We start from the raw sequence: 288,358 nt of genomic DNA on the forward strand, positions 1-288,358 counted from the left end.
GATTATACTGTGGGCTGCAGATTGGGGGTCTGGAAGGTGACCTACAGAAACACCACAGGAATCAGAGATGTATGTCATTTTATACAGGTGTAAAAAGGAAAAGATACAGAATTTGACTGATAGGGAGGAGGGATGGATTAGGTTACTGAACAGCTTTTTTTCCACCTTCAACATTTTAGTCAGAGGAATGAGACAAGGAGTAGGAGATATTTTTTTTCAAGTCTTAAACTGAAATGAAGGAGGACTTTTTTTCAACTGCAGCCACCTCTTCTGTAAGCAGAAATGAATTAGAGGAACACGGCATAAACCAGGTGAAAGTGTTCGCTCAGTTGAATATTTGAGAAGCTTCTTGACAAAAGGACCATTGTTTCATCATATACAACTTCATTGTGGCTTATGCAATAGCCATACTATTGGTTACTGGAGGCTCGCGATTCATTGAAAACCTAGGACACAGCTTTTGTAATCCTAGATGCGGCCAATTAAACAGGCTGCAGCTACCACTTGGCTCAGCAGTCTGTGTCCTAGCTAAACATGTAAAGAGGAAAGTCTGTCTCTGTGTCCAGTCTGGGAGGGTGGTGCGAGCGCCGTTACTGCGTGGGGATTAAAGGAAGGTAGCCAGCACTGCCCAAAGTAGAGGCATCAGGAGCCGGATCAACGTCACGTCATTGGGTGTTAAGTTGAGGTGCTTTTAAGTTCATTCATTTTAATCCAAATATCTCAGGGCGGACTACAAAGTGCCTACCTTCAGCTTTTCGGCAGGGAAACTCCAGGAATAAAAATTACCTTTTACTTACGGTCTAAGGTAATTACTTTTTTTTTCTGAGGGAAAAAATATGCCAACCAATGGAATACATCAGATTCTGAAAATCCAGTTTGGTTTAATCAGTTGTGATAACAGGTATCTTACAGCAGAAGCATTTGGCTTCAAAGTTTATGCATCTGCCCCAAGCCTGAAAAAAAAGCAAATATGGACTTTGGAACAGGACGAGGTAGACAATTCAGTGGTCTACTTTAAAAGTCACCACCTTGCAAGGTACTTGTCTGCGGATAAAGATGGCAAAGTATCTTGTGAGGCAGAGAAACCAGAGACAGATTGTCGATTTTCCATCACCGCCCAATCTGATGGGAGATGGGCCCTTCTGTCTGAACCCCACAAACGATTTTTTGGTGGTTCGGAAGACATGCTCTCATGTTTTGCTCAGACTATCACAGAGTCAGAACTTTGGGCTGTACACTTGGCTATCCATCCTCAAGCAAATCTTCTTAGTGTCAGCAGAAGGAGGTATGCACATCTGAGCCCACAAGAGGGTGAAATCTCAACAGATAGTAACATTCCATGGGGTGTGGATTCTCTTATTACCTTGGTGTTCCAGGAAAAAAAGTACTGCTTGAAGACTTGTGATAACAGATATCTGCGAAATGATGGGAAGCTGGTTAAGAATCCTGATGAAGGCACAGGATACACCCTTGAGTTCAAGGCAGGGAAGTTGGCCTTCAAAGACTGTAATGGAAAATATCTGACACCTATGGGACCGACAGGTACCCTTAAATCTGGGCGGAGCTCTAAACCTGGCAAAGATGAACTTTTTGATCTGGAGGAAAGTCACCCTCAGGTTGTCTTTATGGCATCCAACAGAAGATATATCTCTATCAGACAAGGTAAAGAAACCAAGCTTTTCATGTTCTCCTCAAGTATTTATTGAATACCAATATTGCTCTGGTATATAAGATGAAAATATCTACTTAAAACAATTTATTGTACTTTTAAATAGTTTATAGATTTATAGTGATGGTAGTAAATCTTCCTGATGTATAACTCTGAAACATAACTGTAACCCCTTGCCTGCCAGAGATTACTTTGCATTGCAGCTGTCTCTGGCATGACACAAGCATAAATCTTTAAGGGGATTTAAAATGTATAATATAATTCCACATTAATTCATTTATGAAAATGAAACAACATTGCAACCTGCATTAATTATTTATATTGCTTGTTCTGCCATAAAATATTGTTGTAAAAATGCTTCTTTGCCTAGGCTCAACAGAGAAGCCAAAAAGCAATTCCTGCAAAAAAAAGCAAGATGCTGCAAATTACCTGGACCATCTGCATATCTTATTTACCTTGGTCATTTAGAACTAAGGGTAAACCTGCTTATATACTACTCTAAGCAATCACTATATAGTGCAGCATATATTATGAAGTCAGACAAATTGCAGCATACTTAAAGGGACATTAAAACCAACATTTTTCTTTCATGATTCAGATAGAGAATACAATTTTAAACAACATTCCGATTTACTTCTATTACCTAGTTTGCTTCATTCTTTAGATATCCTTTGTTGAAGAAATAGCAATGCACAAGGGTGAGCCAATCACACGAGGCATCTATGTGCAGCCACCAATCAGCAGCTACTGCGCCTAACTAGATATGCTTTTCAGCCAAGGATATCAAGAGAATGAAGTAAATTAGATAATAAAAGTAAATTAGAAAGTTGTTTAAAATTGCATGCTCTTTATAAATCATACTAGAAAAAAAATTGGGTTTCATGTCCCTTTAAGTACAACATTTAAGCTACAGCTTCTCTAGGGATTGTGGGACAAGCACAGTTATTATATGAAAAGCAAGAAAAATAATTAATCAATGTATTTGAATGTTGTTTCAGTTTTTTTTGTTTTTTTTTGAGTTTAATGACCTTTTCATATTGTTTTTTCTTTTCCAGTAAGTTATAATACAAAACAAGTTACCAATGTTTCTGCTGGTTAAAATGAAGCAATAGACGTGGTTCTAGGCCACGATTACCACAATGCTATATACCAAGAGTGCAGAGAGTTACAGGTGGTAGAATTAATTTTCTGATATCATCTACTTTTCCCCTTGTCCTGGGTGGAGCACTGGACATGTATAAAATGCACTCCCTTGGTGCTTGAAAAGTAAAGTGTTAAAAATGAAAATGCTGAAAAATGCACAGTCCTGCATAGTTACTCCTCACACTCTAGAAGGGGTGTGGGCAAACCCATGTCAAGAGTAACTTTATTGTTTCTATAATGTCCCTTTAAAGGGACAGTCTACTCCAGAATTGTCATTGTTTAAAAAGAAAGATAATCCCTTTATTACCCATTCCCCAGTTTTGCATAACAAACACAGTTAAATTAATATACTTTTGACCTCTGTAATTACCTTGTATCTTAGCCTCTGCAGACTGCCACCTTATTTCAGTTCTTTTGACAGACTTGCATTTTAGCCAATCAGTGCCCTCTCATAAGTAACTCCACGTGTGTGAGCACAATGCTATCTATATGGCACATATGAACTAACGCCCTCTAGTTGTGTTAAATGGATTCAGAGAAGAGACAGCCTTCAATAATTTAGAAATTAGCATATGAGCCTACCTTGGATTAGCTTTCAACTAAGAATACGAAGAGAACAAAGCAAATTTGATGATAAAAGTACATTCTTAAAGTTGTTTAAAATTACGTGCCCTATCTGAATCATGAAAGTTTAATTTTGACTAGACTGATCCTTTAATTAAAAAAATGGTACCATGAGCACTATTTTTTAGAAGACAATCACCAATTTAGGCACACCATCTTTGAAGAAGATTGGCACTCTTGTTTTAGAACTACTCTTTCAACGAACATTGAAATATCTGTACCAGTCAGTCTGCATTATAAAATATATTTTATTTCATTATAGAGGAACAAACACAATTTATGAACAAAATCTGAAATACAACAAAAATAAGTTCTAAAAACTAAATGCAGTTGTTCCACAAGATCAATAAATGTATAGTTTAATGGTTGTTGCTACAAAAAAAATTATCATTTGTAATATATACGACAGCCTAAAGGTTAGTACATTTTTATAGAAGAAAAAAACACCAAAAAAATGTAATAATGATTTTTTGAGGGGCAAATTCAATTTAAATTTAAAATAAAATTCCAGGCCATTTACATACAGAAAATACCCTTAATGCAAATTTGCTGAACTTTCATAGTTTGCTGTGGCATGAAGCCCTAGTGACAAGGCTGTAAAATATTTCTATACCTTACACACAATTTACCTGCCGTTTGGGGAAGTATGGAGCTGCATAATAAGTACTGGAGCGTTGCAATGTATACTCTCTGCGCACAAAGTATAATCACTGTGCACAAAGTATACTCACTGTGCACAAAGTATACTCACTGTGCACAAAGTATAATCACTGTGCACAAAGTATAATCACTGTGCACAAAGTATAATCACTGTGCACAAAGTATACTCACTGTGCACAAAGTATACTCACTGTGCACAAAGTATAATCACTGTGCACAAAGTATACTCACTGTGCACAAAGTATAGTCACTGTGCACAAAGTATAATCACTGTGCACAAAGTATACTCACTGTGCACAAAGTATAATCACTGTGCACAAAGTATACTCACTGTGCACAAAGTATAATCACTGTGCACAAAGTATACTCATTGTGCACAAAGTATAATCACTGTGCACAAAGTATACTCACTGTGCACAAAGTATAATCACTGTGCACAAAGTATACTCACTGTGCACAAAGTATACTCACTGTGCACAAAGTATACTCATTGTGCACAAAGTATACTCATTGTGCACAAAGTATAATCACTGTGCACAAAGTATACTCACTGTGCACAAAGTATACTCACTGTGCACAAAGTATAGTCACTGGGCACAAAGTATACTCACTGTGCACAAAGTATACTCACTGTGCACAAAGTATACTCACTGTGCACAAAGTATAATCACTGTGCACAAAGTATACTCACTGTGCACAAAGTATACTCACTGTGCACAAAGTATACTCACTGTGCACAAAGTATAATCACTCTGCACAAAGTATACTCACTGTGCACAAAGTATAATCACTGTGCACAAAGTATAATCACTGTGCACAAAGTATAATCACTGTGCACAAAGTATACTCACTGTGCACAAAGTATAATCACTGTGCACAAAGTATACTCACTGTGCACAAAGTATAATCACTGTGCACAAAGTATACTTACTGTGCACAAAGTATACTCACTGTGCACAAAGTATAATCACTGTGCACAAAGTATACTCACTGGGCACAAAGTATAATCACTGTGCACAAAGTATACTCACTGGGCACAAAGTATAATCACTGTGCACAAAGTATACTCACTGGGCACAAAGTATACTCACTGGGCACAAAGTATAATCACTGTGCACAAAGTATACTCACTGGGCACAAAGTATACTCACTGGGCACAAAGTATAATCACTGTGCACAAAGTATAATCACTGGGCACAAAGTATAATCACTGTGCACAAAGTATACTCACTGTGCACAAAGTATACTCACTGGGCACAAAGTATAGTCACTGTGCACAAAGTATAATCACTGTGTCTTAGCTTGTGTCTCCATTGTCTAAAGTGTATAACAAATATATCAACGTAGTATTTCTTATATATTTCATCAGTGATAATGCTCTAATGATTTGCTGCAAGTACAATATATCTGATGTCACTGCTGTGCCTTTGGCCTGACATGCTAACATAGGCAAAACTTATAAATACTATTTTAAATTGCAAGCTGTCAAGATGGCTGAGTTCTTTAATTGACCAAATGCAAGTGGTTTTCAACAGGCAAACTTCACCCACCACTTGCCATATTTGCAGGAGCCAATCCACTCTTGTTACTGGTGTAGACAAGGCTAGCCATGGCAATTACGTTTTGTTGTGCATTTCCTTATCTGATAATCTCTGTTGAAGCCAGCATGGTTAGACTTAAAGGGACAGTCATGTCCAAAAAAACTTTCATGATTCAAAAAGGGCATGTAAACTTTCCAATTTACTTTTATAACCAATGTTGCTTTGTTCTCTTGGTATTCTTAGTTGAAAGCTAAACCTAGGAGGTTCATATGCAAATTTCTTAGACCTTGAAGGCCGCCTCTAATCTAAATGTATTTTGACAGTTTTTCACCACTAGAGGGTGTTAGTTCATGTGTTACATATAGATAACATTGAGCTCATGCACATGAATTTACCAAGGAGTGAGCACTGATTGGCTAAAATGCAAGTCTGTCAAAAGTACTGAAATAAGGGGCAGTCTGCAGAGGCTTAGATACAAGGCAATTACAGGTAAAACGTGTATTATTATAACTGTGTTGGCTTTGCAAAACTGGGGAATGGGTAATTAAGGGATTATCTATCTTTTTAAACAACACAAATTGGTTTTGACTGTCCCTTTAAGTTATAGGAAAAAGGGGCACAATAAATCATAAAAGTATATTGAAAAATATACTTAAAATTATATTTAAATAAAAGTGTGTACTGTGCCTCCTTTAAAGGAGTATTAAAACAAATCTAGAAATAGGTTCATTATTCATAATTAAAGACATAGCAGAATTGTTCATTTTAAAAATTGTCTTTCATAATTTTTTACCACCCCATTTTACTCACTAGTCTTTCAACAAATCAGAATGTGTCCACGTGTGTGTAGTAATTTCACCATTATAGACACATAGCACTTGATTGTGCACTATATACAATTTTTATGGTACTGTGTATAGTGGATAAATAGACTGTATGTTAAAGGGGAGGAGCTATCTGTTGAATGTTGGTGCATGTGCATGAGTAAGGTGCAGGATTTGCTAAATTAGACTTCTATGGAGTGTGTCTGTCCTTCACTCCAATTCCTATGACAAACTTTTTTTTTATTTTTTATTCCTGGCTCTTGAAACTTTTCTGCTGACAAGGCTAGTCTATTTCTACTGCTACTTTCTGCTTCATAATCTCTCAGTCATATTATTACTATTTTTAAAGTGAATTAACAAGAAACGCGTGACACTTGCCATTCATGGGAAAGAAACACAACTCCTTGTTCTTAAAGTAGGCTGGAAGTGTAAATTTAGAGATTTATAATAAAACTCATTGTAGTAGAAGGTTAATTTTACAATTATTTTATTTGACAGCCATTTAATATGTGTTATCGGATATAGTTAACAATCTAAAACTATTTGCTGTGTGACCAAATTTAGTCTTTTATAAAATGTAGCTAATCACAAAACCACAATCATGCTAAGCTGTTCTATGCCAATACTGATGAGCTGACTACAGACAATGATGGTATAAATACTAAAAAAAAACTCATATTCAAAATATGAACAGGGAGCTTGATTATTGCACAACATAAAAAGGCCAATGTATAATAAATACAAATGTTATTACTGTTTGCTACCTAACTTTCCAGGTACCATTCTCCTCAGCCGTGTAAGATGATGCTTCAGGCCTCTGCAGCAAGTAATACAACTCTCATTTGTCCCATCTGATACTCTGTCAAAGGTCACCAGCGGTAACCAAGTCAACAAGGTCAGGTTCCATCCCCTAGACTGAGAGAACGCTGCAGTTTTGTGGGTCAAAATATAATGAGGAGTGTGGCTCAGTTATCTCACGTATTAGTTTACTGCGGTTCATACTCCTAATAAACAAATTAAAACAGTTCTTATAAAATGCATTAAAAAAAGAAGTATATATTTCATCAACTGAAAGGGACAGTCTACTCCAGAAATGTTATTGTTTAAAAAGAGAAATAATTCATTTATTACCCATTCCCTAGTTTTGCATAACCAACTGTTATATTAATATACTTTTTACCTCTGTGATTATCTTGTTTCTAAGCCTCTGCAGACTGACCCCTTATCTCAGCTCTGTTGACAGACTCTAATTTTAGCCCATCAGTGCTGACTCATAAATAACTCCACAGGAGTGAGCACAATGTTATCTATTTTTCACACATGAACTAGCACTGTCTAGCTGTGAAAAACTGTCAAAATGCACTGAGACAAAAGACGGCCTTCAAGGGCTTAGACATTAGCATATGAGCCTACCTAGGTTTAGCTTTCGACAAAGAATACCCAGAGAGCAAAGCAAATTTGATGATAAAAGTAAATTGGAAATTAGTTTAAAGGACCAGTCAACACTGTAGATTTGCATAATCAACAAATGCATGATAAGAAGACAATGCAATAGCACTTAGTCTGAACTTCAAATGAGTAGTAGATTTTTATTAAATAAATTCCAAAGTTATGTCTATTTCCACTCCCCCTGTATCATGTGACAGCCATCAGCCAATCACAAATGCATATACGTATATGCTTTGAATTCTCGCACATGCTCAGTAAGAGTTGGTGACTCAAAAAGTATAAATATAAAAAGACTGTGCACATTTTGTTAATGGAAGTAAATTGGAAAGTTGTTTAAAATTGCCTGCTGTATCTGAATAATGAAGTTTCATTTTGACTTGAGTGTCCCTTTAAAATGGCATGCCCTATCTGAGTCATGAAAGTTTAATTCTGACTAGACTGTCCCTATACGTTTAGTTTTTGAACCAGGAAAACATGTAGGAATCAACTATAGCTTTTTAAAGTCAGAGTGAACTTTGGAAATGTAACGAGACATAAACAGGAAAAAAGGCAGCATACAGAAAGATAAACAGATACCTGCACGGCGTTACGTACAGTCCTTACGCAGTTTATCTGGTTCATTTGTACCATGGAACACGTTCGCACTATAAGCTGGATAATGTCTTATTATACTTTAAGTTATTGTATGATACTCTTAGCTGGGACATTTCATCATGTGCACGTTTCTCTTTAGAATATTACTGGTGTAAGGGACTGTGCATCTGATTTGTTCTTTTACTTTGGCATTTTCCTGTCATAATAAGGCTGTAGAGGCCAGGCATCTGATTTGTGTTGTAGCTGTGTATATATCGGTATAATGGGCCGGGCAGGACTGCAAGGTCCATGCATTTTATACGCAGTTTCAGAAGGACATATAGGTGGCATAATATAGCTTGCCAGACTGCAAGGGCCATGCATCTGAACTTTGGTTTTACATGCAGAGTCAATAAATACTCCTTTAATTATTCTAATATATAAAATTGATATTTCCACTTGTATAATTACTACCACCACTAAATATATAGAACTAGATTACAAATGGTGCTCTAAAGGAAATATTGAGCCTGCGTTATCTTGCGCCAACATTACAAGTTGAAAGTAAATGCGACCACACGAGAGCAAACTAAAGCCTAGATTATAAGGGGAGCGCACAATTGCACTTTCGCGAGCATGATATTTGCATTCCACTCAGTAATACCAACTTACGTGCGCTGGTATTACAAGTTAGGTGCAATGCGAACATGACCTCGCGTTCGCATTACCTGGAAGCCTTGCGCTCACGAGAGTGCACTTCCATAGTCTTCAATGGGAGCCTCCTTCTGATGCCGCAAGACACGACAAAACACCTAGCACAGCGCAGGGGGCAATTGCGCATCGCTTACCAGCAAATAAAAAAAAATATATATATACTGTGTATATATATATATATATATATATATATATATATATATGTGTGTGTTTATACACATATTAACACATACATAGCGCGCCACTAGTAATTTGGCCCATAGTGGGGGTTAAAAAAGTTTCTTCCACCAAGAATCATTATTTATTTCAATCACTAATATGGCCTGTTAATGGTTTTTGCACACTTGGATTAGAGAACTAATTAGGGGACTGCTTGCTAAGAATAAAGGCACTGTTATAAAGATGATTTACTTCAACATAGTAAGAATGCATTAGAAATGGTAGCAACCTTTCAAACTTAAGGGATCCATACTTATAGGACCCTGTGTAAAAAATCTGATGTTCATCTTAGATACTCCATTAAAGGGGCAGTGTACCCTAATTTGTTATCCCCTTAAATTTGTTCCCAATGATCCATTTTACCTGTTGTAGTATATTGAATTGTTGACCAATAACTCCTTTACCTTTAGTTTAGCTTTTGAAATAGCTGATTTTGCCTATAGTATTCTATGCTGAAAGTATTGGCTATAGAAAAGCTGTGTAAACATAGGCAGCAGAAGAAATAACACTCCCTGTTGGGGTTAGGAGAGATAAGTAATAAAATGTTAATTTTAAGTATTGGGCTTTGGTATACAAACAGATAATATAACGAAGCATGTGTGTGTACAGAAGGTGATAAAATAAGGAAATCTGATTTTCTTACAAGCTCAACCCATTTTATTTGGTTGTGGCTTCATAGACCAAAGCTAGCTATTTCATGTACAAAAATAAAATACATAAGCATACATTTTATACTTTGCAGATGGTATAAAAAGTAATTGGAAACACTTTAAGGGAAAACAATTGTGCATTACATTGTCCCTTCAGTCTAATATTAACCATAATATGGCCTAACACAAAATGTAAAAATAAATCTCTGAGAATAACTAGTTTTTTCTCGCTAAGTAAAAAATGTCATCATACACAAATTAACAAGTATTTAACGGGACAGCCTACTCCAAAATTTATATTGTTTAAAAAGATAGATAATTCATTCCCCAGTTTTACATAACCAACATGGTTATAGTAATACACTTTTTACCTCTGTGATTACCTTGTATCTAAGCCTCTGCAGACTGCCCTCTTGTCTCAGTTCTTTTGAAAGACTTGCATTTTAGCCAATAAATAACAACACAAGAGTGAGCACAATATTATCTATATGGCACACAGGAACTAGCACTATCTAGCTGTGAGGTAGGTGGGCAGAGTTTGGTGGCCGTTTTAAGCTCCTAACAAACGATAAGTATTGAAATATTTTATGTACTTTTTATAAGCTTATAGACCCGTTGCAGGATGCCTCTCTGGAATTTAACAAAATTATGCATTGGGTCTAGACTATCCCTTTAAGCATGCTCCTTATATATTTATATTTATTTTTGTACCTAGGAGTCATGCTTATGTAAGAGGGATAATTTAATTAAATTAGTGACAGGGGCCTCATTTCTATGAAAGTGAATGAAAGAGACCCCATGAGCTGTCATTTTGTGATGTCTGCTACTGAATGTCACATGGTATTTAGGAAAGCTTGGTAAGTTAGTGTCTGTTTCTTTGCGGTTGGAAGCTGAAGAATGATAAATGGTGCGACTGTGGTAAGTTAGTGTCTGTGCCTTGTATAATATGTTAAAGTGTACGCTGTTGCTTTAGTAATTATTTGATCTTGTCTGTGCTGTAATTTAATTTTGTGGTGCTACCCTCTTCCCCAACCTCAAAGGGCTTTCTATATTCACTACATGAGTGGTAACCTATCACTGGTACATAATATACCTCGTTCATGTGAGCCCACCAAATAAAAACACTGTCTCTGCCCAAGGAAACGTACCACAATAGATACTTGGTTTTGTGTCTGATTGGTACCTCGCTGTCTGTCATTTGTAACTGTATGACGTGGCCATGTGGACTGTGTGCCCTGGTCCTAGGGGTTGTGTGTAGACTCTATGGGGTAGATTTATTAAAGGTCAAGCAGACAGGTCGAGCTGTAGCGAATTATGTCCGCTCGACCTCACTAAATGCCAACAGTATACGCTGTTGGAATTTAACATTGCACAAGCATTTCTTTTGAAATGCTTGTGCAATGCCGCCCCCTACACACTCGCGGCCAATCGGCAGCTAGCAGGGGGTATCAATCATCCCGATCGTATCGGGATGATTTCAGTCCGCCACCGAAAAGGCAGACCTGAAAACAATGGGCGTAGAAAGCAGCATCCTCTGCTTAAAGAGCCAGTAAACGTACCAAATAATGTTATATAATTCTGCACATAGTGCAGAATTATACAACATTAGCTTAGCGCTAGCTTTATAAAACAAAGGGCTGCGTAGATATTTACCTAAGAAAATTACTTCAACAGAACGCCGCTCCTTGCTCTACTGAGCGGGTCTGTTTTTTTCAGAAGCACATTGTGGCACGCTGTCTATTTACAGCCAGCCCGACTACGCCATTAAACTCAATCTAGCTCGCTCCCGCTACCAGACCAGAGTGGGAGCAAGCTAGATTGAGTTTAATGGCGTGGTCGGGCACTATGTGCAGAATTATATAACATTATTTGGTACATTTACTGGCCCATTAACAAATCTACCCCCGAGTGTAAGTTTCTGTGTTTGTGAGTGCCTTAGTGTGTATGATTGTCTTTGTGTGTATGTGAGAGGGTGAGTGTCTTTGTGTGTGTGCATGCGTGTGTTTGTGAATGTCTAAGTTATTATATGTGCAATGCAAGGGTGGAAACCATACTATAGGATGCGTATGTGTGTTTATGAGTGTGTGTATGTATTTGTGTGTGTGTGTGTATGTGTTTGTGTGTGTGTGTATGTATTTGTGTGTGTGTGTGTGTTTGTGTGTGTGTATGTATTTGTGTGTGTGTGTATATCACTGGTTTTCAAACCCGTCCTCAGGCCTCCCTAACAGGCCAGATTTTAAGGACATCTGAACTGGAGCACAGGTGACATAATCAGCTAATTAATAAACTTACGGCTATATTACGAGTTTTGCGTTATGAGTGAAAAAGCAGCGTTATGGGGTATACCGCACACTTTTTTTGGCCGTAACGCAAATTAACTTACGCAATTTGCGTAAAGTCTTTTTTCAATGGGACTTCCATAGCGCCGATATTACAAGCTTTTTCTGGGAGGCCAAAAAGTGAGCGGTACAGCCTATACTGCAAGATTCGTAACGCAATCTAAAGTCAGTAGCTATGAGTTTTACGCTACAAAGCTGTAGCATAAAATTCATAACTAAAGTGTTAAAAAGTACATTAACACCCATAAACTACCTATTAACCCCTATACCGAGACCCTCCAGCATCGCAAACACTAAAATAAAATTATTAACCCCTAATATGCCGGTCCCGACATCACCGCCACTATAATAAACATATTAACCCCTATACCGCCGCACTCCTGCATCGCAAACACCTACCTACATTTATTAACCCCTAATCTGCCGCTCCGGACATCGCCGCCACTATACTAAATATATTAACCCCCTAAACCTAAGTCTAACCCTAACCCTAACACCCCCTAACTTAAATATAATTAAAATAAATCTAGATAAAACTTACTATCATTAACTAGTTACATTGTAGCTAGCTTAGGGTTTATTTTTATTTTACAGGTAAGTTTGTATTTATTTTAACTAGGTAGACTAGTTACTAAATAGTTATTAACTATTTACTAGCTACCTAGCTAAAAAAAATACAAATGTACCTGTAAAATAAAACCTAACCTGAGTTACACTAACACCTAACCTTACACTAAAATTAAATAAATTACATTTATTAAATACAATTACCTAAATTACAAAAACAAACAAACACTAAATTGCACAAAATAAAAAACAAATTAAAAAAAAAAAACCCTAGCGTAAACTAAACTACCAATAGCCCTTAAAAGGGCCTTTTGTGGGGCATTGACAAATAAATCAGCTTTTTTACCTGTAAAAAAAAAAAACAACAACCCCCCCAACAGTAAAACCCACCACCCACACAACCAACCCCCCAAATAAAATCCTAACTAAAAAAACCTAAACTCCCCATTGCCCTGAAAAGGGCATTTGGATGGGCATTGCCCTTAAAAGGGCATTTAGCTCTTTTTCAAGTGACCAAACCCTAAGCTAAAAATAAAACCCACCCAATAAACCCTTAAAAAACCTAACACTAGGGGGCGGAGCCTAGCCACGACTGTTAATGGCTGCACATTGAGAGTGCTCTGACACCCAAATACTCTCAGTGTAAGGTTAAACACGACATGCAGCACTAAAAATGATCCTGAAGCAGCACAATTGACTGGTGAACATATATACATTGAAGCGGTCACCTAATCAAGCACGGCTGGATATTAATAAGATTGCAGAGCCAGGCCTACAGCGACGCCGTGAAGGAGTCACAACTCGCATCTATCTGGCGCCCTTCGGTGCCGCGGCCTACCTGTGAGGAGTAACAGAGAATCGCACACTGAGCGGCCGGAGCACTGGACAACATCTGAGTAGCCCCCTCCTTGCGGTCCGAAATAGACCCAGTAACGAAGCGCTTGCCGGCGCACACCTGACCGCGGCTAATAAACCCCAGAGCCGTGAGGAGGCCCCGGTATACACCGGTGACTTACCTACTACTGGCAGGCGGCATTAAAGATCCCTACGAGGTGGCCGCGGCAGAGAAGACTGACCGGAGGAGTGGTGAGTGGCACCTCGGTGCGTAGTTCAAAACCGAGTGGAGAGGTGGCAAGTAACTGGCAGTACACGTGCAATAGAGAGCAAGAGTGTGCACTTGCAGAAGCACAAGTTAGATAGCACAACAAAAGTTTACATATACATAAGGGGACTGCTTATATAGTTGCAGGGAAAACTGGAGGCATAGAGGTACTAACTAAATGGCCGAGAAATAAATACCACTAGGCCGCCACACTTGTGATTGATACGCACTCCCTAACAGCAGCTACTCTTGTACACAGCCCCTAACAATAAGGAGTGATAGAGACAGATGTGAAAAGGGAAAATTGCAACATAGGCCCAACTTTGTGTGCAACGTTAATATGACAAGCAAGAGAGGCCCCAAGGTACACAAGGCCCTGCATACATCAAATATGGACAGTTATTTGATACCTACTGACTCAGGACAAAATCCACCAAAAGACATAACAGAGCCTGTACTTTCACAAGAGACAGCTCCCTCCCAAGGTACTGAGCCTAAACAGTGTGATTATATCACAAAAGAAGATATTAGACATTTATCATCTAAAAAAGATATAAAGGAGGCCATTATGGAAATGAAAAATATGTTTGGGGCCCTTAAAAAAGACATTGCCACTATAGATCATCGTGTTACACTTGCAGAGGAGTCACAAGAGGCGCTGCGTGCTGATGTACAGCATAACACTAATTGTATTCAATCACAAGACATGACTGTTCAAAATCTAACTGAAAGGATTGAAGATTTAGAGAACAGGAGTGGACGGAATAACTTGAGACTGAGAGGAGTTCCTGAGACTGTGACCCCGAATGAAATCAATGAGTACATTCAGAAGCTGTTTAAACACATCAAAAATAACCCTGAAGAAGGGGATATTCATGTGGAGAGAGCCCACAGGGCCTTGCGACCTAAGCCGCCAGCGAGAGCCCCCCCCAGGGATATTATAGTCAAGCTCCTGTCATATAGAGACAGGGAGGAAATACTCCGCCACGCCAGAAATAGACAGCCACTATCTTACGAGGGAACAGAGATACAGGTCTATACAGATTTGTGCCCTGCAACCCTTCAAAAACGGAGGGAGATGCGCTTTCTGACACTGCAACTTAAGGAGCAAAGGATCCCATATAGATGGGGTTTCCCAACATGTCTCATTGCCACTAAGGATGGAGTCACAGCCACTTATCGCACAATATCTGACCTACCTGCTTTTAACCAGGCACTTGGAACACAAATAAGGCCTCTACACCCTGCAGCAGAACCTGCACAAGAAGGAGGAATTCACATGGAAGAGAGAGTCCCACAAAACAGAAGACTGCCTTAAACATCTTACTCTCCCATTGGAACAATGGACTGTGTCTGCATAAGTGAATATGTTGAGGCTGCAGGACATTATAAAGGATAGATGCTTCACTCAAGACATGGATCTTCATGTCTAGCAGCTAAGTATATAATTTATCTTGAATGCACATAGTTAGCCTGATAATGATAAAGTTATAACATGTCACATGCTCCATATTAAATGTACAAAGCCAGCACCCAGGGACAGCAGAGCAACTGGCGGCCCACACATGGCTATAGTAGTTATTATAAATGTTATTGTCTGGGACACTTCAATTCTTTTTTGATTTATGTATGCCATGCTTAAGATCACAGACCTATGGGACTATATTCAACCACAGTTATACCGATATGTCACAGCACCCCCTTGGAAATTTTGCATGAACTCCCTCTAGCTGTAATGCAAATGTGTGGACTACCTGTGAACAAGCATTAACCACTTACCATATAGAAAATACAAGAGAAAGAATGATATTACTGATTTTGCACATGTTACTGCACTGTTTAAATGTTTATTGTTATCATTAGATTTAGGAGCATACCAGTTAGTTGTGCTCACCATTTTATGTCATAGAATCGAGTCTGGGACCAGTACATTTTTACCCACAGCCTTGACCTATGTTAATTGTTTTATTTTTCATATGCTCCATTACACGCTCTTATTATCTTTGGTTTGATGGTGCGAAATACTGCGCCACCCTATGCAACTCAGACAACCGATCTTTTAAATCACACAGTCTCCTCATGTAATTACTATTTAAAAAGCTCTATGATCACCTTAGCCCCCCATCATTAATAACTAGAATGGGAAAGGTGAGAATGAAAGAGGGAGTAAAGGAGAGGGAGACATAGCCGAGTATAGCATAACCTGAGGCATATCTGAGGTTATATGGATTGCAGAAACTTCCCCACACGAGGTCATTCGCCCCTAAGAAAGATTTCATGCGCAAGCGACTAGGTAGTCTCATATATTTTATAACATAGCACTGATTATAAATAGATCTCAATAGAGATATAGAGTACTGACACTAGGTATGAGAAGAAAGGGATAGGTGTGTGAGACCAAAAGGGAACTGAGATGCCCAGCCCACTAGAAAGTGTATAGGATTCCTAATAGCGCACCTTAGATACTATAGTTAGGCTATGGACAGGACTTTATAAGGAATATGTCCCTGGCTCGATAAGTAAAGCTGAAGATATGTTTTGTTTATTGTTTGTCGTGTTTACCTACAAAATATAGAATTCTTAAGTATAAACCAATTGCTGAGAGTATAAGGGTTACTACCCCCTTTGATTTGTATTACTTGTTAGTAGAGATTCACTCTACACTCTTTACTTTATTCTTATTTCGAACTATTTCTGTACTTTCTTCCTCCCTGCCTGAGATAGGGATATTTGTCTTCACCCCACTCACATACCTACCCCTCTTAACCTTACCTACTGCCTATACCCCACACTGACCACACCCAATCTTCTATTTAGCTTGCCCACCTTTCCCGGTTTTTTTTTTTTTTTTTTTCTTTCTCTTCCCTCTCTTTCATCCTATTACCCTCTCCCCCCCCTACCACCCCCTGATCAACGTCTCTCCCCTCCACACCCACTTGCCTTATTAGCCGAACTAAGTGGCCCTAGAGTGCTCGCTCGATACAATGTGAGGTCCCGGAAATCTTACCATAGACCTCATTACAATCAATGTCAAAGGACTTAACAGCCCTGGGAAGCGGTCAATTGTCACTAGGGACCTTCAGAGGATGGGCGGGGACGTTGTGTATGTTCAGGAGACGCACTTCTCTAAATTTAAAGAACCGAAATGGTATAATCAAAAATTCCCAGTAGCACACTTTGCATCTGGCCCATCTAAAAAAAACGGGGTGGGAATACTATTCGGGACTAGGGTACCTTTTCGGATGGAGCAGACAATAAAAGACCCTGAAGGTAGGTTTCTGATGCTAATTGGGACGCTATATGGAAAACATGTAACATTTGTTAACGCCTACTTACCTAATGTGGCACAGGATGTCTTTTTTAAAAAGCTAACAAATAATATCCTGGAAAACCAGAAGGGGATTGTCTTCCTAGGTGGAGACTTTAACGTTTCATTCTGTCCTACATTAGATACTTCAGACGGTCTATCAAGTACTAAGCACAAAATTGTGAAACAAATAACTAAATGCATGAGGGACCTGGTCCTCCACGATATATGGCGTACAATGCACCCATCTACCAAGAATTACTCATTCTATTCTCATCCACACAGGAAATACACGAGAATTGATTATATTCTCACGGATCCAGCAGGATTATCTATTACCACCAGCAGCAATATAGGGCAGATCACCTGGTCTGACCATGCTCCTGTGAGATGCACCATCGAATGGCCGGAAATGCCTGTCACCCAGTTTGTATGGCGCCTCGATGAGGCCTTGCTGGATGACCCATTATTAAAGCAGAAGTTAAACTGCGCCATTGAAGAATACTTCTGCATTAACTCAGAAGGTGACCTAGATGATAACTTGGTATGGGAGGCACATAAGTGTGTCATAAGAGGCGTCTTGATTAGACACACTTCGATCCTTCGAAGGGAACATAGACACCGATATAACATCCTTCTTCAAAAAGTTGAACAAGCTGAAACTGCACATAAAGCACGACCTGCGGACTGTGCATTGCAGGAGGACCTTGCTGAAGCCAGGGCAGCTCTTTTGACCCATATACAGGCTGAACAGCAATCTAAAGCCCTTAAGCTCCGACAGTATTACTTCGAACAAAGTAACAAAGCAGGCAAACTCCTAGCGCGAGCACTAGCACGCCAAAGACTGAAAACATATGTATATGAGATAACTGACTGCTCCGGTAACAAACACCAAGAAGGGTCGGCTATTGCTGACACCTTTGGAAGCTTTTATGAAACCCTATATAATCTGCATCCTACAGTCCAAGAGGAGCGGGATCAAACTCTTGGGGGTCCCCAGGAGAGAGCCATACTAGACTACTTAAATGGAATAGAGATGCCTGGGCTGACACAGGCAGAGGCATCTAAGCTTGAGGCACCATTCACGATCAAAGAGATCCAATCAGCGATCAAGCTCCTGCCGGGAGGTAAAAGCCCCGGCCCAGATGGCTTTGGCATGCGCTACTACAAAGCATTCTCAGACAAACTAGCTCCACGCTTACTGAAGATATTCAATAAGCTGTCAGAAGGGACCTCACTGCCCGACTCTATGCTTGAAGCGCACCTCACAGTCATACATAAACCAGGAAAACCTGAGACCCAGCCTAGTAGCTACAGGCCAATCTCGCTCCTTAACTCGGACATTAAAATCCTGGCGAAGGTTATCGCTAATCGCATTTCTAAGCTCTTACCACAATTGGTCCACACGGACCAAGTGGGGTTTGTCCCGGGCAGAGAAGCCCGGGACAATATCCTTAGGGTAATACAACTGATATCCTTCGCCCATAACAACTCAGCTCCGTTGGCCCTTGTGTCAACGGACGCTGAAAAAGCATTTGACCGGGTCAATTGGTCATTTATGAGACATGCCTTGGCTAAACTGGGTTTTGGTAACGGCATTATACGCACAATTTTCTCGTTATACTCATCACCGAGTGCTAAGGTGCGAGTCAATGGGATGTTCTCTAAATCCTTTAAGATCACCAATGGGACGAGACAGGGGTGTCCCCTGTCTCCTCTACTATTCGCAATAGTGATGGAGACGCTGGCTTGCAAAATCCGCAACAATCCTAATATCTCGGGATTAGTGGTCGGGCAAAAAGAGCACAAGTTAGCCATGTACGCGGACGACGTCCTTGTGATGTTATCTGATACGTCTGCCTCATTATCAGCACTATTGGCAGAGTTCGCGGAATTTGGAAAAGTCTCGGACTTTCTGCTTAATCTGACCAAATCCGAGATTATTAATATCTCCATACCAGTTGATACTTTCAAGGAGACATGCACGCTCTGCCCACTTAGTGTGACAAAACATCGTTTGAGATATCTCGGGATCATCCTGACACCAGTGGTCTCCGACATTGTCGACATAAATTACAAATTGCTTAGAGATGCAGTGAAAGAGGACCTGACGAAATGGAAAAACAAGTCCATCTCATGGATGGGCCGAATCCATGCGATCAAAATGAATGTTTTGCCTAGAGCTTTGTATATAATGCAGGCGGTACCTCTTTTATCGGCAATACCTCTTATCCACCAGATCCAATCGGAAATGGAGGCATATATATGGAATGGCATACGGCCGAGAATCAGGAAAAAAACAATGTATCTGCCTAGAGACAGAGGGGGAGCTGGAGTTCCCCTGCTGAAAATGTACTTTAAAGCGATAAATGTACAACGACTGGCCCACTGGTGTCATAACAAACCGGACAAGGCATGGATCGACCTTGACTGCGAGATCTTACAAAGAGGCAACGTAGGCACCCTTGCGTGGGTCTCGACAGAGAATCGGATCTCATTGATCCATCAATACCCACTATTGGAAGACGTTTTTTGTGTGTGGGATTCTCTGGTTAAGCAAGATAAATATATCTCTACCAAACCATCGCCCGTAACCCCGGTTTATGAAAACCCAGACAACGCTTTAGCATACAGAACACATGCCCCAAGACGTAAATATACGTTAGCAGAAGCGGCGGTTTCTAATGCTTTCTGTGACGGGAAGATCAAGGCCCAAGAGAGCCTGCAGGAATGGGATCAATGGCTATTCTCCTCCTGGTTCAGAGTAGCACAGTTTCATCACTACGTTAATGGACAAAGTGATATGGCTGCTTTCACAAGAGAGAGAACGCCCTTTGAATCAATATGTACAATGGCTCAACCACCGGGCCACCTGGTTTCACGCCTGTACAAATTACTGTCAACAGGCGATGAAGAGACACTGCCCTCTTATACAGAGGCATGGCAAAAGGATCTTGACTTAAATATCACCCCAACAGACTGGTTACAGATCTTCAATAAAGCTAAGAAAGCATCGGTTTCTATGAAACTACAAGAGATGCATTTTAAATTTCTAAGCCGATGGTACCTGACCCCACAAAGGCTGAATAAGATCTACCCACAGACAAATGGAGAGTGTTGGAGGGGCTGTGGAGAACAGGGATCGATCATGCACATATGGTGGACATGTCCACGAATAGGTGTATTTTGGGAGGCGGTCTTCCGAGAGTGCAGCCGACTCCTGCAAATGATCTTGCCCCCAAACCCACAATACCTGGTCTACCATGCCATGCCTAAGATGGTGCTAGAGGCGAAGCGTGCTCTATTTCTTTTGCTGCTGAACTGCGCTAAGGGCCTAATTCCAAAGTATTGGAAATCAGTAACAGTGCCAAGCTTAAATGAATGGAAACATGGAGTTAGAGATCTGCTGGGTTTGGAAATGTATCACTACCTTAGATCTGGGAAAATAGCCCTTCATGAACACATGGTCATGATATGGGAAGGCAAAAGCATATAATAGATCAAAATAGAGACCAATATTCTAATTGATACGCTGTTGCAGACCCTGGAGATGCACAACCTGACTCGCTATAGAGAACACATCCTAGATGAAAGAACTTATGAGAACTAATAATGTAATATATATATCACATTGGGTGATAGGAATAGCTTACCTACAAGGGTGAACCCCGCTCCTGCCCATATCCCTCACTCGCTCCCGCACATTCATGATTCCCTCCCTCCCCATCTCTTCCTTCCTCTCCCCTCCCCCCCCCCCTTTTTTTTTTTTTTTTTTTTTTTTTCTCTTCTTCCCCCCTTCATCTTCCTCCTTTCTTCCTTCCGATACTGTTTACATTCTGGGTATGACTTAATACCCAAGCTTAATTATAACTCTGAAAAGACTGATACGCTTAAAACTATAATGTATAATAATGCACTGAAAGATGAGAACAATGTACCAGATATTTGAACCAAGAGCAATGTTGAAAATACTGTTAACGCACTGTTTACTTGACTGTAACTCAACTCAATGTTAAATATGCAACTCTTGTTTAATTGCCAAAGATTGTTGGTTATTTCTGTTTATGCTGGACATTCAATAAAGCTTTTCAAAAAAAAAAAAAAAAAAAAAAAAACCTAACACTAACCCCCGAAGATCCACTTACAGTTTTGAAGACCGGACATCCATCCTCAATGAAGCCGGGAGAAGTCTTCATCCAAGCGGCAAGAAGTCCTCAATGAAGCCGGGAGAAGTCTTCATCCAAGCTGGCAGAAGTGGTCCTCCAGACAGGCAGAAGTCTTCATCCAGACAGCATCTTCTATCTTCATCCATCCGGTAAATCTTCAAGACATCCGGCGCGGAGCATCCTCTTCAATCGAAGTCTTCTTCCAGAACGAAGGTTCCAAGTGACGTCATCCAAGAAGGCGTCCCTTGAATTCCGATTGGCTGATAGAATTCTAGCTCTAGCTGCAAGCTCAATCCTATTGGCTGATTGGATCAGCCAATAGGATTGAAGCTCAATCCTATTGGCTGATTGCATCAGCCAATAGGATTTTTTCACCTTTAATTCCAATTGGCTGATTTTTTTTAATTCAAGGGACGCCATCTTGGATGACGTAATTTAAAGGAACCTTCATTCTGGAAGAAGACTTCGATTGAAGAGGATGCTCCGCGCCGGATGTCTTGAAGATGGAACCACTCCGCGCCTGATGGTTGAAGATAGAAGATGCCGTCTGGATGAAGACTTCTGCCCGTCTGGAGGACCACTTCTGCCGGCTTGGATGAAGACTTCTCCCGGCTTTGTTGAGGACTTCTTGCCGCTTGGATGAAGACTTCTCCTGGCTTCGTTGAGGATGGATGTCCGGTCTTCAAAACTGTAAGTGGATCTTCAGGGGTTAGTGTTAGGTATTTTTAAGGGTTTATTGGGTGGGTTTTATGTTTAGCTCAGGGTTTGGTCACTTGAAAAAGAGCTACATGCCCTTTTAAGGGCAATGCCCATCCAAATGCCCTTTTCAGGGCAATGGGGAGCTTAGTTTTGTTTAGTTAGGGTTTTATTTGGGGGGTTGGTTGTGTGGGTGGAGGGTTTTACTGTTGGGGGGATGTTTGTATTTTTTTTTACAGGTAAAAGTGCTGATTTCCTTGGGTCAATGCACTGCAAAAGGCCCTTTTAACAAGGGCTTTTGGTAGTTTAGTTTAGGCTAGGGGTTTTTTTATTTTGAGGGGGGGGCTTTTTTATTTTGATAGGGCTATTAGATTAGGTGAAATTAGTTTAAATATCTGATAATTTCTTTTTTTATTTTGTGTAATTTAGTGGGGTTTTTTTGTAATTTAGGTAATTGTATTTAATTTAGGTAATTTATTTAATTGTAGTGTAAGGTTAGGTGTTACTTTAACTCAGGTTAGGTTTTATTTTACAGATAAATTTGTATTTATTTTAGCTAGGTAGTTAGTAAATAGTTAATAACTATTTACTAACTATTCTACCTAGTTAAAATAAATACAAACTTACCTGTAAAATAAAAATAAACCCTAAGCTAGCTACAATGTAACTATTAGTTTTATTGTAGCTAGCTTAGGGTTTATTTTATAGGTAAGTATTTAGTTTTAAATATGAATTATTTAGTTATTAATAGTAGGTTTTATTTAGATTTATTTTAATTATATTTAAGTTAGGGGGTGTTAGGGTTAGACTTAGGTTTAGGGGTTAATAAATTTAGTATAGTGGCGGCGACGTTGGGGGTGGCAGATTAGGGATTAATAAATGTAGGTAGCAGGCGGCAATGTTAGGGGCGGCAGATTAGGGGTTAATAATATTTAACTAGTGTTTGTGATGCGGGAGTGCGGCGGTTTATGGGTTAATATGTTTATTATAGTGGCGCCGATGTCCGGAGCAGCAGATTAGGGGTTAATAAGTATATTGTAGGTGTCGGCCATGTCGGGGGCAGCAGATTAGGGGTTAATAAGTGTAAGATTAGGGGTATTTAGACTTGGGGTTCATGTTAGGGTGTTAGGTGTAAACATAAATTTAGTTTCCCCATAGGAATCAATGGGGCTACGTTACGGAGCTTTACGCTGCTTTTTTGCAGGTGTTAGACTTTTTTTCAGCCGGCTCTCCCCATTGATGTCTATGGGGAAATCATGCATGAGCACGTAAAACCAGCTCACCGCAGCTTTCAGCAGTGCTGGTATTGGAGTGCGGTATGGAGCACAATTTTGCTCTACGCTCACTTCTTGCCTGTTAACGCCGGGTCTTTGTAAACCTGTAATACCAGCGCTGTAGGGAAGTGAGCGGTGACAATAACTTGCAAGTTAGCACCCCTCATAATGCAAAACTCGTAATCTAGCCGATAGTTATTAACCTGCTCTCACCCAATGTAATCCTGAAAACCTGGCCTGTTAGGGAGGCCTGATGACAAGTTTGAAAACCAGTGGTGTGTGTATATATATATATGGACTATACTTTCACTACTTAAAGGGCCATGATACCCACATTTTTTCTTTCATTATTTAGAAAGATAATGCATTTTTAAACATCTTTCTAATTTACTTCTATTATCTAATTTGTTTTATTCTCTTGATATTCTTTGCTGAAAAGCATATCTAGATATGCTCAGTAGCTGCTGATTGGTTGCTGCACATAGAAGCCTCATGTGATTGGCTCACCCATGTGCATTGCTTTTTCTTGAAATAAGGATATCTAAAAAATGAAGCAAAATAAATAATAGAAGTAAATTGTAATGTTGTTTAAATTTGTATGTTCTATCTGAATCATGAAAGAAAGATTTTGGGTTTAGTGGCCCTTTAATACGATAAATGTTATTGGTATTGCTGAAGTACAGTGCGTTGTGTATATGATTTATTTTCATTCACATGAGAGCTGTATAATATTTAAATTTAGTAATTATTTTCATGTGTACAATATATCTGCATTATATTATGGCATGTTAACCTGTTGATTTCCGGCGTGAAATTTTGTTGATACCTAAATCTCTCAACCCTAATGGCAGGAAATAATATATCCTCTATGAAAATTATCATATATCATCTCTGTATAAGGGTGGTAATGAGTTATTTTTATATTGATCATCACTTGTGATTGATCCAGGTTTTATTGTTATATTCCATGGTGGTTATGGAGAAGTTTTAATCACCATCTTTCATTATTATAAAGGAAGGATTTTTAAAATTAATATAGCAAAAGGTAGAAGATTTAAAACTATGAGGTCCATAACAATAGCACAATGCACTTTTGATATCTAGTCTGCCACCTTTGTTAGCACCCCCACATTTTATGGTCTAGAACAGTGTTTCTCAACTCCAGTCCTTTCATGATTTAGGTAGAGGATACAATTTTAAATAACATTCTAATTTACTTCTATTATCTAATTTGCTTTATTCTTTAGATATCCGTTGTTGAAGAAATAGCAATGCACATGGTTGAGCCAATCACACAAGGCATCTATGTGCAGCCACCAATCAGCAGCTACTCAGCCTATCTAGATATGCTTTTCAGCAAAGGATATCAAGAGAATGAAGCAAATTAGGTAATAGAAGTAAATTAGAAAGTTGTTTAAAATTGAATTTTATTTCTAAATCATTAAAGAAAGAATTTGTGTTTCATGTCCCTTTAAAGGGACATGATACCCAAATATTGAAGCAGCACTTGAAAGTGATGCAGCATAGCTGTAAAAAGCTGACTAGAAAATAATCACCTGAACATCTCTATGTAAAAAAGTAAGATATTTTACCTCAAAATTTCATACTTATTACAACCCACTGTAAAGAGAGATACTTTAAGCAGCCAATAATGATATAAGTCCACTGTCATATACCATATACCTTTTAACCCTTATAAAAAATATTTAAATAATATTTATATGAATATTTTTTATTACATAGTGTATATATGAGTGTAACACTTTATTTTAATGTATTTATGTTGTGACCCTTTACGCAAGGTCTTCAGTTGTACTAACCCGATGATTGAAAATTTAGATTGCGCTCGGCAGTGCGCTTTTACTTTCAATTTGTAATAATTTAGCAAGTGTGTGAGGTCGCAATATTGCAATATTGTGCCTGCGCTAACATTAGTGCTCCACTTGTAATCTAGACCTGTATTGGTCCACTATGCAGTATTTTGTTGCATGCTATTTCAGTCAAAATTCTGGGCCATAATTAGTTGTGCTGGTAGGACACCATTCTTCAGTGTTGCATCTTAAAGGGATATATAGCAGTCTATTTCATTGTTGTAATAAAAAGCCCTAAATGGTGGCTTATACTTAATAGAAATCATTGTAATACTTATTAATCATAATTTTAAAATGATTTTACCTTTTTTCTTCTTTTAGCTTCATTTGTGCAGGGTCTATTACTTCCAGTCACAGCCCCACAAATGCCCTATGGTCTCCACAGAAAGGCAAAGTAGTGGCTTTTACTTTGATGTAGTTGCTAGGATAAACCTGCTCTAGCTGCAGTTAGTTTCTTCCCCATGCTCAGCTGCAAAAATCATGTGACAGTAGAACATAAGCTTTGTTGTGTCAGCTCTGTTATCTCACTAATGGCCCTGGCTACACTGATAATTTCTAACTACTTGTAAGCGCTCATTTTGCAACAAAACAAGTAAGTTGTTTGCTGTTTGTTTGTTTTTTAAAAAATGGGGCACTGTTTCATATTCCTTTAATGTGATATCACCAGTTAGCATTATTGATATTTCTTGTGCTCCTTTTGAATTTTTTCCCCTTTTTTTGCACAACCAACACGGTTATATTAATATACTTTTTACCTTTGTGATTACCTTGTATCTAAGCCTCTGCAGACTGCCCCCTTATCTCAGGGTTATTTACAGACTTGCATTTTAGCTAAATAGTGCTGATTCCTGCACAATTCCACGGGAGTGAGCACAATGCTATCTTTATGGCACACATGGAATAGCACTGCATGGCTGTGAAAAGCTAATTCAAAAGTATATTAAAGTTATTGAAAAGTTGAATGATTTAAAGCCCAGTACTTAAAAATATTCGTTGTGATATACACCAACAGAATAAGTTCTTAGGGCTAATAATGTCAGACTTAAATATTTCCAGTAGTCCTGATCTAGTAAGAAATTTCAACAGACAAGTAATATAATCCCTTTTTACTAGACATGTGGAACGCTAAAATATTTGTTTAGTTTAGTTCTCATTAGTTAAATAAATAATTTTGTTTTGGCAAATTAGTTTAGTTAAGTTTAAAAAAATAAATCATTTAGTTATGTTAAGTTAAATCGTTTTTTCGGATCCATTCTTTATTCATATGCATTATTCTATTCTGAAGTCTAGAATAGAATAATGCATATGAATAAAGAATGGTTCTAAAAAAACGAAAAGGATCTGAAAAAACGATTTAACTTAACATGACTAATATGCCGGCGATTGCTGAAACAAAATTATCTAAAACCGCTGCCGCCACCCACATCGCCAACACTAAATAAAGCTATTAACCCCTAAACCGCCGTCCTCCCATATCGCCAATACTAACTTAACCTATTAACCCATAAACCGCCGTCCCCCCAGTTCGCCAACACTAAGTTAACCTATTAACCACTAAACCGCCACCTTCACATCGCCGACACTAAATTAACCTATTAACCCCTAAACCGCCATTCCCCGACATTGCGGACACTAACTAAACCTATTAACCCTTAAACCGCAGTTCTTCAACATCGCCGACACTAGCTAAACCTATTAACCCCTAAACCGCCATTCCCAAACATCGCCAACACTAATGAAAACACTAAATAAACCTATTAACCCCTAAACCGCTGTTCCCAAACATCGCCAACACTAACTAAACCGCAGTTCCCCAACATCGCCAACACTAACTAAACCTATTAACCCCTAAACCACAGTTCCCCAACATCGCTGACACTAACTAAACCTATTAACCCCTAAACCGCCATTCCCAAACATCGCCAACACTCACTAAACCTATAGACCCCTAAACTGCCGACCCCCACATCGCAACAACCTAAATTAAACTATTAACCCCTAAACCTAACACCCCCTAACTTTAACATAATTTAAATATACCTAAATTAAAGTTACACTTATTAACTAACTACCTGTTTAATAATAAATACAAACTTACCTGTGAAATAAAAATAAAACCTAAGCTAGCTACAATATAACTATTTACTAACTACCTAGTTAAAATAAATACAAACTTACCTGTGAAATAAAAATAAAACCTAAACTTACACTAATAAAACCTAACATTACTAAAAATAAAAAACTTAACATTACTAAAAATAAAAAAAACCTAAGATTACTAAAAAATTAAAACTACAATTACAAAAAATAATAAATATTAAACTAACAAAAAATAAAATAAACTACCATTACAAAAAATAACAAACGAAATTATCCACAAAAAAAAAATGTATTCCTATTCTAATTAACCAATAGGCTTTAAGCAGCTCTTATTCCTATTGGCTGATTTTAATTTTTCAGCCAATAGGAATGCAACGGTACCCCAATATAAAAGGGGTACCTTGCATTGAAACCTCAGTGTGCGGCGGACGATCGCATTCAGAGGACCTCTACGTTGGACTGATGGACCTGCGCCTTGACCTCTGCTTCCGCTTATCCACCGACTGCTCCGCCTCCGCTGGGATGAAGATAGAAGATGCCAGTCCCGCGATGGATACAGATGGAGCCGCCTGGATGAAGATGATTCGCCACTGGGAAGAAGATCGTTCGCCGGACTTCAGCAACTGTACCGATTTTGGGGTTAGTGTTAGGTATTTTTTTTTTGCTGTGTTTTTTTTATATTAAGGCTTTTTTTATTTTAATTATAAAAAAGCTGAATGCCCTTTTAAGGGCAATGCCCATACAAATGCCCTTTTCAGGGCAATGGGTAGATAAGTTTTTTTTTAGTTAGGTTTTTTTTAGTTAGGTTTTTTTACTTTGTGGGTTGGTGGGGTTTGTAATGTTAGGGGTGTTTGTTTTTATTTGTTTGCAAAAGCGCTGTTAACTTTAGGGCAATGCCCTACAAAAGACCCTTTTAAGGGCCCTTTGTAGTTTATTATAGATTAGGGTTTTGTATTTTGGGGTGTTTTTTTTTTTTATTTTTAAACGGGGTATTAGAGTAGGAATCATTTTTATTATTTTAGATAATGTTTGCCTAGATTTGGAGTTCTGCGGTAGCCGTCAAAAGCAGCGTTAAGGGGTCCTAACGCTGCTTTTGGCCGCCCGCTGGTATTTAGAGTCGTGTAGGTAAAGGTCTAACGCTCACTTTCAAGCCGCGACTTTTCCATACCGCAGATCCCCTTATGCCAATTGTGTATCCTATCTTTTCAATGGGATCTTCCTAACACCGGTATTTAGAGTCTTGGCTGAAGTGAGCGTTACAACTCTACCGACAAAACTCCTACCCCCCATGGAAAGGCTGTAGTTAAGAACTTTCTTGGCTAACGCCGGTTTATAAAGCTCTTAACTACAGTGCTCTAAAGTACACTAACACCCATAAACTACCTATGTACCCCTAAACTGAGGTCCCCCCACATCGATGCCACTATAATAATTTTTTTAACCCCTAATCTGCCGACTGCACACTGCCGCTACCTACATTATCCCTATGAACCCCTAATCTGCTGCCCCTAACATCGCTGACACCTATATTATATTTATTAACCCCTAATCTGCCCCCCCAACGTTGCCGCTACCTTACCTACACTTATTAACCCCTAATCTGCCGACCGGACCTCGCCGCTACTCTAATAAAGTTATTAACCCCTAACCCGCCGCACTCCCACCTCGCAAACCCTATAATAAATAGTATTAACCCCTAATCTGCCCTCCCTAACATCGCCCTAAATTAAGTTAAGCTAAGTCTAACCCTTAGTTAGTTAAGCTAAGTCTAACCCTAGCACCCCCCTACATTAAATATAATTTTAACAATAACAAAATAAATTAAATCTTATTAACTAAAGTATTCCTATTTAAAACTAAATACTTACCTGTAAAATAAACCCTAATATAGCTACAATATAACGAATAATTATACAGTATTGTAGCTATTTTAGGATTTATATTTATTTTACAGGCAACTTTGTATTTATTTTAACTAGGTACAATAGCTATTAAATAGTTATTAACTATTTAATAGCTACCTAGTTAAAATAATTGCAAAATTACCTGTAAAATAAATCCTAACCTAAATTACAATTAAACCTAACACTACACTATAATTAAATAAATTAAATAAATTACCTACAATTACCTACAATTAAATAAACTAAACTAAATTACAAAAAAAAAAACCCCACTAAATTACAAAAAATAAAAAAAGATTACAAGAATTTTAAGCTAATTACACCTACTCTAAGCCCCCTAATAAAATAACAAAGCCCCCCAAAATAAAAAAATGTCCCTACCCTAATCTAAATGACAAAAGTTAACAGCTCTATTACCAGCCCTTAAAAGGGCTTTTTGCGGGGCATGCCCCAAAGTAATCAGCTCTTTTGCCTGTAAAAAAAAACACAATACCACGCCCCAACATTACAATCCACCATCCACATACCCCTACTCTAACCCAAACCCCCCTTAAATAAACCTAACACTACCCCCCTGAAGATCTCCCTACCTTGAGTCATCTTCACCCAACCGGGCCGAAGTCTTCATCCGATGGGGCAGAAGAGGACATCCAGACTGGCAAAAGTCTTCATCCTATCCGGGCAGAAGAGGATACCCCGACCGGCAGACATCTTCATCCAAGCGGCATCTTCTATCTTCATCCATCCAACAAGGAGCGGCTCCATCTTCAAGACCTCCAGCACGGAACATCCTCCTTCCCCGACGACTACCCGACGCATGAAGGTTCCTTTAAGTGATGTCATCCAAGATGGCGTCCCTCGAATTCCGATTGGCTGTTCCGATCAGCCAATAGAATGCAAGCTCAATCTGATTGGCTGATTGGATCAGCCAATCGGATTGAACTTGAATCTGATTGGCTGATTCGATCAGCCAATCAGATTTTTCCTACCTTAATTCCGATTGGCTGATAGAATCCTATCAGCCAATCGGAATTCGAGGGACGCCATATTGGATGACGTCACTTAAAGGAACCTTCATTCGTCGAGTAATCGGGGGCAGATTAGGGGTTAATAAATATAATATAGGTGTCAGCAATGTTAGGGGCAGCAGATTAGGGGTACATAGGTATAATGTAGGTTGCGGTGGTGTCCGGAGCGGCAGATTAGGGGTTAATTGTGTAATGCAGGTGTCAGCGATAGCAGGGGCGGCAGATTAGGGGTTAATAAGTGTAAGGTTAGGGGTGTTTAGACTCGGGGGTTCATGTTAGGGTGGTAGGTGCAGACTTAGAAACTGTTTCCCCTTAGGAAACAATGGGGCTGCGTTAGGAGCTTAACGCTGCTTTTTTGCAGGTGTTAGGTTTTTTTTCAGCCCAAACTGCCCAATTGTTTCCTATGGGGGAATCGTGCATGAGCACGTTTTTCCAGCTAGCCGCTACCGTAAGTAACGCTGGTTGAAGTGGCGGTAAATATGCCTTTACGCTCCCTTTTTGGAGCCTAACGCAGCCCTTCAGAGAACTCTAAATACCAGCGTTGTTTAGAAGCAGCGCTAGAAAAAAAAAGACGCATAGCTAACGCACCCCTTCGGCCGCAAAACGCTAAATCTAGGTGTATGTTTGTTATTTTTTGTAATGGTAGTTTTTTTACGTTTTTTTAGTTTTAGTGTTTATTATTTTTTGTAATTGTAGTTTTAATTTTTTATTATTAGTTATGTTAGGTTTTATTAGTTTAAGCTTAGGTTTTATTTTTATTTCACAGGTAAGTTTGTATTTATTTTAACTAGGTAGTTAGTAAATAATTATATTTTAGCTAGCTTAGGTTTTATTTTTATTTCACAGGTAAGTTTGTATTTATTTTTAAATAGGTAGTTAGTTAATAATTGTAACTTTAATTTAGGTCTATTTTAATTATGTTAAAGTTAGAGGGTGTTAGGTTTAGAGGTTAATATAGTATAATTTAGGTTATTGCAATGTGGGGGGCGGTGGTGGTTTAGGGGTTAATAGGTTTAGTTACTGTTGGTGATGTGTGTGTACAGTGGTTTAAGGGTTAATAGGTTTAGTTAGTTTTGGCGATGTTTGGGAACAACGGTTTAGGGGTTAATTGGTTTAGTTAGTGTTGGCAATATTTGCAAATGGCTGTTTAGGGGTTAATATGTTTATTTAGTGTTTCAATTAGTGTTGGCGATGTAGGGGAACTGCTGTTTAGGGGTTTATAGGTTAAGTTAGTGTTGGCAATATTTGGTAACAGCGGCTTAGGGGTTAATAGGTTTAGTTAGTGTCGGCGATGTGGGGGAAATGCGGTTTAGGGGCCAATAGGTTTAGATAGTGTCAGCGAAGTCCGGGAACTGCGGTTTAGGGGTTGATAGCTTTATTAAGTGATTTAGTTAGTGTCGGCGATGTTGGGGAACTGCGGTTTAGATTAAAACAATAAAAAAAATCAGAATATGAATAAAGAATTGATCCGAAAATTCGGAAACTGATTTATTCATTTTGGTAATTTTTCGGGATTTTAATTATGGGGCCCATTTGGAAATTCAGACTCATTCGAATCTCGGCTAAAACGAATTGAACATTTACTTTTTACCTTTATTTTCATGTGCTGTTTGGAGTGGGGTTTTTTTATACACATATGGCTGTCATTTCAGTCTATCAAAAGTGACATGAGAAGCATTGCATGGAAGATAGGGTGAATTTTTTTTTATTTACACATATAACTAGAAACAGTTAAACATAAAAAAAATAAAAATAAGAAAAAGGAGTTTCATGGGCTTTTTTTAATAGATTTTTCACAGAACTTCACAGATAGCAAACGATATATTCACCTCATTTTAGGTTCCTATTTACATTTAAAAATAAAAATATTAATTTACTACTTTTTAAACTGTGAATATCTTAGGCTAAGTAAAACATCCCTATTGACTTGTAAACTTTCTACATAGTGGTGCACCTTCAATAGAAGGCCCTGGTGCAAACATTTTAGTCCCTCCCCCCGAAGGTAATTCTATAATAAATAATAGAAACAATATACATGCTTCTCTATATATTGATTTTAAGCATATATGTATATATATATATATATATATATATATATATATATATATATATATATATATATATATAATAGGGCCCTTTGTATATATATATATATATATATATATATATATATATATATATATATATATATATATATATCACATACACTCTGAATAAGCATGCTGATGCTGAGTATTTAGACACTGACAGTGTATTTGTATAAATATGATGAGAATCTATACACTGATGAGCTGCAAAGTGCACAATATGATGTTGAGTATCTCTATACAGATAATGGCCTCATAGTCACATGCCTATGTAGTGACTCACTGTCATGCCCCCCAGCAATTGGGCCCTAGTGCTACTGCACTTGCTGAGCTAATGGATGTTACACCCCTGTGTACCTTCATTCTGGTGTTCTGAATGCTAATATTCTGGCACTAAATTTCAGAGAGATAATAACTATAAGACAAGGATTTCAGTATGTAGGAAAGGAATGCTGAGGAATTATCCTTCTAGGGTTTAGCAGAACTAATACTACTCTACTAATAATAAAAAGATCTGAATGGGTAGAACAAACCTTGGCCCACGTGAGCATGGGAGTATGGAATGGATGAGGCTGTCCATTGGCCTAGAGTTTTAAAGTCCAGCATGGTATAGCAAATTAATGAAAGCCTTAGCATGAAGGAACAGAATATGTCAGACTCAGAGGTTAGATTCATAAGATCAACCTACAGTTTATAGCTACTAGACCATCATGATGACAAACTGACACCTCCAGCAAATGGTGTTTGAAAGGCAAGAAATGGAAGGACTGAACTAATCCTTCAAAAAGTGCTATCATAAAAACGAACTGCTAGATCCAAAAAGAATTGCAGCATGAGTGCGCATGTATTTTGCTACATTTAGCGTCCCATGCATGACCCATAATTCAAGAGTATGGATGTGTATTGTACTCAGCACTACAAAACAATCGAAGTTTGCATGTTAGTGTGAAAGTCACACAAACGTTTGTGTACAGGTAGCCCTCAGTTTACGCCGGGGTTAGGTTCTAGAAGGAATGGTTGTAAATCGAAACCGTTGTAAATTGAAACTGGGTTTATAATGTAAGTCAATGGGAAATGAGGGAGTTAGGTTCCAGGCCCCTCTCAAAATTGTCATAAGTAACACCTAATACATTATTTTTAAAGCTTTAAATTGAAGATGTTAAATGCTAAACAGCATTATAAACCTAATAAAATAATCTCACAACACAGAATATATAATTAAACTAAGTTAAATGAACAAAAACATTTGCTAAACAGCATTATAAGCCTAATAAAATAACCACACAACACAGACTTTACTTGCATTTTTCTGCAAACAGTTCTTTCTATGCATTCCAATCTGGACTGATATATAGACAGGAAGATCTTGTTCCTTTGAAATCTGCTCGATAGCTCAGGTCTGGTTAAACTGATTACTTTCAGCTTGCTTGGCTTTGCTGCAACACAAGCGGACAGCGCCACCTACTGGCTATTTTAATAAATGCACTGCTTCTCAATGCTTTTCAATAGCAGTCACATGACTGGAAAAAAAGGTTGTTATTCTGAAACGGTGTAAATTGAACCGTTGTAAAACGAGGGCCACCTGTATTTGGAAGGAAACCAAATGAAAGTCTGTGATTTGTCATATATAGAGGTTTTTGTTTAGGTAAATCAATACTGTAAGCATAAAAACAAGTGAAATGTATACCACAGTTCTATGTATTTGTTGTTGCAGTGCTCTCATGAAGAATCTGCCATAAAACAAATGTAAATACATTTTATGTCTGGGAACTCTGTCTGCCCCATTGGTTAAAATTCTCCACCAATCAGATGAAGATCATTTGTAACATGATTAGACATGGGTTCATGTGGCTGAGACAGGTCTCCATGGTTTTTAAATGTCAATTTCAGAAAATACACCAGCCAGAGGCGTGAAAAATTGCCAGTCCATATTGTTCCCTGTAACAGTCTATGTATATTATGAAGTATTGTTTATGTAATCACATTTGAGATGCTTCATAAGATGTGCAGGTTGTTGTTATTTAGGCTGTTGCATGTGATTTTGCACATTAGGCGCCCATATTTCTCAGGAATTGAACTCACATTTGCTTGATTTCGAATAAGGCTATAAGCCCAGAGCTTGTGTTCCTGATAGGGTTGCCAGCTGTACTTCATAAAAATACGACCTATAGGTGATTGGTTATGGGACGTAGCTGGGTTCGCACAATGGCCTCTATTTATCAAGGTCTGTCGGACCTGATCCGACAGTGAGGATCAGGTCCGACAGACCTCGCTGAATACCCAAGAGCTGCTGGTGCAACAACGCCCCCTTGCAGACTCAAGGCCAATAGGCCCCCAGCAGGGGGTGTCAATCAACCCGATCGTACTCGATCGGGTTGATTTCCGGCGATGTCTGTCCGCTTGCTCAGAGCAGGCGGACAGGTTATGGAGCAGCGGTCTTTGTGACCGCTGCTTCATTACTGCTGTTTCTGGCGAGCCTGCAGGGCATCAAGCTCCTTTCAGAGCTTCATAAATATGCCCCAATGTCTCCACAAAAGCTCAACCTTAGACCCCACCCTTGATCCGACCACATATATTTTTCACAACTTAGCAGTCATTTTATCCCCTTGGTTGCCAGTAACACATGTACAGAGCAGTGATGTGACCCCCTTAGCTGCTAGAGGTACACACCCAGCAATGATTGAACACCCGCATGGTTGCCTGTAACACATATAATAGAAAATGCACAGTGTAACTTCTTTTTGAGCCATATTTCTAATGCATCAAAGCCTAGAAGGCCCTTTACATTTAGTTGACAAAGGCTCTTTAAAAATACTGGACATTTAAGTATCCAGTATTTTTTTACAGATTTTACTGGACAGCCTGCTAAAATACTGGACTGTCCGGTTGAATACTGGACACCTGGCAACCCTAGTTCCTGAGCTCAGACCTCCAGTATAGTGTTTAGTGTTATATTCAGATATAGACTAAATAATCAAGAGCTGAAGGATGCTAGTTACATCTTTTTTTTGGCATTGACATTACTACCAAAGGTTACTAAAAAGCTGTGAGCCATAGAATTTCCAATAGCACATGATTGGTATAATCAAGGAATTATCAGCTGCTGAAATTCTGCTAGTTGAACTCACTTCTTATCACTGAATTTTCAAGTACCATATTAATGCTACAGAGCAGTGCTTATAGTGGTGACAAGCCAAGAAATGGCCCTGTACTGCTGTACACAGTTTTACTGAATGCTGCAAAGGCTTAGCACACATTAGTGCCTTTGATTAGAAAGGAGCTGTAAAGTGGAGCTATTAAAGGACCAGTAAATGCAGTAGATTTGCATAATCAACAAATGCATGATAAAAAGACAACGCAATTGCGCTTAGTCTGAACTTCAAATGAGTAGTATCATGTGACAGCCATCAGCCAATCACAAATGCATATACGTATATTCTGTGAATTCTTGCGCATGCTCAGTAGGAGCTGGTGTCTCAAAAAGTGTAAATATAAAAAGACTGTGCACATTTTGTTAATGGAAGTACATTGGAAAATTGTTTACAATTGCGTGCTCTATCTGAATCATGAAAGTGTAATTTTGACTTAATTGTCCCTTTAAAGGGACTGTGCATTGCAATTTTTTCTACCCTTTAATGCGTTCCCAATGATCCATTTTAGCTACTTGCGTGTATTAAATTGTTTACAAATATCTCTTTTACCTTTAGTTTGTCATTCAAGACAGGAGATGTTGCCTTTTGTAAAACTATGTAAACAAGAAGGTTTACATGAAAACATGCTCCCAGTGTGTGGTGAAAATAGAGGTACTAAAATATTGTTTCTATTGTTCTCTCTAATTACTAGTCTTTGAGTAAACAGTGAGAAATAAGGACTTTGTGTAAACAAAGGGATAAGATAAGGAGGTTTGCTCTTTTTATTGGGTCATGATTTCAATTATCAGAAACATCTATTTCATATACAAATATAAACGTAAAGAAACAATTTCCCATACTTTTTAAACTTTGCAGCTGGTATAAATCATTGGAAACACATTGGGCTAAATTACAAGTGGAGCGCTGAATATAATCATATTCATATATATTTATATTTGCTGCCATCGCTGCGCAACTTACCCCCTTTGCTGGTGCTGAAGTTCTGATGCCGTTTCTGATGGCATCAGTACGAGGTTCCCATAAGAGCCTATGGAAACGCGCTCTTGTGAGCGCAATGCTTCCCAGCGATGCGAACGTGGGGCCGCATTCGCATTGCTGAAAACTTGTAATACCAGTGCACATTATCTAAAGCAAACATAGCATGCTCTAAATCATTACAGTATATGATTTTTTTTATCACTGACCCTACATAACTATGGGGTCGAACAAAATTCTTCAAAAAAGCTTCAAAAAAACCTTTTAATAGTGGTTTTCTGTAGTTTTTTCCAAAGGATTGTGATTGACCCCTAATTGTTTAAGCCCCCCAAAGGAGTTAAACACATAGCTAAACCGCCCTGTAGAAGCTACAAGTCTTCCAGCTCCAGAGCAGGACACAGCCAGTGACTGGTGGGCTGTGCAAATGATACTCCTGACTGGCTGAACTTCTGTGTCCTGTCTCGGAGCTGTAAGGCTGGCAGCTTTTGAGCAGGACTTTACCTTTGTATTTTACCCCTTTTGTAGGGGGGAGGCTAAACTCAGTTATGAAAATGTTTAGCAATAATGACAATTACAATCCAAATTATTGTATTTATTGAAGCATCTTAATAGCTGTTATAAATGTTTATTTTTTTTCTACCAACCCTTAACAAAGGAAGGCCTTGTTTTTGTAAAGTAACAATGTTTTCTGTGACCATTTTTCATTATTTATATTTTTTAAGATAATTACCCTAATTAATTAAAACAAATCTGTTTTTTTTATTTATACAATTGATATCCTAATTTTTCCCTTTATTTTGTGTGGGATGCACAGTTTTTACTATTTTGTAATGTGTTCTGATGCCTCAAAAATATCTGGTGTTTAATAGAAATAATTAATGCCTGCTTGGGTACAGAAGGGACTGACAAAACCCGTTGTCACAAGTCCACTGAGCCTGTACAAAGCTGCTTATGCAGAACAGAGGCTAACAGCCAAGATTAAAACTGGGTGAGGGTCGTGAGTTCTAGAACAGCCAGCCAGATGGAAACAACGGCAGTCAGATTAACAGGCTCAATTAGCAGCGATTGTTTAGGGAGGTAATTTGCAGCCTTACAAGATTGGGCAAAGAACGTGAGGGGAAAAGCCATGGACACAAAAGATGAGGTGATGATGCCAAAAATAATTTGGACAGTTATGTTAGTGACAGACGGGCATGGTTTGGCACAAAAGGGATTAGAATTAGATATGTATCCCAATTTGTAGCAGTTTGGTGCTAAATCTAGTTTACTTCATAATTAAACATACATTCTTTGCCTCTTAGTAAAACTGAAAACAGCATTCACAGGTCAGAGACGGGTGTCTCAGTTTTTCAGCTGGCCTGGATATGACCACAAAGATTTTTTTATATGCCAGTAAATTTGTTTTAAAATGACCCAATAATATACACTTCTAGACAAACATATTCTAAATAAGTGACATGAAAGTGGAATAATAAAATGTTCTAATTCATTAGAACATTTCATTATTAAACAAATGTGCATTTCTCCTTTGCTGAGGTAAAACACAGTTATAAAGGGACAGTATACACCACTTGTCATATAACTGCATGCAATAGACACTACTATAAGAAGAATATGCACAGATACTGATCTAAACATCCAGTATAAAACATTTTAAAAACTTACTTAGAAACTCCCAGTTTAGCACTGTTGATGAGGTTAGGCTGGGACACCCAGTGAAAGAGGCTGATAAAGCAGAAAGAGCAGATCCTTCTACTCACCTGCATATGAAAATACCCATTACTCAAACAGGAGCAAGCAGGAATCTTGGTTAGGAGTCTGTGGCTTGGTTAGGAGACTGAAATTCAGCACAATGTTATTAAAAAAAAAAAAAAGTAAAACTATACTTTGTTACAAAAACACTCCCATATGGGCTGTATAAATGGATCATCTACAACAGATTTATGCAAAGAAAAATTTAGTGTACAATATCCCTTTAAGAAACACATCAGACATGTTCCATTGTCATTCTTGTGCAGAACACAGCCTGTGATTGGTGGCTATTTGTGTATGCTGCCCCCAATTGGCTCACTGGTTATGTCTAGCTCCAGAGAACAAATTATGTCTGTAAACTCAACTGTAACTACTTGTTTAACCGCTTGGCACATAAACATTCAATTAGAGTTCTCTTTTAAAGTACATTTACAGTATTTGTGGGGTTTTCAAATTCAAACTCATTTCAGATTATTTGAAATAAACCATTTGTGCCACAAAAACACCCCTTGTGCATAGAGGCAAATAGACATGGTTGTTATTATTGAACACAAGTGAATGCTTCATGATGCCTTATTATTTTATTATTAGGTATTTGGCATTGGCAGATATTAGTGGCCTCTATTTTTGACTACGTGGCTCCTCCTATATAAAAGGTTCCTGGAGAGTGCCATTTCTTGTTTGTTTCTATGGCTTTCTCTGAGCTTGGATATACTCTATTCGCTTATTATTAAACCAATATATACTCCAAATGATACAGCTACAGGTGGAATGTGGTCGTGAAGACCTGGGGTTGCTGCCTAGATCCCCAAACAAAATCAATCAATCAATGGTTGGTCTACAGCACTATAGAAAAACTTCACTTTATTGGAAACAGTATAAAACGAAAAGGTGTTGTTTTGGGGTTACCCCCCTTAATCATATTAATTGTATGATTAAGGGGGTAACCCCGAAACGTCACCTTTTCGTTTTACATTGTTTCCAATAAAGTAAACTTTTACTATAGTGCTGTGGACCGACCATTGATTGATTGATATTATTAAACCAAAAGTTAGCAATGGAGTTCCAATCAAACTTTCAAATTGGTTGAAAAATTAAATATCATTTAAATATTAATTGATAATTATAATTAAGCATTTTGAAATGTAAGTATTTCTTATAAAATGACTCAAAACAATATGTAATCACTTATTGCACACAGGTCATGAATTGTAAGCACAGTGCTTGAAATGATCTGTTCATTTTAACATGACTCCCATTATTGTCAGTACAGCATCTGATTGGCTGTACCACCCACCTGCATGCAAAAATAAACCTCTAGTAGTGTGAATGACAGTGCAGCTTTTAAGAAAACACCTGAGGGATGCAGAAATATTAAAACCACATCAATTCACAAGGTAAGAGGGGGGCATAGAGCACTAAAATCCTGAAATGCTTTAAAAGCATTACAGGAAAGTATTCAGTTGTCACCCCCCTTAACCAAAGATCCTTAACCAATGATTAGTTTTAGATTTAGGTGCATACTTTTGTAATGCCCTTTTTCCTAATGTTTAATAAAAAATAAAAGGTAGAAAGATAAAAAAAATATATACTGCTATGTAAACGTAAATTTTTAGAATCCCTTTATTACCCATTCCCCAGTTTTGCATAACCAACACAGTTATATTAATATACTTTTTACCTCTGTGATTACCTTGCATCTAAGCCTCTGCAGACTGCCCCCTTATTTCAGAAATGATAAAGTAACTTGCGCCTAGATGGAATACATGCACATGCTCACTATAAAGAGTCCCTAACAGATTCTTGGGTAATAACAGTGATGATATATAGGAGCGCCAAAGGCCAAATAATTTCAAATGTGCTTATGGGGAAAAAATTAATACAATTAGGCAATTGGATGAATAAACTCAGATCAATAAATCAAAAGGTTATTAAAACCTATTTATTTATTTAGAGAGAACGATCTCTAAAAATACGATAAAATATAAGAACACAATTTAAAAATAAAAATAATGAACACAATTAAAAATCAAATAAAAAGTCCACACTGGGATCACCTAAATAAAATAAAAAGAAGGAAAGAACCTATACTAAGTGTGTCTTCGGGCGTGTTCTTTAGGTAATTAACTCACCCAAATAAACGATCCTGGAAGGATAAATATCCTCACAAATCCTGTGCGCAATAACATCTTGATGTCTTGAGAAAGGCCCTTGTATAGGGCTGAAACGTGTAGACGTTATTCTGCACGGAATTTGTGAGGATATTTATCCTTCCAGGATCGTTTGTTTGGGTGAGTTCATTACCTATAGAACCCGCCCGCAGATGCACTTTGTATCGGTTCTTTCCTTTTTTCTTTTATTTAGGTGACCATCTATATCTGGATACTACAAACTTAGGACTACCTTGGAATAGAATCAGATTCATTTCACCATCATACAATTGGGACTCCTCTACTTGTCACATACATTAGGACTATACATGTTGGCCCATGGACGTTTTAAATAAATAATTTTTAGAGATTCTTTTAGTTTATTAGTCTTTTTTTAAGTGTGCCTGCACTCTTTAGTGGTTATAAGCCAATTTGTTATATTGACTATTTTTGTTGATTGGTTTAGTGATAAACATGTTTCACTATTGTGTTCCACACCACTCACACATTTTTACCACATTATTGTTGTTTTATTTTTTGTGATTGATTTGTTTTTTTCCAATCTATTAGCAACCATTTATCCACTGATATTATTTAGCACTTATTTTATTTCACTGTTTAATCTACTGTTTCACTGAGTATCATATTCTGTGCATTTTTTTTACTCTACATCACATCGGAGTGGCTATATGATCCATAGCCCTTTTGATCCATGCCCTTTATTTCCTAAGATACACTTAGATCCTCAGACCTTAATTACCCCTGCTCTCATTGGGCTGATTATACCTTAGGTAACCCCTTATTGAATCATCTTCTAAACATATTTCTATATTTGCTCATATTTTTGTATTTATCTGATTTGTTAACATTTTGTATAGTTCACTTTTCTGTTATATAATTGAGGTGGTTTTGACACATTATTTGCATTGTGTAATTCCTTTATTCTTTGATGTTATATCTTATAGATCTTAACTAGATCTTCCTGGCAAATATCTGTCCCCTTGGGCTGATCCCAGTGTGGACTTTTTATTTGATTTTTAATTGTGTTCATTATTTTTATTTTTTATTTTATTCTCATATTAGTACTATTTATGTTAAATTGTATTCTTATATTTTATCGTATTTTCAGAGATCATTCTCTCTAAATAAATAAATAGGTTTCAATAACCTTTTGATTTATTGATCAGAGTTTATTCGTCCAATTGCCTAATTGTACTCATTTTGTCCCCATAAGCACATTTGAAATTATTTGTTCTTTAAAGCTGACTCTGCCTTTATATACCTGTGTAATACTTTAGCCTTTGGCGCTCCTATACATCATCACTGCCCCCTTATTTCAGTTCTTTTGGCATACTTACATTTTAGCCAATCAGTGCTGACTCATAAATAACGCCATGGGAGTCAGCACAATGCTATCGATATGGCACACATAAACTAGCACTGTCTAGCTGTGAAAAACTGTCAACATGCACTGAGATAAGAGGCGGCCTTCAGAGGCTTAGGAATTAGCACATGAGCCTACCAAGGTTTAGCTTTCAACAAAGAATACCAAGAGAAAAAGCAAATTTAAAAGTGAAAGTTGTTTAAAATTGCATGCCCTGTCTGAATCATAAAAGTTTAATTTAAAATGTAACTTAGTCTGAACTTGATGGGCGTGATCCGATATACGGTGCAGGTTTTGGCGCAAGCGTGGAAACCTGCGCCGCCCGTAGTTTCAACTCGCACAGCGAGCTATCACATATACGCTGCCGGCAGTTGTTAAAGTGTCGTAAGTCGGACAAACTAGCGATATCCAGAAATAAGCGTAAGTACAAATTTCTGGAGTCGCCAGTGACTTATGGCACTTTAGAAACTGCTGCCGCATAAAAAAAAATAACTAAAGTCTTAAATCTCCCGTTACTGTCTAACACGCCTCCCAAAAATAACCCGACACGTATACCCCTCTATCTGCAATCCCTCCTCACACTCCTAATAATAAATATATTAACCCCTAAACCGCCGCTCCCGGACCCCGCCGCCAGCTAATTAAATGTCTTACCCCCTAATGTGATCCCCCTACACCGCCGCTAGCTACATTAAAATTATTACCCCCTAATGTGAGCCCCCTACCCCGCCACCTACATTAACAATATTACCCCCTAATATGATCCCCCTATACCGCCGCCACCTATATTAAAATTATTACCCCCTAATATGATCCCCCTACACCGCCGCCACCTATAATAACTACATTAACCCCTAATCTGAGCCCCCTACCACTCCGCCACCTATTTTAACTACATTAACTCCTAATGTGAGCCCTCTACCCCGCCGCCACCTATATTATATGTACTACCCCCTAATCTGACCCCCTTACACCGCCGCCACCTATATTAAAATTATTAACCCCTAATCTAATCCCCCTACACCGCCTCCACCTATATTAAAATTATTAACGCCTAATCTAATCCCCCTACACTGCCGCCACCTATATTAAATATATTAACCACTAAACCTAAGTTTAACCCTAACACCCCCTAACTTAATAATCATTAAAATAAATCTAAATAATATTAATAATATTAACTAAATTATTCCTATTTAAATCTAAATACTTACCTATAAAAGAAACCCTAAGATAGCTACAATATAATTAATAATTACATTGTAGCTATTTTAGGGTTTATATTTATTTTACAGGTAACTTGGTATTTATTTTAACTAGGTACAATAGCTATTAAATAGTTAATAACTATTTAATAGCTACCTAGTTAAAATAATTACCAAATTACCTGTAAAATAAATCCTAACCTTAGTTACCATTACACCTAACACTACCCTATCAATAAATTAATTAAATAAACTAGAATTATCTCAAATAAAATACAGTTAAATACACTAATCTATATTACAAAAAAAACAAACACTAAATTACAAAAAATAAAAAAAGATTACAAGAATTTTAAGCTAATTACACCTAATCTAAGCCCCCTAATTAAATAACAAAGCCCCCCAAAATAATAAAATTTCCCTACCCTAAACTAAATTAAAAAAGTAATCAGCTCTATTACCAGCCCTTAAAAGGGCCCTTTGCGGGGCATTGTCCCAAAGTAATCAGCTCTTTTACCTGTAAAAAAAATGAACAACCCCCCCATTACAACCCACCACCCACACACCCCTACTCTAAAACCCACCGGATCCCCCCTTAAAAAAACCTAAGTCTAACCCCCAAGTGGTCCTTACCTGTCCTGAAGACCGGCGGAGAAGATCCTGTTCCAGGCAGAGAAGTCTTCTTCCAGGCGGCGACCTCTTCTTTCAGGAATCAGCCGGTACGGAGCGGAGGAGTTGAAGACCGATGACCGCGGAGATGAAGACCGTCCTCTCTGGAACTGAAGACTGACGATGCAGGAACTGAAGATCGAGACCGGAGCCATGGAGCGTGGAGGATCCTCTTCATACGATCTTCGCCGTACACTGAATAGGAATTCAAGGTACGCAATTAAAAATGGCGTCCCTTGAATTCCTATTGGCTGATTTGAGCCTTCAAATTCAAATCAGCCAATCGGATAAGAGCTACTTTAATTCTATTGGCTGATTTGAATAGCCAATAGAATAAGAGCTACTGTAATTCTATTGGCTGATTAGAATAGCCAATAGAATTACAGTAGCTCTTATTCTATTGGCTATTCAAATCATCCAATAGAATTAAAGTAGCTCTCATCCGATTGGCTGATTTGAATTTGAAGGTTCAAATCAGCCAATAGGAATTCAAGGGACGCCATTTTTAATCGCGTACCTTGAATTCCTATTCAGTGTACGGAGGAGATCGTATGAAGAGGATCCTCCACGCTCCATGGCTCCGGTCTTCAGTTCCAGCGTCACCGATCTTCAGTTCCTGTATCGCCGGTCTTCAGTTCCAGAGAGGACGGTCTTCAGCTCAGCAGTCATCGGTCTTCAACTCCTCCGCTCCACGCCGACTGGTTCCTGGAAGAAGAAGAGGTCGCCGCCTGGAAGAAGACTTCTCCGCCTGGAACAGGACCTTCTCCACCGGTCTTCAGGACAGGTAAGGACCACTTGGGGGTTAGACTTAGGTTTTTTAAGGGGGGATCAGGTGGGTTTTAGAGTAGGGGTGTGTGGGTGGTGGGTTGTAATAGGGGGGTGTTCTTTTTTTACAGGTAAAAGAGCTGATTACTTTGGGGCAATGCCCCGCAAAAGGCCCTTTTAAGGGCTGGTAATAGAGCTGATTACTTTTTTAATTTAGTTTAGGGTAGGGAAATTTTATTATTTTGGGGGCCTTTGCTATTTTATTAGGGGGCTTAGATTAGGTGTAATTAGCTTAAAATTCTTGTAATCTTTTTTTATTTTTTGTAATTTAGTGTTTTTTTGTAATATAGATTAGTGTATTTAACTGTTTTTTATTTGAGATAATTGTATTTTATTTAATTAATTTATTGATAGGGTAGTGTTAGGTGTAATGGTAACTTAGGATAGGAGTTATTTTACAGGTAATTTGGTAATTATTTTAACTAGGTAGCTATTAAATAGTTATTAACTATTTAATAGCTATTGTACCTAGTTAAAATAAACACAAAGTTATCTGTAAAATAAATATAAACCCTAAAATAGCTACATTGTAATAATTAATTATATTGTAGCTATCTTAGGGATCATTTTATAGGTAAGTATTTAGATTTATATAGGAATAATTTAGTTAATATTATTAATATTATTTAGATTTATTTTAATAATAATTAAGTTAGGGGGTGTTAGGGTTAGACTTAGGTTTAGTGGTTAATATATTTAATATAGGTGGCGGCGTTGTAGGGGGATTATATTAGGGGTTAATAAATTTAATATAGGTGGCGGCGGTGTAGGGGGCTCAGATTAGGGGTTAATATAGTTATAGGTGGCGGCAGTGTAGGGGGATCATATTAGGGGTTAATAGAGTTAAAGGGCCACTAAACCCAAAATCTTTCTTTCATGATTTAGATAGACAATACAAATTGAAACATTACAATTTACTTCTATTATTTATTTTGCTTCATTGTTTAGATATCCTTAGTTGAAGAAAAAGCAATGCACATGGGTGAGCCATTCACACGAGGCTTCTATGTGCAGCAACCAATCAGCAGCTACTGAGCATATCTAGATATGCTTTTCAGCAAAGCATATCAAGAGAATAAAACAAATTAGATAATAAAAGTAAATTAGAAAGATGTTTAAAATTGCATTCTCTTTCTAAATCATGAAAGAAAAAATGTGGGTTTCATGTCCCTTTAATGTAGGTGGTGGCGGGGTAGGGGGCTCACATTAGGGGGTAATAATTTTAATATAGGTGGCGGCAGTGTAGGGGGATCACATTAGGGGGTAAGACATTTAATGTAGCTGGGGGCGGGGTAGGGGGCTCACATTAGGGGGTAATAATTTTAATATAGGTGGCGGCGGTGTAGGGGGATCACATTAGGGGGTTAGACATTTAATGTAGCTGGTGGCGGTGTAGGGGGATCAGATTAGGGGGTAAGACATTTAATGTAGCTGGCTGCGGTGTAGGGGGGTCAGATTAGTGGGTAAGACATTTAATGTACCTGGCGGCAGGGTCCGGGAGGGGCGGTTTAGGGGTTAAGCACTTTATTAAAGATTGCGGTGGGGGATTGCGGTTGACAGGTAGATAGACATTGCGCATGCGTTAGGTGTTAGGTTTTATTTTGCAGGTAGTTTAGGGAGTTACGGGGCTCCAATACTCAGCGTAAGGCTTACTATGCCTGCAATTTGTGGCGAGGTGAAAATGGAGTAAGATTTCTCCATTTTCGCCATGTAAGTCCTTACGCTGTATATTGGATACCAAACTGGGCGGGTTTGGTATATCACTCTATGGGCCAAAAAACTACGGCCGAAGGGTGAAATATATGAGCGTAACTTCTATGTTACGCCGTATATAGGATACCAAACCAGCGCAAAATTTGGCATCGCCGGCTTTTGCGGACGACGCTGCATATCGGATCGGACCCCAAATGAGTAGTAGATTTTTTTCTGACAAATTTCCACTCCCACTGTATCATGTGACAGCCATCAGTCAATCAAAAATGCATATATATATATTCTGTGAGTTCTAGCACTTTCTAGCACTTGACGTGACTTAAAATGTGTAAATATAAAAAGACTGTGCACATTTTGTTAATGGAAGTAAATTGGAAAGATGTTTAATATTGCATGCTCTATCTGAATCATGAAAATTTAATTTTGACTTGAGTGTCCCTTTAAGACAATCAAGTTAGGTCTGAAACTTATTACTAATATTATTAGACTGCAGATACCAAAATTACTGAGATCCTTTTTCCCCCAGAGTCTGTCACCACCCTCCTGATCTGTTTGCAACTCCACAGCCACCTTATGCTAATTCATTCTAGAGACTCTAATTTTGTGTTATTATGTTATGGTACTGAGACAAAGCTTTGCTATATTTTTTCTTTAGTGATTGTACTTATTTCTATAGGTGGAGTAGTGAAGTGTACTGTATGTCTGCCTTCTAATATTGTCTTGACCCCATTCTTAAAGGGATACTACACCCAATTTTTTTCTTTCATGATTCAGATAGAGCATGCGATTTTAGCCAACTTTCTAATTTACTCCTACTATCAATTTTTCTTCTTTCACTTTCTATCTTTATTTAAAAAGCAGGAATTTAAAGCTTAGTTTCCAGCCCATTTTAGGTTCAGCACCCTGGATAGCGCTTGCTTATTGGTGGCTACATTTAGCAAATCAATAAGCAAGCATAACCCAGGTTCTGAGCTAAAAATGGACAGGCTCTTAAAGGGACAGTCTAGTCCAAAATAAACTTTCATGATTCAGATAGAAGATGTAATTTTAAACAACTTTACAATTTACTTTTATCACCAATTTTGCTTTGTTCTATTGGTATTCTTATCTGAAATCTAAACCTAGGAGGCTCATATGCTAATTTCTAAGCCCTTGAAGGCCGCCTCTTATATGAATGCATTTTGACAGTTTTTCACCACTAGAGGGAATTAGTTCATAGATAACATTGTGCTCACGCACGTGAAGTTACCTAGGAGCCAGCAGTAAATAGCTAAAATGCCAGTCTGTCAAAAGAACTGAAATAAGAGGGCAGTTTGTAGAGACTTGGATACAAGGTAATCACAGAGGTAAAAACTATATTAATATAACAGTGTTGGATATGAAAAACTAGGGAATGGGTAATAAAGGGATTATCTATCTTTTAAAACAATAAAAATTCTGGTGTAGACTGTCCCTTTAAGCTTTACATTCCTGCCTTTTGAACAAAGATAGCAAGAGAACAAAGAAAAATTGATAATAGGAGTAAATTAGAAAGTTTCTTAAAATCACACGCTCTATCGGAATTATTAAAGAAAAAAAATTGTATTTAGTGTCCCTTTAAACCATGATCAAAAGTGAGATGTAGACTTCCATGCATGCTCACTGATATCATTTGCATAGCTCTCTGTGATTTATTTTGTGCACTTATCAGTCACAGAGCTAAACACATTTCCACTTTGGAAATGCTACTGAGAGGATACAGTGGCCACAAAAGGGACACAAGCTTTGGCTAATTTTATTAACACTTTGTTTAAAGTCAAGCTTTTATTTGAATGTTGTTCCTTGTAATAGTGCTCTATACTGTGTTTACTTGAATAGTTTGATATTCCTTCGTCTGGGGTCTAAACCTCAACAGAAATACAAGAACTTGGATACAAACCTGTTGCATTTAAGTTGATCCTCTTGCTATATAAGTTCCTGTATACACTTTATTTTGAATGTAGCTATATTACTCTTTGTAATGGCAATATTTGTACATTATGAAAATTGTAATAAAAAGGATTTAAAAAAAAACAAAAAAATAAAAGTAAAAAAAAAAACGCCACAACCTCAGATGCAATCTAACCCTTCCCTACCTAACACCTAACACCCCTCTAAACTAAACACCCTAAGTTACAAGAAAAAAAAATCTAAGTTACAAGAAAATAAAAAATCTACAAAGTTGCAAAAAATAATAAACTACAGTATCCAAAATAAAAAACTCACCATTATACCTAGCACTAATCTACATGCCACATAAAATAAAATTAAAACCCAAAACAAAAAAAACCCCTAAATCCTATCACTAAAATAAATTACAATAGCCCTTAAAAGGGCATTTTGTAGGATATTGCCCTAAAGTTATCAGCTCTCAAAACAAAATCAATTACAAAAACTCCCCTCTACAATACAAGTAACCTCCCAAAAGAAAACCTAAATCTTCCTTTAAAAACCTAGCCTACAAAAGAAAAGTAAAAATAAAAAAACCCTATTCTTAAAATTAAAAAAAAAACTCACCCAAAAAAGTCCTATCCAACCCAAAAAGTTGTACTCGCCATTGGGAAATCCGGCTCTTCTTGATCCGAAGTTGGGCCCTCTTGTCCCGGCTTTTAGTTGTAGTTTTAGTCTTTGTGACTGCTGCTTCATAACTGCTGTTTCGCTCGCCAGAAACACGGGGCATCAAGCTCCATTCGGAGCATGATAAATATGCCCCAGAATGTTTGAATCAGCGAAGTGCAGGGTGCAAGGAGGGTAATGGCCATGCTATCAGCTGTGGAGATTACATTGCCTGAGCTAGTTAGTGTAGGTGTAGTAAAACTTAGGTCACCATGGCAATATTTGAAGTGTGCCTACACGGAACCTAATTTTAGTTTTAGTGTGTGCACTGTTTGTGCCGTGTAGACCCACTTCAAATAGGGCCCCCCTGCCGCAGCAAAATGCCGACAAGCAACGAAGTTGGGGATGACGATGTCATGCTCCCATTGACTTCTATGTGAGAGACATCGACGCGCGGCCGGAATAACTTGGACATGCCCCTTTTCTTAGAATTTCTCGACAGACAGTCGGACTGATAGGCTGACGAAGCCAGCGAAGAAATTTCCCAACAATCTGACAATGCTTTACACAGTTTACACCAGCAGCCGCCTCAGCTGTGTAGAATGTATGGCTCCGACTTCTTTGGTGTCCGTTCTTAAGTACCTGCAGTGTAACTTATGTTCCATAATGGCAGCCCCCATGATTAGAGGGAGGTCCATGAAATGTATTTAGTGTTTAGAGTCCCTTTAAAATCTAACCAAAAACTTCAAATTCAAAGTGTACTTTATTTTTCTAATGTAAAATAAGTCTAACAGCCTTGGCTGAATAGGGGCGTTCCTTGAGTGTGTCTGAAATTCTCTCATAGGCCTCACCATATTCTCAAAGTATTTGTCCCTGTAAGTCTTACTGCTTTATGTCATGAAATATATGCTGGGGACTTTGTATTAAGCTACGCAATTTACTTACACACTGATAGAAAAAGCCTTGTGAGACTTTGAAGTGGATACAAGTAAATGAAAGTACATTGAGACAACATCATTTCATTTGTATTTGCTTAAAAAAAATGTTAGGAGCACCAGGATCTCCCTTCTGTTTCCTTTGCAAGATTCTTCATTGCAGAGAACTTTGTAACTTTCTATAGGAAGCAGCTTGACACTTGTAGGTTCAGTCCCTTTTTTTAGAAAATTGAGCGAGGTTTGTTCTTGTGACGGTTGGTTTAATATTTCACTTCCTGCTGGAGAATTTTTGAGAACAAGGCCCACTTGTTGCTTTCTTCTGTAAAGGGACAATCAAAATGTGCATTGGTGATTTTCAGTTTTGATTAGAAGCATTTTTACAATATACAAGTATAAGCAAAAATGCTCTTAGTAAAAGCTATAGCTGTTTCAAGAGTGTATTTAAGTATGCTCCGTGCACCAGCATTTTATCAATAGCACTTGCTGAGAGAGCCTAAGCTGCTTATCATTTGGTAATGACTTGATTTGTTAAAGGGACACCCCAGTCAATATTGAAATGCGCGTAGATGAATTACATCTTTGAATATAAACATATTTGCAATATACATATATAGTCAAAAATGTTTCTAGTAAAAGTTATCACTGTTTTAGTGCTAACATTTTTATGTGTACGTGCATGTGAAGCATAGCTAGATATTCTCAAAGCACCAGAATTTTAAATACTGCAACAGCTCAGAGTGCCATTGGGGCTTGTATCATGTCAGCACATAACAAATTGAGTCATTACCAGATTATATAAGCACCTTAGGCTCTCTCTTAGGCTAGTGTTAATGTTTAAATTGCTGGTGCATACCTAAATACACTTTTGAAACAGCTTTTATTAGAAGCATTTTTGCTAGAAGATTTATATTACGAAAATGCTCCTATTGAAATACATCCATGTGGGTTCCAATTTTGGCTGGAATGTACCTTTAATTGCTGCAGTATTCAAAATGCTAGTGCACTGAGAATATCTAGGAATGCTTCGCATGCACATGCAAGAAATTTGCTAACCCTAAAACAGTGACTTTACTAGAAGCATTTTTGCCAATATATGTATAATGCAAATATGGTTCTGTTCAAATGTGTAATCTATTTATATGCATTTCAGTTTTGACAGGACTGTCCCTTTAAGCCTTTTCCCCCCTCTTTTTACTACGTCATTTTTAACCATTGGGAAATAATTTTAATACACAAGAAAAACCTGTGTTATAGGCTGCTATTTATTTATTTTTTTGTGGTCTTAAATCTTTATATTTCTTCTTTCTTCTATTTTTAAAAAAACAAAAAAAAATGCAAAATGTGTCTGATGATAGAGACAAGGTGGAACATAAGTTCAGATAACAGAAAAATAAAGATATGAAATGAAGAGGAAACACAAATTTGGCGCAGGAAAATGAAACATGAGAGTGTTAGGTTAAACAAACATACTGCTGGGAAAAAAAACTGTAATTGGCAGTGAAAGCTACAGTAGGATAGGACGATAAAATAAAGGTCACAGGAGGAAAATCTAGTAAACTGATAGAGGAAGCAAAGACATCTGAGCAGATGGTGGGTATGTATATAAGTACATAGGGTATGCTGGAAAAGAGCAGATGGGTAATGTGGGGTTACATTGGGGTAAAAAGAGGGACAAGGGCAATGAAAGAAAACTGACAAATAGTAATAGAAAGAGGACACAAACGGGAGGGGAAGTGATATATCCTACAAAACAAGACATGAGATAAAGATATGGATAGGATAAGGGGAATATTTTAGCATAGGTCAAATAAGCCTGTGCATAGGGCACTAGGATTTTATGGGACACCACATTTTGAGTGGTACATCTGTGGTATGATGCCTCCAAATCCCATGTTCTCCACAAATGTATTTTGCATTACAGCTCAATGTTCCCTAGTTGACTAGTACAGGGAGTTACCCTTTAATGCACCCATAAAAAATATATTTATATGTATGTTGTGGGTAAGGTGTTCAGAGGCAGCAGATTTCCTATTGCCCAGGGAAGCACAAGAAAGATTGCTCTCCTGGATAAAATTGATGTACCCCTGCTGGGTACACATTCCACTAATATAGTTGCAATCTGACCTTAGGAATGAGTAGTGCAAAAATGCTCTTCTTAGTTAGTTCCAAAATCAATTAATACAAGTACAAAAGCCTTTATACAAACTTCTTGAGACTGGATGGTTGGATAATTTGGAATGGTTTTGACTTCGGAATATTTGTATATTTGTATCTGTAAAATAAAACAGCTTGGAGAGGGAATGCGATCAAGTGTAAACAAAAATATCTTGTGTCATTTAGGCAATATTTACAAGTCTTATACATGCAACCTAAAGGTAGTTTTATATTGTTTTAAAACTTTAGTACACATAGTACCATCAGGAAGACAGTACAGTACTGTAATCAAAAAGCAAATAGTTTTTGTTTTATATGACTATTGACTAGCATTTGCATTTTAGAACACAGAAACCAAACCAAAGACACAGTCAGAGAAGATTGTGACTGTCTGGAAAAAATTGTCATTTTTAATCATTTTATTTTCAAAAATATAGTCATGAAAAAAGTCTGGATTTCAGATTCTGGGATTCGTACCTTCACAGCCTTCCTTAAAGGGACAGTCTAGGCCCAAATAAACTTTCATGATTCAGATAGAGCATGTAATTTTAAATAATTTTCCAATTTACTTTTATCACCAATTTTGCTTTGTTCTCTTGGTATTCTTAGTTGAAAGCTTAACCTAGGAGGTTCATATGCTAATTTCTTAGACCTTGAAGCCCACCTCTTTCAGATTGCATTTTAACAGTTTTTCACCACTAGAGGGTGTTAGTTCACGTATTTCATATAGATAACATTGTGCTCGTGCACGAGAAGTTATCTGGGAGCAGGCACTGATTGGCTTAGACTGCAAGTCTGTTAAAATAATTGAAAAAAGGGGTAGTTTGCAGAGGCTTAGATACAAGATAATCACAGAGGTTAAAATTATATTATTATAACTGTGTTGGTTATGCAAAACTGGGAAATGGGTAATAAAGGGATTATCTATCTTTTAAAAGAATAAAAATTCTGGTGTAGACTGTCCCTTTAAAGTGAATGTCAAGTTTGATAAATCAGTGCCCGGTTTTAAAAAACCTATTAAAAACAGGGGCACTTTCATTTATCAAACTTTACATTTCACTCGTTTTGGTAAGTAATCTTTCAATCTTGAAAGCTACTCCAGCGCTTCCCCCGCCTCTTCATATGTCAAAAATGACGAATCCGGCTTCCTCATTAGCTTAGCACCAAGTGTATAAATCAAACGATTGCAGAGATATTATATTCCAAAATGCAATTTTCCTGACTGCTGCTCCTGGCTCTACTAAGCGGGTCTTAATTTGCATAAGTGCATAATTGCGCCAATAAACTGAAGAGGCTCTGGTAGCGGGAGAGAGCTGCTTTCAATTTAATGGCACAATTGGGCCGGCTGTGACTAGACAGCGTGCCCCCGGTGCGCTTATGCAAATTAAGACCCACTCAGTAGAGCCAGGAGTGGCGGTCAGGAAAATTGCATTTTGGAATATAATATCTCTGCAGTCATTTGATTTATACACTTGGTGCTAAGCTACTGTTATATAATTCTGCACTATGTAAAAGAGAGGGAGAGAGAGAGAAAAAGAGAGGGAGAGAGAGAGAAAAAGAGAGGGAGAGAGAGAGAAAAAGAGAGGGAGAGAGAGAGAAAAAGAGAGGGAGAGAGAGAAAAAGAGAGAGGGAGATAGAGAAAGAGAGGGAGGGAGAGAGAGAAAGAGAGAGAAAAAGAAAGAGAGAGAGAGAAAGAGAGAGAAAAAGAAAGAAAGAGAGAGAGAGAGAGAGAGAGAGAGAGAGAAAGAGAGAGAAAGAGAGAGAGAAAGAAAGAAAGAAAGAAAGAAAGAAAGAAAGAAAGAAAGAGAGAAAGAGAAAGAGGGAGAGAGAGATATGGTTCATACAGTAGAATGGACACGTTAGCACATCATGCAGACATGGTACATATATGGTACATACAGTAGAATGGACACGTTAGCACATCATGCAGACATGGTACATATATGGTACATACAATAGAATGGACACGTTAGCGCATCATCCAGGCATGATAATGCATGATGCACACAAATTAACTGTTATTCAGACCGGTACATATTACTAACCTTGTAATAAGACGCACAATAGTGAATATAATATTTAATTGATGGGGGGACAATATGAGCACAGAGACCATGGGGCATATTTATCAAGCTCTGTATGGAGCTTGATGCCCCGTGTTTCTGGCGAGCCTGCAGGCTCACCAGAAACAGCAGTTATGAAGCAGTAGTCACAAAGACTGCTGCTCCATAACCTGTCCGCCTGCTCTGAGCAGGCGGACAGACATTGCCGCAAATCAACCCGATCGAGTACGATCGGGTTGATTGACACCCCCCTGCTGGCGGCGGATTGGCCACGAGTCAGCAGGGGGCGGCGTTGCACCAGCAGCTCTTGTGAGCTGCTGGTGCAATGCTGAATACGGCGAGCGTATTGCTCTCCGTATTCAGCGAGGTCTGGCAGATCTGATCCGCACTGTCGGATCAGGTCCGCCAGACTTTCATAAATAGGGGCCAATGAGTTACTGTTACAGTACATTACAGGGTGTTGTATTGAGACACAGTGACAGGGGACAGATACAGTAGTTGACAGAGTCAGACATCGGTGTACACTATGCAACACCACATAACCAGTATGTGGTCATAACACACACAGACAGGTCTAGGGGAGACAGGCACACATGTATAGACAAAAGGACACCCACACTGAGTAACACTGGCCCCACTCCATGTGATGCACAGAATAACAACTAGTGAGGTGTCTCAGATAGCGTGATAGCAATGTAAAATGGAAATAGCTATGGAAATAGCTATGTCTTCTACATAAAACACAAGTACTTCGTACTATACCAGTGATCCACAGACGAGTGTCAGAGCCCTTAGCTGATGGATTTTTCTTGTGTATAAAGTCTATGAACCATGACACAAGCTTGCCTTAAGCCGGGCCCTGGCTGAAACGGCATATTCCCAGCGCTGAAAGGCCAGACCACTGCTTAGAGCTCACAGCTTAATCACTCTGGGGTTCTAAGTGTAGCGATGGAGGAGCCTCATCAAGCCGCAGCACCATCATGTGACTGTAGTGATGCCCGTTAGCACCACCTCTCTGCTCACTCACACTGTCTATCGCACAGGCTGAACTGTGCGATTAAGACAGTATAGGGATGGGTTGGGAGGTGGAGCAGGTTGCAGGCAAATCTAGTGAGAGCACTATAATGACAGGCATCAGGCTAACCCCACGTGCGGTTAAAAAAAAAGATACAAACATTTTATATTTTAAAAAAAAGACTTTGGCTTTTTTGGGGGGGCTATAAAATAAATATAATTTTTCCATTAGGGGGGCTATTGGAAAAATTATATTTTATTCAAAGTTTTTTTTTCCCTTAATTTGGGCTGGGGGTTCACGTGTGGCTGTGAACATATGGAGGAGACTCCACTGGCAGTTCATACAACATAGTATCTCCTTTTCAAATAGCAACACTCACATAGAGAGAGCTAATAGTGAACCTGAGAGGTGATGGAGACAGGGTTACCTCTTTGCTTGTAAGCACACAAGTATAGTAGGCACTAATAGTCGATCTGGTGTGTGTGTTACTGGCAACTTCATAACAATGTTATTGCATAATAGTATCCATTACCTTCCTTGTAGGTTGCCAATTCCGAACACCGCTCATTAGCTCTCTACGGAAGACGCTGTGCTGACAGGATAAGAGCCACTCCCACTGCTCACAGCAATAGCACAAAGTCCGGATAAGCAAAAAATGACTTGTTCAGCAATGGCATGGATGGCAAAGCTGAATATAAGTTAAAAAGTAAAAATTTATAAGTACATCTGATAAAAAGACAGGGTACAGCTGGGCTCAAGAGGAACCCAAAACACACAGACCGTCCATTTTATCGGATGTACTAATAACATTTTGACTTTTTAACTTACTTTGACCTTTGTGTTCCATGCCATTGCTTAACAGGTAATCTTTGTTTTTAACCTACCTAGGTTTACTGGGTGAGGATTGACATGATACGCTGTTGGCATTTATCATTGAGCAAGCAGTTCTTGTGAACTGCTTGTGAAATGCCGCCCCCTGCAGATTTGCGGCCATTCATTCGCTAGCAGGGGGTGTCAATCAGCCCGATCGTAGATGATCAGGCGGATTGAAGACCACAGCCTCAGAGGCAACGGACCAGTTACGGAGCTTGATAATTCGACCCCTATGTCTGAAACATAAAGGTTTAATTTTGACTACTGTCCTGTTAAAGTCAGTAGGGATTTTTTCTAAAGGACTGTAATTGATCTCTTTGCTTTAAACCTTTCATTTTATGGGGAATTTCTTTTTGAGATTAATGTCCTTTTTTTCTTTATTGTTGTGTTTGGTGTTGTGGTCAGTAGTTTGTTACATCACACATATCTCAAAGAATCATTGGTACTTTTCTCTATAGGTGTAAATGTCTCAGCCAATCAGGATGATGAGACAGATTATGAGACATTCCAGATGCAAATAGATAAGGAGAGCAAAAAGTGTATCTTTCACACCAATGCTGGAAAGTACTGGACCTTGGTGAGCCATGGAGGTATCCAGTCCACAGCCACTGAACTGTAAGTACCACAAATGATGCATTTTCCATTGACAGTAGACCTAGTTAAATGGACAGTAAACACCTTGTAATTACAAACTATTTCTGTCATCTTGGTAAAGAATAACATTTTGTCTGATTTGCTGCGATTGTTTCTCAATAGCCAAACTCCACCCATCTCTTTTGGATGAGCAAATTTAAACTTGAGCCTGCAGCTGACAAGGTTAGCTATGGTCATATTGTTAGTATAAAGTGCCTTGTTTTGCAGTTCTTAACTGTTAAAGACAACAAGGGAGTTATATGAAGCAAGGTTAGCCTTGACAAGTCAGCAGGGTGCATTTCAGTTCTGAAAATTAGAAAAGCCAAATTCAGTGCTAAATTACATGAAAGGGGCAAAATAAATGACAGTATGTTGCAAAGTTGTTTTACTACTTTTTATATTAAAATCTTGATGTGTTTTTTTTTTTTTTGTCCCTTTAAAGCAATTATATTATGTTTCTGCTGATTTAATTTAAAGGTCCAGTAACCACAATATTAGACACACTATGTAGCTATACATCATGATAACTACAGTTCTCTCCACAGAGATATTTTGCAGCCGGGTAACATACTCATGTATATAGCATCCTATTATCCGCTAGATTTGGAGTTTTGTCGGTAACGACCCGAAAAACTAACGCCGGCTTTTTTCTGGCCGCACCATAAAAATAACTCTGGTATTGAGAGTCCACATACAGGCTGCGTTAGGCTCCAAAAAAGGAGCGTAGAGCATTTTTAACGCAGCTTCAACTCTCAATACCAGAGTTGCTTACGCAAGCGGCCAGCCTCAAAAACGTGCTCGTGCACGATTCCCCCATAGGAAACAATGGGGCTGTTTGAGCTGAAAAAAAACCTAACACCTGCAAAAAGGTGCGTTCAGCTCTTAACGCAGCCCCATTGTTTGCTATGGGAAAACATTTCCTACGTCTGCACCTAACACTCTAACATGGACCCCGATTCAAAAAACCCTTAACCTTACACTTATTAACCCCTAATCTGCCGCCCCCGCTATCGCTGACACCTGCATTTTATTTTTAACCCCTAATCTGCCGCTCCGTAAACCGCCGCTACTTACATTATCCCTATGTACCCCTAATCTGCTGCCCCTAACACCGCCGACCCCTATATTATATTTATTAACCCTTAATCTGCCCCCCACAACGTCGCAGCCAGCTACCTACAATAATTAACCCCTAATCTGCCGACCGCAAAGCGCCGCCACCTACGTTATCCTTATGTACCCCTGATCTGCTGCCCCTAACACCGCCGACCCCTGTATTATATTTATTAACCCCTAATCTGCCCCCCACAACGTCGCCTCCACCTGCCTCCACTTATTAACCCCTAATCTACTGACCAGAGCTCACCGCTATTCTAATAAATGTATTAACCCCTAAAGCTAAGTCTAACCCTAACACTAACACCCCCCTAAGTTAAATATAATTTACATCTAACGAAATTAATTAACTCTTATTAAATAAATTATTCCTATTTAAAGATAAATACTTACATGTAAAATAAACCCTAATATAGCTACAATATAAATTATAATTATATTGTAGCTATTTTAGGATTAATATTTATTTTACAGGCAACTTTGTAATTATTTTAACCAGGTACAATAGCTATTAAATAGTTAATAACTATTTAATAGCTAAAATAGTTAAAATAATTACAAAATTACCTGTAAAATAAATACTAACCTAAGTTACAATTAAACCTAACACTACACTATCAATAAATTAATTAAATAAACTACCTACAATTACCTACAATTAACCTAACACTACACTATGAATAAATTAATTAAATACAATTCCTACAAATAAATACAATTAAATAAACTAGCTAAAGTACAAAAAATAAAAAAGAACTAAGTTACAAAAAATAAAAAAATATTTACAAACATAAGAAAAATATTACAACAATTTTAAACTAATTACACCTACTCTAAGCCCCCTAATAAAACAACAAAGCCCCCCAAAATAAAAAATGCCCTACCCTATTCTAAATTACTAAAGTTAAAAGCTCTTTTACCTTACCAGCCCTGAACAGGGCCCTTTGCGGGGCATGCCCCAAGAAGTTCAGCTCTTTTGCCTGTAAAAAAAAAACATACAATACCCCCCCCCAACATTACAACCCACCACCCACATACCACTAATCTAACCCAAACCCCCCTTAAATAAACCTAACACTAAGCCCCTGAAGATCTTCCTACCTTGTCTTCACCTCACCGGGTATCACCGATCGGTCCTGGCTCCGATATCTTCATCCAACCCAAGCGGGGGCTAGACATCCACTGAAGAAGTCCAGAAGAGGGTCCAAAGTCTTCATCCTATCCGGGAAGAAGAGGCGATCCGGACCGGCAACCATCTTGATCCAAGCGGCATCTTCTATCTTCATCCGATGACGACCGGCTCCATCCTGAAGACCTCCACCGCGGACCCATCTTCTTCCGGCGATGTCCAACTGAAGAATGACGGTTCCTGATTGGAACAGCCAATAGAATGCAAGCTCAATCTGATTGGCTGATTGGATCAGCCAATCGGATTGAACTTGATTCTGATTGGCTGATTCCATTAGCCAATCAGAATATTCCTACCTTAATTCCGATTGGCTTATAGAATCCTATCAGCCAATCGGAATTTGAGGGACGCCATCTTGGATGACGTCCCTTAAAGGAACCGTCATTCTTCAGTTGGACGTCGCCGGAAGAAGATGGGTCCGCGGTGGAGGTCTTCAGGATGGAGCCGGTCGTCATCGGATGAAGATAGAAGATGTCGCTTGGATCAAGATGGTTGCCGGGGTCGGCGGTGTTAGGGGCAGCAGATTAGGGGTACATAAGGATAACGTAGGTGGCGGCGCTTTGCGGTCGGCAGATTAGGGGTTAATAAGTGTAGGCAAATGGAGGCGACGTTGAGGGGGGCAGATTAGGGGTTAATAAATATAATACAGGGGTCGGCGGTGTTAGGGGGAGCAGATTAGGGGTACATAAGGATAACGTAGGTGGCGGTCGGCAGATTAGGGGTTAAAAAAATTTATTCGAGTGGCGGCGATGTGGGAGGACCTCGGTTTAGGGGTACATAGGTAGTTTATGGGTGTTAGTGTACTTTAGAGTACAGTAGTTAAGAGCTTTAGAAACCGGCGTTAGCCCAGAAAGCTCTTAACTACTGACTTTTTTCCTGCGGCTGGAGTTTTTAACGCTCACTTCAGAAACGACTCTAAATACCGGAGTTATAAAAATCCCATTGAAAAGATAGGATACGCAATTTACGTAAGGGGATCTGCGGTATGGAAAAGTTGCGGCTGAAAAGTGAGCGTTAGACCCTATTTTGAGTGACTCCAAATACCGGCTGTAGCCTAAAACCAGCGTTAGGAGCCTCTAACGCTGGTTTTCACGGCTACCGCCAAACTCCAAATCTAGGTCTATGTTAGCTGAGTTTGCAACAGTGTATAACATTGTCACAAATGTTGTTGCAGACACTGCTGCCTGTAAGTCTTAAAGACACATGCAATCTTCTAAGATCCTATAAACCAACGTTAATTTACTCTTCATCAATGAATACCAAGAGAATGAAGAGCATTTGATAATATAGGGAAATCTAAAAGTTGTTTAAAATTGCTCTACCTAAACGATGAAAGTATAGTTTAACTTTACTGGGGTGCGAGTTAATGAAATCACTTGCCTCACCTGATAGGCACTTCGCTTTTGCCTTATGTAATGGTAGACAGAAAACCTTGGCTCCTCTCATACCACTGAATTATCCAGTGCCATCACGCTTCAGTAGATGTTTTATCCTACATCCAAGATGTGGAAACACATGAAATTTATCCAGTTTATTTTAAGCAGTAACAAATAAAACCAATTGCAAATTATATAACGGTGCTAAAAATGTGTCTTAAAGGGACATAATACTCATATGCTAAATCACTTGAAAGTGATGCAGCATAACTGTAAAAAGCTAACAAGAAAATATTACCTGAGCGTCTCTATATAAAAAAGGAAGATATTTTACCTCAAAATTTGTCCAGCTCACCAAAGTGAGTGTTGTGTAAACAGTTATACTTCAGCTTCTGTCCAGCTGCAAGTTGACCCCCTCTACCTAAAACAATAGCCAATCAGCAGTACTGAAGTAATGCTTTGCCTTTGCTGTGATCTCATGAGCTTTCTCTAATATCTCATGAGATTTCTTAGAATAGTAAAATAGCATGACTGTGCCTGCACATGCCAGATGCACACACCCTATGAAGTCCTGGGACAAGCATCCTGACTGGCTGCTTAAAATTTCTTTACAGTGGGGTGTGAATACTTTGAAAATATGAGGTAAAATATCTTCATTTTTACATAGAGATGTTCAGAGGATATTTTCTAGTCAGCTTTTTACAGCTATGCTGCATCCCTTTCATGTGCTTCAACATGTGGGTATCATACAAGATGGAATTATTAGAGTGTTCTGTATGTAGCCAAAATAATGTCTACTGTTTGTCTTCCTCTTTCGTCCATATGTGTTATTTCTTCATCCATTTCAGAGACTGGCTTTGAAAGCATTTATTCAGAATATTGATAAGCCAAACACATGGCTAGATTACGAGTTTTGCGTTATGAGCTGTGCGGTGCTAACTTGCACGTTATTGTCACCGCTCACTTTCCTACAGCGCTGGTATTACAAGTTTTTACAAACGCAGAATTAAAAGAAGTGAGCGTAGAGCAAAATTGTGCTCCATACCGCACTCCAATACCAGCGCTGCTTAAGTCAGCGGTGAGCTGGTTGCACGTGCTCGTGCATGATTTTCCCATAAACATCAATGGGGCAGAGCCAGCTGAGAAAAAGTCTAACACCTTCAAAAAATCAGCGTAAAGCTCCGTAACGCAGCCCCATTGATTCCTATGGGGAAACACATTTTATGTTTACACCTAACACGAACCCTGAGTCTAAACAACCCTAATCTTACACTAACCCCTAATCTGTCGCCCCCGACATTGCCAACACCTACATTATACTTATTAACCATTAATCTGCCGCTCCGGATATCGCCGCCACTATAATAAACATATTAACTCCAAAACCGCCGCACTCCTGCATCGCAAACACTAGTTAAATATTATTAACCCCTAATCTTCCGCCCCTAACATCGCCGCCACTTACCTATATTTATTAACCCCTAATCTGCCGCCCCCATTGTCACCGCCACTATACTAAAGTTATTAACCCCTAAATCTAAGTCTAACCCTAACCCCCCTAACTTAAAATCTAAATAAAACTTACTATTAATAACTAAATAATGCCTATTTAAAACTAAATACTTACCTGTAAAATAAACCCTAAGCTAACTACAATATAACTAATAGTTACATTGTATCTAGCTTAGGGTTTATTTTTATTTTACAGGCAAGTTTATATTTATTTTAACTAGGTAGAATAGTTACTAAATAGTTATTAACTATTTAATAACTACCTAGCTAAAATAAATACAAATTGACCTGTAAAATAAAACCTAACCTGTCTTACACTAACACCTAACCTAACCCTACAATTAAATAAATTCCCTAAATTAAATACAATTAACTAAATTCAATACAATTAGCTAAATTACAAAACAAAACAAACACTAAATTACATAAAATAAAAAACAAATTACAAGATATTTAAACTAATTACACCTAATCTAATAGCCCTATCAAAATAAAAAAAGCCCACCCAAAATAAAAAAAAACCCTAGCCTAAACTAAACTACCAATAGCCCTTAAAAAGGCCTTTTGCGGGGCATTGCCCCAAAGAAATCAGCTCTTTTACCTGTCAAAAAAAAATACAAACAACCACCCCAACAGTAGAACCCACCACCCACACAACCAACCCCCCAAATAAAATCCTAACTAAAAAAACCTAAGCTCCCCATTGCCCTGAAAAGGGCATTTAGATGGGGATTGCCTTTAAAAGGGCATTTAGCTCTATTGCAGCCCAAACCCCTAATCTAAATATAAAACCCACCCAATACACCCTTAAAAAATCCTAACACTAACCCCCGAAGATCCACTTACAGTTTTGAAGACCGGACATCCATCCTCAACAAAGCCGAGAGAAGTCTTCATCCAAGCGGCAAGAAGTTCTCAACGAAGCCGGGAGAAGTCTTCATCCAAGTAGAATTCTATCAGCCAATCGGAATTAAGGTTGAAAAAATCCTGATTAGAACAGCCAATAGAATCCGAGCTCAATCCTATTGGCTGATTGGTGATTTAAAGGAACCTTCATTGTAGAAGAAGCTGTCGATTGAAGAGGATGCTCCGCGCCGGATGTCTTGAAGATGGAGCCGCTCTGCGTCGGAAGGATGAAGATAGAAGATGCCGTCTGGGTGAAGACTTGGGGGCGGGAGATTAGGGGTTAATAAATGAAGGTAGTTGGCGGCGATGTTGGGGCAGGAGATTAGGGGTTAATAATATTTAACTAGTGTTTGCGATGCGGGAGTGCGGCGGTTTAGGGGTTAATAAATTTATTATAGTGGCGGCGATGTCTGGAGCGGCAGATTAGGGGTTAATATTTTTATTATAGTGTTTGCGATGCGGGAGGGCCTCAGTTTAGGGGTTAATAAGTAGTTTATGGGCTTCTATCTAATAGACTAGTTGTTTAAAATCATGCTCTTCCTGTTATTTTTTTATCCAATCAAATTAATATGATTAACACATTTAACTAAAACTCTTTTACATGCATGATACATATAGTTTGTTTAATGTAATTTTAATGTTACATTTTTAATCAATTTAGTAGGTCCATACTGATAAGATTGTTTTTACATGCAAGCAAGTCTCCAGAAGTCTTTCCTCTTTTAAACTTTTGTCAAGTATTCAAGTAGTATTTTGTAGTCATATGACCTATGCTAACTACAACAGGTTTGTTAGCAAAGTCCACCCAATTGGACCCTCCTTCTGTCTAGCAAAGTGAAAAAATGTTGCTGAGAAATCATAACTACACTTTTTATCTTGGTTATATAAGTAAAAATTACAGTACATATAGACATATGGGTAATGTTTTGTGATACAGTTGGTCAAAGAAGTGAGCTCATTTCCAATCAATTTGTTAGTTAGAGGCAGCACCAAATTATTCCAGGGTTCAGAGCCATACACTAAATGATATTTATATCTAGCTGCACAATACCATCATGTAATTCTGCAACAAGAGAATAAGCGATCATAGATTATTGGTCAGAGAACAGTGTTTTTGTTATACATATTCTAGGTGTGGACATTTGGAAATAGGACTTTCTCAGTTGATGATGCTGGGAGGTTGGGGGTTGGATGGAGGGTTTCCAGGAAATCACTCATAAGTTGAGAATTCTACAAAAGTCACAAATTTATATTCATCTGCTGTGTTCTCTACAAAAAAACAAGAGTCATATGGAATTACTATCTACACAAAGATAGTGTCAAGCCAGATAGGCAGGATGAGTAGAGGACTGACCTAGGGTTCAGGGTGAAATATGGACATTGACTGTCATGAAGCAGTAGGTATAGCAAGTAAAAGAGTATACCTGAGTACTAGGAAGTAGGCTTACAGTAGAAATGAAGCACACTGAAATAAGTGAGGTCAGGAACTGTCAGGGTTTTTTCCCTGTTGTTTGCCATCTGCTGGCAGCCATTTTACTCACCTCTCTTCCTGACTATGGTGCATTGTGGGGGATGCTGCTCATTTCCTACACTTCCTTTTATGGCCAGACTGGTGTGCATCATGCATGTGAAACAGGATGCAGTCTCAGAATTGTGATGTCATCACTTATTATTTAAAGGGCCTCTGTTCAGTATGATTTGCCTTTGCGTTGTCTCAGACCTGTTTGTGAGAGTTCCTGTGTATTACCTGACCGACTAATGTCCTTCCTGGTCCCTGATCCCAGGCTTGTTCCTGACTCTGCTGTTTTCCTTGTTCCTGATTCCGGCTCATCTGACTATTCGCTTTGGCTCCTGACTCGGCTCGTCTGACTACCAGCTCTGGTTTTGACTCCTGGCTTGCTATTGGACTTGTGGACTTTTTTTTATTATTTTTAGCTATTAATAAAAGTGTGATTATTTTTGCACTTCTCGTCTCAGTCTGATTCCTGGCACCCTGACAGGAACAGATCAGGTGCCAGTAACAGAATAAGTAAGCACAGTTCTAGGGGCAAAGCACAAAATCAATGTCAAATAAAGGCCCAGATTGTGTAACAAAGTTCAATCTCGACTCAGCAAGGCACCAAGGGGATGAGACAGGCTAGAAACCGCAATATTCAAAGGTCAGAAATAGATATAAGCAGCCAGAGGTATACAAGTATCTAGGTCAAGAATCAAAGCCAAGGTCAGATATAGAGATCAATCCCAAAATGTATCCAATAGCTTAAAAAAGATTAACAATACACGGGCAAGGATAAGATAGCTGAGTCACTATTCAAAGCAAATAGCACAGCAAACAATGTAGTTAAACTACAATGATGTGAAAATGATGTGAAATGGTAAAGGCAGGTGAAAATAAGGCAACATGGCAAAAAGTTACACAAAAATGTGTGGTTGGAAAAGGAAGCAGCAGACATTGCAGGAGCCCACTCAAGAGGCCTTGCATGGAATTATGATATCAAGGATGGGGTGTGAATATCTCTATTAGGAAATCCAGGATCTGTCTGGTACAAAATATCCTTTCCAATGAACAAGAAATTGCAAAGTCTATACTGGCGGGTAGAAGAAAGAAGTACTGACTGGATCTCACGGTATTGTACGGCCAAAGCATTAGCTTAATAATAAGGAGCAGGAACACTGACTTGAGTGGACACATTAGGCTAATATCCCAGGGCAGCCATAAATAGGGAGCATTTTAAGAGGAATGCCATAAACTGTTTCTAGTCAGCTCTGCAAGAAGAAGTAATTTAGCCAAGTGTTGAGCATTCAAATAGGTACAAAGGTACACTTCCTTTATCCTTTTCTGTAGGCCATTGGACTGAGTTTGGTAACTAAAGGAAAGACAAACAGTAGTGCCTAATATTTTACAGATTCCCCTTTAAGAAGGTCAAGATAAACTAAACCATTGTTAGAGACTATTTTTTTTCTGGAATACCATGGAGATGAATAAAGGGAGATGATAAAGGATACAGATTCAAGACATTTTAGCAAGATAGATCAAGGGACTGATGATCAAAGCTTTGCCAGGTCACAAGTTATAAACCACGCCATCACTTACAGGGCCTGATCACAGAGCATTATCTAAAAAGGCACTGTCCCCGCGAGTTGCTAGATACTTCCTGTAGAAACTGAACTGAATGGAAAGAAAAACTTGGCTGGGGTGAGTGAAGTTAGCAGGAAGCAGTGACAAGCAGACAATACAAATCAGATTACCCTGTTTTCAGCTATTGTATGTTACAAATTTCTCTATTTTGGCATGCATGTGTTTTTCTATGAAGGTAATAAGTGTTTTGTGTATTTTGACGCAATGTTGCCACTTTTTAGTTTGAGATATAAAACAGCAAGATTGTCAGGGGAAAAAAAGGGAGAATACACCAGACCTGCTAAAGAAATTACAGTTACGCACATTTGAGAAAATAAATAAGTTTACTGGAACTTCTTAGTCCTCTACTAAGTTACATGAAATTTATACACAACAAAATGTGTGCTAAAATGACGCACTGCAATAACAAGTCAGACAAAAGTGAAAATAAAAAAACAAAACATGAAAGGGGAGATGTGAGTGATATTTTGTGTGATACTTTTAATGTATCTGATTAATGTCAGTAAACCCTCGCTGGATATTTTCACTACACCAATGGTTCCCAATTGTTTTGGTTTTTGGAAGCCCTTTGAAATTGGTGTGACACCATGGTTTTATTTTGTTATTAGATAGAATTACAATTTTGTGAATTAAAAGATAATAAGCTCCATTTATTAAGCAGCGGATGCTGCTTCGGAGGCCCATCGTTTAAGGCTCGCCTGAAACAGAAGTTAAGAAGCACCTTTTAGGTGGCGGATTGAAATCATCCTGATCCGATTGGGATGATGGACAGCCCCTGCTAGCGGCTGATTGGCCGCCAGTGAGCAGCATTGCGCAAACTTTTCACCAGAAATGCTTGTGCAATGATAAATGCAGACAGCAAATGCTGTCTGCATTTAGTGATGTTGAGCAGACATGATTCGCTATTGCGAATCATGTCTGCATAACATTTAATAAATCTACCCCAATATATAGTGTGTGCACTTTTGGATATTTCACCCATCATCAGTCATAATTCAAAGTAAAACCTGCAGGAGAATTTTTAAGATTCCCAAACGTTATCAATCACAATCAATTCACACACGTGATTCAACAAGTCTGGAGCAGACAGCATGTTTATTGAGACCATCACTTTTAGAGCTCAACATTGGTCTTTGATTTATGGAAACAATTCCACATTTTCTAGACAGATCTGACAGAGCGCTCTTAACAAATGACCATAAATCCCGTATATCAGAGATACTTTTTTTCCAATAGATACTGACTGTACAGACCAAAATATACAGAGTGAGTTTTTTAACAACCGTTGTCCATCTGGACCAATTACCTGCTACATAGACCTCCCCTTTAGTCATTTTATATCTGTTACTTGCAATGATTCATCTAGTAATCACTGTCTCGGGCTAAAAGGGTTTCACAACTAAGTTTTTTATCTGGACTTCATTCAATCAGGATAAGGAGGATTTTAAAGTAAGCAATATCCTTAAGCTATTAATAGACAAAAGTACTAGTCACAACACTTGTATTCCTTCTTTATTATCTCAATTAAAAAATAAATCAAAAAAGAGTAGAAAGCATTCTTATTACACAAACTACCTTGTTTGCTTAAAATTTTCTCTTTCCCCTTCCACTAGCTGTATTTGGAAGAGCCATTATGGAATTGTTACTGTAATTTCTTAGCAAAAAGTTAAACTGTTTTGCAGAATGCTATTTTATCTTCTTTGCTGATGCCAATTATATATATATACTAGTCCTAAAGCCCGTGTGCACGGGCCATTTTTTGCAGTACAGCGGTTCCACCCATTGCTCTCTCTCTCTATCCCCCCTCTCTTTTGCTCTCTCTGGCACCTCTCTTTTGCTCTCTCTCTCCCCCTCTCTTTTGCTCTCTCTATCCCCCGTATTTTGCTCTCTCTCTCCCCTTTCTTTTGCTCCCTCTCCCCCTCTCTTTTGCTCTCTCTCTCCCCACTCTCTTATGCTCTCTCTCTCCCCTCTCTTTTGCTCTTTCTCTCCCCTCTCTTTTGCTCTCTCTCTCTCCCCCTCTCTTTCCCCCCTCTCTTTTGCGCTCTCTCCCTCTCTTTTGCTCTTGCTCTCCCCCTCTCTTTTGCTCTCTCTCTCCCCTCTCTTTTGCTCTCTCACTCTTCCCTCTCCTTTGCTCTCTCCCCCTCTCTTTTCCCCCCTCTCTTTTGCTCTCTCTCCCCTGTTTTGCACTCTCCCCCTCTCTTTTGATCTCTCTCCCCTCTCTTTTGCTCTCTCTCTCCCCTTTCTCCCCCTCTATTTTGCTGTCTCTCTTCCTCTCTTTTGCTCTCTCTATCTTCCCTCTTTTGCTCTCTCTTGCTCCCCTTTCTTTGCTTTCCCTCCCTCCTTTCTTTTGCTGTCTCTCTCCCTCTCTTTTGCTCTCTCTATCCCCCCTCTTTTGCTCTCTCTACCCCCTCTCTTTTGCTCTTTCTCTCCCCTCTCTTTTGCTCTCTCTCTCCCCCTCTCTTTCCCCCCTCTCTTTTGTGCTCTCTCCCTCTGCCCTCTCTTTTGCACTCTCCCCCTCTCTTTTGCTCTCCCCCTCTCTTTTGCTCTCTCTCTCCCCTCTCTTTTGCTCTCTCTATCCCCCCTCTTTTGCTCTCTCTATCTCCCACTCTTTTGCTCTCTCTCTATCCCCCCTCTTTTGAGCTCTCTCTCACATCCTCCCGGCCCCACCCACGTCACACCCAGCCCCACCCGCATCACGCCCACCCCTGCCCTGTCACGCCCCCTCGGCCCCAGATGCCAGATCAGTCTGTTGAAGGCCAGGTGTGTTTGTCCTCGCGCAGTCTCTACTGTGCATGACAGCTTCAGACAAACACACTTTGCCTTTTATATGATAGGATATATATATATATATATATCAGGGCTAAGCTTGTGAAATCTGCATTGTGCACTTCCACTTCTCAAAACTGGAAAACCCTAAATCTTCAAAGTTAAATTACAGAAAGAGATGGCAAAATAAAGTATACAGCAAAGTTTTTTTGACTATGCATAATTATGCATTTTATATTATAGTGTTTCATATCCCAAAAACAATTAAATAAAATTATGTATGTAATAGTATGCTATTTTATCCTCTTTGCTGATGCCAATTATATATATACTAGTCCTAAAGCCACGGGCCATTTTTTGCAGTACAGTGGTTCCACCCCTTGCTCTCTCTCTATCCCCCCTCTATTTGCTCTCTCTGCCCCCTCTCTTTTGCTCTCTCTCTCCATTTTGCTCTCACTCTATCCCCCCTCTTTTGTACTCTCTCCCCCTTTCTTTTGTTCTCTCCCCCCTTTCTTTTGCTGTCTCTCTCCCTCTCTTTTTCTCTCTCTATCCCCCCTCTTTTGCTCTCTATCCCCCCTCTTTTGCTCTCTCTATCCCCCCTCTTTTGCTCTCTCTCTCCCCCCTCTCTTTTGCTCTCTCTCTCCCCCCTCACTTTTGCTCTCTATCTACCCCCTCTCTTTTGCTCTCTATCTACCCCCTCTCTTTTGCTCTCTATCTCCCCCTCTCTTTTACTCTCTTTCTCCCACTCTCTTTTGCTCTCTCTTTCCCCCCTCTTTTGCTCTCTCTCTCCCCTTTATTTTGCTCTCTTCCCCCCTCTCTTTTGCTGTCTCTCTCCTCCCTCTCTTATGCTCTCTCTCTCCCCCTCTCTTTTGCTCTTTCTCTCCCCTCTTTTGCTCTCTCTCTCCGCCTCTCTTTTGCGCTCTCTCCCTCTCACCTCTCTTTTGCTCTCTCTCTCCCCCTCTCTTTTGCTCTCTCTCTCTCCCCTCTCTTTTGCTCTCTGTCAGAGTTTTTGCCCTCCTTTGTTTGCCATGTGCTGCTGGCAGCCATTTTACTCACCTCTCTTGCTGACTCTGGTGCATACTGTGTGATGCTGCTCATTTCCTGCACTTCCTTTTATGGCCAGACTGGTTTTCATCATCAGTGTGAGACAGGATGCAGTCTCAGAATTGTGATGTAATCACTTATTATTTAAAGGGCCTCTGTTCAGTATGCTTTGCCCTTGAGTTGTTTCAGACCTGTTTGTGAGAGCTCTTGTGTATTACCTGGCTGTCTGACATCTCTCCTGGTTCCTGATCCCTGGCTTGTTCCTGACTCTACTGTTCTCCTTGTTCCTGATTCCGGCTAGTCTGACTACTCGCTTTGGCTCCTGACTCGGCTTGTCAGACTATTCGCTTTGGCTCCTGACTTGGCTCGTCTGACTACCAGCTCTGGTTTTGATTCCTGGCTTGTTATTTGTTTTGTGGACTTTTTATTATTTTTTGCGATGAATAAAGGTGTGATTATTTTTGCACTTCTCGTCTCAGTCTGATTCCTGGCACTCTGACACTCTCTCTCCTCTCTTTTGCTCTCTCTCTCCCCCCTCTCTTCCCCCCCCTCTTTTGCTCTCCCTCCCCTCTTTTGCACTCTCTCCCTCTCTTTTGCTCTCCCTCCCCTTTATCCCCCTCTCCTTTGTGCTCTCTATCTCCCCTCTTTTGCTCTCTCTCTCCCCTTTCTTTTGCTCTCCCTCCCCCTTTCTTTTGCTGTCTCTCTCCCTCTCTTTTGCTCTCTCTATCCCCCCTCTTTTGCTCTCTCTATCCCCCCCCCTCTTTTGCTCTCTCTATCCCCCCTCTTTTGAGCTCTCTCTCACATCTACCCGGCCCCACTCACGTCACACCGCCCCCCCCCCGCATCATGCCCGCCCCCCCCCGCATCATGCCCGCCCCCCCGCATCACGCCCGCTCAGCCCCAGATGCCAGGTCAGTCTGTTGAAGGCGAGGTGTGTTTGTCCTCGCTCAGGCTCTACTGCACATGACAGCTTCGGACAAACACACTTGGCCTTTTATATTATAGGATATATATATCATGGCTAAGCTTGTGAAGTCTGCATTGTGCACTTCCACTTCTCAAAACTGGAAAACCCTACATCTTCAAAGTTAAATTACAGGAAGAGATGGCAAAATAAAGTATACAGCAAAGTTTTTTTGACTATGCATAATTATTCATTTTATATTATAGTGTTTCATATCCCAAAAACAATAAAGTAAAATTCAATTCATGCTCAAAACAAGCTATTTCTTCACAATAAAAAAAATGAGTAAATGTTTAAAGTTTTATTTACAAATTGCAGTTAAAGTTTAGCATGTAATTCTTTCCATCCATCATTTTCTGCATTTGGATTAAAGTTTCATACGGTCATCAAGAAGTTATGTCTGATACTTGATGTCATAAATAAAAGAAAACCGGATTTCTATTTTCCAATAAATCTCTTCCTACAGAGTGGAACTTGACTCTTAGATTGGCTGTTTGTTGCACAAAAGGGTACACAGCTAAGTTTGTCATGGTTCTGGAATTCTTCAATACGTTCTATCACTTTGACAAGACTTATCTGTTGCATGATAAAAACTGATACAGAAGAAGTGGAAAAAGCTACAGTTTAGTCCTACTGCTACCATAGGCAGAAGCTAATAATCCATCGTGTTGTCATGTGCCTCCATTTAGCTTGAATGTATTATTAAAGGGACAGTCTACACCTTAGTAATTTAAAGTCTTACTTTAGATTAGGCTGCAAATATCTTCCTGCACCTTTTCTATATAATGCAGCAAAAATAGTAAGAAAGTTATTTTGAAATGACTATTGATTCTGATCACTTGACATACTTGAAAACGAGAGAAATCTTAATGTATCCTTCCTGGTAAAATATTTTATAAATAAATAAATTGGCTACAAAGCTCTGCCCACTGATGCCATCACAATCTGGGCTCCATTAAAGGCTTCACTATTTACAAAAGACTCACTAATTGGATTTAACAGACTGTCAATGCTATTCCGCAGAGTGCATAGATGCAGCCCAGATCGTGGTGTCATCAGTGGGCGGGGTTTTGCAGCCATTTCATAGTGACCAGAAGCAATAGTAATTTTACTGTTATAGATGCATGATATAGAAAGGGTGCAGGAGGATATTTGCAGCTTAATCTAAAGTAAAACTTTAAGATGACTAAGGTGTAGACTGTCCCTTTAAGCATTATTCAAGTTCTGGCATAAAATGCTATAGTTGGCACAAGTATTACTTTTTTTTTTTTACTGTCCTTATCATAACTTTCATGATTCAGATAGCGCACAACATTTTAAGCAACTTTCCAATTCACATCCATTATCTAAATGTGCAATCTGTTTATATGCACTTTCTGAGGTAACAGCTCCTACTGAGCATGTGCAAGAATTCACTTAATATATGTATATGCATTGAATGATTGGCTGCTGGCTGTCACATGATGCAATGGGAAGTAAAATTAAACTAAGTTTTACATTTGTCAGAAAGAGATCTACTAATCTGAAATTCAGACTAAGTTCTTTTGCATTGTCTTTTTGTTATGCATTTATTGATTATGCTAATCTACTGTGTTCTAGTGGCATTTAAGAACATTAGAGAAAGAGACCCTGACAAAGAATGACTGCACAGAGTGTTTTTGTATTAAAGTTATTTAAGGAAATGAAATAGTCCATAGATATAGTTATGATAGTTATTGGCATTATGTCTAAGTTTACAAAATATAGTTTTATGACAGGGTATATTATAGCATGATTAAATAACAAATATATGATTTAAAAGAAAGTTTCATGATGAAATAAGCCGAGTTTTCCAAAACATGAGACAAAAACGAGTTGAGATTTTAATATACATTCTTCCCATGTCTGTTCCAGTTCTGCCAACACCATGTTTGAAATTGAATGGCGTGGCAGGAAAGTTGCACTCAAAGCCAGTAATGGAAAATATATATGTACGAAGAAAAACGGGCAGCTGGCAGCTGTGAGTGACTCAGTTGGTGAGTTTTAGCCTCAGATGTCATTTAATGAGACTTTAGATGCAGATAAGATGGTTAATATTTAGTAACAATGGATAGTAAATTGTGTTTCCTCTCATTCCACAGGTGAAGATGAAGAATTTACACTGAAGCTCATTAATCGACCTATACTGGTCCTGCGAGGAGACCTAGGCTTTGTGTGCTACCATAAAACATCCAACACACTGGATGCAAATCGATCATCCTATGATGTTTTCCAAATCATATTTAACAATGGAGCCTATCAAATAAAAGGTTAGAAATGGTTTACATGACACATATGACATTTTTATGTGCAAGACAAACTTTACAATACACTGGCTAGAATTCAGTCTAACATTTAACTCTATGGGGCATATTTATCAAGCCCCGTGTTTCCGCACTGCTCCATAACCTGTCCGCCTGCTCTGAGGCGGCAGACAGAAATCGTCAGAAATCGAATACGATCAGGTTGATTGACACCCCCAGCTAGCGGCCGATTGGCCACGAATCTGCAGGGGACGGTATTGCACCAGCAGTTTACAAGAACTGCTGGTGCAATGATAAATGCCGAGAGCATATGCTGTCAGCATTTATCGATGTGCAGCGGACATGATCTGCTATATCGGATCATGCCCGCTCGCAACATCATAAATAGGCCCCTATGTATAATCACCTTGGGAAGATTAGAGGCTGATAATAGAGTATTTAAAAATAATACCTGAAATGTTGGCTTTTTGGAAATGATAGTTTGGACAGTGTGCGTTAGATTCAGTGTAATTCTACATGCTATGGGGAGATAGAGTGGTTTAACAAATGGTGTTTTGCAAGTGAGGTGGTGACGTCTAGCTGTGAAATCCTTAAAGGAATGTTCAAATTAGAACACAAATTCTTTTAGGAAAAGAATCTAAAAAGTAACATTTCACTACTTGTGTATGAACTTGTTAGGATCAGGGAAGTATCTAAATCTTAGCAATTGGGGAGAGGGCTACCATCAAAGCCTGACATAAAGCTGCATATCAAGGGTGAAGGGAAGTATTGCTGGAGTTCTCATCATTCTCTACAACTCATTATTGCTTTTCTTATTTATATATACCTGTTCCTCTAGTTTGTTGTTTTCCATGTTCTTGGTGAAACATGTGACATGTAAAAGGGAATGACTTGCAAATTTTAGGGCTGTTGAGAACTTCTGAGAATTGGGTGCTCCAATAATGACCAAGAATGCTTAGCACCCCCATAGCACAGCTACTGATAAAGATGCCCAACAAAAATGAATGATCATTTTGGAACATCTGATTTTTTTTTCCATTTAGATTGGCTAAATACACAGCTACCTATGAGAAGAGGGCATTATTGCAAGCCAACACTGAATTAAAAAAATAAATATCATGAAGGCTGAAAATGATTCAAAACTATATTGTTATTGATGATCACTTTTTTCTTTATATGCAGGTTGTTGAGATGTCTAGATACAATTAACCCTTTGCCTATTTTGTGTATTTAAAACTTTATAATGTTGAATACTGAATTGCAACACAACAAAATGCAGATCCAGTTATTTTATTTGTAAATATTTTATAGTTAAAAGCACATTAAAAAAAAGTTAGGAGTATGCTGGTGTGTGTTAACAATCTCTGGGCAGGTCCTGATTGGCATTGAGGGTTAAATGTCAAAAAAGACATTGCAAACTTAAAGGGACATTAAACACTTTGAGATGGTAATATAAAATGATAAATTGTATATATAAAACAGCTCTGCAATATACTTTCATTATTTATTTTGTCCTCTTTGCCTGTAATTCCATTCTGAAATTGTGAGCTTTTCAGCTCCTGTTAGAAATTGAAGTGCAGAACACTGTTAAATCCAGCACAACCATTGGCTGCACACTCTAGTGACCTATGTATAACTGTCCCTAATTGGCCACAGCAGAGAAGGTAACACAAGTTACAACATGGCAGCTCCCAGTGTTTTATAGACACTAAAACTTTACACTTATTTTGTCACTTTTTAAACAACTAATGAAACTTTAAAAAATACATCTACATGTTAGTCATGGACTAATCTTTTCTTTGAATGCATCATTCTATCTAGCATGTATTTAGTGTTTAATGTCCCTTTAAATAGCATGCGTACTTCCTTGCCTTTTAATATGCGTTATTTATTTAATATTTTAACATTTTAATGAAGTTAGGAAACAATTATCTTTGTATAAATGCATAAGACTGGAAGCTAAAAGCCTAGATAGGCACATAACACACAAATGAATTTGAACACTTCGTATGTCAAAACCAAGAAATTGAAAACATGGCGTCAGGCTGCAAGGTGTTTATAAAAACAGAATCCATCTTATTATAAGTGTAAGAGGACACAACAGACTTGACAGACAAGGTCAATGTATAATTCTCATGCCTAATATGCCACGTCTTTGGAGATTAAACCAACTGCAGTCGGTAGAAAAATGTAGTAAATTTAGTCAAATCTATAAATAATCTGCAATAAAGCTGAAGTTTCTGTTTACCATTTTGCATTTCTGTTCACAGGCACGGGTGGTAAGTTCTGGTACATCTCCAGCAATGGCACCATCTGCAGTGATGGAGACATGTCTGAGGATTTTTTCTTCGAATTCCGAGAACACAACCGCATAGCAATCAAGGGCAAGAATGGCAAATACCTCCGGGGTGACCAAGCTGGCACTTTGAAAGCAGATGCAGACTCTGTGAAAACGGCCACTCTCTGGGAGTACTGAGGCACATACAGTGTGTCACTTAGATTTAGAGAATACTAGAAAAGTTGCTTTTGGGAGAATGGTTAACAAAAGGAGAGAGTATGATAGGGAGAGAAGTTGTAAGAAGCAGTGATCATTAGACCTCAGTATGTGTGTGTATATATATGTTATGGGTAAAGTCAGATATTGGGTAATCCTAGGATTACCTGGGTAAAAGCGGCTTCGGGTAAAGCCCAATGTAAGATCATAAATCCCCTCAGAGTGCATGCGCTACATCAAGTCACCGCATCAAACATATATACGATGCACTGTAATTCCCCCATATGCACTATCTTTTTTGCCTCCGCCTGGGGGGTTCAAGGGGGGTGAAGCCCCCTGGTAAACCTTATTCGCCAAGGTTAACTTGCCAGAGGATTGGCGGGCACCCCCTTCAACCCCCCAGGCTGAGGCAAAAAAATAGTGTAGATGGGGGAATTACAGTACATTGGGCTTTACCCCCCCCTTAACATATATATATATATATATATATAAATATATATATATACACACACACGCACACATACATAGATTTCTGCTCTGATCCTTGTTAGTTTAATATAATGATTTTCTACAAACGCCTGTTTTAGTTTCCTGGATCTATCTATGCATCACATTAGTATTTCCTTATATATACTTTATAAACTTTTGTTCTTGGCATTACTGTACAAACAAGAATTCCTCCATGTGTAGGATCTGTAGTAGTGCGCACATTTTAGGGCTGGTCCTCAGGATCTTCAAAATGTAATTGTATTAAGTAAATGACATTATAGTCTAATAATCAGTTTCTAGAAATGCACTTGCATGAAGAAGTTAATAGGGACCTTGGTATAGGATATATAGCTTCTAAAACTGCACAGCTTTTGGTATTAACTTAACTTCTTCATTGATGGATAGGGTCTGCTATGTGTAGACGTGCCCCATCCAGATGGGTTGGGTGCTTTTATTACTAATATTAATATTCATTTTTTTTTACAGTTTTTAAATGAGGTGCTGGTGCATTCATTTATACATTCAATAAAATATATATTTATTGAAATTTAAGTCGGAACAGTTGGGTTAGGGAGTTTAGCTGATTTTTCTGCTACCAAATCTGGAATACAAAAAAAACACCATAGGAGTTAATGGATAGCTTAAGGCTTCCAAAGTAAATCTTCTTGTACATGAGAGCAAATGGGAGATGTGCTCCCTAAATATAGACATCTAGGGAAAAGAAGGATGATATTTAAAGTTTCTTCCAGCAACAAAATGTGTATTAAAATCTTCTATGTACAAAGAGGCTTTGTTTCAGCAAGTGAAAAACTATCAAACAGAAAAAGTCATTAAAAAAAAAGGAAAAAGTATAGCTGTCTATGGAGTGACAAAAGAATTTAAAAGTCTTTCAAATAGAGGGGAAAAAAATGTGACCATAATTTTCCCATTCAGGAACATAGGAAGGTTAGAGCAAACCCGGTGGCTGGCAAATCAGCAGTCATACAATTTTAGCACCTGGTTTCAATAATTCAAGACAAATGTTCAAAAATACACCAGGATTTTGAGATAAAAAAGAAATCACTAACAGAAGGGCAAGATATAATATACTGAACAGCATTAGAATTGGTGCCTGTGCAAAACAGCCACCTCGCTGAGTGCGGATACATTTTGGAATGTGTGAATGTACAATTAACATACCCCATGGAAATTTATTTCTTTAATTTTTTGTTAACAAGAACAATACATTTTTGCTATTTTGCTATGGCATATGTTATGATAATAAATAACTTTGTGTTGGAAAATGACTGATTCCAGCTACTTATATCAGTACAATGACAAGCTATAGTACACTGCTAAGCAACCCATTTATAATAAAAATGAATTACTTGATTTACTATTTACTGATATGACTTTAATACTGTTACAAGGAATACTATGGTGAAAATTTATTAAAGGTAAGTTCAAATAGCTTCTCTCTATTGCACCTCCCTTCTGCACTAGTGCCAAATTATTTGCACACTAAGGGCACCATTAAAAGGGATGTTTTGCCTATACGCTAGATCACGTGAAAATGATGCAGCACATCTGTAAAAAGCTGACTATAAAATATCACTTAAATATCTATGAAAAAAACAAAACAAAATGAATGATTACCTGATAAATTATTTTCTTTCAGGATGATGAGAGTCCACAGGCCTTGATGTGTGGGATACGATTCCCACCACTAAGAGAAGGCAAATAACCCTAACAACAAGAGCTTTTAATGCCTTCCAACTCACAGCACTACTCAGCTTAACGTATAGCTGAGCAGAGAAAAGGAGACAGATGGGAATAAAAGACAAAAGCAGGGTCTGTAGAGGAGCAAATAAAATACTGCAGCCAAAACAAATAAAATGGTGAGGGCCTGTGAACTCTCATCATTCTGAAAGAAAATAATTTATCAGGTAATCATAAACTTTCCACAGAGCCTTGACGTTTGTCCACAACAAAGACTAGGTGAGACAAATAATAAGGCAGTTCTATGCCGGACACTTAGGGACTTTCATGCCAAAAAAAAACACATCCAAAGCTTCAGAAGAAGCAAAAACATCAATACGGTAAAGTTTGGAAAATGTATGTAGAGAGGACCATGTCGTAGCTTTGCAAATCTGTTCCATTGATACATCATTCTTGAAGGCCCATGAAGTGGCAAATGATCTAATAGAATGAGCTGTGATACACTATGGGGGAGACTTTATTGCCACCAAATAAGCTTTGTGAATTACCTGTTTGAGCCAGGAAGCTAAAGCTAATGCGGCAGCCTTTTGACTCTTACAAGAACCATAATAATTAATAATTATAATTAATAAAAACTGAAATCTCTAGTAGCTTGAACATAAAACTTTAATGCTCTAACAACATCAAGGTTATGAAGAAGCCATTCTTTAGAGTTAGAAGGCACCGGACATTTTCAGAAGAAACAACCTTAGGAAGAAATTTTTATTTGGTAGGAAGAACAGTCTTGTGAAAAAACAAGAAAAGGGTATTCACAAGATAAATCAAATAAACTCTTCTAGCTGAAGATATAGCTAAAAGAAAATTAACTTTCCAAGATAACAATTTAATATCTATATTGTACATAGGTTCAAAAGAAGGACCTTGTAGAACTGATACTACCAAATTTAAATTTCATGGAGGAGAAATAGGTCTAACAACTGGCCTAATTCTCACAAAAGCTTTAACGATGGTTTGGACATCTAGAAGTTTAGCTAATTTCTTATGAAAAAGAACAAATAACACTGAAATTTGGCGTTTCAATGAACTAGCAGACAATCCCTTGTCAAGGCCATCTTGAAGAAACTTAAGAATCCTAGGGATCCTAAAGGAATGCCAGGAAAAAACTTTGAAAGAACACTATTCAAAGTATACCATCCCAATCTTGTGGTAAATCCTTTGGGTAATAGGTTTTCTAGAATCTAAGAAGCCTCTATATTTCAGAATTAGGCTTCAACCTCCACGTCGTCAAATTTAAAGATTTGATATTGGGATGGAAAAGAGGGCCTTGATAAAAGAGATCTTGGCTCTGAGGAAGGAGCCAAGGATGAAAACTGAACATCTGAACCAAGTCTGCATACCAGGCTCAACAAGGCCATGACTGAGGCAGACACTTGCTTGATTCAAGCAATAACTCTTGGAAGAAGAACAAATGGAGTGAACAGATAGGCTAGGTGAAAATTCCATTTGCATACTAAGGCATCTTTCATTTGTGTCTTTGAATCCCTAGATCTGGCACAGTGCATTGTAGGTTTGTGAGTCAAGTAAGAAGCCATAAGATCAATATCTGGCAGACCCTACTTTGAAATTAATTGATCGAAAAAAGCTTCTGATGGAGAGACCGCTCTCCTGAGTGAACAGACTGGCGACAGTGGTAGTCCACTTCCCAATTCTTCCCTCCTGGAATGTGAATAGCTGACAGAGCACAATGATTCTGTGCTGCCAAAATCTGGGGATCTTCCCTGCATAGCCAGAGGACTACAAGATCCTCCTTGTGCCACAGCTGTAACATTGTCTGACTAAAAATGTATTTACTTTTGCTCCTTGAGAAGAGGCCATGGGGCCAATTTACCAAGTGGTCAACCGGCCCCAATGCTTCTAATTCCGCACAAGCCTTCAGGCTTGCTGGAATCAGGAATTAAGAAGACCACAGCTTCTTAACTCGTCCGTCTGCTCTGAGGCTGCGGACATCAATCCGCCCGATCGTGTACGATCGGGTTGATTGACACTCCCTGCTAGTGGCTGATTGTCCACAAATCTGCAGGGGTGGCAATGCACAAGCAGTTCACCAAAACTGCTTGTGCAATGTTAAATGCCGACAGCGTATGCTGTTGGCATTCAGCGATATCTGGCGGACATGATCCGCTGTAGCCAGACATTGATAAATCGGCCCCCATGACTGAATAGCACAAAGAATTGCTCAGGGCTACATGATGTTTATTGGCAAACTCACCTCCTTAGAGGACAAAACTCCTTGCGCTCTCCAAAACTCACAGACGGCACTCCAACCCAAAAGACTTGCATATGTTGTCACAATAGCCCATATAGGCCGAAGAAAGGATGCCCTAATGTTCAAAGATGGATCTTCCATCCACCATGATAAAGATTTTCTTACTGACAAGCCCAGCACAATCTGCTGATCCAATTGCAGATAATTATTTGTACACTGATTGAGCATAGACAGTTGGAGAACACATAAGGGAAGGCAGGCAAACAAAAATGCATCTGACACTGCTACCATTAGTCCCACTAACTCCATGCACTGAGATACAGTAGGAGAAGCAGAACGTTGAAGAAGAGAACATGCTTTTTTAGACATGTAGTCTATAATGAATCCCCCCCCCCCCCCCCCCCCCCCACACACACACACACAAAAAAGACACCTTGGAAGCTGGAGTTAAAAAGCTCTTTGGAACAAATATCCTCCAACCATGATACTGAAGAAAGGATTTAAGTGTGAGACCTCACTAGAGACAGAGAAGGGGCTTGGATTAGGATGTCATCAAGATAAGGAGAAACTGATATGCCATGAGCTCTGATTACAGCCAACAATGCTTCCAACACATTTGTGAGGAGCTGTGGCCAGACCAAATGACAGGGCAACAAACTGATAGTGTTTGTTGAGGAAGTCAAACCTTAGAAACTGATGAAGATCCCTGCGGATAGGAATATAAAGGTATGCATCCTTGAGGTCTATGGTGGACATAAATTGACCCTGTTGAATTAAGGGTGGAATTTTTAAGTCCAGAATGGGTTTGAAATTTCCTTCTTTCTTTGGGACAATGAAGAGGAAGGAGTAAAAACCCTGACCCTGTTCTGAGAAAGGAACAGGAAGAATTACTCCCATCTTTTCCAGATTCTGGACACATTGAAGGAATCGTTCTCAAGGAAGACTTGATCAAAATCCTATTCTGTAACCCTGGGAAATAATATTTAGAAATCAGGGGTCCTGAACAGAATGAGACCAGTACCTCTGGAAAAGACTCAATCTGCCCCCTAACAGAACAGAGTCTAGTTTGGAGGCCACACATTCATGTAGATTTAGAACTGCAATTAAATTTCTTGCTCTGTTTATTTTTGGCCCAAGATGATCCTGGTTTTCAGGAAGGCTTGGAGGATTCTTACTCCTGAGAGGAAGAGGAGCTGTGATCTCTTGAGGAGTGAAAGGAGCAAAACCGGTTACCCGGTCTGTTCTTTCCTTTAGATTTGTTATCCTGAGGAAGAAATGCTTCTTTACCACCTGTAACAGTCTTTTTTTTTTGGACACCATGTCAGCAGACCAAGATTTCAGCCATAAGGCCTTTCTTGTCAATACAGTAAGGGACAAGTTTTTGAGCCTTTTGGTTTGAGGAGAAGTCTTGATTGAAGAAAAAGCTTTCCAACAAAGGACTCTTATTTGCAAGAAGGCTTTTCTGAGAAAGCCCTCCAGCTTTCTGTCCATATGATTTTTAAAAGATGCACTGTCTTCCAGTGGAATAGTCGTTCTCCTAGCTAGAGTGGAGATTATACAATCCACTTTAGGGATAGCCCCTCACAGCTCTAAATTTGCTGAAGGAATAGAAAAAACCTTCATGAAAGCAGGGGAAGAAGTGAAAGGTACTCCAAGCTTGTCCCTTTCGCTAATAATAATCTTTGAAACCAGTGAAGGGACTGGAAAGGTATCTGTGGCTTTAGCCCTAGAAGCACAAAGTGAGATGTGGTAAACCCCTATAGAAACAATAGACATACCAACTCCGGTAACCGGGACTTATGCAGGACACACTCACCCCACCAAAAGGTTCTCAGTATGCGGCAGCCGTCAGAGGTGTACCTATGCGCACCGAAGGTAGGAGAATCTCTTTCAACAAGGTAGGAACCATATCCGGCAGCAGCGTCCTCTGCTATTCTCCTTCTCTTCCGCCTCTATCCGAAGTTCCTGGCCTGCGGCTGACTGGATGACTGAATGATGCGTCAAACATGAGATATTGCACTTCTTCTAACCTTACCTTCTCCTTGATGAGACAAAGAACTACCAGGAGAGAGAGGGAAGTAGGAGGACTGGTTTGGGTGTCTTTGCCTCCTCCTGGTGGCCAGATGAAGTAATTCCCAAGAGTAAGGTTGTGGACTCTCATAACCATTAGAAAGAAAAAGTGACTGTGTCTCAACATGTTAGATGCATGTTCCTATGTGAGTCCCGAGACAAGTATTCTGATATGATGTTTAAAGTGATTTTACAATGGGAGTTAGCTACTGAGGAAATTTTAGGCATAAATATCTTCTTTTTTTTTTTACATAGGGATGTTCATGTGATACTTTCTAGTCAGCTTTTTATAGATATGCAGTATCACTTTTAGTGATTCATTTCTTGGGTAACATAACCTTTTAAAGTGAATGTAAATTTTGATGATAAAGTGCCTGGTTTTTAAAAATTTGACTAAAAACAGGGGCACTTTAATTCATCAAAATTTACATGTTGTGAAAACACTTACCTTTAAATCTTGACAGCCGCTCCAGTTTCCCCCGGTCGTTGCAAGCCTCTTCCTACGCCAGAAATGACGGATCGTAATCCTCCAATTATGGCTTCCCTCCCGGGGGAATCAGTGTCTGATTCAACGCCGTGATTGGAGGAAGCCGGATTCCTCATTTTAGACCCAGGAAGAGGCTTTGCTACTGGCGGAGAAAGCGATGCAGCAACTGTCAAGATTAAAAGGTAAGTATTTTCACAACACAAGTGAAATGTACATTTTGATGAATTAAAGTGCCCCTGCTTTTAATCGAATTATTTAAAACCAGGCATCAAAATTTACATTTACTCTAAGAAGCAGCAGACGAACAATGCTTCCAGAAAGGGAACCTGTCTGTCCATGATACAGTATCTATTGGATGTTGATATTGCACAGAAACTCTTGTGTTTTCCCACCCCTGTTCTCACACTACCAATTAAGCATGAGCAGCGGTTGTCAACCACCCTGGTAGGGAAGCAGTGGTCTTACTGCAACCACAGCTTCATATACGGAGCCCTAAGGCTTAAATTACATGGCTAATGTAAACTGAGCTGCAAAGCATAAAGAATTCGACTGGTGTAAAGTGTTGCTTCCAATTTTATCTGGTTTTACAAATTTTCTCATTCTATTTTCCAAAAACGTTGCAAGATTTTAAAGTAATTTGGTAGTTTTTAGAAAAAAAAAATATTAATGTATGGGTCATCTAACTCAATAGTATTAAAGATGTCTGTCTTCAAAGCACACATTCTTAGTTCATATCAGATGTTATTTTTGCCAGTGCCACAAAAACTAGTGCACACATCATAAGTTCTATGCTTTTTCCCTGGGGCTGTAAAAATGAATTCCCCCCGGGCCACCAGTTGGCCATTCCTGTTTTAACTAAAAAATACCATAGACTGTCCACACATTAAAGGGACATAATACTCATATGCTAAATCACTTGAAACTGATGCAGTATAACTGTAAAAAGCTGACAGGAAAATATCACCTGAGCATCTCTATGTAAAAAAAGGAAGCTATTTTACCTCACAATTTCCTCAGCTCAGCAGAGTAAGTTCTGTGTAAAAAGTTATACTTCAGCTGCTGTCCAGCTGCAGGTAAAAAATAAATAAAAAAATTAAAAATTGAACAGCAGTCAATCAGCATCAACAGTGCTGAGGTCATGAACTCTTTTACTGTGATCTCATGAGATTTGACTTAACTCTCATGAGATTTCATAGTAACCTTCCTTAAAATGAATAGGGAAATAATATGAGTGTGCACGAAAGCTCACTCCCTTAGCTGTCCCGGGACAGACATACTGTATATATATATATATATATATATATATATATATATATATATATAATATATATATATATAGCGCTGCTATTACAGGTTTGCAAAAATCCGGCTTGTGCAGGCGATATGGTTGCGTTGAGCTTCATACCGCACACAAATACAAGCGCTGCTTTGACGTGCTCATGCACGATTTCCCCATAGACATCAATGGGGAGAGCCGGCTAAAAAAAAGCCTAAATAAAAAAATATATATTTATCTAAATTACAAAAAATAATAAACACTAAATTACACAAAATTAAAAAAAGAAATAATCAAAAATAAAAACGAATTACTCCTAATATAGTAGCCCTGTCAAAATAAAAAAGCCCCCCAAAATAAAAAAAAACCTTAGCCTACATTAAACTGCCAATAGCCCTTAAAAGGGCATTTTGCGGGGCATTGCCCCAAAGAAAGCAGCTCTTTTACCTGTAAAGAAAAATACAAACAACCCCCAACAGTAAAACCCACCACCCACACAACCAACCCCCCAAATAAAATCCTATCTAAATAAACCTAAGCTCCCCATTGCCCTGAAAATGGCATTTGGATGGGCTCTGCCCTTAAAAGGGCATTTAGCTCTTTTACATTGCCCAAAATCCTAAGCTAAAAATAAAACCCACCCAATAAACTCTTAAAAAAAACCTAACACTAACCCCCGACGATCCACTTACAGTTTTGGAAGACCAGACAGCCATCCTCATCCATCCGGCGAAGTCCTCATCCACGCGGCAAGAAGTCCTCAATGAAGCTGGGAGAAGTCTTCATCCAAGCGGCAAGAAGTCATCATCCAGGCGGGCAGAAGTCTTCATCCAGACGATATCTTCTATCTTCATCCATCCGGCGCGGAGCGGGTCCATCTTCAAGACATCCGGTGCGGAACATCCTCTTTATATGGTCCCAGCCATACACTGAAGGTTCCCTTTAAGGGACGTCATCCAAGATGGCGTCCCTTGAATTCCTATTGGCTGATAGAATTCTATCAGCCAATAGGAATTAAAGGGTAAAAAATCCTATTGGCTGATACAATCAGCCAATAGGATTGAGCTTCAATTCTATTGGCTGACCCAATCAGCCAATGGGATTGAGCTCGCATTCTATTGGCTATTCCAATCAGCCAATAGAATGCGACCTCAATCCTATTGGCCTTCTTGCCGCGTGGATGATGACTTCGCCGGCTGGATGAGGATGGATGTCCGGTCTTCCAAGACTGTAAGTGGATCTTCGGGGGTTAGTGTTAGTTTTTTTTAAGGGTTTATTGGGTGGGTTTTATTTTTAGCTTAGGGTTTGGGCAATTTAAAAGAGCTAAATGTCCTTTTCAGGGCAATGGGTAGCTTAGGTTTCTTAGATAGAATTTTATTTGGGGGGGTTGGTTGTATGGGTGATGGGTTTTACTGTTGGGGGCAATGTTTGTATTTTTATTTGACAGGTAAAGGAGCTGATATCTTTGGGGCAATGCCCCGCAAAAGGCCCTTTTAAGGGCTATTGGCAGTTTTGTTTAGACTATGGGTTTTATTATTTTGGGGGGCTTTTTTATTTTGATAGGGCTATTAGATTAGGAGTAATTAGTTTAAATATTTGATCATTTCTTTTTTACTTAGTGTAATTTATTGTTTATTTTTTTGTAATTTAGTTAATTGTATTTGATTAATGTAATTTCTTTAATTTTAGTGTAATGTTTTTACTGTAAGACAGGTTATTTTTTGTTTTACAGGTAAATTTGTATTTATTTTAACTAGGTAGTTAGTAAATAGCTAATAACTATTTACTAACTAGTCTACCTAGTTAAAATAAATACAAACTTACCAGTGAAATAAAAATAAAACCTAAGCTAGCTACAATATAACTATTAATTATATTGTAGCTAGCTTAGGTTTTATTTTACAGGTAAGTTTGTATTTAGTTTTAAATAGGAATAATTTAGGTAATAATTGCAAGTTTTATTTGGAATTATTTTAATTATGTTAAAGTTAGTGGGTGTTAGGGTTAGGGTTACGTTAGGGTTAGGTTTAGGGGTTAATAACTTTAGTACAGTGGCAGCGACATTGGGGGCAGCAGATTAGGGGTTAATAAGTGTAGTTAGGTTGCAGCGATTTTGCGGTAGGGCCTCGGTTTAGGGGTTAATAGGTAGTTTATGGGTGTTAGTGTAATTTTTAACACTTTAGTTATGAGTTTTATGGTACAGCTTTGTAACGTAAAACTCATAACTACTGACTTTAGATGGCGGTACAGATCTTGTAGTTATAGGCTGTACCGGTGCTGTGGAAGTCCCATTGAAAAAGGACTTTTTAAAAAGTGCGGTACTTACGTCGCGTGACGGCCAAAAAGGTGTGCGGTACAGCTATGCCTACACCTGTAATACCAGCGGTAGTGAAAAAGAGCCATAATGATGCTTTTTCACTCATAACGCACAACTCATAATCTAGCTGTGAGTCGTTACCAGATGGTACAAGCACCTTAGGCTCCCTGAGCAAGAGCTGTGTTTAAAATGCTGATGCCCAGTGCATACGTAAATACACTTTTGAAACAGCTATAGCTTTTATTAGAAGAATTTCTGCTAATACATCTATATTACAAAAATGATTCTATCCAAAACTTAAAGGGACATGAAACCCAAAGATTTTCTTTCATGATTCAGATAGAGAATACAATTTTAAACAGCTTTCTAATTTACTTCTATTATTTAATTTGTTTTATTCTCTTGTTATCATTTTTTGAAGGAGCAGCAATGCACTACTTGTTTCTAACTGAACACATGGGTGAGCCAATGACAATAGTCATAGATATGCAGCCACCAATCAGCAGCTAGAACCTATGTTCTTTGCTGCTCCTGAGCTTACCTAGATAAACCTTTCAGCAAAGGATAACAAGAGAACGAAGCAAATTAAATAATAGAAGTAAAATGGAAAGTTGTTTAAAATTGTATTCTCTATCTGAATCATGAAAAAAAAAATTGGGTTTCATGTCCCTTTAAATGCACTCATGTGAATTAAAAGTTTGGTTGGAAAGTTCCTTTAAACTGCAGGTACCCTGATTGATATTTTTTAAAGCGTTTATTATTGGTATATATATATATACACACAGTATAGCGGTGTGCTATCATTATCGTGAGTAGCACAAACACAATCGCACGGTCAGAAAAATTTTTACCGCTAGAATCCGTAGTCGAATGTACAAAAAAATTGTGCCCCTATACTTTCAATGATGTGGATAAAGTGACATAAAGTGGAAACTCACACCTGTATTACAAGTTCATTGTACTTAAGAAATAATAACATAAACGCTGGAAATATTTACCAAAGTGAAAACCTCTAGTAAAGTCGTCGTGGCTGCTCATACAGGACTTTATAAGACACAAAACCGGCATCTTAGGTTTTATTTTCACACCATTTCAAAATGGATTTATTTTTTTTCCAACGAACATTGCTTTTGTTCATAGACTAAACACGCTGATGTCCTTTTAGATCTACTAAATAAACAATAGTCTAGTTTTTTTAAGGCTATGTTCATATCTGTTTTACAGTCCTTCGCTATTGGCTGTTCCTAGAGTTGCCAGGTGTCCAGTATTCAACCGGACAGTCCAGTATTTTAGCAGGCTGCCCAGTAAAATTCTGATTATCCTAGCCTTGGTGAAGGAATAATCTAGATTTTATTAAAGAGACAGAGACGAGTATTTTGCATAAGCCTTTTCCTTTACTGCTCAACAGCCATTCAAAGTAACATAATACAATTTAAAAGTTTAACATAGAAATAACACAAATGAATATGGTAACCAATGAGAAACAATCCTGAATGGTGTGATCCAGGGCAGACCAATCAGAAAAGTTCATTCTAGTATAAACAGTCCCAATAATATTCCAACTGCCTCTTTGAACTTTGGTGCTGGAAAAAAATATGGTAGGAATCTTCAGAAATAAGTCCCAAAGAAAATACAAAAAACAATAAGAAGAAGAATAAAAAATAAAGAATTTTTTTTTCATAAGGACCATCAGGAAGGAACAAAGGTTGAGGATGAATTCCTGCAGAAGTTAAAGAAGTTTGTGTGTGATAATTATCCTCACATTCCCGAAGGAGGTTGAAATCCTGTAGAAGAGGAACCAGGAGCTGAAATAGATATAAATAAATTACTTGTCAAATAATAGATTTATAATTATAAAAAATAAGAATTGCCCAAGGGTATGGGAAGGGAGGGAAAATACTTGTCTCTGTCTCTTTAATAAAATCTAGATTATTCCTTCACCAAGGCTAGGATAATCAGAATTTTATTACAAGCAAGTTTAAAGCTAAGCATAAATTTAATCCAGAAGGCGTTGAGGCAAATAAATGATAGGTTTGAAATAAAATTGTTTGAAGACTGATGAACAGTCTGCTGCATTTCGAATTTCTTGAAGGGAAGCTGATTCGCAGAAAGTTTTAGAAGCAGCAGCACCCCTTACTGAATGAGAAGAAACAGATGTATCTATACCTGCTTCATTCATGACCCATTTAATCCATCTACTAATAGAAGTAGAAGAAACAGGAGCATGAGGAGGAGAATAAGAAATTAAAAGTTGATTAGAAGAGGAATTTCTAAAGGGTAAGGTACAATTCTCGTATTCTTTCAAGCAAAGAACTACACACAAGGAAGGACAATCTGAAAAATAGGGATATAAAATAGAAGAAGACATGGATTTAGTTCTTCTAGAAATGCTAAAGATGATTCCTTGAGGAGAAAACATTTTGGAAGAAAAATCAATAGCTTTCACATCTGATACTCTTCTACAAGATAAAAGGCAGAGAAGAGTAGCCAGTTTGCAAGAAAGCTGTTTTAAAGAAAGAGACTGGTTAACTGGCCAAGATTAAAAGAGAGAGAGAAGATTAGGTTAACATTGGTCCGAATCGAAATTCGTCCAAATTTGTCGAATTCGGAGATTCGGATGGCCATGTATTGCACTAGTTTTGAACAGTATATTAGGTTTTATCACTCTGCTATGGGTTAAACCTAATATACAGTACATAAACTAGTGTAATACACAGCACATCCCACCTAACACTTACCGGAATTCCTGAATTTCCAAATCAAACCGAATCGAACCGAATCCAGCCGAATATTTTTTAATCCGAAAGAATCCGAATGAATCCAAAACAAACTCATTCGTTTTTTTCCAAATTCGAATTCATCCTAACCAAAATTCAAATCGATCCGAATCGATCCAAACCGAATTTTTCGAAGCTGCACAAGTCTAGTTAACATCCCAAAAGGAAGAATATTTGGAAGAAGGAGGTCTTTTAAGCTCAATAGATCTCATAAGCCTAGAAATAGAAATATGTTGGCCAACGGGCAAATTGTTGATTAGTTCATGACCAGCTGAAATAGCTGATCTATATACATTAATAGATCTATAGGCTAGACCGTCATCAAATAAGGAAGTTAGAAAATTCAAGATCTCAGCTAGAGGAGCTGAAAAGGGATCCAAATGTCTTTGATCGCACCAGCTAGCCCATCTGGACCAGGAGGATAAATAACATTTCTTGGTTCCTGGAGCCCAGGCATCCTGTAATAGAGATTTAGCTGATGCAGAAAGTCCTTCAGAAGTCCAGGATCCCCAGAAATTGTCCAAGCACTAAGCTGGAGAGAACCTTGAAGAACAGGGTCATGAAAACCTCCTAAGGGATCTAATAGGAGATGGGGAACAAGTGGAAGAAGTACCGGGAAAAGAAAGGACATCTCCAGAAGAGATGGGTACCACGATTGGGTCGGCCAAAATGGAGATATCAAAACCAGAGAAATCTTGTTCCTCCTGACAAAATTCAGTATACGAGGAATCATTGAAAAAGGAGGGAAGGCATAGGCAAATGCAGGGGGTGTCGATCAACCCAATCGTATTTGATCAGGTTGATTGCTGTATGCTGCTCAGAGGCGGCGGATCCAGTTAAGGAGCAGCCGTCTTAAGGCCGCTGCTTCTTAATTCCTGTTTTGAGCGAGTTGGCCCCATTCGGGGCATAGTAAATCAGCCCCGTTGTGTGAACCCAGCTATGTCCTGTATCCAATCACCTATAAGTCTTCTGGTATTTTTAGGAAGCACAGCTGGCAACCCTAGCCTGAAATTTAAATATTTAACTATATTAATTGGCCAGTTATAGGTAACATATTACAGCACACGAGAACCAATAGAAATGCAATAATACATAAATCATGATCTGAACATCATGAATGAATATTCAATGGCTGTATGTATTTAATATTTGCATTACTGTTATTTTAATTTATCTGTAAATCTGTAAGCATGACATGGCTCTGTGCTTAAGGGGTGTTTGCTCACTTTCAAGACCCATTCTGTTTTCAAAAATATTAAGATAAAATTAGTGGGTAAAAGATGCCATTTTGAAAATACCGTATTCCGTGTTGTGATGTGGTGAAAATAACAAATAGTTTTAGAAGTTCTGAAATCAAAGATTTTTTTCTTGGTTTATTGTAAAAATAAATGTGTTTTAATTTTAAAGGTTTTGGTCTGGAATGAAGATTAACAGTATGGGATATTAATATCTCAGATAAAAAAACATCTGCAACTTTTCCCATATAGCCTGTTAATTTTTTCTCACACTGTAAAACATGTTTTGTAAAATGGCGCCATTTCAACCACTGAAACGAATGAGCTGCTTTATTCTCGCAAAACTGTATGGGATTGCAGTACAAGATATTAATATTCTGTATTTTTAATCTTCATTCGGGGCCAAAACTTCACAAAATAAAAAAACACTTTTTTTTTTAACAATAAACAAAGTTAGAAAAAACATATACACGTGCTGTATACCCATAATGCCCCTAGCGAGCGCAACTTACGCTAGAAATATCACGTAAAATATCCCACCATTTGTAATCTAGGCCTTATGTGGGAAAAAAAAATTCAACCAGCTGGGCATTACCAGTGACACGTAGCTGCAGTGGTCCATAGCTTTTATAGCTTATATCTTATGTGACCATGTGCGAAATGCGTCAGACCAGCAGTATGTAGGATGCTACTATGTTATGCAAAAATTGTTTTACTGGCTGCTGAATAAACTTCCTCAAGTATTTTTCCTTTATCCAGGATTAGAGCTTTTTTCTGCTACTGACTTGTTTAACATATCTTATTTCTCCTGTAATCAGTAATAACAATGTCACACAATTAAGTCACACAAGTCATATACTCTTATACCTATGGATATACATATGTGCACCAATCCTCACAACTCAATACAGTAATGGTCAGCAGGTACATAAGTGACATGATTGGTATCCATAATAAGACTAAATTTTCACTCCTTTTGGACTAACTAGGTCTCTAACTGCTCTTCCTCATCTATTGTTCTGTGTACCCAATGGTCAGGCATGGGGCCACTAGTATTTTCTCTCTATGCCTATCTCTGTAGCGGTGTGTATCATTTGTGATTAAAAAGATATGAAAGTCAAAATTAAACTCTCACGGTTCAGCTAGAGCATGTCCTTTTAAATGGGTGTTCAATTTCCTTAGGTTATAAAATGGATACTTTGTTCTCTTGATATCCTTTGCTGAAAAGAAGTAGCAATTAATATGCCTCTTGTCATTAGCTCACCAGATGTGTTCAGATAGCTCAAAGTAGTACATTGCTGCTATGGAGCTAACTTTAGCTATGGGTTTAACCTCTCTGAAGGTTATATGAAAGCAACAGTGAAATAATAAAACTCTCACAAACACTATACAACATTTTCCTTTTGCATTTGAATGTCCCTTTACATTGTATTTCCTTGCTGCTGACACTGAGTTATATATCTTTCTAGAGCTGCAGCTCAGACAAGCATAACTGACTCTTGTTTGTCTTATAGTAAACATGTCACAGACAGAACTCTCCACATCATATCCAAAACCTGACACCTATTTCCACTCTTTACAGTGAGGGATTCTATAATTCATCTATTGCAGCAAGTCCCATGTTTGCATCTCATTCTAGATTTCTCTTTGATGTTATTCCCTAATAAAGACAGGAATGTGCCTTTTCCTTTGTTATTCAACAGCTAAATCTCTTATCCTGAGCCGTATCCTTTTTTGTGTGACACCTGCAAACAGTTACTGTTTGATCTTTCCACTTCCCATCTTCCTCAGTACCCAGTTCCTCCAGTCTTTTTTCCTGCTTAAATTCTTTCCCTGGCTACCAAGAAACTCACTCAAAGAACTTAGAATCCATATTCACTTCCTCTGCAGCATTAATCTGTTTAATACCCCTTCTCATATTCTGCTCAGTAAATTATCCTTTCCATCCCTTACTGTTGAATAATTACCCCATCATCATCATAATAATAATAAATCAGCTATCCCTGCTACATATAGTTCCATACCTGGCTTCAGTTGATAACAGCTGCAAAACAACAAAGTGTTTACTTACAAAATGAAGTTAGTTTTGTCTGCAGACTCAAGCCAAGATTGGCCCTCCAAAAAAACACAAGTGGTGGGTAGAATTTGTCTATTGAAAACAATTGCAGCAAATAAGATTTGAATTTGTTATAAACATACCTGTATCTAGACTTGGCTGATATTATTCTATACCAAGACATCTGAAATGTTGTAATTACAAGGTGCTTACTTTCCTATTAACTCATATGACATCAATGGCACTAAAGGACATTTAACTGTAGCATTACTAGAAGAAGATTAAATTCCTGAAAATGTATGTCAACCACTGAGTTCCACATCTTAATTACCCACACTTGTGGGTTGATTTATCAAGCCCTTCTCCTCCCTTTGACTGCAGGTTCGCACAAGAGAACCTGCAGTCAGGATCTATCAAGCAGTGGTCAACAGACCGCTGCTTCCCTACCCTGTTATCCACCTATTAGGTGGAGAAATTCAATCAGCTCCTGCCTGCTCGTGATTGGCTGCGCGAGGCAGGGGGTGGTGTTGCAATGTTAAATTCTAGCAGCGGATTTCTGCCCGCTAGAGGAGAGCTTGGGCGGACAGCGACGAATATGTCCGCCATGGATTGATAAATCGAATTCTAGGTACATGTGTGTTATGTGTTCTGAATAAAAAAAATGGTTGGTCCCACTTATATCATAAAAGTTTGCAATGATGTCACTGTCTGATTGGATTCAAATAGTGTCACACTTGGGGTGACCTGAGATTGGTTATAATATATCAAGTAAGAAAAACAACTTAAATAATACATTTAAAGGGACCGTAAACATCTTGTAATTTTATTTTGTGTTACTATAGAATACTATAGAATAACTTATCAGACAAGTCTAAATGTTTTTAAAAAAATTGTTTTGTTGATCATTTTAAGCCAATTAAGGAAATTGAAGGTCTGAGAATTATAAAAAGGTCAAATTAGATTAAAAGGTGGCAAAATAAATGATAAATGCATATAAGTTTTTTCATTACACATTACTAAACATTGTATATAAAACATTCAAGGTGTTGACTGTTCCTTTAAAAACTTTAACTGGAACAAATCATATATACATCATTGTGAATATGTCAGAACATTTATTAGGTCAATGTCCCTAGGGTTACATTTATAATCGCATTCACTATTGGCAAATTATATTGTTCTACAATTAATCATGTGAGTTAAAAGGGACATATGCCCCATATTTTTTCTTTTATGATTCAGACAGCGCATGCAATTTTAAATAACGTTTTAACATATTTGTATTATCTAATTTGTTTCATTCCTTTTGCATTCTTTGTTGAAAAGTACAGGGAGTGCAGAATTATTAGGCAAATGAGTATTTTGACCACATCATCCTCTTTATGCATGTTGTCTTACTCCAAGCTGTATAGGCTCAAAAGCCTACTACCAATTAAGCATATTAGGTGATGTGCATCTCTGTAATGAGAAGGGGTGTGGTCTAATGACATCAACACCCTATATCAGGTGTGCATAATTATTAGGCAATTTCCTTTCCTTTGGCAAAATGGGTCAAAAGAAGGACTTGACAGGCTCAGAAAAGTAAAAAATAGTGAGATATCTTGCAGAGGGATGCAGCACTCTTAAAATTGCAAAGCTTCTGAAGCGTGATCATCGAACAATCAAGCGTTTCATTCAAAATAGTCAACAGGGTCGCAAGAAGCGTGTGGAAAAACCAAGGCGCAAAATAACTGCCCATGAACTGAGAAAAGTCAAGCGTGCAGCTGCCAAGATGCCACTTGCCACCAGTTTGGCAACATCACTGGAGTGCTTAAAAGCACAAGGTGTGCAATACTCAGAGACATGGCCAAGGTAAGAAAGGCTGAAAGACGACCACCACTGAACAAGACACACAAGCTGAAACATCAAGACTGGGCCAAGAAATATCTCAAGACTGATTTTTCTAAGGTTTTATGGACTGATGAAATGAGAGTGAGTCTTGATGGGCCAGATGGATGGGCCCGTGGCTGGATTGGTAAAGGGCAGAGAGCTCCAGTCTGACTCAGACGCCAGCAAGGTGGAGGTGGAGTACTGGTTTGGGCTGGTATCATCAAAGATGAGCTTGTGGGGCCTTTTCGGGTTGAGGATGGAGTCAAGCTCAACTCCCAGTCCTACTGCCAGTTTCTGGAAGACACCTTCTTCAAGCAGTGGTACAGGAAGAAGTCTGCATCCTTCAAGAAAAACATGATTTTCATGCAGGACAATGCTCCATCACACGCGTCCAAGTACTCCACAGCTTGGCTGGCAAGAAAGGGTATAAAAGAAGAAAATCTAATGACATGGCCTCCTTGTTCACCTGATCTGAACCCCATTGAGAACCTGTGGTCCATCATCAAATGTGAGATTTACAAGGAGGGAAAACAGTACACCTCTCTGAACAGTGTCTGGGAGGCTGTGGTTGCTGCTGCACGCAATGTTGATGGTGAACAGATCAAAACACTGACAGAATCCATGTATGGCAGGATTTTGAGTGTCCTTGCAAAGAAAGGTGGCTATATTGGTCACTGATTTTTTTTTGTTTTGTTTTTGAATGTCAGAAATGTATATTTGTGAATGTTGAGCTGTTATATTGGTTTCACTGGTAAAAATAAATAATTGAAATGGGTATATATTTGTTTTTTGTTAAGTTGCCTAATAATTATGCACAGTAATAGTCACCTGCACACACAGATATCCCCCTAAAATAGCTAAAACTAAAAACAAACTAAAAACTACTTCCAAAAATATTCAGCTTTGATATTAATTAGTTTTTTGGGTTCATTGAGAACATGGTTGTTGTTCAATAATAAAATTAATCCTCAAAAATACAACTTGCCTAATAATTCTGCACTCCCTGTATACCTAGGTAGGCTCAGAAACTGCTGATTGGTGGCTTCACATATATGTTTCTTGTCATTGGCTTTCAGCTAGCTCCTATTAGTGCATTGCTGCTCCTTCAACAAAGGATACCAAGAGCATGAAGCAAATTAGATAAAATTGAGGAACTTATGAAAGAAACAATTGGTGCTGCATGTCCCTTTAACTCATATATTCAGGTAAGCAGGCATAACAAACATACTGGTCTGTATTATGTTTTTAATATATAACAATATGTATCATTCTAGAGGGTTCTATGTTTAGATATTTAATCATTATTTAATTACACAAATATCCCCATATTGCAAGACTCAATACAAGAAACTGGACAAGGCTGGAGCTGAGGCAGTGGTAAAAAAATATATGAGGCTGGAATCCAAATTCAGAGATGCTGGAAATAGGAACAGGTCTGCAGCTTATCTATAGTCAAAACTAAACTTTCAGAATTCAGAAAGAACATTAGTTTTAAGAGACTTTCCAATTTACTTCAATTATCAAATTGTTTCTTATTTATATGCACATTTTCTGAGGCACCAGCTCCTTACTGCGCAGGTGCCCAAGTTCATATACTAGTCTGTGATTGGTTGATGTCTGTCACATGATACAGGGGGCTGGCAAATGGGGGGAAAAATACATTTGTCACAAAACAAATCTACTTTTTATCTGAAATTCATAGCAAGCTTTCTTGCATAGTCTTTTTATAGTGCACTTGTTAATTATGCAATTCGACATAATCCTGTTCAATGGTCAGTAAGTACAACAATAGATAATAGCCAACAGATAGAGGTAATGCGTAACACTGAGGGGGAAATGTATTAAACTGCATTTATAGATTTTGAGACTTTGTGGTGCAGGCTCCAAGTCTTCAACCACAAACTGAAGAAGCTTGACACATTTATCGCGTTTTCGTCTACATGGCTAGTTGACAGTTGGCTTGAATGACTGGGACTTTGGATTCTTTCATCTTGTTTTATTTTAGTGCTGAACCTGTGCCACATTTAAAATTATTATCATGAAAAGTTTGTTAATGTTTAAAGGGACAATATTTATGAAACAAGTTGGATGGTATTCGTCACTGGAGAGTAATTCTATTACTGAATGCAAATGATTTATTAGTGTTCTTAAGTGACTCGAAGAGAAATATTCCAATTTTTCTGCAGATAATGAAGGAATTTGGCTCTTCCTCAGGGTGTAGATGTAATACAAATCAAAAAAATCTTATGGATTTACAAGAATACGTCTAGTAGGGGGGTTATTCCATTTAAGGAAGCCAATGGATCTTTAAAATATTTAGGAATTAGTTTAGCATTATATCTCAGAAGTTGGTACTCTCAGAACTATCCCGTAATAATTCAAAAGACAGTTGATAATCTTAAGAACTGGACCAAATTCCCACTTTCATTGTCTGCTAATGGTAATCTTGTTAAAAGTATAATATGCCTGAGATTATTTTATCTCATGCAACATGTACCTTTATTTATTATCAAGAAAGATCTTCCTTTGCTTAATCATATCTGTTCAAAGAGAACCCCTATTGCATTAAAAAAACTAACTCAAGCTAGAGATAAAGGAGATCTTTCTTTTCCAGACTTTAAATATAACAATTAGGTTGCTATTGGGAAAATTGAAGTAGAATGGTTAATGGAAGAGGGTCACTACTCACTCCTTTTTCTAGAACAAGATCTAGAAGCCCTCTACATGCTCAAAGCCCTTTTACCCTATTAGCGGCATAAATTACCAATAGACATTCAATAATCTATGTTAGTATTTAGTAATGTTATAGAGGCTTGGCAGAGAATCTGCACATATTTGCAGGTTGATTACAACTGTTCTGGTCACTTAACAATTATTGGTAACCCTTATTTTCCAGAAGCACTAAGATCTAAGGTTTTCAATAACTGGAAACAAAAGGGTCTTACATATGTAGTTCCACTAAGAGAAGAGACTGTGTTGCACTGTAGATCGTTTGAGTCTCTGAAGGAGGAATCTGATCTTTATAACAAAGACTTTTTTGCATACCTAAAAATATGCCATAATTTTTTGTATTTATTAAGACTATACCCAGAGGATTGGCGGTGGTATACATTAGAGTCAGCCTTTAAGCTATTTAAAGCAGGGAATTATTCTATTTCTATATGGTATAAAAGTTTAAAGGGCTCAAAGGGAAGAATAACCTGCTCCCCTTATTGCAAAAAATGGTAGCTGTTGATTAAAGAAATACAGTAGATAGATATTAAGAAAAGCTTTGTGTTAGTAGCAAAAGCAATGTTATCTTTGGACTGGCAAGAGTCAAATTTAAAAATAATAAACAAGGCTTATGTTACGCCAGCTATGATGTCAAAATGGGACGCAGGAGGTTCACAAACACCAATTTCTCCTGTTATAAATGAAACTATCCTAAAGCTGATTTAGTACATTGTTTCTGGAGCTGTCCCAAAATCCAAAAATTTTGGAGGATGATTCATTTTTGGTTAAATAAAATCTCCAACTATATAGAGATACAACTAAAACATATTTTAGTACTATATAATAGATTTAATACATTTGAAAATGATGCCCTAACACTTCCATTTTAATTGGTCAAAAGGTGATTAGAGAGGTAGGGAATCTAGTATTTCAGCATTCATTAGAAAGATGCAAAGTCAAGTTATAACCAAACAGTTTGATACAACGATTGATACAGGAGGTAAAAATTAGTTTTTATTTGTTTGTTTATTTGTAAATGGAGCCAATCTGGATATTAATTTTTGAGAGATGCTATTGACAGAGGGGAATACCCCAGTTTTATTTGTTGAATAATTGTGGTGGTGTAGGGGAGGGGGTGTTGGGAGAGAGGCTCAAAGGGTTGCCCCCTGATTTTTTTAGGGGGTTTCCTCTTCTTTGGTCATAAGAATTAAATGTATGGTATATTGTAAAGTTGGAAGATATGTACATTTTTGCCTGGTATCCTATGGATATATACCAAAGATGTATAAACTGTAATTATGTATTTACTTTTTTTGTGTGTGTGTTTTGTTTCATTTTCTGAATCTGCTGAAAACTGTCAAATTATAACATATATACCCTTACAAGACCCTTTGTTTTAAAGCTTAAAGTCTTAGGGATGTTAAACAGTAAATAGATGCTAGACATAATTATTCAAAACAAAGATTAATCTTAGAATAATATGTAGCAGTATTTTTACCATTATATTAGTTGTTTAAATATTGATTATATAAGTGTAAATGTTTAGTTTCTATAAAATACTCTAGAACCTATAAAGTTATGGGTGCAGCCGTGTTTGGAATAAGTTTCTCTTTTTCTCTGTCTTCTATGGACAACAATTAGCTTAAAGGGACAGTCTACTCCAAAATGTTATTGTTTAAAAAGATAGATAATGCCTTTATTACCCATTCCCCAGTTTTGCATAACCAACATGGTTATATTAATACACTTTTTTCATCTGTGATTACCTTGTATCTAAGTCTTTTCTGACAGCCCCCTGATCACATGACTTTTATTTATAATCTATAGACTTGCATTTTATCCAATTAGTGCAGTGTCTACCACAACCACAGGCTTTAGCACAATGTTATCTTTATGGCTCATGTGAACTAGCACTCCCCTGTTCTGAACAGCAAATAACAAAGCATTTGAAAAGTGTCTGTCTTTCTCTGTCTTTCGTGGCTTAGAAACAGGCAGACATTTAGAGGTTTAAATGTTATAAAGTATATTAATATAACAATGTTGGTTGTGCAAAGCTGGGGAATGGGTAGTAAGGCGTTATCTTTTTAAACAATAACAATTCTGATGTAAACTGTCCCTTTAAAGGACCACTTAAACACAAATTGTAAACTACAGGATTTTGAATTATCATATGTGAGAATAATTTTGCAATGAAAACTGCAGCTTTATTTTGTCTGATATTGTTTTATGTTTATTAATTTCACTGATTTCCCTGACCCCCCCCCCTATTAAAGAACCCTTGCTAACCAATCACAAACTAATATTCAAATAGAGTATAAACTCTGTTTGCAGATGAGTATTTGAGAGAGACTGGTGAAGCCTTCCCTTATGTCTTTCCTTAAAGGGACAATAAATACTTTGAGATAGTAATATAAAATGATAAACTGTATGTATGTATATATATATATATATAAAAAAACTCTTTGATATACTTTCATTATTTATTTTATCCCCTTTTGCTGTAATTACATTCTGAAATTCTGAGCTTTTTAGTTCCTGTTTGAAATGGAAGTGTAGAGCCCTGTTATATTCCCCACAGCCATTGGCTGCACACTGTAGTGACCTATTTATAACTGTCCCTAATTGGCCACAGCAGAGAAGGTAACCTAAGTTACAACATGGCAGCTCCCATTGTTTTATAGACATTACAACTTTACAATTATTTTGTCAATATTTAAACAGCTAATGAAACTTTAAAAAATACATTTACATGTTATTCTCAGACTAATCTTTGAAGGTATCATTCTATCTAGCATTTATTTAATGTTTAATGTCCCTTTAAGGTGGTTTAGCACTAATTCAACTTAGTTACTATTGCAAAGAATGCTTCTCCTATCATGATTGTTGATGCAAAACTGGTAAGCCCCCTTTTACAAACATGTAACTGCTGAGAATCTTAGGGGGGAGGGTGAAGTAAACAAAAGCTTATATAAATTGCCTAAAGGTATTAACCCAAACCTCCCTGGGAGAAAGTGAAACAAGCACAATTGTTAGATGTATGTTACAGCAAAAGGCAGCAAAATAAATAATGAATGGTTTTTTAAGATATATGAACAAGGCAATACATAGAGTTTGTGTAAACAAGGCTGAGTGGAAACCTTGCTTGTATTAGTCTATATTATTGCCTTTTTTATATCTGTTCCTAATTGTTTGCAGCAGGACAGTGAGATAAGGTTAAAACTTTAAAGGGACAGTAAACACCAGAATTTTTGTTATTTAAAAATGTAGATAATCCCTTTATTACCCATTCCCCAGTTTTGCATAACCAACACAGTTATAATATACTTTTGACCTCTGTGATTACCTTGTATCTAAGCCTCTGCAAACTGCCCCCTTATTTCAGTTCTTTTGACAGACTTGCATTTTTAGCCAATCAGTGCTGACTCCTAGGAGCTTCACGTGCCTGAGCTCAATGTTATCTATGTGAAACACATGAACTAACACCCTCTAGTGGTGAAAAACTGTCTAAATGCTTTCAGATTAGAGGCGGCCTTCAAGGTCTAAGAAATTAGCATATGAACCTCCTAGGTTTAGCTTTCAACTAAGAATACCAAGAGAACAAAGCAAAATTGGTAATTAAAGTAAATGGGAAAGTTGTTTAAAAGTACATGCCCTATTTAAATCATGTATATTGGCAGATAGAGGTGCTGGTTCTAAGGGATCTCCAAAGGATTTTTCTCTCTGTTTCACAATTTTCCCAGAAGAATTCTGTCTGTATCTGTGTTCAAAGAATATTACATTGGCATAGTATGTCTGAGCACCTTAATACATAAGTGCAGTAAACATTTTATTTAAAAAGCAAGCTTTTTTCCTTTCCTGATCGTTGTCTTTTTGTGAAATCACCTGCTGTTTTTTTGTGATATCACCTGTGGAGCTGTTTGCCTGATATCATTCTGTGAGTATACTGCACTTATATATTAAGGTGCACAGACATACTATTTCAATGTGATACTCTTTGAACACAGATACACACAGAACCCCTTTTTGGGAAGATTGTGAAATCACCTGTGGAGCCGCTTGTCTGATATTACTCTGTGAGTATACTGCACTTATGTATTAAGGTGCTCAGACATACTATGCCAATGTGATATTCTTTGAACACAGATACAGACAGAATTCTTCTGGGAAAATTGTGAAACAGAGAGAAAAATCCTTTGGAGATCCCTTAGAACCAGCGCCTCTATCTGCCAATATACATCGCTTGTACAGCTTTGAGAGAGACTGTTTGGAAGGCAGCGGTTCTAACTAAAGGGAAGTAACTATCCTATTGTATATTCTTTTTTTGTCCTATTTAAATCATGAACGTTTTTTTATTTACTTGACTGTCCCTTTAAGGGACAGTATACTATAAAATGGTATACCTGCTTCTTTAACTTATATCTGTCCATAAACCAATTACTAATACTTCGAGAGAACAATGGAAAATTAACATTTTATTACCTTATCTCTTCTATAACCCACTGAGAGTGTAATTTCTTACCCTTATATTGGCATTTAAAATAGTTGCTTTAGCCTGTGGTATCCCCACCTATTCTGAAAGTTTTTGGCCTTAAAGGGACACTGAACCAAATTTTTTCTTTTGTGATTCAGATAGAGCATGCGATTTTAAACAACTTTCTAATTTACTCCTTTCATCAATTTTTCTTCGTTCTCTTGCTATCTTTATTTTAGAAAGAATGCATCTAATCTTTTTTTTTGGTTCAGAATTCTGGACAGCATGTTTTTATTGGTGTATGAATTTATCAACCAATCAGCAACGACAAACCAGGTTGTTCATCAAAAATGGTCCGGCATCTAAACTTACACACTTGCATTTCAAATAAAGATACCAAGACAATAAAATTTGATAATAGGAGTAAATTAGAAAGTTGCTTAAAATTTCATGCTCTGTCTGTGTTAACACAGCCAGTAAAATAAATTCCACTCCCAGTGAGATATAGAAGAGGTAAGGTAATAACATGTTAATTTACCATTGTTCTCTCCAAGTATTGGTCTTTGGTTTACGGACAGATATAAGATAAAGAAGCAGGTATATGTACAATTGACAAAGTAATGAGATCTGTATACCTACAAGCACATTTTATTAGGTTGTGGCTTCAAAACACAAATCAGTTAATTCATATACACAAATCTTAAAAACATAAATTATGCTTACCTGATAAATTTTATTTCCATCTTGGGGAGGAGAGTCCACGGCTTCATTCATAACTTTTGGGAAATAAGAACCTGGCCACCAGGAGGAGGCAAAGACATCCCAGCCAAAGGCTTGAATACCTCCCCCACTCCCCTCATCCCCCAGTCATTCTGCAGAGGGAACAAGGAACAGTAGGAGAAATATCAGGGTATAAATTGTGCCAGAAGATAAATTAAATTTAGGTTCTCCTGCCAGAGTTACGGGCGGGAGCCATGGACTCTCCTCCCCACGATGGAAATAAAATTATCAGGTAAGCATAATTTATGTTTTCCATCTAAAGGGGAGGAGAGTCCACGACTTCATTCATTACTTTTGGGAAACATATACCCAAGCTTTAGAGGACACTAAATGAAACCGGGAGGGTAAAAGGTGGACCCTAATCTGAGGGCACCACAGCCTGTAAAACCTTTCTCCCAAAAACATCTTCCGCAGAAGCAAAAACGTTAAATTTGTAAAACTTTGTAAAAGTGTGTAAGGAGGACCAGGTAGCCGCCTTACAAATCTGCTCCATAGAGGCCTCATTCTTGAAGGCCCAAGACGAAGCCACAGCTCTAGTTGAATGAGCCGTGATCCTCTGAGGAGGCGTATGTCCCACTGTCTCATAGGCCAAGCGAATCAAGCTCCTCAACAAAAAGTAGAAGAGGCCCTCTGCCCCTTGCGCTTCCCGGAATACACCACAAAAAGAGATGTAGACTGTCTGAAATCCTTTGTAGCCTGAAGATAGAACTTTAAGTCCGAACCACATCCAGATTATGAAGTAACCTTTCCTTAGAAGAAGAAGGGTTAGGACACAAAGATGGGACAATTATTTGTTACGGTTAGACACCACTTTGGGAAAAAAAAAAAATGGTGCGAAGAACAGCCTTATCCGCATTAAAGACCAGATAAGGAGGCTCGAATTACAAGGCAGCCAGCTAAGATACTCTGCGTGCCGATGCAATGGCCAACAGAAAGAGAACCTTCCAGGACAGAATCTTAATGTCAATAGAATGCAGAGGCTCAAACGGAACCCTCTGCAATACCTTAAGGACCAATTTTAAGCTCCATGGGGAGCAGACTAACTAAAGACAGGTCTGATTATAGACAGAGCCTGAACAAAAGATTGAATGTCAGGAAGCTCAGTGAGTCTCCTGTGCAACAAGACTGATAAAGCCGAAATCTGTCCCTTTAAGATACTGGTGGCAAGACCCTTCTCCAAACCTTCTTGTGCCAAGGATATCTGTGTTTCTCACACCAGGACAAGTAAGTCCTTCACACCTTATGGTAGATGCGATGAGTGACTGGCTTTCTTGCCTGAACTAGAGTGTCAATCACACTTTCAGAAAAACTTCTCTTGGCTAAGACTAAGCATTCAATCTCCACACAGTCAGCCTCAAAGAAACAAGATTTTGATGTTGAAAGGGACCCTGTTCCAGCAGATCCCTGCGACAGGGTAACCTCTATGGCGGAGAGGATGACATCCCCACCAGATCCGCAAACCACATCTTCTGCGGCCATGAAGGAGCAATCAGGATGGCAGAAGCTCGCTCCTGCTTGATGCGTGCCACTACACAAAGTAGAAGTGGTAACGGTGGAAAAATGTAAGCTAGGCTGAATCCCCAAGGCACCACTATGGCATCTATCAGCTCTGGCTGGGGATCCCTTGACCCGTATTGGGGTAGCTTGCAATTGAGTCTGGATGCCATGAGCTCTATCTCCGGCGTTCCCCATCTGAGACAAATCTCTGCAAACACTTCGGGGTGAAGAGACCATTCCCCTGGATGGAAGGATTGCCTGCTGAGAAAGTCCGCTTCCCAGTTGTCCACACCTGGAATGGAATGTGGATCATTGAGAGCGAGCAGCTGTGGGCCCCCGCCCACTCCAAAATCTGAGACACCTCCCTCATGGCTAGGGAGCTTCTCGTTCCCCCCTGGTGGTTGATGTAAGCCACCAAGGTAATGTTGCCGGTCTGGAATCTGATAAAGCTGAATGACCCCAGAGGAGGCCACACCCTCAGAGCATTGTAGATTGCTCGAAGTTCCAGAATATTTATTGGAAGGAGAGACTTCTCCCGGGTCCATTTTCCTTGTGCCAATCTGGCACCCAAAACAGCTCCCCATCCTGCCAGACTCGCATCCATAGTCACAATCTCCCAGGATGGTCTCAGGAAGCATGTCTCCAGGGACAGATGCTCCGGTTGGATCCACCAAGATAGTAGTCCCTGGTCCGAGCATCCAAGGATATCAGCTGTGATAGGTCTGAATGATCGACATTCCACTGTCTCAACCTGCACAATTGAAGAGGTCTGAGATGGAACCTGACGAAAGGGATGATGTCTATGCTGGAAACCATGAGCTTGATCATCTCCATACATTGAGCCACCGAAGGGCTTGAGTAAGACTGAAGGGCAAGACAGGTGGACGCAATCTTTCTGCGTCGTTGATCTGTGAGAAATATTTTCATGGACATAGAGTCTATTATCGTGTCCATGAACTCCACCGTGTTGCTGGGAACCAGGGAACTCTTTCCTGAGTTGATCTTCCAACCGTGAGATTGGAGCAATAAAAGAAGAGCCCTCGAATTAACCTCTGCGAGGCTGAACGACGGCGCCTGGACTAGGATGTCATCCAAATAGGGCGCCACAGCAATGCCCCTGGATCTGGCCACTGCAAGAAGCGCCCCCAGAACCTTCGTGAAGACTCTCTGGGCCGTCGCCAGGCCGAAGGGAAGGGCCACAAACTGGAAGTGTTGGTCCAGAAACACAAATCTTAGGAACTTGAAGTGGTCCCTGTGAATCGGAACATAAAGGTAAGCATCCTTCAAGTCTATTGTCGTCATGAACTGTCCCTCTTGAACTAGGGGCAGAATAGATCTGATTGTTTCCATTTTGAACGATGGAACAGCCAGAAACTTGTTTAAACACTTTAGGTCCAGAATCAGGCGGAATGTGCCCTCCTTCTTTGGAACCACAAAGCGATTTGAATAGTACCCTAGACCCCTTTCTGCTCGGGGTACTGGTACGATAAAACCTAGGGAGGAGAGATCCCTCACACAATCTAGAAAGGCCTCTCTCTTTTCCGGTCTTGAAGACAGGTTTGACCAGAGGTATCTGCCCCCTATTCTGTAACCCTGGGCGACAAACTCCAGAAACCAAGGGTCCTGAACGTCCTGCAACCAGGCTTCAGAGAAGAGAGACAATCTGCCCCCTACTTGGTCCAAAGAATGGTCGGGGGCCTCCCCTTTATGCCGATTTAGTCTCAGCTGGCTTCTTGTTCTGCTTGGACTTGTTCCAAGACTGGGCAGGATTCCAAGTTCCTTTGGACTGATCCACTTTCGTGGCGGGCTGCTGGTGCTGGGCCTTGTCCACGTGAAAGGGATGAAAAGTAGATCCCTTAGGCTTCACCTTTTTATTCTGTGGTAGGAAAGCTCCCTTGCCTCCCGTAACCATGGATATGATCGAATCCAATCCTGGACCGAACAGAATCTTTCCTTGAAAAGGCAGGGACAACAGCCTCGACTTAGAGGTCATGTCCGCAGGCCAAGACTTTAGCCACAGAGCCCTGTGAGCTAAAACAGGAATGAGACTTTGTAAAGAGGGAGTACCCTCTAATGTGTCAGAGTCCTCCATAGTTTGAGCTTTTATTATAGACTAGACTAGCTTAAAAACCAGGCACCTTTCCAATGGCCGGGGCACTCACCACCTCCTATGACCCGGACTACAGAAACCGTTTCGTCTCCTATGTCGCTGATCACCAGAGGAAGTGAAAACTCACACCCAGTCACCTGGGATGCCTCACAGGACCGCCCCTGCACTAAGGAGAAAACACGCCAAAATCAGCCTCGCAAATACTCCCGGAAGTCAACCTGAAGTTCCACCATTGTCAGAGCCACATCTCGCACATAACGCAGCAATAACACAATAAACAATATTATGTATAACCCCCCCCCTGTTCAATAATCCCCTCACTAGGAATATTAACCCTTGATTCCATAAGATAAAAGGCGCCACACTGTGACCCTGTTTTCTGTGTTATCATTATGTATAAAAAATTAAACAATCTTACCAGAATCAATGCCGTGGAACAGGAACACGACCCTTCAAGTGTGACAGGTAGAAGCATCGCTCCTGACATGGACTTGAGTGCAGAAAGCAGGCAGTGAAACTCGTCAATGCTGATTGCTTGTGGAGTTGTTGGGTTGATTTCACAGAAAAACTCTCCCTGCATCTCCAGACTCTAACTTTCAACCAGGCTCTCACTGAGAGGCTGACAGGGTTACTTAAAACTCCAGTCCCATTCCGAAGAGTACTACCCTCCATAAGAGACTACTCCGAATGTTCAGCACTTCTCTGCCATCCTCCTGTAATGAAAGGCAAAGAATGACTGGGGGTGAGGGGAGTGGGGGAGGTATTTAAGCCTTTGGCTGGGGTGTCTTTGCCTCCTCCTGGTGGCCAGGTTCTTATTTCCCCAAAAGTAATGAATGAAGCCGTGGACTCTCCTCCCCTTTAGATGGAAAAGCAAATTCTCATACATTTTATACTTTGCAGCTGGTAAATAAAGTAATTAAGGGAAAAATATTTTATAGTAACATAGTGGTGCTTTAATTAAACTAAACCTTTACATGTATATCTTCAATATTTAAACTAATATAATTGTACAAAATACACCTACATATTACTCTAAGGCTTATCTTTGCTTTAAATACATAATTGTGTGTAGCATGTATTTACTATTTAACATTAATTTAGGAATAGATTACAATTGAAGCGCAAACTGCTTTGTGCTAGTATAATCATTTTTCTGCACACCATTTTTATTGTGCTGATATAACAAGCGGAGCGACATCGTGATTGTGCTAGTGCAATTGCCATTATCGCTTCAGTCCTTGCCGCAATCTCAAAACTGTTTTCCGAAACAAAAAAGTTGCACAAAACACTTCTAAAATACATTACAAAGTGCAGTTACACTCATATTAACAGTGTCTAATAACATTTATTTTCAAAAATTATTGCACAAAAAAGTTATAAGGGCTCAAAGATAGGAGATCTCAAGTGTTAGAAAAAAAAGGCAGGCAAATGACTTTAACGTTAAGACGCATACATATCTAAAAATGTATTTGTATGTACATAAATATGTCTATATATGAATACATATATATTAATGTATTTATATGTGTATATATATATGCATTTACAGTCATATATATATAAGACAGAAGATAAATGAACCAGTAGAAAGAATCCACTTAATCACTCCTAGGCGCTCACTGTCAAATAAAAGCTATGCCACAAGGTATATACTCTATACCCAGCACCTCATAAAAAGTTCCAGCAAGATGTATCCAGCTGCCAAACCCCAAATGGCAGAGGAGTCCTATCACTCCTCAATAAAGAAATAAAAATAGAAAGAGGCAGGGTGGCGCAGAAAACTCAAACTAGAAAATACAATAAATAAAATATAATACAATTTACAGTAAAATATTATAGCAATATATAGTAAAATAAAATAATATAATATGATACAAATGTCTATTAGGTGAAAAAATACCTTCCTTAAATGTCTTACGCGTTTCGAAGGGTCGAATAAATTAGATTCCCTTCTTCATCAGAGATACGGACTATTACAAGACTCACCTATAAATAGTACCCCAAAAGTAGCTACATTCTTCTTGAGATCCACCGCGGGAGGTTTGACACGCACGCCGGCATTTCCTGGGTCCGTGACACGCAAGGCGTACTTCCGGACATGCGCATATACCAGGACCTCTGGCTCAGGGTTGACTGTTGTCATGGATACAGACAACATAAATCCCATAAGAATCGAGACAGCGGTTATGCCTGCTATGCGAGTCAATACCAAGCGGGGCAAATTATACTATGACTAAACTAAGGTCTAAATGAAAACAGTGGCATATTTAAACTATATAATATATACACACATGCTATAGTCACAAGATCACAATACATAATTCTTGTACATAGCAAAATAAATATGTTAAATTAATAAATCTATCATTCAAAGATTATTTTACACCTAAAAACTTTTCATCGAAATAAAATCACCTAAAATACATAAAAGACTCCATAAAATGTTTCATTTATAAAGGGGGAAGAAACTTCATAAAACAGCATATATTTAAAAGGGATATATATCAATTAAAGACATCATATAGAAAAAACCGAAATCTCTGTTTTTAAGCTATAAGATAAAAAATGATGATAAATAGAAAGTATATGTCTATTAATAGATATATATCAACATATCATATGACAGCCTAAAAAACACCCGCTATTTATAGGGCATATAAATATTATTATTACATATAGAAATAAGAAAGAACTAGAGATCAAAATTAATACTTAATATTTCTAAAAAGATACTATAAAATATAAATAAATTTTGAATAAACCTAAAAATGTTCAAAGTGGGGTCAAAATATGAAATTAAATACAATAAAACATATCAATATCAACAGTTAGGAAGCAGTTAAGGTGGATCTATAGAAAAGCGGCAATATCTATATCCACATTTAGTCCAGCTGGGACCCTAGTGTTGAATGCATGGATCCAATACATCTCTCTCTGTCTAAGGAGAGTTTCCCTATTACCACCCCTAATTCCAGTATTGACATGTTCTAAGATCGTACCTCTTAGGCACTCAGGATTTTCATGGTGTATCTGTCTATAATGTTCGGACAGATTATGGGATTTCAGACCTTCTTTAATGTTGGTCACATGCTCATAGAGCCGTTTTTTGTAAGGTCTGGTAGTTCTCCCTATGTACTGGAGATTACAACTACATTGTAATAAGTATACTACATATGTAGTTTTACAGTTGACAAGGTTTTTAATCCTGCATTCCTTGCCATTTGAAGTGGAGGTAATACTCTTCGTAGGTTTTTTTCCATGATACATCCTCTCACATGATACACAATTCAATCTATTGCATCTATAGAATCCTATAGATTCCTTATTTAGCCAATTCTCCTTTCTTTTTGTATCTTTCAATAGACTTGGGGCTATAATGGTTTTTAGGTTTCTATTCCTTCTAAAGATACAGGTCGGTCTAATCCCTATTTTGTCCCTCAGTAGATCATCCTTCTGAAGGATGTACCAATGCTTTTTCAGGATCTGTTTAATACCTTCTGATCCTTCATTGTAGGTAGAAATAAAACAAGTTTTGTTTTCACCAGATTCTTTTTCTTTATCTGTTATTGAAGGACCAGATATGTCTTTAGGCCTGAATTTCTCTTCTACCTTATTATACGCCTTTTCAATCCATTTCTTTTTATATCCTTTTTCCAGGAATTTTTTAGTCAATTTATCTGCTTCTATTGTATAATCATCATAGTCGGTACAGTTTCTTCTTATTCTTTCCATTTGTCCCACCGGGATATTCTTTATCCAGGACATATGGTGGCCACTGGAAGCATGAATGTACCCATTACTATCTGTTTCTTTTGTAAATAGTCTAGTTTTTATGGTACTATCTTGATGAAATAAGGTAAGGTCCAAAAATTCTATTTCCTCCTTGCTATGTTTTTCAGTGAACTTAAGATTCATGTCATTAACATTGAGATATTTAAAGAAGAGAATCCCCTCAAATAGGGTACCAAATAAACAAATGAGCCATATTAAATATGGGGGCACTGATTTAAGAATACAGGGCCATATTAATACACAAAAATTAAAAAGACAACAAAATTTTGAACAGAATAGGAACAACAAATTAAATAAGCAGACTTTTTTGGAACAACGCTTCAGGGACCAACATTTGAGTCCACAGCAACAACCTCGGAACAGACCACCTACTCCGCAATGGAGAAGGCAAAGCCAAAAAAGGGGTCTAGAAAGAAATTTAGAGGATGTAGAGCAGGGAAACTGGTACGAGGCCGGAAATCCAAAAAGGAACAGAACAAACATAGAATGGGATTATTAAAAAGTGTAAAGATATTTAATCTGACTGATAAAACCTTTCCTGAGAATACTTTAAATTTATTTAGGAAGGGTTTATCCTTTGCCCCCACCAGAGGACCTAATCCATTCTCTTTATACATTGATCTACAGAAATTTGTGAGGAAACTCACATTGGACAGGCATTTTGCCAAAAATCAGAAAGATAAATCCAATAAAGCAGAAAACAATCTGAATACTATTCTTGAAAAGGAGGATTTAGATACTGTGTGCATCTTGGAAGAATTAGAGGCCAGTGGGGGTCAGAATGTGGGGGAATCTGAATTGGAGGAAAATAATAAAATAATTTACAAACAATTTTCGACATTAAAATTACCCTCCAACTTTTATCCATTAAATTCCAAGGGTCATTACATCTCGGTCTTCGAAACTCTTGTTGGTCAGGAGTTCGATGAATACTGCAAGAACTATAGAATTAGACATGACAACCTCAATAAAAAGGAGAAGGAGGAAATTAATTCTTTCTGATAATGCTGGGATTGTGATAAGAGAAGCCGATAAGGGCGGTGGAGTGGTGATTCAAAATAGGGAGATATATGTAAGAGAGGCTAAAAGACTTCTGGATGATCATACTACCTATAGGAAACTCCAAAAAAATCCCACTAGTACCTTTGTACAACAATACTCTCATTTACTTGACAATGCCAAACATGAGGGGATCTTAAACAACGATGAATTTATGTTTCTGGATAGAAGGGAGCCTAAAACGGCAATCTTCTATCATTTACCTAAGGTCCATAAAGACATACAGAACCCTCCGGGTCGACCTATTATCGCTGGAATTGACTCTTTAACTTCCCCATTATCTGAATATGTGGATCATTATTTACAACCCATAGTATCAAAAGTTAAATCTTATATTAAAGATACCCCTGATACTATATCCAAGATAACCAAGATTAAATGGGAAGCAGACTATATTTGGGCTACAATCGATGTAACAGCCCTGTACACAAATATCCCACATAAATTGGGGATTGAAGCAGTAGGATACTGGCTAGATACCTCCACAAATTTGGCATTAAATAAACAGATATTTTTGAAAGAAGCAATCGAATTTATTTTGGAAAAAAACTACTTCCTATTTGAAAATGACTACTATGTACAGGTTGGCGGAACAGCTATGGGCACTAAATTTGCCCCTAGCTACGCCAACCTGTACATGGGATTTTGGGAGGAAAAATATGTATGGCATAATAACCCATTCTATGATAATGTTGTAATCTGGCTAAGATTCATTGATGATATAGTTTTGATATGGAAGGGAGGGGAAGATTCCCTGACCCAATTCTTTAAATATCTCAATGTTAATGACATGAATCTTAAGTTCACTGAAAAACATATAGTAATGGGTACATTCATGCTTCCAGTGGCCACCATATGTCCTGGATAAAGAATATCCCGGTGGGACAAATGGAAAGAATAAGAAGAAACTGTACCGACTATGATGATTATACAATAGAAGCAGATAAATTGACTAAAAAATTCCTGGAAAAAGGATATAAAAAGAAATGGATTGAAAAGGCGTATAATAAGGTAGAAGAGAAATTCAGGCCTAAAGACATATCTGGTCCTTCAATAACAGATAAAGAAAAAGAATCTGGTGAAAACAAAACTTGTTTTATTTCTACCTACAATGAAGGATCAGAAGGTATTAAACAGATCCTGAAAAAGCATTGGTACATCCTTCAGAAGGATGATCTACTGAGGGACAAAATAGGGATTAGACCGACCTGTATCTTTAGAAGGAATAGAAACCTAAAAACCATTATAGCCCCAAGTCTATTGAAAGATACAAAAAGAAAGGAGAATTGGCTAAATAAGGAATCTATAGGATTCTATAGATGCAATAGATTGAATTGTGTATCATGTGAGAGGATGTATCATGGAAAAAAACCTACGAAGAGTATTACCTCCACTTCAAATGGCAAGGAATGCAGGATTAAAAACCTTGTCAACTGTAAAACTACATATGTAGTATACTTATTACAATGTAGTTGTAATCTCCAGTACATAGGGAGAACTACCAGACCTTACAAAAAACGGCTCTATGAGCATGTGACCAACATTAAAGAAGGTCTGAAATCCCATAATCTGTCCGAACATTATAGACAGATACACCATGAAAATCCTGAGTGCCTAAGAGGTACGATCTTAGAACATGTCAATACTGGAATTAGGGGTGGTAATAGGGAAACTCTCCTTAGACAGAGAGAGACGTATTGGATCCATGCATTCAACACTAGGGTCCCAGCTGGACTAAATGTGGATATAGATATTGCCGCTTTTCTATAGATCCACCTTAACTGCTTCCTAACTGTTGATATTGATATGTTTTATTGTATTTAATTTCATATTTTGACCCCACTTTGAACATTTTTAGGTTTATTCAAAATTTATTTATATTTTATAGTATCTTTTTAGAAATATTAAGTATTAATTTTGATCTCTGGTTCTTTCTTATTTCTATATGTAATAATAATATTTATATGCCCTATAAATAGCGGGTGTTTTTTAGGCTGTCATATGATATGTTGATATATATCTATTAATAGACATATACTTTCTATTTATCATCATTTTTTATCTTATAGCTTAAAAACAGAGATTTCGTTTTTTTCTATATGATGTCTTTAATTGATATATATCCCTTTTAAATATATGCTGTTTTATGAAGTTTCTTCCCCCTTTATAAATGAAACATTTTATGGAGTCTTTTATGTATTTTAGGTGATTTTATTTCGATGAAAAGTTTTTAGGTGTAAAATAATCTTTGAATGATAGATTTATTAATTTAACATATTTATTTTGCTATGTACAAGAATTATGTATTGTGATCTTGTGACTATAGCATGTGTGTATATATTATATAGTTTAAATATGCCACTGTTTTCATTTAGACCTTAGTTTAGTCATAGTATAATTTGCCCCGCTTGGTATTGACTCGCATAGCAGGCATAACCGCTGTCTCGATTCTTATGGGATTTATGTTGTCTGTATCCATGACAACAGTCAACCCTGAGTCAGAGGTCCTGGTATATGCGCATGTCCGGAAGTACGCCTTGCGTGTCACGGACCCAGGAAATGCCGGCGTGCGTGTCAAACCTCCCGCGGTGGATCTCAAGAAGAATGTAGCTACTTTTGGGGTACTATTTATAGGTGAGTCTTGTAATAGTCCGTATCTCTGATGAAGAAGGGAATCTAATTTATTCGACCCTTCGAAACGCGTAAGACATTTAAGGAAGGTACATGACCTGTTGAATGAACTGTTCGATACTTCTGCTACTGTGGAGCCTGCATTTGCTTTTGAATTAAGATTCCCACTGCGGATGCTTATTGGATTCTTGGGCTGCAGTTTTATTACGTCTATGTGCTCTCTTCATACCTCATTAGTTGAGGTTTTTTATGTGAGTGTAACCTATTGTGTGTCATTTATGTTCTATTAAAGCAGTTTTACACTATGTTTGCTTTTCTGGTTCTCTTTATATGACACCTATACTGGAATTGGAAGTTACTACTTACTAAAGAGAGCACGAGGACATTTGGAGGATTTTACTATCCATATTCCAAGATACAGAAGTCTACACTCTGGGAGACCCAGTTGATCGTTCTATCTTTTCTACAGGAAGTGCCTTACTCTATTATGAAAGTGCTACATTCTTACCTCATGTGATTGAGGTTCATTCAAGTAAGTGTACATCTAATAGGGGACTAACGCCTGAAGACTGTGCTCTCCATATTTGATGTGCTCCTGATTACTTCTGATCGTTTAGGATTTTTACAGCTAATAGACATTTGTATCATATTATATTATTTTATTTTACTATATATTGCTATAATATTTTACTGTAAATTGTATTATATTTTATTTATTGTATTTTCTAGTTTGAGTTTTCTGCGCCACCCTGCCTCTTTCTATTTTTATATATATATATATATATATATATATATATATATATATATATATATATATTTATATTTATATACAGTATATAGCGAGAGAGAGAGAGAGAGAGAGAGAGAGAGAGAGAGACATACATATAAGTGCATTATAGCCCTTTGCCATTAAAGGGTCATGAAACCCAAAAATTTTCATTCACGATTCAGATAGAGAATAACATTTTAAACAACTTTCCAATTTACTTCTATCATTTAATTTGCTTCCTTCTCTTGTTGTCCTTTGCTGAAAGGTTTATCTAGGCAAGCTCAGAAGCAGCAGAGAACCTAGGTTCTAGCTGTTGATTAATGGCTGCATATATATATTTATCGATTGTGATTGGCTCACCAATGTGTTCCGTTAGAAACCATTAGTGCATTACTGCACCTTCAACAAATGATACCAAGAGAATGAAACAAATTAGATAATACATGTGGCCCTCGGTTTACAATGGTTCAATTTGCACCGTTTCAGAATAACAACCTTTTTTTCAGTCATGTGACTGCTATTGAAAAGCATTGAGAAGCAGCGCATTTATTAAAATAGCCAGTAGGTGGAGCTGTCCGCTTGTGTTGCAGCAAAGATATGCAAGCCAAGCAAGCTGAAATTAATCAGTTTAACCAGACTTGAGCTATCGAGCAGCTTGCAAAGGAACAAGATCTTCCTGTCTATAAATCAGTCCAAATTGTAATGCATAGAAAGAACTGTTTGCAGAAAAATGCAAGTGAAGTCTGTGTTGTGTGATTATTTTATTAGGTTTATAATGCTGTTTAGCAAATGTTTTTGTTAATTTAACTTAGTTTAATTATATATTCTGTGTTGTGTGATTATTTTATTAGGTTTATAATGCTATTTAGCATTTACAGTCTTCATTTCAAAGCTTTAAAAATAATGTATTAGTTGTTACTTATGACAATTTTGAGAGGGGCCTGGAACCTAACTCCCTCACTTCCCATTGACTTACATTATAAACTGGGTTTCAATTTACAATGGTTTCGATTTAATTTACAACCATTCCTTCTAGAACCTAACCCCGGCGTAAACTGAGGGTTACCTGTAGAAGTAAATTAGAAAGTTGTTTAAAATTGAATTCTCTATCTGAATCATGAAAGAAAAAATTTGGGTTTCATGTCCCTTTAAGTAGATGAAAACATGATAAAACATATTTATGCAATATTCATATTTATTTATACATTGAATTTTGTCACCATTTCTCGGTGGGATAGGAGACGTTCACCACTGAAAAAGTCTCCTACCGCGGAAATCTCTCCCTGTTTCCACGCATCAATCTGCACATTGGGTAAGCCCTGTAGAAGAGGAATTATAGGGTGAATCGGGGACGGATGAGGGGGCAATCAACACATTGTGTCGTAACTTATACCACATCTTCTGGCACTCCCTGACCAGCTGGTTGGAGATGGTGAATTGAGAGGTCAAGTGCGAGGGGAACCATAATAGGTCTGAGAGGTCCATTTTTGCTGGAAGGGAGGCTTGTTCCAGCTCCCTCCATCTCGTGGGTGGAAGATCCTGACCCCATGCCGAGACATGAGTTATCATGGCAGCCTCGAAATACCAGGTCACACTTGGCAGACCAAAACCCCCTAGCTCCAGCAGGGCTTGCAAAATTGCTGCCGCTACTCTAGGCCTCTTGTTGTTCCAGACGTATGCATTAAATGATGTTTAAAACTTCCGTAGGAGTCTCGACGGGACCTGCAAGGGAATACACCTCATAAAGTATGTTAGTTTGGGGAGCACCATCATTTTTAAGGCGGCAATTCTGCCCAACCAGGAGATATCATTATATTTTTTTTATTTTAAAGTTTTATCTATCTCCTTCCAGAGAGTGTGATAATTCTCCTGGAGGACAATGTCCCTGTCGTGAGACAGGAACACCCCTAGATGGTGAATCCCCCTAGTGGACCATTTAAAATGGTATTGTTTTTTAAGAGCCCGCTGCTCATCATGGTCTATATGTATCATATAGGCTTCCGTCTTACTTACATTGTTCTTATAATTCGAAAGTTCACTAAAGGACTCAATTACAGACATCAAAAATGGGAGTGATTGAAGAGGATTTACTATAAATAGTGTAAGATTGTCAGCAAACAGTGCCAGTTTCTGGAGCGAGTCATGTAGCAAAAGACCCTGGATTCAGTGGTCTTGTCTGATGGCCTCTGCCAATGGCTCTATGGCGAGTGCAAACAATAACGGGGACAGGGGACACCCCTGTCTGGTACCGTTATTTATCTGAATCCTGGGGGAACAAAAGCCAAGCCCCTTAATCACCGCCGTTGGGGCCGTATACAACGCCTCCATCGCTTTGCAGAAGGAGTGTGGAATACCAAAAACTCTCAGAGTTTCAAACAAAAATTCCCACCTCACCCTGTCAAACGCTTTTTCAGCATCTAGAGACAGGGTGAGGAGGGGTAGGCCCAGGTCCTTCACCTCCATGAAGACGTTTAACAATCTGCGAGTATTGTCGGTACCCTGTCTGCCCTGCACAAATCCCACCTGATCTAAGTGGATTATTGTAGGTAGGTGTCGACCCAATCTAGCCACAAGAATCTTTGAGTAGATCTTAATATCGACATTGATTAAGGAGATGGGTCTATAGCTCCCACACACCATGGGGTCTTTACCCTCCTTAGGTATAGTCAGTATATTTGCCTCTAGAAATTCCTGCAGGAGGGTACCTCCTTCAGCTATTCCGCTGTACAAACGAAGTAATATCGGGCATAGCAGAGGGGCCAGTGTGCGATAGAATAAAGGGGTATAGCCATCCGGCCCCGGGGCTTTGTGTGGCTTAAGGGCTAAGACAGCTGATTTCACCTCCTCCAGTGTGAGAGGTCTCTCCAGGTCTTCCATGGAGTCCTTACTTAGAGTGGGAAGACGCAGTTTAGTAAGAAATTGCTTTATCACCTCTCCACTGGGCCTCGATGTGCAAGGGGCATTGTCAAGGCCATAAAGGGAGGTGTAGTACTACGAAAATGCCTTACCTATCTCTCTAGGAGAGCGTACTATCCCCTGATTCGATTTGATAGCAGCGATTCTAGATTGCACAGCCTGATTCCTGAGTTTGCGTGCCAAAAGCTTATCTGCCTTATTTCCTTTACTGTAATACATCTGCTTAAGTCTAAAAAGGTTTGCCTGCACCCTCAAGAGCTCCCTTTTATTAATTTCTGATCTGATAGCCCCTACCCGTGTAGCTAGCTCGAGTTCGGTTTTTTTTTTTATTTGCATGCTCGAGGGTTCTGAGCTCTGCATAGAGCTTTGCCAGAGAGACCTTATTCTTGGCTTTCCAGTGAGCAGTTTTATAAAATGCCTTGTGTTTTCCCTCTTAGTATCCTTAGCTGAACTCAGGAGCGTGCACATGTCTTTAGCACTATATGGCAGAAATATAAAACACTGCACTGCTGCCAGAGTGCTCACAATACGTGCACACTCCTGAGTCTACCTTCATAGAAGTAAATTAGATTTTCTTTTATTGCATACTTGACATGACATTTTTATTTTGACCTTCTTGTCCTTGAAAAAGGGACATGCAAGTCCAAATTAAACTTTTATGATTCAGATAAAACATGTCATTTTAAGATGATTTTCTATTTATTTTTATTACATTTACTTTATTCTCTTGATATCATTTGTTGAAAAGCATACCTAGGTAGGCTCAGGAGCAGAAATGCACTACTTGGAGTTATCTGGTGGCTATACACATATGCCTCTTGTCATTGGCTCACCAGATGTGTCCTTAGCTTCCAGTAGTGCATTTTTGTTCCGGTGCTGGCTTTAAACAGTTACATACAAGCAACAGTACAATAATAAAATGCTCTAACAAATAAGAGTGTTTTCTTTTTGCCCTTTTATGCCCCTTTAACTGCATAAAACACCAATAAATATGTTTTATATAAAATATGTTTATGGTTTCAAACACTCCCAATTTTAAAAAGTATTTAGTACTTATAGTACAGAGTATCGGAGCCCATGCACTGGTTTATATATGAATTAAAGAGAAACACATAAGCAGGAAGGGTTAATACTGGATGAGCGCAATGTATGAGCCACTGTATTTGTCTTTGTAGCTCTACAACGTCAGGACTGAATCAGCATTGCACAACATTTACTGATACATAAGGTTTCACAACACACACCATGCCCGGGTTATGCAGTCTAACAGCTGCACGGTTACTACATAAGACTGAAACGAGAACAGCTGGATATCATAGAGGAAGTGAATTTCATATCACAATCCAAAGATGCTGCACAACATCTAATATAATGGCTTTAAATGCCTGTTCTAAATTCTGCATTGCCATCTGGTACTGAACATGTTAAACATGCACTGCTGATGTGCTATATCATCATATATATATGCTACAGATGTCTTAAGTACCTACTGCCTTTTTGCTATTGCTCACACAGCTATGCTCTGTATTGTAGGAGGCACAAGGTTGGAAGATTGGTCAGCTAGTGGACAACAGCCTTCCTTTACCATATGTGGGGAGATGAAAGTTACCACCTCTGGTTATTGGAGTTGAGCACCTCCCACTTCAATAGTTCCTTCCTAAAATGGAAGTCACTTATAAGGCAGCTGTAGTGATTTGGCACAGAGGAATAATGTGTTTTTTTTTTTTTTTTTTAAATCAACACATCTTACTTAGCCTGTCCTGAGTAAAGAACTGCTATGAGATAACTAATGCAGATTCCTTATCATATAGCATCATTGTACAATGTGCTAAATCCCCCCTCTCATTCTGAGGTGCAGAATATACAGATAATGACACACCTTCATATACACCAGACATCCTCCTGAGTAGCATGATGTCATACTTCAGAGGGCTAGTGTAAAATATGTACTAGCCAGAAATGTATTAGCATTGTCAATTTGGGCACGCACATTTGTTTTTTAATACTAGTAACACACCTCAGTAATTGAATCCTTGTTTGCAAAAAATATACAAATCTGTGACTCTTAACTCTTTGCTGCATGTAACACAAGACAGTAATTTTACCCTTTGGTTGCCAAAAACGAGCAATATATACGCACTCTAACATCATTAACAGTGATTGCTCCTCTTGGTTTCCAGCAACATACACAACTATTTAACTTTGAGGTTGCCAGTAACATATGCAAGAGTTTTAACTGGGTGACTGCCAGAAAACACAAATATATACCACTGAATTCACACTATTGATTGCCAGAACATAAACGCATAATCAAAGCGGTAAGTCAGTGATGCATACTTTACTTGCAGCAGTGATCTTACCCTAACTTAGAGTATGGCAGAGCACTTAAGAGTATGGTAGAGATGGCAAGTATTACTTTAAAGGAAATTCTAAATGGTGCAGCCATTTTATTTAAAGGGACATAGAACCCCAAACTTTTCACGTAGTGTGTAAAATAAAAAGCTATTTTACTTTGTTCATTTGGTATCCTTTGTTGAAAAACAGAAAGCAATGTGCAGAAGCGTGCACGTGACTGGAGCAATATATGGCAGCAGTTTTATAACTATGTTATTCATTTGCAAAAACAACAGGTGGCAGCACTGTTTCCTGTCGTACACTGAAAGAAGGCGGAAAGCAAATGTGTTAAATCTCCATCATGTCAACTTGCTCTCCAATCCTATTACATTAATAAGGGCTCGATTTACCAAAGCCCTACGACTGCAAGTTCTCACAAGAACTTGCTCGCCGTAATTTATCAAGCAGAGGTCACAAGACTGCCGCTTCCTTAACCTTTTCGCCACCTCTAAGGTGGGGTGAAATTCAATCTCTGCGGTCGAGTCCGACTGAGGAGATTGACAGCTCCTGCCCGAGCGTGATTGGCTGTGCGTGGGCAGGGGGCGGGATTGCATGCGAGCGCAAAATTGCACTCGTGTGCAATGTTGATTACCTGCGGGTAATTTTGCCCCTCCACAAGTGAGCTGAGGCGTACAGGGGTGCATATACGTGCCCCTGTACGCCTCAGCTTTGATAAATCTAGCCCTAAGTCACCTGGTCTAGATTCACTATAGCATCAGCAGTCAGAAAATATTTCCTTATGGGAAACCTTCAACATGTTAGTGAACAGAAGACTCTACATTATTAGTGAATAGAGCTCAATCTCACAATAAGATACTTGACAAAGATACAGAAAGGCAGAGTTTACAGACTGTGAATTAGTAAAGTACACTGCATACATATAGTTAATATATCATCAATATTGTTATTGTCAAGCCTGTTTTATGCCACTGCTGTTGCTGTAGTTTCCCATAAGGCATATGGACAATCTGCTGCAGTTGTAAATTATGGGTCATATTGTAGGAGGTAAAAGGCCTTTGTGCAGTTCCTGTTTTTGCACTCCCTGTTGACTTAGCTTCACAACCTATGACCTCTCCCATTCCATGTGACTCAACCCAGTAAACTATTTACCTAAAGGAAGCTGCTTGTATAGAGGCAGAAAGACTAAAATGTCCTTATATAGGTGTGTGTGCAGCCAATCAGAAGGCAGCAGATGGGTTTGCAAAGAAAAAGACTTTGAAGCAACAAACACAGAACTCATTTGACCACTGATATCTACATGAAATAACTTTTATTGAGAACTGAGCTCAATAAAATATACATTTAAAAAAAAGTAAAGGTTGTTTAAATTTATATTGGCAAAAAATAAATAAATACATGTCATATGCTGCAGTATTAATTAGTTTTATAAAGACAACTCTAATAGTTCTATTATAGGACAGGTACAAGCCTTTTCAATTCTTCCAATAATTCTGTTACATATTTGAATTGCCCTATTTGCCATAGTACAAAGTAAAAACAAGTTAAATTTACCTTGAAATAAGGATTGTAAGGAAGGACATGATATAAAAACAAATGTTTGCATAGCATAACTTAATAATTTGATAAACATGACTATTATAACCTTTTCTATGTCATTTCTTTGAACCAATTGGTTACTTTATTTTTATAGCACAGCTGTAAGTACAAGAGACATAGAATTCAAAATTATCACAATTGTATCTATTTACTAGCATTTAAAACATTTAATCAATGCTGATACATTTAAGCAACATAATAGTTAAAATTTTGCCTGTTGAATCAAATGGAAACAATCTTTACTAGTATTTCCTGAGAGTATTTAAAGGGCTGAATGACTAGTTAGACAATTTAAACTTACTCAGAAACATCACATTCATTTTGTGGGTTCAGTGCAGCAATTAAAAGATTAAAATGTTGTTGACTAACTGAATAAACATCAGCTCTAAAATCTCTTTAGACAGCAGCAAGATCTTTTTTTTCTCTCTATAAACCTAAAGTATGATATGGTTCTCCAAGGGTTAACCAAAGGCGTTTCAGTTGCATCCTCTCTCGGTTTCTGTACCAGGTACCATTTCCCTTCAGCATTTTTAGCTCTGCTTGATGCCTGGTAGCGAATTATGTGTCTGATATGATTACACAAATATAGCTGGAGCCAACCATTCAGAATCAGGAGGGTCTCCACTTTGGCTGAATTTGGCGATGCTCCAAATTATTAAAAGAATAAAGTAAGTGCATTGAATGAACAATAAATAGACATAAAGAACAAAGTAATTACACGTTCAAACAGGTGTTACATGTATACAACAGGCTTTATTATATTCTTGCCTTCCTCTCTCTTGTAGGAACAATTGTGCACTGTGCAAACTTATGTGCCAGCTAATATGAGGTGGCTAATGAAACACAACTTGGGTCATTTATCTAAGTTTGCTGTATAAATAGGCAAGTTGCTTAAAGGGACACTGAACCCAAATGTTTTCTTTTGTGATTCAGATAGAGCATGAGATTTTAAGCAACTTTCTAATTTACTCCTATTATCAAATCTTCTTCATTCTCTTGGTATCTTTATTTGAAATACAAGAATGTAAGTTTAGATGCCAGCCCATTTTTGGTGAACAACCTGGGTTGTCCTTGCTGATTGATGGATAAATTCATCCACCAATAAAAAAGTGCTATTCAGAGTTCTGAACCAAAAAAAAGCTTAGATGCCTTCTTTTTCAAATAAATATAGTAAGAGAACGAAGAAAAATTGATAATAGGACTAAATTAGAAAGTTGCTTAAAACTGCATGCTCTATCTGAATCACAAAAGAAAAAAATGTGGGTTCAGAGTCCCTTTAAAGGAACATGAAACCACTTTTTTTTTCAGAATTCAGCTAGAGCATGCAATTATAAACAACTTTTTAATTTACTTCTATTATCAAATTTTCTTTTATTCTCTTGGAATCTTTTGATGAACGCAGGGACATAACTGAGCTTATGTCCCTGCGTTCATCAAAAGATTCCAAGAGAAAAAAATGTGGGTTCAGAGTCCCTTTAAAGGAACATGAAACCACTTTTTTTTCAGAATTCAGCTAGAGCATGCAATTATAAACAACTTTTTAATTTACTTCTATTATCAAATTTTCTTTTATTCTCTTGGAATCTTTTGATGAACGCAGGGACATAAGCTCAGGAGTGTGCCCATGTTTGGAGCTCTATATGGCAGCAGTTTAGTAAGAATGTTATCCATTTGGAAGAGCACTAGGTATAACATGGGTACAAAGCAAATTTGATAATAGATAGCTTTTTTTTAATTGTATGCTCTGTCTAAATCACTAAAGAATATTTTTGGGTTTCATATTGCAGGCCTTGTTTCTTCCCACATTGCCAAACATCAATTTATGTAACTCTTCCTAATATCCTCTTCTTGCATCTGTCAAAGATCCTCAGAGTTTGCTGTTATATTGGGACAAGATGATGGAAAAGCACAGCATAAAAGCAAACTTAATTCTGCAGTTCAGTAGTCCTCAGGAGGCCGGATTTTAAGGTTATCTCAGAGCTCAGCTAGGACAATCTGCCTCATCACTTTGCATAATTCAGATATGGGGTATTTGAATGTCTCACCAAATCACAATTACTGAGCACAACCAGTGAGCCAATTAGGAGTGTCATACACATATAGCAACCAATTACTGGCTTTGTCCTGCTCAGGAGCTGTCATGCTACGCATCTCAGAGTTAGACATAACATATTTACATGGGATAAAAACAAAAAGTATGCTCTGTATGTCAGAAATTGGTGGTGGTGTTGCTTCCAGTAAAGCTGCACTTGCATACAAAATAAACTGCATGTATGTAAATTGCAGAGCATGTGGATTAAGGTATGTGTTACTAATGCTGGTAGAGTATATAGAGAGGTACTCTCCCAGGGCTGTGCTACACTATGCAGTAATGTGAGTGGAATGCAAGGCAGCCAGCAGCTCTCTCTCAATTGCTCTCAGGGAGCAGGGAGGGGCAGGCAAAGAGTTCACACAGAAAAGCTCTGTAGTTTCACCTTATAAGGAAAGAGCATGGAAAGAGGAAGTTAAGGATTGGTCTGTCAGACATGTCCTAGATGCATATTATTCCCATTAAAAAAAAAACAATGGCTCCTTAATCAGTTTATTGCACAGATACACAGTTATACTCTTTCCTTGATATGTATATACATAAATGGTTCATGTTTTCTCAGACTGTTGAAAAACAAGAAAATTAGGAAACTTTGCATGAATTACTTTTTCTATTATTTCATTCAAGTTAATTTAAAAAAATCTAATTAGGAAACTACAACAAAAAACATTGTCATTAAAGGGACAGTCAACACTAAACTTGTTATTGTTTAAAAAGATAGATAATGCCTTTACTACCCATTCCCTAGCTTTGCACAACCATATATTAATATAGTTTATAACATTTAAACCTCTAAATTTCTGCCTGTTTCTAAGCCACTATAGGCAGCCTCTTAATCATTTGCTTTTCAGAACAGGAGACTGCTAGTTCATGTGAGCCATACAGATAACAGTGTGTTCACACCCGTGGGTTCTGCACAGCACAGCTAAAATGCAAGCCAATAGATAATAAATAAAAATTTATGTTATCAGGGGGCTGTCAAAAGAGGCTTAGATACAAGGTAATCACAGAGGTTAAAAGTATATTAATATAACTGTGTTGGTTATGCAAAACTGGGAAATGGGCAATAAAGGGATTATCTAGCTTTATAAACAAAACTGGCAGTGACATTTTATTGTGTCTTTATTTTATGTACACATAATTAAAGGGAAATTCCAGTGCAAACTATTCTTGTGCCATATAGCCCTAAATAATTTGTTAAACCAAGTTTGCAACACGCCTGTTTTTAAGGAATTTCCTTTTATTCCAAGATCAGCATAGAAGTGTGTACTAGTTGTGCCAATTATCTGTATTCTAATCTCATGATTGTAGAGTACATATCACTAAAGAATGTTCCATGAATACTTAGTGCAAGCTCAATATCAGAAATACAGCTTTTTTAAAAAAAACAAACAAACAGCAAGTTTATGACAAACTGGTTTAGTAAACTATTATGGGGCCCCTGGATAATTTGGGCTGAATGTACCTTTAACGTACAATGTACTAAGACAAAAAGTAGAGTATGCATGTTTAAACAACTTATTATCAATTCTGCTCTTATGCACTACTGGGAGCAGAATTAACACATTGGTAAGCCAATGACAAGAGGCATATATGTGCAACCACCAATCAGCAGCTAGCTCCTAGCTCCTGAGCTTATTTAGGTATACTTTTTAATAAAGGATACCAAAAAAAAAAACTAAGCAAATACATTTGAAAACTGTTTACAATTGTATGGTCTATCCTAATCATGAGGGGAAAATGTTGTGTTTCATATCCCTTTAAGGGCATAAAAGCAATAGGGAGGAGGGAAATCAGAAAAAAAAAACAGAAGTCACATAGAAAGTAAAAGGAATGAAAATACAGGAATCACTATACTACAGCACTGATATAGTAAGCAAATATTCTGCTACTTCTACAGTAGCAGCTGTAATGTTTTCATAGAATCGTATTAACTTCTGACTCGAACTTTACATGAGTCACATCCTTTTCAAATTGATTTAGCCTTATGACTGGACTGATTTCACCCTTACCCCTTTACACAAACTAAAGCATTTCAAGTGGGGCACTTACCCTCCCAGATTCAGTATTATTATTATTATTATTATTACTACAGGTAAAATCCACAAATCCGGAATTCAAAAATCCAACTTATTCTGACATACAAACTTTGAATTCATAATTTTTTCAAAGTAAAATTATCAAGAATTACTGTACTATTTTTCCCTGTCTGTAAGTCACAATCATCTCTGCCTGTGTCTGTTTTTTTTTGTTCTAAAATGCAAATAATAGTCTATATTAGACATGTGCATGGCGAAAAAATTCGGTTCGGATCGATTCGGAATTTTTCGAAGTTGGGTTCGGATCGATTCAAATTCGGAAAATTTCGAATCGATTCATTTCAGATTCGTTTCGGATTCATTCGGATTCAAAGAAATTCAGCTGGATTCGGTTCTATTCGGTTTGATTCGGTTCGTAAATTCGGCAATTCGGTAAGTGTTAGGTGTGATTAGACTAGTATTATACTGTATATTAGGTGTTAACCTAACATACTGTATAATACTAGTGTAATCCAATGGCCATCCGAATTTACGAATCGGTTCGATTCGGAAAATTCGTCAAAATGTTAATTCGGAAATTCGGTTCGATCCGAATCGCAGAATTTGCAGAATTTCCAAATCGAACCGAACATGTCTAGTCTATATCTATTTAAAACAACAAATATTACCTTTCTGATTACAGTACTGTACTATCTTTATTAGCGTACTATGTATAAAAAATTATTACAACTCATATAAAACTACCTTTTGGGTCAAATGTTTAAGCTGTTTTATGACATGCAAATATTACCTAAATGACATAAGTTATTGATGTTTACATTTGGTTTCACCCCCTCTCCAAACTGTCTCATATTAATACCTTCACGTTGTTAGCATATTCCATTCCAGCGCTGTTTTTTTACGCCGTTAGAACAGCATGGAACACCTGACCTTAAATTGTGCACTGCAGTCTCCCCCTTTTAGGTAATGAAAAATCAGACTGGGGGGGGGGGGTACCTAACAGAAAGTTTGTTTACATCAGAACTTCATTCCAATCTAAGCCTCCCCCAAGCATGAAGGGGTTAAAAATGCAAATATTCCAAAATCAAAACCTTTTCCAGTCTCAAGCAGTTTGGATAAAGGAGTTTCTACCTGCAGCATGCAGTGACTTATATTCTAAGATGACGTCTGTAGCAAATTATTGGAATTTTAGGTTCAATTAATATGAGCTCAGTTCTACAAAAACACATCATATGTACTACAAGGGAATTTCCTTTTAAAAGAGGCATTTTACCTATATGAGAGACATTTGGGAGGTATGCAAAGATTTCCATTTTACTGTAAACTATCATGAACAGGAACCTAATCCTTCTGTTATTAGTTGGGTGCATTAAAGGGACATTGCAGTGAACGTGGGAGCCTTCTTCTGAAGTATTTTTTTTATTAAGGATAAATAAAAGAAGTGTACAGACATAAAAAGTAAAAATATAGGGTACATACAGTATTTCAAATATTTTGCTACATATCTGACAGTCAAAAACATACCATAAACATTTCCATTCTCTTTGTTTTTCTCCCTATATCATAGTATAGTTCACTCTTGGACCCCTATTACATAGGTTATCTATAATCTGGGGTTAACATGAATTAAGAAAACAAAAGAAAAGAAAGTAATGCAACTCAGCGGAAAATAATACTTTGCTAGTACTAATATATTTAGAAAAGAGATGCATAAACCAAAACTGGAAGCATATAAATGCTGTATTATATAACAAACAAGTTAAAGTGACAGTCAGCTAGCACATTGTCAAACTATGTCACAATGGTCAGGAGGGGCGTGTTATCTTTATATTGGGGGTAGAGTCTATTTATGTGTATCTTTAATATACCTTGCTGGGTCTATGTGTTTAAGCTCTATGATTTAGCTGCAGGGTATTTGTTCTTGGTGTGCTGAGGAGTCCATCAATGGTCAAATGTTATATCTCTCATAAAGATAGTTGACAGGGTGGCAGTTGTCAATTGTATATCGAGGCTATTGATTGCCAGGGTGTGGTAAAGCTGTTTGTTGAGCAACCACACTATGTTATACTAATTTTGTAACCACAAACAATTATTTGCCAATTTTGACATTTAAGAATTATATTCAGATCTGAGCTAGCGATTGTTTTATTTCTCACTCATGTAAACTGAGGGTGACTCCCATGCACATGAAATGTACCTCTCGCCTTCTCCACGGCTCCGGGCTGGAATCAGTTAGTTAAGATAAAAACACACTATCTTTATCAATATGAGTGTAGTAAGTAATAAATAGATCATGTGGGCAAGGGATATAGTGTGATGTTATTGTGAGAATCATCTGTGACACTATCTAGCTCCGTTTACTCTCTGGCTGTGAATGTTGATGACATATGTAGTGCATTAAATAATATTTGCTTATGGAAGTAAGAAATAGTTGTTTAAACAGTGCGGGAAAACCTCAATAGTTAATGTGGGCTGTGAATAAGGCCTCTGTTCTAGGAACTTGCCTGCTTGTGAAACATCATACAACTGGTTTAAGGCCTTTTATGAATAATGGCTATAACTTTTCTTGTAAAGAGACTATGACCCATATAAAAGTGAAACTTTATGCACATAAGTCAAGCTAGGGCTGTATAGACTTCTTAATAGATGCCGCAATAACTTCATATAATTAATATAGATATAATATCAAGTACAACTTTTATATGGCACATAAATGATAGGTGTAATTAATCCTATGTAGAATATGACTCACACAGTAAATAAATCATAATGTATGATGAATAGTATACATTTTACTGTATTAAACACCATTAACTTAGTGTGAATTATCCCCCCTTGTCTGGGGTGCTATGCACCTCAAGTTGTCTTGCCTTTATGCAGAATATCGTCCCTGAGTCCAGTTTTGTGACTCTATTTAGACAGGTTATGGTGTCCATTTTGTTGGTTAGTTTTCTCCAGCTGGGTGTTGGTTGCTGTATTTTTAACAAGGTTCAGCTCTCTTAGAAATGTGGGATTGTCCGGTTTGGGAAGATAGATCTTCTTGCGTTATGACTTTATAGATGTTATAGAGTGAGGGAAGGTTCCCGCCAGTCCCCGTGAAGGCCCAGAAGTCCCCCCGAGCTCCCGCGCAGGCACAGCACCCAGGAACAATTGTGGTGGATCGACGAGTATCGAGGGTAATAAGGTGGTGATGGCTAGAAAACTTTCGGAGTGTTCGCATTGTTCAGCCAGGTTGGAAAGATTGGTAGAGAAACTGATGTTCCTATAACAAATCCGTTTCATAGAGTGAAGCTTGTAGCGTAGCTGTGGAAGCCTCCTGTAGTTTAGGCCTCAACTGTTGCTGGATTGCAACAGGAGTATTTGTGGCGGTAGACTCGTTCGTCACTCATAAAGCAGAAGATTGGGGTCTCCATAAGAGGTATGGGTGTCAGAGATGTAGATCCATAAAAAAGTCCAGTGAGGCTCTTTCTAGTAGATTTAACACTAGTTTTTCAAGGTTTTCCATTTTTTGATTAATGCATTTTACCAGTTCTGATTCCCATTCAGTTGCCATGCTTGCTGTTTGGTGAGGTGCTCCGTGCAGATTTGTCTTTCTCCCCTTCCTTGACTTGCTGCTCTCTCTCCACCGTGCTTGGCCGATGTGGATAAGGTTAATGCTTAAATGTTTGTCTATCCAGTAGTGGTACCTAAGCGTACCGAGGGGGGTAGGGATGCCTGCTGTAAGCTTCCGCTCTAGGCCTCAAACACCTGATCCTTTGCTGTAGTATCACAAAAACAGCAAATTTCAGGATAAATAGTACACTACCAAATAGCACAGTGGTATTCTGTATGGATTATGTGTTTTCACTGTTAGATGACTCTGATATCGGCAGAATGTCAGAGATTCAGCCAGAGCTCTAGATAGTTGCGAACACTCAGGATCGCTGTTCGGACCCGCCCCCTCCAGTATTTTTTTTTTTTTTTTACCATAATGGAACTTAGTGGTGCTTTTACAAATAATATGCAAAACACTGCTGCCATAGAGTTCTAAAGACATGTGCACACTCCTGAGCCTATCTAGTTTTACTCTTCAATAAAATATACCAGGAAAACAAAGCAAATTTGATAACAGAAATAAAGTTGAAAGTTGTTTAAAATTGCATGTTCTGTCTGAATCCTGAAAGTTTAATATTGACTGTACTGTCCCTTTAAACAATGGTTGCTTTTAGATTAGCACTTCTCACCCCCCCCCCCCCTCAGGTATAAATATCAGAGTGTATGTAGCTGCCGGCTGGTAACTACAGAATAGGCTTGGCCTCTATTTAATAAAAATGTTTTGCAATATTCAATAATTAATTATTGTTTTGAAATTTCCACTTCTAAAGTGAATATCAGTGAGGTCAGTAAAGATATAAGATATTCTACCCAAGACCCCATCTTATTTCTCTATTATAGTCATAAACTATTTTGGAATCTTAACAATAATAATCGTAATAATCATTAAAGAGATACAAAAAAAAAAAAAAATAATTAAAGAGACAGTCTAGTCAAAATTAAACTTTCATGATTAAGATAGGGCATGCAATTTTAAACAATTTTCCATTTCACTTTTATCATCAAATTTGCTTTGTTCTATAAACCTAGATAGGCTCATATGCTAATTTCTAAGCCCTTGATGGCCACCTCTTATTTCAGTGCTTTTTGTCAGTTTTTCACAGCTAGACAGCGTTAGTTCATGTGTGCGATATAGATAACATTGTGCTCACTCCCGTGGTGACCTAGGAGTCAGCACTGATTGGCTAAAATGCGTGTCTGTCAAAAGAACTTGAATAAGGGGACAGTCTGCAGAGGCTTATATACAAGGAAATCACAGAGATAAAAAGTATATTAATATAACCGTGTTGGTTATGCAAAACTGGGGAATGGGTAATAAATGGATTATCTATCTTTTAAAAAAAAAAAAAAAAAAAAATCTGGAGTAAACTGTTTCTTTAAAGGGACAGTCAATACTAAAATTGTTATTGTTTAAAAAGATAGATAATGCCTTTACTTACTACCCATCCCCCAGCTTTGCACAACCAACATCTAAACCTCTAAATTTCTGCCTGTTTCTAAGCCACTACAGACAGCCTCTTATCACATGCTTTTTGATTAGCTTTTCACCACAGGAGAGTGATAGTTCATGTGGGCCATATAGATAACATTGTGCTCACGCCCAGGGAATTATTTAAGTGTCAGCACAACACAGAACTAATTGGCTAAAATGCAAGTCAATAGATAATAAATAAAAAGTCATGTGATCAGGGGGCTGTCAGAAGAGCCTTAGATACAAGGTAATCACAGAGGTAAAAAGTATATTATTATAACTGTGTTGGTTATGCAAAACTGGGGAATTGTTTATTTGTAAAGCCTATCTGTATTCCACAGCAATGACTGCATGATTGTTTAGGGAATATAATACATAACAATGGAAATTGATACAGTAAGAGTATGGTCCTCCTCCAAAGAGCTTACAATCTATCTTATTAGAAATACTGTTTAATAAACTGGTAATGTATTAAATCACATATTCAGGTGTCCTTTTCTGTTACTGGGCTCATCGGGATATTTTGAAAGTTGTAATAATTAATGAATGTGTTATTGATAGATTAAAATACAGATTTAAAATTCCCAGTTGTTCCAAGTTATAAAGAAATAGTGCTTAAAAATTAAAATAAATTTATAATTATTAAAATACCCCTATCTTGGTTCCTGTTACTGTCTAGCACACACCAATGAAGTCTGTTAGGGACAGAACAGAAAACACAAAGACTTCTTTTTTTTAAAGGAAGTGAGAGAAAGGAGGGTAGTTTGGTGAAAGGCATTTAGGGAGAAGTCTAGATATATCCATGGTAATTTTGAAATTATTTCCCAGTTATCGTGGCTCAACCAAGTAGCACTCAACACGATTTGGAAGTTTTAAAAAGATTGATTGGCTGATGGCTGTCACATGATATGGGGCAGGGAAATGAAAGACAAGTTAAAAGTGTATGCATTTGTTAATTATGTAATTCTACTGTATTTAATGGCCCTTTAAGAAAATATATAATTAATAAGATACAGTTGTGCTCATAAGTTTACATACCCTGGCAGAATTTCTTGGCCATTTTTCAGAGAATATGAATGATAACACAAAAACTTTTCTTTCACTCATGGTTAGTGTTTGGCTGAAGCCCCATTTATTATCAATCAACTGTGTTAACTCTTTTTAAATCAAAATGACAACAGAAACTACCCAAATGACCCTGATCAAAAGTTTACATACCCTGGTGATTTTGGCCTGATAACATGCACACAAGTTGACACAAAGGGGTTTGAATGGCTATTAAAGTAACCATCCTCACCTGTGATCTGTTTGCTTGTAATTAGTGTATGTGTATAAAAGGTCAATTAATTTCTGGACTCCTGACAGACCCTTGCATCTTTCATCCAGTGCTGCACTGACGTTTCTGGGTTCTGAGTCATGGGGAAAGCTAAAGAATTGTAAAAGGATCTGCGGGAAAAGGTAGCTGAACTATATAAAACAGGAAAGGGATATAAAAATATATCCAAGGAAATGAGAATGCCAATCAGCAGTGTTCAAACTCTAATCAAGAAGTGGAAAATTAGGGGTTCTGTTGAAACCAAACCATGGTCAGGTAGACCAACTAAAATTTCAGCCACAACTACCAGGAATATTGTTCGGGATGCAAAGAAAACTCCACAAATAACTTCAGGTGAAGTACAGGACTCTCTGAAAACATGTGGTGTGGCTGTTTCAAGATGCACAATAAGGAGGCACTTGAAGAAAGATGGGCTGCATGGTCGAGTCACCAGAAGAAAGCCATTACTACGCAAATGCCACAAAGTATCCCGCTTACAATATGCCAAACAGCACAGAGACAAGCCTCAAACCTTCTGGCACAAAGTCATTTGGAGTGATGAGACCAAAAATATAAATTTTGCTTACCTGATAATTTAATTTCCATCATGGGGTGGAGAGTTCACTGCTTCATTCGTTACTTGTGGAAAATAAGAAACTGGCCACCAGGAGGAGGCAAAGACACCCCAGCCAAAGGCTTAAATACTTCCCCCACTCCCCTTATCCCCACTCATTCTGCCGAGGGAACAAGGAACAGTAGGAGAAATATCTCTTGGTTCAATCTCCATGCAGTCAGCCTCAGAGAATCTAGATTTTGATGTTGAAAGGGACCCTGTACCAACAGATCCCTGCGACAGGATAACCTCCACGGAGGAGACGATGACATCCCCACCAGATCCGCAAACCACGTCCTCCACGGCTACAACGGAGATGCGGGCGACTACATGAGGAAGAAGTGGCAACGGTAGGAAAATGTAAACTAGGCTAAAGCCCCAAGGTACCGCCAAGGCATGTATCAGCTCTGCCTGGGGATCCCTGGACCGCGACCCATATCTGGGTAGCTTGCAATTGAGTCTAAACACAATGAGATCTATCTCCAGAGTCCACCATACTTGACAAATCTCCGCAAACACCTTGGGGTGGAGAGACCATTCCCCCGGATGGAAGGATTGTCTGCTGAGAAAATCCGTTTCCCAGTTGTCCACACCCGGAATGGGGATTGCTGAGAGCGAGCAGCCATGAGACTCTACCCATTCTAATATCCGAGAAACCTCCCTCATCGCTAGGGAACTTCTCGTCCCCCCCTGATGGTTGATGTAAGCCACTGTGGTAATGTTGTCTGTCTGGAATCTGATAAAGCTAAATGACCCCAGAAGAGGCCATGCCTTCAGAGTATTGTAGAACGCTCAAAGTTCCAGAATATTGATCGGGAGGAGAGACTCTTCTCGAGACCATTTTTAATGTGCCATCCTGGCACCCCAAACAACTCCCCATCCTGCCAGACTCGCGTCCGTGGTCACAATCTCCCAGGACGGTCTCAGGAAGGATGTCCACCAAGAAAGGGAGTCCCTTGTCAGATCGTCCAGAGAAATCTGTTGGGATAGGTCTGTATGATCACCGTTCCACTGTCTTAACATGCACAACTGAAGAGCTCTGAGGTGGAACCTGGCGAATGGAATGACATTGATGCTGGATACCATGAGCCCGATCACCTCCATACTCTGCACCACAGAGGGACTGGAGTAGGACTGAAGGGCAAGACAAGTGGACGCAATATTCCTGCGTTTTTTATCTGTGAGAAATATCCTCATAAATATAGAATCTATTATAGTTCCCAGTTATTCCACCCTGTTGCTGGGAATCAGAGAGCTCTTTCCTTAGTTTATCTTCCACCCATGAGATTGGAACAAAAGAAGAAGAGCCTCTGCGATGGCGCCTGGACTAGGATATCGTCCAAATAGGGCACCACAGCAATGTCTCTGGATCTGGCTACTGCAAGCAGCGCCCCCAGAACCTTTGTGAAGGCTCTCGGGGCCGTCGCCAGACCAAAGGCAAGGGCCACAAACTGGAAATGTTGGTCCAGAAACGCAAATCTCAGGAACCTGAAGTGATCCCTGTGTATTGGCACATGAAGGTAGGCATCCTTCAAGTCTATTGTCGTCATGAACTGACCCTTTTGAACTAGGGGCAGAATAGATCTGATCGTTTCCATTTTGAATGATAAAACAGCCAGAAACTTGTTTAAACATTTTAGGCCTAGAATCGGGCGGAACGTGCCTTCCTTTTTTGGGACCACAAAAAGGTTTGAATAGTACCCTAGTCCCCTTTCTGCTGGGGGTACTGGTACGATAACTCAGAGAGAAGAGAGATCCCTCACACATTTTAGAAAGGCTTCTCTCTTCTCTGGTCTGGAAGACAGGTTTGACAGGAGGAATCTGCCCTTGGGCGGATGAGTTTTGAACCCAATCCTGTATCCTTGGGCAACAACCTCCAGAACCCAAGGGTCCTGAACATCCTGCAATTAGGCCTCTGAGAAGAGAGATAATCTGCCCCCTACTTGGTCCAGGGCCGCCCCTTCATGCCGACTTTGTTTTGGCGGGCTTCTTGTTCTGCTTGGACTTGTTCCAAGACTGAGCTGGTTTCCAAGCACCCTTGGACTGATCCGCTTTCGTGGCAGGCTGCTGGCATTGGGCCTTGTCCATACAAAAGGGACGAAAAGTAGATCCCTTAGGTTTAACCTTCTTATCATGCGGTAGGAAAGCATCCTTGCCTCCGGTCACCGTGGATAGGATCGAGTCCAATCCTGGACCAAACAGGATCTTTCCCTGAAAGGGAAGGGATAACAGTCTGGACTTAGAACTTATGTTCGGAGACCACGACTTTAGCCATAGAGCCCTGCGGGGCTAGTACAGAAAACCCTGAAACCTTAGCATTCAGGCAAATAATTTGCATATTGGCATCACAAATAAAAGAATTAGCTACCCTCAAGGCCTTAATTCTCTCCTGTATCTCTTCAAGGAGAGTCTCCCTCTCGACCATGTCAGACAGAGATTCGCACTAATATGTCGTAGCTCTGGCAACCACAGCTACCACCGCTGCCGGCTGAAAAACAAACCCCATATGTTGAAACATCTTTCTTAACATGTTTATCCATGGGCTCCTTGAACGACAAACTATCCTCAAGAGGAATCGTTGTCCACTTTGCGAGCTTAAAGATAGTACCATCCACCTTAGGGACGGCCCGCCATAGCTCGAGCTGAGAGTCTGGAACGGGGAACAGTTTCTTAAAGGAAGAAGAAGGGGAAAAGGAAGAACCTAATCACTCCCATTCATTCTTAATAATGTTAGCCATCTTAACAGGAACCGGGAAGGTCTGAGGTACCACCCTGTCCTCATACACTTTATCAAGCTTAGGAATCGAGGGTTCCTCCAGTAAGTTTGGTTCCCGGAACCTCGACAGTAGCAAGCACCTGCCTCAGCAAAAAGGGCAAATTCTCCATCCTAAACCTAAAGTCAGACTCCTCTGCTTTAGATGACATTGATTCCGACCCAGAAGGAACTTCCTCCGATGAGTCGGAGTCGTCCTCGTCAGCAGATAACCTTTCCAAGATATCCATAGGAGTATATGACTCCTGGGCCGGATCGCCCTATTTTACACTACGCGTTGCGCTTAGCAGAACGTAGTAAGACACTAATCACCTTAGAGACCGCCGTTTGCAGTTGATCTGCAAAAGTCTGACAGCCAACGGATTTCTCCTGAAGGAGAAATAGACATGCCCTGGGGCACTGCATGTGTACTCGAAGATGAATGTAGGGGACGCACCTCACGGGACGGGGAGCCCTCAGAGGTGTACGGCTAAGTAGTACTAGACAAACTCTTCTTTTGAGAAGTCGAGACCTTATCAAGGCAAAGGGAACATAATTGAGCAGGTGGATCTACCAGAACCTCCTCACAATAAACACAGGTACTATACTTAATTAAATAGGGAGTACCCTCTAACCAGTCAGAGTCCTCCATAGCTTGCGGCTTTATTACGGACTAGTTATAAAATATAAACAATTGCACCTTTATAAGCTTCAATGGCTGGGGCACTCACCACCTCCTAGGGCCAGGACCACAGAAACCGTTACGTCTCCTACGCCGCCGGTCAAGCAAGGAAGTCTATAAGGCCACACCCAATCAGAAGGAATGCCTCGCAGAACAGCCCCTGCACTAGGGAGAAAATGAGCCAAATCTGCCTCGCAAATACTCCAGGAAACTAAAGTCCATCCATTGCCAGAGCCTCATCTCACACATATCGCAGCAATGACACAATAAACAATATTATGTATAACCCCCCACCCCTGTTCAATAATCCTCCTACCAGGGATATTAACCATTGATTCTATAAAGATAAAAGGTATCACACTTTGACCTGGTCTTCTGCGTTATCATTATGTGTATAAAAAAATGAAACGATCTTACCAGAATCTATACCGTGGAACATTAACACGGCCTCTCAAGTGTGACAGTGTAGTAGCATCGCTCCTGACATGAACTTGAGTGTAGAAAGCAGGCAGCGAAACTCGTCAACGCTGATTGCTTATGGAGCTGTTAAAATGAATCGGAATGGTTTCGCAGAAAGACTCTCCTTGCATCTCCGGACTCTAACTTTCAGCCAAGCTCTCAATGAGAGGCTGACAGGACAACCTAAAACTCCAGTTCCATTCCAAAGAGTACTACCCTCCATTAGAGACTACTCCGAATCTTCCAACACTTCTCTGCCAACCTCCTGTGACGAAAAGCAAAGAATGACTGGGGGATGAGGGGAGTGGGTGAGGTATTTAAGCCTTTGGCTGGGGTGTTTTTGCCTCCTCCTGGTGGCCAGGTTCTTATTTCCCACAAGTAATGAATGAATCCGTGGACTCTACTCCCTTTTAGATGGAAATTTAGCTTTTTGGCCACAACCATAAACGCTACATTTGGAGAGGAGTCAACAAGGCCTATAATGAAAGGTACACCATTCCTACTGTGAAACACGGAGGTGGATCGCTGATGTTTTGGGGATGTGTGAGCTACAAAGGCACAGGAATTTGGTCAGAATTGATGACAAGATGAATGCAGTATGTTATCAAAAAATACTGGAGGAAAATTTGTATTCATCAGCCTGGAAGCTGTGCATGGGACGTACTTGGACATTCCAACATGACAATGATCCTAAACACAAGGCCAATTTGACCTGTCATTGGCTACAGCAGAGTAAAGTGAAGGTTCTGGAGTGGCCATCTCAGTGTCAGTCAGTCTCCTGACCTCAATATCATTAAGCCACTCTGGGGAGATCTGAAACGTGCAGTTCATGCAAGACAGCCCAAGAATTTACAGGAACTGGAGGCTTTTTGCCAGGAAGAATCGGCAGCTTTATCATTTGAGAAGAGCCTCATCCACAAATACCACAAAAGACTTCAAGCTGTCATTGATGTTAAAGGGGGCAATACAAGGTTTTAAGAACTGGGGTATGTAAACTTTTGATTAGGGTCATTTGGGTAGTTTCTGTTGTCATTATGATTTAAAAAGAGTAAATACAGTTGATTGATAATAAATGGCTTCAGCCAACACTAACCATGAGTGAAAGAAAAGTTTTTGTGTTATCATTCATATTCTCTGAAAAATGGCCAAGTAATAATAAATTCTGCCTGGGTATATATACTGTATATATAGATCACAGTTTTTAGTTGAGTATGGGCTTCTGTTAGAAACCATATCCAGCATAAGTTGTGACTGTATGGCATAAGGTATTTCTCTGGAATCAACTGATACTTTTGAACGTAGGATACCATGAAAAATATTTTCTTATTATTATGGGAAATATGATGCATACTGGATTATTCAAATGCAGATGGAACAACAGCCTCTGGCTCAAACTACTGATTTTCATAGGCAGCCTGAGCATGGTGCACATTTACACCAAAGAAGAGTTCAGTAGGAGGTCATCAGAATAGCCTGTCTTTTAATGCTTCATTGTAATGTAAGGAGAATTCTAGTGCAGTTATTTTACATGACACTGGGGCTGTACTGAGAGAATTGAGCCACAATATATTAAGAGTTAAGTTATTCATACATCACATTAAAAAGGTAATGGCACTTAGGAAAACATAGCTAGCTTTACTTGCTTTAAATGTGCTGGTATTTTTCATAGAAGGAGATGGTCCAGAGGGGGGAAATGTTCCTGATCATACATTGGCTACCTTACAAGATTGTTAGTTAAAGAAACTAAACAGAAAACGATACTATATAAGCACTCAGAAGACCCCTAAATCATTTGGAGTTAGAAAAAGAATCACACAAATTAAAACATAAATCTTTATTAGAACTGATTAAAAACTGGGTATAACTAAAATGCTGGCAAAATTTCCAGTTTTAAAAAACTGGATATCATGAACTAGAGCCCTTGAGTATAGGTATCAGATTGGCAGGACTAATGAACTGCTTGGCCTGCACTGTTAGTTACTAAATTGTACAGGTTAGAGTCAAATAATGTGTAGACTAGACTCCGATTGCTGATGCTATCATAGAACTATCTATGAGTTAGCTATGGTCAATTGCTGGTAAAAAGGTCCCACTACTAGAATATCGCCTACATTAAACACATAGGTAAAGTAGTGAAGCAACCTCAATATTATTAGTGCTGTTTTGTAATGGTTGATTCTATAAATAGATAAATATCCAAAAATTATCAGTATGATGGAGCAGCAGACTATTTCCAATGTTTGCAGTATTCATACACCCTGGTATAGGTTTATGGTGTTGTCAGTGTCTAATGACAACTTCACTCATTGAATGACATATAACGTGAAGATTAGCTGATATAAAATTGACAAATAACCTCTTAGAAATGTGTACCTATGATAAACACATAGGCAAAGTGGTGTAAATGGAGCAGCTATATAAATGTTAGTAATGTCACATGAATTTTCAGAGTCTAGTCTACACATTATTTGACTCTAACCTGTACAATTTAGTAACTAACAGTGCAGGCCAAGCAGTTCATTAGTCCTGCCAATCTGATACCTATACTCAAGGGCTCTAGTTCATGATATCCAGTCTTTTAACTGGAAATTTTGCCAGCATTTTAGTTTTAATATACCCAGTTTTTAATCAGTTCTAATAAAGATTTATGTTTTATTTTGTGTGATTCTTTTTCTAACTCCAAATGATTTAGGGGTCTTCTGAGTGCTTATATAGTATCGTTTTCCGTTTAGTTTCTTTAACTAACAATCTTGTAAATTAGTATTTATGATACATAGCACCATACCACATATAATTGAGTAATTCCAGGCCCATTGACCTTATATGGAACGTTAACAGACCCTACGTTACATTTCTAGTAAGTGGTGCCATCACTTTAATTCTAATCCATACATTGGCTACCAACAATGTTCTGCAGAATAGAAAGTGTCTACTGTATGTTACCCATGATGGTGCAAACCTAGTGACGTATGCTGCCCTAGGCACCTCGAAAACTGCTGCCCCTCAAACCTCCACACCCCCAACAATTTTACGTAGTTTTTACATCATATATTTATCACAATTAAAGGGACATAAAACCCAAATGTTTTCTTTTGTGATTCAGGTAGAACATACAATTTTAAACACCTTTCCTATTTATTTCTATTATCAAATTTTCTTTATTTTCTCATTATGCTTTGTTGAAAAGCGGGAAGGTAAGCTCAGGAGCGTGCACGTGTCAGCAGCACTTTATGGCAGCAGTTCTGCAACAATGTTACACATTAGTAAGGGCATTAGGTGGTAGCACTATTTCCTGTCATTTAGTGCTCTAGACATGTGTACACTACCTGAATAGTCCATCTGATAATCTAATGCTAGGTAAATAGATGAAAAATAAAATTAAAGTGAAAAGGTAACTGCCTTATTTATAGGGTATATTTACTAAAATTTTGAAGAATGAACCATGAGAAAGAGCATGCAATTTTATACAACTTTACAATTTACTGCTATTATCTCATGTGCTTTGTTCTTTTGGTATCCTTTGTTGAAAATTAATACCTAAGTAGGCTCAGGAGCAACAATGCTCTACTGGGAGCTAGCTGCTGATTGGTGGCGGAACATATATGCCTCTTTTTACTGACTCACCTGATGTGTTCAGCTAGCTCCCAGCAGTGCATTGCTGCACCTTCAACAATGGAGTGAATGAAGCAAATCTGAAAATAGAAGTAAATTGGAAAGTTGTTTAAAATGTCTGAAAAACATTAAAGAAACATTTTGGATTTCATGTCCTTTTAGCCCCTTAAGGAACAGGAATTTTAGAGAAAAAACATAAATTATGCTTACCTGATAATTTTCTTTTCTTCTGCCGGGGAGAGTCCACAGCTGCATTCATTACTTTTGGGAATTCAGAACCTGGCAACCAGGAGGCGGCAAAGACACCCCAGCCAAAGGCTTAAATACCACCCCCACTTCATTCATCCCCCAGTCATTGTGCCAAGGGAACAAGGAACAGTAGGAGAAATATAAGGGTAAAAAAAAAAAAAAAAAAAGTGCCATAAGAATAAATTAAAACATGGCCGCCCCCATAAAAAAACGTGGGCAGGTAAGCATAATTTATGTTTTTATTCTTAAACGGGGAGAGTCCACAGCTGCATTCATTACTTTTGGGAAAACAATACAGCTATAGAGGACACTGAATGCATAAAAGGGCAGGTAGACAAGGCGGCCCATTCGAAAGGCACCACAGCCTGAAATTACCTAAACCAATCAACAACTGCTGTATCAAGCAGAACAAAAAGGACTGAAAGGACTAAGTAACTGCCCAACAGTTAAATCCAGCAAGGCCCAGATAGAGACCACTCGAAGGTACTAGATTCCACAGAGCACAAATCCCCCGCCGGCTCCAAGCCCGAACCGATTCCACCTATTCCCAGAAGGGAAAAGGAAAAATAAATATTCAACAAGAAATCTAAAATCTAGGGTAAAAAAAGGAAACCCCAGCAAAATCGAGTGCAACCTCTGGTTGCAGCAAGACAAGGAAAAATGAATAGAGATAAACTTCACCAACCTACCAGAATTAAGATAGGAAAAAAAAAACAACCCAATCTGGAGAAAGTCCAAAGGACCAAGATGCGATCCAAAGACAACCCCGAAGACGGAGCAGAACCCATAACTCACACAGAGTGCAGTCTGCACTCATGAAAGAGCTATCACGGAATAAGCAGATATTCCCCAGAACTGCCAACAATTAGCAGCATAAGCACTTAATGTGCTCCCGATGGATCTCCCGGCTCCCACTCTGCCAAACAAGACTAGAAGACATCAGTCACGAACACTAGCCTTATCAAGTTAGAAACTGCACCAGGAGACTCCCACAGAGGGAACCCTCCTCAAGTACAGGAACTCACTCCCTTATACAAATAGGGAAGCAGAAAAAAACATGCTAAGTAAAAACTCCTCTAATCTCCACCTCTAGAAAGATCACAAGATCTGGAGAAGAACACGCTCAAAACTCAACCGATCCATAGGCCTCAGTATGAAAAATTTAAAACCAGCTGGATTCGAACTCAAGTTGCAAAACCCCAAAAACCCACCATTAGGTTACATGGGCTACTTCCTCGAGACAAAGGCCCAGCACCAAAAACACCAGGCATGTCCGAAGATAAGGAAATAAATAAATCCCTGTATTACCCAGAACTCAAAAGAGGACTGAACGCTAACAAAGGGAAGGCAAACCCTGACCATCTGTAACAAGCTTGGCATGCTAAACCACCAAGCCGGAAACCCAGACCCAGATTCCTCCCCTAAAGGAAGGGGAACAAAGGGAGACCACACACTGACACAACAGTGTGAACACAATACCAGAATCCGCCTCAACATGACTGTACCACAAGGTCGAGGGACCCCCCTCCGAGCATTAGGCGGACACCATGGTATATTCCACTCCCCCTAAGTGGAGGGAAATGAAAGACACCTGCTCACCTACTCACAGGTATGGAGCATATGTCATCGAACAGACAGCAAAAAACAGAACCAACTGAAAAAGGCACCCTCCGGCTGTAACAGCCAGACCAGAAGCCAAACAGACAGCCCACAAGCCCACCTATAAAGAGGAACATCAGAATAAGAGATCAATCTCCCACTTGCTAGGCAGCTAACAAGCCAACAAGCTCTTCTCAAGTCTCCGCCTGAAGGAGCAAGTGGGTGACACAACCTCAAGGGCTTAATCACTCGGGATCCAACTAGGAGGTCCGGCCAGATATCCTAGCCAAGACCAAACAACCGGGTACCCGGAAACCAGAGCCAGTCACAGACTAGGAACCCTTGAGGATCCATAGGAATGATACAAGAAATATATAAACTCTATGCAATAGAATTTTTAAATAATTGAAATACTTGTCTTTTTAAGTTCTTAACATTTAAGACCGGTCATAAAATTAGGATTTTACCTATGTGTTTATTGAAATAAATGTGTTTGTATTCTATCACAAATTTGATCTATTGATTTCATAATATATTCAAATAACATCTGCCTATATCAGTGACACATTCCCTGCTGCTGTTAGCACAATCGAACCAATTCAGGATTTTACCTATGTGTTTATTGAAATAAATGTGTGTATTTTATCACTTATTTGCTTTATTGATTTTATATTATATTCATAATATTTGCCTATACCAGTGACACATCCCCTGTTGCTGCTAGCGCACTCTCACCAATTTGTATATTTCTTGTATCTTTCCATTATATATCTGACTTTGGAAGCAGATAGGTGATAGTGCAAGGGGCATTTTGCGCACCATTAAGAATTCCAGGATCCATAGGAATACCTCATATGGAGAACCCTAGAAGATGCAAGCACAGCCCATACAAAGGCCCTAGGGCACTGGACGTTCACTAAGCATCCTAGAGACAGAAAAGATACTTTTCCAAAATTCGAGGCACAATACCCTCCCCCTCCCGTTAACCCCCAGGACCAAGGGACAACATTATGATGAACATCGATATCCCAGAACCAACATATCAACTGATATGATGTAAGAAAGGGTAGCTCCAGGACCCCCAAAGAGATCAACACATTCTCTATAGTTCCTAAAAACATGGGAGCAGACGAGAAGCATTATGAGGTGGGCGAAAGTGCCTGTCAAAACAAGTGACCAACTAACCATCCCTCCACAGGAAAAAAGGAAGTCTAAGACACCTCGCTCCCAATGGGAGAGAAACTGAGATCAAGAATCTCAAAAGAGCAATACCATAGGAGGAATAAAACTCCCCCCAACCTGGTGCTCCAAGTTTAGGAGACGTCTAAAACTCCAGCCCAAATGGAAATGGAGAGAACTAGCTCCAAGGTCAAAGACCTTCAGAGTACTTCTTGGCAGGAGCCGTCCAGGCCCAACAAAATGGAACAGGACCAAGAGGACTGAACAAACCCCTTGCTCTCCCACCCAAAAAGAAGCAATGAGAACCAGCCTGACGCCATAAACGAAAGGGCTCCTGTCTTAGCCCCGTCAAGGGCAGAGTTTTAAAAGAAAAAAAATAAACTCCCATGGAGTTCCTTTCCTTGGGAATCCCTATTTACAGGGAATACAAGCATAATAAACCTCTCGTCTAAGAGAAAACTCACCACCCAACCAGGTCAACCAGATATCCCAGCACCACGTGGATGGTATGGACCCTTTAGGAACAGAAACCAGCGCCCGACCAGGACCAGCCTGCTACAGAGGGAATTCCGGAACTGAACCAGGTCACAGAAATTTCAAAACCCTAGAAGGGATCGATAAAATTTAAGACCATGCAAATAATACTTTCGCAGAAGTGTCAAGCGACCACAAAATCGCTAGTATCGAATTCCAGAGAAGAATCTTTCTCAACGGAGAAAGTATAACAAACATGAGCTTCCAAAAAAAAACAAATACATCCTAAAAAGGAGGGCAGCACTCACCGGTGAACGCCCAAGAAAAATGGTTACACTGACAGGGCCAGCCTGTCAGAGATCCCATTCTCCTGAAGCTCAGAACAAGAATAAGATACCCCAAAGAAAAAGATAAATCGGCGACAACAAGGAGATTAACTTCATCCTCCCACGTCTAACCCAGCTTGCCGTCTGGAGCGGAAGACCAAGGACCCCTCAACCCCTCCGGGCTGGGATCCTCCAGCACTGCCAAAACATGCCACAGCAGGACACAAAGGCGCACCAGTCTATAACGAAAAGCAAGACTTACCTCCACTGGGGGAACTGACGACCCCGAGGATTGGGCCCCTGAAGCCTCAGAGGCAACCGCTTCCCCAAAGGGCTGATCTGACCCAGACGATCCCTCGCCTGACGAGCCCTGGTTCACCGAACATGGACAGAATCTCACTAACGTCTCCCTCCCTGGAAGATGTAAATGCACCAATGCCAAAGAAATGGCCATGCGGAACTGTGCCGTAACCTCTGGAGGAAACAAACCGCCTTCCAGAGAAGGGGTAACAGCATTAGGGAAACCTGCTTGCATAGCAAAAGAAGGTTATAGGGTACTCGCCATCCGGGATATGTGGCCCTCAGGGGCGGATGGCTCGGCAGACTCTAAGTTCCCTGGATCGGGAGAAAAGAACACTCTAAAGCGGCATGCGGAACATAACTGATGGGCATGGATTACCCGGGCCATTTCATACTCTTCACAAGAAGTAAAATCTGAATCAGAGACATACGTCTCCAAAAAAATCAGAATCCTCCATAATTATGGATGGGAAAGAAAAAATAAAACGGCACCTTACACCTCCAATGGCTGGGGCACTCACCACCTACTATGACTCAGGCAACTAGCGAAACAGACTCTCTCTGTCGCCACGCGGTCAGGAATACGGAAATGGTGACTAGGAATGTGACCCCGTCCGGTCACGAGGTAGACTGTGCAGGCCAACTGAAAACGTGCCAAAGCCACAAGGGCTGCGCAGCCTGACAAAAAAGGCTGTTATGTTCCGATATAGCCAGGAGCACAAATATCACTACACATTAGAAGTCAGAATCACATAACAAACATGATTAAAGTCCCCCCTGTTAAATAACCCCCTTCAGGAGATATTAACCCTCGATTCCATAAGATAAAGGAGTCCCACTGAGACCCTGACTTCATCGTTTACTTTACACATCTTAAGTAAAATGAAATGATCTTACCAGAATCTACACAGTGGAACATGAACATGGCCCTTTAAGTGTGACAGATAGTAGCCTCGCTTCTGAGCTGACATGGACTTGACCGAACAAAGCAGGCAGCGAAACTCGTCAACGCTGATTGCTAAGGAGCTGTTAATATGAGTCGGGATGGTTTTGCAGAAAGACTCCCCAGCATCTCCGGACTCTAACTTTCATCCAAGCTCTCACTGAGAGGCTGACAGGACTACTTAAAACTCCAGTCCCATTCCGAAGAGTACTACCCTCCATAAGAGACTATCTTTAATCTTCTGACACTTCTCTGCCAACCTCATGTGACGAAAGGCAAAGAATGACTGGGGATGAGGGAAGTGGTGGAGGTATTTAAGTCTTTGGATGGGGTGTCTTTGTCTCCTCCTGGTAGCCAGGTTCTTAATTCCCAAAAGTAATGAATGCAGCTGTGGACTCTCCCTGTTTAAGAAGAAAAAAACTTGCTCAAAGTACCAGAGATTTTCTAGCATTTTTGCTATCACTCCATTTAAAAAGAAATACACTATATTTTATATATATATATATCTATATATATATATATATATATATATATTATATATATTATATTATGATATATATATATATATATATATATATATATATATATATATATATACGTCAAGGAAAGAAGATGCACTCACAGGACTTAATATACATACATTTTTATTGGTAATTCATCATCAAAGGATCAGTCAATGTTTCGGTCCTCACAGGGACCTTTGTCAAGACCGTTTCTTATTCTACCTATCTACCATAGAGAGCACCCAGGCAATTCACTAGTACAGGGAGTGCTTGGAACCCAGTACTACTTATATATATATATATATATAATATATTTTTTTTAGTAGACAACCCAAGGTATTGATCTAGGCCCATTTTAGTATATTTCATGCCACCATTTCACAGCCAAATACGATCATATAAAAAAATAGTTAACTTTTTTACAAACGTTGGGTTTCTCACTGAAATTATTTACACACAACTATTGCACTCATAAGACAAATGCTTGTAAAAGCTTCCCTGGGGTCCCCTTTGTTCAATTGTTGCCAATTAGAAGGCCGCTAATTGCAGCTTGGCACCACACTTCTGAAATTCCCAGTAGTGAAGGGGTTAATGAGGTAGCTTGTAAAGTAAATTTTAGCTGTAGTGTAGATATTACCCTCCCACCCCCTAATCCCTACCTGATCCCTACCTGTATTTTTACCCTTGCCAGCTAATTAATCAACCCCCTCACTGCCAGCAATTTCAGAAGTGTGTGTGGTGTGCGGATGCAAGCAATGGCAAAGCCATACAAGTCTGCTATTTTTGAACAAAGTGGATCCCAGAGAAGCTTTTACAACCATTTGTATTATGACTGCACAAGCAGTATGTAAATAATTTCACTGAGAAACCCAAAGTTTGTGAAAAAGTCAACATTTTTTTTTTATATGATTGCATTTGGTATTGATATGGTGGCATAAAATATACCAAAATGGGCCTAGATCAATACCTTGGGATGTCAACTAAAAAAGTGTATAGTTTTGATAGGTAAATAAAAAACAAGGCTCTATTTCTGTTTAAATGGAGTGATGGCAAAATGCCAAAAATACTCTGTTTTTTCTCTGAAATTCACAGTTCTGAAGGGGTTAAAAAGGGACAGTTTGGTGAGGGGATGAAGCCAAGTGTAAACAACAATATCATATGTTATTTAGGCAATATTTACTTCTCATAATACAACTTATACGTTTAACCTAAAGGTAGTTTTATATAATTTTTAATACCTTTGTTTACAAACTACCATCAGAAAGATAGTACAGTACTGTAATCAAAAAGGCAAAAAGCAATATTTGTTGTTTTAAATAAATATAGACTATTATTTGCATTTTAAAACACACACAAAAAACACACAGGCAGAGACGATTGTGACTTACAACAGGGGAAAAATAGTAATTTTGGGTAATTTTATTTTTTTTAAAGCAAATATGAATTAAAAAGTTGATTTTAGAATAAGTTTGGATTTTGGAAATCCGGATTTGGGGATTTTTACTTGTACCAATTAAATTATTCCTAGAGAAATATTGTGTCTACAGTTATCATTCCACAATACAGTAAAATATCAAGTTAAAAGGTGACTCACATTTTATTCATGTTACGTCTTTATTAGATTCTCAATTATTCTGAGAAAAATATTCTCACCAATGGATGTATTTACAAAATAAGTCTAACTTTCCTAAATAAAGCAAGAGAATTCCCTTCTATTCCCTTCAAAAACTTATGTTAACTTCTATAATCTTAAAAGTTCCTCACCCAAGTAAAATGGTGTCAAAATATGTCATGAAGCAAAAAAGCACAGGAGGAGAGATCTACACTTTTTTAGTTTGTTTACATGAAAATCTCTCCCCAATACTCCTACTGAATACCATTGGCTGCATTACAAATAAATAACGGAGCTGCTTGTGCACAGTTCTGCAGACCAAACAGTGTAACACTTGCTGCTTCAATCTTCTCCAAGCTCTCTACTGCAGTCTTTTGCCCAATGTTGAACTACGGGAGGGGGTGCCATGGAGTGTTCCTCTCTGGATTTCTGTGACCAGCTGCAGCTTAAAGGGATATTAAACCCAAAAAAATGTATTTAATGATTCAGATAGCGCATGCAATTTTAAGCAACTTTCTAATTTACTCCTATTATCAATTTTCTTCATTATTTTGACCTCTTTATTTAAAAAGCAGGAATGTAAGCTTGGGAGCCGGACCATTTTTGGTACAGAACCTGGGTTATGCTTGCTTATTGGTTGGCTAAATGTAGCCACCAAAAAGCAAGTGCTATTCAGGGTGCTGAGCCTAAAATGGTCCGGCTCCTAAGCTTTACATTCCTGCTTTTAAAATAAAGATAGCAAAAGAACGAAGACAAATTGATATTAGGAGTAAATTAGAAAGTTGCTTAAAATTGCATGCTCTATCTGAATCGTGAAAGAAACATTTTTTGGGTTTACTATCTCTTTAACTCCAGCATTCCTGTATTTATTGGACAAGGGCCATATAGTTGATATGAATCCTACTTGAATAGGAAGTAAATTAAAGTCACATTAAACAGTTTGAGAGTGTAATATAAAATGTTTAATTAGGTGTAGTAAGAAAAAAACATTGAAATATACAGGGAGTGCAGAATTATTAGGCAAATTAGTATTTTGACCACATCATCCTCTTTATGCATGTTGTCTTACTCCAAGCTGTATAGGCTCGAAAGCCTACTACCAATTAAGCATATTAGGTGATGTGCATCTCTGTAATGAGAAGGGGTGTGGTATAATGACATCAACACCCTATATTAGGTGTGCATAATTATTAGGCAACTTCCTTTCCTTTGGCAAAATGGGTCAAAAGAAGGACTTGACAGGCTCAGAAAAGTCAAAAATAGTGAGATATCTTGCAGAGGGATGCAGCACTCTTAAAATTGCAAAGCTTCTGAAGCGTGATCATCAAACAATCAAGCGTTTCATTCAAAATAGTCAACAGGGTCGCAAGAAGCGTGTGGAAAAACCAAGGCGCAAAATAACTGCCCATGAACTGAGAAAAGTCAAGCGTGCAGCTGCCAAGATGTAACTTGCCACCAGTTTGGCCATATTTCAGAGCTGCAACATCACTGGAGTGCCCAAAAGCACAAGGTGTGCAATACTCAGAGACATGGCCAAGGTAAGAAAGGCTGAAAGACGACCACCACTGAACAAGACACAAGCTGAAACGTCAAGACTGGGCCAAGAAATATCTCAAGACTGATTTTTCTAAGGTTTTATGGACTGATGAAATGAGAGTGAGTCTTGATGGGCCAGATGGATGGGCCCGTGGCTGGATTGGTAAAGGGCAGAGAGCTCCAGTCCGACTCAGACGCCAGCAAGGTGGAGGTGGAGTACTGGTTTGGGCTGGTATCATCAAAGATGAGCTTGTGGGGCCTTTTCGGGTTGAGGATGGAGTCAAGCTCAACTCCCAGTCCTACTGCCAGTTTCTGGAAGACACCTTCTTCAAGCAGTGGTACAGGAAGAAGTCTGCATCCTTCAAGAAAAACATGATTTTCATGCAGGACAATGCTCCATCACACGCGTCCAAGTACTCCACAGCGTGGCTGGCAAGAAAGGGTATAAAAGAAGAAAATCTAATGACATGGCCTCCTTGTTCACCTGATCTGAACCTCATTGAGAACCTGTGGTCCATCATCAAATGTGAGATTTACATGGAGGGAAAACAGTACACCTCTCTGAACAGTGTCTGGGAGGCTGTGGTTGCTGCTGCACGCAATGTTGATGGTGAACAGATCAAAACACTGACAGAATCCATGGATGGCAGGCTTTTGAGTGTCCTTGCAAAGAAAGGTGGCTATATTGGTCACTGATTTGTTTTTGTTTTGTTTTTGAATGTCAGAAATGTATATTTGTGAATGTTGAGATGTTATATTGGTTTCACTGGTAAAAATAAATAATTGAAATGGGTATATATTTGTTTTTTGTTAAGTTGCCTAATAATTATGCACAGTAATAGTCACCTGCACACACAGATATCCCCCTAAAATAGCTATAACTAAAAACAAACTAAAAACTACTTACAAAACTATTCAGCTTTGATATTAATTAGTTTTTTGGGTTCATTGAGAACATGGTTGTTGTTCAATAATAAAATTAATCCTCAAAAATACAACTTGCCTAATAATTCTGCACTCCCTGTACTTGGTTTTCTCAGTACCACAGAGTTTCTATAAAGTAATTGGCACTGGCATGTGGAAACCTAGGGTTCTTCGTCATCTGTCTCTGCTGAGAACAATTAGACACAGATATAAAAGAGACAATAAAAGAGGATGTTCAAACAAGGCTGTGTGGAAACATTGTAGATACTTTTAACCATCCTTTATTACACAAAGTTTTTTTTGCACACTCTCTTTACCTGCCTAATTCACATCTGTCCCTAACTGTCCTCAGCAGAAGAGACAGTGTTAGGGGAAAACCTAAGTTACAATATGGAGCAACTACCATTACTTTATAGACACAATAGTAATTAATAAAAACTTGATATACAATATGTAAACAAATAATATAATAAAAAAAAACTACCTTCATATTATTCTCTGGCTTATCTTTACTTTAAATACATCATCATGTCTAACATTTATTTACTGTTTAATATCCCTGTAAAGAAAGTGTACCCTCAATGCACTTTGGCAAGTTCTGTGACTTTTTTAAAGGACCAATAAACATAGTAGATTTGCATAATCAACAAATGCAAGATAACAAGACAATACAATAGCATTAAAGGGACAGTTTACTCAAAAATTTTCTCCCCTTTAATTTGTTCCCAATGATCCACTTTATCTGCTGGAGTGTATTAAATTGTTTACAAGTAGCTACTTTACCCTTATATTGGCATTTTAAATTGTTAATTTAGCATGTGGTATCCCCACCTATTCTGAAAGTTTGTGGCCGCGCGTACCAGCTATAGATAAGCTTTATAAACACAGCCAGCAGAAGAAATTACACTCCAAGTGTGATAAAGCAGAGATAAGGTAATACAATGTTGATTTTCCATTGTTCTCTCAAAGTATTGGTTATTGTTTTAAGGACAGATATAAGATAAAGAAGCAGGTATATGTGCACAATGTGATACAGTAATGAGATCTGATTATATCTACAAGCTTAACCTATTTTATTAGGCTGTGGCTTCAAAACACAAAATAAGAGCTTTAATATACAGAAATAAACCTTAAAAAACTAATTTTCATACATTTTTATCCCGGAGTTGGTAAAAAAAGCAATTCTAAATACATTAAGGGAAAAACTATTTTACAGTATACTGTCCCTTTAACTCTAAATTTCAAATGAGTAGTAGATTTTTTTCTAACAAGTTTCAAAGTTACGTATATTTCCACTCCCCCTGTACCATGTGATAGCAATCAGCCAATCACAAATGCATATACGTATAGTCTGAGAATTCTTGCACATGCTCAGTAGGAGCTGGTGACTCAAAAAGTGTAAATATAAAAGACTGTGCACATTTTTTTTAATGGAAGTAAATTGGAAAGTTGTTTAAAATTACATGCTGTATCTGAACCATGAAAAATGTATTTGACCTGAGTGTCCCTTTAAGTTCACTCATTGACCCAGTGCAATTACAGCTGTGCAGGGGGTTATCTTTGACTGTAGGGTTTAGTCTGAAGCTAAGGTTTCTGTCCCTCCTGAAAAAAAAAAACAATTCATAGAAGTGTAGCAAATGTAGGTATCAGGCTTGGGGTTTTCCTATATATAATACAAGTCTAGCTAAAGGCTACGTGGATGAGCTTAATTTTTTTTAAAAAAAACATAATTTCAAATGTTTTTTTTCATTCCACCCACTAGAGACAATAGGCTAAAATAAGCTTCCAGTAAGTACCAGTAGCAGTACTGAAGGCTGCCAGAGGCCGAAAAAGCATGTGCCAAGTTCCTGCACTTTGTGAGGACCAAGTTTTGGTTCCTGGCACAAGGCCTGTGACTCATTCGTCTACAGAAGCATAAAAGTGTTTGTGCGCTCCACTCATTTTTGTTCTGTTATTTCACTTCTAGTTTAAAAAAAAAAAACAGTCCCTCTTTCCATCCTCAGTTCCTTAACCAATTTAGAAAATGTGATGCAAATGCTATTTATACTCATTAATATCTATATTACAATATGCTAAAATACATTTTAAAAAGTGTTTCCAATTAGGACACAAAGGGCTAGCATGCACAGAGACACAGCATCAGTAGCGGACCTACTTAAAGGGACATTCCAGCCAAAATTGCGATCTACATGGATTCATTTGTTAATTGCTGACATGATACAAGACTCACTGGCGCAATGAGCAGCTGCAGTATTTAAAATGCTGGTGCACTGAGAATATCTAGCTATGCTTCACATGCACGTGCATAGAAAAGTGTTAACACTAAAACAGTGATAACTTTTACTAGAAGCATTTGTAATTCATCTATGTGCATTTAGATTTTGACCAGAATTTTCCAGAGGGCCCTGGTGCAGCATTTTTTTCTCCCCACCCCTCAAAAGTAATACTATACATTTTGTTCTGTATTATGAGTTTGAGGATAAAAAGATACATATAGAGATAGATAGAGATATATAGAAATAGACAAAAAAAACATGTAGATAGATAAACTGTCTTTCTCATATCTCATCTTGGATGTCCTCTCACTACCTTAAGCTAAATCTCTCCAAAACTGAACTCCTTATTTTCCCCCTTCCTCCAGAATCTCCACCCCCCAATTTTCTATAACTTAATAATTCCGTCATTACCCCTAACCCCTCATGCCCGATGTCTTGGGATCACCCTTGACTCAGACCTTTCTTTCACTCCTCACATTCAGTCCTTGGCTAAAGCTTCCACATTAAAAACATCTCTAAAATTAGACATTTACTTACACAAGACAACTAAGATTTCAATCCACTCTCTCATCCTTTCCCGCCTCGACTATTGCAACTCCGTCCTCTCTGGTCTCCCAGGCTGCCGCCTAGCTCCTTTACAATCCATAATGAATGCCTCTGCCAGGCTCATCTTCCTTACACATCCCTCTTCATCTGCTGCCCCTCTCTGCCAATCCCTTCACTGGCTTCCTCTTGCCTACAGGATTAAACACAAAATCCTCACTCTGACATAAAAAGCCCTCAACTGCACTGCTCCCCCCTACATTTTAGACATTGTCTCCAGATACACTCCCTCCCGTCCTCATCACTCTGCTCACGATCTCCTCCTCTTTTGTTACTTCCTCACATTCCCGTTTACAAGACTTCTCCAGACTGGCTCCCATCTTGTGGAACTCTCTGCCTCGCTCCACAAGACTCTCCCCTAGTTTTAACAGCTTCAATCGCTCCCTAAAGACTCTACTATTCAGGGATGCATACAACCAACACTAACCTTTCCTAACTCCATTGCTTTCCCCTTGAACCCCTTAGAATGTAAGTCTATGAGCCCAGCTGTTTGTAGATCGCCTTCATAAGAGCCGACTACAACAGTGCAACTCTCAGCAGGGCCCTCTACCCATTTGATCCCTGTAAGTGTTATCTTGTACACCGCCTATGCTTATAGCACTGCGGAATCTGTTGGCGCTCTACAAATACCTGATAATAATAATAGATAGATAGAGGGGAGGACTGGCAACTTTTGGCCCAGGTGGGCAAGTACTGCATAGTGTCCCAGGTATCTCAACTCACCCCTTTTTAGAATGTGCAACAAGCAGGGCAGTTTAGGGACAGACAGCATGGTGTTAATATATCTACAGATACCAAAGAACCCTATGCATGCATATATAATGTATGTATGTATACACATGCTGTAGACAGACAGACATATATATATATATATATATATATATATATATATATATATATATGGCTTACTGAAAAAAAACTGCTGAGCACTATACTTTCTGCACTGGCCCTGATTTCATCACCAAGAGTGACCTGGGCGCAATTGCCACCCTGCCCCGTGGCCCAGTCCACCCCTGGATAGATATAAATGGACTGGCAATCTGCATTAGGATTGGGCACATTCTGCATAGACCGGCTGCTATGGGCCCCCCAGCACTTGGGCCCTGGTGCCACTGCACCTGCTGAACCAATGGTTGTTCCACCCCTGCACAGCAAATGAATAAAGTATTTTTGTCCAGGGCTAAATGAAATCTGGCGCTTTCACATGACAATACCATTGTACTGTGTGTATTAAAACATCTTTAGCTTATGCCTTTCCTTTGGCCTCTCTCGATAGACCGGTTCTCACATTGACAATAATGGCTCTATCACAAAGGTGCACACCGGTCACAAATACAACTGATGTGTGTTGCATTTGAGAATTTAAGTTTAATATTTTCTTAGTGAGCTGCTGATTGGTAGCTGCACATATACACATCTTGCACTGACTAACCTGATTTGTTAATCAAGCTCCCAGTAATGCATTGCTGCTTCTGAAGCTACTCTTCAAAAAAGGCTACCAAAAGAATAAAACAAATTTGATTACAGAATTAAGGGCCAGATTACAAGTGGAGCATTAAATATCGCTTTCTTGAAAGTGATATTTGCGCTCCACTGAGTAATACCAGTACATGCTAATGTGTGCTGGTATTACAAGTTGACAGCAATGCGAATACAAGCTCATGTTCGCATTGCTGGGAGGCATTGTGCTCACGAGAGTGAGATTTCATAATCTCCAATGGAAGCCTCGTTCTGATGCCGCCATATACGGTACAAAACCGAAGTGCAGCGAATGGGGTAAGTCGCACAGTAATGGCAGCGAATTGTAAATATATATATATATATGCGTATAAACATATATATTTATGTGTTAATATGTGTACATACACATATTAACACATAAATATATATGTATATAAGCATATACATGTATATTTACTGAGAACACACAGTTCCCATAGACTGCAATGTAAAGGCACTTTTCAGTGCCATTTTATTTCTAACACCCCACTCCCACCAACTTTAACCCCAGAATACTGCCTGGTGCAGTAATTTTATTAAAAAATAAAGATGCTACAATTTTTTTTTCTTTAAAAATACACTACACTGTATTTTGGGGGCATTTGGGGCACATTTATAAAATTAACCAAAGATCTGATCTCTGGTTAATTTTATAAGCGCTAACTGCTACCACAAGATCATGGTGGCAATAACCAGCCCTTGTAATGGCTGTTTTTTTATTGCACACCGGCAAACTATAAATTAGCGCTCCACTTGTAATCTAGTCATAAAATGGAAAGTTGTTTAAAATGTCTGCTCTATCTAAAATCATGAAAGTTTAATTTTTACTTTACCGTCATTTTAAGATATTATGAAATAAATATCCTCCAACACATTATCTTTAACTTGTGATTATAACTGCTTTAGGAAAATGGAAGGTGCAAGCACAGAATGAAGATGAGGAAATTCTACAGCAGCCTTTATCTCTGTTTATGCAGCCTGATGTGTGCCTTATCTAACCTTTGTTTAGCTGCTGATGTTCTATATTTAAAGGGGCACATTTAAAGCTAAATTCAATACATAAAGGGGCAGTAAATGCTAAAAAACATAAATTATGCTTACCTGATAATTTCCTTTTCTTCTGATGGAAAGAGTCCACAGCTGCATTCATTACTTTTGGGAAATAAGAACCTGACCACCAGGAGGAGGCAAAGACAACCCAGCCAAAGGCTTAAATACTCTTCCCACTCCCCTCATCCCCCAGTCATTCTGCCGAGGAACAAGAAACAGTAAAAGAAATATCAGGGTGAAAGATGCCAGAAGAATATAAGGACGCCCCACATAAAATTACGGATGGGAAGCTGTGGACTCTTTCCATCAGAAGAAAAGGAAATGATCAGGTAAGCATAATTTATGTTTTTCTTCTTAAATGGAAAGAGTCCACAGCTGCATTCATTACTTTTGGGAAAACAATACCCAAGCTATAGAGGACACTGAATGCCAAGACGAGAGGGTACGTAGGCGGCCCATACTGAGGGCACCAAGTCTGAACCTCTACCCGAGAAAAAACACTGCTTCGCCCGAAGCCGAGAAAATTTGAAAAGGAAAAAGTCCCAATGACACTGACCCACAGTTAGTCCAGAAGCCAAACTAGAGACCGCAAACAAAACTTGACTGAGCCACAGTCCTCCAGGAGACACCGTCGCACAACAAAAAGTCCTCCACCATTCATCTCCACAAATGAAAGAGACACCAGCCGAAACCCCCAAGGGAACAAGGCAAGGAAGAACCAAGGAAACCGAAAGGTCCCTTAATACAAAAAAGAACACCTCCACGAGTGAGTTCAGCTCACAGAGGCCCAAAGGGGCCCAAACAAGGAAAGGAGGCCTATACCAAGCGAAACCCAGTATAAGACCGGGCACAGAGACAGAACAGACGTCTTGTCAACATCCTGCAAGTACAGATTGCAACTGAAAAGGCAAAGTTCTCCCAGTGTCAAGAATAGCAAGGCATTCGACCATGAAAAAGTGTGTAATGTACCCAGGAGAGAAACCCAAGTTTGAAAACACAGAGTCCTTAACAGGACGACACAGAGGATACTTGCGAGGAAGAAGAAGAAGCAGTCAAGTAAGAAACAGACTGCAAAAGCAACCCCCAGACAGAGGGCCCGCTCCAGGCAACCTAAGTCGCCGGACTTGCACAAAGGACCCTAAAAAGAGGAACACAAACCTCAATCGAGGCCCCCCGAGGAGAGTATACCCTCAGAAACCGAAGGAAGAGTAAACTCTCTTCTGAAATCAATGGAACCAATTAAAAGAAAAATCTATACCCTAGCAAACTAAGCTAACAGGATAGACTCAACAAAGCTCACACATCCAGAGGAGACTGTGACCGAACGCAGCTCCATAGACCGCTCGGCCATACTGACCTGCAGACCCACAGCCAGCTGGACCAACCCAGCCACAGGGATCCAAACCAGTGGAACAAAGAATCCCGAAACAGGTACAGGAACGAGCGTAAGGATAGCACAGCCATCCCCACAGAGTACAAGTACAACCCGACTCTGAAAACAGACAACAAGGCCATAGACCTAAGGATCTATCAAAATAAAGGCCCAACAAGTCTGCTTGGAGCCAACAAGACCCCCGGGGGGAACTAATCCCACATTTCTGTCTCCCATCCGGGAGAAGCCCCAAGCAAGGACTCTATCTCCATAGGGAGGAGAATATCTCCTAAAGAAAAGGAATGATGCCGGAAGAGCAACAACTGTCCCCAAGGCCCAAAGGCACCAGCTAACGGGAAGAGAAATTCCCAACACAGATATCCTAGAAAAGGACCCCCCTACAAGTAGCTTGCCAAGCAGAGGCACAGCCAACCCATTCGCCTGCAGAGCAGGAATCCACGGGAACACTGCCAAGAAACCAGGGGAATGCAACCCTAAGGAGCACCAGAAATTGGACATCCAACGCCAGCAGCTGGGTATGAACCAACCACTCGTAAGGCTCAAGCCACATGGCTAACCACCAGAGGACAAGGGTCCCTCTGTGGCAAAGAGTAAAAAATACTCCGAAATCCTGGCCAACCATGACCAGGTTAGGTAGACGGAGCAAGGACATAGCCCAAGTTCCCACTACCATGGAACCCCCCGACCAGCCCTGAGATCCAAGATTCCAAAACCACCCAGACTGGGTTGGTAAAAAGGCCAAGCAAAGCTTCAGCAACCGGAAGTCTCAGGGAGAAAAACAGGTCTGGGTACCCAATAGTTAAGGCAAACCTTACCCTAGAACTAAACACCCCAACTGGCAAACAGACACAAGGGTATGGATGCATATCCAGAAAATACAGATAGCAAGAGAACTTGAAAAACTAGACCAAAGGAAGGGACCACCCCTAGCTAAAGTCCAATGCTCCAAGGAGCAAGGCTAGAAGTCATATGAGATACTTCTCAGAGCCTCAGGACGACCAAGGGATACCTCGAGGTAAAAAAATCCTACTAACAGGACTAGTCTCCCTAACACCTCCGCACAAGCAGAGGACACAAGGAAGAGAAGGCACAAAGCCTACCCAGCTAAACAAAAATCCCTACAGAAACAACCATCACCCGGAAACACAGATTCCTAAAAGGAGATCCACTCACCCGTAGGCAATGGAAGAATAACCAAAAGGCCTCTTATAACTCAGTCAAGAGTAAGAGCTGCATCTAGATACACTAGAAACAGCTTACGTGTACACCTGCAAGGTGTTAAGAGCTGAAACAAGTTTCAAACTGCAAACCTTCCGCATGCTAGACAGCTATCCCGTACAAGCTGTTGGATTAAGCCCAAAAGGACAAATCCAGAGGCCTAGAAATGAAGGCCAAACCAGTCAATAGTGAAAAGGGGCATTAAACCCTCCTACCCTCCACAACATCAGATGTCAGATAGAGTGACGCAGCGGAAAAACTCTCCTGCCCGGTCACTTATGACTGAAGGCTATAAGGACTGAAACAATCCTTCCCACCTCACGGACCCACAGGTCCTCTTGAATGCTTAGCTTAACATGAAAACAAACAATGATAACCTGAGCACTCAGCGCTTCTACCGAACCAGCCGAGCAGAACAGCACCACGTGTCTGAACAGCCGCAAGACTGAACAAACTAGACAGGACCAGCCTGCACCTAGGGTCCCAACCGTCAAGCTGCATAAATTCTTCCTCGTAGGGGAAAAAACAGAAAACAGACATTTGTAACAGCGGACTAACATGTCCAACAACGTCCGAAGAAGTAATAAAAGAGTATCAATCCCAGAAGGTTCCTGAAGGAAACAAAAACAAATAAAAGACATCCCATTGGATATAAATAAAATGTAAGGCAACCCGGAGGTTAACGCAAAAAAAGACACAGGCCTACCCGCAGGACCAGCCAAACGGAGCCCTATCTCACAAAACTGGGAAAGATCTCAAACAAATGACAATCAGGAGATTACTTCATCCCCACATATCTAAAGAGGTGCACCATTCAAATTATCAGACTGAAAATCCGTGTATCTGGTAACGATAGTGTCATTCAATAACTGAAAAACATGTCTGAGCAACACGCGAAGGCGCGCAATCCTGTAATGGAAGGCACAACACTCAGGGACAGATACCTCCGTGGGGAACTGTAGAGGCCCTCCCCAAGGCAGAAGGCCCAGGACAATAGGGCATGAGCACATTCTCAAAAAAACATCCGGACTCCATAAACTGGGTTACCCGCATGTGCAGAAGTATGATTTGGTAGGGAACTCGCCTCTCGGAGGACAGGACCCCCAGAGGCGTATGGCTCAACAGTCCCTTGATTCCCCGAGCTTGAGGAACTAGGCGCTTTGAAATGGCATACGGAACAAAACTGGTTGACAAGCGTCAACGAGGACACTCCGGATGCTTTACCGGACACAGAATCTGAATCTGAAATCAAAATAGTCTCAGTATCAGAATCCTCTGTAACTGAATTTGAAATTAACACAGACTCAGCATCAGAATCCTCCATAACTGGATAGAGGATATTTAAATATGGACTAAAGTAGTAAAAACTAAAACGGCACCTGACACCCCCAATTGTTGGTGCACTCACCACCTCCTATGACCAGACCCCTGCCGACTAGAAATTTTTCTATGGAAACGTAGCCACGCCTGAACACGAGGTGAACCGTACAGTCCAAAACCAGCGCACCCAACCAAAAGGCTGCATCACTTCCAAAGGCCTCAAGTTCCAACCACAAGCCCAGTAAACATTGCACATAAGAAGGTTGAATCACATAACAAACATGATTATAAACCCCCCCCCCCGTTCAATAACCCCCCTCAGGAGATATTAACCCTCGATTCCAAGATACTAAAAGAGACTCACTGAGACCCTTATGTATACGTTAGACCCGCAAGGTGGTAGCCTCTCGGGAAACATTCACATTACAATACATTGCAAATAAAGAAAAATGAAACGATCTTATCGGAATCTACGCCGTGGAACAAGAACACAGCCTTTCAAGTGCGACGGATAGTAGCATCGCCACTGCCATTGACTTGAGAGAAGAAAGCAGGCAGCGAAGCAAAGTTCGACAACGCTGATTGCTTGAGGAGCTGTTAATATGAGTCGGGATGGTTTCGCAGAAACTCCCTGCATCTGCGGACTCTAACTTTCATCCAAGCCCTCACTGAGAGACTGACAGGACTACTTAAAACTCCTGTCCCATGCCGAAGAGTACTACCCTCCATAAGAGACAAAAACAAAAATTAAAAATTCTGACACTTCTCTGCCATCCTCCTGGGACGAAAGGCAAAGAATGACTGGGGGATAAGGGGAGTGGGGGAAGTATTTAAGTCTTTGGCTGGGTTGTCTTTGTCTCCTCCTGGTGGCCTGGTTCCTATTTCCCAAAAGTAATGAATGCAGCTGTGGACTCTTTCCATTTAAGAAGAAAATGTCTGCACATAAAGAGAACTACTTTGGTGTATGGAAGAAGGTTTTGTTACAGTCCTTTATTTTGAAACATGAATTACATGTCTGATTAATCAATGGATGATAAGCACTGCTTTACTGGTAGACAGTGAAAAGAATAAAATAAATGTGATACAATTTAAATTGCCCTATTTTAGCTACAAAATAAAAATAACTTTAGTTTTGCCACCCTCATTTCAAAAGTTATGAAGCTTATTTATTCACTTTTTACTGCCCTTCAATGAACGCTCTACTCAAATCAATTTCGCATAAGCTGCAGACACTACAAGACTAAAGACATAGAACCTACATTTTTTCTGTCATTATTTATATAGAGCATGCATTTTAAATAATTTTTATTATTTTGTTGGTATCCTTTGTTGAAGGAGCAGGAATGCAGCACTGGGAGTTAGCTGAACAGATCTGGTGAGCTAATGAAGAGGAATATATGTGTATCCACCAATCAGCAGCTAGCCACTAGCAGTGAATTGCTGCTCCCGAGCCTACCTAGGTATGCTTTTAAAACAAAGGATACCAAGAGAATTAAGCAAATTAGATAATTGAAGAAAATTGCAAAGTTGTTTAAAATTATATGCACTATCTGAATCACATTAGAAAAAATGTCCCTTTAAGCCTTGGGAATTCATTGGAATACACACAGGAGTCCAGAACAAAATATAGGTACTGTTCATACAATCACTGTGTAGAATGCAGCAGTGTAGCGCTTGTGATGTCTGGAGAATGCACTTACAATTCTCACATGAATTGAAAAATTCACAATTTTTAAATTACAGGAAAAAGGGGCAACATTAACATTTAAAGGGACATTAAACACTTTGAGATGGTAATATAAAATAAAAAATCGTATACATAAAAAAGTCTGCATTATACTTTCATTATTTATTTTGTCCCCTTTTCCTGTAATTCCTGTTATATTCCTCACAGCCATTGGCTGTACACTCTAGTGACCTATTTATAACTGTCCCTAATTGGCTACAGCAGAGAAGGTAACCTAAGTTACAACATGGCAGCTCCCATTGTTTTATAGACATTAAAACCTTACACTTATTTTGTCAATATTTCAACAGCTAAAGAAACTTTAAAAACTTAATCTACATGTTATTCTCAGACTAATCTTTTCTTTGAATGCATCATTATGTCTAGCATTTATTCAGTGTTAATGTCCCTTAAACGCGTGTCAGGATAGCGCAACCTCAGCGCTCTGGTTAACTGTTAAGCTTGAATAAAAAGTTGCACAAAACAAATCAAAATTACATTAAAAAGTACAGTTACACTCATAAAATTGCAATAAAAAGTAATAAGGACTCAAAGATATGAGGTCTCAGGTGTTAGAAAAAAGTCTGCAAAGGGCTTTAACAGAGATATATACATATACATATCTAAATATGTGTGTGTGTACATATATTTATATGTGTATATAGATATCCAAACAGGTGCACTCACTGTGACATAAGGCATCCGCCGGGGTGCTGCGTAGAAAACATATAGCAATATCCGTTCAACCCGTAGAGGTAGAGAAACGCTTCACTCTCCGGTCTTATTCAAAAATCCTTTATTAGGTATCCAGCATCAAATGACAAATCTCCCAAACGTTTCGATACCAATTGGTATCTTTATCAATGGGTAATCAGAACATATCTATCCCAAAAGAAGGTTCCTTCTTTTGGGATAGATATGTTCTGATTACCCATTGATAAAGATACCAATTGGTATCGAAACGTTTGGGAGATTTGTCATTTGATGCTGGATACCTAATAAAGGATTTTTGAATAAGACCGGAGAGTGAAGCGTTTCTCTACCTCTAGGGGTTGAACGGATATTGCTATATGTGTATATATGTATTTACAGACATATATACACATATAAAGACAAATATATATGTATACATATATAGACATACATAAGTGCATTGGAGTCCTTTCTAGTCAAGTAGCTGAAAACATGTAAAAGCATATTAGCGTACAAAAAAAAGCTGAAGTTGAGTGTAGTTAACGCACAGGCGGGAGCAATAAAAAGCGCTCCATTCGTATTCTAGCCCTTTATAAGGAATTTAAAAAAAAGTGTTATGTCCCTTAAAGGGACATTAAACACTTTGAGATGGTAATATAAAATGATAAATTGTATATAATAAAACAACTCTGCAATATACTTTCATTATTTATTTTGTCCTCTTTGCCTGTAATTCCATTCTGAAATTGTGAGCTTTTCAGTTCCTGTTAGAAATGGAAGTGCAGAACACTGTTATATCCAGCACAACCATTGGCTGCACACTCTAGTGACCTATTTATAACTCTCCCTAATTGGCCACAGCAGAGAAGGTAACACAAGTTACAACATGGCAGCTCCCAGTGTTTTATAGACACTAAAACTTTACACTTATTTTGTCACTTTTTAAACAATTAATGGAACTTTAAAAAATACATCTACATGTTAGTCATGGACTAATCTTTTCTTTGAATGCATCATTCTATCTAGCATGTATTTAGTGTTTAATGTCCCTTTAAAGGTCAGTGTCAGAATAGATAGAGCAGAGTAGTGAGGAGGGCACTAATGAAACAGAGACTAGAAAGATGATAGTTTCCTTGCTCTGATAGTTTTGCTCCAATATTAAGAATATTAACAACTCAGACTGTGCCCAAACAGTTTATGTAGTTATCATGGTAACAACTGCACAATCTGCTCACATGATGCAAACAAACAACTACGTAGCTTCTAAACAATTACTATGTCATACACATCAGAACAGATAGGTAAAAAGGCCATACAGGCACATGTTATAAGCTTACGAACTACCCTTGGAGAGGCTTAGTTAGAGGTGCTTGTACCATTGTCTGTATTATTGTATTTTGTTCCCCCGGGGGAAGTGATATTGCAAGGCTTGTCATTATGTCTCTCTCTCTTGCTGCTGACACACTTGTCACTCTGTCCTTTGTCTCCTTATAAGGAAATATAAATAGCTCACCTGACCAAGAACGGTAAATATGCTGACTTCTCTGCAACGCAATAGATCTGTGACAGTCAGTGCAGCTATTCAGAGCATGGCCCTATAATTACAAGTTTCTAAAGTCTATAAATATTGCTCCGGTCTGCTTACATACCTAAGTATAAAACAGGACCTAGCATTGCACCATCAGTCTGCCAGTCCTACATCTAATTTAATGTTCTAGGGATAGTCTGGTGTAAAATAGATACATTTAGATAAATGTCTTCTTTATGTGTTTAACCCTTGCAAATGGGTTAAATTAACAGTTAAAGAAGGGTTCCTGGGGCACTTCCCATAAGAATACAGCTTATGCACCAATGAGAAGCAGACGTACATGCGTTTCTTCAAATCCCTAGCCGCAGTGTCATCTGGAGCAGAATGGAGGTATCCTCTTTGAAGGAAAAACTGTAGACATATAGAAAAATAAATTGCTCTAATAGAATACAGAATGTTAATTTAAAGTTTGAAAGGGACATAAAAATCCCAACAAAAATCTTTTATTATGTGTGGTAATTTTTTTTTTTATTTGTAATAAACTTTCAATTTGTATTTTTTTTTTTTAATGCCCCCAGAGACACTGTGGATCTTGGACACTGACCCTGCAACAGTATACATATTGCTTGATCCCAATTACTTTTAATATGTCCCTAAATTGACATACAAAAAGAGATAATACTAAATAGGATTTTCAAGGAATACATACCTGAACTGCAAAACAACGCAAATGTGCTAACAAACTTACATGCATTTAAAAAAAACATTCTTTTTGTATGATGATAAGTAAAAAAAAAAAAAAACATGAATGTCTTCTAATGATTTGCTAAACAATATAATAGCTTGAGGCTAACCCTGGTTACTGGCAGCTAAATTTAGCAACGTCATAATTTGGAAGAAATAAGGCGATTAAAATAAATGGGTGATCACTAAATAATATGCATCACCTCAAAATAGCTGCCACGTCACGTGATTAGCTGTCTGGTGCTGAGTATACTGTATTAGTATTCACTACATCATTCTCAGCTCACAACAGCCCAGTATTTTAGTTGTTTATATTTTTTTTATAAGAAAAACAAAGAAAAAACAAACAGAAAAAAAAAATCATATAAAAGAAACATTTGTAATAAGTGATCAAAGTACCCCCCTTTATTATATAAGAAATCCATCACTAAATTGCCAAATGCCAACGTTTGATAATATTGCCTAAATCAGGTATTGATGCCATAAACAGGCAAAAAAATGAACAATGACAATAACCTTCATGTGGAGATGATTTGGTAATTGCTGGTGACATGTGGATGCCGGAGTCAGGAAGTGAAAAGAACAGGGCTTTGTGAACAGGCTGCATCTCTAACCCCCACCAACCACCAACCACCAAAGAGGAAGTGGTAACAGGAAGTCAAAGTCCCTTTCAATCAGTAGCAGATCAAAAACTCATTTTAGAAGCTGTGCAAAAAGGTGAACTGCTCACCCATGCACCATATATATTATTTTCTCAGTTTATTTACCTTTGCCCTTTATAGTATTTATACTCATAAGTAATGACTACAATTCTGTTCATGTATCTACATCAGAGAATGTCAATCACAATCCAGCTGTTCAAGTACTGATGATAGGTGACTGACTGGTATTGTAGGTAGTGTATCACAATACTCTTCCTACCCTCTTAAAGTGTCAGCCAATCAGAAAATAGTTGGGAATATACAGGTACACGTTAGGACATTTAGCCCACAAAACAGAAATAATTTCTAATGGCATCAGTACCCCAAAGTATTAAAAATAAACATTCTAGTAGTCAGACTTAAATCTCATTAGCTTCTTGTGCATAGGACACGAGCAGTTTAAATCCAGTACTACTTTGTAAACTAAACTAGTATAAATGATTAATATTCCAACTTATAACCCAAATATAAAGGCATAATTCTATATCAGAAAATTCTATTTAGCAGCACATTAGTCTCTAGATAAAGTTTTATATATACATAAAACCACAAAAGTATGAAATCATAACTACTACATATCGGCACCAAAGGCAGGGAGTACTGTTATGTTTATTAATTAGAACTCTATTGTACAGTCATGTGGGCTGGCTCCTTCATTTTAAACAAAAAACCCTTTGTATAGCTTGCAAAGCTACTCTGGGCACGAATGGATTTGTTAAAGCCCTGAGCAATGTCAGAACTGGTATAGCAGATCCTGTTTTAATATCTTCCTTTAACCCTTTAAATGCCAAGTGATTTCACACCATGTGCTAAGCTGTTTTGGAGTTTTAGATGCTGCTCACATTTAAATCTACAGATATTATATACTGTGGGGGAGGGGGGTTCAACAGACCCAGCATATTCAAACTATACCATTATTTTATGTATATGACATGTGAGAACTCTACAACAAAATGTGTGAAAAATGTACATTCAGGGGTGGAAATACCATTAGTGCAGCAGCTGAACCAGGGCCTGAGTGCTGGGGAGCCCATAGCAGCTGTTTATTTTTCTATACACATATACATGTGCAAAATGTATACAATCCTAATGCAAGGGAGCCTAGTGCAGAATGCAGGTCGATATATCAATCTATCGATCTATCATCTATCTGTCTGTCTAACTAACTATCTCTCTGTCTATTTTAGGCTTACCAGAAGTCCCACTTTTACTGGGATTGTCCCGGTTTGGAGGCGCTGTCCCAGTGTCCCATCCAGTTGTTCATTCTGTCCCAGTAGGGTTTCCACCTCTGGGTTTCAAATCATGTGTCCGGGTTTCAGCCCACCTGAAACCCAGACACATTATTCAAAATGACTGGACTGTGACTCTCCAGCATAGTTGGATGCTGGTACTTTGTTACATACAGCCCTGCTTAGCTTAATGTTTGTCTCCTTCAAAGTTTACATTTAGTAATACAGGCTGAGTGAGCAGCATAAGTTTTTTTATTTTGTAGTACTACTTGGTTTATTTTTCTAAGAATTTAACACCCCCCCCCCCCCCCCGACCCCTGGTGACATTGCCGTTAATACACCTTTAGGGGAATCATATGGGTATGACTAGGAAGTACAGACAGGCAGGATTTTTGGCCTGGATCTTGCTTTGCTTCATGCAGGATAGCATTTTGGCTATAATCTTCCTGCATTATGGTATAGAGTAGCCTCTTAAACAGCTTTAGCAGGTACGTGTTTCTTTTTTACTTTCATTCAATGTTGTATTTATGCCTTATCAGTATTTGGCTCTGTTCCTTAATTAGACACATAAAACACATATTACACTGCAGATATTAAATTGTGAAATTGATAAAGTGATAATTATGCTTGATGTTTGGCATTATTTAGCATCTGAGATTTAGATTAATGATTTATTTGCCATGACAACGTAATGGTGCCTTTTTCACTAGGGGGTGGTGTTATGGTCTATTTAAACTGTGTGATTCACTTGTTTGACTGAGCAAGGGTAGAGTATCCACAAAACATTACACACACAAAAGCTTCTACTTTAAAAGGACTGGTAATTGCCACGCCCCCTTGACCACGCTCCTGACCACACCCCCACTGGCACCGCACCAGGTAGTCCCAGTTTCACCTCTAAAAATTATGGTAAGTATATGTCTATCTATCTACCTACCTATCTCTCTCTCTATCGATCTATCATCTATCTGTCTGTCTAACTATCTATATCTCTGTCTATTTATCTACCGATCTCTCTATCTATCATCTATCGATCAATCATTTAGCTAACTACCTATCTCTCTGTCTATCTCTCTTTCTATCATCTATCAATCTCTATATATATCATCTACCTGTCTGTCTATCTATCTCCCTGTCTATCATCTATATATATATATATCTACTTACCTATCTGTCTGTATATCTATCCATCTATTTCTCTCTACATACCTACCTATCTGTCTGTATGTCTATCCTCAAAATTATTAGACAGAACAGCATTTATATCATTACTATTGCTTACTACTGAGAAAACCTTTGGGGGGCCCAACATTTTTTTGCACCAGGGTAATCTATTATGTAGGTCCGCATAATAAATAATGTTGTAAACAATTGAGTATATTTTTTTATTCCCAAAACTTTAAAGGGACACTCAGGTCAAATTAAATTTTCATGATTCAGATACAGCATGTAATTTTAAACAACTTTCCAATTTACTTCCATTAAAAAAAAATGTGCACAGTCTTTTATATTTACACTTTTTGAGTCACCAGCTCCCACTGAGTATGTGCAAGAATTCACAGACTATACGTATATGCATTTGTGATTGGCTGATTGCTATCACATGGTACAGGGGGAGTGGAAATATACATAACTTTGAAATTTGTTAGAAAAAAATCTGCTACTCATTTGAAATTCAGAGTAAATGCTATTGTATTGTCTTGTTATCTTGCATTTGTTGATTATGCAAATCTACTGTGTTTACTGGTCCTTTAATATAGATTAGAGCCTTTTGGGTCTGGTTATATATCTCCCATGAGCCTCTACTCAAATAAATCCGCATTTATTCTCGCCACGTTATCACCGGGATATCAAAACTTATATAGGGGCTTTATTTAAAAAGAAGCTTATGGTCTTTATAATAAGGGATCATGGTGGTCTTTTGTTATAAATGTACATATGTGTAAAGTGTGTTTTAAACTGTTTATTTTATTTATTTTTATTAAATGTGCTTATATTTTTCCGGTTATATCAGACCATTCCTGATTTGGTTATATATCATTAGATATGCACAGATAGAGATCACTGAAATGAATTAAATGATTGAGGTGAACTATGTCCATTTTAATAGGTTAATGATTAATATTTGATCAACTTTTCAGCTGTACTTTATTGGAAGGAGAAAAATAATGATTATCTTAATAATAATAATTGACACAGTTATATTTAACTAAAGAAAAATAACCATTACCTTAACCTCTTAAGGACATATGACGGAATTTTTCCGTCATAAAACAATTGAGCAAACTGAAAGCTGTGTCCTTAAAGGGTTAATAATAAAAATTTAAATTGTTTTATTTACCTAAAACAATAAACATTATGGCCTCCATTACATATGCAGCGTCGCCCGCAAAATCCTCCGCCGCCAGTTTTTATACGATTTTGGTATTACATATACGGCATAGCATACAAGTTACGCGTGTATATTTCACCCTTCGGACGTATTTTTTTTTCCCATAGACTAACATAGAACAGCCGCACAATTTGGTATCCAATATACAGCGTAAGGACTTACGCGCGCAGAATTAAGAGAATATACTCCATTCTTATCTCACCACAAATTGCTGGCGCAGTAACCCTTGCACTGACTAAAAAAGCAACGTAACTCCCTGAAGGCCTAACAAACACATGCGTAATCAAATACATATCAGCCGCAAATCTCAAACAGTTAAACCTCTTCTAAGCATTTATTATTCCTGCCCCTGCAAGTGTGTCAAACCAATCACAAACAGTACAACCTCTCACCTGCAGCCTTAAAACACCTGGCAATGCACACCCTCATTAGCCACCATGTTTCCCCTGCTTTACCTACAATACGTAGAGAGACAGCATCGTGGGGCACAAGGGGTGCTGGAAGCCCTACAAGCCCCTGTTGTTCAGGATATACCTGCTGGTGCTATAGTTGCTGCTGCTGTCCCTGCTCCTCACGCTGCTGTCCCTGTTCCTGGTGCTGCCCCTGCTGCTGTTGTTGCTGCAGCTGATCATAGGCCAGCAGGGCCTATAAGATGTCGGCATCAGCAGAGGGGAAGAGCAAGGGCACCAAGGATACACAGGGTTAGGGTCACCCTGTTTGGAATGACAGAAGGGGAGGTCAGAGAAAAGTATCGCTTGACTTCTGCAAGCCTCATTGACCTATATGAGGTCTTGAAGGATGATATTGACCCTCAAGCGAATAGGAACCGAGCTCTGACTGGAATGTAGAAGTTGTTGTGTGTTGTACACTTCCTGGCATCTGGCTCATTCCAGGCAACAGAGGGCCTTGTGTCTGGCCTAGCGCAGTCCACCTTCTCCAGGCTCCTAGGGGAGGTTTTGACTGCTCTAGATAACCAGACACAGCGATACATTCATTTCCCCCGTACCCCCCAGGAATGGAACAGTCTTAAACAAGGCTTCTATCGACTGGGGGGTATTCCCAATGTCATGGGGGCAATTGATTGCACACATGTGCGTATCTTGGCCCCACATGAGGAGCCATTCCTCTATATTAACAGGAAAGGGTTTTACTCCTTGAATTGCCAGATGGTCTGCGATACCACTGTAAAATTCACACATGTGTATGCAGGCTTTCCAGGGAGTGCCCATGATTCCTACATCCTGTGCCAGACCTCCTTATTCCAGCTTTTTGAATCTGGAACACTCTCGGGAGGTTGGCTGCTTGGTGAGTATGCACTACCATCATTCTTTCTGTATATTTCTACTAAAGGGACACTAAACACAAAATAATTATGTCATGTTTCAGATAGAGAATACAATGTTAAACAACATTACAATTTACTTCTATTATCTCATTTGATTTATTCTTTAGATATCCTTTGTTTAAGAAATAACAATGCACATAGATGAGCCAATCATATGAGGCATCTATGTGCAGCCACCAATCAGCAGCTAATGAGCATATCCAATATGCTTGTCAGCAAATTATATCAATAGAATGGCGCGAATTATATAGTAGAAGTAAATTATAAAGTTGAATAAAATTGCAGGTTCTTTTTAACTCATGAAATAAGAAATGTGTGTTTCATGTCCCTTTAAAGGGAAAGTATACTATAAATAGTTTTTCACTTAAAAGGACATTTTCTTAAAATGGCATGTTCTATCTGAATCATGAAAATAGAATTTTGTCTAGACTAATCCTGGCATAAAAGTAGATTGCTTACAATGCACCAATTTAATGTTTTTGGAAAATATCTCTTTTAAATGAAATCCATGTTATGTCCCTTTAAGCACATGATGAACCTGTAGTAATCATAATACATATGTTACATGACAGGTGACGCAGGGTACGGCTGCAGACCATGGCTGTTAACCCCCTTGGCACACCCCCTTACAGAGCCACAACTCAGGTACCAGGAGGCCCACATACGTACCAGAAATGTTATAGAAAGGAGCTTTGGCCTACTGAAAAACAGATTCAGGTGTCTGGATTTGACAGGTGAAGCTTTACAGTATAACCCCAACAAAGTGTGTTCCATTGTCAATGCATGTTGTATTCTACATAACATTGCTGTGGACACACGTATATTGGGGGACATAGAACTAGACCAAGATCAGCAGCTGGTTCCTGTACCTGAGGATGTGGACAGGGGGACACTGAAATGGAATGAAGTGAGGGACTTTGTCATCCGTGAATACTTCACCTGTAAGTTACTTGTTCATAAGTACAGTAAACCGTAACATTCACATGTATTATGATGTTTGACTGTACCTCACCAACCATTGCATGTGTATATATCATGTCTTGCAGAATTACATACAGCGGATTTCCACTGCATGTAAGTGAAACTACTACATCCCACCCCCCTTCCCTTAACCACCCTAATTACTGAAAATGTCTCATTTGTTTAATTCATGTTTAGGTCACTATGATTTATTGACTATCATTAAGAAGAATGAAAATGGATGTTTATACCTTATGTTCACCCTTCTGTAAATACATTATTATTTATATATACCCATGTGTCGATTTATATTGGATGTGAGAAACCTTGATTTACATCTTATAAGTGAATATTACTATATGTACCCTTCATACACAACTATGGGATGTGGTTTATAGAACATGAATATGTAATAAACATGATAATATTACCTTTTTTTTTTCCATTTCCACACAGGTCTTATTATATGTTTTAACAATATTAGTGTACTAAAACACACCTCACATGGATGTGGATGACAATTATATGGTAAATAACAGAGGACAAGATTTATGGTGAACTATAAGAATATTTATTTCTTTTTTGGCTTCTTGGATGAGGGAGCTGAGGTGGCTGTAGTGGATTGCCTTGTTCTCCTGGTTTGAGAAGATTCTGACGTTTCTGCTGGTGTGCTGGCCACAGATGATAGGCTGGAGGCAGTGTCCTGCTGGTGTGTAAAGTGCTTAACCAACACACCCAAGAGCTGATTTTGTTCTCGCCATCTATTGTCCATCTGCATCTGCATATCAGACAGAATTCGCATCATCTGTAACTGGTTTTGAACACTTCCACTTAATGATGCTGCCATGTCCCTCTGCAGTTCTATGCTACCTTTGTGTAACCTCTCTTGGCTCCTGAAGAACCTCTCTTGGCTCCTGAAAAAACCTCTCTTGGCCTCTTTGTCTGCTCTCGGAGCTTGTTATGAGCCTCCTCTGGAGTGCAATGTATTCCTCACCCAGGGGAGAATACAATGCATCCACAGGCTCTTGAGCAGCAGGGCTTCTAGGTGCTTGAGGTGCAGGTTCAGCTGCATCTGCTGGTTCTGTTGGGGCAGGTTCAGCTGCATCTGCTGGTTCTGTTGGGGCAGGTTCAGCTGCATCTGCTGGTTCTGTTGGGACAGGTTCAGCTGCATCTGCTGGTTCTGTTGGGACAGGTTCAGCTGCATCTACTGGTTCTGTTGGGGCAGGTTCAGCTGCATCTGCTGGTTCTGTTGGGACAGGTTCAGCTGCATCTGCTGGTTCTGTTGGGACAGGTTCAGCTGCATCTGCTGGTTCTGTTGGGACAGGTTCAGCTGCATCTGCTGGTTCTGTTGGGACAGGTTCAGCTGCATCTGCTGGTTCTGTTGGGGCAGGTTCAGCTGCATCTGCTGGTTCTGTTGGGGCAGGCTCAGCTGCATCTACTGGTTCTGTTGGGACAGGTTCAGCTGCATCTGCTGGTTCTGTTGGGACAGGTTCAGCTGCATCTGCTGGTTCTGTTGGGACAGGTTCAGCTGCATCTGCTGGTGCTTGAGTACTTTCAGCTATATTTTCATCTGCAGATGGTGGAGCTCTCCCAAGTGATGAGGATGGTGGAGCTCTCCCAAGTGATGAGGATGGTGGAGCTCTCAGGGTGGATTGATAGTCCCACTGATGACCAGTGTGTGACCACTCAGCCTGTCCAGTTGGCACTTCTTGTGACATAGTCTGTGGGTAAAAGCCATGACTGCCCTGAGATTGTGTTGGGGGGTGTAAATACATGGACCCTTTGTGGCTGTCTTGGCTCCCCCTCAAAGCCAAAAGAAGAATATTCCTCTGGCCAGGAATCTTGCCATGGGTCATATGGCAATGGTGGTGGCATCACTCCCGGGTCCTCAACTGAAGCCATCCAACCCTGCTCATGCCTGGGAGCATACTGTTCATGTGGGTGCCTGAACACTGGTGGTGGTGGCTGCATGCCTGTGACTGGTGGTGGTGGTGGTGGCGGCATGCCTGTTTGTATCCTCGTGACAGGAGGTTCTGTGGAGGAGTCAAATGATGAGAGGGATTAGTACAGTCATATATATGTCCATGTGGGCATACAATGTACATTGATACATGCTAGGGCCTATACTGATTCTCATGTCAAACTCTATAACATGCATGTGCACATTGTGATTTGTGATATGAGGGATTTTAATATGCGCAGTATACAGGTATGTGTTTCATACAATAGTTATGTGTACATGTCAATGATGGAGAAAATGTGTTCTTTAAGTGACAATTTGGTCACAAAATTTACTTTAGCCTGATGTAGGCACAGAACCTGCTTTCTTGAGCTAAAAGTATTGTGATGGCTATAGTGTCCATTTACTGAAAACTCTACATGTTGCTTGTGGCCTGTGTTACTCTGAGACATGTTAGTATTGCACTAGTCCACCTCATATCATGAATTGCATTGTGTTAAGTAGCATTAATGTCAAATATAATTGTAGATGTTTTTGTTAGTAGGCCAAATACCATGCTCCTCATTGTGTACATGCATGTGTGATATTAAAGGATGTTATATCTCAAATAAATATAATACTGGTGTGTGGGATATTACTCACCAACAAGATGTGCTGTGTTTGCAGCCCCTGAGTCACAAGCCCCTGGAAGTCCACAGACTGCTGTGATACTCAGGGACCTGCGTATCATCTCCTGCCAGGTGTTATATTCTATGTCCAGGGATGGACCACTGCCTGTTCCCCTCTGGTGCATAGCTTCCTGCCCCATCTTTTCTTTCACCAGCCTCTTGCAGTCATTCCACCGCTTTTTAATGCCCTTAACAGACCTCCTCTGCGGGGCCACACTGTTGACAGCATCCTCTACCGCCAACCATGCTGTTTTTCACCTTTTGGCACTGCCTTTGCCCTTCTCCTGGCCAAAGAGGGCACTGTAATTGTCCATGATGGCCTGGACTAGGGCAACATTTTCATCACATGAGAAGTTGGGACATCTCAGCCACTCATCCTCCATGGACACCTGGCTTGCTCCCTGTGATGTCCCTGGTGTGGGTTGCTCCCTATCCTCTCCCTCCTCCCCCCTTCTGTCCCCATGTGCTCCCTCTGTCCCTCTCCTAGATGTACCTGGTCTCTGGGGCTCTCGGGCATCTCCCCTCCCATCATCTCTTCTAGCTCTCCCTCTCCCCACTCCACTTACTCCCTGACAGGGACCCCACTGCTCCTCCTGTCCTCTACAATACTCCTCTCCCATCCACTCCTCTCCCCTCCGCCCTACCTCTCCCTGCCATCCTCCCACTACACACACTCACACACTCACACTCACTCCCAGTTCAATCACACACAATCACAACCAAACACTCAGCCTATCACACTGTAAAATTGAAATAAAATGTGTGAGGTGTTAGAAAAAAAAGTGTGGTGTATTTTGTATATGTATGTATGCAAAATGTGTGCAATATGTAAAAATATGTGTAAGTGTACAAGCTTAATCAAACAACAATGCAACCTAACTCCTCTGTTTGCGCCTCTCTCTCTACTCTGACTAATCCTCCACTCCACTGTAGTGTGCTGTAGCTCAACGAACCATCCAAACACACTGAAGAAAATGGTGGCTGCGCATGGGTTTATATATGAATTTTGAATAGCGTAATTACGTGTCGCATTTTTATATGAAGTCGCGGTTCATTTTTATGAGTGTTAGCCTAATTTGCATAAAACTACTCTTTATTGATACTGTCCGTGGACAAAATACTGGCGTAAGTTACTTGCGATGACTAAAATGTGTATTTGCGCACATTTCGGAAGATCGCCAGTTTGTCCTACTTACGCCAGATAAGCATCTAACGGCGCAGTATATGTAATACCCAGATGTGCAAGGTGAAATTACGGGCGGCGCAGGTTACCACGCTTGATCCGAAACCTGTGCCGTATATTTGATCACGCCCTATGTTTCATTTGCAATGCTTGCCCCTCCCTTCTCACACTTAGGTCCTTGTGCAGATCTATTCCACTCCAAACAATCTTCTGTTCTTAAAACTTAGTATGGTTTGATTCTATTTACATAGATTTGCAGGGAATCAATGGCATCATAGGGACTGTAAAGTCAAAATTAAACTTTCATGATTCAGAAAGAATATGCAATGTTTAACAATTTTCAAATTTACTTCTCTTTTCTTAGTATCCATTGTTGAAAACCATACACAGGCAGGCTCAGAAGCAATGAACTACTGTGAGCTAGCTGCTTGTCACTGTCTAATTCAATGTGTTCAGCTAGGCTCCAGTAGAGCATTGCTCTACATCTTCAAAGGATACCAAGAGAATGATTATAGAAGTATAATCTGAAAATGGTATGCTCTATCTGAAACCTAAACGTTTTCTTTCATGATTATGTCCCTTTAAGGTCTACTTCATTTTATAACATTTTTGCTGTGAAGAATTGTCATGTTATTTCCGTAGACACAATCACAGTTCTGAGAACAAGAAAACCAATAATATGTGATATCTTCTAGATAGAAAAAATGCCCAAAATTAAATTTTCCAAAAAATGTAAACATTACAGCCATGAATATACAATTATACAGCATCTTGCTATAAAATTAAAAAAGAATCTATATATCAGGATGGATAACCTTCAGATTCTAATGTATCTTCAAAATAAACTATCTTTAGATGGATTTTTCCTCAAAAAAGCATTTTATTTAACAAAAAATCCTATTTAAATAAAAAAAAATCTGATTAAAATAAAAAAGTATTTTTAAATTTAATAAAATCTGATTTAAATAAAAAAAAAATAGATTTTTATCCACCTTGGTCTTGGGGGTTTCTAGAGCTTTGAGGAGCTCAGACCAAGGAATCTGAATACTGGCAATGCTGTTACCCTCTGCCGCCTCGTAAGTTTGGTGGGTTTTTCGCAATCAGCTCTGACAGCTCCCCCTCCCCATGTGGTTGTCATCCGCACTAAAAGCATTGTGTAGATGACGACCACAATTCATCATAAGCAGTAAAGCGGTTAAAGGAGCACTTAAAAGGAAGTAAACCAATTGAGATTTCAATATCAAAAGTTTCATTATGCGTAGTAAAGCAACTTTGCATTAGAATTTCATTATTTATTTTGCCCACTTTTCCTGTCATTTAACTCGATGCTAACCCTGCTACATACATTAATTGGCTTTGACGGATAAGAACTGCAATGCACTGTATACTAGCCCCTGGATACCACTGTCAAAAACATTTGAATTAAAATGGAGGTTGGTGGATAAAAGCTGTAAGGATGCAGAAGTTCTGTGTTGTTTGCCTGATCTGGACCTCTTGCTCAAGATGATATTTTCTGGTCAGAAACCTTTTAAAATATTTTTTATAAGGTGTTTTGTTTTTGTCCTCACATTGTGCGTGGCTATTGGAGATCAATATGTTGATGCATTTAATCGGGCCTTTCCAAGCGATGGCCCACAGGCCACATCTGGCCCTTCAAGGGATATTGGGTGGCCCTTAGCACCACTGAGCAGAAAACAGACAATGGTAATTTGTTATCAAAAACACAACTCCACACTACTTATTTGGTAATTAAATGCACATGAAAGTAAAAATTAAACTGTCATGGCTCATGTACTTTGTTCTCTTTGTGTCCTTTGTTGAAAATCATATTTAAATAGGCTTAGGACTAGAAATGCATGACTGGGAGATAGCTGGTGATTAATGGCTACATACATATGTCTCTTGTAATTGACTCACAAGATGTGTTTAGCTATTCCCCAGTATACATTGCTGCTCTGCAGTTATAATATGCAAACTATAATACAATAATAAAATGCTTTACATAGAGCATTTTCTTTTTGCAGTTTGATATCCCTTTAATCATGTATATTTGTAGAACATTGTATAGTATATACAGCTGCATTACATTCATTATTAGTACCTAATTGCTATTTAATTTTTATCTAAAAGTTTGAGTATAAACAAATTTTATTTTTGTGGCGTTATCTTTATCATGAGCGTGAGTATAAAGTTATGTGCCCACAATCTACCACTAGCGACTGACCCAAGACAATGCAGTGTATACTATCATAATAACCATGTAAAGCCTTCTCTGCTGTAAGACTCAAACGCCTTCTATTAAGGCAAGTGGTAGGTGAAGTTTGGCTACTAAAAACCAAAAAATATGTTATAATTTGTTTTAAAATCTTTAGACTTGACTGATCTGCTATTCTATAGCAAGATAACAGATATATTTGTATTGTTCCTTTAACTAAAAAATTGTATGATATGAAAAACACTGTTTAAGTATGCTAAAATATGTATGAAAATGATAATGTTAAAGGTGTTTATTTTGTAACTGCACAACAGATCTGTGGGATAGAAGCTCATTGGCTAATAATGAACCCTTCAACAGCTCTATTTGTGGGCAGTGGCTTTAAAAAAAAAGTGAATTACATTTTAAAATACCTTTTAAATGCAATACATAAAAAAATCAGATTCCTCTTTAAAGGGATATTTAAGTTATTGTTTAAAATATACGCATAAAAAAATAAACACTAGATTGCAATAGCAAATAGAATATTGATAATTTTTAAGCAGAATTTGTATTGTTTTGCAATTCAGGAGACACACCCTTTAAAAAGGCCCTTGAGTCTGTTTAATCCTATTATATAAAACTCCAAGTGTGTTTGTCATAAGCTGTCATGCGCAGTAGAGACAGCACAAGGACAAACACACCTGGCCTTATCTGAAATCCATCCATGCTGTTTGCGGCGAAAGTTAGCGTGGCCGGGCGTGAGCGTGGCCGGGCGTGTCTGGGCTAGGTCGGCGCAACAGAGAGGGGAGAGAATTTGAAAGAGGGGGGAGAGCAGAAGAGAGGGGAAAGTGCAGAAGAGGGAGAGAGAACAAAATAGAGGGGTAAGAGCAAAAGGAGATGGGAAAGAACAGAATAGAGGGAAGAGAGAGCAAAAGAGAGGGGGAAGAGAGAGCAAAAGAGATTGGAAGAGAGAGCAAAAGAGAGGGGGGAGAGAGAGCAAAAGAGAGGGGGGAGAGAGAGCAAAAGAGAGGGGGAAGAGAGAGCAATAGAGAGGGGGGAGAGAGAGCAATAGTGAGGGGGAGAGAGAGAGCAAAAGAGAGGGGGAGAGAGAGAGCAAAAGAGAGGGATGGAGAGAGAGAGCAAAAAAAAGGAGAGAGAGAGCAAAAGAGCGGGGGAGAGAGAGAGCGCAAAAGAGAGGGGGGAGAGCGCAAAATAGAGGGGGAGAGAGAGAGCGCAAAAGAGAGGGGGAAAGAGAGTGCAAAAGAGAGGGGGGGGAGAGAGCGCAAAAGAGAGGGGGGGGGGAGAGAGCGCAAAAGAGCGGGGGAGAGAGAGTGCAAGATAGAGGGGGAGAGAGCACAAAAGAGAGAGAATGCAAAAGAAAGGGGGAGAGAGAGAGAGCATAAAAGAGAGGGGGAGAGAGATCAAAAGAGAGAGGGGAGAGAAAGCAAAAGAGAGGGGGAGAGAGGGAATAAAAGAGAGGGGGCAGAGAGAGCAAAAGAGGTGGAGCGAGAGAGCAAAAGAGAGGTGGAGCGAGAGAGAGAGTGCAAAAGAAAGGGGGAGAGAGCGCAAAAGAGAGGGGGAGAGAGCACAAAAGAGAGGGTTTAGAGAGCACAAAAGAGAGGGGGAGAGAGAGCGCAAAAGAGAGGGGGAGAGAGAACGCAAAAGAGAGAGAGAACGCAAAACAGAGGGGGGAGAGAGCGCAAAAGAGAGGGGGATAGAGAGCGCAAAAGAGAGGGGGATAGAGAGCGCAAAAGAGAGGGGGGGAGAGAGCGCAAAAGAGAGGGGGAGAGAGAGCGCAAAAGAGAGGGGGAGAGAGTGCAAAAGAGAGGGGGGAGAGAGTGCAAAAGAGAGGGGGGAGAGAGTGCAAAAGAGAGGGGGAGAGAGAGTGCAAAAGAGAGGGGGAGAGAGAGTGCAAAAGAGAGGGGGAGAGAGAGTGCAAAAGAGAGGGGGAGAGAGAGAGCGCAAAAGAGAGGGGGAGAGAGAGCAAAAGAGAGAGGGGAGAGAAAGCAAAAGAGAGGGGGGGAGAGGGAGTAAAAGAGAGGGGTGAGAGAGAGAGCAAAAGAGGTGGAGCGAGAGAGAAAAAGAGAGGTGGAGCGAGAGAGTGCAAAAGAGAGGGGGAGAGAGCGCAAAAGAGAGGGGGAGAGAGCGCAAAAGAGGGGGGGAGAGAGCACAAAAGAGGGGGGGGGGAGAGAGCACAAAAGAGAGAGAGAACGCAAAAGAGGGGGGGAGAGCGTAAAAGAGAGGGGGAGAGAGAGAGCAAAAGAGAGGGGGAGAGAGAACTCAAAAGAGAGGGGGGAGAGAGAGAGCATAAGAGAGGGGGGAGAGAGAGCACATAAGAGAGGGGGGAGAGAGAGAGCGCAAAAGAGAGGGGGAGAGAGAGTGCAAAAGAGAGGGGGGGGGAGGGCAAAAGAGAGGGGGAGAGACAGAGCGCAAAAGAGAGGGGGGAGAGAGAGAGCGCAAAAGAGAGGGGGAGAGAGAGTGCAAAAGAGAGGGGGGAGAGAGAACACAAAAGAGGTGGAGCGAGAGAGCAAAAGAGAGGTGGAGCGAGAGAGCAAAAGAGAGGTGGAGCGAGAGAGAGTGCAAAAGAGAGGGGGAGAGAGCGCAAAAGAGAGGGGGAGAGAGCACAAAAGAGAGGAGGAGAGAGCACAAAAGAGAGGGGGAGAGAGCACAAAAGAGAGGGGGAGAGAGCACAAAAGAGAGGGGGAGAGAGCACAAAAGAGAGGGGGAGAGAGCACAAAAGAGAGGGGGAGAGAGGGGGAGCGAGAGAGAGCACAAAAGAGAGGGGGAGAGAGCACAAAAGAGAGGGGGAGAGAGGGGGAGCGAGAGAGAGCGCAAAAGAGAGGGGGAGAGAGCGCAAAAGAGAGGGGGAGAGAGCGCAAAAGAGAGGGGGAGAGAGCGCAAAAGAGAGGGGGAGAGAGCACAAAAGAGAGGGGAGAGAGAGAGCAAGGGATGGGACCGCTGTACTGCAAAAAATGGCCCGAGTGAACGGGCTTTAGGACTAGTCTTATCTAATTAGCTATAGCCAGAGACAGATATTAATAAGTCCCAAGCAGTGTCGCATGTAGGAAAGTCAGGGTTCTGCATTCCAATCTCTACTTGGTGAGTGCATACGTCACAAAGCACGTTTCAACTTTTCAAAGGGACAGTAAAGCCAAAAGTAAAATTTCATGAATCAGAAAGAACATGCAATTTTAGATAACTTTCCTATTTATGTCTATTATCTAATTTGCTTTGTCCTCTTGGTAGCATTTGTTGAAAGCATACCAAGGTAGGCTCAGGAGCAGAAAGCACTACCGGGAGCTAGATGCTGATTGGTGGCTGCACATATATGCCTCGTCATTGGCTCACCCGATATGTTCAGCTAGCAGTAGCACATTGCTGCTTCTTAAACAAAGGATACCATAAGAATGAAGCAAATTTGACAGTAGAAGTAAATGGGAAAGGTCTTTAAAAGTATATGCTCTACAGTATGTGAAACATGAAAGAAAAATATTGGGTTTTATGTCTCTTAAAGAAGAATGAAATTTAGAGAAATTTGAATGTCCCTTTAATATCTTCTATACAAAATACTCATCTCTGCACTAATTTGTACAAAGAAAAGTCAGTGCACGTTTGCAATGCCGGGCGCACTGCATCCAAAGCCATTGGCTTGTATGAAAATGTCTTGAGTCTCAACAACGCAGCATCTTATTGATAATGCCTTCTGAGCATGCACTGTCTCCGAGGTCTGCTGCCTAACATAGTAATAAGAATCAGCAGATTCCTGAAGTAAGCCTTTTGTGGTCATGTGGATTCTTACATTTCCTTGGAATTTAAGGGCTGAGACTTTTTTTTCCTCTAGGCAAAAGGCTGATGGGCCCCAGTACGCGATATATGGAGGATGATATGTGTAAAGACGATGGAACTTTGCTTGGCTAATGAGAGTGCACATAAGCCCAGTGTAAAAGCCTGTAATGCACGCTCTCCAGGGAACATATGCTCACATCAGCTAAGACCAGCTGCCAAAGTCTGTGCTAATGGGTTAAATAGGATGAAGAAGCACTGTGTAAGACTCAGAGGAGTAATGTAGAGAGCAGACCCATCTGTCCTCCTGTCATAACAGGGGGAAGGGGATAGGATGTAAATAATATTAACCCGCTCTAGGGGGAGAGAGGGTTACTAATAACAAACTCCTATTCACTATCTGATATTCATTACAGCCCTGCAACTTTCATCTTTTATGTATGATAATCAGATACCACCAGGGGTGGTCTGAGACCAACCAGGGCCCTGGGCAAAAATTAGGAAAGGGCCCCTGATCGCCTGCCTCACCCCACCCCCTATAACCTTCCCTCACCCTGGTGCCTCCCTACCCCACCCCCACTAGGGCAAAACCCCACAGTGACCGAACGCCCCAGGATTTCCACTTTCCAGGGTCCGGACTCCACACTCCAGGGCCTTCAGAACAACATACCCCGATCTAAGCACATGGTACCACTGTAAAAATCATTTACAAATAAAGATTGGTGGATAAAAGTTGTAAATGTGCAGAACTTCTGTGTTGTTTGCCTGATCTGGACCTCTTGCTGAAGATATTTTATGGTGAAGACCCTTTTAAAATACTTTTTATAAGGTGTTTTGTTTTTGTCCTCACATTGTGCGTGGTTATTGGAGATCAATATGTTTATGCATTGAGTCTGGCCTGCCCAAGCAATGGCCCACAGGCTACATCTGGTCCTCCAAGGGCTTTTGGGCAGCCCTTAGCACCACTGAGCATAAAACAGACAATGGTAATTTGTTACAAAAAATACAACTCCACGCTACTTATTTGCTTTAACCCTTTCACACCAGGACTTGTCTACATCAGAAAAATTGAAATCATGCAATCGTTCATGATTTCAATGATTAGATTGGGTCAGGGGGAGTGCCTATGATGCTAGGCACGCCGTCCAGTCATGAGCCCAATTATGAAGCGGCTATGGCTTCTGGATAGCCAAACGGCTAGGAAGTTCCATGCCATCCTAATGGCGCTAAAGCCCAGTGCAGTTAGGACAGCATGGAACATCTTAACGGCGGAAAAGGGTTAACCCCTTTATGATGGAATTATTCTGTCATAGAACCATTGAGCAAACTGAAGCTGTGTCCTTAAGGGGTTAAAACAATACACAATAATAAAACCACACAAACTAGGATGTCAAGAACAACATGCACCAGATTCATACATTCCTAGTAGCAGGAATTAAACCATTATCAATTAGTAGAAGGTGGAACTGGGTCAAGAGGAACAGGGCTAATATTCACACCTAAAATGGCAAGAGTGATACAAAATCCCTAATTTACTATATTAGTTCATGGCTCTCATTCTGCCCTTTACTTAATTAAATAATCATAAATCTACAGAACATTTACAATAAGATGCAAGTGCATCACAGCTTATCCTCTCCAGAGAAGAGACATGATGGGCCACTGGACAGAAGTCATGTGCTCCAGAGGTGGTTGCATAAGCACAGCACTATGTGAGCAAGGCTGGCATAGTCTATTCCATCTCTTTGCGCTGCAGCTGCTGTTTCGCTGTAGGCAGCTGTGATGAGTGAAGCGTTTTATAATCTATAAAAGATTCATCACAGCTCCCGGCTCTAGTTTCATGAAGGGCAGTGGATCTATACAAACCAGATAAAAGGCAGGAGCCAGCAAGCACACAAGGAATTGGTCAGGTGCCTCAACATGCCCCCTCCTCTCCAGGTGCAGAGCAATGTTCCTGGGGTTTGTAAGGACAGCAATAGAAATATATTTGTGTGTGATGCGGGGGTCTGTGTATTTAATAAAATAATAATATAAACACTGAGCTTCTTTCTTTCTCAGGTCTGAAGCAATACTGATTAATAGGTTGGAATCTGCAGATTATATCTTGAAGCACAGAATGGTTAATAGGACAGAAAGTGATATTGATTTTACAACATTCCCTGCTCTCCCCATCCACAGAACTCTGTCCTTTTAAACATTCTGTGCCTCAAGAAAAAAAATCTGTATATTCCATGATATTGGTCAGTATTGCTTCAGTGCTGAAGCACAGAAGAAACTCTTAATAGCTTATTTATAATTAGGGTTGCCACCCATCCCTTAAAATACAGAGCACTTATAAGTTACACATGCTGCAGGGTGTGCAGGGAGGAATATAAATAGTGCTGTCCAGAAACACAATACATGTTCCTCCCTGCACACCCTGCAGCATGTGTAACTCATAAGTGTCCAGGAAAACATGGCTGAGGTGGCAACCTTATTTGTAATGCACTTACTTTGGCACACAAACCTATATTTATGTCTCTCTCTAAATCTATGTATCTATCAGATAGAATATATTGTGTCTGAAGATACATTCTTACAGGACATGAGAGCCAGACTGACAACGTTTTAATTCATTATGGCTGAGACTGGAATGCAACTTCACACAATTTACAACAAACACGAGTTTGGTGTTTACATCAGTGGTAATTTCACTAGAGAAAACAGATATTGTAGTTGTGAATGTGTACAACGCATAAACTCACCAGACTAACCACTTCAGATTTATTTGTACAGCTCAATGGATTAAAATGATCTACAAGTGCTTGAAATGACAAGACTCAATCTAAATGGGTTTTTTTGTCATCTTTATAGATTATATTTACCAATAATTATGCCAACTACATATTTATATATTACAGAAATGGCAAACAACCAGGGTGCATGGGTATATATATATAAATATAGGAGTTAGGACGCTATAAGGAATGAGTATCATTTGGACTCATTCATTAGACTTTAGTAACCTTCCCCTAGCTGTTTCCTGCTGTCTGTGGAAAGGGGGCTGGGAAAAAAAGCAGAAAGAGGGAAGGAAGCAGATAAAAAAGAAGAAGCAAAGTCTTCAAAGAGTCAGCCTTAAAAGGAGAATCTGTATCAAGCCCACAGAGGTGAGAGGGAGAGGCCAGTGGGCAGATGAATCCCTGATGCAATATACTAGACAAGTGGTCACGCCTACTATACTACTCCAGCTCCCCCCAGTAATAAATACACTGCTATGTGATAGAATTGTCCCCATTGTGCTCACTCTACTCTCTGCAAGAATATGTAGCGGCTGCATTTCTCCCTTACGTCTATATATTTATTTATTTAAAGGGACAATTTACCCTAATATTGTCTCCCGTTTAATTTGTTCACAATTATCTATTTTACGTGCTGGAGTGTATTGAATAGTTTACAAATAGCTCTTTTACCTTTATATCAGCATTTGAAATAGCTGATTTTGCATGTGGTATCCCTACCTATACTGAAATTTTCTATAGTTAATTATAGACTATAAAAAAGCTGTGTAAACATAGGCAGCAGGAGAACTTACACTTTCAGTGGTAGGCAGGAGAGAAGCAATAAAATGTTAATTTTCAAATGTTTTCTCTAAGTATTGGGATTTGGTTTACAGAAAGAGATAATATAAAGAAGCAGGTGTGTGTACAGAAAGTGATATAAAAACATCTGATCTCCCTGCAAGCGCAACCAATTTTAACACCCCCGCGCACACGCACACACACACACACAACAATAAGCCTACATTTGCATTTCTCAAGCCAGAGGCCAGTACTGCATAGAGGGTCAGGCACAGACAACCATGGATCTTTAAATTGTAATAAACTTTATAAATAAAACACTTGGAAAACGTAGGCGTGGAAAGCAGTGTCGCAGAATCTGTTGATGCTCTACAAATAAATATATCATAAATAAATAAGGGATCATACCATAGATCTCTCTCAAAATGTTCTGCACCCTCCCCATAAATCCTTTACTGCATATTAGGTAAGATAATGGTTAACTATAGGAACAGATGTTAGGACTCCAGGATGGAAACTCACTATTGTTGTCGGCCGTTAGGAAGAGGGAAGTCTGTGCTGACCCCATGTGGTTATATGTAAAACTGCACCAATTCACAGGACAAGCTATAGTGACACAAATCATGTTACACAAGCGTATACTGTACTTGTTTCATTTGAACTTTGCTCATCTGCAGTGTTGATTAACATGGTTTCCTTGCCATCAAAGCCTAAACCACATATTGCTGACGTACTCTGTAAAATTGTATGCAATATAAAATGGTACTAAACACACAATAGAAAAATAAATAAATTGCTGAAATAATTCTTACACTTGCTGCATACAATGAAGGAAAGCACTTTTAGCAGATTCATGGTGTAATCTGCAAGACTCTTCCACCTTAACCCAAATGTGAGCACAGCAATGAAACCTGTCAAGCAATGTTGCATGTCATTAGAGTTGGGGTGCAGGTAGTGGTGGGGCGGTCAAACTTCAATTAACTCCTTAAAGGGATAGGAAAGTCAAAATTAAACTTGCATGATTCAGATAGAGCATGCAATTGTAAGACACTTATAAATTAACTTTTATTTTAAAATGTGCTTTGTTCTCGTGGTATCCTTCGTTGAAAATGAATACGCACCTTTCCTACACTAGTGGGACCTAGCTGCTGATTGGTGCCTGTACACATTTTCTCTTGTGATTGGCTAACTATCAGCTAGCTGCAGTAGTACAATGCTGTTCCTTAAAGGGACAATAGAACCAACATTTCTCTTCCATGATTCAGATAGAGAATACAATTTTAAACAACATTCCAATTTACTTCTATTATCTAATTTGCTTCATTCTTTAGATATCCTTTGTTGAAGAAATAGCAATGCACATGGGTGAGCCAATCACACGAGGCATCTATATACAGCCACCAATCAGCAGCTTTTGAGCATATCTAGATATGCTTTTCAGCAAAGGATATCAAGAGAATGAATCAAATTTGATAATATAAGTAAAGTAGAGAGCGGTTTAAAATTGCATGCTCTTTCTAAATCATGAAAGAAAAAATTGGGTTTAATGTCCCTTTAAGCAAAGGATAACAAGATAATGAAGCACATTTGAAAATAGAAGTAAATCGAAAAGTTGTTTAAAATTTTATGTTCTATCCAAATCATGAAATAAAATGTTTGGGTTTCCTGTCCCTTTAAATACCATAAAGGACTACAATGCTTTGTGTCACATAGGTACAGCCCCACTTGGGAAGCACCAGCACCAAACTGATCATAGACAGTGACTAGTAAGGTTGTGCAACTCCCGACTGGCACACTGGGTGTTTCTGTCTCAGGACCAGCAGTTCACTGCAGCTCTTATCCAGCTCTCTTTATCTATGTGTGTAACCTATTGGGGGGTAAACAGAGTTCCCCAGTGAGCAATTGAAAGCTTACATACAATAACGAGTAAGCACATGATATTTTTCCACCACAAAGTCCCTTTAAGCATTTGATGCTATTAACTCGATTTTCTTGTTACACTGTTTACATAAGTTGAGTAATTATTACCAATTAAAAAAAGAAGTAAAATAAATACCCACGCAAGTATAAGATGGTTTTTGGAAGAAAAAAAAACATGAATTAAAATGGACTGGAGTGCAGGTAATTAAGTATGCACAGTTGCGATTCAGACCAACTAATAAACATATTTAAAGATATATAAATGTGCACAAATGCTCTAATATGTTGTATCATTTTATTATTGAATATTGCTAGTATACAATGGTGTTTAAGGCCCGTGAGAGGGGTTAAAAACATAGTTAAAGTCAGTTCTGGAGCACCAATGCACTACTGGGTCCTAGATAAACAAATCGGGAAGCCAGTCGAGTCATATGTGCTTAGCCACCAATCAGCAGCTAGCTTCAAGCAGGCACTGCTGTTCCCCAAACTACATAGGCATGCTTTTCAACAAAGGATACCAAGAGAATAAAGTCAATTTGCTATTAGAAGTACATTGAAAAGTCTCTTAAAATTACATGTTGTATTTGAACCATGAAAGCTTGTGTTTCATGTCCCTTTTTACCAATGAAATGTATTAGTCAACGTTTCTCCTCCATGAGTGAAAATTGGAAGCATGTGCTCCACGTCTCCAAAAACAGCTGTCAGAAATATTGGGTAAGTATGATGGGATTATATACCGGAGAAAAAAAACATTTTGATCATAAAAATGAGGCTTTTGTGTTGTTGAATGCCATTTGTCTAATAAGAACTCTAATTTCCAACTATGAATACCATAGGTGCATGAAGCATCTTAATGAGTGCCCTAAGTAGGAACAAAATCAGATTTATACTTGTTACTGACCACTGGAGTTAGAAGTCCGAGGGGTTGGGATGCCTACATATCTCCCCCCCTTCTCACTTGTGTTAGTTCACTCATAGCCAAGCAAGAACCTATTGACTAAAATGGAGGAAAAAGGGTGTTGACCTCCAAAATGACACTGAGTGTGCCAAATCTAAACCATCTGATGGCAGCAGTGGGTAGAATACACTGTCTAGACAGCACTGTCTGCAAGCCCTTCCTACCAAATAATATGGACCATTGTCCATTTAAACACCCCAAAAATATCAGGAACCAATTCTAGACATATCCATATAGTAGACTGCATGTGTTTGGCTGGAATGGATGCAGTCTATGAAGTTAAGGGTTTCAGGTACTCCTCTAGTAGATATGAACTTATGAAAATGTCCAACTAGTTTTAAACATCAGCAACCTCAAGTCTGCACAAACCAAAATTCTTAAAGGAACAAATAAGAGTCAATTGTATTTAGAGCTAATTCTGGGACACCCTTTTAAAAATGTTTGGTCTCTCCCAACCCGACTGGAAGGTAGATTTCTGCTGATGCTTCTTGTTTACATATCTTTCCTGTAGCCGTTACTTTAGTAACATTTGTAGTATATGTAGTGGTTTAAACAGGGGGAAAAACAGCTATTTTCAAATGACAAAATAAAGCTAAAAATGTAATACATTCCAGCAGGTAAAATTGATCATTGGGAACACATTAAAGGACCAGTAAATACAGTAGATTTACATTATCAACAAATGCACAATAAGAAGACAAAGCAAGAATTTCAAATGAGTAGTTTTCAATAAATTGCAAAGTTATGTCTATTTCCACGCCCCCTGTATCATGTGACAGCTATCAGCCAATCACAAATGCATATACGTATATGCTGTGAATTCTTGCACATGCTCAGTAGGAGCTGGTGACTCAAAAAGTGTAAATATAAAAACTATGTGCACATTTTGTTAATGGAAGTAAATTGGAAAGTTGTTTAAAATTGCATGCTATATCTGAATCATGAAAGTTTAATTTTGACTTGAGTGTCCCTTTAAGGGGTGAATTTGTTACAGTACACTGTCCTTTTAATAGTTACCAGAACTAGTGGAGTTGGAAGACATCCCAGTTTAACAAGGCGCAGGCTTCCATGGATGTGCAATATCTCCTGTTATAGAAATAACTTTATTGGATAAATGTAAACGCCTTTTTCAAGAGAAAATAAAGCTGGCTCTGAAGAAATTCCATCAACTTCTAGACTCTAGAGGATACAGAAGGCTGTATATTAGAGCTTCGAAGAACAGTGGACAAATTTGTGAAATACATTTTCCATATTTATTGCACCTTAAAGGAACATACAACTACTGTAGCAGAGTTACTAATCACCATGCTATTATTTTTATCTTGTGTCTGCAGCTGTCTTCAAAGTTGTTCTCTTATTTTATCCCTTTCAATTATCAGTTAGTGAAGCTCTGCATCTTGACACTGGATTCCGCCACCTTGGACCTTATATTTGTTATTTAACTTTTAAACTGTGCAAAAAAAAATAATAAAAAAAATAATATATATATATATATATATATATATATATATATATATATATAGTATATATAACACTTCTGCTCTCTATTATATGAGCTAAACTAAAGTACTAGGTACAGCTGTCAAAAAGCCAGTGACATCACAGATCTGTGCACTGCTTATGTCACAGGAGGCAACAAGACGTGAGCTACAAGATGGCGGCGCCCACAGAGCTTTACCAGCTGGATCCTGTAATGAGTTAAAATAAAAGAAGTTACCGGAGGAAATACAATAGCTTGGTGAGTAGTAACCATATTACTATCTAAAAGGACAAATCTCTTGCACTTAAACAGCTAGACACGCTCACACTGAACATAGATTTTTATTTATATATGCAATGTTGACAATAAAACTCTCATACAATTTACTTAAATGAAAAAAAGGTTTACTTATTATAAATAAAATGAACACAGTAAAAAAAACACAGGTGGTGTTAAGTCATATACAAAATCTAAAACATGTTATTCATCGAACAATCTTCTTAGGACAAGATTAGAGGTTGAATCGTACAATTATAAAATAAACATATACCATCTCCACTAATAAGCGCTTATATTAGCTCTTATAAAACTTCCAAAGGTGCTACAAACATAAAGGGTCTCCTCATTTGGGGTGTAGGACACTATCCCTTTATACTTAAGTCCCCTGAATAAGCTTGAGAGTAAGTTCACCTATGTATATGGGCTAAATATCTTTTGCGTTAATGTCTTTAAACTTGTGTTAGAGGTTTTAAAGCCAATAATCCTGGAGTCAGTTATTGCGGTAAAAGTTCCGGAGTAGTATCCGATCAGAGAAAATCTTCAAGTGTACACCTTCCCTCCGTTCTTCACAGTTTACTTACCTCTTGCCTTGTCACTTCAGGTGTCAGTTGTGTGGTAGTGCAGAAGTGTATTCGACAGTTCACTTACCTGCTTCCCTATGTAGTTGAGGTTTTCGTGAGAGCTGACTTGTCCGGAGTGGTGCAGTGACTCAGAATGGCATGTTCCTCGTGTCTCTTGTCATCCTTTTCCGGGTTGGTGACGTCTCCTCGTCACGTGATCCTCTCTTTGCCAATGACGGTGCTTGGATATGTTAAGAAAACAACAGAGCGCTCTGTGTGTTAAATTCTCAGACCTTGAGTAAAATTTACGCGTTTCAGCCTTAGCCTTTGTCAAGATACTTCTGTTCTCTTCTTTAATAGGCGAACATTCTTGAGTAATCTATTGTTATTAGTGCCATGATTTGTCAATCAAAATTTTGATAGAAGAAGCAATTCGTTCTTACATATTATGTCAATTTCATCATATTTATATATAGCACATTTTTTATCCAATATAATGTATGATCTTATATTAGCCCTTGGAGGTATAGAGATTTGGAATTTTGTAAAGCATAGAAATACAAAATAAAATTATAAATATATAAACATATAAACCTGTGAAGGTATTGATTGTCAAGTTTAGAATATTTATTATGGATTATGGAAACTGATATATATTTGTTAAACTAATTTTAGTATCAGATGATTTATGTGTATCCATTATATTGTCAGTATATGTTCTCAGAGGAGGTTATCTTCTTTTAAAGAGATTTTAATTCAAAAAAGGGTTTAAATTCAGCTCTGCATTAAGACCATTTGGGTCTAGCCTTTTGAATTCAAATATTAGTTCTGCCTCCTTATATAATAGCTCTTTTTCCAAATTTCCTCCTCTATAAATTTTACTAATTTTCTTCACTCCCCAAAACAACATACCTTTAGGATTCTCGTTGTGCTTTTCTTTAAAGTGCCTGGACAGTAAATGACCCTCAAAACCGTTCTTTATATTGCAAATGTGTTCCATAATGCAATCTTTGTGTTTGGCCGAGGTATTGCTTCTGGCACGGACACTGTATCATGTACATTATTCCTTTGTCTTTACATCTTATGGTTTCTCTAATAATCATCTCTTTCTCATTTACTGCTGTTTTAATTTTTTTTAGTTTTGACACTATACTGACAGGCCTTGCAACTGTAACATGGAAATAAACCATGTAGCTTATCTCCATACATGTTGACCTCATTCATCTCTTTTTTCTTCTTAAACTTGCTTGGGGCCAAAATGTTCTTTAAATTCTTTGCTTTTTTAAAAACGATATCAGGATGGTTTTTAACTCTATCTCCCAAAATGTTATCTTTTCTAATTAGGTTCCAATGTCTGTTAATGAGTGATCTTATGAACTTGTTTTGTGAGTTAAATTTTGTTATAAAAGGGATAAATAGTTTCTCTTCTGTTTTGCCATTTACTATGTTCTTTCTTTCTTTTGTGATTAGTAAACTCTCTCTATTAGTTTCTCTCCCAAATTCTATAGCTTTATTTATATTTTCACTATTTATATTTTCACTATTAAAAACTTTTTCTTCAAATTTATTTTTTAAATGTTCTGCTTGTACGTCAGTCATTTAATTCAGAACAATTCTTCCTAATCCTTAGAAACTGACTTTTAGGGGTGTTATTAATCCATCTATCAAGATGGCAGTTCTCTATGTGGATAAAATTGTTTGAGTCCACTTTTTTGAAGAATGTTTTTGTTTTCATTTTGGATTCTATGATATTAACATCCAAAAAACTCATTGCTCTAGTGCTTATTTCATGTGTAAAGCTAAGACCCCTATCATAATTTATTTCCTCTAAAAATAGAAGAAGCAATTCCAAATCTCCCTCCCAAATGATGAAGATATCATCGATGAATCTTTGAAAGAATACCAAGTTCACACTCCAAGCTGAACCATGAATAAATCTCTCTTCAAAGCTTCCCATAAACAGATTAGCATAGCTGGGTGCGAACTTGGTACCCATCGCTGTGCCTTTAACCTGCATGTAGTATTGTTGATTAAAGTAAAAATAGTTATTTTTCAGAATAAACTTAATGCACTCACTCAGAAATTCTATTTGCTCCATGTGGAGGTTAGAGTCCTTCTCTAAGTATTGTCTGACTGCCTTTATTCCTAGATCATGGTCTATATTGGTCTAGAGTGAATTTACATCCATGGTCACTATTTTATAATTGTCTTTCCATTTTATTTTGACCAATTTTTTTTTTTTTTTATATAGGAAATGTGTTGTGTCTCTTAAATAAGAGGGAACATTGATCACATACTTTTGCAAGAAATTGTCTATGTATTTTGACAAGTTGGAAGTTAGAGAATTTATCCCTGAAATAATAGGGCGCCCTGGGGGGTTGATTAGTGTTTTACAGGAGACAACAAGACGTGAGCTACAAGATGGCGGCGCCCACAGAGCTTTACCAGCTGGATTATGTAATGAGTTAAAATAAAAGAACAGCTTTAAAGAGAGCTGCAGTTACTGGAGGAAATAATATAGCTTGGTGAGTAGTAACCATATTAGTAGTTTAATGTCCCTTTAATGTCTACTTATAGAAACATGAAATCAAAAATCAAGACTGGATTATACAGATTTTAAATATATATTAAACTGGAATAATGTGTCCTACATAACATGAAAACACTATCAACTGTAAATAATTTGTAAAACCAAATATGTTGGAGGAATAAACTTGCAATGCAATACTGGAAATTTAAAGGGACAGTCAACACCAGAAGTGTTGCTGTTTAAAAAGGTAGATAATCCCTTTATTACCCATTCCTCAGTTTTGTATAACCAACACAGTTATAATAGTACACATTTTACCTCTGTAATTACCTTGAATCTATGCCTCTCAAACTGCCCCCTTTTTTCAGTTCTTTTGACAGACTTGCATTTTTAGCCAATCAGTGCTCACTCCTAGGAGCTTCACGTGCCTATATGAAACACATGAACTAACGCCCTCTAGTGGTGAAAAACTGTCAAAATGCTTTCAGATTATAGGCGCCTTCAAGGTCTAAGAAATTAGAATATGAACGTCCTAGGTTTAGCTTTCAACTAAGAATACCAATAGAACAAAGCAAAATTGGTAATAAAAGTAAATTGGAAAGATGTATAAAATGACATGCCCTATTTAAATCCTGAAAGTTTTTTTTTCTTGACTGTCCCTTAAACTCTTTAAAAATGTTAAAAGACCCTATGCAAAGGGGGGGGGGGGGCGGAGCTGGCCGTATGTTGCAGGAGCTCCTCAAACAGTCCTAAACTTTTGAGCTTATCATATAAAATTTTGATTTTCACCTAGATTCTCAGGAAGAAACCTTATTTGAGAAGGTATATGACCTAATTTGAAGCAAATACGGAGACATAATTTCCATCCCACAATCTCTAATGAAGCCATGATGCACCACGCCAAAAAATAAGGCCACGGCTATTTATTTGATATACCTCACAGACCTTGTGATTTGAAATGCTGTATGCTCACTGAGAAGCTTATTTATCAACACCCAGCATATTTAACAGACCTAATGACAGAAGCCTATCAACAGGGCAAATTTAAGAGGAATCTAACCAAGATGGACGTCGACAGATTGCTGTCGGAGATACTGCAACCTTTGCAGGATCATCTCAATGATCTTGAATGGCGACTCATTGAGGTATATGACAATGTGTCTTGGAACAAGGAGAATTTAGAATACGTCGGAGAGGACCCGAAAGCAGCTAGTGTAGAAATGGGTGATAAGGACAATGCAGGTGACATGCTTGATTCTCAAAACTACAAGATTGTTGTGCATAACCCGGTCAGGTCACCGGCCATAACAGATTACAGATCTTCACTCCCTTCAGTGCCCTATACCCTCCAAGATTGCTGTATCTACACAACTGGGCTAACAAGCGCACAAATAATAGAGGCTGGAGACTGGTACAATACGGTACAAGTTATGGAACTTTACTACCAGCGCAAGGCACATGCTGACAACGCACCTCTAACAGAAGCTACCATTTTACTGCCGTCTTGTAACTTCTCTCGGATGCCTTTTTGGTGGTGCAGCACTCTTGCTGTGACTGCTCTAAAGCATTATGGAAGGCAGAGATGCAGTAGACTATCATCAGTCTGTAAGAGTGGAGTGGGCTGATGGACTGACATTTCTCTAGGTGGTCACTAACTAGGAGTAGTGAAATACTAACTAGCCCATAGAGTGACTTGCTTAGCAGTTCCGACCAGTGGACCTATTTATCTACTAACATGAGACATATCTATAGTCTGAGTTTTCTGCCTGCAGTAAAATGATTTCTTACACATGTGCTTATAGTTTTCTCATCCTTGGGGACTCAATTAGCAATTCTTATCTATTTTAAATCAGCAACCAGTAATTCTTGCCCTCTAAACAGCTAATATAAATGGCTTCCTTCCTAGCTATTACATGGGGGACATTCACTCATACTGTATGAGTCATACCGGCATGGGATCGGTTAGACCTTTGCTATCATTTGTTGTACATGGAGCTTTATTATCTGCCACACTTAAAAGCATGTAAAATAACTTTTTGTTTTAAGTTTGCTTACTACTGTCCTATGGCTTGGTAATAGCTCCATATAGTTAGTGCAGAGTTATATAAATGTTTTAGTTTAATAAGTTAAATGTTGTTAATCATGACGCTTGCTGTGTTTATGTGTATAGAGCCAGTCTCTTTTTATACATCCACTAAGCATATCCCCTGAACTTAAATATATTAAAGTACAAGACCAAGAAACTTCAACTAACAGAAGGAGATAAAGATTTACTCCACAAGCTTCGTCTGTGTTAGACCAAACTCAAGTGGGGCTATATTAGTTTTAATCTTCTCCTTCTTGTTATTTTTTCTTGTTAACACATTACATTTACTCAGTCATATATGAATGACGCTTTGTGTGGAACACTAATTGAGGATAAGGTTAACATTTTAGCTAGCTTCATTAAATATTAAGCTCCATAAATAGGGACGAGCTCTGTTTTATGCAGAATGAAAGCAAGCTTAGAGCTTTATGATCTCAACCACTACAACTCTAAATAGTGGCACAAGCTTCCCTAAGATCAGGAGCCTATATATTCAGACCTATTAGGTCTCAAATCTCAAAAGCTTAACTGCAGCTTTAACTTTATTAGAACAGGCTTTCCATGGATTAAGTTTATAGACCAAGAGTAGATTACCACAAATAAATACTTATCTACCAATATATCTGTCTTACCTGCTGCTTGGGTATAGGGCCCGTACCTGAATGGTAAGGGTTAACTACATAAATTGTACAAGATTGTAGATGATAAGTACTATTGCCATGACTACATTTTAGCTCTGAGCCAATTTAAATTTCATTATACTATATTACTACATAGGCAATTCCCTAAACTGACTACGTCACCTGGCTAACGTCCAGTTAATGTAGGCTCTCATTTATACTTGCCTTATTACATATTGACACTGAGTTCAGGAAGGTATCAATGAGTGTTATATTACCAACCTGACACTCCTTAGTTACTACACTCTTTAATTTTCATATTTTTGAGTATTTTATCATCCTTGTCCTCCTGACCATTCCAATTTGTTTTTATTGCAAGCCCTCCCTTCCGCCCCCCCATAGTTTACCTGTTAAGCATGGGAAAATATATCCTATAGCCCACATCCCCTAACTATTATTATATACATTCTATTTTTGAAGCATACAAATAGACCTCTCTTTTTCTTTTTGTTAGTGGCCAGTTAGATTATGGTAGATATCTATAGTAATAAATCAGATGAATACCCCATTTCAGATACTGTCAGGGTCCCAGGAATCAGACTGAGACGAGAAGTGCAAAAATAATCACACTTTTATTAATAGCAAAATATAATAAAAAGTCCACAAGACAAAAAACAAGCCAGGAATCAAAACCAGAGCTGGTAGTCAGACAAGCCGAGTCAGTAGCCAAAGCGAATAGTCAGACGAGCCGAGTCAGGAGCCAAAGCGAGTAGTCAGATGAGCTGGAATTTGGAACAAGGAGAACAGCAGAGTCAGGAACAAGCTAGGGATCAGGAACCAGGAGGGACGTCAGACAGCCAGGTAATACAGAGGAGCTCAGACAAACAGGTCTGAGACAACGAAAGGGCAAAGCATACTGAACAGAGGCCCTTTAAATAATAAGTGATGACATCACAATTCTGAGACTGCATCCTGTCTCACACTGATGATGTACACCAGTCTGGCCATAAAAAGAAGTGCAGGAAATGAAAACTTCTAGCCAACCGTATATGTAAACTCCTACCCAGTTTAATTAACCCAGATCAAGTAGGGTTTATACATAATCGTGAGGGCCCAGATAACACTAGGCGTCTTATCAACATTGTTTGCGAATTGACAAGAATGAACAAGCCTTTCTCAGTTATCTCTCTAGATGCTGAGAAGGCCTTTGATAGAGTCAGATGGAGTTACCTCTGGGAGACTTTTAGCGTCTTCAAGTTTCCCTCTGATATATGCCTCGCAATTCAAGCTTTATATTCCAGACCCACAGCAGTGGTCAGGGGCTTAGGGTTTCAATCGACCCCATTCTCTATTTTCAATGGTACGAGGCAGGGTTGCCCACTCTCCCTGCTTTTGTTTGCTCTGGCAATCGAGCCACTCGCTGAAACAATACGTACCGACAAGGGCTTAGAGGGGATTACGCTATCTGGCTCAAAGCATAGCATCGCCCTGTTTGCGGACGATGTTACGGTGTTTTCTGCGGATCCGCTTCGTACACTCCCAAGGCTCCTGGAAATTCTTGAAGCCTTTGGCTCTCTTTCTTTTTACAAGCTTAACGCCCCCAAAACAGAAATCTACTGGTGGGGTTACTCCCAAAACTATGTTATGGACCTACAAAAGAAGTTTGACTTTAAATGGTCTAACAAATGGGTCACTCACCTTGGAGTTAAAATCTCTAACAACTTGAAGCAGATGGTCAAGGATAACTACCTGCCCCTTTTGGCGGACTTACGTGCTTTAAAAAATGTATGATAAAACAAGAGCATATCTTGGATGGGCCGCATAGCTTCCCTCAAAATGTCGTTTCTTCCTCGGCTTACTTATCTGTTTAGATGTCTTCCGATTAGAATTCCTACTCATCTCCTGTTACAATTTCAAAGTGAGTGCACGAAATTTATTTGGCAGAATAGGACTCCCAGAATAGCCCATAAAACCCTACAGTTTCCCGTCCAGCTAGGAGGATTAGCCTCCCCATCTATAGTTAAGTATTTTGAGGGAGCCATGCTCATGCATATCTCCCAATGGGGGGTGCTCCAGTCACAAGATAGGTGGAGAGACATCGAACAAGCCTCACTACCCTTTGACATCTACCTAAAGGATATAATCTGGACCCCAGCTCATAGTCGTAGAACCTTACGCATTAATAATCTGGTAGTTCTGGAATGTCTGGCAATATGGGATAAGATTCGGCATCGTAATCTGATTGCACCTCATCCCTCCCCGATCACTTCTGTCTCAGGCCTCCTTACAGGCCTTGCGGAAACACACCCCAATGCGTGGGCTCGAATAGGTGTGAAACAAGTCTCTGACTTTTGGTCAGGGTCCGGTAGTGATGGATATATCTCGCTGTCCCAGGACAGTTCTCGGGATAATATTCCGCCCTACCTCCACTTCGAACTTACTAGAATCAAGAGTTTCCTCTCTAGCTGGGGATTCCTCCCTACCGTTCCCTGACAGCTTACCCCATGGGAAGCTGTGTGGAAAGGAGGTCATAGACTTTATAGGCCTCTTTCGAGGCACTACGGTCTGCTTGAGGGCTCCATACCTCCCGACCTAGCGCCACATCTGCTTAAGTGGGACGCTGTTCTTCACACTCGTATTCCAGTAAACGCTTGGCAGGGGTCTATTACTCTAACCAAAAAATCATTGCATTGTATAACAATGTTCGAAACTTACTACAAAATCATCTCTCAATGGTATCTGGTCCCCGCGCGGCTGTCCAAAATGTTTCCATTGTCTTCTCCACAGTGTTGGAGAGCTTGCGGTTCCCGCGGTGATATGCTCCACACATGGTGGGAATGCCCAAAGCTAACTCCCCTGTGGAACGCGTGCATCCGCACTCTGACGGCCTTTAAGATCACAATACCCAAAGGTCCAGCCACGGCACTCCTCCACCTAAATTTGCACACTCTCCCCAAACATCAGCAGTTTTTCTGTGTTTACCTCCTGTCATCAGTTAAAACTAATATAGCTAGATGTTGGAAGAAAGCAACTCCCCCAAGGTGGCTTGATATCCTTAACACGATGGCCTACTTATATACAATGGAGAAAGACATATACTATAGTTTGGACAAAGCAGACCTTTTTCGAAATGGTTTGGGCTGACTGGACAGACACACATGACACTATATGGTCACCCCAGGTTAGGGCCTAAGCGCTCACGCCACCGCCACCTCGAGACGACCCTCGGAGTTGTCTTCCCCCTTCCCCTCTTTTTCTATTCCCCATCGGTGTGTACCTTCCTCCCCCTCCCCCCACTTTCCCGCCCCTTTAATAGCTACTCAGAAATGTACCGACTCCACCTTCTTTTTTTTCTTCTTCTCCTTCTTTGATTGATTTTCGAATACACCAGTTATATGTTACAGATCTATATTTCTATGTGTATGATGTGTACCGCTATGTGCAGGGGTCCTGCGAGTCCCCAGTTGTTGATCTATTTTGTTTAAAATGAATAAAAACTATTCTTTAAAAAAAAAAAAAAAAAAAAGTGCAGGAAATGAGCAGCATCACACAGTATGCACCAGAGTCAGCAAGAGAGGTGAGTAAAATGGCTGCCAGCAGCACATGGCAAACAAAGCCGGGAAAAAACCCTGACAGATACATTATGTAGTCGGGATATAGGCTTTACTCCATTCCTTTAAAATCCCCATATATTACAGACCTTGCTACTTAGTTCTGGCATAAGCTGCACTTTAATTCCACTATGTGATACTGCCGGAACAATTCTTAAGATACCTACCGTACCACTTGACCCCATGATAACTTTTAAGTCATCCGAGGCCACAAAAATAGTATCACAACATGCTTCTTTACATATGGATGGTGCTTGCACCAGAATATCATCCAAGTATGGGGCTACTGTAATACCCTGAGATCTGGCAACAACTAGAAGAGCCTACAGAACCTTCGTAAAGATTCTTGGAGCAGTAGCTAGACCAAACGGAAGGGCAATGAACTGGAAGTGCTGTTCCAGGAATGCAAACCTCAGGAACTGAAAGTGTTCTCTGTGGATTGGAACATGAAGGTAAGCATCCTTTAGATCTATAGTGGTCATAAACTGGCCTTCCTGAATTAAAGGAAGGATGGACCTTATCGTCTCCATCTTGAAGGAATGGACACTGAGAAATTTGTTTAAGCACTTTAGGTCCAGAATTGGGTGGAATATTCCCTCCTTCTTCGGGACCACGAAAAGGTTTGAATAAAACCCCAAACCTCTTTCTTCAATAGGCACTGGGACAACAACTCCTAAGGAGGATAGATCCCAAACGCACCCTAGAAAGGCATCCCTCTTTTCTGGTCTGGTAGACAGATTCGAGAGAAGCAATCTGCCCCTTGGCGGATGAGATTTGAAGCCTATCTTGTATCCCTGAGATACCACCTCCAGGACGCACGAATCCTGTACGTCCTTGAACCAGGCGTCTGAAAAAAGAGACAGTCACAATCCGATCCCAGATCGGAGGCTGCCCCTTCATGCCAATATGTTTTCGGCGGGCTTCTTATTCTGCTTGGATTCAGTCCTGGACTGAGCCGGCTTCCAAGTACTCTTGGGTTGCTCGGGCTTGGAGGAGGATTGTTGTCGTTGGGATTTGTCAGAACAAAAGGAACAAAAATTAGAAGATTGTCATCCCTTAGACTTGTTCTTCTTATCTTGCGGTAGGAAGGCACCCTTGCCTCCGGTAACCGTAGAAATAATGGAGTCCAGGCCTTGACCAAATAAAATGTTTCCCTTGAAGGGAAGATAAAGGAGTCTGGACTTAGAAGTCATATCCGCAGACCAAGACTTCAACGGAGCGCCCGGCAATCTAGGACCGCAAAGCCAGAGGCCCTTGCTTTTAGGTGAATAATTTGCATGTTCGCATCATAGATAAAAGAATTAGCAATCTTCAGAGCTTTAATTCTGTCTTAAATATCCTTGAGGGGAGACTCCACCTCAATGAGTTCCGACAAAGAGTCGCACTAGTAGGTAGCCGCTCTAGCACAGTAACTGCAGCCACCGGTTGAAACAAAAATCCTGTATGATGAAACATCTTTCTCAGAAAGGTTTCCATTTTCTTATCCATCGGCTCTCTGAATTAAGAACTATCCTCAAGAGATATAGTAATACGTTTAGCAAGCGTAGAGCTAGCACCATCCACAGAGCCCCACAAATCCAGTTGACAGTCCGGGACCGGGAACAACTTTTTAAAATTAGATGAGGGGGAAAAGGAAGAACCAATTCTTTCCCAATCGTTTTTAATAATGTTTGCCATCTTAACCGGCAGAGGTAAAGTTAAAGGAACTTTCCTGTCTTCATAAACTCTGTCTAATTTAGGTATCATATGCTCTTTAGGCGGCGCGGACTCTGGAACCTCTAACGTAGACAGAACCTCCTTTAATAAAAAAACGCAAGTGCTCAATTTTAAATCTAAAGGATGGTTCCTCCGCAGCAGGAGGCTTAGACGCTAAGGACCTGGACCCAGAAAGTTCACCCTCTGAAGCTACAGAGGTTAACTCATCATCGGATAACTGGGACATTATAGCTAAATCCAATAAATATTTAGATGACTCTGGGTCAGGAGAGGTATGTTTAACATTTCTCTTGCATTTGTTAGAGCGAGGTAATGCACTGAGGGCCACAGACACCGCCGTTTGTAACTGCACATCAAAGTCCGCAGGAAGAAGACCCCCTCCGGATGGAGGATTAGATGTGCTACAGAGAAATGAATATGGAGTGGATAATGTAGCAAGGGTAGTAATCTCACAGGACGCCGGGTCCTGAGAGGTAGACAGCTCAGAGGAACTAAGAGCCTTAGCAGGCTTGTCTTCCTTCTTAGACTCTATAACAGTGTTAAGGCATGTGGAACATAATTGAGTGGGCGGAAAAACCACGGCCTGCTCACAATATAAACAGGTATGACTTAGTACAGAAGGAGTACCTTCTAACATGACAGAGTTTTCCATAGCTCAGGTTATACCCACAGGAGGACACAAATAAAAATGTTTTTTATTATTGAAAACTGCACCTTTATACTCCCAATGGCTGGGGCACTCACCATACACCCAGACAGTTAACAGAGAAAACGCTCTCCTCAGGTTCAAGTCTCAGGAATGGGGGAAATAAACATAGACCACACCCGGTCACATGGAGTGCAAGATAGTACTTTCCCTGTTATTACAAGTACAGCAAGTAATTGGAGCTGTGCAACACTTTCAAAAACAAAAGTGAAACTTAAAAGTGAAACCTGTTTGTTCCAGCCAAAAACACACAGTCTATCAGCCCAGGAAAAAATCACACAAAGCAGCACGTAAATAATTAATACACTGAATAATTAACCCCAACTGTTCAATAAACCCCCTTCAGAGGATATTAACCCTGGATCCTATCAAGGTATAAAGGAGCCACACTGTGACCCAGTTTTATGTGTAAAAATTAAAACAATATTACCTCCAGGATCCATGCTGTGGAACAGAACACAGCCTCTCAAGTGTGACAGTCTTATAGCAGCGCTCCTGACATGGAGTTGAGTGAGAGAAAGCAGGCAGTGAAACTCGTCAACACTGATTGCTTAGGAGCTGTTAGCAGTAGTCTGGATGCTTTCGCAGAAAAACTTTCCCTGCATCTCCAGACTTTAACTTTCATCAATACTCTTACTGAGAGGTTGACATGACTACTTAAGTCCTATCTCGAAGGGTAGATACGCTTTCTCAGGACTCTCCGAATCTTCTGACACTTCTCTGCCACCTCCTAACGTGACGAAAGGCAAAAAATGACTGGGGTAATGAGGAAGTGGGAGGGATAGTTAAGCCTTTGGCTGAGGTGTCTTTGCCTCCTCCTGGTGACCAGGTGTTGTATTTCCCAACAGTAAGCAATGAAGCCGTGGACTCTCCCTATCTTAGGAAGGAAAAACTCACAACATGAGGGTTTATTGGATAGGAGATTTTAGCAACATGTTTATAGACCTCCACTTTTTTTTATAATTTATATTTATTTTTTATTGAATTTCTGGCATACACAAATCAGATAACAATTAGACATTTAACCAAATAAAAAAAAAAACATTAATGGTAAAACAAATAAGCATATTACATTCCATGTGAAGGATGACGTTAGAAAATAATGTGCCATCGTATTTCAGACTACTATCAAAAACTCCACATATGGAGGGAAAAATTGTGGCGCTACAGATCATTCCTTTCTCCAAGCTGAAAAATCATATATGTGAATTACTTTGTCAAACCAGCGGTGGAAATAAATTGAAGAAATTAACATGAAAAACTTAAATTATGCTTACCTGATGATTTTCTTTTCTTCTGACGGAAAGAGTCCACAGCTGCATTTATAACTTTTGGGAATTCAGAACCTGGCCACCAGGAGGAGGCAAAGACACCCCAGCCAAAGGCTTAAATACCTCCCTCACTTCCCTCATCCCCCAGTTATTCTGCCAAGGGAACAAGGAACAGTAGGAGAAATATCAGGGTGAAAAAGGTGCAAGAAGAACAAAAATTAAAATTTGGCCACCCCATAGAAAAAAACAGGGCGGGGAGCTGTGAACTCTTCCGTCAGAAGTGAAGAAAATTATCAGGTAAGCATAATTTAAGATTTTCTACTTAAACGGGAAGAGTCCACAGCTGCATTCATTTACATTTGGGAAAACAATACCCAAGCTATAGAGGACACTGAATGCAAACAAAGGGCGGACGGACTCCCTAGAAGGACAAGGACCAGGGAACAACTCTACGTTGAAAAGGCGAGCACGGGAAAAGAACAAAGGTCTACCCTCAGCTCCCTGACACAACACCATACAACTTATGGTGCTTTAAGGAAGCCACCGGCTCCCCACTTAACCATGGTTAAGCAGACAACTGCCAAAAGTACACAACAGAGGAAGAACTCATATGGAGCTTAAGAAAGTCGAAGCCTGTAAACAAGGATATAAATAAACTAAATATCCTATCAGAAAAAAAGTCTATCTTGTAAAAACACACAGCTACCTCTGAGCTCCAGCCGCAAGGCAGCAAGGCTGACCCTGAACCATCGTGGGAGATCAACCCACAGAGAATGTAAAAAATACAGACGGCAACTCTCTCCTTAGAAGAACATCCAACCAGAAGCTTATGAAAACAGTGGAGGGATAAAACACTGTGAACTCCCCATCGAAAGCAGGAGATCAGAATAGAAAGCCACCACAGCAGCTCAAACTCCAAGCCTTCAGCTACTAGGCAGGGTAGAGATCCCATAGGCTACATAGACCTGCATCAAATGGAGGTACACGGTCAAGACTCAGCAGAGCAGTCAGATCCCTGACCCCCACTCCAAGGAAAAGGAACCAGTCCAAAGGGATGGGCAACATCCGAAAGCAAAGAATATAAAATTCTTAAGACCACACCTCAGAAGAAAAGGGAGGGGCCTAAAAGGGAACAACCCCATGGGGAACAACTCTGACCATAATTTAAATCATGCTTGACCACAAGCCATGATGGAATACTACGTGCTCGGGTTCCAGAACCCCTACACAGCTCCATCCTAAGAAAGACCACTCCCAAACCAGGGAGATAGACACTAAACAACAGCGTCCCAGTACCAGAATCCAACCCCAGGACCTGTTGCCCACAAGAAGGACAGCATCCCTCTGAAAACGAGAAGAGTAGGACCTCGGGACCACAATGGAAAACTGTATACAGAAAACTCCCCGAAGGAGGACAAACGCAAAGGAACCGCTTCCACAGCCATAAGCATAGAGAAGGGATTAGAAAACGGTGAAACTAAATGAAAAGAGACCATTCAGTCATACCGACAGCTCAGTGGAACAGACAAACATGAGCCCACATCAAAGTGCAATCCCTTGACGATCACTGACAGATCCCACCGGAAAGACCGCAAGCGAACCCTCAGGTAGATACCAGAAGGGACAAGCTGATGTCTTCAAACCTAAAGGATTGAAACCGAACCAGCAGGGAACGATCCAGGTCCGGACTCTGAACTCTCAGACAAAAACTAGGCCACCAGAACTCGAGACCGGTCGAAGTTCAAAGCCCCTGAGGAACTGGCAAGTTACCCCATACTGAGAAGAGCCCCCTGGGCAATGCATCCCACATCCCAAAGTCGCTAGACATTGGATGCTTGAATAGGTTGAGACCAGAAAGCCTAGAAAACCATCTTAACAGGCCTAAGAAAAGGACAATCAGCACCTGGGGGAGCGTCCAAAACCAGGACCCTAAAGGGCTAGATCTCTTAGAGAGTCGAAGAGGAGCATCTCCCCACTAAGGTCACAGGATTACACAGGACAGGCTCCATTTGAAGGAGGAAGGGCTGATAAGGTCAGGGTATTTTACCAACTGAGCTTCCTCTCCCTACCAGCCATTAGGATGAGAAGTGATAATATCACCAAGACCCCTAAAGGATCAGCCTCCCGGAAAATCCTGTACCTCACAGGAAGAACGGTGGGAGCCTCACAACTCCTGGCAGACCAGACAACCAGTAAATGCTGGGGGGAAAACAACAGTGAGTAACCCCAACCCCTGCGCTCCCTAGGGAGTGTGCAACATACCAAAAGGGGATGGTAAGGGTGACACAGATGACCCAACCACCCAGGAAGGGCAGCAAGTAGCCCCAGCAACCTGCGAGAGGTACCACGACTAGGCCACAAAAAGGCAGACATCCAGAAGATACCAAGAGATAAACCGAAAATCGTCATCCATCTGGTACCCCCGATGCCCAGAAGTCATCTAACCCTCCAAACCCATGGGAAATGGAGGAACTTCAGTACCCAGGCCAAAAGGCCTTCCACGGGGAGCCTCAGTAGGAACTCCCTCGACAGTAGGAACAGGAGGAGGACCGATGTAGTCCCTCCGACGTCTAGTAATGTAACAAGAACAAACAAACACTTACCAAAGTGAGCAACCCAACACCCAACAAGGTAACCAGCACAACGGTACCACGTGGGTGAAATGAACCGTAAGGAACAGCAGCTAGCGCCCAACCAGTACGCGTCTGGTACGAGAACACTCCGAAACCATCCAAGGTCCATGAAAAATCGAAGTGCCCGAAGGGATCGATAACATAAACTATTAACATAACTATGTCATTATATAGTACTGCACAACTTCAGAGAAAGTGCTCATGCGACCAGAAAATTGCAAGTATCAGTTCCAGAGAAGGAGTGTTCCCAAAACGGAAAATCATAACAGACATGAGCTTTATAAAACAAATTAAACACATCCTAACCGGTTTAAAGAAAATGAAGGTAGCACCCGAGGGTGAACGCCCAAGGAGAATGGGCGCGCTAATAGGACCAGTCGATCAGAGGCCCTATTCTCCTAAGCTCAGAACTGGAACCGATACTTAAAAGTAAGAGAAAAAACAGAGACGTCAAGGAGATTGGCTTTATCCCCATACGTCTAACCCAGTCTGCCATCTGGCACAGAACACAGAGGATCTCTCGGCCCAGTAGGACAGGAATCCTCCAGTACCGCCAAAACATGTCTTAGTAGAACACGAAGACGTGCCAGTCTATAACGGAAGACAAAATGTTCCCCCGTCAGATCGATGGACGACCCCAGCCCAACCTGAGGGTCCCTAAAGCCTCAGAGGCCATCGCTTCCCCAGAAGGTCGAACTGACTCAGGCGATCTCACATCTGACAGACCCTGGTTAACAGAACACGGACAGTATCTTAAAAATACTTCTCTTGTGAGATATAAATGCGCCAGCACCATAGATATGGCCATGCAGAACCATGCCGTAACCTCTGGAGGAAACAGGCCGGCTTCCGTAGAAGGAGTAATGGCCTTAGGGACACCTGCTTGCGTAGCAAAAGAAGGGTCTGGGACACGCGCCTCACGGGACATGGAATCCTCAGGGGCAGATGGCTCAACGCACTCTACATTCCCTGATTAGGGGGAAGAGAGTACTCTAGAACATCAATCGGAACATAACTGATGGGCATGGATAACCCGGGCCATTTCATACTCACAAGACGTATACTCCGAGGCGGAGATGTCCGTCTCTAAAAAATCAGAATCCTCCATAACTTGGAGATTGCAAATATGGACTAAAGCTAGCGGCACCTTACACCCCCAATGGCTGGGGCACTCACCACCTCCTGTGAACCAGACAACCAATGAACAGACTCTCTCTGTCGCCACTCGGTCAGGGTACGGAAATGGAATTACAACGTGACCACACCCAGTCACGAGGTGCGCCGTGTAAGCATGCAAAAAAGGTGTGCCAGTCAAAAAGGACCGCGCAGACTGATTATAAGGCCGTTATGTTCCGAATAGCCATGAGCCCAAGTATCACTACACATTAGCAGACAGATCATATAACAAACATGATTAAAGACCCCCCTGTTTAATAACCTCCCACAGGAGATATTAACCCTTGATTCCATCTTAAGATAAAGGAGTCCCACTGGGACCCTGACTTCTTTCGTTAACATTACATTCACATATGGAAATAAAATGAAACGATCTTACCGGAATCTACGCCCTAGAACAGGAACACGGCCCTTCAAGTGTGACAGATAGTAGCAGCGTTCCTGATGGACTTGAGTGAAGAAAGGCAGGCAGTGAAACTCGTCAATGCTGATTGCCAAGGAGCTGTTAACATGAGTCGGGATGGTTTTGCAGAGATGACACTCCCTGCATCTCTGGACTCTAACTTTCATCCATGCCCTCACTGAGAGACTGACAGGATTACTTAAAACTCCAGTCCCATTTTGAAGAGTACTACCCTCCATAAGAGACTATCTTTCAATCTTCTGACACTTCTCTGCCAACCTCCTGTGACGAAAGGCAAAGAATGACTGGGGGATGAGGGAAGTGGGGGAGGTATTTAAGCCTTTGGCTGGGGTGTCTTTGCCTCCTCCTGGTGGCCAGGTTCTGAATTCCCAAAAGTAATGAATGCAGCAGTGGACTCTTCCCGTTTAAGAAGAAAATAGAGAAACGGAACAGTATTAGTAAGAGGTATTCCTGTTGGGATTCAAAATATATCCCATCAAAAGGGATATGTCTCAGGTGAAAAGAACAGAGACAAACAGAAGGGTTTAAAGAAAACAAAGGGATTGGAAAAAGGATGCAAAGGTTAGAATGGGGTATAGAGTGGGTAAGTGAATCAACCAATCCCAGACATCCAGGCTCATAAATCGGATCTAAAAGCAGAAGCTGTGGCTTATAACCCTGCCACTGCCTTGTTCATTATGCTCTGCTAGATTGCATAGCTCCTACCAATGTTTCCTGGTAGAACTTAATACCCTTTTTTTTTTTTTTTAAATGTACATTGTCTGTATAACCAGGAGATTACTGTAGCAATCATACATGCTTCATTTAAATGCCCCTAAATTCCATAAGGCAGCCTTAAAACAAAATCTTAAAAACCTAACCTTAAATTATTTTAGTGCTTCAGTGCGAAGAATTTCCAGGTGTTGTTCTTCACTTTCCTTACGTTGTTATCCTCTGATGATGCTGACATCCTTATTTAATGTAAAAACATAATTTATGTAAGAACTTACCTGATAAATTCATTTCTTTCATATTAACAAGAGTCCATGAGCTAGTGACGTATGGGATATACATTCCTACCAGGAGGGGCAAAGTTTCCCAAACCTTAAAATGCCTATAAATACACCCCTCACCACACCCACAAATCAGTTTAACGAATAGCCAAGAAGTGGGGTGATAAGAAAAAAAGTGCGAAGCATATAAAATAAGGAATTGGAATAATTGTGCTTTATACAAAAAAATCATAACCACCACAAAAAAGGGTGGGCCTCATGGACTCTTGTTAATATGAAAGAAATGAATTTATCAGGTAAGTTCTTACATAAATTATGTTTTCTTTCATGTAATTAACAAGAGTCCATGAGCTAGTGACGTATGGGATAATGACTACCCAAGATGTGGATCTTTCCACACAAGAGTCACTAGAGAGGGAGGGATAAAATAAAGACAGCCAATTCCTGCTGAAAATAATCCACACCCAAAATAAAGTTTAACGAAAAACATAAGCAGAAGATTCAAACTGAAATCGCTGCCTGAAGAACTTTTCTACCAAAAACTGCTTCAGAAGAAGAAAATACATCAAAATGGTAGAATTTAGTAAAAGTATGCAAAGAGGACCAAGTTGCTGCTTTGCAGATCTGGTCAACCGAAGCTTCATTCCTAAACGCCCAGGAAGTAGATACTGACCTAGTAGAATGAGCTGTAATTCTCTGAGGCGGAATTTTACCCGACTCAACATAGGCAAGATGAATTAAAGATTTCAACCAAGATGCCAAAGAAATGGCAGAAGCTTTCTGGCCTTTTCTAGAACCGGAAAAGATAACAAATAGACTAGAAGTCTTACGGAAAGATTTCGTAGCTTCAACATAATATTTCAAAGCTCTAACAACATCCAAAGAATGCAACGATTTCTCCTTAGAATTCTTAGGATTAGGACATAATGAAGGAACCACAATTTCTCTACTAATGTTGTTGGAATTCACAACCTTAGGTAAAAATTCAAAAGAAGTTCGCAACACCGCCTTATCCTGATGAAAAATCAGAAAAGGAGACTCACAAGAAAGAGCAGATAATTCAGAAACTCTTCTAGCAGAAGAGATGGCCAAAAGGAACAAAACTTTCCAAGAAAGTAATTTAATGTCCAATGAATGCATAGGTTCAAACGGAGGAGCTTGAAGAGCTCCCAGAACCAAATTCAAACTCCAAGGAGGAGAAATTGACTTAATGACAGGTTTTATACGAACCAAAGCTTGTACAAAACAATGAATATCAGGAAGAATAGCAATCTTTCTGTGAAAAAGAACAGAAAGAGCGGAGATTTGTCCTTTCAAAGAACTTGCGGACAAACCCTTATCTAAACCATCCTGAAGAAACTGTAAAATTCTCTGTATTCTAAAAGAATGCCAAGAAAAATGATGAGAAAGACACCAAGAAATATAAGTCTTCCAGACTCTATAATATATCTCTCGAGATACAGATTTACGAGCCTGTAACATAGTATTAATCACGGAGTCAGAGAAACCTCTTTGACCAAGAATCAAGCGTTCAATCTCCATACCTTTAAATTTAAGGATTTCAGATCCGGATGGAAAAAAGGACCTTGCGACAGAAGGTCTGGTCTTAACGGAAGAGTCCATGGTTGGCAAGATGCCATCCGGACAAGATCCGCATACCAAAACCTGTGAGGCCATGCCGGAGCTATTAGCAGAACAAACGAGCATTCCCTCAGAATCTTGGAGATTACTCTTGGAAGAAGAACTAGAGGCGGAAAGATATAGGCAGGATGATACTTCCAAGGAAGTGATAATGCATCCACTGCCTCCGCCTGAGGATCCCGGGATCTGGACAGATACCTGGGAAGTTTCTTGTTTAGATGAGAGGCCATCAGATCTATCTCTGGGAGCCCCCACATTTGAACAATCTGAAGAAATACCTCTGGGTGAAGAGACCATTCGCCCGGATGCAACGTTTGGCGACTGAGATAATCCGCTTCCCAATTGTCTACACCTGGGATATGAACCGCAGAGATTAGACAGGAGCTGGATTCCGCCCAAACCAAAATTCGAGATACTTCTTTCATAGCCAGAGGACTGTGAGTCCCTCCTTGATGATTGATGTATGCCACAGTTGTGACATTGTCTGTCTGAAAACAAATGAACGATTCTCTCTTCAGAAGAGGCCAAAACTGAAAATTGCACGGAGTTCCAAAATATTGATCGGTAATCTCACCTCCTGAGATTCCCAAACTCCTTGTGCCGTCAGAGATCCCCACACAGCTCCCCAACCTGTGAGACTTGCATCTGTTGAAATTACAGTCCAGGTCGGAAGAACAAAAGAAGCCCCCTGAATTAAACGATGGTGATCTGTCCACCACGTTAGAGAGTGTCGAACAATCGGTTTTAAAGATATTAATTGATATATCTTCGTGTAATCCCTGCACCATTGGTTCAGCATACAGAGCTGAAGAGGTCGCATGTGAAAACGAGCAAAGGGGATCGCGTCCGATGCAGCAGTCATAAGACCTAGAATTTCCATGCATAAGGCTACCGAAGGGAATGATTGAGACTGAAGGTTTCGACAAGCTGTAATCAATTTTAGACGTCTCTTGTCTGTTAAAGACAGAGTCATGGACACTGAATCTATCTGGAAACCCAGAAAGGTTACCCTTGTTTGAGGAATCAAAGAACTTTTTGGTAAATTGATCCTCCAACCATGATCTTGAAGAAACAACACAAGTCGATTCGTATGAGACTCTGCTAAATGTAAAGACTGAGCAAGTACCAAGATATCGTCCAAATAAGGAAATACCACAATACCCTGTTCTCTGATTACAGACAGAAGGGCACCGAGAATTTTTGTGAAAATTCTTGGAGCTGTAGCAAGGCCAAACGGTAGAGCCACAAATTGGTAATGCTTGTCTAGAAAAGAGAATCTCAGGAACTGATAATGATCTGGATGAATCGGAATATGCAGATATGCATCCTGTAAATCTATTGTGGACATATAATTCCCTTGCTGAACAAAAGGCAATATAGTCCTTACAGTTACCATCTTGAACGTTGGTATCCTTACATAACGATTCAATAATTTTAGATCCAGAACTGGTCTGAAGGAATTCTCCTTCTTTGGTACAATGAAGAGATTTGAATAAAACCCCATCCCCTGTTCCGGAACTGGAACTGGCATAATTACTCCAGCCAACTCTAGATCTGAAACACAATTCAGAAATGCTTGAGCTTTCACTGGATTTACTGGGACACGGGAAAGAAAAAATCTCTTTGCAGGAGGTCTCATCTTGAAACCAATTCTGTACCCTTCTGAAACAATGTTCTGAATCCAAAGATTGTGAACAGAATTGATCCAAATTTCTTTGAAAAAACGTAACCTGCCCCCTACCAGCTGAACTGGAATGAGGGCCGTACCTTCATGTGAACTTAGAAGCAGGCTTTGCCTTTCTAGCAGGCTTGGATTTATTCCAGACTGGAGATGGTTTCCAAACTGAAACTGCTCCTGAGGACGAAGGATCAGGCTTTTGTTCTTTGTTGAAACGAAAGGAACGAAAACGATTGTTAGCCCTGTTTTTACCTTTAGATTTTTTATCCTGTGGTAAAAAAGTTCCTTTCCCACCAGTAACAGTTGAAATAATAGAATCCAACTGAGAACCAAATAATTTGTTTCCCTGGAAAGAAATGGAAAGTAGAGTTGATTTAGAAGCCATATCAGCATTCCAAGTCTTAAGCCATAAAGCTCTTCTGGCTAAGATAGCCAGAGACATAAACCTAACATCAACTCTAATAATATCAAAAATGGCATCACAGATAAAATTATTAGCATGCTGGAGAAGAATAATAATATCATGAGAATCACGATTTGTTACTTGTTGCGCTAGAGTTTCCAACCAAAAAGTTGAAGCTGCAGCAACATCAGCCAATGATATAGCAGGTCTAAGAAGATTACCTGAACACAGATAAGCTTTTCTTAGAAAAGATTCAATTTTTCTATCTAAAGGATCCTTAAACGAGGTACCATCTGACGTAGGAATGGTAGTACGTTTAGCAAGGGTAGAAATAGCCCCATCAACTTTAGGGATTTTGTCCCAAAATTCTAACCTGTCAGGCGGAACAGGATATAATTGCTTAAAACGTTTAGAAGGAGTAAATGAATTACCCAATTTATCCCATTCTTTGGAAATTACTGCAGAAATAGCATTAGGAACAGGAAAAACTTCTGGAATAACCGCAGGAGCTTTAAAAACCTTATCCAAACGTATAGAATTAGTATCAAGAGGACTAGAATCCTCTATTTCTAAAGCAATTAGTACTTCTTTAAGTAAAGAGCGAATAAATTCCATCTTAAATAAATATGAAGATTTATCAGCATCAATCTCTGAGATAGAATCCTCTGAACCAGAAGAGTCCAAAGAATCAGAATGATGGTGTTCATTTAAAAATTCATCTGTAGAGAGAGAAGATTTAAAAGACTTTTTACGTTTACTAGAAGGAGAAATAACAGACAAAGCCTTCTTTATGGATTCAGAAACAAAATCTCTTATGTTATCAGGAACATTCTGCACCTTAGATGTTGAGGGAACTGCAACAGGCAATGGTACATTACTAAAGGAAATATTATCTGCTTTAACAAGTTTGTCATGACAATTATTACAAACAACAGCTGGAGGAATAGCTACCAAAAGTTTACAGCAGATACACTTAGCTTTGGTAGATCCAGCAGGCAGTGATTTTCCTGTAGTATCTTCTGGCTCAGATGCAACGTGAGACATCTTGCAATATGTAAGAGAAAAAACAACATATAAAGCAAAATAGATCAAATTCCTTATAAGACAGTTTCAGGAATGGGAAAGAATGCCAAATATCAAGCTTCTAGCAACCAGAAGCAAATGAAAAATGAGACTGAAATAATGTGGAGACAAAAGCGACGCCCATATTTTTTAGCGCCAAATAAGACGCCCACATTATTTGGCGCCTAAATGCTTTTGGCGCCAAAAATGACGCCACATCCGGAACGCCGACATTTTTTGCGCAAAATAACGTCAAAAAATGACGCAACTTCCGGCGACACGTATGACGCCGGAAACGGAAATGAATTTTTGCGCCAAAAAAGTCCGCGCCAAGAATGACGCAATAAAATGAAGCATTTTCAGCCCCCGCGAGCCTAACAGCCCACAGGGAAAAAAGTCAAATTTTTGAGGTAAGAAAAATATGATAATTCAATGCATAATCCCAAATATGAAACTGACTGTCTGAAAATAAGGAAAGTTGAACATTCTGAGTCAAGGCAAATAAATGTTTGAATACATATATTTAGAACTTTATAAATAAAGTGCCCAACCATAGCTTAGAGTGTCACAGAAAATAAGACTTACTTACCCCAGGACACTCATCTACATGTTTGTAGAAAGCCAAACCAGTACTGAAACGAGAATCAGTAGAGGTAATGGTAAATATAAGAGTATATCGTCGATCTGAAAAGGGAGGTAAGAGATGAATCTCTACGACCGATAACAGAGAACCTTATGAAATAGACCCCGTAGAAGGAGATCACTGCATTCAATAGGCAATACTCTCTTCACATCCCTCTGACATTCACTGCACGCTGAGAGGAAAACCGGGCTCCAACTTGCTGCGGAGCGCATATCAACGTAGAATCTAGCACAAACTTACTTCACCACCTCCCTTGGAGGCAAAGTTTGTAAAACTGATTTGTGGGTGTGGTGAGGGGTGTATTTATAGGCATTTTAAGGTTTGGGAAACTTTGCCCCTCCTGGTAGGAATGTATATCCCATACGTCACTAGCTCATGGACTCTTGTTAATTACATGAAAGAAATAAAGATTTCAATGTTTACTTTGATCTAACAGATTTGGGGTCTTTTCAGGAGCCCATATTTCAACCACCGCACCACTAGCTGGGACAGAATAGAATTACTTTTTTTTTATTAGAAATAATAGGTTTCATGATTTTATAGCTGTCAAGTGATCATCATAACAAGGGGTCCAAATAAATATGAAAACGGAATCAATCTAAAAATCATTTTATGTTCAGTGTTTTCTAGTGCTTCAATAATTTTTATACATTAAGTGAATTTGGGCAGAGGCAGGAGCTTGTATATGTGGAAAAAAATAATTATGTCACCCAAAATTCTGCGTACTTTAAAAAAAAAATCCTTACATTTATTTCATGTAAGTGGCAAGAGTCCATGAGCTAGTGACGTATGGGAAATACATTCCTACCTGGAGGGGGTAAAGTTTCCCAAACCTCAAAATACCTATAAATACACCTCCCACCTCACTCATACTTCAGTTTTACAAACTTTGCCTTTGTTGGAGGATGGTGAAGCAAGTCGTGCTTGATTTATTCTGTGAAAGGCCCTTCTAAGCATTTTGAAGCCCAGTTCCTCTCAAAGTACAGCGTTTGTCTGAGGGATGTGAAGGAAGTATTTGCCTAATGATGCCATGTTTTCACCTATAGGAAATCTATTCTAAGGCTCTCTGTAAATTCGGTTGTGGGGATTCATCTGCCATCTCCCTTTACAGATCGACATTATACTCCTCTACCATTACCTCTGCTGATATGTTTCAGTACTGGTGTAGCTGTCTGCTATATGTGGATGGGTGTCTTCAGGTAAGTATATATCTTTTTTTAAGACACTCTCAGCTATGTTTGGCACTTTATATTATAAAATTTTAATATATATTGCATATATTTGCCATGAGTCAGGTCTATGTTTATTTCCCTTTGCAGTCTAACAGTTTCAGCATGGAAAATTATGTTTGGGAGAAATTTAGTACATTTTTTCTTACCTAAAGTTCCAGCTAGTAACTTCGGTCTTGTTTTCTCAAATTTTGCGGGCAAATTAGGCTTCTATTTATTGTGTCATTTTTGGCGTAAATTTTTTTGGTGTGAAGGATTCATCTGTTATGACGGGAATTGTGTCATTTCCCGTTAACCTTGGCGCCAAAAGTTTTTTTTAGTTTTTTTTCAGCATTTGCGTCATCTTTGTTGGTGTCATTTTTGGCGCCAAAAATTGTGTTATATTAAGTCTCTCCCTCTTTTGCTCTGTGCTTTCATTTGTTAAAGAGGTCTATATTTGCTTTTGTTTTTCATATAAGCATTTTTTCCCATTCCTGAAACTGCTATTTTGTGGAAATTGGATATTTTGTTTAAATGTTATTTTTTCTTTTTTGCTACACTTTTCAAGATGTCTCAAACTGTTCCTGCCTCTGATGTTACTGTAGAAACTATGCTGCTTGTACACAATTTCTACCAAAGCTAAGTGTGTATATTGTTTAATTAGCTGATTTTATTCTTCAGCTCAAATATGTGGCCCTTGTTAAGTTTTATTATTCATACTGATAATGTTTCTATAGTACATATACATCTACTGTTTTACCTTCACAGTCTAATGTACATGATATTACTGTTGATATAAAGGATTATATTGCAAAAGACATAGAGAAGGCTATGGCTGCTATTCCACCTTCAAATTAACGTAAACAATCTCTCCTAACTTTTCATAAAGCTATGAAGTTTGTATTGATCATCAGCATACGTTAGTATTTCTGCTGATGTGGTTTTCTCTGACTCAGAGGATCCTATTTCAGAGACTGATTTTGATAAATTAAACTTTCAATTCAATGTATTCATTCTTTATTAAGGAAGTATTGTTTACTTTGAGTATTGAGGAATCTAGTCCTCTTGATAACAAGAATAGCAAATGTTTGAATTCTGTTTTTTTAAGCTTCTGAGGTAACTCTTGAAGTTTTTTTATTCCAGATGCTATTTATCATGTTTAGTAAGGAATCTAAACTTAGTGCTTCTTTTTACCTTTCTTCTAGGTTTTAAAAGCTATATCCTTTACCTATGGCTAATTTAGTGTTTTTAGGTAAAAGTCCCTTAAGTTGGGGCTATTTCTTCTCTTGCCGAACGTACTTCTATCCTATGGAAGATATTTCTTCTTTTAAGGATCTTTTAGATAGGAAGTTTGTTTCCTATCTTAAGAGAAGCATATTTACATAGTGGCCATGTTTTTAACCTGCCATTTTTATGGCTAATGTTGCTGCTGTTTCAACTTTATTGGTTGTAAAGTTTAGTTATCAGATCTTGATTTGTCTAAGCATTGTTCTTTTACTTCAACATGCTAAGCATATTTTATGTCATTTTAACTGATATTAAAGGTACATGAAACACATTTTTTTTTGTCATGATTCAGATAGAGAATACAATTTTAAACAGCTTTGTAATTTACTTCTATTATCTAATCTGTTTCATTCTCTTGGTATCATTTGTTGAAGGAGCAGCAATGCACTACTAGTTTCTAACTGAACACATGGGTGAACCAATCACATTCAATATATATATATGCAGCCACCAATCAACAGCTAGAACCTAGTTTCTCTGCTGCTCATGAACTTACCTAGATAAACCTTTCCCTCAAAGCATAACAAGATAAGGAAGCAAATTAAATAATAGAAGTAAATTGGAAAGTTGTTTAAAATTGTATTCTCTATCTGAATCATGACATAATTTTTTGGGGTTTCATGTCCCTTTAAATCTTTGTTTTTAGCCATTTTTACTAGAAAAGTTGTATGGCCTAAATCTCTGATATGGTGTTTAAATTTAGATTACTATCTTATTATTTTAGTATAGTAATTTTTTTAAAAAAATTCTGTTGGACTTTATCTCCTCTATTACTGGGGGAAAGGGAGTCTTTTCTGCCCTAAATTAAAAAATGTAAGGGTAATTTTTAAGCTCCCAATTGTTTTTTCATTCCCTTAAAGGGACACTAAACCCAATTTCTTTCTTTTGTGATTCAGATAAAGCATGCAATTTTAAGCAACTTTCTAATTTACTCCTATTATCAATTTGTTTTCGTTCTCTTGCTATATTTATTTGAAAAAAAGGCATCCAAGCTTTTATTTTTGATTCAGCACTTTTTTTATTGATGGATGAATTTATCCACCAATCAGCAAGAACAACACAGGTTGTTCACCAAAAATGGTCCGGCATCTAAACTTACATTCTTGCATTTTAAATAAAGATCCCAAGAGAATGAAGAAAATTTGATAATAGGAGTAAATTAGAAAGTTGCTTAAAATTTCATGCTCCATATGAATCACAAAAGAAAAAATTTGGGTTCAGTTTCCCTTTAAGGCCTCTGACTCTGATTTTAGATTTTTTTCTGAATTTGAATTATTCCAAGCCTTATAATTAAACTAATTTCAGCCCCTAAGACTGCATGAAGGTGCAGCCTTTTAACCAGTTCTCAACACATTTGGACAGTTTCTGTTCAAATCAGTGGATTCAGAATATTGTTTTCTCAGGAGTATCGAATAGGTTTCAGAATAAAAACCTCCCATGGGAAGATTATTTTCCATGTTATAACAAACCCTGTGAAAGCTCTGGTTTTTCTGAATTGTGTTTTAGATTTAGAGTTTTCAGGGGTGATGGTTCCAGTTCCTCTGCAGGAACGGAGTTTGGGTTTCTATTCAAATCTAATCATTGTCCTAAAGAAAAAATTTGTTCAGACCAATTCTGGATCTGACATTTTTATATAGTTTTGTAAGTGTCCCAACTTTCAAGATGGTGACTATAGGGTCTATTCTGCCTTTCTGTTTAGCAAGGTTACTTCATGCCCACAATAGACTTACAGGACGCTTATTTTCAATTCATTCAGACCACTATTTTCTGAGATTCTCTTTACTAGAAAAGCATTACCAATTTGTCGCTCACCCTTTTCAGCTAGTGGCAGCTCAGAGATTCTTTTCAAAGATTCTTGGTGCCCTTCTATCTGTATTCAGAGAGCAGGGTATTGCAGTGTTTCCTTATTTGGATGATATTTGGTACTAGCTTTAATCTTTTCATTCAGCAGAATCTCACTTGAAACAACTAGTGTGGTTTCCTCAAGACATGGTTGGAGGATCAATTTACAATAGTGTTTCTTGATTCTTTAGACAAGGGTCACCTTTTTAGGTTTCCAGATAAATTTTAGTGTCTATGATTCTTTCTCTGATAGACTAGAGACAAATTAAGTTAATTTTAGTTTGTCTAAACCTTCAGTCTGTATTTTTTCCTTCAGTTGTTTTGTGCATGGAAGTTTTTGGTCTCATGATTGCAGCATCAGGTGCGATCCTCTTTGCTCGTTTTCGTTTGAGGCCTCTAAAGCTTTGCATGTTGCACCATAGGTGCAGGGATTATTTTCAGTTATTACAACTGGTATACTTAAATAAATCTCAACACTTTTTTCTCTCTGATTTGGCGGTTGGACTATCACCTTATTGTTCAGGGGGCCTTATTTGTTTGTCCCTACCTGGACTGTATTCTCAACAGATGCAAGTTTTTCAGGTGGGGGAGCTGTCTGAGAATCTCTGACAGCACTAGGGGTTTGGAAACCTCAGAAGGCGAGGTTACCAATCAATATTTTAGAACTCCATGCTATTTTCAGGGCTCTTCAGGCGTGGCTTCTTTTGAAGAGACAAATTTTACATTTGTTTTTTTAAACAGACAATATCACAATAGTGGGATTTGTTAATCCTTAAAGAGGGACGGAATTCAACTCTTGTCTAATTTCTGTGATTCATATCTCAGGTGTAGACAATTGGGAAGGGGATTATCACAGCCACCAGATTTTATATCTGTCTGGGGGAGTGCTCTCCATTCAGATATGTTTTTTTTTCATCTTGTACAGATGTTGGGTCTTCCAGAAATAGATCTGATGGTCTCTCGTATAAACAAGAAGTTTTCCATATTCTTTTCCAGGTCCAAGGATCCTCAGGCGGAGATAGTGGATGCTCTAGCAGTTCTTTGTTTTTTACCAACCTGCTTAATTTTTTTCTGCCTCTGGTTCTTTTTCCAAGGGTGATCTTTAAGATAATAATGGAACAATTTTTATGTGTTTCTGATAGCTCCAGCTTGGTCTCTCAGGTTTTGGTAAGCGGACCTTATCAGGATGTTCAGTTGCCAGCCTTGGCCAATTCCTTTAAGGCCAGAACTTCTGTTTCAGGGGTCGTTTTTTCCATAGGATCTCAAATTTCTAAATTTGAAGGTTTGGAAATTGAACGCATAAGGTGTTTAGTCATACATGTTTCTCTGAATCAGTTATTAGCACTATGATACAGGCTCGTAAGTCCGTTTTTAGGAGATTTTATATTCGGGTTTGGAAAACCTATATTTCATGATGTTCAACTCATGATTATTCTTGGCATTCTTTTAGAATTCCTAGGATTTTACAGTTTCTTCAGGTTGGTTTGGATGAACGTTTTGTCTGCAAATTCTTTGGAAGGACACATTTTCTGCTCTGTCTTATTTCTTAGAAAGTTTGCTTAACTTCCTGATATTCACTGTTTCAGGTTTTGGTTCATATTAAACCTGTTTTTAAATTCATATCTCCTCCTTAGAGTCTCAATTAGGATTTTTCAGGATCCTCCTTTTGAGATAAAGTTGTTTTGTGGACTTCATTTATATTTTTACCTAAAGTTGTGAATTCTAACAACATCAATAAGGAAATTGTTCCTTCTTTGTGTCCTAATTTTAAGAATACTTTTGTAGGGTCTTTACATTCTTTGAATGTGGTAAGAGTTTGAAATATTATGTTGAGGCTACTTAAGATTTCAGAAAGACGTCTCTCTGTTTTTTTGGTTCAGACTATTGATTCACAAAGCTTAGAGAATTACAGCTCATTCTACTAGATAAGTTGCCACTTTTTGGGTTCTCAAGAATGAAGCTTTGGTTGATCAAATTTGCAAAGCAGCAATTTGGTCTTCTTTGCATACTTTTACTAAATTTTACCATTTTTATGTGTTTGCTTCTTCGGAAGCAGCCTTTGGTAGAAAGGTTCTTCATGCAGTTGTCTCAGATTGATTCTAAAGCCTTTGAATTGAGTTTTTTTGAAATTTTTAAAGAAAATTAAATTTTTTGGGGGGGATCTAATTTCTCAGAGGAAATAGCTGTTTTCTCCCTCTCTAGTGACACGTGGACTTCCACATCTTGGGTTATCCCATACATCACTAGCTCATGGACTCTTGCCACTTACATAAAAGAAAACATAATTTATGCAAGAACTTACCTGATAAATTCATTTTTTTAATAGTGGCAAGAGTCCATGAGATCCACCCTATTTTTTGTGGTTATGATTTTTTTGTATAAAACACATTATTTTTCCAGTTCCTCTTTTTTGTATGCTTTTTACACTTCACTACTTGGCTATACATTAAACTGAAGTATGATTGAGGTGGGAGGTGAATTTATAGGTATTTTGAGGTTTGTGAAACTTTGCCCCCTCCAGGTAGGAATGTATATCCAATACGTCACTAGCTTATGGACTCTTGCCACTATGAAAGAAATGAATTATCAGGTAAGTTCTTACATAAATTATGTTATTTACTGCTTACTCATTTACTAAATAAAATTAAGGGTTAAAGAAATAAAAAGAAATTCTATTATCTAATTTTAATTTTATTTTGGAATGATAAACTGATGTTATATCTGAAACCATAAAGTACTTTGTATGGACATACTCAATTGCTGTTACCTTGCACACTATAGAAAATTAAATAAACATTTTTTTGCATTCAATGGGCTAGATTTATCAAAGTCCGGTAGAAAGAGGCGTACATCTTCGCCCCTGTCCACCCGGCAAAATGATCTGCTTCTAAACTCTCCTGCTGCAAGTTCACTCATGTGAGCTTGTAGTCGAAAATTTTGATAGATCTGGCAGCTTTTAGCCATTTTCAAGATTTTTGCAAACTAAAGTTATTTTCTTTTAGTGTGTTGTCTGCTAAAATAAAAATAAAAAATACACAGTAAAATCACTGAAATTTATGTTTAAATGCATTTAAAGTGAAACACTAAAATATTTCAAGCAAAGGGGTATGAAATGCAGCCCTGTATTTAGTTTATGAAGAAGTGTTTAATGGTATCAGGAGGTGCTAATATACAGTGTTATTCTCTATATAACAGATACTTAATTTTTGACACGGGTGAGTCATACAGGGGGCAGGGCAAAAAGGGCCGGAGTGAAGGGCCCCACAACTGCTGAGGGTGGCCCTGCTGCAACGGCTCATCATTTAGAATTTTTTTTTTTACTTGCAACGGATTTTAATCTCCTATAAATTGAACTGTTTTTTTTCTCAGATGTGCAGTGATTGTATTTCCTTGGATCCAAAAGCTGTAATACAACATTTTTTTATTAAAGAGGGTAATGTCTATTGTTATATGTATTGCATTAAATGGAAATTAAATACACTGAGACTGTAATATAAAGTGTTTAATTATAGCAATTAATAAGGAACAAAAACTTTGCAACATGCTTTTTATTATTTATTTTGCCCCCTTTTAGTGCAATGTAAGAAATAGAACAGGCTCCAGGCTTATAACTGCTATGTTCCACACAGACTCATTTATAGCTGCCCCTCACTGGTCTCATCTAGTGGCATTAATTGCTTTAAAGAAACTTTACACTTATTTTTTCTAACTTTCAATGACTACCATAACTTTAAAGTGAATATTAGTCTCAGGCTATCCTTTTAAATACACAATTCTATCAAGCATTTGTTTAGTGTTTAAAGGGACATGAAACCCAAAGATTTTCTTTCATGATGTAGGTAGAACATAACATTTTAAACAACTTTCCAGTGTACTTCTATTATCAAAGTTGCTTCATTCTCTTGGTATCATTTGTTGAAGAAGCAGCAATGCTCTACAGATTTCTAACACATGGGTGAGCCAATGACAATTGGTGTATATATATATATGCATATGCAGTCACCAATCAGCAGCTAGAACCTAGGTTCTTTGCTGCTCCTGAGCTTACCTAAACCTTTCAGCAAAGGATAACAAGAGAAGGAAGCAAATGAAAACATAAGTAAATTAGAAAGTTGTTTAAAATAGTATGCTAAATCATGTCTAATTGTGACTTTACTGCCCCTTTAACCCATTATTTGCTGGTGATAAAAAGACTGCAGCTACTGATTAGTACTTGTCACAGAGCACAGGAATCCTATGAAATGTTCTGTTACACAGTGCGGTTTCATTTCTGCAGATAATAATCGCTGCCTGTGCTGTCACCGTGATAATTGAATTTGCCACAGAACAGAGACTTTCCCTTCCCATTGGAAACTATGGAGTACATTATAAACTATGAATGCTATGAGTCACCATGCTTTATTTGTTTTTGTCAGTCAGTAAATTTGGTTCCCTTGAAATGTAACCTGGATAAAAGCATTAAATAAAAGAATAATGCATCTCAGTCTGCCCTCTGGAGGAGGAAGGGTCACAGTACAGTAATCGTACTTCCGCAAATACCCTATAATTATAAACTTTTTCTGCAGTATTGGCGAGTTTGCATTGTCACATTGTTTTATGCAATTGTTTTTCAAAAGTCAAACTCCACCGACCACGTATAAGGAGTAGCCGATCCGGCCATTATTATCAAGGTAGGAGTTCGTATTAGCTCTGCTGGAGAAAGCTATAGTGCAGGGTTAGGTTCCTGCCACGAGTTCTCGCAATTGGAAAAATCATTTTAAGACAAAGTACATTAAAATAGGGAGGGAGGGGGGGTATGTTGCAAAAAAATTTTACTGCACATATTTAAACTTTAAATGACAAAGTCAAAGCGTTTACCGTCCCTTTATATGCCATGAGTTAAAGTTGTTCCAACCCAAAATCATATAGCACAAATGGGGTTTGTTCTATCATTTTTAGTGCATTTAAGTTGCCTAATATTTCATGATTCGTTTTCAACTGCATTTCATTTTCTTCCAGTTTTTCGCTAAAGCAAAACAAAGGTGATGAGAGGCAAACTGCCCCAGTAGCATCTTTTGTATTACTGTTGTGTGCACTTGCATCTCTAATCTGGCTGAATTCCAATTAGGTTATCCCTGCAGGGCGGCTGCACAAGACCCAAATCTGTCAGCTTAGAGAGGCCAAATGGACCGTGTAGCTCGGGAGAGGGGCCTCTATGGGGCATGCAGGCAGCAGACTGTCAAATCCTAACCGACAGAACCACAGCCACCCCCCTAGAATGCAACGCTCAGCGGGAAATGGAGAAGACCAATAATTCCCCTTTCACTTTCTGAGCACAATTCAACCATACTCTGTCCAATCCCCTATCTCTACTGGGCAACAAAATACATGAGGCAGCATTTCATTCAATAGTATTCCTAAATATGCACACATTCCTGATTTAAAATGAAACATCTTACTCACCAAAGCATTTTACGTTTGCTGCACACCAAACATACCTCTTGATAAAGTTGCATAAAAGCCTACTTAAGACATATGTGTTTTGATAGCTACTAATGTAATCATCAAGTGTGCAATATGTAAAGGCATGTGGAGATGGTACTTCTATATTAATCCATCAAAGCCAGCATCAGCATTCCACAAAGAGGTACTTGGCTTGAAGAGCTGGTTTAACTACAGTGAATTTGTTCCATAATGGGTTTAGGGCTGTATCTCAGGCTTGAAAAAAAAGCATTTCAGAATAGGACTAAAAAAAAAGTACCTGCAAAGCAAAAGACAAAACTATCCCCAAATTATATTTAATAGTCGTCCCAACACAGTCAATAATATAATTCTCTCTCCCTCTTCATCCATTCATTGCTAATCTTATATATTAAAACCAGGGCAAGTGTTCCCTAGCTCTGGGGTTTCCTGATTTGCTTGCAGTCTCTCCTAATACAAGTACCTAACAATTCACATTTTTGGCACAACAAATCTGAGGCCCCATCTGTTTTTGGGTTACAATGTTCAACCCTTGAGTGCCTATCTGTGACAGAACTAAAACTTGTTTGCCCTTTTTGTTTGTGAGGGTAATTTAAAGGGACAGAGAAATCTTAAAAAGAAATTTGTATGCATGAAAGAGCACAACTTAAAAATGTTGACAACTATTTTTTGCATTAAAAAAAAGTTATGTGAAAGCTGTTTATTTAGATTTTAAAGCTAACAGGAAGTGCATGTAGATGGAATGCTTAGCGTTTTGAAAACCTTGGATACAGATTTTGCTTTTTTGTATTCTTCTCACTAAGGAGTGTGGGACAAAGCACAATTATTATTTTGTTTTCATAAAAAAAGAGCAAGTTACTGTACAACTTATAATTGATATAGAATTTACTGACAATCTGTTATGTTAGGCAAAAAAAAATTGTATTATAATTTACATTGGAACTCAAATATATTTCTAAAAAACTACAGTCTAAACAAAAGACTAAGATGCTTTTGTCAACTATGTATTGAATATGACAATACCACACAACTCTAATGTAACAGGGGGCTTATTAGGGAGTCAGATATGCCGAATATGATCAGATACAAAAGTCAATACAATCAGTGTTTTATTGAGAAATATTTAAGTTGATTAATCCAGCAATTTAAAAGATAACAGACCAGGATATAATAGGGCAGTGGAACATCAGGCTATTGAAACTGCAGAATGCAGCTACTCAGGCACGGGTGTGAAGTTTAGTACATTGCTTTTATAGTAAGTTAGTAATACAATGAGCAATTACATAAGCACATAATATATCTTTTCTGGAAAACATTTGCAGAACTGAATGCATGATTGTTATAAAACATAACCCAGCTACTCTATGTGGGATGCGTGCACTGAAACTATTTGTTACACACTACATTATCTCTGTGCTTCAAGGCTCCTTCAACTGTCAAGGACATTATACTAGTTACAAAAATTATTAACTCCTTTTAGTGCTCCATTATTTGAAGTAGCGATAGGCAACCAGGGCTGCAAACATGTCCTCAAAGGGGCTGCATTGCACTGTTACCCCTTATATTAACCCCTTCATGCCGGAGGCAAGTGTTTAACATTGGAATGAAGTTCGGCTGTAAACATTTGCTTGAAAAACAAAATCACACAATCGAGATCACATGATTTCAAGACCAGGATCGGATCACAGGGGGCTGCCTACGATGCTAGGCACACTGCCCAGTCGGATTTCCCATTGCAGGATACCAAAAAGGGAGGATGTCCTAGTCATCTTAACGGCGTTAAAGCCCAGTGCTGTTAGGATGGCATGCAACGTCCCAACGGTGTCTAGGGGCTAAACCCAAAGCAAATGAGTTTAAACCCACTTTGTATCTGTGGAAAGGAGTTAAGAGCAGTTGTTACGTGGAATAAACTGCAGGATATGTTCTTTCTGGCCTTAAAGGGACAGTATACACTCATTTTCATATAACTGCATGTAATAGACACTACTATAAAGAATAAGATGCACAGATACTGATATAAAAATCCAGTATAAAACGGTTTAAAAACTTACTTAGAAGCTGTCAGTTTGGCTCTGTTGAAAAGGGAGCTGGAAAGCCCACTGCAAGTGGCAAATAAGACACTCCCCCCCTTCTTTTACATATGAAAAGACCCTTTACACAAACAGGAGCAAGCTGGAGTAGGTAGCTGAGCGTATTCACATAAAACTTTGGGGCTTGGTTAGGAGTCTGAAAATCAGAGCAATGTTATTTAAAAATAAGCAAAACTATACATTTATTTTAAAAAAAAAAACTTTATGGGCTATATAAATAGATCATCTACAAAACATTTATGCAAAGAAAAAATGAGTGTATAATGTCCCTTTAAAATGTCATTCTTACTAGTCACATGCATTTAAAGGGATACTAAACATAAATTTTTTCTTTAATGATTCAGACAGAGCATGCAATTTTAAGCAACGTTCTAATTTAATCCTATTATAAACGTTTCTTTGTTCTCTTGCTACCTATTTAAACAGCAGGAATTTAAAGATTAGGAGCCTGCCCATTTTAGGATCAGCACCCTGGATAGTGCTTGCTTATTGGTGGTTACATTTAGCAAATCAATAAGCAAGCATAACCCAGGTTCTGAACCAAAAATGGTCCGGCTCTTAAGCTTTAAATTCCTGCTTTTTAAATAAAGATAGCAAGAGAACAAAGAAAAAATTATAATAGGAGTAAATTAGAAAGTTGCTTACAATTGCATGCTCTATCTGAATCATTAAAGAAAAAAATGTGGGTTAATTGTCCCTTTAAAGCCTTCATTAGGATCCGAATGCGGAAGGCAGTGGACGCATGTGGCATTCAGCTCTTTTCGAAGCCGGATTTATTGTAATTTATTCTTTACACAGATTATAGGGCTAGATTTATCAAGCGCCTACGGCAGCAAGTTCTCACAAGAACTAGCTCGCCGTGATTTATCAAGCAGCGGTCACCAGACCGCTGCTTCCCTAAGCTCTTCGCCACCTCTAAACTTGCGAAATTCAATCTCCTCGGTCGAGTCCGACCGAGGTGATTGACAGCTCCTGCCCGCGCGTGATTGGCTGTGCGCGTGCAGGGGGCGGGATTGCAAACGAGTGCAAAATTGCGCTTGTGTGCAATGCCAAATACCTGCGGGTAATTTTGTCCAGCCACAGGCAAGCTGAGGCGTACAGGGGCGCGTATACGCGCCCCTGTACGCCTCAGCTACAATAAAGCTAGCCCTTAGTGTGTTGCACTTTCACAATAAAAAAAATAAGGCTCTGAAAATGCCACAAACGGCCACCATCTCTATAGGTCACTTGCCCCACCCCTAAATACTCAGTTGCTGAACAATGACTTAAAGGGGCAGTCAACATTAAAAAATAAGCAGCAACAAAAATGTTACAGCCAGTAATCTACAATCCCTACTAAAAAAACACTGAAATCCTCAGTTTTTATCTTTATTTTTACCTATAAATATGACCTTCAGATTGTGTCCTTTTATTTTCTGACAAAGTTTTTGTTGCTGCAATTTTTGTATTAAACATTGACTGTTGCTTTAAAGCTTAGCTAGTTTCTGACAAAATTCTTAAAGGAAAAGTGTAATTGTAAAAATGTCGTCTTTTAATTTGTAACATAATGTCTTTTTCCTTTATTAACCCTAAAAATCTATGGGCTCTATTATCAGAATATGGTAATTTAATTTGTAACAAATTGAAAATAAAATATTTATACACACGATACAATTTATTTTTTATTGTTAGGGTTTTGCCAAGTTAGAAACAGCACAAGACATTTGGCTATCATACAAAAACATTCTTCACAAGCCCTCTGGCAAGGATGTGGTTAACAGGCAAATTTAGTAGATTATATTTTCCCATGACGTGATAAAATGCGGAGAAGGAGCAGAAGCTACAATAACTGGACTACGTAACGTTTCTCTGCATAGCGCTGCGGAATCTGTTGGCACTCTACAAATAACCGATAACAATAATAATATATAATTTAATCACACAAAAAGCTGTTTAACTTTCAGGTCAATGACTTGTAGGACCTTTTGTTAGTGATAGTATTACAGGGACAAATTAAAGGGATATACTTGTTCAAAAAATGACTTGCTCTAATTCTTTAGGAGCATGTGATTTTTGCATGTTCTAATCTGTGCCCATTTGCCAATCACTGGCATTGCTCACCTGTTGAGTAAAGGTGCATTGCTGGCGTGATATGTGATATTGCAATAGGAAATCCTCTAATGGTTTAGGCAAATTTTCTTTTGAAACTTGAATGCCCCTTTAATTATACTCCTTGCTGTACGATATTAGGCTTAGTACTGTTAGAAAAAAAATTAAAGGGGCAATGCAGTACAACAATTGACGCTCCAACTTTGCATGCTTTTTTTGTTAGCTGAGATCTAATTAGGAGGGTACCAAAGGCAATGAACAAGACAAACAATATTTGGAGCTCTGTGAAGGGAAGCTGAATACATGTTGCTATGTTTTAAAGGGAGATTAACCCAGCTACCATACATAATATCAACATGCTGATAGGTTAATAGGACTGACTACCTTGAGCTAAAGGGATATTGACAGCATTGAATCGGTACTTATTAGAATGCTGGGTACAAGCCAGGCAAGTCCACATAAACATATATAATCCAGCAATGACGGTCCATTCGAGCGCTCTGACTTAGATGTTGCTTGTAAATAAGGATACCTTTCAGTGCAGGAATAACTGGCGGATTATCCGTTTCATGTGTAAAGCCTCTAGTTTATACGAACACTCATAGCAGCCGCCTGGACACGCCCCCCAACTTTGCATGTTTAACCCCTGAAAATGGGTTAAACACATAGAGAAAGACTCGTCCGGAGCAGCAAGTGCTACAGCATTCAAACTAAACACAGCCAGAGATTGGCAGCGTCATCATGTCACTGTACACACCACTAGCAGCTCTCTCAGGCTGAATACTGGTGCACAGGCCCTTACAGCATATGTGCATATGCCTTTAAAAAAAAAAACATATTACTAGTAGCATTTTTGCTAAAGGAATTATAGTAAAATCAGCCGGGTGGTGCACCTGCTAAAAAGTTCCTGGGGAGAACACTGGTCACTGAACTGCTCCAAGACAGGAAAAACAATGCAACTTTTAAAACATAAAGCTTAAATCAAGGTTACTTAAAGTGATACTGAACCTAATTTGTTTTTTCTTTCTTGATGATTCAGATAGAGCATGCAATTTTAAGCAACTTTCTAATTTACTCCTATTATCAAGTTTTCTTCATTCTCATGGTATCTGAAAAGGCAGGAATGTAAACTTAAATGTAGCCACCAATCAGCAAGCGCTACCCAGGTGATGAACCAAAAATGGGCTGGCTCGTAAGTTTACATTCCTTTTTCAAATAAAGATGGCAAGAGAACAAAGAAAATGTGATAATAGGAGTAAATAAGAAAGTTGCTTAAAATTGCATACTCTATCTGAATCATGCAAGAAAAAAATTGGGTTCAGTATCACTTTAAACTTATTTGTACGGATCGTCGAGTGCAACTTTACATTATACTCAAACTTTTACTATACCTAAAAATAAAAATTATACTACAATCACAATTTCAGTTAAAATGACATTAGAAATTGGTTACCATTAATTTAAATTTAGCTGTACATCCAACTCAAATTTCCCAAATTTGGTACAAATTTATAAGTTTATTATCCAACTATGCAACTACTTAGAGGGCTCGATGTGCCGTGCAGGCCATCGTTTAAGCGATTATAAAACATTTACTTTTATGCAGACCCTTTACATGCCGTACAGTGCATTGTAGATGTATTCTAAGCATATAAAAAAATAATAATCTGTTTTCTGGTAAAGATCAATACCACCATACAAAAGATATCACCCTTATGCTGTGGTTTTACTGATTTACCAATCAACCCACAGTTTTGCTTGGAGTGACCTTATTTTTATGTCAGTGATATAAAAATAGAGAGCTGCGCTCTGGCCTAATGGCTGGCCTGGGTTATCAAAAGCACTCGAGTGTTTCAATAATTGATAAGCTGTCAGTGCATTTGGAAAGCAGTCAGCAAGCTAGCAGCCCATTAGTTTAAATCCTCCAGATACTATACACAGAACAAAAGGGGCTGCACTTTCTACATTAACCCTGCCACCTTGCTATTTTGATGTACTAGGAGCAAGTTCTTTTCAATTAGATACACGTACTGCACCTAAGCAGAGAACGCGGTAACAGCAGCAGGTTTTGTGACTTACGTGTGCCTGCGTAAGAACCTACATGGAACCCAGAAGACATTATTCTATTAGAAGACAATAGAATCTTAAAATAATTCTGTACATCTGGAAACTATTGGAGATAAATGTGCAGATATTACATAAAAAAAAAAGAGAGAAGTGCTCAACCTAGGAACAAACAATAGCATAATAGCTTGTTCTATGGCTAGTTACCACCCAAGAAGCAGCCTCTTTTTGCTTAACATGTGCCTTTCACAGAGAAGAAATTTCCTGTAGCATATCAGTCTGACCCTGACGTAACAGTAAGGTAACCGGTTACCAGAAACACTATGGAACAGTTTTTAAGAAGTGCTATGTGACAGTCTCCACATGTAACTACCAAATGTAATTAATAAAATATTATTTGGAATGGGATTTCTTACCATCAATGTTATTTAAGTTAAACAAAATGTATTCTGAATTCCTACGCACAGTTATAAACTAACTGCGCTGAAGTTGGCATTAAAAATAAATATTATAATAATATAATACTGTAAAACATGTATGTCTGCCCCAATTTACTGTTGATATTTTCTTATGTATTTTTACCTAGATGTTTATAAAATTCTGGGTAATTATATGCTAGCCTAGGGGGAAAAAAAACTTTTTTAAATCATTGATCGCATGATGAATTCTGCAATATCATCTGTATCACTGTCTCTCTCCCTCCCCCCTGTGTCTATCTCTATCTATCTTTCTCTATCTAATCTCTATCTTTCTATCTATGGCAAGCACCAGGCAGTATTACAGACTCCTCCTCTGCCCTGTACCCGCCATTTAATTTGCATGAGTAACAGAGAGAGCGAGACAAAGTGCAGATAGTCTGCAGACTGCGGTGTAGTAATTTAAAGTAAGTGTGACACAGTTTTGCTTATTTTTAAATAACATTGCACTGATTTTCAGTCTCCTAACCAAGCCCCAAAGTTTTAGGAGAATACTGATGTATACCTACCCCGCTTACTCGTTTCTGTAAAGGGTCTTTTCATATGCAGAGGAAGTATCTGCTTGTTTTGCTATAGAACCACTTTTAGTGGGTGTTCCAGTTAACCTTTTCAACAGTACTAAACTGGGAGCTTCTAAGTAAGTTTTTTTTAAACAGTTTTATACTGATTTTTATATCAGTATCTGTGCATATTATTCTTTATAGTAGTGTCTATTACATGCAGTTAAATGAAAATTGGTTTATAATGTCCCTTTAACATATGAGTGATTGATCATGTCAGGCACGGTATTCCTTCCTTGGTCACACAGTGCCGGGGTGTTTGTCCCTTTCTCATTTTAAGTGTAAGTTGACATGATTAACATATTTTTTTTTAAGATTTTACATGGTAAAAAAAAAAAAAAAGAGAAAAATTAAAAGTATGAAAATCACATTATTATTTTTTTTTGGAGGGGGCCTTCATGGATTCTTGCACCAGGGCCCTGAGGTTTCTATTTACACCTCTGCACAAGCATTTCAAATCCCGGCGGTAAATAGTAAATAAAAAAACATAATTTATGTAAAAACTTACCTGATAAATTCATTTCTTTCATATTGGCAAGAGTCCATGAGCTAGTGCCGTATGGGATATACATTCCTACCAGGAGGGGCAAAGTTTCCCAAACCTCAAAATGCCTATAAATACACCCCTCACCACACCCACAATTCAGTTTAAAGAATAGCCAAGAAGTGGGGTGATAAGAAAGGAGCGAAAGCATCAAACAAGGATTTGGAATAATTGTGCTTTATACAAAAAAATCATAACCACCACAAAAAGGGTGGGCCTCATGGACTCTTGCCAATATGAAAGAAATGAATTTATCAGGTAAGTTCTTACATAAATTATGTTTTTTTTTCATGTAATTGGCAAGAGTCCATGAGCTAGTGACATATGGGATAGCAGATACCCAAGATGTGGAACTTCCACGCAAGATTCACTAGAGAGGGAGGGATTAAATAAAGACAGCCAATTCAGCTGAAAAAATAATCCATTACCCAAATCAAAAAGTTTTAATCTTAAAATGAAAAAAACTGAAATTATAAGCAGAATAATCAAACTGAAACAGCTGCCTGAAGTACTTTTCTACCAAAAAATTGCTTCAGAAGAAAAAACATCAAAATGGTAGAATTTAGTAAAAGTATGCAAAGAAGACCAAGTTGCTGCTTTGCAAATCTGATCACCAGAAGCTTCATTCTTAAAAGCCCAGGAAGTAGAAACTGACCTAGTAGAATGAGCCGTAATCCTTTGACGCAGGGATTTACCCGACTCCACATAAGCATGATGAATCAAAGATTTTAACCAAGATGCCAAAGAAATGGCAGAAGCCTTCTGACCTTTCCTAGAACCAGAAAAGACAACAAATAGACTAGAAGTCTTCCTGAAATCTTTAGTAGCTTCAACATAATATTTCAAAGCTCTAACTACATCCAAAGAATGTAAAGATCTCTCCAGAGAATTCTTAGGATTAGGACACAAAGAAGGGACAACAATTTCTCTACTAATGTTGTTAGAATTCACAACTTTAGGTAAAAAATTAAATTAAGTCTGCCACACCGCCTTATCCTGATGAAAAATCAGAAAAGGAGATTCACAAGAAAGAGCAGATAACTCAGAAACTCTTCTAGAAGAAGAGATGGCCAAAAGGAACAAAACTTTCCAGGAAAGTAATTTAATATCCAGAGAATGCATAGGTTCAAACGGAGGAGCCTGTAAAGCCCTCAGAACCAAATTAAGACTCCAATGAGGAGAAATTGACTTAATGACGGGCTTAATACGAACCAAAGCCTGTACAAAACAATGAATATCAGGATGATTAGCAATCTTTCTGTGAAAAAGTACAGAAAGAGCAGAGATTTGTCCTTTCAAGGAACTTGCAGACAAACCTTTTTCCAAACCATCCTGAAAAAACTGTAAAATTCTAGGAATTCTAAAAGAATGCCAAGAGAATTTATGGTAATAGATCTTTCTAGACACAGATTTACAAGATGTAACATAGTATTAATCACTGAATCAGAGAAACCTCTATGACTAAGTATTAAGCATTCAATCTCCATACCTTCAAAGTTAATGATTTGAGATCCTGATGGAAAAATGGGCCTTGAGATAGAAGGTCTGGCCTTAACGGAAGTGTCCAAGGTTGGCAACTGGCCATCCGAACGAGATCCGCATACCAAAACCTGTGTGGCCATGCTGGAGCCACCAGCAGTACAAACGAACGCTCCATTAGGATTTTGGAAATCACTTTTGGAAGAAGAACTAGAGGCGGAAAGATATAAGCAGGTTGATAATTCCAAGGAAGTGACAACGCGTCCACCGCTTCCGCCTGAGGATCCCTGGATCTGGACAGATACCTGGGAAGTTTCTTGTTTTAGATGAGAGGCCATCAGATCTATTTCTGGAAGTCCCCAGATTTGAACAATCTGAAGAAATACCTCTGGGTGAAGAGACAATTCGCCCGGATGTAACGTCTTGCGACTGAGATAATCCGCTTCCCAATTGTCTATACCTGGGATGTGAACCGCAGAAATTAGACAGGAGCTGGATTCCGCCCATACAAGTATCCGAGATACTTCTTTCAAAGCCTGAGGACTGTGAGTCCCCCCTTGATGATTGACATATGCCACGGTTGTGACATTGTCTGAAAACAAATAAACAATTCTCTCTTCAGAAGAGGCCAGAACTGAAGAGCTCTGAAAATCGCACGGAGTTCCAAAATGTTGATTGGTAATCCCGCCTCCTGAGATTCCCAAACCCCATGCGCTGTCAGAGATCCCCATACAGCCCCCCAACCTGAAAGACTCGCATCTGTTGAGATCACAGTCCAGGTTGGACGAACAAAAGAGGCCCCTTGAATTAAACAATGGTGATCCAACCACCAAGTCAGAGAAGATCGAACATTGGGATTTAAGGATATTAATTGTGATATCTTTGTATAATCCCTGCACCATTGGTTCAGCATACAAAGCTGAAGAGATCTCATGTGAAAACGAGCAAAAGGGATTGCGTCCGATGCAGCAGTCATGAGACCTAAAATTTCCATGCACAAAGCTACCGAAGGGAAAGAGTGAGACTGAAGGTTTCGACAAGCTGAAACCAATTTCAGACGTCTCTTTTCTGTTAGAGACAAAGTCATGGACACTGAATCTATTTGGAAACCCAAAAAGGTTACCCTTGTCTGAGGAATCAAGGAACTCTTTGGTAAATTGATCCTCCAACCATGTCTTTGAAGAAACAACACAAGTTGATTCGTGTGAGATTCTGCAGAATGTAAAGACTGAGCAAGTACCAAGATATTGCGGTATTTCAAATAAGGAAATACCACAATACCCTGCTCCCTTATTACAGAAAGAAGGGCACGAGAACCTTCGAAAATATCCTTGGAGCTGTTGCTAGGACAAAAGGAAGAGCAACAAACTGGTAATGCTTGTCTAGAAAAGAGAATCTCAGGAACGGATAATGGTCCGGATGAATTGGAATATGAAGATATGCATCCTGTAAGTCTATTGTGGACATATAATGCCCTTGCTGAACAAAAGGCAGAATAGTCATAGTTACCATCTTGAATGTTGGTATCCTTACATAACGATTCAATATTTTTAGATCCAGAACTGGTCTGAAAGAATTCTCTTTCTTTGGAACAATGAACAGATTTGAATAAAACCCCAGGCCCTGTTCCAGAACTGGAACTGGCACAATTACCCCAGCTGACTCCAGATCTGAAACACATTTCAGAAACTCTTGAGCCTTTACTGGGTTTACTGGAATGCGTGAAAGAAAGAATCTTCTCACAGGCGGTCTTACCTTGAAACCTATTCTGTACCCTTGTGAAACAATGTTCTGAATCCAAAGACTTTGAATCAAATTGATCCAAACATCTTTGAAAAATTGTAACCTGCCCCCTACCAGCAGTGCTGGAATGAGGGCCGCACCTTCATGCGGATTTGGGAGCTGGTTTTGACTTTCTAAAAGGCTTGGATTTATTCCAGACTGGAGAAGGTTTCCAAACGGAAACTGTTCCTTTAGAGAAAGGGTCAGGCTTTTGTTCCTTATTCTGACGAAAGGAACGAAAACGATTAGCAGCCCTATATTTACCTTTAGATTTTTTATCCTGAGGTAAAAAGGCTCCCTTCCCCCCAGTAACTGTTGAAATTATTGAGTCTAACTCAAAACCAAATAATTTATTACCTTGGAAAGAAAGAGAAAGCAAAGTTGACTTAGAAGTCATATCTGCATTCCAAGACTTAAGCCATAAAGCTCTTCTAGCTAAAATAGCTAAAGACATATACCTGACATCAATTCTGATGATATCGAAAATGGCATCACAAACAAAGTTATTAGCATGTTGAAGGAGTTTAACAATGCTATAAGCATTATGGTCTGACACTTGTTGCGCTAAAGCCTCCAACCAGAAAGTTGAAGCTGCAGCAACATCATCCAAAGAAATAGCAGGTCTAAGAAGATTAACTGAACATAAATAAGCCTTCCTTAGAAAGGATTCAAGCTTCCTATCAAAAGGATCCTTAAACGAAGTACTATCTGCCGTAGGAATAGTAGTACGTTTAGCAAGAGTAGAGACAGCCCCATCAACTTTGGGGATTTTCTCGAAAAACTCTAATCTATCAGATGGCAAAGGGTACAATTTCTTAAACCTTGGAGAAGGAGTAAATGAAGTACCCAGACTATTCCATTCCCTAGAAATTACTTCTGAAATAGCATCAGGAACTGGAAAAACTTCTGGAATAACTACATGAGGTTTAAAAACTGAATTTAAACGCTTAGTAATTTTAATATCAAGAGGACTAGACTCCTCCATATCTAATGCAATCAACACTTCTTTAAGTAAAGAGCGAATAAACTCCATCTTAAACAAATATGAAGATTTATCAGTGTCAATATCTGAGGTAGAATCTTCTGAACCAGATAGATCCTCATCAGAAATAGATAAGTCAGAATGATGGCGGTCATTTAAAAATTCATCTGAAATATGTGAAGTTTTAAAAGACCTCTTACGTTTATTAGGAGGAGGAATAACGGACAGAGCCTTCCGAATAGAATTAGAAACAAATTCTTTAGCATTAACAGGAACATCCTGAACATTAGATGTTGAAGGAACAACAACGGGTAATGGATTATTACTAATGGAAATATTATCAGCGTTGGATAGCTTATCATGACAACTAACACAAACTACAGCCGGAGGAACAGTTACCAAAAGTTTACAACAAATGCACTTAGCTTTGGTAGAACCGACGTCAGGCAGCGCTTTTCCAGAAGTAGATTCTGATCCAGGGTCAGGTAGTGACATCTTGCAATATGTAAATGAAAAAACAACATATAAAGCAAAATTATCAAATTCCTTAAATGGCAGTTTCAGGAATGGGAAAAAATGCAAAATGAAACAAGCCTCTAGAAAACCAGAAGCAACTAAAAAGTGTGACTGAAATAATGTGAAAAAAACTGGTGCCAAGTATAACGCCCACATATTTTGGCGCCAAGAATGACGACCATATTTTTTGGCGCCAAAAAAACGTCCGCAATACACATACGTCAAAAAAATGACGCAATTACGTGAAAACTTCCGAAATGACGAAATTTTTGTGCCAAAAAGTCTCGCGCCAAGAATGACGCAATAAATAGAAGCATTTTCTGCACCCGTGAGCCTAACAGCCCGCAATTTTTGAAAAAAAAAGTCAATTGAAAATTTTAAGGTAAGAAAAATAAAATTTACATGCATTTTCCCAAAAAAATTAAACTGACAGTCTGAATGAAGGAATACTGATTATCCTGAATCATGGCAAATATAAGTTTAAACACATATATTTAGAACTATACATATAAAGTGCCCAACCATAGCTTTGAGTGTCATAAATAGAAATAAGACTTACTTACCCTATGACACTCATCTACATATAGTAGATAGCCAAACCAGTACTGAAACGAGAATCAGTAGAGGTAATGGTAAATAAGAGTATATCGTTGATCTGAAAAGGGAGGTAGGAAAAGAAATCTCTACGACCAATAACAGAGAACCTATGAAATAGATCCCCTAGAGGAAGACCATGGTATTCAAATAGGCAATACTCTCTTCACATCCCTCTGACATTCACTGCACTCAGAGGAAAACCGGGCTTCAGCCTGCTGCGAAGCACATAACGTAGAATCTAGCACAAACTAGAATTTTGAGGTATGGGAAACTTTGCCCCTCCTGGTAGGAATGTATATCCCATACGTCACTAGCTCATGGACTCTTTCTAATTACATGAAAGAAAAGTAAATATCAACAACCAGAGTGTAAAAAAATATAATTTATGCTTACCTGATAAATTCATTTCTCCTGTAGTGTAGTCAGTCCACGGGTCATCCATTACTTATGGGATTATATCTCCTCCCTAACAGGAAGTGCAAGAGGATCACCCAAGCAGAGCTGCTATATAGCTCCTCCCCTCTACGTCATACCCAGTCATTCGACCGAAACCAAACGAGAAAGGAGAAAACTATAGGGTGCAGTGGTGACTGGAGTTTAATTTAAAAATTTAGACCTGCCGTAAAAAACAGGGCGGGCCGTGGACTGACTACACTACAGGAGAAATGAATTTATCAGGTAAGCATAAATTATATTTTCTCCTGTTAAGTGTAGTCAGTCCACGGGTCATCCATTACTTATGGGATACCAATACCAAAGCTAAAAGAACACGGATGACGGGAGGGACAGGCAGGATCTTTACACGGAAGGAACCACTGCCTGTAGAACCTTTCTCCCAAAAACAGCCTCCGAAGAAGCAAAAGTGTCAAATTTGTAAAATTTTTAAAAAGTGTGAAGTGAAGACCAAGTTGCAGCCTTGCAAATCTGTTCAACAGAGGCCTCATTCTTAAAGGCCCAAGTGGAAGCCACAGCTCTAGTAGAATGAGCCGTAATCCTTTCAGGAGGCTGCTGTCCAGCAGTCTCATAGGCTAAACGTATTATGCTACGAAGCAAAAAAGAGAGAGAGGTAGCCGAAGCTTTTTGACCTCTCCTCTGTCCAGAATAAACGACAAACAGGGAAGAAGTTTGACGAAAATCTTTAGTTGCCTGCAAATAAAATTTCAGGGCACGGACGACGTCCAGATTGTGCAGAAGTCGTTCCTTCTTTGAAGAAGGGTTAGGGCACAATGATGGAACAACAATCTCTTGATTGATATTCCTGTTAGTGACTACCTTAGGTAAGAACCCAGGTTTAGTACGCAGAACTACCTTGTCTGAATGAAAAATCAGATAAGGAGAATCACAATGTAAGGCCGATAACTCAGAGACTCTTCGAGCCGAGGAAATAGCCATTAAAAAAAGAACTTTCCAAGATAACAGCTTGATATCAATGGAATGAAGGGGTTCAAACGGAACACCTTGCAGAACGTTAAGAACTAAGTTTAAGCTCCACGGCGGAGCAACAGTCTTAAACACAGGCTTAATCCTAGCCAAAGCCTGACAAAAAGCCTGAACGTCTGGAAATTCTGCCAGACGTTTGTGTAAAAGGATAGACAGAGCTGAAATCTGTCCCTTTAACGAACTAGCAGATAAACCCTTTTCTAAACCTTCTTGTAGAAAAGACAATATCCTAGGAATCCTAACCTTACTCCATGAGTAACTCTTGGATTCGCACCAATATAAGTATTTACAACATATTTTATGGTAAATTTTCCTGGTAACAGGTTTCCTAGCCTGTATTAAGGTATCAATCACTGACTCCGAGAATCCCCGCTTTGATAGAATCAAGCGTTCAGTCTCCATGCAGTCAGCCTCAGAGAAATTAGATTTGGATGTTTGAAAGGACCCTGAATCAGAAGGTCCTGTCTCAGAGGCAGAGACCATGGTGGACAGGACGACATGTCCACTAGATCTGCATACCAGGTCCTGCGTGGCCACACAGGCGCTATTAGAATCATCGATGCTCTCTCCTGTTTGATCCTGGCAATCAATCGAGGAAGCATCGGGAAGGGTGGAAACACATAAGCCATGTTGAAGACCCAAAGTGCTGTCAGAGCATCTATCAGCACCGCTCCCGGGTCCCTGGACCTGTATCCGTAATAAGGAAGCTTGGCGTTCTGACGAGACGCCATGAGATCCAGATCTGGTTTGCCCCAATGATGAAGCAGTTGGGCAAACACCTCCGGATGAAGTTCCCACTCCCCCGGATGAAAGGTCTGGCGACTTAGAAAATCCGCCTCCCAGTTCTCCACGCCTGGGATGTGGATCGCTGACAGGTGGCAAGAGTGAGACTCTGCCCAGCGAATTATCTTTGAGACTTCCATCATCGCTAGGGAACTCCTTGTTCCTCCTTGATGGTTGATGTAAGCCACAGTCGTGAAGTTGTCCGACTGAAACCTGATGAACCTCAGAGTTGCTAACTGAGGCCAAGCCAGAAGAGCATTGAAAATTGCTCTTAATTCCAGAATGTTTATTGGAAGGAGTCTCTCCTCCTGAGTCCATGATCCCTGAGCCTTCAGGGAATTCCAGACTGCGCCCCAACCTAGAAGGCTGGCGTCTGTTGTTACAATCGTCCAATCTGGCCTGCGGAAGGGCATCCCCTTGGACAGATGTGGCTGAGAAAGCCACCATAGAAGAGAATCTCTGGTCTCTTGATCCAGATTTAGCAGAGGGGACAAATCTGAGTAATCCCCATTCCACTGACTTAGCATGCACAATTGCAGCGGTCTGAGATGCAGGCGCGCAAAAGGTACTATGTCCATTGCCGCTACCATTAAGCCGATTACCGCCATGCACTGAGCTACTGACGGGTGTTGAATGGAATGAAGGACACGGCAAGCATTTAGAAGTTTTGATAACCTGTCCTCCGTCAGGTAAATTTTCATTTCTACAGAATCTATAAGAGTCCCTAAGAAGGGAACTCTTGTGAGTGGCAATAGAGAACTCTTTTCTACGTTCACCTTCCACCCATGCGACCTTAGAAATGCCAGAACTAACTCTGTATGAGACTTGGCAGTTTGGAAACTTGACGCTTGTATCAGAATGTCGTCTAGGTACGGAGCTACCGCTATGCCTCGCGGTCTTAGTACCGCTAGAAGAGAGCCCAGAACCTTTGTAAAGATTCTTGGAGCCGTAGCTAACCCGAAGGGAAGAGCTACAAACTGGTAATGCCTGTTTAGGAAGGCAAATCTTAGATACCGGTAATGATCCTTGTGAATCGGTATGTGAAGGTAGGCATCCTTTAAATCCACTGTGGTCATGTACTGACCCTCTTGGATCATGGGTAAGATGGTTCGAATAGTTTCCATTTTGAACGATGGAACTCTTAGGAATTTGTTTAGGATCTTTAAGTCCAAGATTGGTCTGAAGGTTCCCTCTTTTTTGGGAACCACAAACAGATTTGAATAGAATCCTTGTCCGTGTTCCGACCGCGGAACTGGGTGGATCACTCCCATTAGTAAGAGGTCTTGTACACAGCGTAGAAACGCCTCTTTCTTTATCTGGTTTGCTGATAACCTTGAAAGATGAAATCTCCCTTGTGGAGGAGAAGCTTTGAAGTCCAGAAGATATCCCTGAGATATGATCTCCAACGCCCAGGGATCCTGGACATCTCTTGCCCAAGCCTGGGCGAAGAGAGAAAGTCTGCCCCCCACTAGATCCGTTTCCGGATCGGGGGCCCTCACTTCATGCTGTCTTAGGGGCAGCAGCAGGTTTTCTGGCCTGCTTGCCCTTGTTCCAGGACTGGTTAGGTTTCCAGCCCTGTCTGTAGCGAGCAACAGTTCCTTCCTGTCTTGGAGCGGAGGAAGTTGATGCTGCTCCTGCCTTGAAGTTACGAAAGGCACGAAAATTAGACTGTTTAGCCCTTGGTTTGGCCCTGTCTTGAGGCAGGGCATGGCCCTTACCTCCAGTAATGTCAGCTATAATTTCTTTCAAACCGGGCCCGAATAATGTCTGCCCTTTGAAAGGAATATTAAGCAATTTAGATTTAGAAGTCACATCAGCTGACCAGGATTTAAGCCGCAGCGCTCTACGCGCTTGAATGGCGAATCCGGAGTTCTTAGCCGTAAGTTTAGTTAAGTGTACTACGGCATCAGAAATAAATGAATTAGCTAGCTTAAGGGTTTTAAGCTTGTTTATAATCTCATCCAATGGAGCTGTGCTAAGGGTCTCTTCCAGAGACTCAAACCAGAATGCCGCCGCAGCAGTGACAGGCGCAATGCATGCAAGGGGTTGTAATATAAAACCTTGTTGAACAAACATTTTCTTAAGGTAACCCTCTAACTTTTTATCCATTGGATCTGAAAAAGCACAGCTATCCTCCACCGGGATAGTGGTGCGCTTAGCCAGAGTAGAAACTGCTCCCTCCACCTTAGGGACCGTCTGCCATAAGTCCCGTGTGGTGGCGTCTATTGGAAACATTTTTCTAAATATAGGAGGGGGTGAAAAAGGCACACCGGGTCTATCCCACTCCTTGTTAACAATTTCTGTAAGCCTTTTAGGTATAGGAAAAACGTCAGTACACGCCGGTACCGCAAAATATTTATCCAGCCTACATACCTTCTCTGGAATTGCAACCGTGTTACAATCATTCAGAGCCGCTAAAACCTCCCCTAGTAATACACGGAGGTTCTCAAGCTTAAATTTAAAATTTGAAATGACTGAATCCAGTTTACTTGGATCAGATCCGTCACCCACAGAATGAAGCTCTCCGTCCTCATGTTCTGCAAATTGTGACGCAGTATCAGACATGGCTCTATTATTATCAGCGCACTCTGTTCTTATTCCAGAGTGATCTCGTTTACCTCTAAATTCTGGCAATTTAGATAGTACTTCAGTCATAACATTAGCCATGTCTTGCAAAGTGATTTGTATGGGCCGCCCTGATGTACTTGGCGCCACAATATCACGCACCTCCTGAGCGGGAGGCGAAGGTACTGACACGTGAGGAGAGTTAGTCGGCATAACTTCCCCCTCGTTGTCTGGTGATATATTTTTCACATATAAAGTTTGACTTTTATTCAAAGTAACATCTATACATTGAGTGCACAAATTTCTATTGGGCTCCACATTGGCCTTTAAACATATTGAACAAACAGCTTCATCTGTGTCAGACATGTTTAAACAGACTAGCAATAACACTAGCAAGCTTGGAAAAAAACTTTTAAATAAATTTACAAGCTATATAAACAACGCTACTGCGCCTTTAAGAAACATAAAAATGTGACACAGTTGAATTAACGATGAACCAAATATGTTAAAACAACCAAATTTTAACAGAAAATGTATAAAGTTAGCAGAGAATTGCACCCACAAGCAAAAGGATGATTAAACCCTTAATACCCAAAACGGATAACAGTTGAAATAATAAACGTTTTTTATCACAGTCAAACACACTGTCACAGATCTGCTGTGACTGATTACCTCCCTCAAAACTAGTTTTGGAGACCCCTGGGCTCTGTAGAGACGTCCTGGATCGTGGAGGAAGAAACAGGAAGACTGTGACTAAATTTTTACTCCGCAATAAAGCGCTAAAATAGGCCCCTCCCACTCATATTACAACAGTGAGGAAGCTCAGTAAACTGTTTTTATTCAGAAACAAACGACAGCCATGTGGTAAAAATCATGCCCATAAAGTTTTATCACCAAGGACCTCAGAAAAAACGATTAACGTGCCAGTAAACGTTTTAAAAATGAAAATTATGAAGTGTTATTAATAAGCCTGCTGCTGGTCGCTTTCACTGCAGTGCAGGCTCAAATATTACTTTAATATAGACAGTATTTTCTTAGTGAAATTCCATTCCCCAGAAATACCTCAGAGTATACATACATACATATCAGCCTGATACCAGTCGCTACTACTGCATTTAAGGCTGCACTTACATTACATCGGTATTAGCAGTATTTTCTCAGTCAATTCCATTCCTTAGAAAATAATATACCGCACATACCTCCTTGCAGGTGGGCCCTGCATGCTATCCCCTGTTCTGAAGTTACCTCACTCCTCAGAATGGCCGAGAACAGCAAGTGGATCTTAGTTACGACCGCTAAGATCATAGACAAACTCAGGTAGATTCTTCTTCTAATGCTGCCTGAGAAGAAACAACACACTCCGGTGCCGTTTAAAATAAACTTTTGATTGAAGAAATAAAAACTAAGTTTAACACACCACAGTCCTCTCACACGTCCTATCTATTAGTTAGGTGCAAGAGAATGACTGGGTATGACGTAGAGGGGAGGAGCTATATAGCAGCTCTGCTTGGGTGATCCTCTTGCACTTCCTGTTAGGGAGGAGATATAATCCCATAAGTAATGGATGACCCGTGGACTGACTACACTTAACAGGAGAAATAATTGCTGTCCTTGAGTATTCAGACCGATTCTTGGAGCAGAATTTGTAATACTCTAGAATGGACCTTATTATAAAAAGGCACAAAACCAGGCTCAGAGGAAAAGGACAAAACCAAAGTATTTCAGAATACGGCAGAGAACGGTGGAACAAGCACATATTTAATAGAACTTAAATAAGTGACCAGTTCAGCTTGTATGAAAATAATACATTGCCAAAATGTAAAAACAATGTTAATTAGGCAGTCGGTGTACAAAACACATGAAAATAAATGATACAAGGAATTCAACACAAAATGCATAATTATATTCATATAAAGAGTAAATCAAACCCTTGAAAATAAACAAATGGTTTTTCCTTGCAGTTTGCAGCCTGGAAGTAATTTAAACAACCATCTATTAGATATTATCTTAATATTTAGAGGGGCAGTAAACCCTTTGAGAGTGTAATATAAAATGTCTCATGTGTAGCAAAACGTTTCATTATTTTGTCCCACTTTGTTTAATTTATTCTAATGTTTGATATATTTGTGTGTAAAGCGCTAGACTAATCCCACTTAGCCAATCTATATAAACTGCCTCCTTCCCTAGCAGTTAATGGTGTCTAGATATTTTGTAAATGGTTTAGATGGCGCTAATAGCTGTGGGAGATGGAAAAAATCTTTTTAAACTGGTCTATATGTTCCTATGGCTCGCTGGTAATCCTGATACTATGTTGCAAAATTAATATAAGAATAAAGATGTCAGCATCCACTAGCTTAGAATCTATATTAGTTAAAACAATAAAAATGTCAGATAGCTATAGGACTTAAAAATCTTTCTTAATATTTGGTCTATATGTCTTTAAATACAGTTAGTATACCTGATACAAGAATATTGTAAAGAATTAGGCTCAATATATTGTAAAGATAAGTTTATTGTCCATAAACACCTAAATTAATCTAAAATTGACACATATTAGTATAATGTCATAAAAGTATCATAAAAATATCATAAAATGTCAATTCAATTAATGCTCTATACATTCATTCATAACATTCATACATTCACTTCAAAAATTCTGGCTATAACTTTCAAATATTCATCCAGGATGAACACCAAATGACAAATATCTATTATAAATCAGCGTTGCATATTCCCTTTTTTTGCCGGGTACCCGTTTTTCAAAACCCCTTCTTATTAATATTCTAAATACATTAATGAATCAGATATCTGTTAATCAGAATATTGTAGAGCAAAATATTATCTTATTTATTTAGAGACTGTTTCTTCAGGCACAGTGTTGATATATAGATTTCCGCGTTTTGTTTTTCACAATTTACTGTGTGTTTCAGATTGCACAATTCTCTGTGTATGCAAATGTCTGTTATAAACAATCTCCGTGGCAAGTCTCTTAAATCGTTATCAATACTAAGGCACTTTTGGATCCGTTCTTAAAACAATATGGAATAGTCTTACCGCCAAAGAATACAGCCTGTCGGTCTGGATGCAGATTGTAAGGCTGCCGCTCCTCCGATATGATTGGCTTGTGTTCCACCGGGAGTCCTCGCGCTCTCTGTCTGCGCGTCTGACATCACCGGTTCCGATCAGCTGTGGAAGAAAGATACTTGCGCAAGTATTTTGAAAATTCCTTTGATGAAATCCAGCTGTCATCCGTCTGTTCACTCTGCACTTCAGTACTTTCGTACTTTCGTACGTAGAGGTTACACTTCTCAGTATTTTTAGGTTTGTTATTTCTCTTTACAGGTTTGTGTAGATGCAGTCTTTCTACGCGTTTCACCCCTGTTATCCGGGTCTTTTTCAAGATCCTGTGTGTATCTCACCTGCTCCTTAAATACCTTACTTGTTCCGGTATACAATTGAAAGTGTCTCACTTCCTCTCTCATTCTGTCTAAAAATCTCAGTTGGTGGGATCCTCATGCCTCTCCTTTATTATTCAAGTTTCATCATTTTGTGCCCATATATTGAATCCGGAATAATGTTCCTTCAATACTACTGGATTGTGCCTCAGTCGAAAACTTCAAAAGATATAACCTTTATCATAATAGTACAAATTATTTCATAGTAAACACTTAAAAAGATTAAAATTTTATTACAGGGGTCACGCTAATAATTAATCTTACATTTTATTCTTATCACTCTAAATCTATACAGGTGCTTAAATTCATTTATATACAAATTCTAATGTTTTTAAAATAAAATCATACATACCATCTGTTATATATAATTATATAAAACTTTTAAATATTTCATGTACAATTTGTTATTTAGAGCCTAATACCTATATGTACTCTAAATGTCCTATTAACCTCCAAACTATATCATTATGAGTGAGACTAAATCCATCTCAATAGAATGGGTTATCTTAAAGTGTCAGTAAACTTTAAAAATAATGTTAGTCAAACATTATTAAAACATAATTTCCCCTCTTAATTTAAAAAAAAAAGCGCTGTTTCACAGACCCGCTTTCTGCTCTCTGCTGAGCGGGTCTGTTATATTTACTCAGCGCATCGGGCCAGCTGTATAGTCACAGCCCGGCCCGACAGTGCCATAAGACTAAGTGCAGCTCGCTCCTGTCACAGGAGCGAGCTGCACTTAGTCTTATGGCGCGGTCGGGGCGGGCTGTGACTATACAGCTGGCCCGATGCGCTGAGTAAATATAACAGACCCGCTCAGCAGAGAGCGGGTCTGTGAAACAGTGCTTTTTTTTAAAATTAAGAGGGGAAATTATGTTTTAATAATGTTTGGCTAATATAATGTTATATAATTCTGCACTATGTGCAGAATTATATAACATTATTTTTAAAGTTTACTGTCCCTTTAAAATCTATATGTCTAGCCTAAAATACGTGTGTGAAGAAGAGTATTTTCTACTTCCTTAGGACCTAATAAAAACTAATGTGGGATATAGATTGAAAAAATTCCAACATAACAATATATGGATATCATAGTATTGGGGTAATTTCTAACTCCGAATTTAGCCCATTTGGATAGAGTGTATTAAAATTATAAATAATCTCTGCTTCTTTTCTTAAAAGTTTATTTTCATAATCCCCCCCTCTCCAATCCCCTTTAACTTTACATAGGCCCCAGAATTTAAAATCTTTCAAATTGTTTTTATGCACGTCCCTAAAATGTTGGTATAAATGGGTTTCTAGCTTTCCCTTTTCTACATTCCATATGTGTTCTCGTATCCTATCCCTAAGCATCCTACTCGTCTCTCCTACATAAACGAGATTACAAGAACACTGTATAATATAAATGACACCCCTACTATTGCATCTGATTGTATCCTTAATCTCATATTCTGTACTAGTCCCAGGGATTACAAAACTCTTCTTTTTTGTACTATACTTGCAGCATTTACATGTTATGCATGGAAAAAAGCCTTTTACTTCTTTGCCCCATAGATCTTTATCTTTATTTGTCTGTCCTATTTTCTTTCTCTTAAACTCACTGGGTGCCAAAATTGATTTTAAATTTTTTGTTTTTTTGTAAACTATCCTTGGATATGGTGGGAGTCTATCTCCTCATATTGGGTCATTTTTTACAATGTGCCAATGCTTTCTCAAAATCTTCCTTATCAAATTATGATTATCACTGTATTCCGTTACAAATGGCACATTGAAATCTATTTGTTGATTTTTGATTTTATAATTTAACAGCGAATCTCTGTCTGTGTTTCTAGCTCTTGTTATTGCTTTTTGCACATGGTCATCCTTATATCCCCTGTCTTTAAACTTACATTCTAGGAGTTTGATTTGTTCTTCAAAGTCTATGGTTTTTGTACATTTTTTTCGGATTCTGAGAGTTTGTCCTACAGGTATATTATTTTTCCATTTTGAAAAATGGCAACTTGTTGCATGTATATAGTTGTTTGAGTCCGTGGGTTTGAAGTGTGTTTTTGTTATAAGTCCTCTAGAATCCACTAGTATATCTAAATCTAGGAAAGTAATGCTTTGCTTACTAATTTGATAGGTAAAAGTTAAGTCTTATCATTTTTAGGATAGAAGTTGGATTTTAACCTTAGGTTGGTATGCTCATAATTCTCTTCATTCTTTTTGCCATTGTCAGTTTTAATGTATCTCTCCAGAGGATTTTTTAAGAAAAATCTTTTTAAAGTTAAATTCCTCACAAATTTCCTTATGCTAATATGTGTCTCAAATGTATTCATCGGTTTAGACGGGGCAAATGAAAGACCTAGTTTGAGGACTCTTTCTTCTTCTTTATTTAAAACGTTCTTACTTAAATTAAAAATCCCCTTCTCACTACCTACTACCTCTGTCTTTTGGCTTCCATTCTTTCTCCTTCCTCCTCTGACTCCTCTATTTGTCTTTTTCCCCCTCTTGGTCCTTTTATTTCTTTTCCCTGTACTTTCGTGTTTTTTGAAGATGGCAATAACTAGAGCTAGAAACACAGACAGAGATTCACTGTTAAATTATAAAATCAAAAATCAACAAATAGATTTCAATGTGCCATTTGTAACGGAATACAGTGATAATCATAATTTGATAAGGAAGATTTTGAGAAAGCATTGGCACATTGTAAAAAATGACCCAATATGAGGAGATAGACTCCCACCATATCCAAGGATAGTTTACAAAAAAACAAAAAATTTAAAATCAATTTTGGCACCCAGTGAGTTTAAGAGAAAGAAAATAGGACAGACAAATAAAGATAAAGATCTATGGGGCAAAGAAGTAAAAGGCTTTTTTCCATGCATAACATGTAAATGCTGCAAGTATAGTACAAAAAAGAAGAGTTTTGTAATCCCTGGGACTAGTACAGAATATGAGATTAAGGATACAATCAGATGCAATAGTAGGGGTGTCATTTATATTATACAGTGTTCTTGTAATCTCGTTTATGTAGGAGAGACGAGTAGGATGCTTAGGGATAGGATACGAGAACACATATGGAATGTAGAAAAGGGAAAGCTAGAAACCCATTTATACCAACTGTGGTGTCATAAAACCAGAGAATTTATCCCTAGAGTGTTCAAGTAGTAAAATATAGACTAGGCCTCTGATTTATAATAGATGATATTTGTCATTTGGTGTTCATCCTGGATGAATATTTGAAAGTGATAGCCAGAATTTTTGAAGTGAGTGTATGAATGAATGTATAGAGCATTAATTGAATTGTGACATTTTATGATATTTTTATGATACTTTTATGACATTATATTAATATGTGTCAATTTTAGATTAATTTAGGTGTTTATGGACAATAAACTTATCTTTACAATATATTGAGCCTAATTCTTTACAATATTCTTGTATCAGGTATACTAACGGCATTTAAAGACATATAGACCAAATATTAAGAAAGATTTTTAAGTCCTATAGCTATCTGACATTTTTATTGTTTTAACTAATATAGATTCTAAGCTAGTGGATGCCGACATCTTTATTCTTATATTAATTTTGTAACATAGTATCAGGATTACCAGCGAACCATAGGAACATATAGACCAGTTTAAAAAGATTTTTTCCATCTCCCACAGCTATTAGCACCATCTAAACCATTTACAAAATTAATTTATTTTAAAAATTGTGGGTTTTCCCATTTCTGTTATAAATGAATCACTATAAGTCTGCACTTCCATTTTTAACTATACATAACTGTCCTCAGCAGGGAAGGAAACCTATGTTACAACATGGCAGTACTCATTGCGCTTTTGGACACAAACGTTAACCTTATATTCTGAATATTTAAACATATACATATATATATATATATATTTTATTTATTTTTTTAAACAGCTGCATATAATTATCAGGCTAATGTTTGCATTGACAACATCCTTTTAACTAGGATTTATTATGAGTTTAATGTCCCATTAAGTGCTTTGAACTATAAGTACCTATCTAATCTTATCCTTATAACTTCAAGTGCTTTGGACTATAAGCACCCATATAACCTTCTCTATGTGCCTCATTCTTATAAATCACATTGATGAAATGCAGCTTCTTTGCATATGCAGGACTTGCAGGTGAAGCATCTGGGCTTGCAGTCACAGGAGGAGCAAGCCGGTATCTCGCAACTCTCCAAAGATGTGCAGTAGTCTCTCTGCTGCTGTTTCTGAGCTGAGTTCTTTTTCCACACATAAGCGGTCACGCAGCGCATGAACTTCTTTTAACAGTGACTTTACAAGACAAAAATAGAAGAACGTGTGATAAATAAGAGAAGAATTACATTAAAAACATATATCAGGCACATGAAATTAACATGTTAAACAATTTATTCTTACCTGATAAATTAATTTCTTCCTTGGTTGTGAAAGTCCATGAGCTCTTACTCTTGGGAATTACATCACCTGGCCATCAGGAGAAGGCAAAGACACCCTACACTAGAGCATTAAATATCTCTTCTACTTCGCCTTCCCTCCTAGTAGTACATATAGCCAAGGATAAGAAGAAAGAAAGATAGTAGGGTAAAGGAGGTGCAAACTAAAATTATGTTTTCTTTCAAATGGTTGTAAGTCCACGAGATCTTACTCTTGGGAACTAAATACCCAAGCTGAGAAGACCACGAAAATGGGCATTACAAAAGACAAACACAGTAAGCAGCCATTTACCAGGAACCACCGAATGAAGGACATACCTTCCAAAAGCTGCATCTGAGGTAAAAAATGTCAAAATGGTAAAAATATAGTGAAAGTACAAAAAGAAGTTCATGTTGTAGCCTTGCATATCTGCTCCACTGAAGTCTGATTTTTGAAGGCCAACGAAGTAGAGACAGAACGAGTAGAATGAGCCGTAATTCTGGCAGGCGGTTGCTGACCCACCTCCAAGTAAGCTTTGTGTCCCTTGCACTTTCTTGAATACAGGACAAACTAGCTTTGAGATAGACAAAAATCCCTTGTAGCCTGTAAATAAAACTTCAATGCCCTGACCACATCCAAATTAAGCAATAGTCTTTCCTTAGAAGACTGTGGCTTAGGACATAAGGAAGGAACAACAATCCCCTGATTAATGTTTTCCAATGAAACTACAATTGACAAAAACCCAGACTCTGTAAGTAACACAGTCTTATCCTGATGAAACACCAAAATAAAGGCAGATCACAAGAGAAAGTCGTTAACTCAGAAACCCTTCGAGCTGGAGAAAAGACCAAAAAGAACAAGACTTTCCAAGATAGCAACTTTATGTCCAATGAATGCATTGGCTCAAACAGAGGAAATTTTATGACTCTGGACCAAATTAGTATTCCATGGTCAGGGCCGGTGCTTGTGCAAGGCAGTACAGGCAGACGCCTTTTGCGCGCCCACTGCATGGGGGGGCGCCGAGAGTAGGAGGTTTAGCCGCCTTGTGACTTAAACAGTATTACTGGAGCTGGGGGGGTTTGGCAGTGGGGGAGGGGTGTCAAAATGCACCTTTGCCTGTGTAGACAAAAATCCTTGCACCGGCCCTGTTCATGGTGGAGAAACTTGGCTTGATTACAGGTCTGATTCTAACCAGAGCCTGAACAAAGGACTGAATATCAGGAAGACAAGCTAACCTCCTGTGAAGTAAAACAGAAAGTGCAAAAATCTGGCCCTTGATAAAACTGGCCAATAAGCCCTTATCAAGACCTTCCTGAAGAATACGGGGAATTCTCACAGCATGCCAGGAATAACCTCTATCAGAACACCAAGAAAGATATACCTCCTACACCTTATGGTAAATCTTTCTTGTTACAGGTTTGCCTGTATTAATGTCTCAATCACAGAATCAGAGAAGCCTCTCTGAGAAAGAATCAACCGTTTAATCTCCAAGCAGTTACACAGAGATTTCAGATTTTGATAAAAGAATGGACCTTGTGCTAGAAGATCTGGATGCTGAGGAAGATGCCACAGAGGGACACTGAACATCGCACTAGGTCTGCGCACCAAGTCTTTTGGGGCCAAGCTGGAGCAATCACAATGGCCAAAATATTCTCCTGTTTGATTCGTGTGACCACACTGGGAAGAACAATTAGATGAAACAAATAAAATAGATGATACCTCCAATGGGCAGCTAAGGCATTTATTAGTACTGCCTGTGGATCCCTCGATCTTAACCCATACTTTGGCAGTTTGTGATTAAGCCGAGATTCCATTAAGATCTATCTCCAGAAGCCCCCAATGACTGATCAAATACCTCCTGGTTGAAAGACCATTCCCCTGAGTGTAGCACCTGGCGACTCAGATAATCTGCTTCCCAGTTGTCTACCCCTGGAATGGGAATGGCCGAGATGGTCCATTGATGTACCTCTGCCCAGTTCAGAATTAAAGACACCTCCTGTATTGCTAGGGAACTTTGAGTACCCCCTGATGATTTATGTATGCCACCGTAACTATGTTGTCTGATTGAAAAAGGAAAAACAGGACTTAGAGACTTTAAGGCATCGAACATGGGAGATAATTACCACGGATGCCAGATTATCAGGATGGGGAGAGGTTTGGGCTCATCTAAGGACATGGATAGGTAATTTCGCGTATTGAGAAGACAAAACACCCAGTGTCCTTAGATGAGCTCAAACCTCTCCCCATCCTATAATCTGGCATCCGTGGTAATTATCTCCCATGTTCGATTCGGTAAAGAAATTGATTAGTTTCTCTGTATGAGTGACTGCTAAAAGTACATATGGAGCCTGAACCAAAATATCATCCAGGTAAGGAGCCACCGCTACTCCTTTAGGCTGAATCACAGAAGGAAGAGTTCCCAGAACCTTTGTCAATATACTAGGAGCAGTAGCCAGACCAAAAAGCAGAGCTGTGAACTGATAGTAGTCTTGAAAAACAAACCATAGAAACGGATGATGATGATCCCGACGGATTGTAAATATGCATACTTCAGGTCCACTGTGTACATGAAATGACCCTGAAGTTCCAAAGGCAGAATTGATCTGATGGCTTCCTTCTTGAAGGATGGAACCATTAAGAGCTTGTTGAGAGTCTTTAAATCCAGGATGGGTCTAAAATTCTTCTTTGGAACAATGAACAGGTTTAAATAAAACCAATTTCCTTGGTCTGCCAACAGAACTTGGACAATTATCCCCATGTACTCTAGGTCTTGCACATATCTAAGAAAAGTTGCTCTTTTTTTCGCCATTCGTTTGGAAATGTGAAACAGATAAACCTCCCCCATAGACAGAGAGATCTAAAGCCTATTCGGAAAGTCTGTGAAATCCAGAAGATATCCCTGGGAAACAATCTCCAGAGCCCAGGGATCCTGGACGTCTCTTGCCCAAGCCTGGGTGAAGAGAGAAAGTCTGCCCCCCACTAGATCCGGTCCCGGATCGGGGGCTACTCCTTCATGCTGTCTTAGAGGCAGCAGCAGGCTTTTTGGCCTGTTTCCCCTTGTTCCAAGCCTGGTTATGTCTCCAGACATAGCTTGGACTGGGCAAAATTTCCCTCTTGTTTTGTAGAAGAGGAAGATGAAGCTGCGCCACTCTTGAAGTTTCGAAAGGAACGAAAATTAGTCTGTTTGGTCCTTAACTTGTTGGACCTATCCTGGGGAAGGGCTTGGCCTTTTCCTCCAGTAATATCAGAAATGATCTCCTTCAGTCCAGGCCCAAATAGGGTCTGCCCTTAGAAGGGGATATTGAGAAGTTTAGACTTTGAAGTGACATCAGCTGACCAGGATTTAAGCCATAGCGCCCTACGTGTCTGAATGGCAAAACCTGAATTTTTAGCCGTTAGCTTGGTTAAATGAATTGGCTAACTTAAGAGCTTTAAGCCTGTCAAGGATATCATCCAACGGGGTCTCTACCTGTAAAGCCTCCTCCAGAGACTCGAACCAGAAAGCCGCTGCAGCAGTGACTGGGGCAATGCATGCAAGAGGCTGGAGAATAAAACCTTGTTGTATAAACATTTTCTTAAGGAAACCCTCTAATTTCTTATCCATAGGATCTAGGAAAGCACAACTGTCCTCGACAGGAATAGTTGTACGCTTAGCTAGGGTAGAGACTGCTCCCTCCACCTTAGGGACCGTCTGCCACAAGTCCCGTGTAGCGGCATCTATAGGAAACATTTTCTTAAAAGCAGGAGGGGGAGAGAACGGCACACCTGGTCTATCCCATTCCTTAGTAATAATTTCTGAAAACCTCTTAGGGATTGGAAAAACATCAGTGTAAACAGGCACTGCAAAGTATTTGTCCATTTTACACCATTTCTCTGGGACTACAATGGTGTCACAGTCATCCAGAGTCGCTAAAACCTCCCTGAGCAACACGCGGAGGTGTTCAAGCTTAAATTTAAATGCTGTCATTTCAGAGTCAGACTGAAGTAACGCCTTCCCTGAATCAGAGAAGTCACCCACAGATAGAAGCTCTCCTGCTTCAACTTCACCACATCTCTCTTGATACTTCCTTTCTTGTCGAGAGCTGCAAGACAATGACTGGGGGTGGCAGTTAGGGGAGGAGTTAAATAGACAGCTCTGCTGTGGGTGTCCTCTTGGAGCTTCCTGTTGGGAAGGAGAATATCCCACAAGTAATGGATGAACCTGTGGACTGGATAAACCTTTACAAGAGAAAACTTCTCACAGGCGGTATTTCTCTGAATCCTATTCTGTACCCCAATCTAAAAAGTTTGGACCGAATTGAACCAAACAAATTTAAAAAAGTCTTAACCTGCCTCTTACCAGCTAAGCTGGAATAAGAGCCGCACCTACATGCAAATTTGGGGGCTGACTTTGATCTTTTAAATGGCTTGAATTCATTCCATGTTGAAGAAAGCTTCTAATTATAAACATGATACTTGGGGAAGAATTAGGATTCCGCTCCTTATTAAGAACAAAAACTAATATAAGCTTAAGATTTACTCTTAGAACTTAATCTTGAAGCAAAAAAACTCCCTTCCCCAGAGTAACAGTTGAAGAATCGAATACAATTGTGAACCAAATAATTGATTACCTTGGAAAAAAAGAAATATGGATCTTAGAAATCAAAATAGCATTCCAAGATTTAAGACACAAAGTTCTTCTAAGCTAAAATAGCTAAAGACATAGATTTAACCTCAATTGTGAAAATATCAAAAAATTACGACACAAATGAAATTATTAGCATGTTGATTAACTTAACAATGGTAAACAAATCATAATCCGATACTTGTTGCACTAAAGTATCCAACCAGAAAGTTGAAGCAGTTGCAACATCAGCCAAATAAATTGCAGGCCTAAGAAAAGGACCTGAAAATAAAATTATTTTCCTTAGATAAGATACAAGTTTCCCATCTGAAGAAATTTAAAAAAACATAATTTATGTAAGAACTTACCTGATAAATTCATTTCTTTCATATTAGCAAGAGTCCATGAGCTAGTGACGTATGGGATATACATTCCTACCAGGAGGGGCAAAGTTTCCCAAACCTCAAAATGCCTATAAATACACCCCTCACCACACCCACAAATCAGTTTAACGAATAGCCAAGAAGTGGGGTGATAAGAAAAAAGTGCGAAACCATAAAAAATAAGGAATTGGAATAATTGTGCTTTATACAAAAAAATCATAACCACCACAAAAAAGGGAGGGCCTCATGGACTCTTGCTAATATGAAAGAAATGAATTTATCAGGTAAGTTCTTACATAAATTATGTTTTCTTTCATGTAATTAGCAAGAGTCCATGAGCTAGTGACGTATGGGATAATGACTACCCAAGATGTGGATCTTTCCACGCAAGAGTCACTAGAGAGGGAGGGATAAAATAAAGACAGCCAATTCCTGCTGAAAATAATCCACACCCAAAATAAAGTTTAAATGAAAACATAAGCAGAAGATTCAAACTGAAACAGCTGCCTGAAGTACTTTTCTACCAAAAACTGCTTCACAAGAAGAAAACACATCAAAATGGTAGAATTTAGTAAAAGTATGCAAAGAAGACCAAGTTGCTGCTTTGCAAATCTGATCAACCGAAGCTTCATTCCTAAACGCCCAGGAAGTAGAAACTGACCTAGTAGAATGAGCTGTAATCCTCTGAGGCGGAGTTTTACCCAACTCAACATAGGCATGATGAATTAAAGATTTCAACCAAGATGCCAAAGAAATGGCAGAAGCTTTCTGGCCTTTTCTAGAACCGGAAAAGATGACAAATAGACTAGAAGTCTTTCGGAAAGTCTTAGTAGCTTCAACATAATATTTCAAAGCTCTAACAACATCCAAAGAATACAATGATTTCTCCTTAGAATTCTTAGGATTAGGGCATAATGAAGGAACTACAATTTCTCTACTAAAAACTTTCTCTACTCAAAACTTTCCAAGAAAGTAATTTAATGTCCAATAAATGCATAGGTTCAAACGGAGGAGCTTGAAGAGCCCCCAGAACCAAATTCAAACTCCAAGGAGGAGAAATTGACTTAATGACAGGTTTTATACGAACCAAGGCTTGTACAAAACAATGAATATCAGGAAGATTAGCAATCTTTCTGTGAAAAAGAACAGAAAGAGCAGAGATTTGACCTTTCAAGGAACTTGCGGACAAACCTTTATCTAAACCATCCTGAAGAAACTGTAAAATTCTCGGAATTCTAAAAGAATGCCAGGAAAAATGATGAGAAAGACACCAAGAAATATAAGTCTTCCAGACTCTATAATATATCTCTCTAGATACAGATTTACGAGCCTGTAACATAGTATTAATCACAGAGTCAGAGAAACCTCTTTGACCAAGAATCAAGCGTTCAATCTCCATACCTTTAAATTTAAGGATTTCAGATCCTGATGGAAAAAAGGACCTTGCGACAGAAGGTCTGGTCTTAACGGAAGAGTCCACGGTTGGCAAGAGGCCATCCGGACAAGATCCGCATACCAAAACCTGTGAGGCCATGCTGGAGCTACCAGCAGAACAAACGAGCATTCCTTCAGAATCTTGGAGATTACTCTTGGAAGAAGAACTAGAGGCGGAAAGATATAGGCAGGATGATACTTCCAAGGAAGTGATAATGCATCCACTGCCTCCGCCTGAGGATCCCGGGATCTGGACAGATACCTGGGAAGTTTCTTGTTTAGATGAGAAGCCATCAGATCTATTTCTGGAAGTTCCCACATTTGAACAATCTGAAGAAATACCTCTGGGTGAAGAGACCATTCGCCCGGATGCAACGTTTGGCGACTGAGATAATCCGCTTCCCAATTGTCTATTCCTGGAATATGAACCGCAGAGATTAGACAGGAGCTGGATTCCGCCCAAACCAGAATTCGAGATACTTCTTTCATAGCCAGAGGACTGTGAGTCCCTCCTTGATGATTGATGTATGCCACAGTTGTGACATTGTCTGTGTGAAAACAAATGAACGATTCTCTCTTTAGAAGAGGCCAAGACTGAAGAGCTCTGAAAATTGCACGGAGTTCCAAAATATTGATCGGTAATCTCACCTCCTGAGATTCCCAAACCCCTTGTGCTGTCAGAGACCCCCACACAGCTCCCCAACCTGTAAGACTTGCATCTGTAGAAATTACAGTCCAGGTCGGAAGAACAAAAGAAGCACCCTTAACTAAACGATGGTGATCTGTCCACCACGTCAGAGAGTGTCGTACAATCGGTTTTAAAGATATTAATTGAGATATCTTTGTGTAATCCCTGCACCATTGGTTCAGCATACAGAGCTGAAGAGGTTGCATGTGAAAACGAGCAAAGGGGATCGCGTCCGATGCAGCAGTCATAAGACCTAGAATTTCCATGCATAAGGCTACCGAAGGGAATGATTGTGACTGAAGGTTTCGACAAGCTGAAATCAATTTTAGACGTCTCTTGTCTGTCAAAGACAGAGTCATGGACACTGAATCTATCTGGAAACCCAGAAAGGTTACCCTTGTCTGAGGAATCAAAGAACTTTTTAGTGAATTGATCCTCCAACCATGATCTTGAAGAAACAACACAAGTCGATTCGTATGAGATTCTGCTAAATGTAAAGACTGAGCAAGTACCAAGATATCGTCCAAATAAGGAAATACCACAATACCCTGTTCTCTGATTACAGACAGAAGGGCACCGAGAACCTTTGTAAAAATTCTTGGAGCTGTAGCTAGGCCAAACGGCAGAGCCACAAACTGGTAATGCTTGTCCAGAAAAGAGAATCTCAGGAACTGATAATGATCTGAATGAATCGGAATATGCAGATATGCATCCTGTAAATCTATTGTGGACATATAATGCCCTTGCTGAACAAAAGGCAAGATAGTCCTTACAGTTACCATTTTGAACGTTGGTATCCTTACATAACGATTCAATATTTTTAGATCCAGAACTGGTCTGAAGGAATTCTCCTTCTTTGGTACAATGAAGAGATTCGAATAAAACCCCAGCCCCTGTTCCAGAACTGGAACTGGCATAATTACTCCAGGCAACTCTAGATCTGAAACACATTTCAGAAATGCTTGAGCTTTCACTGGATTTACTGGGACATGGGAAAGAAAAAATCTCTTTGCAGGAGGTCTTATCTTGAAACCAATTCTGTACCCTTCTGAAACAATGTTCTGAATCCAAAGATTGTGAACAGAATTGATCCAAATTTCTTTGAAAAAACGTAACCTGCCCCCTACCAGCTGAGCTGGAATGAGGGCCGCACCTTCATGTGGACTTAGAAGCTGGCTTTGCTTTTCTAGAAGGCTTGGATTTATTCCAGACTGGAGATGGTTTCCAAACTGAAACTGCTCCTGAGGATGAAGGATCAGGTTTTTGTTCTTTGTTGAAACGAAAGGAACGAAAACGATTATTAGCCCTGTTTTTACCCTTAGATTTTTTATCCTGTGGTAAAAAAGTTCCTTTCCCACCAGTAACAGTTGAGATAATAGAATCCAACTGAGAACCAAATAATTTGTTACCCTGGAAAGAAATGGAAAGTAGAGTCGATTTAGAAGACATATCAGCATTCCAAGTTTTAAGCCATAAAGCTCTTCTAGCTAAAATAGCTAGAGACATAAACCTGACATCAACTCTGATAATATCAAAGATGGCATCACAGATAAAATTATTAGCATGTTGAAGAAGAATAATAATATTATGAAAATCATGATCTGTTACTTGTTGCGCTAAAGTCTCCAACCAAAAAGTTGAAGCTGCAGCAACATCAGCCAATGATATAGCAGGTCTAAGAAGATTACCTGAACACAGATAAGCTTTTCTTAGAAAGGATTCAATTTTCCTATCTAAAGGATCCTTAAACGAAGTACCATCTGACGTAGGAATAGTAGTACCTTTAGCAAGGGTAGAAATAGCCCCATCAACTTTAGGGATTTTGTCCCAAAATTCTAATCTGTCAGATGGCACAGGATATAATTGCTTAAAACGTTTAGAAGGAGTAAATGAATTACCCAAATTATTCCATTCTCTGGAAATTACTTCAGAAATAGCACCAGGAACAGGAAAAACTTCTGGAATAACCACAGGAGATTTAAAGACCTTATCTAAACGTTTAGATTTAGTATCAAGAGGACCAGAATCCTCAATTTCTAAAGCAATTAGTACTTCTTTAAGTAAAGAACGAATAAATTCCATTTTAAATAAATATGAAGATTTATCAGCATCAACCTCTGAGACAGAATCCTCTGAACCAGAAGAGTCATTAGAATCAGAATGATGATGTTCATTTAAAAATTCATCTGTATAAAGAGAAGTTTTAAAAGATTTTTTATGTTTACTAGAAGGAGGAATAACAGACATAGCCTTCTTGATGGATTCAGAAACAAAATCTCTTATGTTATCAGGAACATTCTGAACATTAGATGTTGATGGAACTGCAACAGGTAATGGTACATTACTAAAGGAAATATTATCTGCATTAACAAGTTTGTCATGACAATTAATACAAACAACAGCTGGAGGAACAGCTACCAAAAGTTTACAGCAGATACACTTAGCTTTGGTAGTTCCAGCACCAGACAGCGATTTTCCTGAAGTATCTTCTGACTCAGATGCAACGTGAGACATCTTGCAATATGTAAGAGAAAAAACAACATATAAAGCAAAATTGATCAAATTCCTTAAATGACAGTTTCAGGAATGGGAAAAAATGCCAAGGAACAAGCTTCTAACAACCAGAAGCAAAGAAAAATGAGACTGAAATAATGTGGAGACAAAGGCGACGCCCATATTTTTTTAGCGCCAAATAAGACGCCCACATTATTTGGCGCCCAAATGCTTTTGGCGCCAAAAAATGACGCCACGTCCGGAACGCCGACACTTTTGGCGCAAAAGAACGTCAAAAAATGACGCAACTTCCGGCGACACGTATGACGCCGGAAACAGAAAAGATTTTTTGCGCCAAAAAAGTCCGCGCCAAGAATGACGCAATAAAATGAAGCATTTTCAGCCCCCGCGAGCCTAACAGCCCACAGGGAAAAAAGTCAAAATTTTTAAGGTAAGAAAAATAATTGATTCAAGTGCATTATCCCAAATATGAAACTGACTGTCTGAAAATAAGGAATGTTGAACATCCTGAGTCAAGGCAAATAAATGTTTGAATACATATATTTAGAACTTTATTAAAAAAGTGCCCAACCATAGCTTAGAGTGTCACAGAAAATAAGACTTACTTACCCCAGGACACTCATCTACATGTTTGTAGAAAGCCAAACCAGTACTGAAACGAAAATCAGCAGAGGTAATGGTATATATATATAAAAGAGTATATCGTCGATCTGAAAAGGGAGGTAAGAGATGAATCTCTACGACCGATAACAGAGAACCTATGAAATAGACCCCGTAGAAGGAGATCATTAAATTCAAACAGGCAATACTCTCCTCACATCCCTCTGACATTCACTGCACGCTGAGAGGAAAACCGGGCTCCAACCTGCTGCGGAGCGCATATCAACGTAGAATCTAGCACAAACTTACTTCACCACCTCCATGGGAGGCAAAGTTTGTAAAACTGATTTGTGGGTGTGGTGAGGGGTGTATTTATAGGCATTTTGAGGTTTGGGAAACTTTGCCCCTCCTGGTAGGAATGTATATCCCATACGTCACTAGCTCATGGACTCTTGCTAATTACATGAAAGTAGAGCTGCAACAACTAATCGTCATAATCGATAATAATCGATTATGAAAATAGTTGTCAACGAATCTCATAATCGATTAATCGATTAGTTGGTTTTTCAACCTTTATAAGTATATATTCATTATTTTTAGAGCGGACTAGATATTTCCCCTAAAACCCTACTTATACACCTCAACAGCCTTTTCTCTGCTGCAGGAAATATAGCTGCAAACAGAGAACCAGCCTTAGCCAGAAGCATGTGGAACTGTTGAGATTTTTGCATTTCAATGCAAAGTTTCTGAAAGATGTGAATAACAGAATGTTATTAACAGTGATAGTCTAACTCTTTCTAGTTCTACCTCTTTTCAAACAGTTTGTGGTTTTGTTTTGTTTAATTATAAAACTGTGTTCTGCTGCTTAAAAATTGAAGAAACAGTTGTGTTAATGTAAAGTTTTAGTCTGAAGTTTATATTTGTAACACTCATTCTGTGGATTTTATTTAAAACATAGAAAACTATTATTGATTCTCTTTTTATCCGATTAGTCGATTAATCGAAAAAATAATCGGCCGATTAATCGATTATGAAAATAATCGTTAGTTGCAGCCCTACATGAAAGAAATAAATACTATTTTCTATAGGAATAGTAGTATGTTTAGCAAGAGTAGAGATAGCCCCATTAACTTTGGGGATCTTTCCCCAAACTCTAAACTAACTGCTGGCAAAGGATACAATTTAAAAACCTTAAAGAAGGAATAAAAGAAGTCCCAGGCCTATTCACTTCCCTAGTATCAGGAACTGGAAAAAAAACTCTGAAGAAACCATAGGAGGTTAATAAGCAGAAAATGTTAGCTAGTCTTAAAATCAAAAGAACTAGTCTCCTCAATATCCAATAAAATCAACACCTTTTCAACAAAGAACGAATGTACTCTATTTAAAAGTAAAAAAATAGATTTGTTAGTGTCAATATCTGATGAAGGATATTCTGAATGAGATAAAACATCATCAGAGAAGGATAATTCCGTATGTTGTCGGTCATTTGAAAATTCATCAACTAAATGAGAAGTTTAAAAAAGACCTATACATTTTATTAGAAGGCGGGATGACAGACAAAGCCTTTAGGATAGAATCAGAAAGATATTCTTATAAATTCCTAGGTATCTTGTACATTAGATGTAAAAGGAATAGCAATAGATAATGCATTAATACTAATGGACTCTGCATGTTAAAGTTTATCATGATAACTTATTATAAACCATAGCTAAAGATAAAAAATCATAACATTAAAATAAATGAACTTAGCTTTGGTAGGACTGATATCAGTCATCAGGAATCCAACAGTATTTTCTGATACAGGAACAGTTTTTGAGATATCTTGCAAATTAAGAGAAAAAAACAACATATAAAGCAAAATATCAATTTCCTTAAATGACAGTTTCAGGAATGAGAAAAAAAATGCAAACAAAATAAGCCTCTGAAAACCAGAAGCAGAATGAAATAAAGACATAAATAATGTCAGAATCTGGCACCAAGTATGACGCCCACAACTGACAAAATATTTTTTGGCGCCAAGAACGTCTGTAACAGACACGAGCGTCATAGATGACGCAACTACGTGAAAACTCTTGGCGTCAACTACGATGCCGGAAATGACGTCATCGACGTCAAACAAACTTAATTCTCGCGCCAAAAAAAAAAGGCTTGCGCCAAAAAACAGAATTTATGCTTACCAGATAAATTACTTTCTCCAACGGTGTGTCCGGTCCACGGCGTCATCCTTACTTGTGGGATATTCTCTTCCCCAACAGGAAATGGCAAAGAGCCCAGCAAAGCTGGTCACATGATCCCTCCTAGGCTCCGCCTACCCCAGTCATTCGACCGACGTACAGGAGGAAATATGCATAGGAGAAACCATATGATACCGTGGTGACTGTAGTTAGAGAAAATAATTCATCAGACCTGATTAAAAAAAAACAGGGCGGGCCGTGGACCGGACACACCGTTGGAGAAAGTAATTTATCAGGTAAGCATAAATTCTGTTTTCTCCAACATAGGTGTGTCCGGTCCACGGCGTCATCCTTACTTGTGGGAACCAATACCAAAGCTTTAGGACACGGATGAAGGGAGGGAGCAAATCAGGTCACCTAAATGGAAGGCACCACGGCTTGCAAAACCTTTCTCCCAAAAATAGCCTCCGAAGAAGCAAAAGTATCAAATTTGTAAAATTTGGCAAAAGTGTGCAGTGAAGACCAAGTCGCTGCCTTACATATCTGGTCAACAGAAGCCTCGTTCTTGAAGGCCCATGTGGAAGCCACAGCCCTAGTGGAGTGAGCTGTGATTCTTTCAGGAGGCTGCCGTCCGGCAGTCTCATAAGCCAATCGGATAATGCTTTTAAGCCAAAAAGAAAGAGAGGTAGAAGTTGCTTTTTGACCTCTCCTTTTACCAGAATAAACAACAAACAAAGAAGATGTTTGTCTGAAATCTTTAGTAGCCTCTAAATAGAATTTTAGAGCACGGACTACGTCCAAATTGTGTAACAAACGTTCCTTCTTTGAAACTGGATTCGGACACAAAGAAGGTACAACTATCTCCTGGTTAATATTTTTGTTGGAAACAACTTTCGGAAGAAAACCAGGCTTAGTACGCAAAACCACCTTATCTGCATGGAACACCAGATAGGGCGGAGAACACTGCAGAGCAGATAACTCTGAAACTCTTCTAGCAGAAGAAATTGCAACCAAAAACAAAACTTTCCAAGATAATAACTTAATATCTACGGAATGTAAGGGTTCAAACGGAACCCCTTGAAGAACTGAAAGAACTAGATTTAGACTCCAGGGAGGAGTCAAAGGTCTGTAAACAGGCTTTATTCTAACCAGAGCCTGAACAAACGCTTGAACGTCTGGCACAGCTGCCAGCCTTTTGTGAAGTAAAACAGATAAAGCAGAGATCTGTCCCTTCAGAGAACTTGCAGATAATCCTTTCTCCAAACCTTCTTGTAGAAAGGATAGAATCTTAGGAATTTTTATCTTGTTCCATGGGAATCCTTTAGATTCACACCAACAGATATATTTTTTCCATATTTTATGGTAAATTTTTCTAGTTACAGGCTTTCTAGCCTGAATCAGAGTATCTATTACAGAATCTGAAAACCCACGCTTTGATAAAATCAAGCGTTCAATCTCCAAGCCGTCAGTTGGAGGGAAACCAGATTCGGATGTTCGAATGGACCTTGAACAAGAAGGTCCTGTCTCAAAGGTAGCTTCCATGGTGGAGCCGATGACATATTCACCAGGTCTGCATACCAAGTCCTGCGTGGCCACGCAGGAGCTATCAAGATCACCGAAGCCCTCTCCTGATTGATCCTGGCTACCAGCCTGGGAATGAGAGGAAACGGTGGGAATACATAAGCTAGGTTGAAGGTCCAAGGTGCTACTAGTGCATCTACTAGAGTCGCCTTGGGATCCCTGGATCTGGACCCGTAGCAAGGAACCTTGAAGTTCTGACGAGACGCCATCAGATCCATGTCTGGAATGCCCCATAATTGAGTTATTTGGGCAAAGATTTCCGGATGGAGTTCCCACTCCCCCGGATGGAATGTCTGACGACTCAGAAAATCCGCTTCCCAATTTTCCACTCCTGGGATGTGGATTGCAGACAAGTGGCAGGAGTGATCCTCCGCCCATTGAATTATCTTGGTCACTTCCTCCATCGCCAGGGAACTCCTTGTTCCCCCCTGATGGTTGATATATGCAACAGTCGTCATGTTGTCTGATTGAAACCTTATGAATTTGGCCTTTGCTAGTTGAGGCCAAGCTTTGAGAGCATTGAATATCGCTCTCAGTTCCAGAATGTTTATCGGGAGAAGAGATTCTTCCCGAGACCATAGACCCTGAGCTTTCAGGGGTTCCCAGACCGCGCCCCAGCCCACCAGACTGGCGTCGGTCGTGACAATGACCCACTCTGGTCTGCGGAAGCTCATTCCCTGTGACAGGTTGTCCAGGATCAGCCACCAACGGAGTGAATCTCTGGTCTTTTGATCTACTTGAATCGTCGGAGACAAGTCTGTATAATCCCCATTCCACTGTCTGAGCATGCACAGTTGTAATGGTCTTAGATGAATTCGTGCAAAAGGAACTATGTCCATTGCTGCAACCATCAATCCTATTACTTCCATGCACTGCGCTATGGAAGGACGAAGAACAGAATGAAGTACTTGACAAGAGCTTAGAATTTTTTATTTTCTGACCTCTGTCAGAAAAATCCTCATTTCTAAGGAATCTATTATTGTTCCCAAGAAGGGAACTCTTGTTGACGGGGACAGAGAACTTTTTTCTTTGTTCACTTTCCATCCGTGAGATCTGAGAAAGGCTAGGACGATGTCCGTATGAGCCTTTGCTTTTGACAGAGACGACGCTTGAATCAGGATGTCGTCCAAGTAAGGTACTACTGCAATGCCCCTTGGTCTTAGAACCGCTAGAAGGGACCCTAGTACCTTTGTGAAAATTCTCGGAGCAGTGGCTAATCCGAATGGAAGTGCCACAAACTGGTAATGCTTGTCCAGAAAAGCGAACCTTAGGAACTGATGATGTTCCTTGTGGATAGGAATATGTAGGTACGCATCCTTTAAATCCACCGTGGTCATAAATTGACCTTCCTGGATGGTGGGAAGGATCGTTCGAATGGTTTCCATTTTGAACGATGGAACCCTGAGAAATTTGTTTAGGATCTTGAGATCTAAAATTGGTCTGAATGTTCCCTCTTTTTTGGGAACTATGAACAGGTTGGAGTAAAACCCCACCCCTTGTTCTCCTATTGGAACTGGATGAATTACTCCCATCTTTAACAGGTCTTCTACACAATGTAAGAATGCCTGTCTTTTTATTTGGTTTGAAGATAATTGAGACCTGTGGAACCTTCCCCTTGGGGGTAGTTCCTTGAATTCCAGGAGATAACCTTGAGAAACTATTTCTAGTGCCCAAGGATCCTGAACATCTCTTGCCCAAGCCTGAGCAAAGAGAGAAAGTCTGCCCCCCACCAGATCCGGTCCCGGATCGGGGGCCATCCCTTCATGCTGTTTTGGTAGCAGTGGCAGGCTTCTTGGCCTGCTTACCCTTGTTCCAGCCTTGCATCGGTCTCCAGGCTGGTTTGGGTTGTGAAGTATTACCCTCTTGCTTAGAGGATGTAGAATTAGAGGCTGGTCCGTTTCTGCGAAAGGGATGAAAATTAGGCTTATTTTTAGCCTTAAAAGACTTATCCTGAGGGAGGGCGTGGCCCTTTCCCCCGGTGATGTCTGAAATAATCTCTTTCAAATCAGGACCAAACAGTGTTTTACCCTTGAAAGGGATGTTAAGCAATTTTGTCTTGGAAGACACATCCGCTGACCAAGACTTTAGCCAAAGCGCTCTGCGCGCCACGATAGCAAACCCTGAATTTTTCGCCGCTAATCTAGCTAATTGCAAAGCGGCATCTAAAATAAAAGAGTTAGCCAATTTAAGTGCTTGAACTCTGTCCATAACCTCCTCGTACGAAGATTCTTTATTGAGCGACTTTTCTAGTTCTTCGAACCAGAAACACGCTGCCGTAGTGACAGGAACAATGCATGAAATTGGTTGTAGAAGGTAACCTTGCTGAACAAACATCTTTTTAAGCAAACCCTCTAATTTTTTATCCATAGGATCTTTGAAAGCACAACTATCTTCGATAGGAATAGTAGTGCGTTTGTTTAGAGTAGAAACCGCCCCCTCGACCTTGGGGACTGTCTGCCATAAGTCCTTTCTGGGGTCGACTATAGGAAATAATTTCTTAAATATAGGGGGAGGAACAAAAGGCATGCCGGGCCTTTCCCACTCCTTATTTACTATGTCCGCCACCCGCTTGGGTATAGGAAAAGCATCGGGGGGCACCGGAACCTCTAGGAACTTGTCCATCTTACATAATTTCTCTGGAATGACCAAATTGTCACAATCATCCAGAGTAGATAATACCTCCTTAAGCAGTGCGCGGAGATGTTCTAATTTAAATTTAAATGTTACAACATCAGGTTCAGCTTGTTGAGAAATTTTTCCTGAATCTGAAATTTCTCCCTCAGACAAAACCTCCCTCCTGGCCCCTTCAGATTGGTGTGAGGGTATGTCAGAACAGTTATCATCAGCGTCCTCTTGCTCTTCAGTGTTTAAAACAGAGCAATCGCGCTTTCTCTGATAAGTAGGCATTTTGGATAAAATGTTTGCAATAGAATTATCCATTACAGCCGTTAATTGTTGCATGGTAATAAGTATTGGCGCACTAGATGTACTAGGGGCCTCTTGTGTGGGCAAAACTGGTGTAGACACAGAAGGGGATGATGCAGTATCATGCTTACTCCCCTCATTTGAGGAATCATCTTGGGCAATATCATTATCTGTGGCATCATTGTCCCTACTTTGTTTGGACACTATGGCACAATTATCACATAAATTTAAATGGGGAGAAACCTTAGTTTTCATACATATAGAACATAGCTTATCTGATGGTACAGACATGTTAAACAGGCTTAAACTTGTCAACAAAGCACAAAAAACGTTTTAAAATAAAACCGTTACTGTCACTTTAAATTTTAAACTGAACACACTTTATTACTGAATATGTGAAAAAGTATGAAGAAATTGTTCAAAATTCACCAAAATTTCACCACAGTGTCTTAAAGCCTTAAAAGTATTGCACACCAAATTTGAAAGCTTTAACCCTTAAAATAACGGAACCGGAGCCGTTTTTACATTTAACCCCTATACAGTCCCAGCTATCTGCTTTGCTGAGACCCAACCAAGCCCAGAGGGGAATACGATACCAAATGACGCCTTCTATAAGCTTTTTCAGTGGTTCTTAGCTCCTCACACATGCATCTGCATGCCTTGCTCTCCAAAAACAACTGCGCATTAGTGGCGCGAAAATGAGGCTCTGCCCATGACTAGAAAAGGCCCCCATCTGAAAAAGGTGTCCAATACAGTGCCTGCCGTTTTTTAAAACAATCCCCAAGATTATAATAACTATTAAGAGTTATAATCTGCAAAATATGCTTAGCAAAGTAATCGTTTTAGCCCAGAAAAATGTCTACCAGTTTTTTAAGCCCTTATGAAGCCCTTTATTCTTTTACTTAATCTAAGAAAATGGCTTACCGGTCCCCATAGGGGAAATGACAGCCTTCCAGCATTACATAGTCTTGTTAGAAATGTGGCCAGTCATACCTCAAGCAGAAAAGTCTGCCAACTGTTTCCCCCAACTGAAGTTACTTCATCTCAACAGTCCTGTGTGGAAACAGCAATCGATTTTAGTAACGTTTGCTAAAATCATCTTCCTCTTACAAACAGAAATCTTCATCTCTTTTCTGTTTCAGAGTAAATAGTACATACCAGCACTATTTTAAAATAACAAACACTTGATTGAAGGATAAAAACTACATTTAAACACCAAAAAACTCTTAACCATCTCCGTGGAGATGTTGCCTGTGCAACGGCAAAGAGAATGACTGGGGTAGGCGGAGCCTAGGAGGGATCATGTGACCAGCTCTGCTGGGCTCTTTGCCATTTCCTGTTGAGGAAGAGAATATCCCACAAGTAAGGATGACGCCGTGGACCGGACACACCTATGTTGGAGAAATGACGCAATAAATTCTAGCATTTTTGGAAACCGTGAGCCTAACAGCCCGCAATTTAGAAAAAAGTCAAATGAAAAATTTTCAGGTAAGAAATTTTTTTATTAAAATGCATTTCCCAAAAATGAAACTGACAGTCTGAAAGAAGGAAATATACTGATTAACCTGAATCATGGCAAATATAAGTATAAAACATATATTTAGAACTTTACATATAAAGTGCCAAACCATAGCTGAGAGTGTCATAAATAAAATAAGACTTACTTACCAAAAGACACTCATCTACATATAGTAGATAGCCAAACCAGTACTGAAACGAGAATCAGCAGAGGTAATGGTATATAAGAGTATATCGTCGATCTGAAAAGAGAGGTAGGAGAAGAATCTCTACGACCGATAACAGAGAACCTATGAAATAGATCCTCGATAGGATGACCATAGCATTCAATAGGCAATACTCCCTTCACATCCCTCTGTCATTCACTGCACTCTGATAGGAAAACCGGGCTTCAGCATGCTGCGAAGCGCATATCAACGTAGAAATCTAGCACAAACTTACTTCATCACCTCCATAGGAGGCAAAGTTTGGAAAACTAAATTGTGGGTGTGGTGGGGGGTGTATTTATAGGCATTTTGAGGTTACCTCCTGGTAGGAATGTATATCCCATACGTCACTAGCTCATGGACTCTTGCCAATTACATGAAAGAAAAGAACCTTCCAGGACAACAACTTAATGTCCCGCTGTCTATGAGGTCAGGCGCAGAAACACTCAACCAGGAACACGACAAGGGGGACAACCAAAACTCCCAACACCGTACCCTTCCATAGAAGAACACAGAAACAAAAAGGGACTATGCTAAAGAGACTGAGAGGACCTCGAGGTACAATCACAGACAAAAAAAAAAAAAAAAAAAAGGGAGAGAAGCCCCTTGCAGAACACGAAGAAAAAAAAGTCTCTTTAGAAAGAAAACCCAAAGAATGTGGATTACCCGACTGCAAGAAATACTAGTACCTGGAGAGATATTCCAGACATGTAACAGGTCAATGATTAGACAAATTCAAAAACCATCTGCTGCAGATACAAAGAATCGATGCAATCCTAGACAAGAAGTCTAAAGTTCTGACGGACAAAATTTGTATGCAATTGCCTGAGCGCCGGCCGCGTTATAGCAAAAATAAATGAACACCAAAGGTTCATGACCTCAGAAAAGAACAGAAACAGATAACTAGATCTGCTTAGGAGCTCATATATCCGGGCAGAAGCAACTGATGAGACCACCTGTAACCGCACGTCTGACAGCCAGGCTAACCCTCAGGCTAAGAACTAGCCATCCTGTCAAGAACCCTTTCTCCAGGACACCCTTGACCGACCAGAGAGAACCTCAAGAATAAATATAAAATCAGAGAGAACCAACATCCCCCACCAAAACAGGGGGGGGGGGGGAGGCCGTCAACCCAAAAAATGAAACGAGGGACAAGCTACAAGCTGAGTAAAGGACTGACACCCTTCCGAAAAACCCCTTTCACTATACTAGCGCTGCGGAATCTGTTGGCGCTCTACAAATAACCGATAATAATAATAATAATAATAATAATAATAATAATAATAATACATAAAAACACCAAGGGCGAAGACCCTGTCAAAACTCCATAATAAGGAGCACCCATAATGGAGAAGACCAACCACGAAAACGAGTCGTAGCACACAAAAAAAAGGAGCAATAAGGAACCCTGATGTCTACCACTGACTATGTCACCTCTTCTGGGTTGATTCAGTCTAAGGAAACATGGGAGAATAAACTTCCCCATCACCGAAGGATCCAGAGATCTATGTAAGAATCCCTGACCACGATCTCCTAAGGACAAGACTAGGATAGGCACGGATGCCCAGAGAAGCTAGATCGGATCCCACCAAAGGTACAGATCCGTCAAAAGGACACACCAAAGGAGAGTCCCTGGACCCCCTGCTGAACTCTCAAAGACAGCAAAAGAATCTACTTTAAAAAGAACCCAACTGGAAAACTCAGAAGACCAGGTCCTCAAAGTAGAAAGAGTGACTGCAGAATTCTAAGAGAGAACAGAAGGAATCCAAGAAGACACTCTCCCACATCCATGGAATGGGGAAAGATATACCGCAGACAGGCGACCGGTGCGGACTAACCAGAATCTCTAAAAATCTGGAGATAGCAACATGCCAAGCCGTAAAATCTGACTGTAAACACAACTCTCATCCTCAGCCCTGGCATACTCCTCTGACACGATACCTACGCAGATGCTCCCGTACTGCTGAGCGACATTGGAGGAAATCTCGGAGTTCAGCTGACTTTCTTCACTACAAGTTCATCCTGAACTCCTACTATTCTGCCCTTAATCTTTATAAGCAACAATATTTTTCTAATCTCATCTCTACTCTTTCCTCTAACCCTAAACGTCTGTTCAACACGTTCAACACTCTTCTCCGCCCACCCCCACCTCCTAACATAACCTCTCTCTCAGCTCAAGATTTTGCAAGCCACTTCAACAACAAAATTGACTCCATCAGAAGTGAAATCAGCTCTCAACATACTTCCAATCTCCCACCCCCTCAAAAGCTCACGATCACCCAAAACCCAAATATCCAAAAATGCAGCTCTTTTGCCCCTGTTAATGAGGATGAAGTTTCTGCCCTTATACTGTCCTCCCACCTCACTACCTGTCCCCTCGACCCCATCCCCTCACAGCTACTCCCCTCCCTCTCTTCTACCCTCACCCCCATACTCACACACATTTTCAACCTCTCCCTCAGCACTGGTATATTTCCCTCATCTCTAAAACATGCACTGGTCACACCTATCCTCAAAAAAACCTTCCCTTGATCCAACCTCCCCTTCCAATTACCGCCCTATTTCCCTACTCCCTCTTGCCTCAAAGCTCCTCAAAAAGCTAGTTTACGCACGTCTATCCCATTTCCTTACACTAAACTCTCTTCTTGACCCACTGCAATCTGGATTTCGCTCCCATCACTCTACAGAGACAGCAATTGTCAAGGTTACCAATGACCTACTTACAGCAAAATCCAAAGGCCACTTCTCTGCTTATCCTCCTTGACCTGTCTGCAGCCTTTGACACTGTTGACCACCCTCTTCTGCTCCAAACCCTCCAATCCTTCGGCATCTGTGACACAGCTCTCTCATGGTTCTCTTCCTATCTGACTAACCGTACATTTAGTGTAGCCTTCTCCGGAGCATCCTCTGCCCCGTTACCACTTTCTGTTGGGGTACCTCAAGGCTCTGTCCTTGGTCCCCTTCTCTTCTCAATCTACACGTCGTCACTAGGTTCCTTAATAAAGTCCCATGGGTTTCAATACCATTTGTATGCCGATGACACCCAAATCTACCTCTCTGCACCAGACCTACCCTCCTTCCTTACTAACCCGTGTCCCTAACTGTCTTTCTCACATCTCATCTTGGATGTCCTCTCACTACCTTAAGCTAAATCTCTCCAAAAGTGAACTCCTTATTTTCCCCCCTTCTTCCAATGTCTCCACCCCCAAAATCTCTATAACTGTTGATAATTCCATCATTACCCCTACCCCGCTCGCCCGATGTCTTGGGGTCACACTTGACTCAGATCTTTCCTTCACTTCCCACATCCATTCCTTGGGAAAAGCCTGCCGCTTCCACCTTAAAAACATTGCTAAAATTAGACATTTCCTTACACAAGATACAACCAAGATTTTAATCCACTCTCTCATCCTTTCCCGCCTCGACTACTGCAATTCCGTCCTCTCTGGTCTACCTAGCTGCCGCATAGCTCCTTTACAATCCATTATGAATGCCTCTGCCAGGCTCATCTTCCTTACTCGTTGCTCTTCATCTGCTGCACCTCTCTGCCAATCCCTTCACTGGCTTCCTCTTGCCTCTAGGATTAAACATAAAATCCTCACCCTGACATATAAAGCTCTCAACTGCACTGCTCCCCCCTACATCTCAGAACTCGTCTCTAGATACTCTCCCTCCCGTCTCCTTCGATCAGCTCAGGATCTCCTCCTCTCTTGTTACTTCCTCACATTCACGTTTACAGGACTTCTCCAGACTGGCCCCCATCTTGTGGCATTCCCTGCCTTGCTCCATAAGGCTCTCCCCTAGTTTTAACAGCTTCAAGCACTCCCTAAAAACTCTACTATTCAGGGATGCATACAACCAACACTAACCTTTCCTAATGCCATTGCTTTCCCCTTGAACCCCTTAGATTGTAAGCCTATGGGCCCAGCTGTTTACAGATCGCTTCATAAGAGCCGACTACAACAGTGAAACTCTCGGCAGGGCCCTCTACCCACTTGACCCCTACAAAAGCTATCCTGTACACCGACTATGTTTACAGCGCTGAAGAATATGTTGGCGCTCTACAAATACCTAATAATAATAATAATAATAATAATAATAATAATAATAATAAACATCCCCCGCCCACAGTACCAACGAAGGACTGAAGGAAAACAGCAGGGCAAGCCTATAGAAGAGTTTAACTCAAAAGGCCTAGGAGACTTCCTGTCTGAAAATCAAACAGAATCAAGAACCACCCTGGAGCCTAAATCAGCTGAAGCTGGATTCAAACTCCCAATCCTCTGGTTGCTAGGTGGCTAAGGTATTTACTGGACCAATAGAGCTTGCCCCCAGGGACTCCATTCCCAAACCAACTGGGAAGGACAAGAGAGATTCTTTAAAACACCTAGCAGGCGATGGAGAAACCAGAACCACCAAAAATAGAAGCAACTAGAACCCAAAAAAAAACAGGATACTGAATAAAAAAAAAAACACCTAGATCCCAGAAAAGCTAGGATCAGAACAAGGTTACTGAAAACCATATGGTCCCTAAAAACCGGATTTCCTGAAGATGATGATAGGAAAATATCCACCCCCTTGAGAAGGGAAGAGAGAACCGTATATCAACCCTCAAGAGGAAGAAAAAAATAATCTCTACATAGAGAGCATAGCAAGCCAAAAAGAACGAGAGAACCCCTATGGAGCACCAATAGAGGGGGAAATTACACCCCTGTGAAAAGGAACCGCGAAAAAGACTCCAAAAAGTCACCCGTCCTCCCCTCATCAAGAGAGGCAAAACCTAGATCCTAAAGAAAATTGCCACAGCAGAATAAAAACTCTAAGTCACAGCTTTGCAAAGAAAGGTATTAACTCGTAGGCCACTTGGACTGCATACGATCCAATATCAGACACCCAAACAAGACAATATAACCAGGACCAGCCTGACATCCAAGATAGAAGGGCTTCTTCTGGACCAAAAAACAACCACTTGAGAAGAAAGAAGAGGGTTAACTAGTACCCAAACAGGACCAGCCTGTTAGTAAGGATACAACATATCTGTACAAACTGCAAAGGAACATGGAAAACTATACCCAACCAGGACCAGCCTGATATGAAGGATACGACATATCTGTTCAAGAATCAAACAGAAAATTAAACATTTCTAGCAGGGCCATAAAACTGAGAATAATAAGCAGAAAAACATATAAGCTCCGAAGCTTAAACATAGTCTCGGACATATTGAAGGAACAACACCCCAACCAGAGAGTCCCAGAGTGAAAAGTCTTCATAAGAAGAGCTTCAACATAATCTCACGCTCAAAAAATAACAGGAAAAGAAAAACTTATCCTAACCGGCTTAGAAAAGAAATTAGGCAAGCGTACACAAGAGATAGCCCAAGGGAAAGTGAAACCAACAGGTCCCGTTCGTCATGCGACAATTCCTCAAGAGCTCTGAACTGGGAATCGGATAAGAAAACAAAGAAAAACAATAGAGATAATAAGGAATAGGATCACCATCCCTCCTCCAGTCGTCTAAACAAGCTCGCGATCTGAATCAGCAGACTGAGATTCAGTCGACTGATCAGAAATAGGATTCTCCAACGTCGTCAAAACTTCTCTGAGAAGTACACTCAGACGAGCCATTCTAAATTTAAAGGCAAAATTCACCTTCAAAGGAGCATCCGGGGTCTCCAACCCTAGAGCTAGCACCTCTGAAGCCTCAGAGGACACCGCTTCCCCAAAAGACTGATCGGATACCAAAGTCCTCTTAAATGACCTTGGGCAGGAGTACACGGATTAAGTCTTCGCTTGCACATGGCAGGAAGATGCAAATGCGCTAAGGCCAGAGATATGGCCATGCAAAACCGTGCAGTAACCTGGTGGAAAAAGGGTTACGGTATGCGGGGCAACCGCCTGTGTAGGAACAGAAGTGGTTAGGGAATGCACCTCACGGGATGCCGAATCCTCAATGGCTCAGTGGTCTCTAACGTTCCAACATGGGAAGATGAGAACACACTATTGCGGCATACGGAACATAATTGAGAGGGTTGGGTTACCCGGACCTCCTCACAATATACACAGGTATCAAAATCTAAATCAGAGGTTTAAAAAAAAAAAAAAAAAAAAAATCTAAATCAGAGAAAACCCCCTCTAACATATCAGAATCCTCCATAACTCGACTAAGTAGATTATGGTCAAAAAACAACTGGCACCTTACACCCCCAATGGCTGGGGCACTCACCACCTCCTATGACCCAAACAGGTAGAGAAAACGTAACCGCACCTGGTCACGTGGTGCAACGTGCAGGATTCACTCCCGCTAAGAAAAGTGCGCCAGTCCATAAAACTGCGCAGCTCTAAAACAACCTGTATGTTCCGTAAAAGCCTATGAGCCCCAAACATCACACATAAGGAGTCAAAATCACATAAACATGATTACAGCCCCCACTGTTCAATAATCAACCTCCAGAGATATTAACCCTTGATTCAGTAAAAATAAAGGAGTCCCACTGAGAACCTTTTACAAGCATGTAAACATTTCTTACCGGAATCTATGCTGTGGAACAGCAACATGGTCCTTCAAGTTTGACAGATGGTAGCAGCACTTCTGACATGAATTTGAGTGCAGAAAAGCAGGCAGCGAAACTCGGATGGAGCTGTTAATATGAGTCGGGATGGCTTTGCAGAAAGACTCTCCCTGAACCTCCGGACTCTTACTTTCATCCATGTTCTCACTGAGAGGCTGACAAGACTTCTTAAAACTCCATTTCCATCTCGAAGAGTACTACCCTCCATAAGGAACGACTCCGTAATCTTCCGACACTTCTCTGTAAACCTCCTGTGACAAAAGGCAAAGAATGACTGGGGGATGAGGGAAGTGGGGGGATGAGGGAAGTGGGGGAGGTATTTAAAGGGACAGTCTAGCATCAATTAAACTTTCATTATTCAGATAGGACTTTTAATTTTAATCAACTTTACAATTTACTTTACTCTTGGTATTCTTAGTTTAAACTAAACATAGGTAGGCTCATATGCTAATTTCTAAGCCTTTGAGGGCTGCTTCTTAAATCTCTTTTCAACACAAAGAGAAAGAAAGTACACGTGGGCCATATAGGTAACACTGTGTTCAGGCACAGGGCGTTATTTAAGATTTAGCACAACACAATGCTAAATGCAAGACAATAGATAATAAACAGTCACAGTCATGTGATCAGGGGGCTGGAAGAAGGTTCTTAGATACAAGGTAATCACAGAGGTAAAAAGTGTATTAATATAACTGTGTTGGTTGTGCAAAACTGGGGAATGGGCAATAAAGGTATTATCTAGCTTTTAAAACAATAACAATTCTATGGTAGACTGTCCCTTTAAGCCTTTGGCTGGGGTGTCTTTGCCTCCTCCTGGTGGCCAGGTTCTGTATTCCCAAAAGTAATGAATGCAGCTTTGGACTCTCCCTGTATTTAGAAGGAAAGCAGCATTTAAACATGTTGACCTTTTCAATACAAAAATACATTGAACTGAAGTTGAAAAAGAAAATGTGCTTTGTGCATAGGGATATATTGCCCATTAGCTGATAAAGACAAATTTCAAAATCTCTATTAGTGGAGAGGGATAAGTGTCCAAAAGCACGAAAAGTAATTTTACTCAGATGAACATCATTTAAAAAACTGTAATACTTTTAAAGTTTTAAAGTACCAATGTTAACTACTTTCATTTAAATCTCCATCCAAGAAAAAGTTGATAGCAAATTAAGTTATAATGCTTTATTGATCCATAAATTTAAAAGCACAAACAATCAAGATGGGTGGGTTGAAAAAACGCCTTAACTGACAAGCTTAAGCATTTCGGCCGTAGCCTTATTCATAGCTTAACCCCTTAATGACCGCAGCACTTTTCCATTTTCTGTCCGTTTGGGACCAAGGCTATTTTTACATTTCTGCGGTGTTTGTGTTTAGCTGTAATTTTCCTCTTACTCATTTACTGTACCCACACATATTATATACCGTTTTTCTCGCCATTAAATGGACTTTCTAAAGATACCATTATTTTCATCATATCTTATAATTTACTATAAAAAAATTTATAAAATATGAGGAAAAAATTGAAAAAAACACACTTTTTTAACTTTGACCCTCAAAATCTCCTACACTTCAACAACTACCAAAAAACTCCCATGCTAAATAGTTTCTAAATTTTGTCCTGAGTTTAGAAATACTCAATGTTTACATGTTCTTTGCTTTTTTTGCAAGTTATAGGGCAATAAGTACAAGTAGCACTTTGCTATTTCCAAAAAATTTTTAAAAAAATTAGCGATAGTTACATTGGAACACTGATATCTGTCAGGAATCCCTGATTAACCCTTCACATATATATATTTTTTAAAAGAACACAACCTAAGGTATTAAACATGGAGTATTTTGACTCTTTCCATGCAACTATTTTACCACCAATCTATGCCAAAGTTTGAAAAAAAAAAAAAAAATGGTGATTTTTTGACAAAATAGCAATTCAAGAATACATTTACTGAGAACGTTAAGGGTTACTGCCAAATAACACCCCAATATGTCTTCAGCAGCATCTCCTGAGTACAGTGATACCACCCATGTATAGGTCTGTTGGGTTCTCTGGGGGCTAAAAGGCCTTATTTTTAGGGGGCGCATTCCAGTTTTTTAATTTGGAATTTTCACATCTGTCGTCATGCACCCATGTCCTATTTGGGACATTTCTGAAGCCGGACAATGCAAATTACCCCCATCAAACCATATATTTTTAAAAAGTAGACACCCTAGGGTATTTCAAATGCTGGTATTTTAACACTTTGCATGCACTAATTCAACCACCAGTCTTTGTCAAACTTTTGGGTAGTCATTTTGGTGTGTTATTTTTCACACGCATTGTACTTTAGGCATGGATTCTCAGTTCCTGTTATATGTTACTGACCAAAAACACCTCAATATGTGTTCAACAACAACTTCTGAGTACAGTGATACCCCCCATGTATAGGTGTGTCGGGTTCTCTGGGGGCTAAAAGGCCTTAATTTTAGGGGGGGCATTCCAGTTTTTCAACTTGGAATTTTCACATCTGTCATCATGCACCCATGTCCTATTTGGGACATTTCTGAAGCCGGACAATGCAAATTACCCCCATCAAACCATATATTTTTGAAAAGTAGACACCCTAGGGTATTTCAAATGCTGGTATTTTAACACTTTCCATGCACTAATTCAACCACTAGTCTTTGTCAAACTTTTAGGTAGTCATTTTTTTGCATTATTTTTCACACATATTGTACTTTAGGCATATATTCTCAGTCCCTGTTATGTGTTACTGCCAAAAAAAACCTCAATATGTATTCAACAACATCTCCTGAGTACAGTGATACCCCCCATGTATAGGTGTGTCGGGTTCTCTGGGGGCTAAAAGGCCTTAATTTTAGGGGGCGCATTCCAGTTTTTCAACTTGGAATTTTCACATCTGTCATCATGCACCCATGTCCTATTTGGGACATTTCTGAAGCCGGCCAATGTAAATTACCCCCATCAAACCATATATTTTTGAAAAGGAGACACCCTAGGGTATTTCAAATGCTGGTATTTTAACACTTTCCATGCACTAATTCAACCACTAGTCTTTGTCAAACTTTTAGGTAGTCATTTTTTTGCATTATTTTTCACACACATTGTACTTTAGGCATATATTCTCAGTCCCTGTTATGTGTTACTGCCAAAAAAAAACCTCAATATGTATTCAACAACATCTCCTGAGTACAGTGATACCCCCCATGTATAGGTGTGTCGGGTTCTCTGGGGGCTAAAAGGCCTTAATTTTAGGGGGCGCATTCCAGTTTTTCAACTTGGAATTTTCACATCTGTCATCATGCACCCATGTCCTATTTGGGACATTTCTGAAGCCGGCCAATGTAAATTACCCCCATCAAACCATATATTTTTGAAAAGTAGACACCGTAGGGTATTTCAAATGCTGGTATTTTAACACTTTCCATGCACTAATTCAACCACTAGTCTTTGTCAAACTTTTAGGTAGTCATTTTTTTGCATTATTTTTCACACACATTGTACTTTAGGCATATATTCTCAGTCCCTGTTATGTGTTACTGCCAAAAAAAACCTCAATATGTATTCAACAACATCTCCTGAGTACAGTGATACCCCCCATGTATAGGTGTGTCGGGTTCTCTGGGGGCTAAAAGGCCTTAATTTTAGGGGGCGCATTCCAGTTTTTCAACTTGGAATTTTCACATCTGTCATCATGCACCCATGTCCTATTTGGGACATTTCTGAAGCCGGCCAATGTAAATTACCCCCATCAAACCATATATTTTTGAAAAGTAGACACCCTAGGGTATTTCAAATGCTGGTATTTTAACACTTTCCATGCACTAATTCAACCACTAGTCTTTGTCAAACTTTTAGGTAGTCATTTTTTTGCATTATTTTTCACACACATTGTACTTTAGGCATATATTCTCAGTCCCTGTTATGTGTTACTGCCAAAAAAAACCTCAATATGTATTCAACAACATCTCCTGAGTACAGTGATACCCCCCATGTATAGGTGTGTCGGGTTCTCTGGGGGCTAAAAGGCCTTAATTTTAGGGGGCGCATTCCAGTTTTTCAACTTGGAATTTTCACATCTGTCATCATGCACCCATGTCCTATTTGGGACATTTCTGAAGCCGGCCAATGTAAATTACCCCCATCAAACCATATATTTTTGAAAAGTAGACACCCTAGGGTATTTCAAATGCTGGTATTTTAACACTTTCCATGCACTAATTCAACCACTAGTCTTTGTCAAACTTTTAGGTAGTCATTTTTTTGCATTATTTTTCACACACATTGTACTTTAGGCATATATTCTCAGTCCCTGTTATGTGATACTGCCAAAAAAAACCTCAATATGTATTCAACAACATCTCCTGAGTACAGTGATACCCCCCATGTATAGGTGTGTTGGGTTCTCTGGGGGCTAAAAGGCCTTAATTTTAGGGGGCGCATTCCAGTTTTTCAACTTGGAATTTTCACATCTGTCATCATGCACCCATGTCCTATTTGGGACATTTCTGAAGCCGGCCAATGTAAATTACCCCCATCAAACCATATATTTTTGAAAAGTAGACACCCTAGGGTATTTCAAATGCTGGTATTTTAACACTTTCCATGCACTAATTCAACCACTAGTCTTTGTCAAACTTTTAGGTAGTCATTTTTTTGCATTATTTTTCACACACATTGTACTTTAGGCATATATTCTCAGTCCCTGTTATGTGTTACTGCCAAAAAAAACCTCAATATGTATTCAACAACATCTCCTGAGTACAGTGATACCCCCCATGTATAGGTGTGTCGGGTTCTCTGGGGGCTAAAAGGCCTTAATTTTAGGGGGCGCATTCCAGTTTTTCAACTTGGAATTTTCACATCTGTCATCATGCACCCATGTCCTATTTGGGACATTTCTGAAGCCGGCCAATGTAAATTACCCCCATCAAACCATATATTTTTGAAAAGTAGACACCCTAGGGTATTTCAAATGCTGGTATTTTAACACTTTCCATGCACTAATTCAACCACTAGTCTTTGTCAAACTTTTAGGTAGTCATTTTTTTGCATTATTTTTCACACACATTGTACTTTAGGCATATATTCTCAGTCCCTGTTATGTGATACTGCCAAAAAAAAACCTCAATATGTATTCAACAACATCTCCTGAGTACAGTGATACCCCCCATGTATAGGTGTGTTGGGTTCTCTGGGGGCTAAAAGGCCTTAATTTTAGGGGGCGCATTCCAGTTTTTCAACTTGGAATTTTCACATCCCATGCACCCATGTCCTATGTAGGACATTTCTGAAGCCGGCCAATGTAATTTACCCCCATCAAACCATATATTTTTGAAAAGTAGACACCCTAGGGTATTTCAAATGCTGGTATTTTAACACTTTCCATGCACTAATTCTTTGTCAAACTATTAGGCAGTCATTTTTTGTGTGTTATTTTTCACACACATTGTACTTTAGACATGAATTCTCAGCTCCTGTTATGTGTTACTGCCAAAGAAGACCCCAATATGTGTTCACCAACATCTCCTGAGTACAGTGATACCACCTATGCATAAGTTTCTTGGCTTGTTCGGGGGGTGTAATGCCAAATGTCCAACATGCGTTTGTGATTTTTTTTTCACATTTAACATATTTTCTTTGCCTATTGTCTTTTTGGGGGTATTTTAACATACCCCAATTTATTTGTTTCCATGAATGTGCATATTTTTGAAATGTTGACACCCCAAGGTATTGTATATGGTGTGCTTTGATGCATTTGAAGTAACTGTTTTAGCTAAAAAAAATTGGAGAAAGTGTATGGTGGCATTTTTTCAATTTTCATTTTTACACACACATTGCTTTTTGACTATGATTTAGGAGAGACTGTTGTAAGTTAGTGCAAAAAAATACTTCAGGTTGTTTTCTGCTAGGCACCCTGAGTACACCTATGCCCCCCATGCATAGGTTTGCCAGGATTTTGGGAAGGTTATGTTACAATTTTATGACTTGTGATTTTAGTTATTAAGTGAGAGTATTTCTTCTGATAGGCCTATCTTTAGTTTGGGGCCTATTGTAAACCCCACTTTTATTTATTGCCATGAATGTGCATATTATTGAAATGTTGACACCCCAAGGTATTGTATATGGTGTGCTTTGATGCATTTGAAGTAACTGTTTTAGCTAAAAAAATTGGAGAAAGTGTATGGTGGCATTTTTTCAATTTTCATTTTTACACACACATTGCTTTTTGACTATGATTTAGGAGAGACTGTTGTAAGTTAGTGCAAAAAAAATACTACAGGTTGTTTTCTGCTAGGCACCCTGAGTACACCTATGTCCCCATGCATAGGTTTGACAGGGGTTTTTGTAAAAAAAAAAAAAAAGAACAGCCCCATTTTAGAAAAAAAAATATATTAGTGAAATGTAAAAATCTGGCACATTAAAAGTAAAAAAATAACAAAAAATTTAACAGTAAACATAACAAAAAAAAAATAACAGCAAATTTATTTATTTTTTAAAAATTGACCATTGTATGGTACCGCTTGAAGCAGTCCCCAATGCAGAGTCCAGGCTGTCCAGGGCAATCAGGACAGTGATATACAGTGTCCCTTCTCTGCCCCCTCTTGGTACAGACTCTGCATTTTTTTTGTGGTCTCTGCTTTGCGGCAGTAGGGGGGATTTTAAAAATAAAATGAGTAGCCCCAACTCTGCTCTCTCCCATCACCGCCCGGGGAGCAGGTGCATCATGGTACAAAATCCCCGAAATGATCTGGAGCTGAAATTGTAAAAAAGTCAGTTTCATTCCGGGGTTTGCTTTTTTGAACAACAAAAAAGCGTTGTGGGTTGCAATCTGCATTAGGTAAATTGCAACCTTTTTGTACCAGGCCCTTGTCTTCCGCATAATTAGGTAGGGCTGCAGCAGCTGATCTGCCAGATCAACCCCACCCATATGCCGGTTATAAGATTTGATGCACACTGGCTTCCTTATGATCTCAGCTCTGCCACGTACAGAGACCGCCACCGTCCTCTCTGTGTGGATGGTGGTAAGAAGGTATACATCCTTCTTGTCTCTGTACTTCAGTGCCAACAGCTCCTCTTGGCGCAGAGCAGAGGTCTCCCCCCTTCGTAGCCGGGTGCGTACAAGTTGTCCTGGGAAACCTTTGCGGTTCTTTTTAATAGTACCGCAAGCTACTGTATCAAAGCAATACAGTAGCTTGAACAAAAGGACACTTGTATAAAAATTGTCTAAGAACAAGTGATACCCTTTGTTCATTAGGGGTAATATCAGGTCCCAGACAATCTTGCCAGTGGTTCCCATATGTTCTGGGCAACCTGGAGGGTCAAGGTGGCTATCCTTTCCCTCATACACCCGGAAGGCCTGAGTATACCCAGTCTCGCTCTCACAGAGCTTATACACCTTTACCCCATACCTGGAGCGCTTGGAAGGAATATACTGCTTGAATCCCAGCCTTCCCTTATACTTCATCAGGGATTCATCAACGCATATATTCCTTCCAGGTGTATAAGCCTCTGCAAACCTGGCAGAAAAGTGGGTAATCAGGGGGCGGATTTTATACAGCCTGTCAAATTGGGGATGCTCCCTAGGGGGGCACAGGCTGTTGTCGCTGAAGTGCATGAAATGAAGAATCATTTCATATCTCTGCCTCGACATACTCTGGGAGAAAATGGGGGTAGAGCAGATGGGGCTACTGCTCCAGTAGGAGCGAACGGAGGGTTTCTTTATGATGCCCATCAGCATAGTCAATGCCCAGAATTTTTTAAATTCTGGCACATTGATGGGGGCCCATTGCTGCTTTGCCAAATATGTTTCAGGCTTTGCAGCACGGTACTGATGGGCATATAAATTAGTTTGGGCGACAATGTTCCCCAATACATCATCACCCAGAAACACCTCCAGAAACTGTTGGGGGCTAAAACCTGCCACATCTATATTTATGCCAGCATTTGCTGTGAAGGGTGGGATATCTGGCCTCTGGAGATGAGGCGTTACCCACTCTTCAGCGGCAATGGCAGCAACACGCCTCCTTCTAGCAGGGGGGCTGGCAGGGGGGCTAGCAGGGGGGCTGGCAGGGGGGCTAGCAGCCACAGATACATCACTATCAGTTGAGACTGCATCTAATGATGTATCTGAGCATATGGCAGGGTCAAAATTGGGGTCTGAGTCAGACATAGAGGCATCTGACTCTGACGCAAGGATGGCATACGCCTCCTCAACACTATATCTTTTCTGTGACATTTTTGTATCTGTCACAGAAAACCAAAATTAATTAATTAACTAAATGGCCTTTGGGTTTTTTTTAAAAAAAGTACAGCTATGCTAATGCCAGTGATTTATAGCGATCACTGGCAAGCTAGGGGTTAAATACTCTTTAAATTAAATTAACTAAATGGCCTTTGGGTTTTTTTTAAAAAAAGTACAGCTATGCTAATGCCAGTGATTTATAGCGATCACTGGCAAGCTAGGGGTTAAATACTCTTTAAATTAAATTAACTAAATGGCCTTTGGGTTTTTTTTAAAAAAAGTACAGCTATGCTAATGCCAGTGATTTATAGCGATCACTGGCAAGCTAGGGGTTAAATACTCTTTAAATTAAATTAACTAAATGGCCTTTGGTTTTTTTTTTTAAAAAGTACAGCTATGCTAATGCCAGTGATTTATAGCGATCACTGGCAAGCTAGGGGTTAAATACTCTTTAAATCAAATTAAATTAGCTAAATGGCTCTGAAAGGAGCGTTTAGGTTTTTAAAAAATTACAACAACAAAAATTAACCCCTAAAAAAATGCACAGACAGCAAAAATGTAGAGCTATGCTAATGCCAGTGATTTATAGCGATCACTGGCAAGCTAGGGGTTAAATACTCTTTAAATTAAATTAAATTAGCTAAATGGCTCTGAAAGGAGCCTTTGGTTTTTTTAAAAATTACAACAACACAAATTAACCCCTAAAAAAATTCACAGACAGCAAAAAAGTACAGCTATGCTAATGCCAGTGATGTATAGCGATCACTGGCAAGCTAGGGGTTAAATACTATTTAAATTAAATTAAATTAGCTAAATGGCTCTGAAAGGAGCGTTTAGGTTTTTAAAAAATTACAACAACAAAAATTAACCCCTAAAAAATGCACAGACAGCAAAAAATTACAGCTATGCTAATGCCAGTGATGTATAGCGATCACTGGCAAGCTAGGGGTTAAATAGTCTTTAAATTAAATTAAATTAGCTAAATGGCTCTGAAAGGAGCCTTTGAGTTTTTTAAAAAAAATACAACAAAAATTAACCCCTAAAAAAATGCACAGACAGCAAAAAAAAGTGCAGCTGTGCTACTGCCAGTGATTTATAGTGATCACTGGCAAGCTAGGGGTTAATGGCTCTGAAAAGAGCCTTTGGATTTTAAATTTTTTAACAAATAAAAGAAATAAATCTCTCTCTGCTAAAATACAGGTCTCTCTCTTTCTCCAACAAAATGGCAAGTGAGGAGAGGGAGGGAGATCCACACTGATCAGAGTCAATATTTACAAATATTGACATGATCAGACAAATGGGGTATTTTATTATTATTTTTTTTTTTTTCTAAGAAGGCTCAGATTGGGTGACCCTAGCTTGCCCCTATGGTGAGACAGGCTAGGGACACCCCCAGATGCCCCATGATGCACCGGGCATCGCCATTTTGGAAGCCTCATGGGGGAGGGGGGGGGCGCTATATGTGGGGCTTTTTTATTTTAAATTTTATTTATTTATTCCCATTTTTAAGTTTATTTATACACTAACTAAGTGCCTCGACCCACCGAGGCACTTAGCACACTAGCAGAGCATCGGAAGCGTGTCCGATCGCTTCCGATGCTCTGCTGCACTGCCGGGCTCCACGTGGAGCAAAACCGGAAGTGATCACTCAAGGGGGAGTGATCGCTCCGGTCCCGGCACTCCGTAACAGCACTGCAGGGATGCCCAGACATCGAGGCATCCCTGCAGTACTGTAATAGTGCCTGGAAGCGATCTTGATCGCTTCCAGCACTCACTTTAGCCGAGGACGTGCAGGGTACGTCGTCAGGCGTTAACTGCCTTTTTTTTTCAGACGTACCCTGCACGTCCTCGGTCACTAAGGGGTTAATGTGAGCATTCACAGCTGTGTGTTTAAAAAGGACTGGCTTTGGTCTAAAAAACAAAGACGGCAAATGTAACCCTTTATTCTAAACCTATGATACTTAGGCATACTATACTAATGACAAAATCTAGACATTGAAAAAGGATATACATGTACATAAGTAAAGAACTGATGACTCCTACAGGAATGGAGATAAAACATTCCAAAATACTGGATGCGGAGTAACGAGCTAACATATTTGCAGCTGCTACTTTTACAGTGCTATTAATTGTACATACTGTACTATATACTGATGTTTGCAAAATCAATTAATTACTTTTGAAAAACAGGGTATAGGTGCAAGACTAGCTAAACACATGTTTAAGCTGGGTATTAAAGACCTATATAAATATATATGTTAGTGTTCTGTATAGTGAATTCACTAAATGTATATGAAGATATATATATAATATATACACACACACATATACCTACATACATACAGGGAGTGCAGAATTATTAGGCAAATGAGTATTTTGACCACATCATCCTCTTTATGCATGTTGTCTTACTCCAAGCTGTATAGGCTCGAAAGCCTACTACCAATTAAGCATATTAGGTGATGTGCATCTCTGTAATGAGAAGGGGAGTGGTCTAATGACATCAACACCCTATATCAGGTGTGCATAATTATTAGGCAACTTCCTTTCCTTTGGCAAAATGGGTCAAAAGAAGGACTTGACAGGCTCAGAAAAGTCAAAAATAGTGAGATATCTTGCAGAGGGATGCAGCACTCTTAAAATTGCAAAGCTTCTGAAGCGTGATCATCGAACAATCAAGCGTTTCATTCAAAATAGTCAACAGGGTCGCAAGAAGCGTGTGGAAAAACCAAGGCGCAAAATAACTGCCCATGAACTGAGAAAAGTCAAGCGTGCAGCTGCCAAGATGTGTGCCCAAAAGCACAAGGTGTGCAATACTCAGAGACATGGCCAAGGTAAGAAAGGCTGAAAGACGACCACCACTGAACAAGACACACAAGCTGAAACGTCAAGACTGGGCCAAGAAATATCTCAAGACCGATTTTTCTAAGGTTTTATGGACTGATGAAATGAGAGTGAGTCTTGATGGGCCGTGGCTGGATTGGTAAAGGGCAGAGAGCTCCAGTCCGACTCAGACGCCAGCAAGGTGGAGGTGGACTACTGGTTTGGGCTGGTATCATCAAAGATGAGCTTGTGGGGCCTTTTCGGGTTGAGGATGGAGTCAAGCTCAACTCCCAGTCCTACTGCCAGTTTCTGGAAGACACCTTCTTCAAGCAGTGGTACAGGAAGAAGTCTGCATCCTTCAAGAAAAAACATTATTTTCATGCAGGACAATGCTCCATCACACGCGTCCAAGTACTCCACAGCGTGGCTGGCAAGAAAGGGTATAAAAGAAGAAAATCTAATGACATGGCCTCCTTGTTCACCTGATCTGAACCCCATTGATTTACAAGGAGGGAAAACAGTACACCTCTCTGAACAGTGTCTGGGAGGCTGTGGTCGCTGCTGCACGCAATGTTGATGGTGAACAGATCAAAACACTGACAGAATCCATGGATGGCAGGCTTTTGAGTGTCCTTGCAAAGAAAGGTGGCTATATTGGTCACTGATTTGTTTTTGAATGTCAGAAATGTATATTTGTGAATGTTGAGATGTTATATTGGTTTCACTGGTAAAAATAAATAATTGAAATGGGTATATATTTGTTTTTTGTTAAGTTGCCTAATAATTATGCACAGTAATAGTCACCTGCACACACAGATATCCCCCTAAAATAGCTATAACTAAAAACAAACTAAAAACTACTTCCAAAACTATTCAGCTTTGATATTAATGAGTTTTTTGGGTTCATTGAGAACATGGTTGTTGTTCAATAATAAAATTAATCCTCAAAAATACAACTTGCCTAATAATTCTGCACTCCCTGTATTGCAATTGGTGGGAGTGGTTTACACTTGATTTAAACACTTGGTTGTTCACTGCTCACTTGGTCTGATGAAGGGGTGATTGATCCCCGAAACGTCACCTGTTGGATAACCGTGAAAGACGGTTATACCAATGGACTTTAAGTCCTGAAGAAAGGAGCTATAGAATGAGGAGACGACGACCAAGGGTATATAAACCAAAGAATTTGACAACTGGACAGTTCTGATAATGCCACGGACAATGAATTACCATCTACTACAACAGATCGGCAAACAGAACAAACTTCACACATGGTTACCCGTTCAAAAAACGGGGAGCGCCAAGCCCCCACATGAGGAGTGGGGGGGGGGAGATCAAGAACCTCCGCAAGAGGCAGACCACCCAGGTTCAACCGGAGATACTAAATGACAATACAGGTAGCCCTCAGTTTACACCAGGGTTAGGTTCCAGAAGGAATGGTTGTAAATTGAAACCGTTGTAAATTGAAACCCAGTTTATAATGTAAGTCAATGGGAAGTGAGGGGGTTAGGTTCCAGGCCCCTCTCAAAATTGGCATAAGTAACACCTAATACATTATTTTTAAAGCTTTGAAATTAAGACTTTAAATGCTAAACAGCATTATAAACCTAATAAAATAATCACACAACACAGACTTTACTTGCATTTTTCTGCAAACAGTTCTTTCTATGCATTCCAATCTGGATTGATTTATAGACAGGAAGATTTTGTTCCTTTGCAAGCTGCTCGATAGCTCATGTCTGGTTAAACTGATTAATTTCAGCTTGCTTGGCTTGCATATCTTAGCTGCAACACAAGCGGACAGCTCCACCTACTGGCTATTTAATTCAATGCACTGCTTCTCAATGCTTTTCAATAACAGTCACATGACTGAAAAAAAAAGGTTGTTATTCTGAAACGGTGCAAATTGAACCGTTGTAAACAGAGGGCCACCTGTATTATCAATCTGAGCAGTCATGTTTTAAGTCCGGAAGAAAGAAGTGTGCTCAATAAAAGGACTGAGTTTTGTACCAACTACTTATGCCGACAGTTTTGACATGTCTGTGGATTAATATAAATTTCAGAGAACATTAAGACTGAAGGAATATTATAAGGATACAACCTCTGTTGGAACTATAGAGCCAATTGAACCAAAGAAAAAAAAAGTATATATGACCCTAGAAGTCAACAACCTAGCATTGTCACTTTTACAAGATTAACTAACACTGATATGCACGAGACCGTAAAAAGCAACCAACAAGGTGTTAGAAACAATTTAACAAGAAAAGAAAGACAAGCTTTGAAGGGTCTCAAGGAGAATTGTGATATTGTCATCAGGGAGGCGGACAAGGGGGTGCCCTTGTCATTCAAGACTATACTATCTACAGAACTGAAATACTCTCACAGCTGAACGATACTCTGGTTTATGAAAAATTGCCAAGTAATCCGACGCGCAATTTCAAAATGAAAATAGATGAATATCTTAAGAACTTAAATAATCAAGGATTAATCTCACAGTCACTCTTGTCATACATGATAGTAGAATACCCTATCACTCATGTACACTCTTCCTATGGTACATAAAGATCCGATACATCCACCTGGCAGGCCCATTGTATCTGCCAGGGGCTCGATACTACAGACTATTGCTACATACTTGGATAAAGGTACTTCAACCTATGGTACAGGCTATACCATCATTTCTAAAAGATTCCATCGATCTTATAAGACTACTACAGGAGACTGAAAACATTATGGACACTGATATACTGGTCACCTTAGACGTGACCAGTTTATATACGGTGATTCCCCACCATGGAGGAATACAGGCGGTACGTAAAGAACTGGCCCGCCATCCTTATGTTGGTCCTCCAAGTGAAGTGTTACTACAATTACTGGAATTCTGCTTAAGAATGAATTATTTTAAATTTGACCCCATTGCTGTTCCTGCTGTTTGCAAATAGTACTGTTTTTCAAATATGGCCCCATCCTATGCTAATATTTTCTTGGGTATATTTGAAAGAGAACATACTACAACATTTGAAGACTGAGGGATACTCCTATTTAGGAGATATATTGATGACTTGATTCTAATCTGGCGTGGCTCCCAAGAAGAGTTACAAGAATGGCTTACTAGACTAAACAACATCTGTCCAGAGCTAAAATTCAAAATAACCTGCAAGGTTGATGCAATTGAATTATTGGACCTCCGAATAAGTTAACAGGCTGGAAGATTGAATACATCACTTTTTTCAAAACCAACAGATCACAACTCTATTATACACCAGCTGCCATCCACCGGGCACCAAGAAATCATTACCTATTTCACAATTTTGCAGAGTAGTCAGGAATAATTCCACGGAGGAGGGCAAGATGGAACAACTGAAAATGATGTACCAGAAGTTTAAAGATAGAAAATATGACAGTAACTTGATTCATGGGGCATATCAAAGTGCTTGTAAGATGACACAACAACAAGTTCTTGATAAGAAGAATGATCAACAAAACTGGCAGAGATCAAACATGATGACATACATCACTGAATACAGCCCTGACAAGAAAGCATACAGAAACATACTTTACTAACATTGGCGTATCATTTCTAGTGATAAAGGACTACCATTGCAGGATTCCTCAGCACCCAGGATAAGCTACCGTAGAGGGAAATCATTACGTGATGTGCTTATCCAGACCTGATGAAAGCATATACCAATACTACTTGGTTACAACATTAAAAAAAATCTGAATGTTTCAAATGCATTGGTTGTACAACATGCAGTGCACTAACACAATGCACAGAATTTACACATCCATGGACAAATAAGAAATTTAAGATCAAACATTGTGTCACTTGCACTACTAAGTTCTTGATATATCTGTTACATTGTATATGTGGCAGATTTTATGTAGGCAACACGACTGATGACTTGCGAACAAGAATGGCAAATCATAGGGCAGCAATACGGGCTGCCATTGATAAAGGAGATTCTGAACAGCCCGTGGCTAGACATTTTGCCAAACATAAGCATACAGTTATGGATCTGAAGTATGTCATCATTGACCATGTCATGCTGCAAAAAGAATCAAGATGGATTCACACTCTTGACACTTTGATGCCAAAGGGCCTCAACACTCACTTTGATCTACAGTGTTTTCTATAGTATTTCATGACCTGTTAGCAATTGGTGCCATATGATATATATGTTATATATGTTCGATTTAACATGAGTAAAACACACTAGCTAATATTAACCTGTATAGATACGCATGCAAACAACACATATTTTGGCATTACAAGGTGCTTAGTCTGAATAAGGTTTAGTAGAAATATGGTATACGTATATTGATTCATGTTCCAAATTAAATGTGGCTGTTAGTATTAAGCATATTACAGGGTTCCATCTCATAGCAGTATAGTTGACATGGTTATGATACTAACACTGCAACATGGTGAATTGCGTCATAACATTAATATTTTAGGTACCAATTTATGCCATATACTCAGATCAGATGTTACATACACCAACATAGGACTGTTCTTTTGTATTTTGTTACATGCCGTATCTTAGTTACGGTATTGTTATTTTGCTTTTTCTTACAGTTGGCCAGGTCGGGCATCCGTGGCGCTACTCAGCGCATGCGCAATTGCAATGGGGAGACGCTACCGGAAGTCCCGCTTGGCAGAGATGGATAGAGACATCGATAATGGTGTACAAAGTAAGGTATGTCACTGTTTGTTTTTTAGGTTTGTTAAAGGGGGAAACCCCAAAACGTTACTAGGAATAAATTCACTTTGATGAACCTGTTAGACCTATGAGTGCGATCTCTTTATATAAAAAAAAACTTAGGGAATAATATGTACGTGGACGAAACCGTGACTAGGTATATATAAATATAACAAAACTATATAGTTGTATTCTGCCCAATTTCTTAATGGTGTTAGGGCTTAGTTACACAATCCCTTCCCATACGAGGAAACAAACTCGTACCATACGAGGAAACTCACTATGTTGCATGTACATAAATCAATAACCTAGAGATGAACTTATTTAAAATTGATTACTAGCAGTTTATTCGCTCATCTGGGAGGGGAATGTATTGATACCAGATATAATACAGTATCTACTCCCAGTAATTTATTAAATTATACTGGGAGTTTAGGCCCCCTGGGTATCTAGTTTCCAGATGGAAAATCCAGTACATCTCCCTTTTGTACAGGAGTTT

The 288,358-nt window shown here is 39.2% G+C and overlaps 2 protein-coding genes and 1 long non-coding RNA gene across 3 annotated transcripts in view; 1 reads left to right on the forward strand and 2 right to left on the reverse strand.

Moving 5' to 3' along the window:
• Nucleotides 1-836: 836 nt before the first annotated feature.
• FSCN2 (fascin actin-bundling protein 2, retinal) lies at nt 837-75,488 on the forward strand. Its single transcript, XM_053706833.1, has 5 exons — nt 837-1,662; nt 56,405-56,561; nt 72,485-72,606; nt 72,712-72,879; nt 75,144-75,488. The coding sequence occupies exons 1-5, from the start codon at nt 837-839 to the stop codon at nt 75,347-75,349; spliced, it is 1,479 nt and encodes a 492-aa protein (XP_053562808.1). The 3' UTR covers nt 75,350-75,488.
• Nucleotides 50,122-162,206, reverse strand: LOC128653520 (uncharacterized). Its single transcript, XR_008401360.1, has 3 exons — nt 162,159-162,206; nt 92,054-92,131; nt 50,122-50,160 (listed from the first exon to the last, which is right to left on the reverse strand). It is a non-coding gene; the product is annotated as an uncharacterized LOC128653520 (long non-coding RNA).
• An 84,164-nt stretch (nt 162,207-246,370) lies between these two features.
• FAAP100 (FA core complex associated protein 100) overlaps nt 246,371-288,358 on the reverse strand; it is a 118,728-nt gene continuing 76,740 nt past the window's right edge. The window contains exon 11 of the mRNA XM_053706880.1: nt 246,371-246,788. Coding sequence (XP_053562855.1) covers nt 246,657-246,788 — 132 coding nt within the window. The 3' untranslated portion in view covers nt 246,371-246,656. The remainder of the gene's footprint in view (nt 246,789-288,358) is intronic.

This window comes from Bombina bombina, chromosome 1, assembly GCF_027579735.1.
Source record: "Bombina bombina isolate aBomBom1 chromosome 1, aBomBom1.pri, whole genome shotgun sequence".
Classification (NCBI taxonomy): Eukaryota; Metazoa; Chordata; class Amphibia; order Anura; family Bombinatoridae; genus Bombina; species Bombina bombina.

Coding starts and splice junctions, on each gene's coding strand:
- FSCN2 (XM_053706833.1), top strand. CDS start 837: ATGCCAACCAATGGAATACATCAGATTCTGAAAATCCAGTTTGGTTTA. Junction 72,607..72,711: donor AGCTGTGAGTGACTCAGTTG/GTGAGTTTTAGC, acceptor CTCATTCCACAG/GTGAAGATGAAGAATTTACA. Junction 72,880..75,143: donor TGGAGCCTATCAAATAAAAG/GTTAGAAATGGT, acceptor TTCTGTTCACAG/GCACGGGTGGTAAGTTCTGG.